The sequence below is a fragment of the Chiloscyllium plagiosum genome, unplaced genomic scaffold, assembly GCF_037043375.1.
Source record: "Chiloscyllium plagiosum isolate Xiang-an unplaced genomic scaffold, Cpla_swu_hap1 HiC_scaffold_1, whole genome shotgun sequence".
Taxonomy (NCBI): domain Eukaryota; kingdom Metazoa; phylum Chordata; class Chondrichthyes; order Orectolobiformes; family Hemiscylliidae; genus Chiloscyllium; species Chiloscyllium plagiosum.
In genome coordinates, this window is record NW_028270139.1 from 103,044,010 (window position 1) to 103,249,690 (window position 205,681).

General features: G+C 41.1%; 2 protein-coding genes across 3 annotated transcripts; both read left to right on the plus strand.

The window, feature by feature from the left end:
• The first annotated feature begins 25,874 nt into the window (after nucleotides 1-25,874).
• On the plus strand, nucleotides 25,875-93,106 carry fancg (FA complementation group G). Of its 2 annotated transcripts, XM_043687853.2 has the most exons (14): nucleotides 25,875-26,006; nucleotides 34,341-34,425; nucleotides 37,180-37,308; nucleotides 38,010-38,200; nucleotides 47,191-47,350; nucleotides 49,122-49,252; nucleotides 53,322-53,468; nucleotides 64,851-65,017; nucleotides 65,620-65,686; nucleotides 71,611-72,005; nucleotides 76,494-76,543; nucleotides 85,977-86,144; nucleotides 87,516-87,639; nucleotides 92,544-93,106. In XM_043687853.2, exons 1-14 carry the CDS (start codon nucleotides 25,932-25,934, stop codon nucleotides 92,653-92,655), a joined length of 2,001 nt encoding a protein of 666 aa, XP_043543788.2. In that variant the 5' UTR covers nucleotides 25,875-25,931; the 3' UTR covers nucleotides 92,656-93,106. The 2 variants fall into 2 exon arrangements, with proteins under 2 accessions (XP_043543788.2, XP_043543796.2); XM_043687861.2 differs by lacking the exons at nucleotides 87,516-87,639; nucleotides 92,544-93,106 and adding an exon at nucleotides 79,409-79,486 and having other exon boundaries at nucleotides 85,977-86,097.
• A 14,041-nt stretch (nucleotides 93,107-107,147) lies between these two features.
• On the plus strand, nucleotides 107,148-186,359 carry vcp (valosin containing protein). The gene is made up of 17 exons (XM_087989506.1): nucleotides 107,148-107,299; nucleotides 115,648-115,759; nucleotides 127,605-127,777; nucleotides 129,947-130,089; nucleotides 130,300-130,430; nucleotides 134,559-134,690; nucleotides 142,055-142,157; nucleotides 144,341-144,474; nucleotides 146,300-146,435; nucleotides 146,521-146,633; nucleotides 153,923-154,087; nucleotides 154,193-154,315; nucleotides 154,975-155,187; nucleotides 168,790-169,102; nucleotides 180,358-180,509; nucleotides 180,622-180,776; nucleotides 185,818-186,359. The coding sequence occupies exons 1-17, from the start codon at nucleotides 107,283-107,285 to the stop codon at nucleotides 185,921-185,923; spliced, it is 2,421 nt and encodes an 806-aa protein (XP_087845632.1). The 5' UTR covers nucleotides 107,148-107,282; the 3' UTR covers nucleotides 185,924-186,359.
• The last annotated feature ends 19,322 nt before the right edge of the window (nucleotides 186,360-205,681 follow it).

The window sequence follows — 205,681 nt, forward strand, 5'->3', positions numbered from 1 at the left end:
TGGTGACTCCTTCCTTTGGATGCCTGTTGACACCATCTGTCTCCTTGAGCTGAAAGTGTACCTGGAATGAGGGTGATGTCCCTCATCTTCTCTAAATTTGCAGTTCACACTGAAGCTTTCAAGAAAGTATTGGGTGACTAGCTGGATAGAAATAATGTGCAGGATATGACAAAATAGCAGGAGGTTGGCACTAAGTCATAGAATAATGGACTGAATGGCCTCTTTTTGCACTGTGACAATTCTGTAATCTCACTAATGATCATGGTCTACAATTCTCACTACTGCATGCATAATATTCATTCAGTGGTTCTCACCAACTATTCACCCTTTCTGTTCTCTGTACATCCTGCTGTCTGAAAGAGGAACATTTCATCATCTCTCTTGCTCTTGCATCACCACTAACTTCTCTTCCAACCAATTCAATCATACCCAATCATTCTGTTTATCACATGGTAGGAATGAGCTCAGAAGTCCAAGACTGATGGGAGATGGTGGAGGACATGAGGCTCCTCACTCCCTGAGGAGAAGATTCTTTAACTAACTGAGCACTTATACCTAGAACAATGGAGTGCAGGTCATGCATATATCCAGCAGACACTGAGTATGCAGGACCTGAATCTCCATGATGGTCATTAGACAATAGGAGTAGGAGTAGGCCATTTGGCCCTCCAAGCCAGCACCACAATTCATTACGATCATGGCTGATCATCCACAATCAGTATCCTGTTCCTGCCTTACCTCCATAACCCTTGTTTCCACTATCTTTAAGAGCTCTATCCATCTCTTTCTTGAATGTATCTAGAGACTTGGCCTCCACTGCCTTCTGGGATAGAGCATTCCATATATTCCAGTCCATTAGTCATACATATTCATGCAGGAGCCAGCTGGTGGTAACATTGGTGGATTCCTCTATCCTTCAATCAAACTTGAGTGCGCCTGACAAAACTGCAAGCTGTTCTGTACCTGTGTGTTTTCCTAAGTAATTAATAGCTGAGACCATGGTATCATATTCTGTACAGAGTTGAACAGGTTGCCTGGTCTCCAGTAGTCCTGTGAATGCCAGAGATCTCGGACATTTCCTCTTCGACTCTCGATGGAAGTGTGTCATCACATTGTGCTCCAGAATCTAATCTAGAAAGAGAACCCACTGAAGTGAAAGTCTCTGAGTCAGTGGAGGATGCAGGTGAAAGACTTGCTAGTGCGTCCTTGAGGATTGAATAGCACCTTCCTGAAGGCCTGATGTCCTCCACCCTCTCCCACCAGTCTTGGTCTTCTGAGCTCATTCCTACCATGTGATAAACAGAATGATTGGGTATGATTGAATTGGATGGAAGAGAAGTTAGTGGTGATGTATGAACAAGAGAGATGATGAAATGTTCCCCTTGCAGACAGCAGGATGCGCAGAGAACAGAAAGGGTTAATAATTTGGAAGGATGAGCTTGGTGAGAACCACTGAGTGAATATCATGCGTGCAATAGTGAGAGTTGTAGACCATCATCATTAGTGAGATCACAGAATTGTCACAGTGCAAAAGGAGGCCATTTAGCCCATTGTTTTATTATTTAGTGCCAACCTCCTGCTATTTTATCATGTCCTGCACATTATTTGTATCCAGCTAATCATCCAATACCTTCTTGAAAGCTTCATTTGAAACTGCTTCTACCATATTTCCAGGTAGTGCACTGTATACCCTAACTAGATATAGTTTTTCTCACATCATCCTTGTTTCATTTGCACATCACTTTAAATCCATGTCCTCTTGTTCTTTTTCTCTTTTATGACTGAATACAGCTTCTTCTTATCTATTCAGCCCATGAGTTTTAAAATCTCTATCAAATCTCCCCTCAGCCTTCCTCGCTCTAAGGAGAACAGTCCCACCTTTTTCAATTTGTCCTCATAACTGAGGATTCCAATTCCAGAAACCATTCTTGTAAAACACTTCTGCACTCACTCCAATGCATTCACATCTTTCCAATAACGTGGTGCCCACATGTATACACAATACTCCAGCTGAGATCTAACAAGTATCTTGCATAAGTTCAACATCATCTCCTTGTTCGATATGTCCGTATCAATAAATCCGGAAAACTTCTGCTTTATTAACTGCTCTTTCCATCTGTCTTGCTACCTTTAAAGATCTGTGCATTTATACACCCAGGTCCCTCTGCTCATGCACCTCCTTTAGAATTGTACACCCTATCTTTTCTTGTCTTTCAGTTTTCTTCCAACCAAAACACATCATCTGACACTTCTTTGTATTGAACCTTATCTTTCACCTATTTTTCCACTCCATCAACTTGTTAATGTCTTTCTGGAGTTCTACACTGTTCACCTTACACCTTATAATTCTTCCAAGTTTGGTGTCACCTGCAAATTTTGGAATGATTCCCTGCACACTGAGATCAGTTCATTAATGTATATCAGGTAAACCAATGCCCAGCCCGAGGAAATTCCACTACAAACCTTCCTTCTCTCTGTAAAATATTCATTAACCATAGCTCTATTTTCTATCACTGTCAATTTTTTATCCATGTTGTCACTGCCCCTTTGATACTGTGCCATAAAACAGACTTCTGAGGCAATAGTGACACTGTGTCAAATGCTTTGTGTGTGTGTGCAATGACAGAGTTAGAGTGGCAGCCCTATTCGTGTGAGGTAACAGAATAGGGCTGCCTTTCTCCCTTGCAGAATGCAAAAAACTTACTGAGTTTTTCCATCCACAGCTGGATGCCCCTTCTGAGTCTGGCACCTGCATGGACCCCGACTGCTATCTGGGTCCAGGCTGGCTTGGTCTGGCACTGTGCCCTCCTGTGGTGGTCTGCAGGAAAAATAATGGTCTTGTTCTCCACCCTCTTCAGCAGCACCTTCTGTACGAAGTGGGTACTGAAGGTTTATTTTTTCCGTCAAATGGTGGGACAACACAGTGCGAGAGCCAGTTAATGATTTTCAGGATCTGCAGTGCTGTGCAGCTGGTCTTTAAATGTGTAGGTAATGTGTAGGGAGAAGATCCTGACAATGGTGAGCACATCTGCCTCCCCTGCCATTAGGTTCCAAGAGAAAAGGTCCCAAGAGCCTGGTTGTGTAATAGAAAAATGCAGAAGATCATATGAGAAAATTCACTGAGCATTCCCTCGGCAGATTGGGCTCCAGTAATCTCAATCAATGGAATATTTCAATCAAAAATGGGAAAGTTCTGCCTTATGTTTTGAGTTGAACTGTGTGAGTATTTTTATTCACATGTAGGAAGTGGGCATTGCTGACTGACCAGCATCTCGTTGCCTTGAGAAGATGGTAAGCTTCCTTCTTGAGCCGCTGTAGTCCACATGCTGTAGGTTGACCCACAATGCAATGAGGGAGGGAATTCCAGGATTTTGACCAAGTGATAGTGAAGGAACAGTAATGTATTTCCAAGTCAGGGATGATGAGTGTCCTGGAGGGAAATTTACAGGTGGTGGAGTTCCCATGTATCTGCTGCCCTTGCCTTTCGAGATGGAAGTGGTCGTGGGTTTGGAAGATACTGTCTGAGGATCTTTGGTGAATTTTTGCAGTGCATCTTGTGTTGCTGCTACTGAGTATCGGTGGTGGAGGAAGTGAATGCTCATGGAGGTGGTGCCAATCAAGCGGCTGCTTTGTCCTGGATGATGTCCAACTTCTTGACTGCTGTTGGAGCTGCACTGATTGAAGCAAGTAAAACCTGACGTGCTTTATTGATGGTGGACAGACTTTTGGGTGCCATGAGTTGAGTTACTCGTTGCAGTATTCCTAGCCTCTGACCTGCTCTTGTAGTTACTGTATTTATTTTAAGAGTCCAGTTGAGTTTCTGGTCAATGGTAAGTGCCAGGATATTGATAGTGGGGGATTCAGTAACTGTATAAATCCTGCGCTGATTTGCCTTAACAAAATGCATAACCTCACATTTAACTAAATTAAACTCTATCTGCCACTCCTCGGCCCATTGGCTATCTGATCAAGATCCCGTTGTACTCTGAGGTAATCTTCTTCACCGTCCACGACACCCAATTTTGGTGTCATCTGCAAACTTACTAACCATACCTCCTATATTTGCATCCAAGTCACTTACATAAATGACAAAAGTAGTGGACCCAGCACCAAATCTTGTGGCACACTACTGGTCACAGGCCTCTAGTTGGAAAAACAACCCTCGATCACCACCGTCTGTCTCTTACCTTCAAAACAATTTTGTATCCAAATGGCCAGCTTTTCTTGTGATCTAACCTTGCTAACCAGTCTACCATACGGAAAATTGTTGAACACCATGCTGAAGTCTCTGCCTTTATCAATCTTTTTTGCCACTTCTTCAAAAAGCTCAATCAAGTTCGTGAGAAATGATTTCCCATGTACAAAGCCGTATTGACTCTCCCTAATCAGTGCTTGTCTTTCCAAATGCATGTAAATCCTGTCTGTCAGAATGCCCTCCAACTACTTGCCCACCATTGACATCAGGCTCACCGATCTATAGTTTTCCAACTTTTCCTTGCAGCCTTTCTTAAACCAAGGGACATCATTAGCCACCCTCCAGTTTTTCACACCTCACCTATGTTTTATTGATGATACAAATATCTGAGCAAGGGACCAGCAATCTCTTCCCCAGCTTCCCACAAAGTTCTGGGATACACCTGATTTGGTCCCAGGGATTTATCCATTTTTATGCATTTTAAGACATCCCGCACCTCCTGTTCTGTAATATGGTCACTTCTCATGATACTGTTATTTAGCTCCCCAAGTTCACTACTTTCCATATCCTTCTCCACAGCAAATACTAACACAACATACCCATTTAGTATCTCACCTATCTCCTGTGGTTCCACACATAGATGACCTTATTGATCTTTATGAGGCCTTATTCTCTCCCTCCTTACTTTGTTTCCCTTACTGTATTTGTAGAATCTCTTTGGATTCTCCTTAACTCTTTATTAGAGATAGTCATCGCTTGATATTTGAGTGACACGAATATTACCTGCTACTTGTCAGCCCAAGCCTGGATATTTAGAGACAGATATTTAGACAAACAGGAACTTGGAAGAACATAACAAGCCAAGCAGCATCACGAGGTGGAGAGGTCAACGCTTCAGCTATACACCTTCTTCAGGAACTGGATATTGTCCAGATCTTGTTGCATTTGAACATGGACTGCTTCAGTATCCGAGGAATCGTGAATGGTGCTGAACATTGTACAATCACTGGCAAACATCCCACATCTGACCTTATGATGGAGGGAAGGTCATTGAAGCAGCTGATGATGGTTGGGCCAAGAACCCAACAATGGGGAACTCCTGCAGAGATATCTGACGTCCAACGACCATGACCAACTTCCAAGTATGACTCCAAACACCAGAGAGTTTGCCCCGATACCTATTGATTCCACTTTTGCTAGGGCCCTTCGATGCCACACTTGATCAAAATGGGCCTTGATATCAAGGACTGTCACTCTCTCTTTACCTCTGGAATTCAGTTCTTTTCTCCATGTTTGAACCAAGGCTATGATGAAGTCAAGAGCTGAGCGGTCCTGGCAGAACCCAAACTGGGTATCACTGAGCAGGTCATTGTTGAGCAGATCCTGCTTGAAGGCATTGTTGATGACCTTCCACCACTTTACTGATGATTGAGAGTAGACTGATGGGGTGGTAATTGACCAGATTAGATATGCCCTGCTTTTTGTGTACAGGGCTGTTATGGACCAGGTCAGACCCCCTCAAAACATTTCAAAAATGTAGCTCGGACCCTAACTTTGCAAGTTGTTTTAAGCAGGTATATAGTGGATGTTCCAGGAGTGATGCGGCTGACCTAAATACTTAGTTTTAAACAAAGCAGAATTTATTTTCAAGATTACCAAATGAAACACAAACAAAAGAGAACAGAATGTATTTCAATTCCATCTCAAACATCAAAAACTGTAAGTACAACAAACTTTTATCTACCCAGCTCCATAACCAGCGCTCCTTGAACATTCCAGAAGATTCCCCTGGCCTCGGAAACACCATGAGCCATGCGGCTGATGCAGCTACCACCCCCACGCTGATTGATGATGTCACTTCTGCCCCCATCATGGCCACTCCCACAGCCACTTCCGGCCCTCACATCATTGCCGATGCCACACCCTCAGTGACTTCCGCCACCCCTACTGCCGTGTCTGCCACCACTTCCGACCCCACCAGCGCCACTCACCTGCATTCTGCTGACACGCCCCCCACAGACCCCACTGTCACTATCCCCATCCCCCAGAACCCCGAGGGGAACACTACCCCTGCTCATGACTCTACCCCCATTACCCCCACCATCACACCCACTCCAGGTACTGGCTCCGACCCCACTCCCAGCTCTACACCCACACCAGCTCCCAGCCCCCAGCCCTGCCGAGTTTTCACCATCCCCCCAGACCTCCCCCTCACTGAGGACGAACGATCAGTCCTCAGCAAAGGACTCACCTTCGTCCCCCTCCGTCCACGCATCAATGAATTTAATACACGCCGTGACATCGAACAATTCTTCCGTCACCTCCGCCTCCGAGCTTACTTTCATAATCAGGACTCCCGCCCACCTTCCGAGGACCCCTTCGCCCACCTCCAACACACTGCATCCACCTGGACACCCCGCGCTGGCCTATTACCTGCCCTCGACCTCTTCATTTCCAACTGCCGCCGGGACATTAACCGCCTCAACCTGTCTACCCCCCTCCCCCACTCCAACCTCTCACCCTCACAACGCGCAGCCCTCCAATCCCTCTGCTCCAATCCTGACCTCACCATCAAGCCAGCGGACAAAGGGGGCGCAGTGGTAGTCTGGCGCACTGACCTCTACATCGCTGAAGCCAAACGCCAACTCGAGGACACCTCTTCCTACCGCCCCCTCGACCATGACCCCACCCCCCATCACCAAACCATCATCTCCCAGACCATACAGAACCTCATCACCTCAGGAGATCTCCCACCCACAGCTTCCAACCTCATAGTCCGGGAACCCCGCACTGCCCGGTTCTACCTCCTTCCCAAGATCCACAAGCCTGACCACCCTGGCCGACCCATTGTCTCAGCATGCTCCTGCCCCTCTGAACTCATCTCTACCTACCTCGACACTGTCCTATCCCCCCTAGTCCAGGAACTCCCCACATACGTTCGAGACACCACCCACGCCCTCCACCTCCTCCAAGACTTCCGTTTCCCCGGCCCCCAACGCCTCATCTTCACCATGGATATCCAATCCCTCTACACCTCCATCCGCCATGACCAGGGCCTCCAAGCCCTCCGTTTTTTCCTCTCCAGACGTTCCCAACAGTACCCCTCCACCGACACTCTCATTCGTTTGGCCGAACTGGTTCTCACCCTTAACAATTTCTCCTTTGAATCCTCCCACTTCCTCCAGACCAAAGGGGTAGCCATGGGCACACGTATGGGCCCCAGCTATGCCTGTCTCTTTGTTGGCTACGTAGAGCAGTTGATCTTCCGTAATTACACCGGCACCACTCCCTACCTCTTCCTCCGCTACATTGATGACTGCATTGGCGCCACCTCGTGCTCCCGCGAGGAGGTTGAGCAATTCAACTTCACCAACACATTCCACCCTGACCTTAAATTTACCTGGACCATCTCTGACACCTCCCTCCCCTTCCTGGACCTCTCCATCTCCATCAGTGACGACCGACTTGACACTGACATCTTCTACAAACCCACCGACTCCCACAGCTACCTGGATTACACCTCTTCCCACCCTACCTCTTGCAAAAATGCCATCCCGTATTCCCAATTCCTCCGCCTCCGCCGTATCTGCTCCCAGGAGGAGCGGTTCCACCATAGAACACACCAGATGGCCTCCTTCTTTAGAGACCGCAATTTCCCTTCCCACGTGGTTAAAGATGCCCTCCAACGCATCTCATCCACATCCCGCACCTCCGCCCTCAGACCCAACCCCTCCAACCGCAACAAGGACAGAACGCCCCTGGTGCTCACCTTCCACCCTACCAACCTTTGCATAAACCAAATCATCCGCCGACATTTCCGCCACCTCCAAACAGACCCCACCACCAGGGATATATTTCCCTCCCCACCTCTCTCCGCCTTCCGCAAAGACCGTTCCCTCCGTGACTACCTGGTCAGGTCCACGCCCCCCTACGACCCACCCTCCCATCCTGGCACTTTCCCCTGCCACCGCAGGAACTGTAAAACCTGCGCCCACACCTCCTCCCTCACCTCTATCCAAGGCCCCAAAGGAGCTTTCCACATCCATCAAAGTTTTACCTGCACATCCACTAATATCATCTATTGTATCCGTTGCTCCCGATGCGGTCTCCTCTACATTGGGGAGACTGGGCGCCTCCTAGCAGAGCGCTTTAGGGAACATCTCCGAGACACCCGCACCAATCAACCAAATCGCCCAGTGGCTCAACATTTCAACTCCCCCTCCCACTCTGCCGAGGATATGGAGGTGCTGGGCCTCCTCCACCGCCGCTCCCTCACCACCAGACGCCTGGAGGAAGAACGCCTCATCTTCCGCCTCGGAACACTTCAACCCCAGGGCATCAATGTGGATTTCAACAGTTTCCTCATTTCCCCTTCCCCCACCTCATCCTAGCTTCTAACCTCCAGCAACTCGATCCCCTGACCTGTCCGGACTTGTCCGACCTGCCCAGCTCCTTTTCCACCTATCCACTCCACCCTCTCCTCCCTGACCTATCACCTTCATCTCCTTCCCCACTGACCTATTGTACTCTATGCCACTCTCTCCCCACCCCCACCCTCCTCTAGCTTATCTCTCCGCGCTTCAGGCTCTCTGCCTTTATTCCTGATGAAGGGCTTTTGCCCGAAACGTCGATTTTGCCTGTCCTCGGATGCTGCCTGAATTGCTGTGCTCTTCCAGCACCACTGATCCAGAATCTGGTTTCCAGCATCTGCAGTCATTGTTTTTACCTTATAGAATAACGTAACCTACCTGCAAACCTAACAGATTATCCTAATTTAATGATGCTGATCCAAATACTTGCAACAATACCCATAAGCACCCCTTGGGGAAAAAAAAGAGAAAATCAAACACAGGGTCTTACAGGAAAGAGAGAGATGGCAGAGCAATTCAGCATGGAACACCTTCCATGCTGCTGTTTCTTTGACCAGCAGCCTCAAAAACTGATTGATATGCTCTGAACTGCGAGACTGCTAAAACCAAAACAAACCAAACAAGAGAAAAGCTGAGTTGGGAGAATTGGCCATTCCCCTTTCATTGTACAAACCTTTTTTAAAACTTGAAAGCTTTTTGTCTGAGGCAGTATCTGTTAGTTATAATCAAACTGGCCCTAAAACCCATCAAAACTAGACATCCCATCACGTGTCTTAATGACGTCTCTGAAAAAAACCAAAGGACAACATAACCTTATTGAAGGAGCAGCATTGTCACACCTCTCTCCTTAAAAGAAAGAACCATCAATATTTAAAGATGGCTTCATTTTAAAACCTCTTAGTCTTATACTGTTAGTACATTACATATATTACATTGACAATAATTATGTAAACATGCACACTACGTTCTATTACAGTCTGTTTTACTCACACCATCTTAAGCCTCTGTTTCTCATCCAAGTCTCAACAATGTGTCAGCAATCACATTTTCTCATCCTGCCACATGCACAGTTTTCAAATTTAATGGCTATAATAACAAGCTCCACCTGAACAGTCTGAAATTTTTGTCCTTACATTTCTCCACAAGGTTCAATGGGCGGTGATCAGTGTATATGATTGTCTGGAAACATTACTGGTAACATAAACACTGAAATATTGTAAGACCAACACCAAGTTCAAAGTCTCCTTCTCAATTGTCAAATGTATCTGCTGAAGAATGTCCAACTTCGTGGAGAAATACCCGATAGGTCTTTCTGTTTCCTTGTCATCTTCCTGTAAGAGTACAGCACTGACACCCACATCGTTCGCATCGATAGCCACCTTGAATGGTTTTGTGTGATTAGGTGTGGCTAATACTGGGGTAGTGGTTAATACAGCTTTCAGGCTGTCAAATGCTTTCTGACTCCGCAGTCCACTGAAACTTCTTGCCTTTCTTTAGCAATTCAGTGAGTGAGCAGCCACACTGTGAAAATTTGTCACGAATTTTCGACAAAATCCACTCTATCCCAGGAATCATAGTGCTGCTCTTTTTGTCAATGGGATGGAAAACTCCCTAGTTACCTTTGCTTTTGCATTCTGTGGGGCCATTTGTCCATGACCAATAACAAGGCCCAGGAAGGTGACTTGAGCTTTGGCAAATTCACTTTTAGCCAGATTTATCACCAAGCCTGCCTCCTGAAGTCGATCAAACAAGTCTGATAAGTGTTGCAAATGTTCCTTCCATTTGTGACTAAAAAAATTACCAGGTCATCTATGTATGCAAAACAATTGGGTAATCCAGAAATGACATTATTGTAAAGTCTTTGAAATGTGGCTGCCGCATCTTTCATACCAAATGGCATAACTTTAAATTGATACAATCAATTCGGTTACGAAAGCCAAAATTGTCTTTGCTCTTTTGGACAAAGGTACCTGCCAGCATCCTTTGAGCAAGTCCAACTTAGAAATATAAGTTGCTTGTTCCACCTTTACACCAGTCTTCCAAAAGTGGAATTGGATCTGCATCAGTCTTTCTAACTGCATTGATTGTGCGATAGACCATGCATAACCGTTGGGTACCATCTGCTTTTGGCACCATTACTATAGGTGAGCTCCACTCACTGTAACTCACTTTGATTATGTCATGTTGGAGTATGCGTTCAATCTCCTTTTAAACCTGTGCCAACGTTAGAGGGTTATGCCTATGAGGATGTTGCTTAATTGGAACAGCATCTCCTTTATCTCATCAGGCATATTTAGGTTAGTACTTCCCAGCTTATTTCCACATATCTCTCCATGCAATAGTAATAACTCTTCCAGGTCATTTTGATTTTCTTGAGAAGGTAACTGAATAATGTATCCCAATTTTTGACAACTTCCTCATTTTCCAATTTAATTTGAGGAATAACAAATTCAGAATCCCCTGAACTTGGTTTTTAACTCTGTGTTGTAACTAATAACACATTCTCCTTTTGCTTTCCTTCCCTGTCAAAATTCCTTTTGAGCATATTCACATGACACAATGTGAGATTTATTTGTGTCTGGAGTCCTTATCAAATAGTACACCTAAATTTCCTTTCGATTTGATAAGGTTCACCATACCTTGCTTTTAAAGGTTCACCTATCATTGGAAGTAACGTTAACATCTTATCCTCGATAGCAAAATTACAAGTTTTTGTTTTTTTGGTTGCTTCCTGTTTCATTGTATGTTGTGATACTTTTAAATGCTGTCTAGCCAACTCCTCCACTCTATCCAATCATTCCCTAAAATCTGATACATAGTCCAAATATGTGGGCTCTGAATTCTGACTTACCAATTTCTCCTGAACCAATTTTAGTGGTCCTTTCACTTCACATCCAAACATTAATTCAAATGGACTGAATTTGGTCAATTAATTTGATACATCTCTGATTGCAAAACAAACAAATGGAATTCCCAATCATCTTGGTTATAAGCCCTCAGCATGGTCTTTAAGGTCTGATGCCACCTTTCTCACAGTATCTGTGATTCTGGATGGTATGCAGTAGATTTGAATTGTTCTATTCCTAAGCTGTCTGTAACATCCTTGAAAAATTTTGATGTAAAGTTTGACCCTTGGTCTGATTGTATGTCTGTGGGTAATCTGTATCTAGTGAAAAATTTAAATAACTTCTCTACAATCATTTTAGCTGTGATATTGTGTAAGGAAACGGGCCTGTGGAAATCTTGTGGACACATCCATTATTGTTAACAAATACAGATTCCCACTTTCTGTTTTAGGTAGGGATCCTATGCAATCAACTAAAACCCTTGTAAAAAGTTCTTCAAATGTAAGAATAGTTATTAAAGGTGCAGGTTTTATTATTGCCTGTGATTTTCCAATTATCTAACATGTATGACATGTCTGGCAACATTCAACTACATCCTTGTGCAGTCCAGGCCAATAAAAATGTTTTTGTATTTTTCTCACCCCTAAATGATCCCCTACTGGTTGTTCATGCGCTACCCGCAACATCTCCTTTCTATAACCCACTGGCAATATGACTTGATGAACCTCTGCCATTTCTCATCTGCTTGAATATGTGATAGTCTCCATTTCCTCATTAAGACGTCATTCTTACGATAGTAGCATACCTGCATATTTCTAGATTCTTCTAGAATTTTTCTGCTATAATTCAAGTATAATGGGCGGCACGGTGGCACAGTGGTTAGCACTGCTGCCTCGCAGCGCCAGAGACCCGGGTTCAATTCCCGACTCAGGCGACTGACTGTGTGGAGTTTGCACGTTCTCCCCGTGTCTGCGTGGGTTTCCTCCTGGTGCTCCGGTTTCCTCCGACAGTCCAAAGATGTGCAGGTTAGGTGAATTGGCCATACTAAATTGCCCGTAGTGTTAGGTAAGGGGTAAATGTAGGGGTATGGGTGGGTTTCGCTTCGGCGGGTCGGTGTGGACTTGTTGGGCCGAAGGGCCTGTTTCCACACTGTAATCTAATCTAATCTAAAAGTAATTTCGCTGAACTAAAGATGCCAGCTTTATCATCTATCTGCTCCTGATTTGTCTCAACCATTTGATCAAATAGTGTCTCTTCTAATTCTACTTCAACTTTCTTATCTGTACTCTTTGACCTCTCCTGATTCAACTCGTGACTTTGTGGCCTTGTTACCACACAGTCGGGACAAATCCGAGGATATGTATCCTGCAATAGTTCAGTTGCCTGAGTTTCCACTGGCTTTTCAACCTCAGTGGGCAGCACTGCAACCTGTGAACCAGCTATATTGTTAGCAAGGAAAAATTGTATTCCTGGAACTGAGAGTTTGTCCAGTACTCATACCACGACTTCTCCATTCTTCACTGGATACTCTAACCCGATTCTACATAATTGAGTGCTTCTTGTCTCACCATGAATTCCTGTTAATAGCATCTTTTCTGGCAAAAGTCCTTCAGAGTTACATATCTCATCATCTTTCAACTTCAAAGATTGAGAAGATCCTGTATCTCTTAATATTGTAACCTCTTTAACCTGCTGCTCCTGGCTTGTACAAGTAAACATTACTTTGGCAGGTATTTGGTTTAAGAAGATCTGGCACTTCCTCCTTAACCAGGTTGTTCATTTTAGTGCAGCTTTCTATCCTCCCTGTGCTTTCTGTAATCACGCCAACAAAATTCACTGGCTTATCCTGTTTTCCCACATCTGGCTTCCCCATGCTTATTCTAATCTACCAACACTCTGATTTCACGTGACCTACTTCATTGCAGTGAAAACACTGGAACTTTTTAACTTCTCTTTCCCCTTCAAGGGTTTTCTTTTTAACCTGCTGTAAGTTATCCTTAAGATCTTCACCGAGATCTACCTTTCCCTTTCCATGTGAGGATTTCTCTTTTACCTAATTTCTCTCCCTCACAGATTGAAACTGATGTTGGAAGCCAAACTTCAACTTATGGACCAGCTCAGAACCATCAACCATTTCAGCTGCTAATCTTGCCGTTTTAACTCTCTGCTCTTCTACATGAGTTCTCACTACTTCAGGAAGGGAAACTTTGAACTCCTGTCTGAGTGGCAACTTATTCAAATTCTTTCTCTTTCTTCCTTTCCTCTCTCTCCTTTTCTCTCTCTTCTCTCTCTCTCTTTTTCTTTTTGTTCTGTTAAAGCGATTCATTCTTTTTCTCTTTCCTCTGCTTTTAATAGTAATTCTGTTTCATTTCTTTTGCTCCTTCCGTGTCTTTTGCCTCTAACTCAAGCAACTTCACTTTCAATTGAATTTTGGCCATCTCCGAAAATTCTGATGGTGTTTCCAGCAAATTTAAACGCTGAGTTATTGCTGTAATTATCTCTCCTGCCCTCACGGAAGGCGGCAGTTCCAACTCCAGCTTGACTGCCAGTTCCAGCAGCTTGGGACAGCACAGTTGCTCAGTGATTAGCACTGCTGACTCGCAGCGCCAGGGACCTGAGTTTGATTCCAGCCTTGGGTGATTGACTGTGTGGAGTTTGCACATTCTTCCCGTGTCTGTGGGTTTGCTCCAGTTTCCTTCCACAATCCAAAGATGTGCAGGGTAGGTGAATAGGCCATGCTAAATTGCCCATAGTGTTCAGGAATGTGTAGGTTAGGTGCATTAGTCAGGGGGAAGTGTAGAATAATAGAGGTAGGGGAATGGGTCTATGTAGGGTGCTCTTCAGCGGGTCAGTGTGGATTTGTTGGGCCAAATGGTCTGTTTCCACAGTGTAAAGATTCTATGATTAATCACCTTTTCTAAATTCCCTAAAGTCACTTCTTCCACCCCCAGAAAGCTCTTAGTGACTGAAAGAGCCATTGCTATCTGAAGAACTGTTGAAACCAACCGAATTCAACACCTGGAACAAAAGACACTAACACCCATCACTTGCTGCATTCAAGTCCAGCAACCCTAATCCCAATTTGGAACTGTAGAACAAATCCCGGATGAGCCCCAAATCTGTTATGGACCAGGCCAGACCCCCTCAAAACATTTCAAGAAAGTGGCAAGTTGTTTGAAGCAGGTGTAGTGTGGATATTCCAGGAGTGATGTAGCTGGCCCAACCACTTAGTTTTACACAAAACTATTTATTTTCAAGATTACCAAATGAAACACAAACACAAGAGAACAGAATATAGAATAATGTAACCTACCTGCAAACCCAACAGATTATCCCAACCTAATGATGCTGTTCCAAACACCTGCAACAATCCCATAAACACCCCTTGGGTAAAAAGGAAAAATCAATACAGGAGAGAGATGGCACCTGCTTCCATGCTGCTGTTTCTTTGACCCGCAGCCTCAAAAACTGACTGATTTGCTCTGAACAGCCAGACTGCTAAAACCAAAACAAACCAGAGAAAAGCTGAGTTGGGAGAACTGGCCACTCCCCTTTCATTGTACAAGAGTTTTTTTTAAAGCTTGAAAGCCTTTTCCTGAGACAGTATGTGTTAGCTATAAAGGAGAAAGTGAGGTCTGCAGATGCTGGAGATCAAAGTTGAAACTTTATTGCTGGAACAGCACAGCAGGTCAGGCAGCATCCAGGGAACAGGAGATTCGACGTTTCGGGCACAGGCCCTTCTTCAGGAATGCATCCTTCGCCATTCCAATGAGAAAAGGCCTAGCACTCTCAACCTATCCTCGTACGACCTATTCTCCATTCCAGGCAACATCCTGATAAATCTCCTCTGCACCCTCTCCATCTGGAGCATAAGCCTTCAGTACTATTGCTGGAATGTTATCAGGGCTCATAGCCTTTCTAGTATACAGTGCCTTCAATTCTTGATATCATGTGGAGTGAATTTGTGAAGATTGGTATCTGTATTGTTGGGGACCACTGGAAGAGGCTGCAACAGATCGTCCACTTGACATTTCTGGCTGAGGCTTGCAGTAAATGCTTTGTGCTGCAAAATTCCTGAAGAAGGGCCTGTGCCCGAAACGTCGAATCTCCTGTTCCCTGGATGCTGCCTGACCTGCTGTGCTGTTCCAGCAATAAAGTTTCAACTTAGCTATAAAGGCCCTAAAACCCATCATAACGAAACACCTCAGACCGAGCTGAGAAAAAAACCAAGGACAACATAACCTTGTTAAAAGAGCAGTATCATCGCAAGGACATACCTGGGCAATTTTACATATTGTTGGGAAGATGCCAGTGTTGTAACTGTAATGGAACAGCTTAGCTCGGGGAGGGGCAAATTAGAACATTGAACATAGAACAATACAGCACAGAACAGGCCCTTCGGCCCACGATGTTGTGCCGAACATTTGTCCTAGCTTAAGCACCTATCCATGTACCTATCCAATTGCCGCTTAAAGGTCTCCAATGATTCTGACTCTGCCACTCCCATAGGCAGTGCATTCCATGCTCCCACCACTCTCTGGGTAAAGAACCTACCCCTGACATCACCCCTATACCTTCCACCCTTCATCTTAAATTTATGTGCCTTTGTAACACTCTGTTGTACTCGGGGAAAATGTCTCTGACTGTCTACTCTATCTATTCACCTGATCATCTTATAAACCTCTATCAAGTCACCCCTCATCCTTCGCCATTCCAATGAGAAAAGGCCTAGCACTCTCAACCTATCCTCGTACGACCTATTCTCCATTCCAGGCAACATCCTGATAAATCTCCTCTGCACCCTCTCCATCTGGAGCATAAGCCTTCAGTACTATTGCTGGAATGTTATCAGGGCTCATAGCCTTTCTAGTATACAGTGCCTTCAATTCTTGATATCATGTGGAGTGAATTTGTGAAGATTGGTATCTGTATTGTTGGGGACCACTGGAAGAGGCTGCAACAGATCGTCCACTTGACATTTCTGGCTGAGGCTTGCAGTAAATGCTTTGTGCTGCAAAATCTTTTTGCACTGATGTGTTGGGCTCTTCCATCATTGAGGATGGAGATATTTGTGGACTCTCCTCCTTCATTAAGTTGTTTAATTGTCCACCACCATTTTCAACTGGATGTGACAGGACTGCAGAGCTTAGGTCTGAATTGTTGGCTGTGTGATCGCTTAGCTCTGCCTATCACTTGCTGTTAACGCTGTTTGGCATGCAAGTAGTCCTGTTTGGCAGCTTCACCAGGTTGACATCTCATTTTCAGGTATGCCTGGTGCTGCTTCTGACATGCCCTCCTGCACTCCATTGATCCCCTGGCTTGGATGGTAATGGTTGAGTGGCGGATATGCCGGGCAATGAGGTTACACATTGCGCTGGAGTACAATTCTGCTGCAGTCGGTGGTCCACAGTACCTCATGGATGTTGAGTTGCTAGATCTGTTGAAGTCTGTCCCATTTAGCACAGTCATTGTGCCACATAGCATAATGAAGGGTATTCTCAATATGGAGGCAGACTTCATCTCCACAGGGACTAGGTGGTGGTCACTCTTACCGATACTGTCATGGTCTGATTCATCTGCAGTTGGTCGATTGGTATGGATGATGTCAAGTACATTTCTCCCTCTTGTTGGTTCCCTCACCACCTGCCACAAACCCAGGCGAGCAGCTATGTCCTTTAGGACCTGACCAGCTCAATCAGTAGAGCTGCTGCCAAGCCACTCTTGGTGGTGGTTATTGAAATTCCCCACCAAAATTACATTTTGCACCCTTGCTACTGTCCATGCTTCCCCAGGTTTATCAACATGGAGGAGTACTGATTCATCAGCTGAGGGAAGTCAGTGCATGGTAATCAGCAGGAGGTTTTCTTGCCCATGTTTAACCTGTAGTCATGTTACGTCATGGGATCCCAAGTCAAATGTTAAGGACTCCAAGAGCAACTCTCTCCCAACTGTGTGGCACTGTATTGCCAGGTGTGCTGGGTCTGTGCTGCCAATAGGGCAAGACAAATCCAGGGATGGTGATGGTGGTGTCTGGGAATTTTTCCAACAGGTAGGATTCCGTAAGTATGACTATGTCAGGTTGTTATTTGACTTTTCTGTGAGACAGCTCTCCCAATTTTGGCACTAGCCCCTGAATCTTAATGACGAGGACATTGCAGGGTCGACAGGGCTCTTTCTGCCATTGTCTTTTCTGACACCAGGCTGTCTGTCAGGTTTAATTTCTTTCTTGACACTTGGAAGCGATTGATACAACTGAAGGGCTTGCGAGGCAATTTCAGAGGGCAGTTAAGAGTCAGCCACATTGCTGCTATGTATGGCAGAGCAAATGAGATGGCATATTTCCTTCCCTGAAGTGAGCCATTAATGATTATAGTGTGTACTCTACTTACTGCACATAACTGAATAAAAATGCTATTTGATGAGAATCTCCATCGACTGCCAACAATGACTTATCAACCATCAGCATCCTGCTTCTCATGTAGTATATATAATTTTTCTTTTAAAATTTGGTATTCTCGTATTTCTCCTGATGTGTGCAAAAGGAGAATCTATCATAGTATTTTCTTTTCAGCAAGACTTGGCAATGGAAATTTTAAAGTTTACTGTACCAAACTTGTAAGTGTGTCAAACAGTGAGATGCTCCAACTGCAACAGGTCATTGATAGATATTGTAAGCAACCTGTTCAGATGTTTATGACACTTCTGGAGCAGGTGGGACTTGCACAAGGGTGCAAACATATAATTGATAAGCTAGCTGATCCAAACATGTAATTGATAAGCTAACTGAGTGAGTACAAAAGTGACATGATTTTTAATATGGAGAAGCAAGATGATGTACTTTGGCATAATATTTGCGGTGGGGAAATTGTTAAAGTCTATAATCACGGATGGGGTAAGTGAACACCTTGAAATATTTCAATTAATAGGTAGAACCAACATGGATTTATGACAGGTGGGTCATGCTGACAACCCCCACTGAATGTTTTGAAGATGAACAGGGAAATATCTATGTATGTGGTTCATATTGATTTCCAGAAAGTAATTCATAAAGTCCCACATAAGAGACTGTTAACTAAGATTAGGAATTAATGGCAAACTATTGACATGGATGGGAAACTTATCCTGTGGCAGAAAGTAGGGATAATGGGTGGGTACTCAGATGGCAGGATGGGACCAGTGGTGTCCCACAGGATCAGCATTAGGGCCTCAGTTATTTAGATTATTTATTAGTGACTTGGACAATGGCATAAAAAGTCTTATATTCAATTTGCTGATGACACAAAGTTAGATAGCAATGTAAGCAAGTGTGAGGTTATCCATGTTGGACGAGAAAGGATTGATCAGGTTTAGGTTTGAAGCTAAATACAGTGGACACTGGGGAGTTCATGTGCATAGATTGTTGAAATCTCATGAACTGGTACAAAAAAATTCAAGAAAGCTCATGGAGTGCTGGCCTTTACATCTAGACACTGGAGTACAAGGATGCAGATGTTATGCTGTAGTTATACAAAACTCAGGTTAGACTCCATGGAAAGTACTGTGAGCATCACACCTTTGGAAAGATATATTGGCCTTGGATGGAGTACAACAACTTTTTTTACCAAGATGGAGAGTGAGGTAGTTGATTTGGTTACTAGAGTGCTGAATCTGAATAAAGGAAACTATGAAGATATGAGGTGTGAATTGGCCTTGACAGATTGAGGAGAGTAACTTAAAGGGATCACAGTGGATGGGCAATAGCAAACATTCAAGGAATGCACAGGGGAATTGCAACAACAGCTTGTTCCTATCTGGCACAAAAGGAAAATGGGTAAGAGGGCCAATCCATGGCTTAAAAAGGAAATTAGAGGTAGTATCCGATCCAACAAAGGAGCATACAGATTGGCCAAGAAAAATAATAGTCGAGTTGACAAGGGGAAGCCAGTCAATGTGTTGTATTTGGACTTTCAGAAAGCGTTTGACAAAGTCCCGCCTAAGAGATTATTCTGCAAGATGGTGTTAGTGCAAGTGTATTGAGATGGATATAAAACTGGTGGACAAGGAGGACACAAAGGGTAGGAATTAATGTGTCCTTTCCAAATTGACAGGCAGTAACTAGTGGGGTGCCACAAGGCTCGTGTACAAGGACCCCAGCTATTCACACTATATATTAATAATTTGGATGAGGGAACAAAATGTAACATGTCAAAAATTGCAGATGATACCAAGTTGGTGGGAAGGTGAACTGTGACAATGTGCAGACATCTTTCAGCATGATCTGGACAGGTTGGGTGAGAAGAGCTGACCATGATTCAGATGAGTAAACGAGTGTAGAAAGGCGCAACAAAGAGAAATTTCACATCTTTGTGTGTAAAATGCTAGCAAAGAATTCAGCAGGTAATATGGAAAGCACATGTACCATTCACCTTTATTTCAAAGGGAATGGAATATAAAAACAGGGAGGTCTTGCTAAAAGCACCTCTCAGACCATACCTAGAATTCTGTAAATAATTTTGATCCTTTTAAATAAGGAAAGATTTATTGGTGTTGGGAGCAGTCCAGAGTTTTATAGTTTTAGTAAAACTTCCCTATGTTCATACTTCATTTCATTGAAATAAAGGCCTTCCCTATTAAATGCTGAATTTGGATGCTAGCTTTTTGTGATTTACGAACATTGACTGACATAAGACTTTAATGAAATGGTGGCCACTGATTTGTAGGTCTGGGACAAAGACCTTTTTAATTTTACACTTGACAGACATGCCAACCAAGTTCAGTTTTTTTCTACAATAACACAAGAGAGTGATTTTAGATAAAAACAAGGAAAATGGATGGGTACTGAACTTGGAACACAGGCTAAATTTCTGACTGACATTTGGGGGAAATGTTTGCTCATGACACATTTAGAAAAGTGTGAAAATGTGAACATCATGGTCAAAAACACTGCAGCTGCAAGTATTTTCAACAGTGAGTTTGAGAAAGAAATCATGTGGTTGATGAGCTGCTCCATAAGACCTTAAACGCATAACCAAATCGCAAGTTAATAACTGCCTTAGCTTAGGTAGTAATGCAAAGAATGGATACATTATGTATAGGACAAAGTGAGGGACAGGTCACAAACCCACTTCAAAAACATGGATTGGTATGTCGAATAAGCTTATGTGCTTCATTGTTATTTCCCAAATGAAATTTAATACTGGATAATTGGTTTCCCAAATCTTATTTTCACAAGGTGCAAGAGAGAGAGGGTACCATGGGGCTACTGGGAAGGTAAATTCCCACTTAAAAGGGACTTAGCTCAAGCGTCACTGGCCTTCATATGCAGCAGTGGTGAGAGCGAGGAGCTGAGTGGGACCAGTCAAATTGCACTCTGGGAAGGTAAGTGAAATGATACATTTGGCAGTGGCTGAACCCAAGACACTGCACGTGTAGTGTCTCCCACCTGCCTTCTTCCTCTAACCAAAACAAAAGGACTCTGTGGTGTGTTGATAAGCTAAGGCTTTTCTGTTTCTTATTTTTATCATGAGATTGGTAAAAACTTTTCTTTCCTTTTTTGTTTATCTAAGTTAAGACTAAGTTAAGCTTAAGATTAAAAATAGCAGGAGATCTCAGACCTGTGTTATGCTCCTCTTGCTCTTCCTTCACGTGCAGCAAGTGTGTCCAGCTGCAGCTCTTGTTAGACCATATGATGGCTCTGGAGCTGCGGATGGACTCACTTTGCAGTATATGCAATGCTGAGGGGGTCATGGATAGCACGTTCAGTGAATTGGTCACACCACAGATTAGGTTTGCTGAGGGAGAAAATGAATGGGTGACCAAAAGGCAGAGAAAGAACAGAAAGGCAGAGCACGTGTCATCTCCCTCCAAAACAGTTATATCGTTTTGGATACTGTTGAGGAAGATGGCTCACCAGGGGAAGGCAGCAGTAGCCAGGTTCATGGCAGCGTGGCTGGCTCTGCTGTTCAGTAGGGCGGGAAAAAGAGCGGAATGACTATAGTCATTGGGGATTTAATTATAAGGGGAGTAGACAGGCATTTCTATGGTCGAAAACGAGACTCTTGAATAGAACGTTGTCTCCCAGGTGCACGGGTGAGGGATGTCACAGATTGGCTGCAGAACATTCTGAAGGGGGAGGGTGAACAGCTAGCTGTCGTGGTGCATATAGACACCATTGATACAGATAAAAAACAGGATGAGGTCCTGCAAGCAGAATTTTGGAAGTTAGGAGCCAAGTTAAAAAGTAGGACCTCAGAGATAGAAATCTCAGGATTGCTACCAGTGCCACACGCTAGTCAGAGTAGAAATTAAAGAATAGGCAGGATGAAATGCTTGGCTTGAGAGATGGTGCAGGGAGAGGGATTTAGATTTTTGGGACATTTGGACTGGTTCTGTGAGAGGTGCGACTATTACAAATTGGATGGTCTACACCTGAGCTGGACTGGAACCAATGTCCTTGGGCGTGGTTTTGCTAATGCTGTTGGGGAGAGTTTAAACTAATGTGGTGGGGGATGGGAACCAAATGAGGAGGTTAGTGAACAGTAAGGAGATAGTAACTAAAGCCTGTAAGGAACTAGATAATGAAGTCAGTGTGACTAAGGGGAATAGTAGGCAGGGAGCAGATGATGAACACAAAGAGACAGGTGGTCTAAGGTGCATTTGTTTTAATGCAAAAAGTGTAGTAGGTAAGGCAGATAAACTTAGGGCTTGGATTAGTACCTGGGAGTATATTATTACCATTACTGAGACTTGGTTGATGGAAGGGTATGATTGGCAACTAAATATCCCAGGATAGAGAGGGAGTAAAGAGGGTGGAGGCATTGCATTACTGGTCAAAGAGGATATCACAGCTGTGCTGAAGGAAGGCACCATGGAGGACTCAAGCAGTGAGGCAATCTGGGCAGAACTCAGAAGTAGGAAGGGTGCAGTAACAGGCCTCCCAACAGGGACCGTGAAATAGAGGTACAAATATGTAAACAGATTATGGAAAGATGTCGGAGCAACAGGGTGGTGGTGGTAGGAGATTTTAGTTTTCTCAACATTGACTGGGATTCACTTAGTGTTAGAGGTTTAGATGGAGCAGAATTTGTAAGGAGCACACCAGGAGGGTTTTCTAGAGAAATATTGTAAATAGTCCATCTTGGGAAGGGGCCATACTGGACCTGGTGTTCGGGAATGAGGCCGGCCACGTGGTTGAAGTTTCAGTAGGGGATTACTTTAGGAATAGTGATCACAATTCCATAAGTTTTAGGATACTCATGGACAAAGACAAGAGTGGTCCTAAAGGAAGAGTGCTAAACTGGGGGAGGGCCAACTATAGCAAAATTCAGCAGGAGCTAGGGAATGTAGATTGGGAGGAGCAGTTTGAAGGGAAATCCACATTTGAAATGTCAGAGGCCTTAAGAGAGGTTGACGAGGGTTCAGGAGAAATACGTCCCTGTGAAAATGAGGGATAGAAATGGCAAGATTAGGGAACCATGGATGACAGGTGAAATTATGAGACTAGCAAAGAGAAAAAAGGTCTAGGCAACTGAAGATAGATGAAGCTTTGGAAGAGTATCGGCAATATAGGACCAATCTGAAACAAGGAATTAAGAGGGCTAAAAAGGGTAATGAGATATCTTTAGCAAACAGCGTTAATGAAAATCCCAAAGCCTTTAATTCATATATAAGGAGCAAGAGGGTAACTAGAGAAAGGGTTGACCCACTCAAGGACAGAGGAGGAAAGTTATGTGTGGAGTCAGAGAAAATGGGTGAGATTCTTAATGAATACTTCACATTGGTATTCACTGGGGAGAGTGGCATGACGGATATTGAGTTTAGGGATAGATGTTTGATTACTCTAGGTCAAGTCGGCATAAGGAGGAAGGAAGTATTGGGTACTCTAAAAGGCATTGAGGTGAACAGGTACCGAGGTCCAGATGGAATCTGTCCCAGGTTACTGAGGGAAGCAAGAGAAGAAATACTGGGGCCTTAACAGATATCTTTGCAGCATCCTTGAACATGGGTGAGTCCTGGAGGACTGGAGAATTGCTAAGAAGGGTAGCAGTGATGATCTAGGTAATTATAGACCGGTGAGCCTGACATCAGTGGTAGGGCAGCTGCTGGAGAAGACACTGAGGGATAAAATCTATTCCCATTTGGAAGAAAATTAGTTTACCAGTGATAGACAACATGGTTTTGTGCAGGAAAGATCATGATTTACCAACTTAATAGAATTCTTTGAGGAATTGACAAAGTTAATTGATGAAGGAAGGGCTGTAGATTTCATTTACATGGCTCAAAGGTAGAAGACAGAGGGTGGTGGTGGAGGGTTGTTTTTCAGACTGGAGGCCTGTGACCAGTGGAGTACCACAAGGATCGGTGCTGGGCCCTCTACTTTTTGTCATTTACATAAATGATTTGGATGCGAGCATAAGAGGTACAGTTAGTAAGTTTGCAGATGACACCAAAATTGGAAGTGTAGTGGACAGCGAAGAGGGTTACCTCAGATTATAACAGGATCTGGACCAGATGGGCCAATGGGCTGAGAAGTGGCAGATGGAGTTTAATTCAGATAAATGCGAGGTGCTGCATTTTGGGAAAGCAAATCTTAGCAGGACTTTTACACTTAAGGGTAAGGTCCGAGGGAGTGTTGCTGAACAAAGAGACCTTGGAGTGCAGGTTCATAGCTCCTTGAAAGTGGAGTCGCAGGTAGATAGGATAGTGAAGAAGGCGTTTGGTATGCTTTCCTTTATTGGTCAGAGTATTGACTACAGGAGTTGGGAGGTCATATTGCGGCTGTACAGGACTTGGTTAGGCCACTGTTGGAAGATTGCGTGCAATTCTGGTCTCCTTCCTATCGGAAAGATGTTGTGGAACTTGAAAGGGTTCAGAAAAGATTTACAAGGATATTGCCAGGGTTGGAAGGTCTGAGCTACAGGGAGAGGCTGAACAGGCTGGGGCTGTTTTCCCTGGAGCATTGGAGGCTGAGGGGTGACCTAATAGAGGTTTACAAAATTATGAGGGGCATAGATAGGATAAATAGACAAAGTCTTTTCCCTGGGGTCAGGGAGTCCAGAAGTAGAGGGCATAGGTTTAGGGTGAGAGGAGAAAGATATAAAAGAGACCTAAGGGGCAACTTTTTCATGCAGAGGGTGGTATGTGTATGGAATGAGCTGCCAGAGGATGTGGTGGAGGCTGGTACAATTGCAACATTTAAGAGGCATTTGGATGGGTATATGAATAGGAAGGGTTTGGAGGGATATGGGCCAGGTGCTGGCAGGTGGGACGAGATTGGGTTGGGATATCTGGTCGGCATGGACGGGTTGGACCGAAGGGTCTGTTTCCATGCTGTACATCTCTATGACTCTATGACTTCAGTCAGGCATTTGATAAGGTTCCCAATGTTAGGCTGATGGAGAAAGTGAAGTCGCATGGGGTCCAGGGTTTAGTAGCTAGATGCATAGAGAACTGGCTGGGCAATAGGAGACAAAGAGTAATAGTGAAAGGGAGTTTCTGAAAATGGAGACCTGTGACCAGTGGTGTTCCACAGGGATCTGTGCTGGGACCGCTGCTGTTGCGATAAACATAAATTATTTTGAGGAAGGTATAGGTGGTCTGATTAGCAAATTTGCAGGTGACACTAAAGATTGGTGGAGTAGCAGATAGTGAAGGGGACTGTCAGAGAATACAACTGGACCCCTGCAACTGGAAAAGATGAAAAACCTGCCGATACACCACCCCCCTCAGCTCCATCCAGGACCCCAAACAGTCCTTCCAGGTGAGGCAGAGGTTCACCTGCCTCTCTTCCAACCTAGTTTCCTGCATCAGGTGCTCCTGATGTGGTCTTTTCTACATTGGGGAGACCGAATGTAAACTTGGGGAATGGTTCACCGAGCATCACAGCTGGGCCCATAGGGGCTGACTGGACCTCCCAGTCACTGGTCATTTCAATTTCCCCAACCACTCCCTTTCCGACATGATCATCCTTGGACTCCTCCATTGCCAAAATGAACCACAGCACAAATTAGGGTCAGAACACCTTATCTTCCCCTGGGCAGCCTACAGCCAGAGGACTCAAAGTTGAGTTCTCCAATTTCAAATAACCTCTGTTCCCATCCCCTGACTCCCTTCCCAAACCCTCCCCCTCCCTTCCACTGCTCCCTGTCACCAACCAGATTCATTCCTCCCACTAACGAACCACGCTGTACACTCGACCTGTCTTCACCTATCCCTACCTCAGCACCCTGGCCCCGCCATCCCCTTTATCTGCAGCTTTCCACACACCCACCCCCAGTCCTAAAGAAGCTGTGACAACATTTAGGCACAAGTACAGGGTAATGTTGTGGCTAACTTATGTGAAATTACATGTTAAGATTTTTCCCATCCAAGTGTCACCCTTACCCGCGCTCGGCCTTTGTTTCTGATTGACGTGTCCTGTAACCAATTAGTGAGCGCTCACTGTCCAATCAGAAGGGCAGATTGTGGCGGATGTTGCCGGATTCTGCAAGTTGTTACTCTGGGTTCTGATGCCGTTCTGTGGGAAACGATAAACTGGGAGCGATGGAAAGTGGCCGGAGTTGGGGCTGTTTGGAAATGTGGAACGAAGAAAACTGCAAGTTAGTGGCTCAGTTGAAGGTAAAGTGGATTTTAGAGCGGCCTCATTAGTGAACGTAGAGCAAGATTCGCACTTTACACAGTTCTATGTATTGCTAAAGTTAACGACTCTGCAGCGGCAGTCCCATCTAACGTTACAAACCATGTAAAACGTGTTGTCTAAAATGAAATTCGTGTATGTTTTGGGAGCAGGCTTATCTTTTGCTTGAATTATACCTTGTTAATTTAGGATGGAGAGGAATGTATAGTGGACTGAATTGGGATCCTCGTTTTCCTGATATATATGCTGAAAATGTGTTGCTGGAAAAGCGCAGCTCTTCACCAGGAATGTGAGGGAGGCCCAAGGGAACTGACAGATAAATTTGGGGGTGGAGCTGGGGGGGAAGGTCACTGGGAATGCATTAGGAAAATGAAGGTGGGATGGGTAATGGTGATAGGGTGGAGTGGATACATGGAAGGAAGATGGATAGGTAGGAGAGTTCAAGAGAGTGGTGCTGAGTTAGTAGGTTGGATCTGGGATAGGGTGAGTGGAGGGGAAATGAAGAAACTGTGAAATTGACATTGATCCCGTGTGGTTAGAGGGACCCCAGGCAGAAGATGAGGCGTTCTTCCTCCGGGCGTCGGGTGGCTAGAGTTTGGCAGTGGAGGAGGCCCAGGACTTGTATGTCCTTGGTGAAGTGGGAGGGGGGAGTTGAAGTGCTCGGCCACAGGGCAGTGGGTTGTTTAGTGCGTGTCCTAGAGATGTTCTCTGAAATGGGCTGCAAGCTGGTGTCCTGTCTCCCCAATGTAGACGAGACCACATTGAGAGCAACAGACATAGTAGATGACGTGTGAAAGTAAAGGTAAATCTCTGTTGGATGTGGAAGGATCCTTTGGGGCTTTGGATGAAGGTGAGGGGGAAAGGCGTGGGTGCAGGTTTTGCACTTCTTGCAGTGGCAAGGGAAGGTACCAGGAGTGGAGGGTGAGTTGGTTGGGGGTAGGGGGGGAATCTAGTGAGGGAGTCGCAGAGGGAATGGTCTCTGCGGAATGCAGATAGGGTTGGGGAGAGAAATATATCCCTGGTGGTGGTGTCTGCTTGTAGGTGGCAGAAATGGCAGAGGATAACTGTTGTATCGGAGGTTGGTGGGATGGAAGGTGATGACTAGGGGATTTCTGTCCTTGTTGCATTTGGAGGGGTAGTGTTCAAAAGTAGAGGTGTGGGAAGTTACCTGCACCTCTGCCCTTCAGTTGCACACTTACCACACCACTGCCCTTGAACCCCACCCCTCCAGTCGCAATAAGGACAGAATCCACCCCCCCTCTCCCCCGGTCCACACCTTCCACTCCACCAATCTCTGAATACAATGTATCATCTTCTGCCACCTACAAACAGACCCCACCACCAAGGATATATTTCCCTCCCCACCCCATCTACGTTCCGCAGAGGCCATTTCCTCTGCGACTCCCTCGTTAGGCCTACACCCCCAGCAACCCACCCTCCTCTCTCGGCACCTTCTGCCAATGCAAGAAGTGCAAAACCTGAGCTCATACCTTCTTCCACCCTCCTCTCTGACCTATCACCACCCCCCACCTTCATCTACCTATCGATTTCCCAGCTATCTTTCTCCACACCCCCACCCTGCCCTGCCATTCTTCCCCCACCCACCCCCTCATACATGATGAAAAGCTCATGACTCTCCTGCTCCTTGGATGCTGCCTCACTGGCTATGCTTTTCTAGCACCACACTTTTTTTGACTTTTAAAGAAAGATGTGAAGGCATTGCAAATAAGCTTCACAAGACTTGTTCCAGGAATGAAGAACTTCTGTTCTGAAGATACAGTCTACATTTGGAGAAGGTATCTGATGGAGAATTGAAGGCTGTGAGGAGATTTGATTGAGGTATTCAAAATTGTGTGGGCTTTGGACAGAGTAGATAGGTAGAAACTGTGCCTATTGCTTAGAGGATTGAGAACAAAAGGGCAGAGAATTAAGGTAATTGGCAAAAAAACAAAAAAAGTAACATGAAATGGAGGCATAATGGTATTATCACTGGACTCGTAAACCAGATTAATGCTTGACAACCATGGGTTCACATTCTAGCACAGAGGATGTGTATCCTTGACATCAAGTCTGCATTTAACTGTGTGGCCTCGAGGAGCCTGAGCAAAACTGGAATAAGTGGGAATTGGGAAAATCTCTCTGCTGGTTGAAGTCAAACCTAGTACATAGGAAGATGGTTGTAGTTGTTGAAGGTCAGTCATGTCAGCTCCAGGACATTTCAGCAAGAGTACCTTAGGGTATTGAGGAGAAAGTGAGGTCTGCAGATGCTGGAGATCAGAGCTGGAAATGTGTTGCTGGAAAAGCGCAGCAGGTCAGGCAGCATCCAGGGAACAGGAGAATTGACGTTTCGGGCATAAGCCCTTCTTCAGGAATGGGGAAAGTTTGTCCAGCAGGCTAAGATAAAAGGTAGGGAGGAGGGACTTGGGGGAGGGGCGTCGGAAATGTGATAGGTGGAAAGAGGTCAAAGTGAGGGTGATAGGTCAGACTGGGGTGGGGGCGGAGAGGTCGGGAAGAAGATCTCAGGTTAGGAAGGCGGTGCTGAATTTGATGGATTTGACTGAGACAGGGTGGGGGGAGGGGAAATGAGGAAACTGGTGAAATCCGAGTTCATCCCTAGTGGTTGGAGGGTTCCTAGCCGGAAGATGAGGCGTTCTTCCCTAGCCGGAAGATGAGGCGCAGAACAATACCTTAGGGTATTGTTCTGCGCCCAGCCATCTTCAGCTGCTTCCTTAATGATTTTTCCGTCCATCATAAAGTCAGTAGTGGGGATGTTGGTTGATTGCATAAAGTTCAGTACCATTTTTGATTCCTCAGATGCTGAAGCAGTCCATGTTCAAATGCAACAAAATCTGGACAATATTCCAGGCTTGGGCTGACAAATGGCAAGTAACAGTCACCCCACATAAATGACCACCTCCAACGTGAGACAATTTGACCACTTGACATTCAATAGTGTTACTATACTGAATTTCCCCACGATCGGTCACCTGGGTTTTACCATAGACCAGAAACTTACCTGGACTAGCCACATTAATGCAGTGGCTACAAGAGCAGGTCAGAAGCTAAGAATACTGCAGTAAATAACTCCCTTCCTGATTCCCCAGTGTGTCTAATATTTACAAGGCACTGGTCAAGTTTGAAGGACTTACTATCCACTTACTTGGATGAGTGCAGCTCCAACAATTCTCAGGCTTGAAACCCAGGAGGCTTGTCTTCATTGCTCTGTCCTTTAAGTTTAGGAGATGGGACGTCAACTTAAGGTTGTACAGAAAGTTAGTGAGGCCTCGCCTGAAGTACAGTATCCAGTTGTGGTTGTCCAGTTATAGGAAGGATATTATTAAACTGGAGGGGATTCAGGAGAGATTTACCAGGATTTTATGGAAGGTTTGAGGTATAAAGAAAGGCTGGGACTGTTTTCACTGGAGCTTAGGAGTTTGAGAGGAGACCAGATAGAAATTTATAAAATCATGAGGGCTATAAGTATGGTTGATAGTCTTTACCCAAGGATGGGGGATTTCAAGACTGGGGGCAAATTTTTAAGCTGAGAGGAGGGGGAGGGATTTTTAAAAAGACACGAGGGACAAATGCTTACATGCAGAGTGGTTTGTGTGTGGAATGAATTTCCTGAGGAAGTGGTGGATGTGAGCACAATTATAACATTTAAAAGACATTAAATGTGGTGGGAGGATGTGTAGACAAGGTAGCTGTGGGAGTCGGTGGGTTGAAATAGATGTCCTTTTTGAGTCGGTTACTGGAGACAGAGGGGTCCAGGAAAGGGAAGGAAATATTGGCGATGGTCCATGTGAACTTGATATCAAGATGGAAGGTGTTGGTGAAGTTAATGAACTGTTCAACCTCCTTGTGGAAGCACAAAGTGGTGCTGATACCATCATCAATGTAGCGGAGGAAAAGGGGGGATGGTGCCAGTGTAGCTACGGAAGAGGGACCGTTCTGCGTATCTTATGAAGAGGCGGGCATAGTTGGGGCCCGTGCGGCTACCCCTTGGGTTTTTAGGAAGTGGGAGGATTCAAAGGAGAAGTTGAGAGTGAGGAACAGTTCTGCCAATCAAATGAGAGTGTCGGTGGAGGGGAGTTGAGTCGGGTGAGAGGAAGAAATAGAGGGCTTTTAGGACTTTGTCACGGGGGATGGAGGTGCATAGGGGCTGGGTATCCATGGCAAAGATGAGGTGTGAGGGCCAGGGAATTGAAAGTCATGGAGGAGGTGGAGGGCATGGGTGGTATTCTGGACGTATGTGGTAAGTTCCTGGACCAAGGGGACAGGACAGAGTTGAGATATGAGGAGATGAATTCGGTGGGGTAGGAGCAGGTGGAGACAGTCGACTGGGGCAGTCAGGTTTGTGGATTTTGGGTAAGAGGTAAAACTGGGTGGTACTATGAGATTGGAGGCTGTAGGTGGGAGATCCCTGAGGTGATGAGGTTGTGCATGGTCTGGGAGATGATGGCCTGGTGATGAGAGGTGGGGTCGTGTTGAGGGGGCGGTTGGAGGAACTATCAGCGAGTTGGCGTCAGGCCTCAGTGATTTAAAGGTTGGTATACCATACTGTGGAGAAAGTGAGGACTGCAGATGCTGGAGATCAGAGCTGAAAATGTGTTGCTGGAAAAGCACAGCAGGTCAGGCAGCATCCAAGGAACAGGAGAATCGACGTTTCAGGCATAAGCCCTTCTTCAGGAATGAGGAAAGTGTGTCCAGCAGGCTAAGATAAAAGGTAGGGAGGAGGAACTTGGGGAAGGGGCGTCGGAAATGCGATAGGTGGAAGGAGGTCAAGGTGAGGGTGATAGGCCAGAGTGGGGTGGGTGCGGAGAGGTCAGGAAGAAGATTGCAGTTTAGGAAGGCGGTGCTGAGTTCGAGGGATTTGACTGAGACAAGGTGGGAGGAGGGGAAATGAGGAAACTGGAGAAATCTGAGTTCATCCCTTGTGGTTGGAGGGTTCCTAGGCGGAAGATGAGGCGCTCTTCCTCCAACCGTCGTGTTGCTATGGTCTGGCGATGGAGGAGTCCAAGGACCTATATGTCCTTGGTGGAGTGGGAGGGGAGTTGAAGTGTTGAGCCACGGGGTGGTTGGGTTGGTTGGTCAACCATGCTGTGCTCCTTTGTCAGCTGTTTTGATGGTGTGGTTGGGGTTGGAGCAGCGGCGTGGTGGGCTGCGTGTTGCGAGGGTGAGAGGTTGGAGTGGGTGAGAGAGGTGGAGAGAGAGTGAGAGATAGTATGTTGCAGGTGAGAGAAGGGGTTTTGGAGGGTAGGTGGGAGTCACAATCAAAAAAACTAGGCATGGAGGTGTCAGAGAAAAATTCAGTATCACAGCATGTATGGAATTTTTTGACACTGGACATAGTGGGATGAAGGTAAGACCTTTACTGAGGACCGACCTCAGTGAGGGGGAAGTCTGGGGAAATGGTAAATCGCTGGCAGGGCTTGGAGCTGGAGTTGAGAGTGGAGGTGGTCATATGACCATTGATGTAAGCAGTCATGTGACCATGGAAACTGTATGGTCGATGGCATCAGCAGAAGTGATGTAGATGGTGGCTCCAGCGGAAGTGACGTCAGCAGCGGTCACATATGTGATGTCATTGGTGTTTATGGCAGCGATCATGGGGGCAGAAGTGACATTCTCAGAGGTGTTTGCAGCGGCAGTGTTCCAGTAAGTGATGTCAGTAGCGGTTGGGGGCAGAAGTGATGTGGCCGGCGGTATTTGTGGAAGCAGTCAAGGAGACTGCATGGTTGGCAGATCATCAGCTGTGGAAGTAACGTCATCATTTGTGGCTATGGTTGTAGCAGCCGCATGGATGTTGGTGTCCAACAGGTTCTGGAGAGGGCCAGAGGAAGGGTTTGGAGCTGCTGAGTATTCCGGGGTACAGCGGTATCTGAATGAAGGTTTGGTGTAGTTACGTTCCTTGATGTCTGATGGGCTAGAGAAAAAGCATTGGTTGAGGGTGTGGATCCCTCTGAGGGTGAAGAGCAGCAGAGGGCCTTGGCAGGTCTGGGAGAGTTGAGACCCTGACCTGGGGCAGGGCTGACTGCAGAGAGAATAGGTGAAGACGTGTGGCTGCGAGTGTGGGGAGGATCTGGAGGGAGGACTGCTTCTGGAGGCTATGGAGCTGCTGTACGCAGCAGTTGTCCCAATCAGGTCCAGATTGTGATGGTCAGAATGTAGTCTGGAGTCCATGGGGATAAGTCTGTTGCATAGGTAGGTGCTGAGGCAGGAGATGTGGCTATGGTAGTGGGACTGCTTCAGCATGTGGTTGAAGAACTTCAGGGCAGAGGAGATGATCCAGGGGTGCAATGGGAGAGAGATTTGCTGAGATCCTTGTGGAGGGAGGAGGAGAACTTCAAGGTGGGCATCCTTGGAAGAGGCTTTGCAGTATGTTTTACAGCAACTAGAAGAAAGTGAGGACTGCAGGCGCTGGAGAGTCTTGAATCGAAACGTGTGTGGCTAGAAAAAGCACAGCAGGTCAGGCGGTACCTGAATAGGAAAGGTTTGGAGGGATATGGACCTGGAGCAGGCAGGTGGGACTAGATTAGTTTTGGATTGCGTTTGATGTGAGCTGTTCAGACCGAAGGGTCTATCTCCATGCTGTAGACTCTGAGACAAAGAAGCCCAGTTGGTAGACAATACATCTGCAAACATCCACTCCATCTACCACCAATGCTCAGTAGTAGCAGTAATCCAGATGCAGAAATTCACCTAAGCTCCTTAGACAGCACCTTCTAAATGGGAAAGAGAAGGACAGTAAATATATAAGAACACCACCACCTGCAGGTTCCCCTCCAAGCTAGTCACCATCTGTTCCTTTTGTCGTTGGGACAAAAGCCTTGGAATTCCTATCCTAACGGCATGGTGGGTCAACCTGGAGCACATGGAGTGCCGTGGTTCAAGAATGCACTTTCTCAAAGGCAACTGGGGATATGTAATAAACCCTGGCCAACCAGCAACTTCCACCTCCCGTGAGTGAATAAAAAATGTGCATCAGCTAGTGGAATTTAAATTAATCTGGAATCCTAAACCAATTATAGTAAATCTTGAAAAGAGGTCTTAAAGGCACAAGGATAAGTGGACAGGTTTAGGAAAGGAATCCTAGCCTGGGCAGCTTGAAGCACAGTCGCCAATGGTGAAGCAATAAGTTTGTGTACAGGTTATAAGAATGAAAGGTTGGTACCATTCATAAATGGCTAACGGCACTGTGGGAAATTGAGGATGAAAGCTTTCATCTCATCAGTGTATAATGTTCTACTACATATAATGTCATGATAATAAAACCAGGAGAAGTAGGCTGTTTAGCCCCTCAAGCCTGCTCCACCATTAAATAAGATCTTGGCTAATCCAACATTCCTCATGTCCACTTTGCTTCCTTTCCCCATAACTCTTGATTTCCCCGTATTGATCAAGAGTTGACCTCGGCCTTAAATATACACACAGATTCTGCCCACACAATTCTATGGTAAGGAGTTCTACAGACACTCAACTCTCTGAGAGAAGAAATTGTTCCTCACCTCAGTATTAATTGGCATCCCTTAATTCTGAGACTATGCCCTCAGGTCCTAAACTTCCCGTGAGGGGAAACTTCCTCTCAGCATTACTGTTAAGCCTATTAAGAATCCTATGTTTCAATAAGAACATCTCTCATTCTTCTAAATTCCAATGAATAGAATTCCAGTTTGTTTAACTTGCTATTAACACAATCCCTCCATACCAGGGATTATCCCAGAGAACCTTCTCTGAATTAACCTGCACCGAAATGATATCTTTCGCAAGAAGACCAAACTATTCTCAGCACTCTAGATGTGGTCTCACTAGTACCTTGTGCTAAGACTTCCCTACTCTTATACTCCAACCCCCTTGAAATAACAGCCAACATTCCATTAGCCTTCCTAATTACCTGCTGAATCTGTGTGCTAGTTTTCTGTGTTTCATGCATAAGTGCTCCCAAGTCACTTTTATTTCACAGGTTTCTGCAGCTTTGTAACATGGAGAAAGTTTGCATTTAAAATAAGCAATATTGACCGATTGTACGATTTTTCCTTTGGGGTCAGTTTGTGATAGGTGACTGTTGGTAATATAAAAAAAATCGTAGACACCCGTGTGAAGAAAAATGACAAATCAACAACAGAATACATGCAGCATCCTGGTGCAATATTGTTCTATGAATTATTTAAGAACTTGTAGAAAAAATTTGGTTTAATGGTTAAGGTCATCCACACGGAATGTACCTATATTGTTTTTTCGCAATAACTTTTACCTTGTCTCTCTACACTGGGTTAATTCTGTCCAATGCCACTTTTCTCTCTTCCTCCAACCAGAATATTTCTGTCCATGCTGTAAATCGGAGAGAAATTGTGCGACAGAGTCATGTTTCTTTCAGCAAACTACTGGAGAAAATCCAAGGTATTGATGGATTTATTGATGCTACCCTCATTGTAGCTTGTCTGATTGTATTATCAATTTATAGTATTTGTATCCAGCCATCTTACGGAAAGATACATAACTTACTACATAACAACTTGAGTTTATATAACTACTTTATTGTGTTATTTGATTACAAAGTGCTGCAAAGTAACATTTTAAACCAGAACTTAACTCTGAGCCTATGCTGTACATCTCTATAACTTGGTTAATAGGGCTGTCCTCCCGTTTCCCCTATCCCCGTATCAGTTGAACTAAAACACTTAGAAAAACAGCATGGCTTTTTAACTCCTTCATCTTTTTTCTGGGCTCTGGAGGGAGAGAGAATAATCGCCCATGTGCATAGAAACATGAGTTCTAGGTCTGCTCTTGAACAGCAGTTTCTTAATGAATTAAATAGTCACTTACAGGGATGAGCATTCTGATAAGGCAATATACATATTGATCGGGTGGCTGTTATAATCAGTGAGTGTCAATAGTAAAGATTAAGCCATCTGCTGTTAGACAATGAATGTTTTTAACCTTGTTAACTGGCTTCACATAATGAATACTTTTCACCTGAACTGACTTTACATAATGAATGCTTCGTCATCTTGTTAATTGGCTTTACATAATGAATGCTTTTCCACCTTGTTAACCCCCTACCCTTGCCTCCAGCACCTCATTGTTTACTGCAAGTTCTTATCTGATCTGAGTCACGCTTAGCTGACACTTTGTTTCGCCAAAGTCAAAACTTAACTCTTTCCCTGTCTGCTCATAGCTGGTACACTTTCTCAGGGCAGGTTTTAAGAATTGTCCTAAATAAGGAAAGCAAGGTAGAGGCAGAAAGATTTAGAGAAAGAATAAGGATTTGGGACATGGGTAGCCATCTCAGTGATGGCTGGCTCTGTAGTTAAAACTCACTTTGAGGCAAAATATAGCAATACAATTCTGCCTTGAGCAGTTGCCAGGAAGTGAGATTCGTGTCAGTTGGTAAAGAAGTGAGGACTGCAGATGCTGGGATCAGAGTTGAGAGTGTGGTGCTGGAAAAGCACAGCAGGTCAGGCAGCATCCGAGGAGCAGGAGAATCGACGTTTCGGGCATAAGCCCTTCGGAAATGAGGCTTGAGGGTCGGGGCTGAGAGATAAATGGGAGGGGATATGGTTTGGGGAAAGGTAGCTGAGAAAGCGATAGATGGATGAAGGTGAGGGAGACAGTGATAAGTCAGAGGGAGGAGTGACAGACAGGTCCGGAGGGTGGTACTGAGTTTGAGGCTTGGGATTGGGATAATGTGGGGGGAGGGTAATGAGGAAGCTGTTGAAATCCACACTTATCCCGTGTGGCTACAGGGTCTCATGGTGGAATATGAAGAGTTCCTCTTCCAGGTTTTGGTTGGCAACGGTTTGGCGGTGGAGGAGGGCCAGGACCTGGATGTCCTTGACGGAGTGGGAGGGGGAGTTGAAATGTTCAACCATGGGGTGGTGGGGTTGGTGGGTGCGGATGTTCCAGAGATGTTTACTGAAATGATCCGCAAGAAGACATCCTGTCTCCCTGATGTAGAGGAGACCACACCAGGTGCAATGGATGTAGTAGATGACGTTGGTAGAGGTACAGGAAAATTTCTGATGGATGTGGAAGGATCCCTTGGGGCCTTGAATGGAGGTGAGGGAGGGCTGTGAGTGCAGGTTTTTCACTTGCTGCAGTGGCAGGGAAAGGTGCCTGGAGTGGGATGTGGGCTGTTGGGGGGGGGGGGGGGAGGAGGTGTGAGCCTTACGAAGGAGTCACGGGTGGAATGGAGGTTGGTGGGGTGGAATGGAGGTTGGTGGGGTGGAAGGAGAGAACCAGGATCTCCAACACCATCTCTGGCACCCTTCCCTTCCTGGACCTCTCCATCACTGTCTCTGGTTCCCTCCCCTTCCAACCCGACCATAAATTCACTTGGACCATCGCGGAAACCTCCTTCCCCTTCCTGAACCTTTCTCATCTTCGTCTATGGTGACCGACTAACCACAGACATATACTAACACAAGTGCTTCACCGGAGGCTCACTGATGAAGTTACCTGGTATGGTAGCAAAATGTTTGAAAATGAACCTTGCAGCTCAGCGGGCAAACTTTATATCCAGATCTGTTAACTTAATTTCCCAGTTTTAGCTAGCTCTGTCTTTGTGTCCTCATAATTGCCCTTTTTACATTTAAAACACTGGTTTTAGATCCATTTTCTCTCCTTCAGACTGGGTGTGAAATTCAATATTGCTTTGGGGTGCCTTTGTTGTGGTGTCATTAAATAGTCCTATCTTATTCCATATTTTGAGGTCTATGATGGCCTTCTGCTTAACTGGATTTAAAATGTGCTGTTTAAGAAACTATACCAAAAACATGTTCTCTCACAAAAGAATTGTCACAATAGTTCCTTTTGAGATCCGTGATGGGTAATTCTACTTAGGTACATGGTAACTTCATCCTTAAAAAGACATTTTTAAAATTCTTCGATCACAGGTGATAAACTGATTGGGAAGTGTGACTCTAATTGATTTGTGTATTTCTCATCCTCTTTGAAATAATTAACCTCTTGATGTCTTCTCTGTGCAACCATTTGAAGTCAGAACTAGGTCCAGTGGTACAATATTTGTTGAGTCATGTGTTGTCCTTCATTGTCAATACAATGGGTAAATGTTGCAGTGTAGGGTGGCCCATCAGTTGGGTAACCTTTCCTTTCATTGGAGTCCATAACTAATTCTTTATGGTCCTTCTGCAGGTCTGCCACCAACTGTATCCAGCATTCCCTTGGAACTGACTATTCTGTACAATACAGTTGTTCTAAGTCTCAGTTTGTCTAACACCAGTCAAAGTGTTAACTCCTTGTTATATGAGGGACTTGTCCGAGGTGAGTTTTAAACTATATTTGTCAGGTGAATTCGGCATGGTTTGCTATAACCACTTTGTATTTGTGTTCAGGATTTTTCGTATTACTATAGCCAATTACTGGTGTACTTTTAGGGAAATGTGGCAACCAAATTGCAAAAAGTAATGAAATAAATGTCTAGGTGATCACTTTGAGAAGTGAATTTTAAAAAAAATCTCTTCCACCCAATAGAGAGAGTGGGCTCAATTTAATTTCTCATTCAAGACACAATCTCTGTCAGTGCAGCATTCCTCGCTGCCACACTGAAGTGTTAGCCTAGGTAGTGAGCTGAAATCTCGGGTGTGGGACTTGAACCTGCAAAACTTCCTGAACTGAAGTGAGAGTGCAAGCACTGTGTTGCAGCTGACATCTGCTAGAGGCCTTGAGACAGCCTTTCCAAGGTGCATGAGAGCAGCAAAGTGACTTGCTCATCACTTTTCTTACTCTTTCCAAAGAGAGCATCTTAACTGCTTGCTGTTCTGTGTAGTATCTGTGACTAGTGAATGGAGAATGTTTCCTCTTGATGTTCTGTTTAAAAATTGGTGTGATTCCTTTAAATGATCTAGTTTCTTTATCGTCTTCCTGATCCAAATGTTTAATAATAAATAAGTAAAATTATATCAAGGAAAAATCATTCTTATTAATACTTTTTAAGTTGCTTGGTGTTTTATTTTGGAAAACAGGATTAGAAGCTTATGATGGACATTTTGATGAACCGGACATCACAAAATTATGGGCAATGATATCTCAGAGCATTCATGACCCAACTTTTATTCAGGCAGTTGATCAACTGATCTGTTTGCAATGTGTCCTGTGGCTGGTTTGCAATCAACTGGAGAAGATTGATGCTGTACTCCACATACTAAGAGACAGAGTAAGTGTGCAAGGTAGTTGTGGATAAATTGTTGATTGTTGTGCTCCAGGACTATTCTGCATATTTTATCCTGGGAAGGACTTGCACACAAGCTACACTGACAACTTATTTTAGCAAATGGCTTGTCCAAAATAATAAGTTTCCCGACCTAACCCCGTGCTGAGGTAAATGAGCAGATGAATGTTGCTGACAGTGTAATCTGTGAGCCACTAGCTCTGTGCCTCCTGAAAAGAAGTAAAGGACACTTGGAACCATCACATCATACAGTACACAAGAGATGCATCAGCCCATCGAGTTTGCACCAATAAAAACTACTCCAAGTCAACACTAGTCCCACTTCCCACCACTTGGCCCAATTACTTTGAAAATGTCATGAGGTTTACCATCTTAATTACTCTCCCAGGTAGTGCATTTCAGATTCCCACCACCCTCTGGATGAAAAACATTTTCCTTCAATCCCTTCAAAACGTCCTGACTCTGAGAATAACGGGACTTAGTTTCTACCACGCTATCCCAGTAAGGCAAGACAGTACTTTGCAAATTTTGCTTAGTATGAAATGAAAGTTTTCAAGTCAAGCAGAACATAATTTCATCTGTTGTTAAATGGGCAGCATGGTGGCTCAGCTGCACAGTGTCAAGGACCCGGGTTCAATTCCAGCCTTGAGTGACCGTCTGTGTGGAGTTTGCACATTCTCCCTGTGTCTGCATGGGTTTCCTTCGGGTGCTCCAGTTTCCTCCCACAGTCCAAAGATGTGCAGGCCAGGTGAATTGGCCATGCTAAATTGTCCATAGTGTTAGGTGCATTAGTCAGAGGGAAATGGGTCTGGGTGGGTTACTCTTCGGAGGGTCAGTGTGGACTTGTTGGGCCGAAGAGCCTGTTTCCACACTGTAGGGGAATCTAATCTCTAAATGGAACAGATGTAGGGAGTACAGATGTAGGATGTAATGGTGTGGTCCAGAACAAATGGGACTTTTGTTGTTGCTGTGCTGAACTTTGAAAAGACTCTTTAACACATCATAGCTGACTCCATTGAACCCAAATGTCTACAGCAAGCTCCATTGATGGATGTATGTATGTATCGAGCGAAACACTTTGCATCTGAGTGTCGCAAGCTCTTTTGATTTCCATTAAGGAAATATTTTGATGCCAGTACAGTGCCTCTGTAAAGTGGTTCTTTTCACTGACTAGAAATAGCTAATGTGCAGCTGCAGTTGTTTTATTGTGTTCCTTGTGTTTGAGCATTACTATCCTGATCTGTTTGTTTATACTGTTGAAGAGAAGGCAAATGATTTATTGAAAAACTGGTATTTTGATTCCAGATAACAGGAGTGTGTTATGATACTGGGAAATATTTCTTTCTTTATGTTTAATGTGAAATATTTTGGCAGTATTAATATTATTAATAGTTTTGGACAGTAAAGTTGCTATAGTACTGCTGGACCATGGAGCTGCTGTCTCATTAGAGAGAGATATCTATGACTGCTGGTGGTTTAACCTGAATGTCACCATGCCTAAGTGAGTCGAGAGGTTAAGGATGTTTGCTGAGAACACTGCTCTGTTAACTGCTCTTTCCACCCATCTTGCCAACTTCATGGTCACCTCAGCTGGTATGAAAATTGACCCCTAAAGTTGACATTACTCTGCATTGCAAACCAGCCATCCAGCAGTCTGCCCAATGCATTCACACCTTTGCTATAATCTTGCCTCCAACTGTACTCGGTACTCCAACTGAGGTCTAACACGTATCCTGTACAAGTTCAACATCACCTCCTTGTTCTTGTAGTCTAGGTCTCATTAATGAAACCGAAAATTCTGTATGCTTTACTAACTGCTCTTTCCATCTATCTTGCAACCTTCATAGATCTGTGCACTTATACAGACAACAGGTCCCTCTGCTCCTGCATCTCTTTTAGACTTGTATCCTTATTTACATTGTCTTTAACTGGTTTTTCCAACCAAAGTGCATCATGTCACATTTATCTGCATTGATGATGTAACTATTAAAAACATAAGGGAGAACCAGTGGATGTCCTATATTTGGGTTTTTAGAAGACTTTTGATGAAGTCCCACGTAAGAGGTTGATGGGCACATTTAAACCATGTGGGATTGGGGTAATATTTGGCAGACCAGAGACAGTACAGTCGCTATAGTCCTACTGGACCATGGGGCCACTCTGTTGTTAGAGAGAGATAACTGGTGATGGTTTAACCTAAAGGACGGGAGTGTGGGCATAAGTCAGTCTCCTTTTGGAGGTAGACAGTGACTAGTGATGTTCTGCAGGGATCAGTGCTTGGGCCCTAGCTATTCCTATGGATGAAGGAACAAATGCAATATTTTCAAGTTTGCTAAAACAAAACTGGATGGAATTGAGAGTTGTGAGGAGGATGCAACGAAGCTTGGAAGACCTGGACAAGTTGAGTGAGTAGGAAAACACAATAGTTGTAACATAATATGATTAAAGGTGAAGTTGTACACTTCAATGTGAAAAATAGGAAGATATAGGATGATGTAAATGGTACTTTATTGGGAAATGTAGACATACAAAAGGATCTGGGTGTCTTTGTACACCCAGTCAATGAAAGTAGGCAGGTGCAGCAAATGTTTAAGAAGGCAGATGGCAAGGAGATTTGAGTTTAGAAATGGGGATATTTTACTGCAGTTACGCAGTTCAGGTCAAACCATACCTGAAGTATTGTGTACAATTTTTGTTTCCTTACCTCACAGAAGATATTTGCTGCAGAGCAAAGTTCATGAGTCTGACACTAGGGATGACGTGGGGAGAGATTGGTTTGATTTACCATATGTTCATTATAGTTTAAAAGAATGAGAGGGGATCTGCTTGAAACATATAAAACTCTAGACAGGATAGATGGAATGAGGATGCTATCCATGGTTAGGGAGTCTCGAACCAGGAGTCTCCGGATATGGAGTAGACTGTTTAGTACTGAGAGGAAATATTTCTTCACTGAGAAGGTGGAATTTGCTGTCTCACAAGGCTGTGGGTTGTTGAGTACGTTCAAGAAAGATTTTTTTTCTTAGATATTAAAGCCATCAAGCGATATTGAGAAAGAGGGTTAGCCGTGATCATACTGAATGGTTTCTGACCTCTATATTTAGTTTGCTTCTGAACTGTATTTACTACGTGACACCTGCCATAAGCACCAATTTTGTTCTTGAATTTCTATCTCTTGAACGGGTTAACACAATTTCGCTCAGTACTGTTTCACAAAATGTTATGCATTTCACAGGCTCAGCTGAAAATTAATCGAAGTAACTCAGTTTCAACATCATTCTAGTGGAGGTCCTCCACCATGTGCACACACACATGCGCACACAACCCCCCACCCTGGCTGACAAGTCGAAGCTGAAACTGGAGGATCCTTCACAGGAAAATATACAATATAGGTCTGAGGCAGTGGAAGACCATCTCCAGGACTTATTGGAATTGGTGGAGTGAACTGTGTTCAAGAACTAGACAGAAAACCTGGGTGAATACGCCACTATCATCAAGGACTTCGTCAGCAAATGCATGGAGGACTGTGTATGAAGGAAGTCAATCTGGGTGTACCCGAACTGAAAACTCTTGGATGAACTGGAAAATCCATTCCCTGTTTGTGAGAAGATTTGTAGCTCGGGTGCTCGTTGCTGTGGTTCTGTTCGCCGAGCTGGAAGTTTTTGTTGCAAACGTTTCGTCCCCTGTCTAGGTGACATCCTCAGTGCTTGGGAGCCTCCTGTGAAGCGCTTCTGTGGTGTTTTCTCCGGCATTTATAGTGGCCTGTCCCTGCCGCTTATAAATGCTGGAGGAAACACCACAGAAGCGCTTCACAGGAGGCTCCCAAGCACTGAGGATGTCACCCAGACAGGGGACGAAACGTTTGCAACAAAAACTTCCAGCTCGGCGAACAGAACCACAGCAAATTCATTCCCTGCCGAAGACCAGCATGCAGCATCCAAGTCCTATACAGACCTATACAGAAAACCCAGATATGACCTCGGCAAAGCCATCAGAGATGTCAAGAGGCTGCACCGAGACCAAATTAGAGGCTCAAACCAATCATATGGATACCCGCTACCTGTGGCAAGGCCTAAACAATGTAATGGGATACACAGTGAAGCAGAGCAAGATAATCCTTCCTGATGTGCCCAATGCTTTCTATGCTCAGTTTGAGCAGAATGCCGGTTGCATGGTGTCCCCTGCCCCAGCAAACCCTGGATGCACCTGTTCCCTCGGTCACCACTGCAGACAACAGATCGGTCTTGCTGGGAGTCGACCCAAGAAAACCGAGCCTTGGCAGAGTTCCTGGCCGAGCATTCAGATCCTGTGTGGACCAGGTGGCAGAGTATTCTTCAACTTCTCCTTTCTACAAGCCAAAGTCCCCACCTGCTTCAAGAAGACCACTGTCCTCCCAGTACCAAAGAAAGTACTGTCCAAATGAGTACTGCCCAGTCGCTCTGACCTCTATAAGTGCTTCGAGAGGCTGGTCATGGCCCACATCATCTCCAGTGTCCCAGCCTGCCTTGATCCCCTACAATTTGTAGCAGGTCCAGAGTGGGTGCCATTTCCCTAGCCCTGCATTCATCCCTGGAACATTTGGATAACCAGGACACCTGATCAACTATAGCTCCGCTTTCAACACCATTATCTCCACCAGACTGATCTCAAAACTCAGAAACTTAGGTCTTAGTGCCAACTTCTGCAACTGGATTCTCAGCTTCCTTACCAACAGACCACAATCAGTGAAGATAGACAACTGCACCTCATCCACAACAACACTCAACACTGGAGCCCACCCCCCCCCCCCCAAGGATCTCCTCAGCCTCCTACTATACTCCCTGTAAACCCATGACTTTGTAGCCAATTTCTGACTAAGTACTATCTCCAAGTTTGCTGATGACCCCACCATAGTCGGACAGCTTTTCCAACAACAAAGGAGATCGAGGGCTTGGTGATGTGGTGCAATGAAAGCAACCTCTCAATGTTGGCAAAAATGACGAACTGATCAATCTTTTCACAAAGAAAGGAGGAGAACACGCCCTCATCTACATCAGTGAAGCGGAGGTTGAGAGGGTGGACAGTGTCAAGTTCCAAAGAGTAAAGATAACGGACAATCTGTCCTGGATTGTCCACATCAGTGCGATGGTCAAAAAGGCACAGCAATGCCTCTTCTTCCTCAGGTGGCTTAGGAAATTTGGCATGTCCATAAGGACCCTCACTAATGTCGACAGGTGCATCACTGAAAGCATACTGTCTGGGTGCATAACAGCTTGGAATGGCAACTGCTCTGCCCAGGACCGTAAAACTACAGAAGGTGGTGGTGCATGGCCCAGACAATCATGGAAGCCAGCCTCCCATCCATGGACTTCATTTACACTTCTCGTTGCTGCGGAAAGGCTACCAAGATCAAAGACCCCTCCCATCCCTGGTAATGCTCTCCTAAACCTCTTCCATCAGGCAGAAGATACAGAAGCTTGAACGCACACAACCAGCAGGTTCAAGAACAGCTTCTTCCCTGCTGTTAGACTGATTAATGGACTCTCACTTCAAATAATGCTGATCTTGTTAATGTGTTCTTGCCTCGTGTACTGTGTCGTGTAACCTCGAGACCTCACTCTATCTAAGCTTTTTATGTTTCACCCTACGATCTGTATGTCATTGCTTACTATGATCAGCTTGTACTGCTCGCAAACAAATCCTTTCACTGTGACACTAAATCAAATCTCCTTTTCTGATCCCGCCAAATTCAACATTTTGCTACTGGTGCTGGCTGCTTTCTGTTCAGCGTGCATTGTCCTCTATTTTGGAAGGCTATTCTGTAATCAGTTAGCTCAGTTGGCTGGACAGCCGGCTTCTGATGCAGAGTAATGCCAACAGTGAGTTAGTTTTGATGTGACTGAGGTGACTAAAGGACTTTCCCTTTGCTTGGGATGTGGTGACACTCAGGCTTAAACCACCACCAGTCATCCCTCTCTAATGGGAGAGCAGCTCTATAGTTTGATAGGACTATGGCAATTTTACTTGTAGACTATAAGATTTGGAACAGAATTAGGTCATTCAGCCCATTATGTCTGCTTCACCATTTGATCATGGCTGATATGTTTCTCAGTCCCATTCTCCTGACTTCTCTCCGTAATCCTTGATCCCCTTACTAATCGAGAACCTGTCTATCTCTGTCTTGAATACATTCAATGACTTGGCCTCCTCAGCCCTCTGTAATAGAGTTCCTCAGATTGACCTCCCTCTAGCTGAAGATGTTCCTCTGTATCTCAGTTTTAAAGGATTGTCCCTTCACTGTGCCTTCGGGTCCTAGTCTCTCCTACTAGTGGAAAGATCTTCTCTATGTCCACCCTATCTAAGCCTCTCTGTAAGTTTCAACCTGATCTTGCCTCATCCTTCTAAACCTAGAGTCCCCAACTGCTCCTCATGACAAACTTTGTATCTTCAGGATCATTCTTGCAAATCTCCTCTAGACCCCCTCCAAGGCCAGTACATCCTTTCTTTGATATGATAGAATAGAATATCCTTTCATTTGTCATGTGTATTCTGTACAGAAATGCAGGAGTACAGTGAAAAGTTTTGAAATCTCACCTCTTATGGCGCCATCTTAGGTATAAGTGCTTAGGTACAAATCTTAGATACAAAAGATCAATAAAAAGAAAAGTAGTTGCATTACTTTTACAGTATTTAAAGAATAAATTAGAAATAAGACCTCGTCAAAGGATAGACATTACATTGCAGCAGCTGAGCGCAAGGGCTTCCCCACATTGTCTGACCACCTGTGCCAGACCCCAGTTCAACAGTAGTCCCCGCTTGGCACCAAGCCTCTCGTCCACTCTGTACTGGCTCTCAGTTGCTGCAATGTAAGTTCCAGGACCGCTTCCACTCTGTAAGCCGCTGCTCCAGGACCTCTTCCCCTGCATGTCGCCAGCTCCTTCATTCCCCTAACGCTGAAGTGAGGTGGGTGGGTTGGGGTGGGGGGTGGAGGAGGGAGGGGTAAGGGGGGGGTGGAGGGGTGAGGTGGGGGGGGGGGGAAAGCAAAAAGGAAAAAAAAACAGGTGGAGCAGAGGAGCTCTAGCTGGTGCATCTAACTCTGCCGCAATATTACAGGTGCATCTGACCAGAGCCTTTTACAGCCTTGGCAGTACATCGCTGCTCTAGTATTCTAGTTCTCTTGAAATGAATGCTAATGTTGCATTTGCCTTCCTAACTGCCAAAAGAACCTACGGTTAACCATAAGAGACTCCTGAACTACAACTCCAAACTCCTTGTGTGCTTAAGATTTCCGAAGACATTAGCCATTTAGAAAATAGTTTACGTCTCTTATATTCCAACCAACATAACCTCACTTTCCCACATTGTATTCCGCATGCCACTTCTTTGCCCACCCTCCTAGCCTGTCCAAGTCCTTCTGCAGCCTCCCCAATTCTCAACACTACCAATCCCTCCACCTATCTTTGTGTCATCTGCAAACTTAGCAACAATGCCCTCAGTTCCTTCGTCTAGATCATTAATATATAACATGAATCATTGTAGTCCCAACACTGTCCCCTGTGGAATTCTACTAGTTATCAGTTTCCGTCCTGAAAAAGACTCCTTGATGCCCATTCTCTCTGTTCTGCCAATTTGCCTATCCTCTATCCTGAAGGAGAAAGTGAGGACTGAAGATGCTGGAGATCAGAGCTGAAAATGTGCTGCTGGAAAAGCGCAGCAGGTCAGGCAGCATCTAAGGAGCAGGAGAATCGACGTTTCGGGCATGAGCACTTCTTCAGGCATGAGCTCATGCCCGAAACGTTGATTCTCCTGCTCCTTGGATGCTGCCTGACCTGCTGCGCTTTTCCAGCAACACATTTTCAGCTCTTATTCTCTATCCTTGTCCATAACTCCATTCGCTCTTATCTATCTGCCTCCTATGCGGCGCCTTGTCAAAGACCATCTGGAAATCCAAATTAATCACATCTACTGAATCTCCTTTATGTAACTTGCTTGTTACTTCCTCAAAGAATTCTCGCAGGTTTGTCAGGCATGACGTCCCTTTGATGAAGCCTCGTTGACTAAGCCCTATTGTACCATGCAACTTCCACGCGCTCTGCAATCTCATCTTTAATAATGGACTCTCAAATCTTAGCAACGATCGAGGTCAGACTAACTGGCCTATGGCTTCCAGTCTTCTGCTACCTTCACTTCTTTAACAGGGGTGTTACTTTAGCCATTTTCCAGTCCTCGGGAAGCCTCCCTGACTCAGGTGGTCCCTGAAAGATCTCCACAGTGCCTCTGCAATTGCCTCTGGTTCTGAAAGAAACAGCATTGTGTAGTCCATCTGGACTGGATGATTTATCCACTTTCAGACCTTTCAGATTCCCTAGCACCTTTTCCTTTAGTGCTGGCCACTACACTCATCTCTGCCCCTTCACCTTCTGGGAATTCTGGTGTGTTGCTGGTGTCTTCCATTGTGAAAACTGATGCAAAGTACCCAATCAGTTTCTTAGCCACTTCTTTGTTTTCCATTGCTATTAGTTCAGCCTCCTTTTGCAATGGTCCAATTTTCACTCTTGCCTCTCTCTTACCTTTTTATATATCAAGAAAGAGTCTTGGAATCTTGTATTATATTACTATCTAGCTTACACTCATGTTCATCATCTCCCCCCATTTGTTTTTCAGTTATCCTCTGCTGGTTTTTAAAGGCTTTCTAATCCTCTGGCTTCGTACTAATCTTCACCACATTGTATGCTTATTCTTTTGCTTTTATGATGTCCCTGACTTCCTTTGTCAGCCATGGTTACCTCATCCTCCCTTTAGTATGCTGCTTCTTCCTTGGAACAAATTCCTGCTTTGCCTCTCAGAAACCCCTGCCATTTCAGCTTTTACTGAAATATATAATATAATTGGTGAAAGCAGTATGTCTGTTTGCTGCAGATTAAGTATGCTGTAAGTCTTCACAAATTTTAAAAAAGAACAACAATTGTTAAGTTACCTCTGCTGTTTATTTTCAGGATTCGTCAGGCTCTGGTTTGAATACACATTCTGGTAATTGGTGGCAATGGATCAAATCTGGTGACCTCTTAAAAGATCGAAATGGAAGTGATCTTATGTTGGTACTGAGTCTCAGCAGTCTTGGAGAATTGATTTATACCTGTGCGATGTTTATTCGAGGTATCAATCTAACGAATTATGGACCTAAGTATGAACTTATGAGTTGCTGTGTGACTAGTAATGTATTTTGTGTGTGCAAATCCTTTACTTTGTTGTAATGAATCACATGAATAAATCATTCTCTCTATGACACTTTGCAAGATATATGCTGGCATACTGCAGCCTCCAATTGAAACTTCGCCATCAATTGAGAAACAACACGGACGTTTGGGTCCATTTCTCCACCATTTTGAATGTTCTCTTTCTCATCTGATAAAAACCCATGCTTTTTTTGCTTTCTATATCATAAAACAGGATTCTTCTCAGTCTTTTGGCCATAGTATTCTGCAATGCCTAATGTAGATCTTTTTTTTTTCTCTCTGCCCACTCCTGGTGTGAGACAGCATAGATCGAAATCTCAGAGGATTTTGAATGACTATAGGCGTAAGCTTCTGTTGCACCACAATGTGGTGCTGTACTATTATCCTTCACTGTAAGAAGAAACAACTTTAATCTGTATTGCACTTCTAGTGAGATCTTAAAGCACTTCACAGCCACAGAGGTGGAAAGTCAGGTAGCCATTTGGTGTCAAGTGTGACAAATGGCAAATAATTTGGTAAAGTTGGATGATGGGTCAGTGCATTGGCCACTACATCTCTTTGATTTCTCCCAAAGCTTGTTGTATATACTTCTGCATACACAAGCTAGGGTCTCTGCTTAACAATGCATCTGAAAGGCAGCACTTTTGAGAATACTTTTGGAATGGCAGCCTAGATTACATGCTCAAGACTTGGAGTGGGTTTTGGTTGGCTTTGAGATGACAGATTGTTTACTTTTCTTCAACATAAGGGTTCAACAAACTTTATTTCTTTGAAATGCAAGTGCTTTGCAATAGCATTCAATTACTTTCTTAAAATATTCACAAAATTGGATTACATTTTGCATTTTTTAAGAAGTTGTTTTCTAGTCCACTAAATAAACAATATATATTATCACCTGCTAGTTTCACCACACCAATTATTCTGAGTTAATTGTTTTAACACATTTAATAATGCACTGATAAATTCATCAAAAGGCATCATTTTATAATCCCTTAAACAGTAGCTTCCATGTGAAATGAAAAATTTACTTCTTAATCATACTTCAGAAATATCCCAAACTGCCACACCTACACAGAATTGCAGGAAGTGGACAAGTACAGCAGATGCATAAGAATATATAAACAGCAATATGTATACAAAGGCCAGCTGCCTCAATAACTTTTCACCTTTGTTCTATTTCTTTGCTATCCTAATGTGTTTTTTAAAAAAATGACAAAGGAAAGAGAGGGTGGGAAAAAAGCATTAACTGTTTATCTGTACCTTTTGGTGTTGAAGGGTTGAGTCCTGGCCCTTGTTTTAATATGGTCTGCCTGACTATTAGTAAATTTCAGTTTAGTCCATGTTGGTCTTGTCTGTAAACCGTTTTTAATCATAACTGGGTTCTTAGTCTTTAATATTATTCACCTTTAGTTGACTCATCGGCAGAGTTCTTTTGAGAAGTTTTGAATTGAGGAATTTGTTTAATTATTTTGTTTATATTGTCCTCTATATTGAGCTGCAGGTGCCCTTTCTCAAGTATAAAAAATACATTTTTCCTTTTTCATTTTAACTTGTACTTTAATGACTGTACCACCAACATAGATGATTTTTGCTATATTTGAGAGCAAGCATTTTGCTATTTGTTTCATCAATGAAATCTTTGCAGCCAGACAAATCGAGTCATAAATATTGTTTCTTTCTTGTGTCCATAGGGTTTCGTAGAATGGAAGAAAGTAATTACCGAGAAGCTGTTGACATTTTGGAGCAAGCAGCTGAGGGACTCTGCTCAAAGAGAATTCTGGCAGAGATCTATACTCTGATTGGTCACTGTTCAGCCCAAATGGTACTGAAAGTCAATAACTGAATTGCATTGTGAGACACCTAACAGCTTGGTAGATTTTCAGATGAAATGCAAATGTCTAGTAGGGCTCTGTGAGCTGAAGGCAACCCTGAATATATTTCTGAAAGCCTGACAAAGGGACTGGAATGGTCATTCTTAACATAAATGTGTTGACCAAATGAGTGCTGTCCTCAAAACCTAGTCCAAGTTCATATCTATCGAGCCCACTGGTGCATGTGACTGCACAGCCACATTCAAGGAGAAGTTGCAGAAGTATTTATTGCGCCTGTGTAGGGTTAGTTATCTTTTTGATTATGTGTGCGATAGGTCTATTCCTCATGGCTCACTGCTTGTGAGGGCTGTCCAAGACACACTGAAGCGATTTCCATTTATACAATGGCTTCGTACAACATGAACTGACCAAATGGTTGAGTAATCTGTTGCAAACCGTTTTAATTGATTTTCCATTTACATGATGAAAGATTCCATCACTTTTAAAAAGATCATCAATAGCAATGGTGTGTCTAGGTGCTCTTTCTACATTACTGAATAGGTTATCAATGTATCATTCGAAGACATTGTCATTATATGGCAACCTAGTGAAAACATCAATTTCAATGCTGCAGGTATCTGAATCTGTTTTCAATAAAATTCATAAACTTAGCAACTCTCAAGATTCAGTTCACTTTCAACAATACCATGAGTGTCCAAACAGATGGTGTTGTAATTGGATCTTCTAGACCTGACTCTTGCAAATATCTTTACCTGGTTCCCTGAAAAGTGTTACTTTAACTGAATGATCACTAACCTCTTACACCTTGTGTATTTCTAATTGGTAGGTGACACATTTGCTATATTTCAATCTGGAGCTATATTTTAGAATTTGCTGCACTCACTCACGTTTTGAAATAGAGCAGTCAAACCAACTCATTTTCCTTAACCTGTTAGTTGAGAAATCTGTAGTTTTGTTTTCGACTATAATCTACCTCAAATCTAAATTGAATAGTAATTTGGAATCCTGCAGTTGCAGTCACTCCAAGATCAACTTTGTCTGTAACCTCAAGAATAGAGAGAGCCCTAACAATCTGTTCATCATTGCAAGCTTTCTGCTGAGATAGGGTGTATGGAAATTATCTTTGGTGATAATGGGTAGCATGTATTTGCTGTACATACGCAAACCTAAAGTTGCCACTTTGACCCTGATAAGGTGCCCAGCAGGGACAGCATCCTCAAACTAGTAGATCTGTGCCTTACTACACACTTCACCTTCAAAGGCAAGACCTGCAAACAAATCAACAAGACACCCATGGTTCACCAATATCAGGATTCTTAACAGTAGCAGTGATGCAGAGACTAGGATGAACAGCCCTTGCTACGATCCAACCCAAACTTTGGGTCTGCTATGTGAACGACATCTTTGTCATCATGAAACAGAACAAATTAGAAGATACCTACAATATCATTACCAGTATCCTTACTGGTATAAATTTCACCAAAGAGGAAGAAAACCAACAACCGACTCCCCTTCTTGCATGTCGCAGTGGAACAAACAGTCACTGGAGAATTGCAGCCTAGCATCGACAGGAAAGTAACACCAACAGATCAGATGCTCAAGTACAGGAGTAATTATTCCAACACCCACAAACGGAGCTGCATCAGGGTATTATTTAAATGGGCCACAACACATAGCACCCAGAAACTACGAATGGCAGGAGAAAAATACTTATACATTGTATTCAAGAACAATAGGTACCCGATAAACACAGTTTGCTGATTCTGAAACAACATACCCAAACAAGAAGACACAATGTGGCCAGAGACTCTAGCCACACTGCCATACATCAAAGACATTTCTGAGGTGACTACCAGGCTACTCCACTAGCATCGTGGTGGCCTACAAACATACCAATACACTGAAACAACTACTGATGAACCTAAAGGACCCTAAACCAACAACCAGCAAATCGAAAGTCATGTACAAAATACCCTGTGAGGATTGCAACAAACACTACATTACATTGGACAGACAGGCAGAAAACTAGCCACCAGGATACATGAGTACTAACGAGCCACCAAACGACACAACCAACTATCACTAATATCCTTACATACAGACAGAGAAGGACACCACTTCGACTGGGACAACACATTTATCTGAGGACAGGCTATACAGAGACATGCATGGGAATTCCTAGAGGCCTGGCAATAAAACTAGATCTCCATGAATAAACACTTCGATTTTCTCCATTTTCAACCTCTAAGAAGGAGAACTGGAAATGATATCATCCACCACAACAGACCAAGACACATAAATAGAAAGCGGGACAGAACACCAGCGTGTCAACTGAGGCTCACTGATGATGTTACCTAGCATGGTGACGAAACATGCGAGAACAGACCTACCAGCTCAGCGAGTAAGCTTACAACCACAACCTCAACGTGCCCAGTCCTTCCTTATTACCCTGGAAAGGGAAGATGTTTCAAAAAATAAAGTAGCAGGTGAAACTGACTGTTTCACACTGCTGCAGTAAACACCCAAATGGTATTCTCCACTAACTGGATGCTGCCTTTTGAGTTAAAAGGACATACCATCTGCTACATAGACAAGTAATATGTGTGTTTCAGCAGCAGTGTACTGATTGGGATGTATCGACTGGTAGACTTTAGGAAACACCACCTTCCCGATTTGACCTTCTACACTTTGTTCACCAGGTGCAACCTGCCTGTAGTCACAAAGTCCAGTAACTAGGATCCTACATTAGATATGACTGCTATTTACAATTCGCAACACTGACTTAGTAATTCCAGCTGCACTAAAAATTGCAGCAGAAACCAATTTAAGACGATTGTTAGGCTTGCAGTGTGACTTGTATATGTTAGATGCTGCTTTTATTCACACTTTGGTCCTGATCTTTGAAGGCAAAAATAATTTATCCACTTATTACACCTTTTTCACTGAGGAAAGCGCTATGGAGACAGCTCGAGTTGCTGCATCCACATGGTGATGTCCTGAGCAGTCAGAATTGACTTCACTGGTTAAATTTAATCAATTAACTAAGGGAGTTCATAGTCCTGGCTACATGTTCTTGCCAGCCACTGTGTAATCAGTGAGTACCCTCTGAGGCTGCATGAATTGTTCTTTCCATGCGTTTTAGTCCTGTTGAGTGTAAGACAAAAACTTTGTGTCTCTTTTTAGCAATATCTGAATTGTATAGTGTTTAAAAGTGGAGGAAGATATGAAAAGTGCAAAATTAATCTGAGAATGTAGTTCAAAAAAAGAGAACTTGTTCTAGTTTTGTTTACATATCAGCCTACTATTAAACAGCAGTTCCTGTAATTGGATCATGTCTCCCATTGCCAATATACATACAATTAGCTCTTTTAGTTTCCAGACAATAGTGCCCACATTGATGTTCTCAGCAATTTAAATCGCCAAAGCAATCAGATCTCAGAATTTTTTTTAAAAAAAGCTTCTTTAGTAGAAGAGCATGGAGGAACAGGAATACTCAAGGTTCAGGTATCTCATTTCTTGAAGGAAATGCAACAACCATCATAATGTAGTGGGTGGAAAATTTAAAGATGAGTCTTCAAACAAGCAAATCATTTTGATGCCTAAAGAGCTGGTAGCTAAAGGTATGAAAAGGTGTCTCTGACACTTTGGCATTATAAATAGGACCAGAATCTTGGTCATAGCCATTTATACTTTTGAAACTGTGTGTATAGAGGACCTGAGATGAGTGTTGTAGACCACACCATTTGCATGATTCCATTCTGAACCTCTCTGTAGGTACACATCTGTAATTGTGAGTGACATCTTTGATAAAAGATTGCCTTCAATTTGCTATGAGGACCAAAATTAAATTCAATTTAAGCTGCAATCTGTAATTTTTAAAGGTGAAGAAAGCATTCATCCTAACTAAAATGCAGAGTCCTGTCAAAATGTTTTGTAAATTTTTAACATCTATAAGAATTTGTTGAATGTAATTGAATTTTGACTTAAATGTAAGGATAAGATTTTATACATATTACCCCTACATTTAAATTTTGATTTTTTTGAACGTATCTGTTTTAGGACAGACCGCAAACAGCCTTGCAGTATTTCAGGTGGGCTCTGCAAGCAGACATCCAGTGCCTTTCTGCTCTGTATCATGCTGCCATGGTGTACCGACAGCTGGAAATGGTCGATGCTGAGCTTGAGGCTCTTAACCATCTCTCAGTGGTGAGTTCCAATTACATTTTTAACTCTGTTAATTTACAGAACTTTACTCTCTGGGCCACAATTGTTTCCAGTTGATTCATGCTTTGCATCTGGTTATGCACTGATCTGCTTTGCTCTTGAAGGTGCAACAATGCTGATGAGCATCTGTTTGTCCAATACAGACAAATATTGATCTGTTTTCTGTATGCTAGTGACTAGCTCAAAGGTTGGATTTGGATTAAAACCAGATTTTGTATTCAGTGGCAAACAAAAGGCACCAACCATCCAGTACACCTGTACTTAGATTTTTACGGGTTTTTATACCAGAGGTTACTATCAACCAACTATCATATTCTCTACAAATCAGCGAGGATCTTTTATGAGCAGAGTAAGCAACTGTGTTTTTCCCATTAGCTAGCAGTGGTAATGTCATTGGATTATTAATGCAGAACTCTGGCTAATGCCTTTAGGACATACGTTTGCATCCCACTATGACAGAGTGAAATTTGAATACGATAAACATTTGAAATTAAAATCTAGTCATTTAACCATTGTCATGTAAACCTATCTTTGGGGAAGGAAATCTGCTGTTCTTATCTGGTGTAGCCTACATATGTCTCCAGATCTACAGCAATGTAGTTGACTCATAACAGCCCTCTGGGCAATTGGGCACAGCAATAAACACTGACCGAGCCAGTGACTTAGACCCATTGTCATTTGAATGAACTCAAATAAGATTGAAGAGTGAATAATGAACAGCACATTGTTTGAAACAGGAAGTGTTAGAGCTGGAGTTTTGAATTCAATGTCAAATCAGAAAGTGAAACAAAAATAAACGTTGGTTTGAGAGAGAGAAGACATAAAGAGAAAATAACAGATCTGTAATTTTTTCGAAATCAATAATTTTCTATATCACTGAACAATAATGGGAATCAGAAAGTCTTGAGTCTTGATCCTTATGGCAGCAGGCGGGACTTAAGGATGGTGTGTTGCCTTCCTGGTGCCAGGGTTAAAGACATCACAGACACAGTGCAGGAAATCCTCAAGAACGAAGGTGAAGTGCCAGAGGTGGTGGTACATGTCGGCACAAATGATGTCGGGAAGCAGAGGAAGAACATACTACAGCGGGACTTCGGAGAACTAGGAAGAAGGCTGAAAAGCAGGACATCCAGGGTGATTATCTCCGGTTTGCTTCCAGTTCCTCGGGCTGGTGAGGCCAGAAACAGGGAGATAATGGACTTGAACGTGTGGCTGGGGAACTGGTGCAGGAAGCAAGGATTTAAATTCTTGGATCACTGGGGTATGTTTTGTGGTAAGCATAAATTATACAAGAGAGACGGTTTGCACCTTAATAGATTAGGGACCAGCATTCTGGCAGGCAGGTTTGCTACGTTTAAACTAAGTAGCAGGGGGGGAGGGGACAAACTGGATGTTTAAGAAGGAAATTGAAGGGAAAGTTAGAACAGGGGAAGTCAAGAAAGACAACTGTATCAATGAGGCAGAATACTCAAAAAGGGATCATGGTGTAAGGTTGAGTGAAATAGGAGTTGATGGGAAGGGTGAGGGCAGTAACAAATTAAAAATACTAGACATGAATGCACGAAGCATTAGAAATAAGATGGATGAGCTTGAGGCTCTTTTGGAAATTGGCAGATACGATATTGTGGGGATAACTGAGATGTGGCTTTAAGTGGACAGGGCCTGCGAAATGAATATTCAAGGCTACACGTGCTATCATAAGGACAGACTGACGGGCAGAGGGGGTGGGGTGGCCATGTTGGTAAGGGGTGATATTCAGTCCCTTGCGCGGGGGGACCTAAAATCAGGGGATGTAGAGTCAGTGTGGATAGAGCTGAGAAATTCTAAGGGTAAAAGGACCCTCTTGGGAGTTATCTACATGCCCCCAAACAGTAGTCTGGATGTCGGATGTAAGTTGAATCAGGAGCTGAAATTGGCCTGTCGCAAAGATGTTATTACAGTTGTTATGGGGGATTTCAACATGCTGGTAGACTGGGAGAATCAGGATGGTATTGGACCTCAAGAAAGAGACTTTGTGGAGTGCCTCCAAGATGGATTCTTAGAACAGCTGGTACTGGAGCCTACCAGGGAGAAGGCAATTCTGGATCTGGTATTGTGCAACGAATCAGAATTGATCAGGGACCTCAAAGTGAAGAAGCCATTGGGAAGTAGTGACCATAATACAATAAGCTTCAATCTGCAATTTGAGAGGGAGAGGGTACAATCGGAAGTGACAATACTTCTGTTGAATAAAGGGAACTGTGGAGCTATGAGGGAGAAGCTGGCCAAAGTTCAATGGTGCAATACCTTCGCAGGGATGACAGTGGAGGAACAATGGCGGATATTTCTGTGTATAATGCAGAAGATGCAGGATCAGTTCATTCCAAAAAGGAAGATAGATCCTAGGAGGAGGCATGGGATGCTGTGGCTGACAAGGGAAGTTAAGAAAAATATAAAGTTAAAAGAGAAAAAGTATAACATAGCAAAGATAAGTGGGAAAACGGAGGACTGGGAAGCTTTTTAAAGAACAACAGAGGATTACTAAGAAGGAAATACGCAGAGAAAAAATGAGGTACGAAGGTAAACTGGCCAAAAATATAAAGGAGGATAGTAAAAGGCTTTTTTAGGTATGTGAAAGGCAAAAAAATGGTTAAGACTAAAAGTGGGCCCTTGAAGACAGAAACGGGAATATATTATGGGGAACAAAGAAATGGCAGAAGAATTGAATTGTTACTTCAGATCGGTGTTCACTGGGAAAGACACAAGCAATCTCCCTGAGGTAACAGAGGCTGAAGGACCTGAACTTAAGGGAATTTATATTTGCCAGGAATTAGCGTTGGAGAGACTGTTAGGTCTGAAGGTTGATAAGTCCCCGGGGCCTGATGGTCTACATCCCAGGGTACTGAAGGAGGTAGCTCGAGAAATCATGGATGCGTTGGTGATTATTTTCCAGAGTTCGATAGATTCGGGATCAGTTCCTGCGGATTGGAGGGTGCCTAATGTTGTGCCACTTTTTAAGAAAGGTGGGAGAGAGAAAGCAGGAAATTATAGACCAGTTAGTCTGACCTCAGTGGTGGGAAAGATGCTGGAGTCTATTATAAAGGATGAAATTACGTCACATTTGGATAGTAGTAACAGGATAGGTCAGAGTCAGCATGGATTTATGAAGGGGAAATCATGCTTGACTAATCTTCTGGAATTTTTTGAGGATGCAACTCTGAAGATGGATGAGGGAGATCCGGTAGATGTAGTGTACCTGGACTTTCAGAAAGCTTTTGATAAAGTCCTACATAGGAGGTTAGTGAGCAAAATTAGGGTGCATGGTATTGGGGGCAAACTACTAACTTGGATTGAAAGTTGGTTGGCTGACAGGAAACAAAGAGTAGTGATAAACGGCTCCATTTCGTAATGGCAGGCAGTGACCAGTGGGGTACCGCGGGGATCAGTGCTGGGACCGCAGCTTTTTACAATATATGTTAATGATATAGAAGATGGTATTCATAATAACATTAGCAAATTTGGTGATGATACTAAGCTGGGTGGCAGGGTGAAATGTGAGGTGGATGTTAGGAGATTACAGGGTGGAACTTTATTGCTGGAACAGCACAGCAGGTCAGGCAGCATCCAGGGAACAGGAGATTCGACGTTTCGGGCACAGGCCCTTCTTCAGGAATTCCTGAAGAAGGGCCTGTGCCCGAAACGTCGAATCTCCTGTTCCCTGGATGCTGCCTGACCTGCTGTGCTGTTCCAGCAATAAAGTTTCAACTTTGATCTCCAGCATCTGCAGACCTCACTTTCTCCTCGAAGATTACAGGGTGACCTGGACAGGGTGACCTGGACAGTGGTCAGATGCATGGCAGATGCAGTTTAATGTGGATAAATGTATGGTTATCCACTTTGGTGGCAAGAAGAGGAAGGCAGACTACTACCTAAATGGAATCAGTTTAGGTAAAGGGGCACCAGTCAATGAAGGTCAGCATGCAGGTACAGCAGGTAGTGAAGAAGGCTAATATCATGCTGGCCTTCATAACAAGAGGGATTGAGTCTAGAAGCAAAGAGGTTCTTCTGCAGCTGTACAGGGCCCTGGTGAGACCACACTGGAGTATTGTGTGTAGTTCTGGTCTCCAAATTTGAGGAAAGACATTCTGGCTATTGAGGGAGTGCAGCGTAGGTTCACTAAGTCAATTCCTGGAATGGCAGGACTACCTTACGCTGAAAGACTGGAGCGACTGGGCTTGTATACCTTGAGTTTAGAAGACTGTGGGAGGGGATCTGACTGAGAAATATAAGATTATTACAGGATTGGACATTCTGGAGGCAGGAAACATGTTTCCGCTGATGGGTGAGTGCCAAACCAGAGGACACAGCTTAAAAATATGGGGTAGACCATTTAGGACAGAGATGAGGAGAAGCTTCTTCACCCAGAGAGCGGTGGCTGTGTGGAATGTTCTGCCCCAGAGGGCAGTGGAGGCCCAGTCTCTGGATTCATTTAAGAAAGAGCTGGATAGAGCTCTGAAGGATAGTGGAATCAAGGGTTATGGAGATAAGGCAGGAACAGGATACTGATTAAGGATGATCAGCCATGATCATATTGAATGGTGTTGCAGGCTCGAAGGGCAGAATGGCCTACTCCTGCACCTATTGTCTCTTGTCTTATGGTAGCAGATTTTCAGACCCAGTGAGTATTCAAGATTTATCATATAGTTAAGAGTGTGCTTACACTCGAGTGGGTAAACCCTAATTTTCCAACAACTTCTGTGTCCGTATATCAGTTAAGTACAACGGTTTAACACCATTTCATGTGTAACACTGTTAAATCACATGTTTTGGAAATTGAATATAGGTCGATCTTCTATATTGCGTGATTCGTCAATGCAATTTGGCTGTAACATGATTGGCGAATTAGGGAATGATGTTTTTAAAATGCAAATTCCTGTTGGCTATTACGCAATTTCATCCCTGGTTACCTTAAGTCCACTCGAGGTGGTTACTTCAGATCAAGCAAAAGAGCTTGGATGACGGGCCAAATTGTTTTCGAGGATGTTTTTAGAAATTATTGCAGGAGAAAAAGTTTGGATTTCAAAATTCTTCTCATTCTGGACGATGCACCAGGCAATCCTCCTCATCGGTGAGCTTTTTGAAAACGTCAAAGTGCTATTTCCACCTCCGAACGCAACCTCTCTCATTCAACTTGTGGAGCAGGGTGCAATAGCAGCTTTTAAAGCTTATTATTTAAGGCACATATTCAGGAAGCTGCTTGATTTCAGCCACTGAGGGGGTTAATGAGGATGGTGTTCTTCAAGTTTGGAAGAGTTTTAACATTAAGAATGTGTTAACATCATTGTGGAGGCATGGGATGATGTCAGTAAGGACTGCCTGCATGCTGTTTGGCGGAAACTTCGCCCAGATTTTTTTCATGATTTTAAAGGCATTGAACTATCAGGGGAGCTTCCATTCATCAAAGAACATTGTTTCACTCTTGCAAAGCAAGTTGGCTTTGAAGAAGTGAAGACTGATCTACAACAACTTGCTGCTGTGGGGAAAATTGAAGCTTGAGATGAAGCCAATGAATTTCAGGAAGCAGCAACTTTTCACTTCTCTTTTGTCTTCTATCCTGAGGGAAGTTGAGAAGCAGTTGCAGATCTTAGAAGACAATGACTACAATGCTGAACGCAGTAGTATAGCAGTTCGTTGCATAAAAAGTATGATCTGGCACCCTATGAACAGTTTCTTCATGAAAGAATAAAGATGGCAAAGCAGCAAAAACTAGATGCTTTTTTTTTTAAGCCGCCTCCCCCCCCCCCCAAGGAAAAGTCTGACAACAGTGAAGCACAGCCATCCATTTCTGAACTCAATATTTTCTTTCATTGTAACCCTGCATCCAGAACTGCACCTGGAAGTAATGATGACCCTCAGCTCCTGTCTTAATACTGTACTGTAACTCAGCAAACTCAAATCCCTTCGTGTTTTAATTTATTGTATTATTTCATTAAAGTATATGATATTAACATTTACTTAGACTGTGCTATTGTTTGTGTTCGGCTAACCATTATCTTTGTCCAATTTTTACAGTTTTCTTTGGTGGTTTGCCTCAACCCTGTTTTTCCCATAGGCCCTGTTATTTCTATTGCATGATTTTCTACAACACAGGTCACACGAGTGCAACTACTACGTTATGATCAGCCATGATCATATTGAATGGCGGTGCAGGCTAGAAGGGCTGAATGGCCTACTCCTGCATCTATTGTCTATTGTTATAGCAGGACAGAGGGTACCTTCAATTTAGAGATGCTAATTGTAAAAAGATACATTTTTTTCTGGGTTCTCTTGATATTATGCTGTCATTATGTAGGTCTTTTGGCTTCACAATGGTTAAGTGAGGTAGGTAGCACTTCTTGCTTTATCCTTGAGGGTTGGAGAAGATGAACTGGGTGAAACCGATAGGATTAAATTAGTTAGATTTGATTAATTAGTAACTGACGATAGACTAAGTACAAATGTTCATTAAGATTGAAGAAGTTAGATGGAGTTTGTTTTAAAACATGAGAAGATTCTTTTGATATTATTTCATGGGATCTCAATGTTACTGTAAAGGCCAGTATTTGTTGCCCTGCCTCAGTTGCCTTTGAACTGAGTGAACTGCTGACTTTTCAAAGGGCAATTAAAAGTTAATCACATTTTGTGGGTCTGGATTCTTATTGTAGGTCAGACCAGCTAAAGACAGCACATCCCCTTCTCTAAAGGATTTTAGTGAACCAGATGGGTTTGTATGACAATCATGCCTTCATTACTGAGATGAGCTGGCGATTCCATAGTTTATTATAGAATGAATCCCCCCAGTGTGAAAACAGGGTATTTGGCCCAACAAGTCTAGACAGACACTCCAAAGAGCATCCCAACTAGAATCACCCCCCTACCCCTTCCCTGTAACCCTGAATTTCTCATGGCTAATCCACCTGACCTACATATCCCTGGACACTATGGACAATTTATTATAGCCAATCCATCTAACCGCACATCTTTGGACTGTGGGAGGAAACTGGAGTATCTGGAGGAAACCTACACAGACTGTTGCCAAAGTCTGGAATTGAACCCGGGTTCCTGGTGCTACGAGGCAGCAGTGTTAACCACTGAGCCACCGTGCCATTATTATAAATTCCACTAACTGCTGTGGTCGGATTGGAACCTGGCCACCAGACGATTAGCCTGTGGATTGCTATTTGAGTAACTTTACCATTAATTTTCAGCTTTCCCAAAGTTGCTTTACTAGATAAGAAATTGGAAAAGGAACATGCAATATGCCCTTTTTGAATGTACTCTGCCATCCATTAAGATCATGGTTAATCTTATTGAGATCCGTGATCTCAGCTCCACTTTCCTGTCTGATCCCTATTTCACATTGTTTTGGGATACAACAGGCTATTGTGTTTGGGGTTAATCTCAGACTTGATTAGGTGCTAGGAAATGGTTTTAAAGGATGTTCAGATAATTCCGATTTGCTTGACGTAATTAGGCTGATACAATTACATGTTTCAAAATGACATCTCAATCTGTTTAGTTCACAGGCTTTATGTTAAACAGAAATATACGATCAGGTAAGGCTCGGACACTGAGTAATCAACAATATTAAATTTTATGACGTAAAATAATACTTACCTAATATCTAAAGAATAGTTGACTAACTAATAAAAGACACAGAATTATAATTATCAAGCATGCAAGGCAGTCGTCAACACTGGATTCAGGACCAGGATCATGGGCAGGAATTTTATTCTTTCCTTGAGAATAAAACATTTCTAGTTTTCACACTGATCGGGATTGACTAACCTTGAAAACTGACCCCTACTAAAATTGATCTAAAACTTGGCCACATTTTTACTGCCCTCAGAATACTTAGAGAACGGAAAACTACATTGCTTAGAAGCTTTTTTTTTTCATTTTTTCTAACAGCATAACTGCAAGAAAGATGTTCCCAGTGGCAGGGGAGGCTAGAACTACCAGTCACAGATTAAGGAGAAGGGGTGAACAACTTAGGGCTGGAATAAAGAAAAATTTCTTCGCCAGAGAGTGGTCAACCCTTGACATTCACTACCACAGAAGGCTGTCGAGTCCAACACATTATATGATTTCAAGAAGGAATTGGATATAGCACTTTTGGCTAAATTAATCAAAGGATATAAGGGGAAAAGCAGGAACAGGTTATTGAATTGGATGATCAGCCATGATTGTAATGAATGATGGAGCAGGCTCCAAGGGTCAAATGACCTCCTCTTGCTCCTATTTTTCATGTTTACCCACTTTGGGACTAAACCTCATTGATTAAAAGGAATTCTTGATCCCTGATTTGATCATTAGATGGCAGTCATCAATTTGTGTGGATCCCTCACTTATACTCTTTATATACTCACAACTGGCCAAATTCAGGTGTAACTCCATTTACAAATTTGCTGATGACACCACCAAAGTGGGTTGGATCTCATGCGACAATGAAACAGAGTTCTTAATGGCATAGCATAAAGACTACAATCTCTTCCAAAAAATGAAGGAGCTGGTGGAGGCTGGTACAGTTGTAATATTTAAAAGGCATCTGGATGGGTATATGAATAGGAAGGGTTTGGAACATCTCTATGACGCTATGGTTATTGACTTCAGGAAGTGGAGAGGAGGACATGTCTCTGCCTATATCAATGGTACTGATGTAGAGACGGTTGAAAGTTTCAAGTCCCTCGGAGTAAATAACATCAATGATTTATCCTGGTTGATGCTACAGTCAAGAAAGCACACCAATGCCTGTACTTCCTCAGAAGGCTAAAGAAATTCAGCACATCTACACTGACTCTTTTACCAATTTTTATAGGTGCACCATAGAAAGGATCCTATCCAGATTCTTCACAGTGTGGCATGGCAACTGTTCTGCCAAGACTGCAAGGAATTAGAGTTGTGAATGCACCACGAAAATCAGCCTTCCTTCCATTGAATCAGTCTATACTTCCTACTGCCTCAAGAAAGCGGCCAGTATCAAAAAAAAAACCCTCCCACCCTGGTTATACTCTCTTCCAACCTTTTCCATTTGGCAGAAGATATAAAAATTTGAAATATGAACCAACAGATTTAAGAACAACTTCTTCCCCACTGTTATCAGACTTACGAATGGACCTCCCTTATATTAAGGTTGATCTTTTTCTGCACCTTCTCAGTAGTTGTAACACTATATTCTGCATGTTGTTCTGGTTAGCATGCAAAACAATACTTTTCATTGTATCTCAGTACAAATCACATCAAAATCAAATCTGACCATGTGCATGTTTGGTATCTAAACTAAAGGCAATAGCATGTGTCTCATAATGTTCACCTTCTGTTAGAATGAACAAATTGTTATTCTTAAGTGACCCTAGACCTTTAGACCCTATAGAGGACAGCACTGCTAAGACCTTGGAGGGGTCTTGCTTGATCCTTGCTACTATTCACTTTAAAATAGAAACAATGCTGTAATTAGTGTAAAAGCATAAAAGTACAGATTTATTCATGTGTCTGTTTATCAATTGTTTTCATAAATTACAGTAAATTGAGATGCCTCTTCTGCTCCTGCAAAAAATGGTCTTCTAGAATACCCTTTATTGTCACATGTACTCCAATTCACAAGCACAGGAGTACAGTGAAAAGTTTTTACAGCGGCTGCCTTTAATGGCACCATCTTAGGTACAAGTCATAGAGTAAAAACAAAGTCTTTACAAGTAAAGAATATAGATTAGCCTAAAACAGTGAAAAGATCCAGAATGATAATAAGTGACCATAAGTACTTAAGTTCCAGTCCATGCCTGCAGGCCCCAGAACATTGATGTATGAGGTACATTCTGCAGTGTTGGTTTAGTGCTGCTCTGTAACTTCTATTTAAATCACTGAACCAGATGTGTTTATTCTTCAAACCAAAGACCGGGGCATAAAATCAAATTTGTGTATGAGTAAACACTTAAAGGAACCACAGTTTCAACTTAACCTCTAAGGGAATACTAATTACCATATTATGTGGGAATTAAGGAAGTAGACACAGGTGAAGAAATGTGTAAAAATGATTGAAATGGCTTTATAGTGTGAAGAAATACTACTGGTTTACCTTCAATTCTAAACAAAATGGTAAATAATATATATATGTTCTGGGTTGTGGTGTGAATCCATGACCTTCTGACTTGGAGTAAATATGCCACTAGTAACATGTGTTAACAATTCTTGATTGACCCACATCCTTAGAATGTAATAGATATTTAAATCAGAAAAACAATAATGGAAGCAGAATTTCCAAATAACTTTTTAAAAAGGTGGATAAATATTCTTTAAAAATGTCAAGTAAAAATGTGACAACAAGACAGGGAATTTCCAGAGGATCACCAGTGGTATGTTTATCTTGAATGGTTTATTTATATGCTGTAAAATACAGAGGTTGTAGAACTTTGGACCCATTACTCTAAAAATTAGCTCTTGTTTTAATTGTTTTAATGTTTACGAAAAATATTTGGTTATCAGCTAATAAATACACTATTAGACAAACAGGAGGCTGGAGGAACACAGCAAGCCAGGCAGCATCAGGAGGTGGAGAAGTCAATGTTTCGGGTATAACCCTTCTTTGGGACTAGATATTGGGTAGGGGGAGTTACACGTGACGGGGGCGGGGGAGGTAGTTGGGGTGGGGAATGGTGAAGTAGTGATAGGTGGACACAGGTAGTGGGTATGGCCTGGTTGGTTAATGGGAGGGATGAATCCAGTTGGTAGCAGAAGGGTCGGTAGAAGGAATGGAACGGAGGAGACGGGACTGGAAAGGGAGCCAGGGAATGGGCAGGAAGGTTATTTGAAATTCTATTCCACTCCCATCTCCTCCCTTCCATTCCAGCTACCAACCAGGTTGTACCCCTACCTGTGTCGACCTATCGCTACCTCACCATTCTGCTACTCTCCCCACCACCCACCACACATCTCTCTCTCTCTCTCTCTCTTTTCCATTTGTAGTCCCTCTACCTCCATATCTGGTTCTGAAGAAGGATTGCACCCAAAACTTTGATTTCTCTCCTAATGCTGCCTGACTTGCTATGTTCTTCCAGCCTCCTGTTTGTCTACTTTGAATTCCAGCATCTGCAGTTCTTTTGTCTCTTGTCAATAAATACATGATTGTTTGTTTTCAACATGATATATAATGTATCCTGTCAAGGCAATCTAGCCTTTTTATTCAATGCCTATTTTCTGTGTCCAATTAATAATTCCCTCTCATTCAGTACTTTTTATACAGCCTACCTTTTTATGCATCATAAATCCAAACTTTATATAACTTTAGTACTACTCTAATTTTAAATACCAGTGAGCTGAAATATGGAATTATTAAATTTTATTTTCCAGGCGCTGGACAGTTGGGATCAATACAAAGCTGGTAATAATGTTGATTCTCAAGTTCTGATCCGACCTGAACAACTTGTACAGATTCCTGCAACATGTCATTTGTTGACCAATGTAAACTGGGTGCATGTAAAGCATTTACTTGCCAGAAGGTTTCTCCAGATGGGAAGGTACTATTACAAAATTCCCATATATGTAAAGCATATGAATAACACATTAGATTACAGTTGTTCATAAAGGCAGTCTGCACTTTTTTTCAAGAGGCCTGGGCACATGGGTTGACAATGATGCCTACATTTCCAACAATAGATGGAAATGTGAGGTACTGAGGCTTTTCTGTGATGGGGAAAGAGGGTTTATTTGAAGTATTCTTCATAATTGCAACTCAAGATTAAGGGTTAAATCAATTTTATTTCAGCTATCCTTTGATTCCTGTCTGAATTGCAGTGATTCACACGTGAGCTTCGATACATCAGCTGTTTCAGTACAGGGATTAAAAGGTGAAGTCACTGCAAGTCATCAGGAGTGTGTGGCCATGGCTGACTTCCGAATCTGTAATCCACAAATGCTGAGGTCAAATATATTCATATTCTAAGTGAAGCTTGACATAGCTGAATGATTCGGCCAGGGATATTCCTTGTCTGAATCAGCTACTCATTGAACACGCTTCTTGAACTACTGTTTGTGTCTCGAAAGACTGAGGAACAAAATTTAGTTAATAGTTTTTAGATTCATTTTCACTTTTTGCAATTTTAAATACTGTTTTGTTTAGATTTGAAGATGCAGCGGAACATTATCTTGATCTACTGGCTTCTTTTCTTGAGGAATCTCAGCGGGAAGTGAGTGAATTATTTACACAATGTCCCTTTAATAGTTTTGTTTAACAAAAAATGTATTTATTTCAGATTTAAAATTAACAACTGATCTAGCATCCATTGCCATTTATGAAACAGAGTTCCAAATATCTACCACCTTTTCATACGTAGAAATGCTTCCTAACATCTCTCCCTAAATGGCCCTAATTTTCAGACGATGCTCCCTAGTTCGAGAATTCCTACTCAGTGGAAATAATTAATCTTTTTCTACTCTGTTTTACTGGTAATATCGTGAAGACTTCAATCAGATAATCAGCCTTCTAAATTCTAAACTAACCAGGTCTAATTTATATAATTACTCCTCGTACCTGGATTTCAAGGTTTAAGTTGTTCTTGTAAAGCTGTGTTGTACTCCCTCCAAGGCTAACATCACCTTCCTGAGGTGTGATGCTCAGATCTGCTCTCAGTACTCCATGTGGGGTCTGACCTGGATTTTGTACAACTGCAGCATTGCTTCTACATCCTTGTACTCCAGTCCTCTCGAAATAAAGGCCAATATTTCATGAGCTTTTTGATTATTTTAGATGACTGTTTTGGTGGTACAGGCTTGATGGGCCAAAAGGCCTTTTCTGTACTGTATAATTCTATGATTGTGTATGGTTACAAGCTTAGACCTAGTTCTGACTGATCCACAGCAATTTATGCTCTTATCCTTAATCACTGTCATTCTTGGTGTTTTATATTAGGAAAACCAGGTCAGGAGGGTTATTTAGGGGAGGTAGGATGAGTGAACAATGGCTAAGGAAGAAAACTAAACATTGGAGAAAATAAACTGGAGGGAGGAGACTGGGTTGGGGGCAGAATTGGAAGCTTTACAAAGGTAGAATGGTAAGAGGAACGACTCATAAGAAGGTGCAGGATAGAACAGAATTCTGGGAAGGAGGCATAAGTCAACCAAATGGAGAAATGGAGCAATATTAGAGGTGGGGGAACGAGAGAACAGAATTCCAAGTCATCGAATTGATACAGTGCAGAAGGATTCCATTTTGCCTCTCGTGTCTGCACTATCTTTCTAAATGAGGAATTCACCTGATGCCATTCCCCTGTCATCTCCCCATAACCCGACACATTCTTGATTTTCAGATAACAATCTAATTCTGTTTTAAATACTTAAATTGCACACTGCACCCAGTCAGTGCATTCAGATCTGAACCACTAGCTGAGTGAAAATGTAAGATCCTGAGGGGATATGACGGACTGTTTTGCCTTATGGGAGAGATTAGAAAACAGTTTAAAAATAAGTTGTCTCCCATTTAAGTTGGAGGTGAGAAGAATATTTTCTGAGGATAGGCGAGGCCAGTGGTTTAGTCATTGATTAGGAATCCAGAACCCAAGGTTAACATTCTGCATTCTGGGAACATGAATCCCAACCATGGCAAATGTATTTTTGTTTAGAACTAAAAGTTAATGTAATCATTGTCGATTGTCATAAAAATTCATTCTGCTCATTATAGTTATAGAGATGTACAGCATGGAACTTGTGCATGCCAAGCAGATATTCCAACCCAATCTAGTCCCACCTGCCGGAACTTGGTCCATATCCCTCCAAACCCTTCCTATTCATATCCCCATTCAAATGTCTTTTAAAAGTTGCAATTGTACTAGCCTCCACCACTTCCTCAGGCAGCTCATTCCATACACATACCACCCTCTGTGTTAAAAAGTTACCCCTTAGGTCTCTTTTATATCTTTCCCCTCTCACCCTAAATCTATGCCCTTTAGTTCTGGACTCCCAACCCCAGGGAAAAGACTTTGTCTATTTATCCTATCCATTCCCCTCATAATTTTGTAAACGTGTATAAGGTCATCCCTCAGCCTCCGACTCTCCAGGGAAAACAGTCCTAGCCTGTTCAGCCTCTCCCTATAGTTCAAATCCTCCAATCCTGGCAACATCCTTGTAAATTTTTTTCTGAAGCCTTTCATGTTTCACAACATTTTTCCGATAGGAAAGAGACTAGAATTGCACGCAGTATTGTGACATTGGCCTAACTAATGTCCTGTACAGCTGCAACATGACCTCCCAAATCCTGTACTCAATACTCTGACCAATAAAGGAAAGTATACCAAACGCTGCCTTCACAATCCAATCTACCTGCGACTCCACTTTCAAGGAGCTATGAACCTGCACTGCAAGGTCTCTAATGTATTTTAGGGAAAAAAAGCAGCCATCCTTTTGTTTGGCTACAGCAATGTGGTTGACTCCAAATTGCTCTCTCAAATGATCTAGCAAGCCTCTGCTTTGTATTAAACCGGTACAAAGTCTAAACAGATGGATGAAACTGCACAGGCCACCAGTATTGATTTAGGCACAATCACATCACCAGTAAACACAGCCCTATTGACTCTGTAAAGTCCTCCTTATCAACGTGTGGAGGTCTATACAGCATTGGGAGAACTGTGTTACAGACAAGTCGGGCAACAGCCTTGTATGTCATACTCATGGAATTGTACCTTACAGGTATCCCAGACAGCGCCATCAGCCTTTCCTGGGTATGTTCTGTTCCACTGGCAGGGTGGACCCATCAGAGGTGTTACAGTGGTATATAGTTGGGATGGAAATGCTCTGGGAGTCCTCAACATTGAACCAGACCTCATGAAGTCTCATGGAATCAGGTCAAATATAGGCCAAGAAACTGTGGGATGATTACCAATGACCACACCAAGCTTGGCTGATTAATCTGTACTCCTCCATGTTGAACATCACTTGGGAAATGCTGACAGAGGCCAGGGTACATTCTGTGGGGTCTTCCAACGTCCATCAGTAAGAGTGGCTTGGTAGCATCCACTATTGATCAAGCTGTCTGACTCCACAAGGATATAGCTGTGGTGAGGGAAACAATAAGAGAGAAATTCTATGGACCTGCCCAATCTACTTTTCTGTCCATGTCTGTCAATGATTGTATTGAAATAAGTGATCACTACACAGACTTGTGGAGACCAAGTCCAGTCTCTGCACTGAAGATATCCTCCATCATATTGTGTGTCATCACCACCACGTTAAATAGGATAGCGTTTGAACAGATCTAGCAACTTGCCATCCTTGGGGAGATGTGGGCCATCAGTAACAGCAGAATTGAATTCTAACGTGATCTATATAGGTCATACCATGAAACCTAGGGATCAATCCTCACTCAATAAGAGCCCCTGGTCTTGAAGGTATTATATGAGCATGGATAGAGGATGGACTAACCAATAAGACACAGATGGAATAAGGGGAGCAATTTTCAGCATAGCAACCTGTAACTAATGTTTGTCACAGGCATCAGCTTTAGGAAGGATATTGTTAAATTGAAGAAGGTTCAGAAAAGATCTGCCAGGGTGTTGCCAGGACTGGAGGGTTTGAGTTATAAGGAGAAGCTGGGACTTTTTTTCACTGGAGGGTAGGAGATTGAGGAGTGACCTTCGAGAGGTTCATAAATTCATGTGAGGTGTAGATCAGGTGAAAAGCTAAGATCTTTTCCCTAGGGTGGGGAAGTTTAAAACTAGGGGCATAACCAAAGGGTCCATTCCCGTGCTGTCTGGCTCTGTGACTCTGTTTACAGTGTATGTTCATGACTTGGATGAGGAAAGTGAATGTAGTTTGGCCAAGTCTGCAGATGTCACAAAAATAGATGTGAAGGGAAACAGTGAGGATGACGTAGTCTGTAGAGGGATATAGACAATGAGTGAGGATGAACTTAGGTGGACTGGAATGCAGTAAAAAAATGACTTTATACCCTTTGGCAGGAAGAATAAAGGAGCTGAATATTATTCAAATGGAAAAATAATCATAGAAAGCTAAGGACATAGGCATTTGAGAGTCCTTATCCATGAATCCATAAGCTTCAGGCTTCTACCAACTTGTCTGGCAAAGGCCCACATATATGGGAGGCCCACATATATGGGAGCAAAAACCCTTCAAGTTATGCGCATTCTTGACCTTGATGTATATCACTATTCCTGCACTATCAGAACCCTGGAATTCCCTTCCTAACTGGGTATTTTGAGATGCCAGTTCTGTTAGTAATGTGTCCATGGAATGTGGATGTCACTGGCTAAGTCAACACATCTCTGTTCCTATTGACCTTGAGAAAGTGATGGTGAGCTGCTGCAGTACTTGGGGTGGAGACACACCTGTGCCATTTGGGAATTCCAGGATTTTGACTGAGCAATAGCAAAGGATCAGTGATCTATTTCCATGTCAAGATGGTATGTCGTGGATGGAGCTTGCAGATCATGGTGTTCCCATGTATCTGTTGCCCTTATCCTTTTATGTGGTCTTATTATTTTGGAAACCTCTAGCCTCATCTGCTGATAGACTGTATAAAGTTTGTACACACTGTTCAGATTATGAATTGCATATTGCTACCTTTCACTCTTGCCTTGTTCTTGCTCTGAAATTCATCACATCTTTCTTCGTTGCTCCCTCGCCCCCACAATTTAGTTTAAACCCTTGATACCATTCTAGTTATATGACACCAAAACCATAAACCTGGTGAGTTTTAGGTGAAGTTGTCCCAACGATATAGCTTTCACTTGCTCAAATCTTGGTGCCAAAGGTCCATAAATCAAAACCTCTTCCTCCAAAACTAATCTTTGATCTAGGCATTTAAGTCTTTAATCTTACTTACCTTACTCCAATTTACTTGTGGTTTGGTTAAAATCCAGATATTTATTCATTTGTTGTTCTGCTTTTTAATACATTCACTAGCCGCTAATACTCTTTATCCAGAACCTCTTGCAGCATCATACCTATGTCACTACAAACAACAAATTAGCATGTTTTTATTTTGTATGTTAATCTTGGAGCATGGATTGAATTGAGCTTTGGTGTGAGGTCGTCATGCAGGGAGCAGTAAGACTGGTCAAGAAGGGGGTTCTTGAGACAAGGTTCAGGCATATCAAATTAATGCAGCTAATGAACTGAGGAGTATCAGGGGATGGTAATGGGCCAGAACCCGGCAGTGAATTCCAGTGGAGGAATGTCCCTGCTCCATACGATGACAGAGATGGAAAGTTGAGTGTTATCTTTGGAAAACAAGGATAAGGCTGATTCAGCAGATGACTTTTACTAATCCTGGAGAAATCTGCTCAGATCAGAAGCTACATGCAAACCTGTTGTTGGTATTATTTCAACAGAACTGCCTCACAAATGTTAAAATCTTACTAAATTGCAATAGAGCATTTATTACCAGCTGTGATACAGGGGTGGCACCCTAAGGCTGCTTGACAGGTTAGGCATTGAGAAAATGTTCTCAGTAGTGGGGGAAATCTCAAACTTTGGAAAATGGTATAGCATAAGGGAACCTAGTTCAACACTGAGATGTGAAGGAATGTCTTCTCCCAGAAGGTCATGAAGACTAGCTGACTGAAAATCTTTAAAGAGAAGGAAGATAGTCCTCAACTCCTCAATATTTCAAAAATCTATGAGGAGCTAGATTGAAAGAGAAGTTGAGAGCCACAGCAGATCAGCCATGATTTTATAGAATATATAGCAAGTTTGCAGGGCTGAATGGCCTACTCCTATTCCTGTTTGTTATATTTTTATATTTTGTGTTCTTAACTTTGAAACATCAATTTACAGGTGACAGTATATTTTGCTTCTGAGCACGTTTTGTGTTCTGCTGCACACATTAAGTTTGAGCCTAAGCTTGTTCTCTTATCTGTTTTTGCTTTCTTCACATTACAATTTTTCTCTTCTAACTCTCTCTTCCATTCTCTTTTATGCTGCTTGACTTTTATTTATTTCACTCCCTGAATCTCTCTGTCTCAGTCTCTGTCTTTGTCTTTCCTTTATGGTGGGACATGGTGAGTCAGCTCCCATGAGCTTCAGGTTGCCTTTTTAAAAGGCATTGCATTAAAAATTTATCATTGTTTTCAATTTTGAATCGTACTGTGCTTTTTCACAGGTATTTGTTGTAGCAGATCACACCATTCCTAGAATTCCTGAAATCTATTTGGAAGCAGCAGTAGCACTCTTGCATTGTCGGAGATTTAATGATGTCATTACTGTTTCTGAGGAAATTGCCAGCAAAGTGACATGTTTAATTTCAGAAAACTTGACATTTGAAATTCGAGTTAATGAATGGCTGTCCAGTGATTGCTCCAAAAGCTCTGAAGCCCCAGAAATCAACACCAGTCCTCGGAACTGTCTTTTGAATGGCTTCAGTGAGTGGCAAATACTTGGGACGAAGAAGAAAGAAACTCTCAATTATATATTATGGTCAGCAACTGCATTTTTATATCAAGGACAAGCATTTGCTCTCTTGAAAAATAATAAGGAGTCGATTACTAATTTTACTCGGTGAGTAGATGTTTTAAGTACACTGTTCTTTGCAAGATTCCAAGCTCTGCATTGCCAGGACTTCAGCTGACAAGTGAGCAGCCGTCCAAAAGCCTGTGATTTTAAATCTGTTGGACTATAACCTGGTGTTGTGTAGCTTCTGACTTTGTTCACCCCAGTCCAACAACAGCACCTCCACATCTTGGAAAATATAAATATACAGGAGTAGAAAAGGTTATTTTAGTCCAACAAACTAGTCTGAGTTCAAAAGCAGTATAAAATTTGTCCCTGGATTCCTCCTCATTTTAATTTTCTTGGCAAGGTCCTGTCCAACATTACTGTTCAAATTACTGATTTTGTCAACTTTGGATTGCCCATAACTATTCACTGTCCTCAGACAGTTGCATCTTTCAAACTATTCCCTCATCTTCCCTGTCCTGACCTTCAACCCATGCTACTCATTTTCAAGATCAAGCCATACAGTTCTTAGGGTTCAATTCAAGATTGTCTTTTTGAGCTTTCATTTTCCTTTCGTAGAAATAAACTCTGCTGCTCTGAATCTTGCTTAAGCATGATGCAAAGTATTGGAAGAGCATTGGATTGTACCATTTTAATAGTTCCATAATGTTCTTTCTGTAATATGGCAGTTAAAACTTACCGTTTGATCTTCCCTTTTCCTCTTCTACATGATTCATTTCTTTAGACAAAAAAACTAAAAGAACAGCGAATGCTGGAAATCTGAAACATAAAACAGAAATTGTTGGAACATCTCAGCAGATGGGCAGCATCAATGCATTGAACTTCTGAAGAAGGGTCACTGGATCCGAAACATTAATTCTGTTTTCTCTCCAGATAATGCCAGACCTACTGACATTTTCCAGCAATTTCTGTTTTTGATCCATTTTTCTTCCCTTCTTTTCTGTCCTGTTTATATCCATCTCATTTTCACACTTTTCCTTCAGATTCTGTCCCTGCCCAACTCGCCCTTCTCAGTTTTCTGCTCATCCTATAAAATTGTTGTGCATTTTTATGTTGTCATTAAGTTCTGTTTCTGTTTCATGATCTTTCCTTTTTGGTGGTGTGGAGCTGAAAGCTATGGCAAAGTCTGTGTTGTTTCTTTCTGCCTTGACTTATACCCTAATAATCCAGAAGCAAAGGGATTCACTAGTTTTCTTTCATATTTCTATCTTTCTTGACATCATTTGGGACACTTCTGCAAAATTTACTTAGTTTTGAACAGTACAGTTCTTTAAAAAGTCTGATGATGTTACAGTTGTTTTCAATCGTTGTTTGTAGTTATTCAAATGTAACTTTTGAGATTTTCAGTCTTTGAGATTTTCAGTCTATTTTCCAGTGGCGATTCGTCATTATTTTGTGATTATTCACCTCATTCAGGTGAACAAATTGAGAGAGTATATAGTTGTATAAATTGCCCAGGTTTGTTGGAGAGTTAGGCTTTCACAAACGAAATAGCCTTTTATAATTTGTTAAAAATGAAGTTCCATATAAAGTAATTAATTCACATATACTTGATGAAGACTTGTATGTTTGTAGTTGTCCTGTTGGTCATTGGACCCAAGTTGTGGTGTTGATTTTTACATTGAATTAGAGCTATTAGCACCATTGATCAGATGAGTGTCAGGGATCGCTTAGTGAGATCATCATTTACTAAAATCAGTATCCAGTGATGCCTACTGAAAACTGCTCTCATAATGTCCACAGAAAAGTAAAGGCCAGTTAAAAAGAAAAATGCCAAATCATCCATGCCTATAACGGGAAAATCAGGTTCTGTGACAGCAGCAGTGCTGTACAGTCCTGTCCTAGGCTGTTGTCTCAGATATTCTTCCACCGCCTTAATTTTCTCCAAGGCACCTGGAAGAAGATTTCAAGCATGATCCACTTTCTTCAAATAGTGATTGAAAAGAGCCCTCAATTGAGAGAAGCAAATGAGAGCAGCTCCTATCCCAGCTTTCTGCACTTTTCAAAATTATAGATGTTCGATTTTTGCCCACTATATCATTCCTGCACTTGCCATTGTTCCAAGTGCATAATGGTAACACAGTGCAAAAATATGGGACCTTAATCAGGTGGGCCAGTGCGTTAATGAATGGGAGATGGATTTTCATTTCGATGAACATGAAGTGCTTCATTTTGGCAGAGCAAATCAGGGTAGGGTTTATACATTTAATGGTAGAGTTCTGGGGAGTGTTGCTGAACAAAGAGTCCTTTGGATGCAGGTTAATAGTTTGCTGAAAGTGGTGTCACAGGTAGACAGGATAGTGAAGACAGCGCTTGAAATGCTTGCCTTTATTAGTCAGTGCATTGAGTATAGGAGTTGGGAGGTCATGTTGCAGCTGTACAGGACATTGGTTCGGCCACTTTGGAATACCGCATTCAATACTGGTCTGCCTGCTATAGGAAGGATGTTGTGGAACTTGAAAAGGTTCACAAAAGATTTACAAGGATGTTGCCAGGGTTGCAGGATTTGCGCTGTAGAAGAGGCTGTATAGGCTGGGGCTCTTTTCCCTGGAGTGTTGGATGCTGAGGGATGATATTAAAGAAGTTTATAAAATCACGGGGGTGCATGGATTTGGTGAATAGCCATGCTCTTTTCCCCAGGGTAGGGGAGTTCAAAACTAGAGGACATAGGTTTAAGGTGAGAGGGGAAAGATTTAAAAGGGCAACTTTTTCATGCAGAGGGTGGTGCGTCTATGGAATGAGCTGCCAGAGGAAGTGGTGGAGGCTGGTACAATGATAACACTTTCTTAAAAGGCATCTGGATGAATTCATGAATAGAAAGGGTTTAGAGGGATGTAGCCCAAATGCTGGCAAGTAGGACTAGGTTAATTTAGGATATCTGGTCAGCCTGGATGAGTTGGATGCAAAGGTGTGTTTCCGTAATGTCCATCTATAAATCTGTGACTCTAAGGAGATTTTCTTTTCCATTGGCAAAAGGATCAGTAACCAGAGTCTGGAATGGTAAAATAAAAGCAAGTGCAAATTGCAGCCATATAACTATTGCCAATTTGTTGTAAAAACCCAATTGATGCACTCACGTCCTTTTAGGGAAGGAAATCTGCTGTCCTTATGATGCCTGACTTGCATGTGATTGCAGGCCCACAGCAATGTAAGTTAACTCTTAACTGCTTCAGCGCAATGAGGGATGGGCAATGAATTCTGGCTTAGCCAGAGATGCTTTCATCCCTTGAAAGAATAAAGGAACCAAAAGAGACAGATGTAAAGAAAATGTCAAGAATATAAGATGATGTGATGAAATAAAAATTACACAGTGAGTTCTGGAATGTGTTGCGTGAGATTAGAGTCATATAGCATGGAAACAGACTCTTCGGTCCAACTCATCCATGCCAACCAAGTTTCCCAAACTAAACTTGCACCACTTGCCTGTGTTTTGGCCCATATTCCTCTAAACCCTTACAATTCATGTACCTGTCTAAATGCCTTTTAAATGTTGTAACTATACCCACATCTACCATTTTCTCTGGCAGTTCATTCCATGAACGAACCACACTCTGTATGAAAATATTGCCCCTTGAGTCTCTCTTAAATCTTTCTCCTCTTACCTTAAAATTATGCCCTCTAACTTTGGACTCTCCTACTGTCAGGAAAAGTCCTTTTGTTATTCACCTTATCTACACCCATCATGATTTTATGTACCTCTGTAAAACCACCCCTCAACCTCTTACGCTTCAGTGAAAAAGGTCCCAGCTTATCCAGCCTCTCCTTATAACTCAAAACCTCCAGTCCCAGGAACATTCTTTTAAATCTTCTCTATACCCTTTCCAATTTAATAATATTCTTCCTGTAGCAGGGTGACCAGAACTGTGTACAGTACTTCATAGGTGGCCTCATCAATGTCCTGTACAACTGCAATATGATTGTCTTAACTCCTGTACTCAATGGTCTGAACAATGAAGGCAACAGTGCCAAATTTTGCCTTTACCACCCTGTCTACCTGCGATTCAACTTTCAATGAACTATGTACCTGAACCCCTAGGTGTCTCTGTTCTATGACACTACCCAGAGCCCCAGCTGCCTAAGTCCTGCCCTTGTTCATCTTAGCAAAATGCAGCACTTTGCATTTATCTAAATTGAATTTCATCTGCCACTCCTCAGCCCATTAGCCCAAATGATCACGATCTCTTTGTAAGCTTAGATAACCTTCTTCACTGTCTACTATACCCCCAATTATGGTGTTCTTTGCAAACTTACTAACCATGCTTCATATGACTTTAAAATACTTGTCTGGAGAGATTTGCAGTGCTAAGGGGCTAGAATAAGTCCAATTGGATAGCACTTTTAAAGAAACTGATACAAATGACATCCTTTTAGGCTGTATCCTTCTCTGATTCTGTACTAATATGAATTTTGATTGCACAGAAATAGAGAAGAATGTCTTGATTTTTAAAAGGAATATCTAGCCTTTGTAGAGATTTTTCTGCATTAATGGCTCAATATTATAGGATCATATTATGACTTTTATTTTAACAGGTGTATAAATTTATTACTTAAAGTTCAAGTTGTCTGCCCTCCTGATTCAGGTAAAATATATTTGAAATACTTCAACCTTCAGTTTTATTCTTTTACTTTTCAATAACACTTTTTTTAATGTAGCACAAAATAGTCTGAGCACCAGCAGTAAGTATGAAATTTGGTGCAGTTTTTGATTTGACTGTATGAAACCTATTCATGAAATCACTATACTTTGTGATGCACTGTGACACAGTGTAAGATTATATTTGTGTGTATTTGCACTTTAAGGGAACTTTTCCACCAAGTTTATAGTTTATTGCCTGTGAAATCAGTTAAGTAGTCTGCAGCCATAGTGGTATAACACAAATTGAGGTTTTAAAAGCCCCATACTTCCAAACTACAAAAATGAGTATTTGACTAAAATTAGAATATATCTGTTATATTTCTGAACTGATTGGCTGAAAATGAGCACAATGAAGCACTGAAACCTGAGTGATCCAATCCATCAGATTTATTTTTGCCAAAACTCAACCAGATTACTTTGTTTTGCACTATTTCCAACAATCTATTCTCTCACTTGTGTCAATGTGTGTAGCTGAAAAGAATAGAAATAAAATCACAAAATAAAACAACCAAAATGTATTTGTAAAGTTGATTATGTAATGCTCAACTATTGGGCTTGTGCTGGGAATTCACTTGAACACTGGTATTGTCCCAGTTACTGTGGGCAAGTATGAGAGTTCCATTACTGGAACTGGAACTTTGCCTGCATACATTAACTTATTTAACCCAATTTAACATAATATTGTATGTTGCAATCAACTATGCAGTGGAAAGTGGTTGGAGAAGGGTTTCAGCATACTTTACAGTTTTCAAAACAGGTTATACTTATCAATGTTGTATTTACTGTTGAGGAACAAGGAGCCTTGTATTTCTCAGAGGTCTGATGTTTGTGGACAGTATGTTTCAGGCACTTTGTGCCATATCAATGTATTAAAAAATTCATTAGTCACCAAAACCAGGACTATGTGCTCGTTGGAGAAGCAATAGTATGAAGAATTTTCCTGTGCAAAGCTACATTAAAATGTTAATTAAAATCAACTCTGTATAGCCAAGAAGGAAGTTTAAAAAATAACTTCAAGAAGTATTTTAATTATTAAATGGCAAATCATTTCCTTGTTGAAGCTACTTAATACGTGAAAATATGAAGATCCTCCCTTAATCGATTCCAAATCTTGATAGTTCTTTCCAATGCTCCCAATGAGTGTATACCCTTGCTGGAGTGTAGCCAAATTTCGTTTACTCTGACCCTCCCAGTAGATGCACAGCTCACAAATTTTCCTACTTCAGATGTTTTATTTCTGTATTTTCTGTACTTCAAAATGCTGAAAGCAGCACACCACAATCCCCACCATCCCCCTAACAGTATTGAATATTTCAATCCTCATCCCTATCTTTAAACACTTAGTGTACACCACCAGATGCCAAGTATCATCCAGTAAGCAAACCCTACATTGTGCATCTACATCTTCATCTCCACAACTATTAGAAATTTTTCTAATGCTGTTAAGCCATTTAACTTGAGGTTTTTGTCCCAGCATATTAGTTTGGCATTATCACATCAATCCCATTATTATCAACTTGATGCACTGCCGTTACAGTGGCTAATTATTTTCACAACAGAATTGGCTGCTTCAAAAACAAATGTAACTATTTTCTGTGGTATTGTATATGACATGTTACAATTAGCTCTGTTGTCTTGTTCCTCTTTCTCTTTGTCTCTGTTTCGTTATTTCACACATCTTTCTTTCCCATCTCTCTTCAGAGGGAAGATAGTGAAGTGGAAACTTATTAAATTGAAAGGTCTGCTGACTTTCTATTTGGGTTGGGGGTTTGAGGAAAAATTTGGTCTCAGTGATTTCTTTCCCATTTCTCTTGCCCCCCATCAATTTTAGTGTGCTTCTCCACATTGCTCCTCCTTCGTGCTATCAAATCAACTATCCCTTATTTCCTTCACTACCCCTTTTGAATGATCCTCTTAACTCTCATACACGTGAACCTTGACTAGTCAATCTGTCTAGAAAAGTCTATAGGCAACCAAATGCCCCCTTGTCCTTAACTAATGTTCTCCACCATTTTTCCCTTCTCTCCACCCTCCTGTCCTCTCCATTCCATCTCGGTGCATAAGAGCCTGGTACGGCAACTGCTCTGCCCAGAACCGTAAGAAACTACATAGTTTTGTGCACAGCCCAGATCATCATGGAAGCCAGTCTCCCATCCGTGGACTCCATTCATACTTTGTGTTGCCTGTGTGGCTTTTAAATATTTGTTTCTTTTTCCATCATCAATTTGTCTGTCAATGTCCAGCTCCTTCCTTCTCTGTTAAGTGGAAAATATAAATAGTTTAGTTGTTATAGCGAGATAACTGTATGCTGTTTGCTGGATTATACTATTTTATATGAATCAGGACTTAAATTGCATTAAAATGTAATCTATTTCCTGAGTTTAATGAATTTTCTGACATTAATCAAATACGTGGCAAAAGCTGCAACAAGTGTATAAACAGTCCTTTAAGACAGTTTTTTAAAACAAAGTATTCATTTTACTTAAGTAAAGATTATTATATTTAATCTCAACTTTTATTCAATTACCTCTGAAAAGCTGTTGTGTAGAATTTGCTGAGTTAATTGATTAGTACACCTAATTGCATGATGTTAATGCATCCTGAGAAATTAAGTATGTTATAAATGGCTAGCCAGCATATCCTAAATTCAGCTGTGTCTCAGCACAGCAAATATATCAGGTTAAGGTCTTTAGGAGACACTGAATCCTTCAAATGGAAGTTAGTGAAGACATTAAAAACGCAAAGGGCAGTACAGCATTGCTTGCGTTAGAAGTTGAGTTTTATTGAAGTTTTCTTTTCATGCCCTCAGGACGTTACAAAAGTACCAATTTAAGGAGGTAACCAACCTTTAACACTGCGTGAGAGGAGAGTGCTGATTGGTTTGCAGGTTAGCTCTGATTGGAAAAGTGTTGCTGTACAGAATGCACAAGCAAATCATAATTGCATGTTAACTGCTGAGCTTTGCTTAAATAATAAACCAGACAGATTGTGATTGATGGAAGCATTGCCCTGAGAAATGAATCAGCGAATGGCTGTCATTTAATTTTGTCAGTTAAACAGGTACTGGATATGTACACATTTTTTCTAGCTTTTAATACACTGCCATTGCACTGCACTGCACTACAAGCCCAACTGACAATCATACAGAAGTTAACATAGTTCTTTGTACACTCAGGACTATCCAGTAAATGTCCAATTACAGAATCCTATCTGATATTGTCGCAGGTTTTGTAAGTGTGAGCTATTTGGGAATGCTCAGTACCTTGCTTATTGACAACAGCCAAAGGAATATGTTGATGGATATTAGATTAGATTAGATTACTTATAGTGTGGAAACAGGCCCTTCGGCCCAACAAGTCCACACCGACCCGCCGAAGCGCAACCCACCCATTCCCCTACATTTACTCCTTTACCTAACACTACGGGCAATTTAGCATGGCCAATTCATCTGACCTGCACATCTTTAGACTGTGGGAGGAAACCGGAGCACCCGGAGGAAACCCACGCAGACACGGGGAGAACGTGCAAACTCCACACAGTCAGTCGCCTGAGTCGGGAATTGAACCCTGGTCTCTGGCGCTGTGAGGCAGCAGTGCTAACCACTGTGCCACCGTGCCGATATGATCTGCCTTGGTATGTAGAGTTGACATACCGAGCATCACACCGGCATGAAACTAATTTACCACATTATTCATTTGTGTGTTAGGCAGACATCCTTTTGGCTGGAAGGCAGTAGCACATTTGTGATGAATACTGGTCATATGACTGCAAAATTTCAACATTAAAAATTTGCTTCATCTGTTGCTCAAATGTTTGAGAAGCATTAACCTGTTCATGGTAGACTCGGGTAAACTGGGGATATTTCATGGCTACCTTTGGTTCATGAGTTTGCACCACATAAAGTGAAAAATGATGTAATCAGGGTCTCAATATCCAACAGGATGGCTTTGGTGCACCCTATTTTAGTTTCCAGCTTCCGGTGGACAAACGTCTTAGGCCCTTTTCCCAAAGTTGGTGAGAAGGCAATAATCCTAAGAGTGTGGAACTGTCAGGTTTCCAATGTTAAAAAAATCACACCGCACCAAAGGTTTATTTGGAAGTACAGGTTTCGGAGCACTGCTCCTTCATTAAGTAGCTAGTGGAATAGGATCATAGGACACACAATTTATAGTAAAAGATCAAAGTGTCATATAATTGATGTGATATATTGAACAAATCTAGATTGCTGTTAAGTAGGAGTTTCATGGTGAATGGTTGGGCCTTAAGGAGTGTAGTGGAACAGAGGGATCTCAGAATTCAGGTTCACAGTTCTCTAAAAATGGAGTCACAGGTAGACAGGGCAGTGAAGAAGGCTTTGAGTATACTGGCCTTCATCAGTCAGAGCACTGAGTATAGAAGTTGGGAACTTATATTGCAGTTATACAGGACGTTGGTGAGGCCACACTTGGAGTATTGTGTTCAGTTTTGGTCGCTTTGCTATAGGAAGGATACTATTAAACTGGAGAGAGTGCAGAAGAAATTTATAAGGATGTTGCCTGGACTCAATGGTCTGAGTTATAGGGAGAGATTGGTAATGCTAGGACTTCTTTCTTTACAGCATAGGAGACTGAGGGGGACCTTATGAAGGTGTATAAGATAATGAGAGGTATGGATAGAGTGAATGCACTCAGTCTTTTCCCCATGGTTGGGGCATCAAGGATGAGAGGGCATCAGTTTAAGGTCAGATGGGAAAGAATGAAAGGGAACCCAAGGGGCAATGTTTTTTACACAGAGAGTGGTAACACGTATGGAATGAGCTGCCAGCAGAAGTGATTGAGGTGGGTACATTAACAACTTTGAAAAGGCATTTGGACAAATACATGGATAGGAAAGGATGAGAAGGACATGGGCCAGTGCAAGGAAATGGAATTAGCGTGGAGGGACATTTTGGACGGCATGGAAAAGTTTGGGCCAAATGGCCTGTCTTTGAGCTTTCGGGCTCTCTGACTCAAATCACTTAGAATGGGGATGCAGGTTTCAATTGATTAATATGTAAATTGCAGAATTTCTTTCAAGTCACGGCTCCCAAGATAACTTAGGGTTTTAAAAAAAGTTACATCTCAGCTCAGACAGTGCATTAAAGATGTGAGGCTAGAGTCTGTTGGCATCCCAACCTTGAGTCAGACCGGTTCTATTTCAAAAGTAGTAATTTACAAAATGTCACATTGACTGACTATGTGCAGATTGTATGCTTTTTGAACAAAATAGAATGTATCTGCAAATATAAATTTGCAAATTCATCCCACATACTTGTATGCATGCGTTTGTGTGGGAGAGAGGGAGAGACTGAGTGTGTGTGTGCCTGAATGTGACAGTGTACATGCCTGTGAGAGGGTGTGCACATGAGTATGTGTGTGAAAGAGTGTGTATGAGAGGGGCACAATCACACAAACGTAAGTCTTATGAATTTGTCTTTGCAGATATGTTCTATTTTGTTCAAAAAGCACACAATCTGTAGGGAGTCAGTCCATGTGACATTTTATAAATTCTTACTTTGGAAATAGAACCAGTCTGACTCAAGGTTGGAATACAGAGACCTCACACCTTTAATGCATTTTCAAGGGTGAATGTCACTTTTTTTGTTGTACTGATCAAACCTTAAGTTATATCAGGAATGTGACTTGAAAGAAGGTCTGGGATTTACATGTTATGGATGTAGGTTTGCTTGCTGAGCTGAAAGGTTCATTTCCAGACGATTCATTACCTTACTAGGTAACATCTTCAGTGGACTTCATGTGAAGCAATACTGAAACTTCCTGCTTTCTATTTACATGTTTGGGTTTCTTTGGGTTGGTGATGTTATTTCCTGTGGTGAAGTCACTTCCTGTTTTTTTTTCCTCAGGGGGTAGATGGGGTCTAACTTGATGTGTTTGTTGATAGAGTTCTGGTTGGAATGCAATGCTTGTAGGAATTCTCGTGCATGTCTTTGTTTGGCTTGTCCTAGGATGGATGTATTGTCCCAATCGAAGTGGTGTCCTTCCTCATCCATATGTAAGGATACTTGTGAGAGAGGGTCATGTCTTTTTGTGGCTAGTTGGTGTTCATGCATCGTGGTGGCTAGCTTTCTGCCTGTTTGTCCAATGTATTGTTTGTTATAGTCCTTGCATGGTATTTCATAAATTACGTTAGTTTTGCTCATTGTCTGTATAGGGTCTTTCAAGTTCATTAGCTGCTGTTTTAGAATGTTGGTGGGTTTGTGGGCTACCATGATGCCAAGGGGTCTGAGTAGTCTGGCAGTCATTTTTAAGATGTCTTTGATGTAGGGGAGAGTGGGCAAGGGTTTCTGGGCGTGCTTTATCTGCTTGTTTAGGTTTGTTGCTGAGAAATTGGCGGACTGTGTTCATTGGGTAAACATTCTTTTTAAATACACGGTATAGGTGATTTTCCTCTGCTCTGCATAGTTCCTTTGTGCTGCAGTGTGTGTTGGCTCGTTGAAATAATGTTCTGATGCACCTTCGTTTGTGGGTGTTGGGATGATTGCTTCTGTAGTTCAATATTTGATCTGTATGTGTTGTTTTTCTGTAGACGCTGGTTTGAAGTTCCCCATTGGCTGTTCACTCTACTGTGACATCTAGGAATGGCAGTTTGTTGTTGTTTTCCTCCTCTTTTGTGAATTATATGTCAGTTATGGTATTATTGATAGTCTTGAAGGTTTCCTCTAACTTGTTTTGTTTAGTGATGACAAAGGTGTCATCCACGTAGCGGACCCAGAGTTTGGGTTGGATGGTTGGCAGAGCTGTTTGCTCAAGTCTCTGCATTACTGCCTCTGCTAAGAACCCTGATATCTGAGATCCCATGCGTGTTCCATTGGTTTGTCTGTAAATTTTGTTGTTGAAGGTCAAGTGGGTAGTAAGGCATAGATCCCAGTAGCTTGATGATATTCTCCTTGTTGGTGAAGTTAGTGGTGTTTGGTGTCTGTGTCTTGGGGTCTTCTAATAGTGTAGTCAGTGTTTCCTTGGACAGGTTAATGTTGATTGAGGTAGACAGGGCTGTTACATCAAAGGAGACCATTATTTCATCCTCTTCTATCTCAGTGTCTTTGACGGTCTTCAGAAATTCTTGGATGGAGTTGCGTTAGCCTTCCACTAAGTGTTTTAGTCTTTCATGTAGCTCCTTGGCCAATCTGTAAGTTGGTTCTCCAGGTAGCGAGACTATGGGTCTGAGGGGGGGGGGGGATAAGGAAGAAAACCACTTCGACTGGGACAATACATCCATCCTAGGACAAACCAAACAAAGACATGCACGAGAATTCCTAGAAGCATGGCATTCCAACCAGAACTCTATCAACAAACACATCGAGTTAGACCCCATCTACGCCCCTTGAGGGGAAAAAACAGGAAGTGACTTCACCACAGGAAATAACATCACCAAAGGAAATGACATCACCGACCCAAAGAAACCCAAACATATAAATAGAAAGCAGGAAGTTTCAGCATTGCTTCACATGAAGTCCACTGAAGAAGTTACCTAGTAAGGTAATGAAACGTCTCGAAATGAACCTTTCAGCTCAGCGAGCAAACCTACATCCAAAACCTCAACCTGAGCTACAAATCTTCTCAAAACTCACTATTTACATGTTAATCAATGGAAACCTGTTTCGCCATTCTAAGTGATTAAAGACTTAAGAGCAACCTACATTTGTTCAATACATCACATCCATTGTATGACACTTTGATTTTTTACTATAAATTCAGTGTCCTATGATCCTGCCCCACTAGCTACCTGAAGGAGCAGTGCTTTGAAAGTTTGTACTTCCAAATAAACCTGTTGAACTATAACCTGGTGTTGTGTGATTTTTAACTTTGTACACCTCAGTGCAACACTGGCACCTCCACATCAAGAATCCCAATGTGTACACTCACCAGTGAAGTTAGGTTTGTGGCGTTGTTCCCTCTAAGTTGTATAGCTGTGCAGCTGCTGGGAGGTTCTGCACACACCAATTGGCATACTGTCACATTGGCTTCCACTTCTAAAAGCTGCAGCCACGCGCACGCGCGCCCACACACACCTTGGAAGTTGTAAGTGGATAGAAATATTGTGGGGCATGTTGTTTTGTGGTAGACAGTAAAAGGATCTCCAGTTTCTCAACTGGGACATAGAGGAAAAGGGCAGCCTGGTGACTGGTTAGCACTGGTGCCTAACTGTGCCAGGGACCCAGGTTTGACTCCAGCCTTGAGTGACCATTTGTGTGGAGTTTGCACGTTCTCCCTGTATCTGCATGGGTTTCTGCTGGGTGCTCTGGTTTCCTCCCACAGTCTGAAGATGTGCAGGATTAGCTGTAGGAAGTGCAGGGTTACAGGAATAAGGTGAGGGTGAGGGATCTAGTTTTAGTGGGATGCCCTTCTGAGGGTCAGTGCAGGCTTGATGCATGTAGGAATTCTATAACATCTATTTCCAATGTGAGTTTGAATGTAGAATTAAGACATGTAAGGAAATTATTCTCCTGGAATTCCATCTTGGATCGAATGACACGTGCCTCCCAATCCTTGCATATGTCTGATGTGTACATTTACTAGATTAGAATGCACAGCTGCATGCAAGAATTCTGTACATGTTTTGATGGGCTTCCACCTTGCACTCCAATTAACTGCCAATCATTATGAACTGGTGAATTTCCCATTTGCAACATCTCTACTGATCAGAGTTCATTTTCCAAGCAATCAGCACTCTTAATGCAGTGAAATTGTTGGTCTTAGCTTTAAATTGGCATTATAATGTTTTCTTTCTTTAAATTTTTTTGGATATCAGAAATTTCACTTGCTGATCACAAAAAGTAGCACTATTAATTTGTTCAGAATCACATAGCTAGAGCGTAAAATCCAAGTGCTAAGTTTGCATAGACAAATGTGGATTAAGAAATTTATAATATGGGAAATCTGACAGGCTGGGACAAAAACACAAGCCTGTGTATATTTTTCCTTTGTTTGAAAAACCCAAAGGCACGGAGATACTCCAGGATCTTTCGCTGCTTCTGTCAAAATGCAGCACCAGCTAGCTGTGATACTAAAGCTCAGAGCTCCTGACATAGTTGTGTTCCATTGCTCACCTCCACTGCTGAAATACCAGGCAAATACCTCCGATTTAGTCTTCAATACAGTTTGGCCGTATGTTGTCACCTCTCAAAATCTTAATTGTTTTAAGAATGATGCACATATTTCACAGATTATTGGGCAGAATTGGGGATTTAATTCCAAAGATCATATGTTCTGAACAGAACATTCTATCACTCAGGATGAGAAACACCATGGGAGATCTGCCAGCAGGATAAAAACATTGAAATGTCATGAAATACTCCTAAAATTTGAATTCAGAAATTATTTTAAATGTCTATCTTATAGGAGAGCCCGATGATCTGCTTGAAACCTTGAAAGAGAATATGACTGAGCTTAAAATCCTTCAAACGTTGAAATCATTGGCTTTCACTGGGAGAGGAATACAGCTGGCAGAAAGGGGTCAGAACTCAGAAGCTCTGCAAAATCTCCAGCTGAGTCTACAAGCTTATCCTGGTACCTTATTTTTGTAACTTTGATTTGCATTTCAACATTTAAATGTTAATTGTGCAATGCATGCCAACTTCGGTATTTCATGGTTACCAAATGTTATGGATATATTTCTTTTTGTGAATACTTTTGGTGACCAAAATTAATATAAATTCAGCCTTATTCCTAAAAAGTCAATAAGTTAGGATATTATTTGTTTTTTATTGACTTGCACTTGCATTTGCAAAGATTAGAAAAACATCATTAATTCTAAAATTGCACTCTAACTACCATAGAACCAAGAGGAAACGCATTGACTGAAGAGCTGAACGTGTACATGTGATTTAAAATAAGATATTGATTGGCAATCAATTTTGTTAGTTAAAAACGCTGTTTTTTGGATTTATTAATGTGTCAGCTATATGAGGGTGTGGGATACCTTCTTAGTGCCAGGTTGGTGGCATTGAATATGAGAACATATGTGGTTGGATGAATGCAACCTCGGACTTCTTGGACTGTGACAAAGCCTGCTGTTTTTAGTGTCCTGTCATATTTAATTAACTCTCCGTAAGAATGGGAACATAGCATGAACTTGCACAAACAGTGCATCTGTGACCATCTTTATGTAACCGTGCAAACAGATTGGCAATTATTAAGTCATTTTACCACTGGCAGCCTTGAGATGACTTTATTAAAATTTGGATGAATCTGCTGTCTATTCACACTGACTGAATAGACTGGGGCTGTTTTTGCTGGGGGGTCATAAGCTGAGGGGTGACCTTGTGGAGGTTTATAAAATCAAGAGAGGCTTGGATATGGTAAATAGATAACATCTTTTCCCTGGAATGGGGGAATCCAAAACTAGAGAGCATAGGTTTCGGGTGAGAGGGGAAAGACTTAAAAGAGACCTAAAGGACAACCTTTTCATGCAGAGGGTGATTAGTGAATAGAATGAGCTGCCTGAGGAAGTAGTGGAGATTAGTACAATTACAGCATTTAAAAGGTATCTGGATGGGGATATGAATAGAAAGTTTTGGAGGGATATGGGTGAAGGGCTGGCAAATGGGTCTAGATTAATTTAGGATATCTGGTTGGCATGAACGAGTTGGACTGAAGGGTCTGTTTCTGTGCTGAACATCTCTGTCTCTATAACTCTATGACTGTGTGCCTGTGGTGACGGTAAATTCTAATTTTGGTTGCACCATTTGGAACAACGTTTCAATGGTAAGTAATAAAATAGTTGTCAGCAGCGGCAAAAATCTAAAAACAAACAGAATTAAGTGTTCTGCCAAGTACTGAGTGACCTGTGCAAATTCTTTTTTTTTGTCTAGCACTTATATAACCAGTATTCAGGGTGTTCGTGTTTGTAAAGGTTTGTGAATTCTGCTCCAATTGTAGATAGTTTTGAAACCATATATCATCTAGTAGAAGTTCTGTGGAAACTTGAAAGGAAGCAAGAAGCTGTCACATTTTGGCTAAAAAAAACAGAAGCAAAGCAAAGACACAAAGTGAATGCCTTAAAGTAAGTAAAACTGAGCTCAAACGTTGAATTAAAAGAAAATTCTAAAGCACGTTGAATTATAAAGATTTGCTTACGTAATCTTAAAATTCTTAACAATAACCAGAAGTATCGTAAGGTACGATAATATAGCGATTATCGTAATCCAAATGGCTTGGCCTAACAAATGTGAAGGATACATGTTTAAATCCTATTATGGCAGTTCGAGAAATTCAATTAATTTTTTTTTAAATCTGCAAATTAAAAGCTGGTACAGGTACACAATCCTTTATCCAAAATCTGAATCCTGAATCCCAAATCCAAAGTTTTTTTTGTGGAGTGTGGAGCGTCATTTTGGCGTGTGAACAGGTGACCCAACTCTATACCCACTCGAACCATGTCACTCTGATGTGACTTGGCGGCGTGCTGCAGCACTGGCACGCGTTAATTATGTTTCAGCGCTTGTACTATTCACACGTTTGTCTGTTATTAGGTAATTTTTTAATTTCACTGCAAAAATATCATTTATTCTGAAATCTGAAAAATTCCAAATTATGTTAAACAACTGGCCCCAAGGATTTCGGATAAAGAATTGTGTACCTGTACTATAAACATGACCTTGAATCTATCAGATTATTTTAAGAACTCAACTAGGGAATGACCTGCCATTTTTATTTAATTTGGCATTTCAGTACCTTTTAATATTGTGTATATAGTAATTAGATTAGATTACTTACAGTGTGGAAACAGGCCCTTCGGCCCAACAAGTCCACACCGACCCGCCGAAGCGTAACCCACCCAGACCCATTCCCCCTACACCTAACGCTACGGGCAATTTGCATGGCCAATTTGCTTAACCTGCACATTTTTTGGATTGTGGGAGGAAACCGGAGCATCCGGAGGAAACCCACACAGACACGGGGAGAATGTGCAAACTCCACACAGTCAGTCGCCTGAGGCGGGAATTGAACCCGGGTCTCTGGCGCTGTGAGGCAACAGTGCTAACCACTGTGCCGCCCAAATGTTTATCTGTACTCTGAAATGGCTGGTTGAACCACTACAAGTAAATAACACCAATTTATAATATCCAGGCTAATTAGAGGAGAGCCATAAATGACATCAATGTCCATGTTCTGCAAACAAATTTAAAAACAAGAGCATGGCTGATCTTCTGACTTAATATACTGTCCTTTCAGCTCTGTGACTCAGTCTGATTCTATTCCAGGCTATTTTGAAAGGCTCCTTTTCCCATATTTAAGGGTCCCTTGAAACAGTTGGTCAGTCTCAGTTCAGTTCCAAATAGGTGTCAAAGCCCAGAACTCTTTCTTGTTCACCATTGGGAATATCACTTGGAGGCAGGAAAATAAATTGTGCTTTGAGCCAGTTCAGTACTTTTAAAGTGTAATTAGTGTTGTGATGTGGGAAATGCATCAACCAATTTGTGCACAGCAAATCCACAAACAGTAATGTGATGACCAGATCATCAGTTTGCGTAATTATGATTTAAGGGAGAAATATTGATTCAGATGCCAGGAATAACTCCCCTGCTTTCTCTGTGATATAGTGCCATGAGATCTTTTTATATACACCAGAAAAGGCTCAATTAAATGTCTTGTAGTAGACTCTTCATAATGTAACAATCCTTTGGTACTGCATTGGAGGTTCCGAATTTTGTGTTGATGCCTCAGGCAGGACTTGAGCTTCCACCTCTGATTCAAAGGCAAGGTGTTACAACTGAATGACAGCTGACACAAACAGAGTGAAAGGAACTTGTCTGTGCAATAGCTAAACTAGGAGTCTGTAATGCTGACATTGAATGAAAAATGTTGTGTGAATGAGACAAAATTTCACTCACCTGATGTATTTTGTCTACTCCATGACCTATGAATAATTCTGTTGTAAATAGTGGAAAATGATTTTTAAAAAAGACAGATGCATTTACTAGTTATAGTTGTAAATTTCAAAAGCTTTTAAAATGTACCAATTCTCCACTGGTGAAATTTAATCCATACTAAAGTCTCAGTGATAGTTACCATAAAATCTTTATTGACTGTTGTAAAAATGCGTTTCGTTCACATAAGTTCTGTAGGATGTGTAATTAGTGTTGTCACGTGGGAAATGCATCAGCAATTTTGGGCATGCCAAACTCTTACAAGTGAGGGAGATGATTACCAAGGCCACTCAGTTCAAGATGGAAAGTAGAGATGAGAATACTCTAGTGCCCAAGGAAATGTTCAATTTTAAAAGTCTCCTCAAAAGGTGCAACGAACAGAAACTTCCAATGGTGTTGAATCCAGCCTGTGGCCCAGCTTCTGGTCAAATTTGAATTAAAGTTTTAAACTTGCACTAAATATTGTATATAAAAAAATATACTTTTGTGTGAGTTATATTGAGAAAACAGTACAACTTGCAGAAAATCCAGGCTGTAATATATTGGTGCATCACTTTTTATGAGATGTATGTACAGATATGTTTTCATTAAACAACATTCTTTCTTTGTAAAGAAACAAAACATGGAAACTGAAATGGTTTACTTTAGACCTGCAATTAGAAAGACTACTTTCAATTTAAATCCAGTGGCCTAATAACATGTATGTTTTTAAATCAAAATAAGTTTGGGCACTCAAACCAGTTCTTTGGGACATATAATCCTTTTGTAAGAGAACAAATTGACTCACGAGGGAAAAATAAATACTTATTTTACCATTAAAGGATATAATTCTAAGGTCACAATCTCTACATGTTGTTGAAACAACATGCAGGGGTGTTCAATGTTCAGCTGGCCCTTGATTTACCAGATCCTAATGTTCAGTGCATAAGGTGGCTATCAAACTCCAACCTACTGCCCTATCAACTAGGAGAAAGTGAGGACTGCAGATGCTGGAGATCAGGATCCCTGAAGAAGGGCTTATGCCCAAAACGTCGATTCTCCTGCTCCTTGGATGCTGCCTGACCTGCTGTGCTTTTCCAGCAACACATTTTTCAGCTACTGCCCTATCTGTCTATTCATGTTCATTATAGGGAAGGAATAATTGACAATGCTATCATGCAGCACTTGCAAACAAATAGCTGCTGACTCGTGCTCAGTTTAGGTTCTGCCAGGGCCACCTGGCTTCTGACCTCATTGCAGACTTGGTCCAAACATAGATAAAAGAGCTGAATTCCAGAGGTAGGGTCAGAGTGACCGGCCTTGAAATCAAAGTCATGTTTGACCAAATGTGACATTGAGGAGACCTTGCAAAACCGGAGTCAACATGAAATGGGCAATACTCTCTCCACTTGTTAGAGTCAAATATAGGACAAAATAAGATAATTGTGATTGTTGGGGATTAGTTATTATAGCTGCAAGATATTTCTGCAGGAGTTTCTCAGGGTAGTGTCCTCAGTGCAACAATCTTCAGCTGCTTCATCAGTGATCTTACCTCCATCATAAGATCAGAAGTGAGGAAGTTCGCCAATGATTGCACAATGTTCAGCACCATTCACAACTCCTCAGATACTGAAAGAGTCTGTTGATGTGCAGCAAGACCAGGACAATATCCAGGCTTGGACTGATGAGTGGCAAATAATAACCATGACATCTCCAACAAGATAGAATTCAATCGTTGAGCCTTGATGATCAATGTCATTACCATCTCTGAATGCCCTGCTATCAACATCCTTGGGATAACATTGACTAGTTATATAAAGCTATAGGAGCTGGTCAGAGACTAGGAATTCTACAGCAAGTAACTCCCTTTCTGTCACTCCAAAACATGTTCATCATCTGCAAGGCAAAGCCAGGTGTCATGATAAAATGGCTTTAAGACGGTTGTTTTGTCATTTTGTTTTAGTTTTGAGCAGAGGTTGAGACAGAGGTACAGAGTGGCCTGTTCTAGGCCAATAAAATAAAAAGTTTGTGAGGATTTGGGGTTTTTTTTAAAGTTGGAATAATAGAAGCAGCACAAATGGGTGGGGTCAACCTTCCACAGAACCAAGATTTTAGTTTAATTTTCAGTAGATGCTTGGGTTTCAAAGCTGGATGTGGAAGCTGTCATTCTTCTCTGTTACAGCGAAAAGCTTGGGTTCTCTTCCTGCTGCTAGAATTGCATGACACAATCTATTTTACTGAATTTGCTTTGGCCAAGAGTGTGTTTATGGGATGTTGTTATATTGGAACTGTTGCGACTTAGCAGTTAAGTAATCTATTATTCTGTTAAGTTTTCCATTAGAGTTAAATTATTAAATTATTCTTTCTTTTGTTTGTGTTTTAACTATAGAGTAAGAATCAAATTTGTTTTGCTTCAAGTCTGGTCGTCTGACCAACTGAATTGCATCCGGGACACAATGCTGCCTAGGCCGCCATCTTAAAATATTTTGACGGGGTTTTGTCTGGTCCATAATGCGTGACTGTGATCGATTACTCCCCATTTGCCTGGATGAGTGCAACTTCAACACCATTCAAGAAGCTTGACACCATCCAGAACAAAACAAATTTTTTGATTGTCACTCTATCCACCACATTTAACATTGACTGTCTTCACTACCAATGCACAGCAGAAACCATGTGTAACATCTATAAGGTGCAATTTAGTTACTCATCAAGGCTTCTCCGGTGGCATCTTTCAAATCTGCAATCTCTACCAGCAACTTCAAGTTCCTTTCCAAGCTACCCACAATCCTGATTTGGAGTTATGTTCCTGTTTCTTCACTGCCACTGGGTTCAATTCCTGGAATAGCCTTTCACAAAACATTTAGTTCCCCCATAGCTATAGCAATTCAAGAAGGCAGCTCAACACCACCACCTCTGTGTAATTAGAAATGGTCAATGGGTGCTAGCCTCGCCAGCAACACCCACATCCCCTGAAAGAACATCTAGGAGAATATCCCACCTATCTAGCACAGCTTTCTTAGGCTTATTTAAAACAAATTTTTGTCTTCTTTTTCAGACAAATCCCCTTATTCGTGATTTCTTGCCTTAAAGAAATAAATACTACAGAGGAAGAAGCTGTTTCTAAAAAGTTGGAGGAATATTGCAGCAGTTGTACAAAGAGAACATAACCATGCAATTTCTGAGAGCTACATCTTCGTTACGTACACAAATGATCCAGTTTCATCCAAAATAAAGGATCAAGAAGATACTAAATAAACAGCCAAGTTAAATGATCTCCAGGGACAGACTGTTGCTTAACTTGACCATGTTATAAATGTTTGTAAAGAAATATTCTACTCTATGTGTCCATCTTGAAATAATAATTAAAAATTTGTAATGTCCAGTTATTACAGGATGCTAAAACGTCATTTCATTCCCATAGTTTGGATCATGCATTAAGCCAGTTAATGCATCTGTTATAACCCAACAAAACAATCTTGAAGTAATTTGTTACATTCAGATTTTAACGATATTTATGAAGCTTGCATCACACTGAGCGAAAAGTGTAGATTTAGATCTTTCAATGATGTAACATTTTGTACAAAAATAAAAGTTCAAGTAGAATTATCCCAGGATATCCAAGTATCTAAAGTTGTCCTCCAGTTTTACTAATGCGCAACAAGACATTCAATTACTATAATAAATAAAGATCATGCTTTAGAATATCTCAATCTGCCACCAAAGAACATGGGAACAGAAGTGGCCATTCATCTCAGTTGTCATTGATTTGTACATCGTATCCATTTACTTTTTTGTTTTATATCCCTTGATATCACTATCCAAGGAAAATCTATCAATTTCAATTGATGCAGCATCCTTGTGGAAAGTTGACTTTTCTGTAATTTGTAAGATATTATCACTAAAAGCTACAATTAGCTGAAAGGGTAAGAAGGAATGGGAAACTAATACCCTTGTTCAGAAACCCAATCCTAAAGACAATGAAAAGTATTGTAATATATTGATTACGCTCTTTTTGCTACTGTGACAAGTTAGTTTGTTTGAATTTACGGATCATAGCTCAATTAGATTTTGCTTTGGGAAGGGTTGCATAATTTACTAACTAAAAGTTGATGCTAATTAGATGCTAATTAATGAGGCAACCTTATAGAAGTACATAATATTCTTGGGGGACTTAAGGAAAGTGTTTTTTCACTTATGGGAGTGTCTAGGACCAGACAGCATAATTACAGGATAAGGTGTCGCCAATTTAAGATGCAGATGCAAAGAAATTTCTTTTCTCAGTGCAGTGAATCTGCGACATTTTTTATTACAGATGGCAATTGAGGTTGGATCGTTAAATATTCAAAGCTGATAGAAGACATATTTTTAGTCAGTAAGGGAAATGGTAGCAAAGTGGAGTTGAGGCTTATTAAATCAGCCATAATCTCACTGAATTGCAGTGCAGACTCAATGGGCTGAAAGGCCTAATTCTGCACCTATGTTTTACGGTCTTTGAGTGAGAATGTTTCTCAACTATCTGACCAAAATTTATTAATGTAAAACTGTTTGTTAGCACAAATTTACGATGGTGGACAGATATGAGCAAAACTGCACTTAACTCAGATAATACAAGTAAATTACTCTCCCCACTTCCTTTTTAATTCACTCATGGTACGTGGACATTGCTGAATGGTCAGCATTTATTGCCTGTCCCTAGTTGCCTTGAATTGCTGCAGTTCGTGTGCTGTAGGTTGACCCACAATGCCCTTAGGAAGGGAATTCCAGGATTTTGAATGAAAATGGTGCTAATGAGTGATGAGAAACCTATTTGCATGTTTTAACATCTCACTAGTACCTTGCCTCATTTACATGCAGGTTTCTATTTTGTCAGGGACAAGAGAAAAATTAGAAGATGCTAACTGCCCACAGTTAGAACAGTTTCCTGGAGGTTTGAATTTAGCAACATCTTCCACACGCCTCAATCCTGGTCAGTAATCCCCACGTTCCATGGGCAGCAACCATCTGCACCCTTTGTACATGGAAATTGGCATCAGCAAAGCACCAGCTTCACCATTTCACGGCATAGTTTGGACTAACTTAAAATACAGATCAGCACCTCATTGCTGCTCTGTGGAGCGTACCATCAGCTGACATTGCAATACTGCTGCCAGGCCACTTTGCGCCCATGATCAAAACTCATCCTATGCCTCAAAACAGGATGGATTACTGGGCTATTAGTTTGATCTCTGAACGTTAATTCACTTTGAACCTGCTTAGGTGCTCAGAGCATCTCTGCCTTTTTACACAATGTCACTTCATTCAGAATTTACATGCTTAACAGTACTTTATCTTGCCTTGCCTTTTAGTATACTTCAAAAGCCAGGTGACCTGCCATGCTTGCTAGCACTTAAAACTCAAGAGGTAGACATATTGCTGTATAGCACTCTGCTACATCAGTGTCACACCTACAGCATATGTCAGCACTTTACAAGACAGTGTTACTGAGTATGTTTCAATTAAATGGCTATGTCTGAGGGGAATAATCTTTAATCCAATCAAGGGCTCTTATTACTTTCATTCAGAGCTATGCACCAATCCCTTGAAATGAGGTTGGACAAATCAGGGTCTCGGACTTTGTTTCGTTATAGTCTGTGATTGGACCATGATCAATCTTGCAAATCACTTTCATAAGTCCAAGTGGTACCAGTAAGTCAGTCAGGGAGTTGCATGGAAAACAGTGCTGGATTTGTTCCATCTTCCCAAATTGAGGTTTGGGTATGAAAAGTCAAGGGTGGTTTGCAGGAGCCAGTGCTGTATTGGAGAAATAAAGTGTGGGTTTTGCAGCCAAGGTATTAGGATGCAGAGGGTGTGATCATTGTGGAGGAAGGCAATCCTACATATAAGGCTGGGAGGCAATATAGCAACAGAGGGGACATCGTACTTCCAGAGGTGGAGTCATCAGTCACTACCCTGCTGGCTTCAATAAGAAAACAGTGCATCACTGTGGTATGGGGCTCAAGGGGTAAGGTGGGGAGATGAACATTGTGTGGGAACTTGGAGAAGATCAAACCTGATGGGTTTGACAGGGATTGCAATGCAGAAGAGAAAATGCAGGTTGCTGATGGGGGTTGGGTGCATAAAAAAGTAAGGAGAGCCTATTACTCTTGCTGGAGTGGGATCTGAAAGGTTTCCATCTCTATCCAATTCTCTACTATGCAATCAAAATACAAAATGGCTGCCAGCACAGACAGAGCGCGTAGGGCAAGTTCTGTTTTTTTCCCCTTAAGGCCCTTTCAGGGACAATTAAATTAATCAGGCACTTGCAGATTCAAAACTAATGATCTTGACAATCTGTGACTCTTAAAATACTGAAGCCATTTGTGTTCAAATGCAGCATGACTTGAACAATATTCAGGCTTGAAGTGATAAGTGGCCAACGAGTGCTTGGCAATGACTATCTTCAACAAGAAAGATTTAAACCATTGATCCTTATTTTTTCAACATTATTACCATTACTGATTCTACCACATTCAACCAGGGGGAGGTGGTGGTGTAATAATAATGTTACTGGACTAGTAATTCAGAACTGGAAATGTGTTGCTGGAAAAGCGCAGCAGGTCAGGCAGCATCCAAGGAACAGGAGAATCGACGTTTCGGGCATAAGCCCTTCTTCAGGAATGTAGAGGGAGAAAGAGAGCTTCTTCAAGGAAGGCATCCTTGTAAGAGGATTCGCAGTAGGTTGAAATCTTTGAGGAGAAAGTGAGGTCTGCAGATGCTGGAGATCAGAGCTGGAAATGTGTTGCTGGAAAAGCGCAGCAGGTCAGGCAGCATCCAAGGAACAGGAGAATCGACGTTTCGGGCATAAGCCCTTCTTCAGGAATGTGTGGGAACTTGGAGGGCTTATGCCCGAAACGTCGATTCTCCTGTTCCTTGGATGCTGCCTGACCTGCTGCGCTTTTCCAGCAACACATTTCCAGCTCTGATCTCCAGCATCTGCAGACCTCACTTTCTCCTAGTAATTCAGAACCCAAGGTTAATGTTCTGGAACATTGGTTCACCACAGCAGATGGTAAAAGTTGAATTCAAAAAATTAGGAATTGAACAACTATTAAAGATACTGTTGATTGTCAAAACTAAATCTGGTTCACTAATCAAGAGTAGCTTTATTTGTAATTTCTACCATATTCAACTGATACAGTAAAACTGAGACAGCGTTCCTTCAGGACCAAAGTGCTACATAGATCGCACAATCTGCATGATCATACACAGGGTGGCATAAAATGCATAAGAAGTGCAAAACATGCAAGACAGCACAGTAATTTCTGACATGTCAAGACAATAGGCACAGTGGTGTACAAATTAGTGTTATAAAAGAATGATAATAAAAAAAAACATTGTTCTAGCAGCAATTCAAAGTCATGTAAAGAGTTTTGGATGGAATAGAGATGTAATGCACTTCAGGGAAGAAAATGTGCCAATTATTTGTAAGTATATTTATTAGCAAATTTTTTTTAACTTAACAAACATATAAAATTATTGAAAATACAGTTAACAAATCAGTATAATAAAAAGAAAAAAAAACAAATTACAATATAACTACTGTCTCCTATTAACCTAACCTCTAATATAAAACAAACCCTAACACTGTGCAAAGCAACACCAAAAAAAGAAAAAGCAAAAAAAAACCAAAAACACACATAAAGTACTTAACAGCTACGTTCGGCGCAAAGCTCCCAAACAAAGGAATGGGAGCATTGTATATATACCCGTATTAATTCAGGAGACCCCCTCCAGGGCCCAGGACTTGACAAATCTAACCATCCTGGTTAAACAAATGCCCTAGTTAAGACAACTGACCAATCTATTTCCAAATAACACGAGTAGGGCTGCCATGTCTTATAAAAATGGTCTGTTGTGTGGTGCACCATGTTTGTAAAAAGGTCCAAGGGAATGTGCTCCATAATTAATTTCTGCCATCCCAGCAAGCCCAGAGGGTTCTCAGACACCCAATTCATCAGAATATTCTTCCGTGCACAGTATGCAAGAATATTAAAATAGCTTCTTCCCATGCCCGTCTAAAGATGATAAATTCGGTAGACCTAAGAGGAGAGATATCGGGTCTACTTTGACTTCAGTCCTCAATACCCTCCCTATCTCTCCCGCCACAGCACTCCAGTAAACATGGAGCCTGTGGCATGCCCAGAAGCAATTGGTAAGAGTACCTACACTTATTTTACATTTGGGGCACACTGAAGATGCCCCTTTTTAAACTTGGCCAGACGGTCTAGTGCCAGATGAGCCCTGTGCAGAACTTTTAACTGCGTAGCGCATGTCCTATTACAGATGGAGATCTTTCGAGTATTCTCCCATATGTTCTCCCATGTTTCAGATCTCCACTCCTAGTTCTTGCTCCCAGACTTCACATAACCGGTTAATATCTGCCAGGCCCTACCACCCAGCAGGCGATAGAGGGCACTAACCAAAAAGGTGCTTGTGGAACGTAGCAACAACCTCTCCGTATCGGGCTTATAGGGTTTAGTGAGAAGCGTAGTCTTCTTCTGGATGAAATCCCTAACCTGAAAAAAAACGGAAAAGATCTCTGCTGGGTAACCTGTATTGGCAGCTCAGTTGCTCAAAAGACATCATAACCTCCCCCTTAAACAAATCTCCCAAACTAGAAACTCCTCTCGCTGCTCATAGTTGAACCCTGAGTCCATCATCCCTGGTCGGAACCCTGGCATGACAACTATAGGTGTAAGTGGCGAAGTCTTGGATAAACAACCCTCACTCTGATGCATCGCCCTCCATGCCTTGACTGTACTAATGACAATGGGGTTCCGGCAGTAGTCCATAACTGTCCTCATCTTATCCATGAGTAACAGAGGGCACTTTGCTTGGGAGGCCTCAATGTCCAGCCATATTGAGTTTGGATTGTTACCTACCCAATCGCAGACAAAGGACAGCAGGGAACTCAACTGATACCTTCTGATGTCTGGGAAATCAACTCCTCCCCCTCCTTGAGGCAACTGCAATTTAGTAAATTTGATGAGGGGCCGCCCACGATGCCAGACAAAGGAACCAAACCACCCCATAAGCTTCTGCAGCATTATAGGGAAACATTATAGGGAGCATACGCTTGGGATAAAGCAAACGAGGAAGAACATTCATCTTAATGAGAGATATTCAGTCCAGCCATGAAAGTGGAAGAGCCTCCCATCTCTGGAGATCTCGCCTAATATTGTCGAGCAAATGAGCAAAGTTAGTCCGAAATAACAGATCAAACGTGGGGGTAATGAAAACGCCTAGGTATCGGAACTCTGCCTGTGACCACTTAAAAGGGAACTTAGAGCCACCTTCAACTTCTGGCACATCCTTAAGGTTCCCCAAAGGCATAGCCTCCAATTTTGCAAAGTTAATCTTATATCCTGAAATAGCTGAGGAGAAAGTGAGGTCTGCAGATGCTGGAGATCAGAGATAAAAATGTGTTGCTGGAAAAGTGCAGCAAGTCAGGCAGCATCAGGGAACAGGAGAATCGATGTTTCGGGCATAAGCCCTTCTTCAGGAAGGGCTTATGCCCGAAACGTCGATTCTCCTGTTCCCTGGATGCTGCCTGACCTGCTGCGCTTTTCCAGCAACACATTTTCAGCTTCTATCCTGAAATAGCCCCAAATGAATTGATATATTGTATCAAATGGGGTATGGAGGATATCGGGTTCGATAAAAACAGAAGGACATAATCCACATACAATGTAATCTTGTGTGCCCTCGACCCCACTACCGGAGCGGTTATGTGGACGTTCTGACAAATGGCCTCTGCCAGTAGCTCTATCACCAAAGTAAACAACAATGGTGAGAGGGGGCAGCCTTGCCGACTACCCCTACCAATCGTAAAAGTCCCAGACTTCACCCCGTTGGTGATGACCATGGGAAGAGGGTGGCAATATAAAACCTCCACCCACCTAGCAAAGACTCCACCCAACCCAAACTGTTCTAAGACATAAAAAAGATACGACCATTCCACCTGGTCAAATGCTTTCTCTGCATCTAAGGAAATCACCAACCCCTGAATCGATCGTTGCTGACAAACTTGGACCATATTCAGCAACCTTCTCATATTATTAGAGGACCTACGGCCCCTTATAAAGCCTGTCTGGTCCTCTTTAATAATATGGGGCAACACCCTTTCCAATCTCAGCGCCAGGATCTTGGACAGAATCTTGAAGTCTGAATTTAATAGAAGCACAATCCTCAGGAACCTTCCCCTTCTTAAGAATTAAGGAAATATCAGCTTCTCTCAAAGATGCTGGTAGGCGTTCATGCATATAGGAGTGATTGTACGTCTCCAACATCGGCCCTGACAGAATCCCTATAAACTCCTTATATAACTCACCCGGGAGACCATCAGGGCCAGGTGCTTTCCCACTCTGAAGTTGCCTAGCTGCCTCCTGTATTTCCTGAACTGTCAAGGGGGCATTAAAGAGAGAGGCCTGTTCCAAGGTTACCCCTTGGAGGTCCAGGTTCTTAAAAAAGGTCTCCATTTTAGCACTCCTGACTTCACAACCTTCAGACCGATACAATTCAGAGTAAAAGCTCCAAAAAGCCTCATTAATCTTTTTAGCATCATATGTAAGGACCCTGGCGCTGTCTCTGATTGCAGTAATGGATTGGGGAGCACACTTTTTCCTAGTCAGGTACGCTAAATACTTCCCTGGCCTATCCCCATATTTGAATAGCCTTTGTCTAGCAAAAGCAAGTTCTTTCTTTGTGTTTTGTGTCAGTATTGAATTCAAGGCAGCCTGAAGCTTAGACTAAGCCTGTAGCTTAGTCACTGAAGGCTGCGCAAAATGTGCCGTCTCTGCGGCTTTCAACCGCATCTCAAGTAGACGTTGCTGATCCTCCTTCTGTTGTTTCTGGCTAGCCGAATAGGAAATAGCTAATCCCCTAGCAAAGGCCTTAGCAGTCTCCCATAGCACAGACGGACTACTAGCCGTGCCTGAGTTGATAGTCAAGAATTCCTGAAACTCCTTCAAAAAGTATTCCACAAATTTGGAATCCTTGAGGAGAAAAGGATCCAAATGCCAGTGCCGCAAACCTCGCCCTTCACTCTTGACCTTAACCTCCAAATATACTCCCGCATGATTAGAGATAGCTATATTCCCAATTTTACAACCCATAATCAAATCCAGAAGGGCCGAGGGAGCCAGAAGGAGGTCAATCCTCATGTGATATTTATGTGGGTTTGAAAAAAAGGTGAAGTTCCTGCCGGTAGGGTGAAGACATCTCCAAATATCCACCAGCCCCAACTCCTTGCATAATCAACCACCTGCTTGGCCTGTGAAGAAATAGTTGGGGGCCCACAAGGCATCCTGTCCACTGTCAGATCCAAAAGACAATTAAAATCCCCCTCCCTATAATAATGTGCCGTGTTCGAAAAGCACTCAACTTAGAGAAAGCGCTAATCAAAAATTTGAGGGGATGCACCAGAGGGACAGTAGACTTTTAAAATGCCATATTCCTCCCCAAGTATCAGGGCTTTAAGTATCACAAACTGTCTCTGCTCATCTTTCACCTGCTCGAATAATGTGAATGGAATATTTTTCTGGATAAGTACCGTCACTCCCCTACTTTTAGTAGTAAAGGATGAACAGAATACCTGGTCATAACCCCCCTGTTGTAACTTCAGGTGTTCCCCATCATCAAGATGGGTTTCCTGCAACAAAGCGATATCAACCCTTTCCCTCTTAAGGCTAGAAAGCACTTTTTCCCTTTTAACAGGTGAATATCTTCCCTTAATGTTCCAGGTGCACCATTTAATAAGACACTTAGCCATATCCCCTTTCAGACACCCTCGGAGGGAGAACCTTGCTTACAAAGCACCGAGCATAAGTCAATAAAGACTCAAAGAATCGAAAAACTATATATACAAAAACTACTCTATCATAACTATAAACAATTATTACTACCAAAAAATTACAAAGAAAACCAACCATAAAACCTTGAATGGAAGACTCTTCCCCCTGCCCATAGGGGGCACTCACCCTACCCATCCCCTCCTTCACAGCTCCTTCAAATCCAGACTATGCTCCAGCCTTAGGCAGAAAAAAAAACAAGGAGATGATCCTTAAATCAACAGAAAAAAAGACAAAGTCAGGATGAGCACTCCACCCATCCATGGCTTCATGTCACCCTACTTGTGACTAAAAGAGAAGCAGAACAAACAAAAAAAAAGGGAAAGAGACAACAAAGAATATCCACAAAATTTCCCATCAGAAAATCCAGTTATTACAAAAAAGGAACAACTTATTCCAAAGTATTTTCCCCCCTTTCCAAAAAGGAAATTATTAGGGAGAAAGAAAGGAATAAAAAAAAGGAAGGGAAAACATGGGGAAAAATAGAAAAGAGAACAAACATTAACCATATTCTTCAGGCTAATCCATCAATTTTAAAGTGTACACAAAGTTTTTAGCTTTATTCGCTGAGTCAAATGTATAAACTGAGTCCTCGTGGCTGAAATGAAGTACTGTGGGGTATCTCAGAGTACTGGTTGCCCAGGTTCCTCAGCCTCTTTTTAACTTCATCGAAGGACTTCCTCTTTTGAATTACAGTTGCTGAAAAACCCTGGAAAAACATGATTTTTGACCCCTTGTACAGCAGTGCCTGCGGATCTTTTCCCAGGTATCTGGAAGCTTCTATGACTTCTTGCTTGTCCTTATATGAATGGAAGTGCACTAGGACCAAGTGGGGGCCCTGCACTGGGCCTGACCTGTGCACTGTAACCTGATACGCCCTTTCAATCTGTAGCCTGCTGGACTCCACGTGAAGGCCCCAAAACTTTGGCAGCCAGCTTTCAAAGAAGCTGAGTGGCTGCTCACCTTCCTCACCTTCAGGGAGCCCGACAATTCTGAGATTTATCCTCCGACCTCGATTTTCAAGGTCAACGATATGGTCTCGCAAGGCCTGCACCTCTCGCTCCAGCACCTGGATTCGACTGGATGAGGATTCCATCACAGCTTCCGAGGCCTTAGTTTGACCTTCAACCACCTCCAGCCTCTTCCCGAGGCCCTGGATCTCCTGCTCATGTTTCTGCAGCACGGATGCAATAGGTTGGACCTGGGCATGAATCTCCCCACGGATTTCCTCAATCACAGCCCCAACTTTCAAGGTAAGTCTCTCCATCGCCGCAGCCAATTCCTGCGAGTCTGTCAGGTCTCCAGGGGGATCAGGAGAGGCTGCTGCTGCTGCAGTCTCTGGTCTACCTGGTGCTGCAGGGGACTGTCCTCCCTGCTGCTGTTTGCTTGCTCCTTTTCCCTTTGGTATCCTTACCACTCCCAAATATTAACAAATATGTGTTCTCTAAGGTTTTAAACTAATAATTCCACCACATAAGTTGGCCAGAGATGGCACAAAACACCAGTATGCTTTTACTGTTATGCAGAACTGTCCACAGCGGTTCTACAGAATCGCCGCCATCTTGCTGAGTCTTACCTGATCTGCCATTCTTACCTGGTCTGCCATTCTTACCTGGTTTGGCCTACATGTCAATCCAGACCCACAGTGGTGTGGTTAACTCTCAACTGCTCTCTAGACAATTGAGATGGACAATAAGTGTTGGCCTGGTCAAAGCATCCAAATTCTGTGAATGAATAAAAAAAATCAATATCCTGGGGGTTACTATTGATTAGAAACAGGACTGGAGTAACCATATAAATACAATGGCCATAAGAATAGACAAGAGGTGAGGAGTCCGGCAGCAAGTAACTCACCTCTAACTCCCCAAGGAACAAGTCTGGAATGTGATGGAACACTTTTTCCTCACCTGGATGGGTACAGTTCCAATATCACTCAAGCTGCTTGACCCCACTCAAGACAAGCAGCCCACATGATTGGCATCATATCTACAAACATTCCATCCTTCCACCATCAGTAGCAGCAGTATGTAGTATGTACAAGATGGACTGCAGTATTTCACCAGGGTTCCTCAGACAGCACCTTCTGAACCCATGACTACTCCCATCACGAAGGACAATGATGCCTCTTACATTTCAAGGAAGACCAGGGGACTGAAGTGCTGAACAGAAGCTTTATTAGGGAGGTGTTCACTCTGCAGGCAGCAATGTCAGACTAAGCTGCTTCCTGTCTAAAATGACTGATGATGTCATCACGATTTCATCTGATTGGACTCATAAAGCGAAAGTTCACCATAATTACCATACACACAACAGTGGCAGATACATAGGGATACCAACACATGTAGGTTCCCCTCCAAGCTGGTCACCATCCAGACTTGGAAATATATTGCTTATCCTTCAGTGTCACTGGGTCAAAATCCTGGAACTCTTTCCAAACAGCATTTGCGATCTAACTACATCAAATGGATTGTCGAGGTAGAAAAAAGCAGCTCAATGTCAACTCGGAATGGGGACTCAATACTGGCCCAGTCTGCAATTCCCACATTCCAGTGAATGAATAAACAAAAATTCCCATGTAAATTCTTGGAAAAAAAAATCACAATATTTCCTTTCTTGGGATTTTCTTGGTTTTCAATGTTACAGTTTCTATACTACACAAGGTCTTTGTCCACATGGCTTTTTTTCAACTGTCATGCTTTATCAATATTGAGCAAGTTCTAATCTTCAAGTTGTTAATAATAACAGGATCCTGAGCGCAATGGAGGCAATATCAGTGTAAAACCTCACTGGTAAACCCACGTGACATTTTTGATGACTTATTGTTTTATTTTGTCAAAGTCAACATTGTGTTATTTTCATTTCTGTGGTATTGCACCATTATCATTATTATATATCCACTGATCATAAGGTATAGGAGCAGAATTAAAAGAGTGTGGTGCTGGAAAAGCACAGCAAGTCAGGCAGCATCCAAGGAGCAGGAGAATCAACGTTTAAGAGCTTTTGCCTGAATAATGCCAAGGTGATAAAAGGGAGATGTTTTGTCAACAGCATTGTGTTTGATGCAGTTTATCATCGAGAGTTCTATCTGAAAACACAGTCTTCACAAGTTGAGAGTTGTTAGTTCCTCCAGGATGGAACTGAGAATGCTATCGCAGAGAGGCAAAGATACACATCTGAGACATATCTTTTTCCTAAGTCAGAGTAAAAGGGGAGGATAAGTTAAATATGGACTAGCCCTGGCTCAGCACTCTAGTGTCAACAGGTCATGGGTTCAAACCCCATTTCGGGGACTTCAGTATAGTTTACAGGCTTAACTTGTCATTCATAGTACTGAACATACGATGCAATTGGAGATGTTGATTTGGATTTTCAATCTTGAGGCAGATAGTGGGAGTTGGGAAAATGCCATTTCTGGCCATCCTACCTTTGGTAAGAGGGGGCAAAACTCTCACATCTGTTAGACAAGAGCAAAGGTTGAGGCTTCCTCAGCACTACCTTCTGGATCCCTCTACCTGCCTGAAAGCTGTGCAGAAGGAACCTCAATACTCAAATTTCAGTACTAATAATTCATGTTAAGGCTTTTTGATAAATGCCAGAAAAGTATAAGATATAAGGGCAGAATTAGGTCATTCGGCCCAATGAGTCTGCTCTGCTGTTCGATCAAGCTTGATATGCTTCTCAGCCCATTCTCCAGCCTTATTCCTGTAACCTTTGCTCCCCTTACCAATTATAACCTTCTGGAGCAATGAGTTCCACAGATTCTTCACCATCTCAGTTCTAAAGTTTTGTCCCCTGAGTGAGGCTGGGCCCTCAGGTCCTTGTCTTTCCTACGAGTGGAAACATCTTCTCCACGTGCACTCTATTCAAGCCTCTCAGCATTCTGTAAGATTCTCCCCTCATCTTTCTAAGTTCCATTGAATACAGACCCAGAGTCCTCAATCGTTCCTCATACGACAAGACTTTTATCCCCAGGATGATTAATCTAAACTTCCTTCAGACCTGCCCCAAAGGCCAGCACATTGTTCCTTAGATACAGGGTGTAAAACTTCTCATAGTATTGCAAATTTGGTCTGACAAGAGCCTTATACATCCTCAGCAGTACTACTCTGCTCTTGTACTCTCGCCCTCTTAAAATGTGTGCTAACATTGCATTTGCCTTCCGAACTGCCAACATTAGTTAACTGCATGTCAGACTTAACAGAATCTTGAACTTGGACTCTCAACACCCTTTGTGTTTCAGATTTCCAAAGTCTTTCCACATTTAGAAAATAATCTATACCTCTATTCTTCCTCCCAAAGTGAATAACCTTGTACTTTCCCGCATGATGTGAAGGTGCTGGTGTTGGATTGGGGTTAAAAATCTCACAACTCCAGGTTATAGTCCAACTGATTTATTTGGAAGCATGTATTTTCCCAGATAGTAGACTTCTTTGCCCACCCTCCTAGTTTGTCCTTTTCTATCCTCCCTGCTTCCTCAACAATATCTGCCCCTCCATGTAGCTTTTCCTCATCTGCAAACTTAGCAAGTGCCCTCAGTGTCTTCATCCAAATTGTTAATGTATGACAAGAATAGTTGTGGTCCCAATACTGACCCCTGCAGAACTCCACAAGTACGCTGGCTCTCATGCTGAAAATGACCCTTTATCCTGACTCTCTGCCTACAGCCAATCCTCTACAGTACCTTGCCCCTAACAGTATGTGCTGTTAACTTACTTAGCAGCCCTCTGTGCAACACCTTGTCAAAGGCCTTCTGGAAATCCAAATAGATCACATCCAATGGCTCTCCTCTGTCAAATTTGCTCATTACTTCCTCTCAGAATTCTAACAGATTTGTCAGGCATGACCTCCCCTTGAGGAGGAGCTGCTAACTCAGTTCTATTTTACCATGCACTTCCAAGAACTCCGCACTCTCATCCTAAATAATGGGCTCTTAAAATCTTTCCAATGATCAGGGTAACATGAATCAACCTATAATTTCCCATTTTCTGCCACTCTTCCTTCTAAAACAGGGGTGTTACATTCACCATTTTCCAGTTCAGGAACCCTCCCTGACTCGTGATTCCTGAAAGATAACCATTAGTGCATCAGTATCTCCCTCACAACGCCAGGGTGTAGTCCATCTGGTCTGGATGATTTATTCACATTCAGACCTTTTACCTTCCTTAGCACCACCTTCTTAGTGATTTCCACTACACTCACCTCTGCCCCGACTCTCTGGTATAAAGATGTTGTAGTACATCCAAACCATTTGGTACACCCAACTTTCTTTATGAACTACATGGTCTGAGCCAACTCCCTTTGGATATTTTTAAAGACAAATCAATATAGCAACAGGAGAGAATGGATTCCACACAAATTGCCATCTGTTAGACCTTGAAAAAAACCAAAGGAAACTGTTAAGGATTGGAATCACGAATGGTCAGTCGGGAGGCGGAGTGGAAAAGCTAGTTACTTGTAAAGTTTCACTTTCAAAACGAATAAAAAATTATTTAAACCCAGATGAATAAGGTGCTGATAGATCTGCCATTATACATCTCCACCAGGCTTGATGAAACAAGCAGTGCTTAAGAATGACTCAACAGAAAGGCAGCGCGAAGCCCTTTCCGGGTGCGGCGATTGAAGTTGGAGGCGGGCTCACGCGCCCTGTTTGGCGGCGCAGGCGCGGGGGCGGGCGGGGTTGCGAGGTCATGGCTCCGGGAGAAGGTTCTGGATTGGGCAGCCTCGTTGTGAGCTCTGAGTGACGCGTTGGAGCGGCTGCCAGGGGTTTTTTTTATCTAGTACTTCGGCAGCTGGAGCGAGAAGGGACCATTGAGTGACAGGGGAGACAGCACAAAAACGGATTAAAATACTATCCATCAGAGGTTCAGAGAAGTGAATCCCTGCGAGCAGAGGGAGACTGATTGGTAATGGCTTCGGGAGGAGAGTGAGTATATCCTCAGATGTGTCTATGAGGCGGGTAGTAGTTCCCGGTCGCTTTGAAGGCCGGTAGGCCTCAGGCTTTTCCTCGCCCACTGCACGAAGGGGGAAGGGAGAGGCTGGTTTGCTCCTCGCCGATTTCACTGTGTCATCCAGGCCTAGCTGAGAGAGGCTGCATCTCATTGAAGAGGCCTGATCCCAGATATGAGTTTCTGCCCTCGGTTTATTTTCACCAAAGCCCCTCTCCGGAAATGCAGTTAAAAATCGCGTCGCAATTATTTGCGGCAATTTGTTTCAGCCGAATGACGAGAGCGATTTTTTTTTGGTGGGGGGAGCTATTTTGTGGAGCCTGGCAGCTGCTGACCCAACGAAATAGGATTTAATCACTTTTGGTTCATTTTCCAACATCCAACCTGGTTCATACCAAGGTGAACGTGCAATATTTTGTGAATAAGTCGTTTGCGTTTTTTTTTTGTAGGGCATGTTTGATTTTTTTCCCATTTTCCTCACCTGCAGATGAAGTGCACTATGCATCTGTAAAAATTAGTATGGTTAAGCAGAGATCAAAGTAATTGAAACATCGATATAATAATTGACTTCCTGAGACTTTCCTTTTTGAGTTTGGATTTTATGTTTACAATTAAATTCACTTGAGTTTAGTTGTTTCAGAGCCATGGTTAGTAAGTAACTACTAGCCATTTGTATTTTGCTCTGAAATCATCCAATCTATGGTGGATTTATTGTTGTCACATTTACTGAGAGAGGGTGAAAAGTATTAATTTTCTGTGCTATCCAGACAGATCATACCTTGCATAAGAGTACATTGTGGACATTTTGAATTAAATCTGCAAATAGTTTTGATCTGGATTGCACTACTTGAAAGTTTGGTGGAGCAGATTCACCAAACTAGTCCTCTCCCTTAATAACTTTTAACTCTTCCCATTTCCTCCAAAACCCAGGAGTTGGCAACGGGCACTCAGATGGGCCTTGCTGCCCCTGCCTCTTTGTCAGCTATGTCAAAGTCCCTCTTCAGTATCTCAGATCTTCTCTTACATTAATGACTACACCAGTGCTGCACTCTGCACCCAGATTGAATTGGAGCAGTTCATCGACTGCCAAAAACTTTCACGTCGCCCCTTAAATTCACTTGGTCTACCTTGAACACCACTTTCCCCTTTATTGACCTCTGCAGTGACAGTCTCCAGATGGAAGTTTACTATTAAACCCACAGACGCCCATAACTACCTGGATCACACCACCTCCCTCCTGCAGGAGCTCCACCCAGTAATCCAAATTTCTCCACCTCTGCTGCATCTTTTCAGACAAGGAGACAGTCCATTCCCAAGCATCCCATATGTCCACCTATTTTGAACAATATGCTTCACCCCCCATCATCTAGACAGCGCACCACCTTCAATCCTCGCTCCACTGCTTGAAACCCACCCCCCTCCCTGCCCAAAAGCAGTAAAGACAAGGTCTCCCTTATCCTCACCTACCACCCCATCACTAAAAACATTTCCCCTCCCCACACCTCCCGCCTTCTGCAGGGAATGTTCCCTTCACCAATCCTTGGTTGGGACAACTCCCTGGTACTTTCCCCTGCAACTATAAAAGATGTAAAACCTGCTGGCACCCCCCCCCCCCCCCCCCCCCCCCCCCCCAACCTCCATCCAGGGCCCCAACCAGTTCTTCCAGGTGAGACAGAATTCTTCTGCCTCTTTTCGAACTTAGTTTATTGTATCTGGTGCTCCTGGTGTGGTATTCTCTACCTCGGTGAGACCAAACGTAAACTCAGGGCGCTGCAATCTCAGCCAGGCCTGCAAGGGCCGACCTGACCTCCCAGCCACCACCCATTTTAATTCCACTCACCACTACATTTCTGACATGACCATCCTCGGCCTCCTCCACTGCCACAGTGCATCAGACCGCAAATTCGAAGAACTATACTTCATCTTCCACTTGGGCACCCTCCAGCCCAGAGGACTCGACGTTGTGCTGTACAATTTCAAATAACATCCCTTTAGATTCCTGGCTCCCTTTCCAGCAAACTTTTCCCCTCCCTTCCATTCCTCTGACCGACCTTTCCTTCCAGCTGCCAACCGGATTCATTCCTCCTATTGACCAACCAGGTTGTACTCTCTACCTGTCTTCACCTATCCTTACCTTACCACCCTGCCCTTCTCTCCTCCCAACCCCCCTTATCTGCAGTTCCCCTTACAATCACCCTCAGCCCTGGAAAAGGGCTACACTCAGTGTTGATTTCCTCACCTTCTGATGTTGCCTGGCTTGCTGTGTTCTTCCAGCCTGCTGCTTGTCTACCTTGGATTCCAGCATCTGCAGTTTTTTTGTCTCTAAAGCAGATTTAGTTTTGGCTTTCAAGAGCGAATTTGATAACAATATCGGAATTATAGGCAACAGGAACTGCAGGCATAAAATGTATGAGGGTAGTGTGAACTCCATGTCAGAAGGCCTCCTGTTGTACTGTAACCACTCTTAAGTTATTTTAAAATTGTGTCTAAATCCCATGTTCTTACAAATAATTCCTCAATGTGTCAGTGAAAAACTGAAGAGCTTTAATGCTTATGCACCAAACAATGTGCTCTTATATGTGCTAAAATATCTTTTAAGACTAGGTATAAAATAGCATCAGGTTGAAATCTTTGAGGAGAAAGTGAGGTCTGCAGATGCTGGAGATCAGAGATGGAAATGTGTTGCTGGAAAAGCGCAGCAGGTCAGGCAGCATCTAGGGAACAGGAGAATCGACGTTTCGGGCATTAGCCTGATTCCTGAAGAAGGGCTAATGCCCGAAACGTCGATTCTCCTGTTCCCTAGATGCTGCCTGACCTGCTGCGCTTTTCCAGCAACACATTTCCATCTATAAAATAGCATCACACTGATATATGGAAAATTTCAACAGAAACAAAATTACACCTGCAACTGGGATATTACAATGTCTCTGAAGTATTATTTTATCTTAAGTCTTCTAGTTAAGATCATGCAAAGGATTGGACAGCTCCAAGTGTCTAATTTTCACCATGGTTAGTGAGTGCGACCAATGTTTCCAGCACTGGTAATCTTGGATATGATTGCTCCGTACTTGAGACTTGGCAATGAGTAATTACTTGCTGGAAAAGTGCAGCAGGTCAGGCAGCATCTAAGGAGCAGGAGAATCGATGATTTGGGCAACACATTTTCAGCTCTGATCTCTAGCATCTGCAGTCCTCACTTTCTCCTCAAAGATTTCAACCTGATGCTTGAAGGTAATGTGCATTACCTTCAAAAAGCCCATTATTTCTGGAAGTGCTATGTTCTCTGTATTATAACATGGGATGATATAAATAATTTAGTTCAAATGTACATTAGCTGTAAATGATGCTTGCTTTTGAGTCTCTGCCAAGCAATGCAATAAAAATAAAATTCACTTGTTATATACATTCCATAGTTATCAGGAGAAGTTATTTAGCATCATATAAACAATGAATCGTTGCAGCAAAACAGGAAGTCTTCCTTTGTTTTTGTTTTCTTTGGCTGATGGTCTTAATATTACAATTAACAAGTTGCCTGTTGATTACAGCCTTCAGTAGTGTTAAATTTTGTATTTCCAGTATTCTCATTGAGTTGGACATACCTTAACTTATTCCTGTGTTTTCACCAAAATAAATTGTCATATGGCTAATACCTTAAAGTTTGGCAGTGACAAAAGTGCAAATAGTTTTCATGTTCCTTTTACTGGAAAATTGGTATTGTACAATTACAACAAAGGCTTTCTGACTTGGTGTCTATTCACATTATAGTCCAAGACCGGCATCACCAAATCATGACACATTATAGTTGTTCTGTTATTCCATTCTCTGCAAACTGAATGCTTGATTATTTGAAACATCAATCTAACACAGATTTTTTTTTAACCCTCCCTTAACCCCTCTATTTCTTTTTTTAAAAACACCATTTACATCTTTAACCGAGTTTTTGGCTTGATGGCTTTGTTTCATCGTTCTCCGCTCAGTACCTGTCGTGTTTTATTCCATTAAAATTACTATGTAAATACAAGTTGTAACTTGGTTCTGTCTGTTCACATTGTGAAATAGTGTCAGTCACTTTGTGAAATGCAAGAAGCAGGTTCAGATTTTCACTTGAAGTAAATGTCGAGTCAGTCTTTAAAATTTGGAACAATTCTACACGTCAGGTGAGAATAATAATGAATTTGATTTGACATTTTGATATTTCAACATGCTATGAGGATTTATGCCTGAATAATGGGCATTTAGTTGAGGTGTTGAATCAATGCTGGCAACTGTGAAATTACAGATTGATTCAAAACAAATCTCATTGCCTGTCTTTAATTCCTCTTGTGGTGAGTGACACCTTGAGCTGCTGCAGTCTGTAAGAAAGAGTTCTGGTCTCTTAGTCTGAGTTAGGATATCCTTGTTATTGAGAGAATCCAGTGAAAGTTCACCAGATTGATTCCTGGGATGGCAGGGTCACCATAAGAAGGAAGACGGGACTGAATGGGCTTGTACTCACTGGAATGTGGAAGAATGATGAAGGATCTCATAGAAATACACAAAATCATATTGGGACTGGATAGACTAGATGTGGGAACTCTGTTCCCAATGTTGGGAAAAGTCCAGAACTAGGGATCACAATCTAAAATAAGGGTTAAGCTATTCAGAACTGAGATGAGGAAGAATTTGTTCACTTTGAGAGTTGTGACCCTCTGGGATTCTCTATCACAGAATGCCGTTGGGGCCAGTTCATTAGATATATTCAGGAAGGAGCTGGATGTGACCCTTGTGGCTGAAGGGATCAAGAGGAATGGAAAGGAAGCAGGGGTGGGATACTGATATTGCATGATCAGCCATGATCATATTGAATGGTTGTGCAGGCTCCAAGTGCAGAATAGCTTACTCCTGCACATATTTTCTGTGTCTCTATAGATATGCTTGTGGTGTTAGGGAAGGAGTTCCAGGATTTTAACCCAGTGAAAGTGAAGGAGCACTTACATATTTCCAGATCACGATGGTATGTGGCTTGGAAGGGAACTTACAGGTGACAGTGTTCCTGTTCACCTATTGTCCTTTGAGGTGGTAGGAATCACAGGTTATGTAAGGCTGGAAAACAAGGGAGGGAAAGGCCATGGAGGAATCACAGGCTGGAAAGATTTGTTGAAAACATGTGATTGCCAACTTTAAGGGTTGCTTGAATTCTGAAGGGAGAGCATGCTAAGAATAAATCCCTACAAACAGTGGTTTACAGCCTTGCTAATTTTAATGTTTTGTTCGCAGGTTTAAATTTCCAAACCTGTTTAGATGGGATGGTCCATCCTAATTTTTAAGCCAGCCTTATCGTGAAATGTGATTGATAGTAGTACAATGACTGTAATTATTTCACATTATAAAAGTCTCTTTCCAGTATTTTTGATGACTTGTTCATTCATTTAATTTTGAATCTGCAGAAACTACGCTTCCAAGTTCAGTACTTCAAAGTATCTGGCTGATTTCCTAACTTGCAGTCTGTGAACTTGACCTGTTCCAAAATTGCCTGTCTTGTAACTCGTACCATGAACCATTCACCTGTCACCTCTGTGCTTGTTGACTTGTGTCATCTTCCAATTAGTCAAATGTTTAATATTCTCTTTTTTGTTGTTAAATTCCTCCATGGTCTTTCCCTTTCTTGTTTTCTAACCTTCCATCACCTCTGCAATTTTCAGATACTTTTGCTTCTCTATTTCTAGCAGTGTGTGCATCCTTAATCTATTTCTCCACACCGTAGCTGCTATGATGGAGTTCTGGAGTTCCTGCCATAAATGTTTCCCTTATTTGCCTTTTTTTCCTCTTTAAAACTTAACTTTTTGCTCAGATTTATGGTCATCTGGTAAAATGGACTTTATGGACTGGTGTCAAATTTTGTTTGAGCACATATCTGTACAGTGGGACTTTTATTGTATTGAAAGTGCTCTGTAAATGTGTTTAGTTGATCACCAATAACAATTACAATAGAAATGACTATACAAGTGAAATTGAATGAAGAATATTTTGTTACTGTTGAGGAAAAGTGGTGCAGTTGTTACAAAAGTTAACTCAATCTGCTGCTAAGTATTATAGAATACACTCAAATAGTAGCATGCAATGGAATTGCTCCACACCTGTTTTAAATTTGGAATCTGTGTGCTGGTTTGGCTTATTTTTATGTGCCTGTCGGCTTCTTAAACAGTATTGTTTCATTGTTTGAGATGTATGCAAATTAAATGGAAACATGGATTTAAATTTTATGTATGTGAACCTGCCATGGGACAAGCCTATGGGGCCTACTCGATTTGAACATCTGTGATTGGGCAGACCAAAAGCAGGTGTGATGAAGTTAGAGAGCCATTAATCATTAACAAATTGACTTGAGTTAATAAATCTTCACAACTTTCGTTTAAAATACATTTACTTAAGTTCATTGCTTGTTTGTCTTTTATTTCAATTTCTGAAAGGAAACCTGATGTTTGGTCTTTAAAAAACTTGACTCCTTCTCACACCTGGTGTATTCCATCTCCAAATTATTTTTCTGGCTTTACTTAAGTGTGCACATTAGTTTCTTTTGGTAACAGCAGTAAACTAATGATATTTGATGTGAAATTGAAAAGGCTGCTGCTGGCAGACTGGAAAATTGCCTTTAAAAAGGCTTATTGTTCTATTGTAAGTTTTAGTAACAGATGTTAGTTTAAAAATAATTAACAAATACATGTTTGTTTTTAAAATAAAGCCAACGGACAATCTGCTAACCTTCAAAATGATGTAGCCAAGTTTAGTTCCCACCTCAAATCAAAATAAATTGGCAACCAAAATAATTTGATGGTTAAAATACATGGCATGCTACATGCCTTTATTTGCTCTGTCATGTGAATATTTGAGAGGGTGTTTCTTCACATTAACCCATATTCTACTCCATGGTGTAATATACTGTGGGTTTTCAGTGTCCATTGAATAATGTAGGGCTGCAGAGAGTGCTTTAAATTAATGAAGGGCTGAGGAGGATTTAATTGGGGAAATAAATACCTCCAAATCAGAAGAGATGACAGCTATTTTTGGTTAATGATGCCCAGAATGGGTTAGGAAGGGGTAGAGTACATAAATACAGAAAAAACCCCAGCTGTAACTGGGGTCAAAGGGGACAGTATGGTTAAAAAGGCAAAATTAATGGCTCTTTACTTGAATGCTTGTGGTACAAAGTAACTGAATTAATGGCGCACATACAGATTAATGAGTATTATCTTAACCTTCTTGGAGGCATAGTTCCAAAGAGATCAAAGCTGGGAACTAAATATTCAGAGGTGTATGCGTTTTTGAAAGGATGGTGGGTTGGTTTGTTGACAGTGTTCTGTCTAACGTGGCAATTGCATTCCTCTGCAACCTTGCACTATAGAAAATTGTACTATAGAAAATTGTTATAAAAAATCATGCTGTAGGAGATCACTATAGAAAATTGCTATACCCATTCAGTAGAAAGTTCGCAGTATCCAAACAGCGCCCACAACTCATTTTCGGCAATTCGCGTTGACTAAACATGCATTATACCAGAATGACCTGTATGAGAATAAGTCGGATAGCAAGAAATAATCTTGAATGGAAAATGAAGACCCTGTAAAGGTGGAGGTAAGAAATGAGAGCACGTAATAAAGGCAGGATGTTAACGGAATAACTTTAATACTCATGATGATTGTGATTATGCTGTTATGTGTCTTCCCTCTTCATGAACACTGGCTCTTTGTCTTGCGTGTGTTCTCTCTCTCTCTCTCTCTCTCTCTCTCTCTCTCTCTCTCTCTCTCTCTCTCTCTCTCTCTCTTTCCCCCCCCATGGACTTTTCTTTATAAGGATATATTAACTGCTGTCATCCAGAAAACAAGAAAGTGCTTGACATATAGCCCATGTCATTTTAAAAGACTATCTCCTTGTATATGTAGACTGTATGGGTTAACACAATTTGAAAGTCATTTTTCATTTATTGTGATATGATTTGGAAATCAGTATAATGTAGAATATGCTGTAAAAACTTAAAATTAGTTTAAAATTTCAGAAATATAGTTTGAGACCTCTGGTGGTGGACTGTAGGTTTTAAAATAGGATACTATTTAATCTATGGAAGTAGCTGAAAATCAATTGTAAAATTCTGATACAATAGAATCTAATAGCAACTAAAATACTATGGCTGTTTATCACCAATCTTGTTACTATAAATCTGCTAACAAAATAATGAGTTTCAAATTGATGCAATTAAGTGAGTTTCACTGAACTATCCCAACTGTTGATGTACCATAAGGTGATGGGACTTTTAGTGTGACCATGTAATGCAAAGGTTTTTGTTTTGTAGGTCCAAATCTGATGACTTGTCAACTGCTATTCTGAAGCAGAAGCATAGACCCAATCGACTAATTGTTGATGAAGCAATTAATGAAGATAACAGTGTGGTTTCACTCTCTCAGGTAAGCTAATGATAATACATTGTCTTTAATAATTTAAAGACTTTCTTGTTTCATTATTTCTTTTTCTCTCGTGTCCCTTGGAAAGGTGTGTGAATTTCGAGCAGAGTTGCCTCTAGATTGTGCATCAGCCCAGAAGTCCCCATGCAGATCTCGCAAAAATTCTGAAGAGGCATTCAAGGTTGTCAATAGCTTGTCAGTACTTTTAAGTTACCATTCTTCATGATCTACTGCTTTACTTTGGAGGTGAGTTGGCTAACAAGTTTTGCCCTCACCAGATGTCAGCATCACGTAATTTCCAGCAGTGGTCACAGGTAGAGATCTGACTTTTGCTTCTACTTCTTCCCTATCCTATCCCCTGAAATTCGTGGCATGTCACAACTTGATAGATAGAATGACTGCCATTGGCTCAGTGTGCTAATGTGCAGGCAAGCCTTTAAGGATGAAATAAAATGCTTTGATTGGGGATGAGTAAGTGTTTACAATATTGTGTTGTAATAAACAATGACCAAAACAACTCACTCAAGTTGCTTATGCATAAATCTATGGGGTGAGCTGAAGGGAGCATTTAATCTTTTTCCAGGTCGCTGTTTTTGTATAATCAGAGATTTGAGATCAAATTGTGGAAAATAATGCAAGAGGTAGCCATTTACCTCATTGTGTCTGTCATGATCGATCAGTATTTAGCTACCCTTATCCAAACTTGCTGCACATAGTCCATAGCCTTATGCGGTTACAGCTTTGCAAGACATCCAAGTACATTTTTAAATGTGGTGAGAGCTTTTGCCATTATCCCCCTTTCAGCAGTGAGTTCTGGGTCACTAATCCTCTGAATTTAAAATATTTACACACCTCTCTATTCATTCTCTTACTAACTGCTTTAAACTCATGCCACTTGCTATTTGATCCTGTTGCTAAGACTATAAAGGGCCTTAATTAATTTTATATGCCAGGATTAAGTATTTCCTCAACCTGCACTTTGAATGAAGTTAATCCCAGGCAGTTCAAGCTGAAGGTCAGCCACAATTCTATTGAACAATGAAGCTGGCTGAATAGGCTGTACAGTCCACTCTTGCTCCAAGTGCTTACATCATCTATCCTCCTCATCACCAAGACTGGAAAATTTTAACATCGTTGTAATCCTGCTTTGCGTCCTCTAATATGATCTCAGCTTTCTGTTAATGTGGTAACCAGATCTGCACAGTACTCAAGTTTTGATCTGTTTAGAGTCCTGTGTACAGTTCTGGCATAATTTCCTTGGCTGAGAAAGAAAGGGAAACATACCAAAACAGTCTTAACTATCTTATCAGCTCGTCCTGCTACATGTGAAATATAGACACCATGGTTCCTCTGTTCCACTACATGTGGTTCCTTGAACTTGCACTCACCGGTAGATAGGGTAGTGAAGAAGGCTGTTGGTATGCTTGCCCTTATTGGTCAGTGCATTAAGTATAGGAGTTGGGAAGTCATGTTGCGGCTGTATAGGATATTGGCAGGCCACTTTTGGAATACTGCGTTCAGTTCAGGTCTTTCTGCTACAGGAAAGGTGTTGTGAAACTTGGAAGGGTTAAGAATGGATTTACAAGGATTTTGCCAAGATTGGAGGATTTGAGCCATAAGGAGAGGCTGAATAGGCTTGGGCTATTTTCTCTGGAATGTCGGAAGCTGAGGGGTGACCTTAGAGGTTTATGAAATCATGTGGGGCATGGATAGGATGAATAGTCAGGATCTTTTCCCCAAGGCATATGTTTAAGGTGAGAGGGGAAAGATTTGAGAGCTAAGGGGCAACTTTTCCATGCAGAGAATGGTGCTTGTATGGAATGAGCTGCCTGAGTAGGCTGATACAATTGCAACATTTAAAAAGGCATCTGGATGGTATATGAGCAGGAAGGGTTTAGAGAGATATGGGCCAAATGCTGACAAATAGGGCTAGATTAATTTAAGATTCTTGGTCGGCTTTGACTGAAGAGTCTGTGTTTGTGCTGTACATCTCTAGACTCTAATTTACCCACAACAGGATTTGGAGTGCTCTGCGTGAAAAGTGTGCTGGAGGCTTATTTAATCGTGGCTTCAAAACAGAATTTGAAATAGTTCTTGCTGCCTGGAGGGATGGTGGAGTGCAGCAAGTGCCACAAGCTGAATTGCTCTTCCAGGAAACTATAAAGATTCAGTGGGTAGAAGACTTCCTGCATTTCAAAATTCTGATTCTAACCAGTTAACTAGCCTATAATTGCTTTCTGGATTAGTGGTGCAGTTCAGGCAGCATCCAAGGTGCAGCAAAATCGACGTTTCGGGCAAAAGCCCTTCATCAAGAGTAAAGGCAGAGAGCCTGAAGCATGGAGAGATAAACTAGAGGAGGGTGGGGGTGGGGAGAAAGTAGCATAGAGTACAATAGGTGAGTGGGGGAAGGGATGAAGGTGATAGGTAAGGGAGGAGAGGATGGAGTGGATAGGTGGAAAAGGAGATAGGCAGGTAGGACAAGTCCAGCAAATGTGGCTGTGGTAGCGAGTTTGTTTCATGACATGGTTGAAGAGCTTCAGGGCAGAGGAAATGACCTGGGAGTTGCAGTGGGAGAGGGACTCCCTGAGATTCTTGTAGAGAGAGGAGGAAAACTTCTTCAAGGCAGGCATCCTTGCAAGAGGATTCGCAGTAGGCTTAAAATCAACGAGGTAAAAACAATGACTGCAGATGCTGGAAACCAGATTCTGGATTAGTGGTGCTGGAAGAGCAGAGCGGTTTAGGCAGCATCCAAGGAGCAGCGAAATCGACGTTTCGGGCAAAAGCCTTTCATCAAGAATAAAGGCAGAGAGCCTGAAGCATGGAGAGATAAGCTCGAGGAGGGTGGGGAGAAAGTAGCATAGAATACAATAGGTGAGTGGGGGAGGGGCCGGACTTGTCCTACCTGCCTATCTCCTTTTCCACCTATCGACTCCACCCTCCTCCCTGACCTATCACCTTCATCCCCTCCCACACTCACCTATTGTACTCTATGCTACTTTCTCCCCACCCCCACCCTCCTCTAGCTTATCTCTCCACGCTTCAGGCTCTCTGCCTTTATTTCTGATGAAGGGCTTTTGCCCGAAACGTCGATTTTGCTGCTCCTTGGATGCTGCCTGAACTGCTGTGCTCTTCCAGCACTACTAATCCAGAATCTGGTTTCCAGCATCTGCAGTCATTGTTTTTACCTATAATTGCTTTCTCTTTAAACAATGGTACAATGTTGGCAGTCCTTCAATCCTTGAGTACCATTGATGTAGCTAGTGTGGTGGTCAGATCTTTTGTAATTTTTTCTCTTCTTATATGCTTGGATATATTTCTCATAGACTTTTTAATATTTCTCTTACAATGTTTACCCCATCCAATTGTTTACACTGATCTTCCTTAATATGGCATATTGATATGCACCCTTTTGTAAAGACAGCCTTATCAATCAAGAACCTAACCATCATTCTCTACCTCTACTCAAAGGTGTTTTTTTTTGGTCCTGAAAGGCATTATCTTCTTGCTCCTTATGCATGTACAAATGTTGGATTTTCCTTGATGTTTACTCGCAAATATTTTGACATGCACTCTCCTTGGTTTCTAAATTCCCCTTTTAAATTTGATCCCCAGGCTGTCTATCTTTTTAGGCTATCTGCAGAAGTGAAGTTTCTCTTTCTTCAATTGGGCATTGGAATTGGCTGTCTCTCTTTTTCAGAATATATTTATAGTGAACCTTCTTCCTGAATGACATTGCTTTAACATAGACACAGACTTCAAGTCGCCATTTCAGTCCACTTTTGCTAAATTGCTAATTGCAAAAGTACTCTCCCACTAATACTCTTTTAATACTTTAATTCTCTAAAATTAAATCCAGAATTGTCCATCCTATTGATCATATTTTGATAGCTATTAGTTTTATGAGGCTTTGTTCATAACATTCGGTGGGAAATTGGGTGATGAAGGCATTTGTTTATTCTTGAAATTCTTTGAAGCAGGTCACAGAGGGAAATTAGAATGAGTCAAGACTTCAGTTAAAATATCTCTCTGGTTCTTCCTTTGGTTAAAAAGATTTTTTTGATATTACAATCAACTCTCAATTGTGAATTTTCACATCCACTTGTGTGACAAGTCCTGATATTAAGAGGGTCTAGTGTGGCAGCGTGTTAAATTTCTTTTGAATCATCGATGAGCATCCACCAGTGCTACTTTTGTGTGTTTCAACATGATCAGCTGCCATATTGCACTTTTTAAACTTGAAACCTTTCATGTGGTGTCACCTCCTGTATGGAATCAATAAAAAATATTGACAGTGAAATTATTCAGCATCAGATGTCCTTAAGTCATCCACCTTGTGGGTGTAGATCTTTCCAGTAAATTTCAAATGTACCGTATAGAAATTTAAATTAACTGACCAATCACCATCACTGGATCCTGAAAATGTTTACCACCTTTAAAGGATTGTGAGAAGCATCTGAACTTCCTTTGGCAAAAAAATCTTTGATTTTGTTTGCAGTTTTTATTTAACAATAATTTTTTTCATCCTTTCTATCTGCAGTATTTCTATTCCAGCTTTGCTTCTTGAACAAGAATGTTAAACAAAAAAATTTCATACAACTGAGGCAAATACAAGTGTATCACATTATTTGTTCTAATGTGAATAACAAGCTCTCCTTAGGATAGCATTATCAAGTAGAGTTGTGATATTAGTCAAACTTGTGCTGATCAGATCACTGTTTTCATATTACAAAAAGACATTTGCAGTAGTAATAAAACAAACATGCAGTCTTTTGAAATTTAGGTTTAAGGTTTAAACTGTCAGCAAGACCAATACGTAGTTAAAGTCAAGAGAACAGCTTCAAAATAATTTAACAGTACACAAGAAAGAAAAGCACTCGAAAGACTAAGAAAAGATAAAAACATTATTATCCTACCTGCAGACAAAGGACGCTTGACAGTCATTTTAAATCAAAGAGACTACATTGAAAAAGTGAATGCACTACTTGCAGATAGCAACACGTACCAACAAGTGGTGATAGACCCAAACCCACAACTAGAGAACCGAATCTCACCCCTACTCAAAATAACTTCAGAAATCTTGAAATAAATAAGACTGACCTCCAAAAAATGAAACCAGACGGATCCAACACACCACACTTCTCCGGAGTATCCAAAATTCACAAACCAGGTCCTCCCCTCAGACCTGTAGTCTCGCTACCTGGAACATCAACTTAGAGATTGGCCAAGGAGCTACACCAAAGACTAAAACACTTAGTAGAAGACTCACACCACTCCATCCACTCCATCCAAGAATTCCTGAAGACCATCAAAGACACTGACATAGAAGAGGATGAAATAATGGTCTCCTTTGATGTAACAGCCCTGTTCACATCAATCAACATCAACCAGGCCAAGGAAACACTGACTACACTATTCGAAGACCCAAAGACACATACGCAAAACACCACCAACTTCATCATCAAGCTAGTGGACCTATGCCTTACCACCCACTTCACTTTCAACAACAAAACCTACAGACAAGCCAATGGAACACCCATGGGATCTCCAATCTCCGCGTTCTTAGCAGAGACAGTAATGCAGAGACTTGAACAAATAGTTCTGCAACTCATCCAATCCAAACTTTGGGTCCGTTAAGTGAATGACACGTTTGACATCATTAAATGAAACAAATTAGAGGAAACATTCAAAATAATCAATTATACCCTTACTGGCATAAAATTCACTAAAGAGGAGGAAAGCAACAACATACTGCCATTCCTAGATGTCACAGTAGAGCGAACAGCCAGTGGGGAACTTCAAACCAATGTCTACAGCAAAACAACACATACGAACCAAATATCAATTATTCCAACGAGCCACCACACACTGCAGCACAGAGGAACTACGCAGAGCAGAGGAAAATCACCTATATACAGTGTTTTCAAAAAGAATGGGTACCCAATGACACAGTCCGCAGATTTCTCTAGCAACAAACCCAAACAAACAGACCAAATGCGTCCAGAAACCTTAGCCATTCTGCCCTACATCAAAGATATCTTGGAAATGATGGCCAGATACTCAGACCCCTTGGCATCATGGTAGCTCACCAACACACTAAAACAGCAGCTAATGAACTTGAAAGACCCTATACAGACAACAAGCAAAACTAATGTCATTTTCAAAATACCGTGCAAGGACTGTAACAAACACTACGTTGGACAAATAGGCAGAAAACTAGCCACCAGAAAACATGAACATCAACTAGCCACAAAACGACATGACTACCTCTCAGTAATATCCTCACATAGCGATGAGGAAGGACACCACTTCAACTGGGACAAGCATCGCCATAGGAAATGACATTACTAACCCAAAGAAACCCAAACATATAAATAGAAAGCAGAATCATCAGCAATGCTTCGTATGAAGGCTCACTGGAGATGTTACCTAGTATGGTGATGAAACATCTGAAAAAGAACCTTCCAGCTCAGCGAGCAAACCTACATCCAGAATTTTACTGTCTAGTTAGAGCTATAGAGCAGTACAGTATGGAAGCAGACCCTTTAATACAACTTGCCAATGCTGACCAGGTTTCCTCAACTGAACTAATAACATTGGTCTGTGTGTTTGGCCCATATTCCTCTAAACGTTTCCTATCCATGTACCTGTCCATGTTATGTCTTTTATATACACTGAAAGAATATGAATCTGTTAATTGAAGTTTTCTGACTGCATACTCCAGTTGAAAAATGGTGAACTGTCTGTATTTTATCAAAGTTGATATGTCAGAGAGACTTGATAGGAGAAGAACCAAAGATTTCCCAACTGTTGGATTTTAAGATTTGATATACAGTACTTGCACTGTCAGCTGCCATTCCCAACACCTGGGTTTGATTATTAAATAAACTTTTGGTTTATCATCACCCTCCTGTTGGTGCTGATTTTGTATCAGTAACCATCCTGTCCTTTCAATTGTTCAATAAAACTGATACACTGAGATGAGGGGTGTAAGTCTTTGGCAGTGGTTACGTTTTACCAGCCTTCCAAAATTGCACATTTCAACCCATTGACCACCATACAGTGTTGCACATTGCTCATGCACCTTAACTGTTTTGGGTAAATCTCCAATTATCAGCTAAACAAAGCTAAATTCTTAATTTGTCATCCCAATGTCTCTAGATGGTCTCAAAGTTTATTTGGCGGCATTAGACCTCTGTCTTCCTAAAAACAAACCTGCTTCTACGGTGAAGTGCTGCAGATCTAAATGAATCACTATTTCGGGGAACTAATTTGAAATTAGCAAATTTCATATGAATATTGTAGTCCAACATGCTTCTTCCAATTTGCCGTAACTATACTTGAGACTTTGAATTTTCAACTGCAAAACATCAATATACTGTAATTTGGTGTTTTTTTTATCTATACATGTTAATTTTGCTTTATTTGCATTTGCCTTTTTCCACTTGCTATGTGGCCACTTGTGCTTCCCAACCCATCATGACCTTTCCAACAAATAACATTCCTATTTCCATGTATTTCTCACTTTGTGTTTGACTGGCATATGCAAATTAATTATATAGCTAAAACAGCCGTTCTTTTGTCATTGATCTAAGGAAGGGGTTTTGAGCTGTTCAACAAGTTATCTGTTTTGTAAAATGATAGAAAATCCCTTAAATTATTAGAAATGTTCAAAGTTTGTGAGAAGCTTTGTAGCTCGGGTGCTCGTTGTTGTGGTTCTATTCACCGAGCTAGGAATTTGTGTTGCAGACGTTTCATCCCCTGTCTAGGTGACATCCTCAGTGCTTGGGAACCTCATGTGAAGCGCTTCTGTGATGTTTCCTCCGGCATTTATAGTGGTTTGAATCTGCTGCTTCCGGTTGTCAGTTCCAGCTGTCTGTTGCAGTGGTCGGTATATTGGGTCCAGGTCGATGTGCTTATTGATTGAATCTGTGGTTGAGTGCCATGCCTCTAGGAATTCTCTGGCTGTTCTCTGCAGACTTCCAAGCAGCACTAGAATGTACACTCAGGAACAATGGACTGACAGAAGAGACACAACAAACAGTGAGACAAAGTATCGTACCTCTGATAACAAGGAAAAGACAAACACATAACCTCAACACCAAGGAGAGGGAAGCACTAATATCACTAAGAAACGATAAGAACATAATCATACTACCAGTAGACAAAGGCAGAATGGCGGTCATCCTAGACAAAGCAGACTACATCTAAAAAGCGCAACAATTACTTGCAGATACCAACACCTACCAAAAGAGGGAGTTTGACCCCACCCCACAGCTCACCAATAGGATAAACAATACACTGAGGAACCTACAAAAAAATGGACAGATAACCAGGTTTGACCTACAGAGAATAAAACCTGAAAGCAACAACACCCCCAGATTCTATGGACTACCTAAAGTGCACAAACCAGACATCCCACTCAGACCCATAGTATCACTACCAGGGACACCATCACACAAACTGGCTAAAGAACTACAGCAGAAACTGAAACACCTGATCAGCGGATCCAGACACTCTATACAATCAACACAGGAATTCTTGGGCATCATCAGAAATATACGCATAGACAAGGAAGAAACCATGGTCTCATTCGATGTAACGGCACTGTTCACCTCTGTCGACAAAACCCTAGCCAGAGGAACATTAGCCAACCTGCTGGACATACAGAACAGACAACAGGACATTGAACCTATCAACAAAGATGGCATACTCAAACTACTGGACCTGTGCTTTACAACACACTTCACATTCAACAACCAAATATATGAACAAATCAACGGTACACCCATGGGCTCACCCATCTCTGGACTCAGCAGAAGTGGTAATGCAAAGATTAGAACAAACAGTCTTACCGCAAATTCAACCCAAACTCTGGGTCAGATATGTGGATGACACCTTTTGTAATCAATAAAAACACAGAAATAGAGAACATACACCGGATCATCAACGCCACACTCACAGGAATCCGATTCACTAGAGAGGAAGAAAAGGACAACCAACTCCCATTCCTAGACGTGATGGTACAGAGAACACCGAATGGAGAATTCACCACAAAGGTATACAGGAAAGCCACACACACAGACCAAGTCCTGAACTACGAAAGCAACCACCCCAACACACACAAAAGAAGTTGCATCAAGACACTATTCAAAAGGGCCACAACACACTGGAGTACACCAGAACTGCAAAAAGAGGAAGAAGAACACCTATACAGTGTATTCGCCAAAACGGATACCCGTGCAATTTCATCAACAGATGCCGATGGGAAAGACAATGGAATGAGGACATGCCACAACCCAAAGGACTAGCCACACTACCATACATCAAAAACATTTCTGAACTGACAGCCAAACTACTGCGACCACTAGGACTTATAACAGCACACAAACCAACAGCCATTCTCCGACAACAACTCACCAGGATGAAGGTCCCGATTCCCAGCATGAGCAAAACCAATGTAGTGTACAAAATCCCATGCAAGGACTGCACAAAACACTACATAGGACAAACAGGAAGACAGCTAACGATCCGCATCCATGAACACCAACTCGCCACGAAATGACATGACCAGCTATCCTTCGTAGCCACACACTCAGATGACAAGCAACATGAGTTTGACTGGGACAACACTACTATTATAGGACAAGCCAAACACAGAACAGCCAGAGAATTCCTAGAGGCATGGCACTCATCCACAGATTCAGTCAATAAGCACATCGACCTGGATCCAATATACCGACCACTGCAGTGGACAGCTGGAACTGATAACCGGAAACGGCAGATTCAAACCACTATAAATGTCAGCGGAAACATCACAGAAGCGCTTCACATGAGGCTCCCAAGCACTGAGGATGTCACCTAGACAGGGGACGAAATGTCTGCAACACAAATTCCCAGCTCGGCGAACAGAACCACAACAATTAGAAATGTGTAAACATTTTCAAGAAGCACTGTTTCAGTGACTCTGCATATGAATGAAAAGCTGCCAAAGAAAACATGGTGTGAAATGCTCTGTCCTGATTGATACTGACAAGTGATGCATGACTGTTTCACCCACTCCCAAATACATAAAATATTTTACACGAAGGAGTGAATTTATTGTAATGGTGTCAAATATTTCACTTTTTGTTTCAATAGCTCTGTCAAATATCTACAAGTGGAAAATTCACTTTCTTCCAAGTGATTATTGAAACAGTGCTTATTTTTTAAAAGCTGTTCAGAAATTGTGCTGCAGCTATTATTTAAATGGAAACAAATTAGATTGTAAAGTAATTTCACATGTTTAAAATTCTTTGATCTGAAGCTTGCTGGAATTGCAATAATGACATCTGGTTACATGATTTGCCTGACATGTACTTCTACATGCTCAGTTCTATTGCTGATTCACATGAAAATCTCAAATTTTATATTCTTAAAAATTATAACTGAAGCTATAAGACATTTTCTGTAGGTTAGAAATATACCAAGCAGAAATGCAAACTCTCAATCAGTCTATGGATGGGTGGCTTCAGTCATGGGATTCGATTTGGGAAATTGGGGTTGTCTTCCTCAGAAGATTGGGAGAGATTTGTCAGAGGTGCTCAATGTCATGAAGGATCAGGACAAAGTATATAGGGAGAAATTTCTCCTTTTTTTTTGCAAGAGTTCAGAGCAAAGGACATTGGTTGCCTTCAGTTCTTCATTTTAAATCAGTTAGGTTATGAAATAGACTGTTTGACACCTTGGGTCTGAAACACGAGAATTCTGAGAAGGAAACAATTGTAATTTACATTGAAAGGCAAGAGAATGAGGCTGGCTGAGTTGTTTTTGCAGAGAGTTGGCAAGTCAAATGGCTGACTTTATATTGTTTATGAAGTTAAAATAAGTATTCAAAAATTGAAAGTCATCAGCTGATGCATTACTTTTCAAAAATTGTATCAATTAAGCCATACATGTACTTTGAAAATCGGTTGGCCCTTGAATTATTTACTCAACACCCTACTTCTGACTTGATAAGATTTGTAACAACTTTCAAAAACATCAAAACACCACTTTACGTCAGTATCATTTTCTGCATTTGAACTGCCTTTACTATTTTCAGATGGAATGTTATGCTTGTCTGAGAAATCCAAGATTAGAGTTTATGGGGGCTGTATCTATTAGTTGAAAAGACTCCATTTATCAAGTTGTAAAATTTATACTGAAATCACAGCACAAAACTGTGTTTGATCCAACCAGTCCTTGGGATGCTTATCCTCTATAGAAACAATATCTTGTACATTATCCGAGTTCTAAACATTTTTATGCTTGATAGCAAAATTTGTTCATCATCTTGGGGGATTTGCAGTTGTCATTTGGCCAGTTCTTGCAGGTAGCTCCAGACAATTATAGACACTTGATGTTGCAAAGAGTTGTACCTTTTTGCTATAAAAAGGTATGCACCCTCTGGAGTCTTCCACTTTGGAGATAAAAATAAATCCAGAATTTGTTTCATTAAAACATTTTGCTGTGTGCTACATGCAAACTAGTTTTAATTAACAAATCAAAAGCAAAGTGTCAATTTCATAAATCTGTTTCTTATCAGTAGCCATGTTAAAAAAGTGAGTATTTAAGAATGGATTTTCCCAATCCCTTTTCTGAAATCTAAAACAACTTTTTAGGGACTGATTTTAAAGAAATTATTTTTGGGGGTGGAATTCTTAGAATATTCTGCAAATCCTTGCTTCCCATTTTGTCCTTGTTGTACAATTCAAGTTGCAACAGGATCATATTGTATTCACCTTGAATAATGCATGGCTATCTGGTAAAGGTATACATTTTTTGTGATTGTCTCCAATTTATTGAGCTTAAATCTATCATAATTCAACAGGCAAAGATGGATGAACTGCAGCTTTTCAGAGGTGATACAGTATTGCTGAAAGGAAAGAAGAGACGCGAAACCGTTTGTATTGTTCTATCAGATGATACTTGTTCTGATGAGAAGGTTCGCATGAACAGGGTTGTGCGCAACAACCTGAGAGTGAGATTGGGTGATATTGTGAGGTAAGCATTTGTTTTGGAAAGGACATATTAGACCAGAAATAAAAGTTCTTAGCAAAATTAGATTTTCCCAAGTTGAAATGCCATTTAGCTGAATTGAATTGGCAATAACTATTTGAAGGTAAATCCATGTCAAATTAATGGGAGGCATGTAAAGTAGAAAGTGAGAGTTTAGTGTAGTACGTTTCATAAAAAGGAAAGGACCAACTAATCCACAGATCCCTGGACTTAAATGGATGCAAAGGCGGTGAAATAATAAAAAAGAAGTTCATGACATAATGAAGATTATTTACTACTGAAAACGTGGGGAAAGTGTGAAAAATAAAATTATAAAGAGAATTAGGAAAGCAAAGAATGAACGTTAGTATATGTTGCTCAAAAATTGAGGAAAATATTTTTTTTTCAATATAGAAAATATAAAGAAAACAAGGCGATCACTAAAGAGAATCTGGGTCCTAAAAGGGATATTAAAAATAACCTATGCACACAAGCTGTATACAGGAACCTCTATTATCCAAAAGACATGGCTGGGGAGTATTTTGTTCGGTTAATTGAATGCCAGATAATTGAGGTTCCTCTGTATCTAGTTCTACTTTCCTTACATAAAAGAAAGGGACACCACAGACATTTCAATCAGGAGCTGTGTGAAATAGCAGCTTAAATTCATGTAGTGATAGTAAGTATTAAGGGTTTGAACACTTTTTAGAAGTGGATAAATCCGTGTGTGTGGATGAAGTGTATACTTGGCTGTTGAAGACAAGTGCCTCTGGATAACAACATTCAATGTCTGGCTGCTGGTGAGGTTACAGTGGTCTATAGCACAGCTAATGTTGTATAACATAATTTTGATTGGAATATTTTTGGAAAAATGTTTTAACACCGGATAAACTATCATGTAGGCAAAACCTTTAATCAAAGACCGGTATTGAGTTGTTAAGAAAGTTGAGTCTGATTAAAATGATTGTTTTGAAAAGGTAACAACCAAGGTAGATGGAAGTAGTACATTTGAGATTTATATGAATTTTAACTTTTGATGGCATACAAGTCTTGAAAGTAAAAACCAATACTACTAAAGTGGCAAGTTGGTTGAAAATTTACTCCATGGGCAGAAAGTAAAGGATAATGATCAATGTGTCAAGAATCCCGTTTCCATTGTGTTTCTACTGCCCTCAGTACCAGGTCCATAGCCTTTTATAATACATATTAATAATTTGGACTTGAAATGTAGAGGGTATGATTAAAAAGTTTGGAGACAGTACCAAAATTGACTCTGGTCAAAGAAGACGACAGATGTAGATTGCAGGAAGGTAGCATTGGCATCTGGTCAGATTATCAGAGCAGTGGAAGATGAGGTTCAGTCTAGAAAATATAAGGTAATGCATTTGGGGAATGCTGACAGTGCATGGTGATATGTAATAAATCATAACATATTGCGAAGAATGAAACGATATGTTCACCGATCCCTGAAGGTGGATAAGAAGGCATATGGGATGCTTTTCTTGATTAGCCAAAACACACACACATATATAATATTACACACACAAAGAAGTTATGGTTAATTCTATGAAACAGTAGTTCGATCTCAGCTGGGTATTGCATGCCACTCTTGTTTCTTGTAATAAAAATACAATAACAGTAATGAAGGTATAGAGAAGATTTACAATAATGTTGACTGGATAATTTTCACGATGAGAAGATTAAATTGGCTTGAATAAAGAAGGTTGAAGGGGTGACCTCCGGGTGTTTAACCTTATGAAAGATTTTTGTAAAATGGATATAGAGATAATGTTTGCGCTGGTGTGGAAGAGCATAGCTAGAGGCCTTTGATATAATATAGTCATCAAGAAATCCAATTGCATATTCAGAAAAAAGGTTCTTGACATTGTGTTAAGAATGTAGAGCTAACTACCACAGGGCAAAGTGAATAGTTTGAATGATTTAAGGGAATCTGGGCAAACATTTGAAGAAGAAAGGAATAGGTGGTAATGATAAAAAGTGGTAATAATACAAATGGAGCAAAAACTGTGGCATGTACTGATTAAATTGAATAGCCTATTTCTTTACAGTAAAATGTATGTCATCCTGTGTAAGATAAGGGTTATTTTTCTGTGAAGGGTGAAGCACAATTCACTGTGATTTTGCAAATTTCAAGTGTGTTCTGTTTGTCTTCAGCATTCAACCATGCCCAGATGTAAAGTATGGCAAACGGATCCATGTACTACCCATTGATGACACAGTTGAGGGCATTACTGGAAATTTATTTGAAGTTTACCTCAAGCCATATTTCCTGGAGGCTTATCGACCAATCAGGAAAGGTGAACTTGCAGTTTGACCTTGAAAGTATATTTGAAACTTTTAATTTTCTGAGTAGTTTGTCTTGCCTGTTGTACTTAATAGTTCCTTTGACTTTGTGATAGCCAGATGAGAATTACTGAGAAAACATTTCCAAAATCTTTTCACTTTTCTCAATGTTTTGTTGATTTTTGCAAATATCGTGTTTAACTAATTTGTTATTTATCTTCAAGGTGATATCTTCCTGGTCCGTGGTGGAATGCGGGCTGTGGAATTCAAAGTGGTGGAAACTGATCCAAGCCCATACTGTATAGTTGCTCCAGACACAGTCATTCACTGTGAGGGTGAACCCATCAAACGAGAGGTACTGTTAACTATGTGTGGGATTGACCATAAGAAATATGATTGTGAGCAAGAATAGGGTGTTCAGGCTTTTGAGTCTGCTCCATCATGGACGAGGCGATAACTAATTATAGAAAAATGTAAAAAATACAGGATTGTTATGGGTGATTTTTAATTTCCCCAGTATTGATTGGGACTCGCTTAGTGCCAAGAGCTTGGATGGGCGGGAAATTTGTTAGATGTGTCCAACATGGTTTGTTGAAACACTGTAAATAGTCCAACTCGGACTAGAACTCGATGGTGTACTTGACCTGGTATTGGGGAATGAGCCCAGCCAGGTGATTGACATTGAAATGTCTTTGGCAAACAGGATAAAGAAAAATCCCAATGTGTTTTAGACATGTATAAGGAGTAAGAGGATAGTGAGGGAAAGGATAGGTCCACTCAAAGACAAAGGAGGGATTTTATGCGTGAAGCCAAAGGAAGTGGATGAGGACCAAAATGAATACGTTGTGTCAGTATTCACTTAGGAGAAACACATGGTGACAGAGCATTTCAGGAACAGTGATCGTAATTCTAAGTTTTAAGGATAAGAGTAGTCCTTGGGGAAGGCTAACTATCACAACATTAGGCAGGAATTGGAGAATGTAGAATGGCTGTTTGAAGGTAAATCCACATCCAGAATGTCAATCTTTTAAAGACCAGTTGATTAAAGTTCACGATCAATGTGTTCCTGTGAATGTGCAAGAGCAGGATGGCAAAATTCGGAGAACTTTGGTTGACAGAAGTTGAGAGCTTATTCAAAAAGAGAGGCTTTCATAAGGTTGAGGAAGCTGAAGATTAGAGTGGTGCTGGAAAGGCACAGCAGGCCAGTCAGCGTCCGAGGAGCAGGAAAATAGTTTTGAGCAGGAGCCCTTCATCAGTCCTTCTTTCACTGCAGCCCCCCGGTCGTCATCTCTATCTTGACTCCGATCTCCAGCATCTGCAGTCCTCCCTTTCGCTCTGAGGAAACTGAAGACTGAGCTCTTGAAGAATATAAAAATTGCAGAAAAGAACTCAAATAAAGAATCAGGAGAGCTAAAAGGTGCCATGAAATGTCTTTGGCAAACAGGATAAAGAAAAATCCCAATGTGTTTTAGACATGTATAAGGAGTAAGAGGATAGTGAGGGAAAGGATAGGTCCACTCAAAGACAAAGGAGGGATTTTATGCGTGAAGCCAAAGGAAGTGGATGAGGACCAAAATGAATACGTTGTGTCAGTATTCACTTAGGAGAAACACATGGTGAGTAACAGGAGTGGTATATTGGTATTCTAGGGCATAAAAATATAAGAAAGGAGGATGTTTTGGCTGTTTTGAAAGACATTAAGTAGAGAATCTGCCTCGGAATGCTGACGAAGGCAGGTAGGAAATTGCTGGTGACTCGTATGAAATCTTTGTATCCCCTTTAGTCACAGAAGGCATCCCAAAAAACTGGAGATTAGCCAATTTGTTGCTTTGTTTAAGAAAACCAACAAGGAAAAAAATCGGGAAATTACAGGCTGATGAGCTTTGCTTTAGTGGTAGGGATATTATTGAAGGAGATTCTTGGGGATAGAATTTGCTCACATTTGGGGTGAAATAAAGCAGGTGGACTGCAGCGATTTAAGAAGACAGCTCACCACCACCTCAAAGGCAACTAGGGACTGGCAATAATTGCTGTCTGGCGAGCAATGCCCATGTCCCACAAATGAATTTTAAAAAGTAGACTTATTAGCGATAGGTAGCATGGGTTTGTGAGGGCAATGTTGTGTATCTCAAAAGTGAAAGTGTATTTTTAAGGAAGTGATAAAGGTGATTGATGGCAGGCAGATGTCTGCATGGACTTTGGCAAGGCTTTTGACTGAGAGAGCAGGCTGATACAAATGGTGGGCGAAAGTGAGGACTGCAGATGCAGGAGCAGGAGAATCGAAGTTTTGGGCGTAATCATCAGGAATGATTCTTGATGCAAGGCTTATGCCTAAAACATTGATTCTCCTCCTTGAATGCTGCCTGACGTGTTGTGCTTTTCCAGCACCACACTCTCAATTCTGATACAAAAGGTGAAGTCACATGGAATCCACGGTAAGCTGGTAAGATGGATACAGAACTGGCTTAATCACAGAAGACAGAAGAATGGTATATTTGTGACTGGAGATCTGTGACCAGTGGTGTTCTGTGGTGATCAGTGCTAGGACGCTGTTGTTTGTGTAATATATAAATGATTTGGAAGAGAATGTAAATTGCCTGATTGGTATGTTTGCAGATGACACACAGATTGGGGGATCTATGGATAATGAGGAGGATAGCCTGAGGATACAGCAGGATATAGATAACCTGGAGACTCGGGTGGAAAAATGGCAGATGGAGGTTTATCCGGGCACATGTGAGGTGATGCATTATGGAAGATCTAATGCAGGAGAGAAGTAATACTAAATGGCAGACCCCTTATTAGCATCAAAATTTAGAGGTATCTAGGCACAGAGATTGCCTGAAAGTGACAACAGAAGCTGGTAAGATGGTCAAGAAGTCATTTAGTGTTCTTGTTGTCTTCGGTCAGGGCATAAGGTGTAAACATTGGCGAGTTACATTGCAGCTGTGTAGAACTTCAGTTGAGCCAGATTTGGAATGCTGTATACAATTTGTCACCACATTACCAGAACGAAGTGGAAACGTTGGAAACGGTACCAAAATAGTTTACAAAATTGAGAGGCATGGATAGAATGGACGGTTGGAGTCTTTTTCCCAATCCAAATGTTGGTTACTAGTGGGCATGCGTTAAGACGAAAGGGGATAAGTTTAAAAGAGATGTGAGGTGCAAGTTTTTTTTTGAAAATGGTGGTAAGTGCCTGGAATGCAGTAGAGGTTATGGAGCTGGATATTGTGCCAATGTTTAAGAAGCATCTTGATAGATGTATGAATAGACAAGAAATAAGGCATTAATTTAATGACTCAATCTCGCCTGATTTCTGGAGAGGAGAATTTCATAGATGAACAGCCCTCTGTGATTTATATCTTTAAAAAAAAAAATTCCTTCCATTTAAAAGGAAAATCCTTTATTCTTCCACTGTATCCCCTAGTTGTACTCTCCACCACAAGAGGAAACATCCTCATGGTATTCCCTCTATCAATGTCATTGTGAGCAACAGTTCTTAGACGAGAGAATAAAATGCCTTTAGTAATTATAGATAAATCTAAATTTTCAGTAAACTGATCTCTAAATGTCAGGAGTGAAACACTTCATGTTGAAACACAAAAAGGTGTTCTCAACGCAACTGCTTCTAACTCCAGTAAAAACGAGCCTAGACTAACCATCTTTCCTCATTATAAGGTATGGAGGTAAATCAATTTATAGATTTTAATTTAAACTTTTTTTTACATTGGGAATCCTTTCTTTTTTTTAATTTCTCATTTACCAAAGGAAAATTGAAAGGAAAAAGGATTGAATTAATAATTCTTTGTAGACAATATATATTTTCTGTCTGGTTATCTGATCTTGGTATATAGGGAGAAGACTGCAGAAGGATGTCTTTATTGCACAGGAGTGATAACGCATATTTTTCATAGTTAAATGTTCTGAAATATTCAGAAATGTTTTGTTTTATTTCAGATGACTATAATTATGTAGTAAGACTCAGAAATATTACATGGAAAGCTTCAAAATTATTTCAGGGTATGCAGGGAACAGCTAATTATTCCTTTTGTACCCTCGAGGATATGAGGTTTTGTGCTTTTCTTAAAAATTTGTTCAAGGGATGTTGGCATTGCTGGCCCAAAATTTATTGTCCATCTCTAATTAACCAGAGATGCAGTTTAGAATGTGCCACTTTTCTGTGGGCCTTGGGTCACATGTAGGCCAGATCAGGTAAGAGCAGAAAATTTCCTCCCCTAAAGGCCATTAGTGAACCAGATAGCTTTTCACAACATGGTTATGTAATCATTAGACTAGCAATTTTTTATTCCAGCTTTTTATTGAATTCCGATTTCATCATCTGCAGTGGTGAGATCATACCAGTGAGCCCAGAACATTAGCTTGGGTTCTGGCTTCCTCATCCAGGCATAATGCCACAATGCCACCACTTCCCCCAATGATTAAAGGCAATTAAATTGTTTTATTTCTTTTTCACTTGAAGGATGAGGAAGAATCTTTAAATGAAGTTGGTTATGATGATATTGGTGGATGCAGAAAACAGCTTGCTCAGATCAAAGAGATGGTGGAGCTGCCTCTCCGTCATCCTGCCCTTTTCAAAGCGATTGGTGTCAAGGTAAGAGAATCAACATTATTCTTCTTTAATTTCCTTTATTTGATGGTACGTTAAAACGCCTTTTAAAAGAAATTTTCAAAAGTTTACATTTTGTTAAATACATTGAATTCGGTATTACTGAAAAGATAGGCATGTTGCTGAAACTCTGCATTTTGCACTCATCTGGACAAATGCAAGAATCCAAATTTAAACATTTGGAGCATGCATCTGAGATGGAGCAGTATGAGATTGCAGCATAAGTGGCCCATTTAGCCCTCCAAGATTTGTTCTGCAATTTAGTTAGATTACGGCTGATTTTTTTGTTATGAATTCCATATCCTCGACTGAAATCTTTGATTCCTCATGCCCACAATGAAAATTATCTATCTTTGCCTTGTAATTATTCAATTATCCTGCTGCTTTCGCCTTCTGAGGCACAGAGTTCCAAAGTCACATAACTATGGAAAAATTTCCTGTCATTCTGACCTAAAAGACGAACCCTTAATTTTACAAGTGTGCTCTTGTTCTTAACGCCCCACAAGTGTAAACACGCCTTCCACATCTCCTTTGAGAAGACCATTGAGGATCTTTTTTTAAACTTCAAGAAAGTCACCATTGATTTTCTAAACTCCAACGAAATCAAGCCCAGACTGACTATTTTTCCTCAAATCAATCTCTTCTGAGCCTCCTCCAAGACAATTATATCCCTCCATAAATAACCAAAGCTGCGCAACACAAGAGATGTTGTCTCACTGAGCCTTACAATCGTAGCATCCTCATATTTGTGTTCAATCCCTTTCTAGTAAAAGATAGAATTCCAATAGCCACGTTTTAAAAACCTGCTGTATCTGTATTCTTTTTCTGACTTGTGGACCAAATCTAGATTCCTTTACAACTCCAATCTGCAATCATCTTCCATTTAATAATACCATATCTTTTATTTTCTTCCCAATGTGAACAACTTCACATTTTAGCCACTCCATCTACAAGACTTTTTCCAATTCAGTAACCTAGTTGTCCAAATCCTTGTTATGTCATTTGCATAACCGTGTCCTACCTAATTTTGTTTCATGTGCAGATTTAATCCTTTCAGCCCCCATTTCATCATCTGAATCATTGTCAATTGTTTTAAAAGAAAATTGTAGGCTCAGCACCTATTCTTGTGGAACCCTGCCTGCAAAATGTTGATAATTTAAAGTATTGTTTCTGTATACTTAAGCCCAACTTGTCTATGCTGACCAGATTTCCTGAACTGAATGAGTCCCATTTGACTGTGTTTGGCCTATATACCTACTAAACCTTTCCTATCCATTTATCTGTCCAAATGTCTTTTAAATGCTCTAATTGTACTCTCTTCTACCACTTCCTTTGTGCCATCCTCTGTGTGGAAAATGTTGTCCCTCTGGTCTCTCTTTTTTCTCTTCTCTGTCACCTTAAACCTATGCTTTTTAGTTTTGCAGGCCCCTATCTTGGGAAAAAGGCTTTGACTTACTTGCCTTATCTACCACCCAGCCTCTTACCCTCCAGGTTAAAAAATGTCCCAGACTATTCAGTCTTTCCTGATGACTCAAATCTTCTAGTCCCAGTAACATCATTCTAATTTTTTTTTGTACCCTTTCCAGTTTAATAACATCCTTCCTATGGCAGGGTTACTAGAACTGAATGCAGCATTCCAAATGTGGCCTGACCAACATCTTGAACAGTGGTCCTTTTAAGTATAGCAAGGTAGAATGATCAGGTCAAGGCAATATTGTACTCATTTCTATGATAATGAATGATATGCTATCCCTTGAACCACCATAAATGTTTAAGTCAATTCTTTTCCAATACTATAAAGGCACTAAACTAGGTCTCAAATTATGTTTAATTTTACATTTGGTTGATTTAGTTATGCAGCATAAACATGAGGGGGCACAGTGGTTAACATTGCCTCACAGCACCCGGGACCTGGGCTTTATTCCAGGTCATGTTTCCAAAGTTCTGTGTCCTACATTGTTTGCTGTGACTCCCACTGGACTACAGTTCAGAAGGACAGGAAAGGTTATTTTGTTTTCCTCCATGATTCATGAAATACCTGAAGTCACTTTTAATAATATGTTGTCTTAGCTTTCGAAAATTCGATTTACCTATTGCAAATTTACCATTCAATAACAAGCAAAAGTAAGTGAGCAAATGTGGCTGTTATTGGGGAATGTTACATCAAGAGATGGAATTATAGATTGATGTACACACCAAGGTAGAACAGCATGACACATCATAACTCCTGAGGAGCTATTCACCAATCAGTCATTTTCTGTCAATCACCAGGCATTCCCAGGTACAATTTGATTTGAACCACTGCTTTATTGAAAGTTATCTTGTTCAGAATCTTTCTTTTAAATTTATTCTTTCACTGGCATTGCTGTTAAATCCCAACATTCATCGCCCATCCATGATTGCCTGAGACAAGTGGGTTTTTACGACAATCGGCGCTATTTCCAGCGTTACCATTACTGAGAGTAGTTTCCAATTCCAGCATTACTAATTTAAATTCCACAAGGTGCCAAGGTGAGATGTGGATCCATGTCCCCACAACATTAGCCTGGACCTCTGGGTTACTAATGTAGCAAGATTACTACAAACCCCTTTAGGGATAAAATGATAGAGTCAGAGTTATACAGCACAGAAACAGACCCTTTGGGCCAACTCGTCTGCCCTGAGCAGACATTCTAAACTGATCTGGTCGCATTTGACAGTATTTGGTCAATATCCTTTTAAACCTTTCCTATTCGTGTACCCATCCATATTGTAATTGTACTTGCCATCTCTACCTCTGGCAGCTCGTTCCATACACATCATCTGTGTGAAAATGTTGTCCACAGGTCCCTTTTAAATCTTTCCCCTTTTACCTTAAACCAATGCTCTGTTTTTGGATTCCCCTACCTTAGGGAATAAGACCTTGGTTATTCACTCTATCCATGCCCTGCATGAAGTTATAAAGCTCTATATGGTCACCTGTCAGCCTCTGACACTCCAGGGAAAAACGCCCAGCCTATTCAACCTTTCAATCTACCTCAAACTGTCCAATCCTGGTGACACCCTTGTAAATTTTTTCTGAACCCCACTCAAGTTTAACAAATTTCCCAAAACAGGGAGACCAAAACTGAATGTAGTATTCTGAAAGTGGTCTGTATAGCCACAACGTGATGTTCAGACTCCTAAACTCAATGCACTGACCAATAAAGGCAAGTGTGCCAAATGCTGCCTTCACCACCCTGTCTACCTGCAACTCTACTTTGAAGGAACTATGTACCTGCATCCTTGGTCTCTTTGTTTAGCAACACTCCACAGAGCCCTACCATTGTCTGTTTAGGTCCTGCTCTGGTTTGCCTTATCAAAATGAGTCTTTGGATGTTTTTCAACTGCTGCACGTGTCAGAACAATGTACCTTTTTGACGCAACAAAACACTGGATACTAGAAATCTGAAATAAAAGCAGAAAGATGCTGGAGAAATGTTAAACCTGTTTTTCTCTCTCTCCACAGATGCTTGACATCTGCTGAATTTCTGCAGTATTTCCTGATTTTTATGCTTGTTTGATAACAATACTGAAGTGTTTCTCGTGCTATTAGTTCTAACATAGGAATAGGATAAATCATTCAACTCCTGTCTGAACTAGATTCAATGAAATAACTGCTGATCTGTAATCTATTTCTATCTTTTCCCCCATCCCTTAATACATCTTTCTGGTGAGCAGAAATCTGTCAATATGAAATTTCGAACTGATAACTGATTCAGTTTTCAGCCACTAGTCTTCCATCCATGCTAATATGTTATCCAGTACAGAGTGAGCTCCTACTTTGTGCTATGTCAAAAATTGTTAGTCCATCAAATTCTGCTAATAACTTGGTTAAATCAAAAATATTGATTTCCCTTTCTCAAAATCATGCTGGCTCTTTCCAATTTCCTTGAGTTTTTCCAAGTCCCCAGTTGGAAGCTCCTTGATAATCAATTCTAATATCTTCCAATGACAGATTTAAGATATTGGAGGAAAGCTAGGCGATCCAGCCCATTGAATTTGCTCTGCCATTCAATGAGATACTGGCTCCTCTGATTAACCTCCACACCACTTTCCTTCCTTATCCCCATAATCCTTGATTCTCTCACGGAATAAAAATCTGTCTACCTCAGCCATGAATGCTTCAAGTTAACTGGCATTTAGTTTCTTGTTTTCTGCCTTCCTGAATGGAGGGGTTATATTGCTACTTTCCAGTCAGATGGAGCCTTTCCCGAACGTTGAAAAATGAACACTAACGCATCTCATTAGTGACCTATTTTAAGACCCAAGGATGAACCTCAGGATCCAAGGACTTAACCCAGGACTCCATCAGTTTGCTCAGTACCTCTTGCCTAATAATTATACTTTTGCCAAGTTCCTCTGTTCCTTCAACCTTCTGATTTACAACTATTACTGGAATGTTTTTATGTTCTCTAATGAAGACACAACCAAAATATTTATTCTTTACAACTGCTATTATTTCATTATCTACTTGAAATCTACCATTCTCACTCTCGAGAACCAACAGCCACTTGACTTCCACTTTTCCTTTTCAGCTACCTGTAGAAACTCTTGCTATCTGTTTTTAAATTTCTGGCTAGTTTTCCCTTGGACTATAATTTATTTGTCTTCATTTAATGCTTAGTGACCCTCAGAAATCATCTGATGTGCCCACACCTTTGTGTAATTATGTGCTGAGTTTAAACCCTGATATTGGACAAATGAGATCTTGATTCCATCAGTCTGTGCCAGATTCAAATACAAGCCCCACCACCGCTTTTAAGCCCCAAGTCAGTAGTATTATGAAATGTTTTTTGTTTTCCTGGATGGGTACAGCTGAGCACTATTTTAAAAGCTTGGTAGTATCTATGACATAGTGTACTATTCACAAATTGTACTGCAGAAATTCACCAAGGCTTCTTTTACAGCACTTCCAAACACCATGATTCCACTACATAGAACGTTACAATGCAGTACAGGCCCTTCAGCCCTCGATGTTGCGCCGACCTGTGAAATTAATCTGATGTTCATCTAACCTACACAGTTCCATTATTATCTATATGTATGTCCAATGTCCATTTAAATGCCCTTCATGTTGGCGTGTCTACTACTGTTGCAGGCAAACTATTCCATGCCACTACTACTCTGAGTGAAGAAACTACACCTCATGTCTGTCCTAAATCTATCACATATCAATTTAAAGCTACGTCCCTTCGTGTTAGCCTTCACCATCTGAGGAAAAAGGCTCTCACTGTCCACCCTATCTAACCCTCAACTATCTTATATGTCTCAATTAAGTCACTTCTCAACCTTCTCCTCTCTAATGAAAACAACCTCTATTCCTTCAGCCTTTCCTCATAAGACCTTTCATCCATACCAGACAGTGTCCTCTGAAATCTCTCCTGGACACTTTAGAAAGCTTCCACATCCTTCCTATAATGCGGTGACCAGAACTGTAAACAATACTCCAGGTGCGGCCTTACCAGTGTCTTGTACAGCTGAAGCATGATCTCGTGGCTCGGAACCTCAATCCCACTACTCATAAATGCTAACACACCATATGTCGTCTTCGTAACCCTGTCAACCTGGTGGCAACTTTCAGGGATTTGTGCATCTAGACACACATCTCTCTGTTCATCTATACTGCCAAGGATTTTACCATTAGCCCAGTACTCTGCATTCCTGTTATTTCTTCCAAAGTGAACTACCTCATATTCTACCTTTTCCACATTAAACTTCTTTGCCACTTCTCAGCTCAGCTCTGCATCTTATCTATGTCCTTCTGTAACCCACAACATCCTTTGGCACTATCGACGACTCTACCTACTTTAGTGTTGTCTGCAAATTTACTAACTCCTCTTTCTACGCCCACATCCACATCATTTATAAAAGTGACAAACAGCAGTGGCCCCAAAACAGATCCTTGCGGCACACCACTGGTAACTGAGTTTCAGGATGAACATTTCCCATCAACCACTGTCCCTGTCGTCTTTCAGCTAGCCAATTTCTGATCCAAACCACTAAATCACCTTCAACCTTATCAAACATCTTACTGAAGTCCATATGCACCACATCAACCATTCAACCTTTATCCACCTGTTTTGTCACCTTCTTGAAGAACTCAATAAAATTAGTGAGGCACAACCTACCCTTCACAAAACTGTTGACTATCCCTAATCAAATTATTACCTTTCAGATAATTAAAAATCCTACCTCTTATAACCTTTTCTAACACCTTACCCACAACCAAAGTAAAGCTTGCTGGCCTGTAATTACCAAGTTGTCCCAACTCCCCTCCTTAAACAAAGGAACAACATTTGCTATCCTCCCATTTTCTGGCACTACCCCTGTCGACAATGATGATATAAAAACCGAAGCCAAAGGCTCTGCTGTCTCCTCCCTGGCTTCCTTGAGAATCCTAGGATAAATTCCATTCTATTCAGGGGTTTTTCTATTTTCAGATCTTCCAAAATTGCTAAAATCCCCTCTTTGTCAACCTCAGTTCCATCTGATCTTGTAACCTGTATCTCTGTATTCTCACTAACATTACCCATTTCCAATGTGAATACTGATGAAAAGTATTCATTAAGCATTTCCCCTATGTCCTCAGATTCCACACACAACTTCTCACTGCTGACTTTGATTGGCCCGAATCTTACTCCAGTCATTCTTTTATTCCTGATACACCTATAGAGGGCCTTAGGGTTTTCCTTGATGCTATCTGCCAACAACTTCTCATGTCCACTCCTGGCTCTTCTTTGCCCTTGCCAACATAGATGGTAGGGATTGCGGATTTGGAAGGTGCTATCTGAGGAACTTTGAATGTCTGCAATGTGTCTTGTCGATGATATGTACTACGCTACTCATTGTTAGCAATAGTGGGATTAAGTGTGGATGTGATGCCAGTCAAGTGGGCTTCTTTGTCTTCGGTGGTATAAAGTTATTTCAACTTGTTGCAGCTTTGTTCATCCAGACATGTGGGTAGTATTACATCACATTCCTGATCTGTGCCTTGCAGATGATGCACAGGTTTTCTGGGGGGTGAGATTCAGGTGAGTTGTGTGTTGTGGGACTCTTGGCCTCTGACCTGCCCTTGTAACCATGGTATTTATATGGCTGGTGCAGTTCAATTTCTGGTCATGTGTAACCCCAGAATGTTGTTAGCCTTATCCATATCCAAATAATACATAGAAGAGGCAGCATTTTATTTGTCCCTAGTTATAGGGGCAAATTATTTCAGTCAAGGATAGACACTGCACATGGCATTCATTTGTAAAGAATAAATATTAGTTTTCTCATGTTTATGTTCTCTCTTTTTCTCTCTCTCTCTTCTCTCCTTCCCCCAATAGCCACCACGTGGTATCCTGTTGTATGGCCCCCCTGGTACTGGCAAGACTCTGATAGCACGTGCTGTTGCAAATGAAACTGGCGCGTTTTTCTTCCTTATAAATGGTAAGGTACGATTTTCTATTCAGGTTAAAATCATAAATATTGATCTGTGTTGAAGGGATAAAGTGCTATGTCTTTGGACTCAAAATGATGCCTAGATTCTAGATGATAGAAATTGTTTGCTTGCATTTACTTGTTATGGGGTATATGTGCCAGTGTTATGAAGTTGGGAGTCAATTGGTTTAAACGTGATGAAGCATAGTGCTTTGTGTAATGCAGTATTGTTTTGCTAAGTGTAAACTTGCATGAAGTTTTCTTAGAAAGAATGATAAGTCAGCAAGGAATTAATGATTGATTATATCTGAAACACAACTGAAACTGAAGAGTAGTTGAAGATTTCATTAAATGCATGTTATGTGCACTTCAGGAGTGATATCCAGAGGCAAGGTGGTAAGAAACAAATGTATTATTTGAGATTTAATTTTGTAGTCTTATTTTTCATATTGTGTTGTATTGATCCTCCTCTTTGTCTCCCCCATCCCTCAGTTTCCTATTAGTATTCTCATTTTTATATCAACTGCTACGTTGTTTACAATATTTTTAAACTTTAAAACTTTTTTAAACATTTTAAACTCTGCCTTTGTGTTGAGTAGGTATTTGATATCTACCCCAGTTTTATTTCTGCATCGGTGAGATTGTCACCAGTGACTGGAAATGTAAATTTTTAACTCGCCAATCTCAAAAATTACCTTCATATTTTCCTGCATTTGTAGCAATGTACTTATGAAGTGTATGGTAGCAGCCTGGCTATTTTTATCTAACGATTTAGTAGTGCCTTCAATCAGTTTGTTCAGCTATAGCTATTTAGTAAAATATTATGTGGCATAATTATTGGAGCTTTAATGATCTAATAATATCTTACTGCACGTTGGTGGAATCTGTATGGACTTCACCGCAATTGTGACAGCTACCTTCAGACTTCCCACTGCAACCTTTCTCTGACAAGATTTTATCAAGTGTTCTTTCTCAGGAGGAATTATTTCAGGTTTTGTGGATAATATCATTGTGCATTTGTCTCAGTTACCAAACTTGTAATCAGCAGAGTAATGTGTTGGACCCAGTGAACTTTGAAGGAGTCAGTGCTGGAGACAAAAGCTGAAAAATGTGTTGCTGGAAAAGCGCAGCAGGTCAGGCAGCATCAAAGGAGCAGGAGAATCGACGTTCCTGAAGAAGGGCTTATGCCCAAAACGTCGATTCTCCTGCTCCTTTGATGCTGCCTGACCTCTGCGCTTTTCCAGCAACACATTTTTCAGCTCTGATCTCCAGCATCTGCAGTCCTCGCTTTCTTCCAGTATTGGCGACAGTCCGCTTAATTCTGTCTAATTCAAAAGCTGACTAAATTCTTGAGCATATTTAAAATTATGACACTGGCATGAAGCTTGAGTGCTCTGTAATGCTCTGCTCTAAATCAAAATAGTTCAATTTCTACTCTGCTGCAAGTATTGTGGGAAAGTGGATGTGGAACATGAGATCAAATTTGGCTAAGAATCCTCTGTCATCCAGTGGCCTACTCGCATTGAAATTACTATTGAAATTGCTGTGATTTCTTTCCTCAGATGCTGCCAGACCTGCTGAGCTTTTCCATCAACTTCTGTTTTTGTTTTAGGCTTTCCTATTGATTGGAGTCTTAATTTCCATACACTCAGTTCTATAATGTGTGTTTCTTCAACATGAATTGGCTTTAACATGATTGAAGAAATTAGATTGTTCTTTGTAGAACATAAACTTTCCTTGTATTGGCTATAATGTGATTCCGGTCCCAATTAGTTTAAATGGTGTGGCTATTGTGCGATTCTCCTATAACGTGAGATTGCATGAGAATGGAACTGTCATGTTACATCAGAATCAACTGTATTTGATTGCAACATGGGAAAGATGTGATCCAGATTTGTTGTTTGCTTTAAAGGGGTATTTGGAGTGATTAGCAATGTACCCTCATATCACTCACTGGTGATCTCTGTTTTAAAAATGCAGTCGTGAAGATACCAATGGTGTTCAATTATTTGTTTGCTTGAATAAATTCTTGAAATTTATTCAAGCAAAAGAACTGCAAAAAGAGTCTCTAACAATAGTGCAGAGGACCATTTAGTAGCTAGTCATCGTTGTACAGTTTCACTGTTGATGAAGAAAATGTTAAATAAATGTTTGTTTTAAATATATGCTAACTACAAAGATTTTTTTAATAGGACCTGAGATAATGAGCAAACTTGCAGGAGAATCTGAGAGCAATCTGAGAAAAGCATTTGAAGAGGCTGAGAAAAATGCTCCTGCAATAATTTTTATTGATGAATTGGATGCCATTGCTCCAAAGAGAGAGAAGGTATGTTCTAAATGTAATCAACTATATCTCTTAAATATTTTATCATTAAACATAGGAGCAGGAGGAGGCCATTCATCACGCTCATGGCTGATCATCGAACTCAATAGCCTAATCCTGCTTTCTCCCCATAACCTTTTGATCCAGTTCGCCCCAAGTGCTATATCTAGCCACCTCTTGAATACCTTCAATGTTTTGGCATCAACAATTCCTGTGGTAACAAATTCCACGGGCTCACCACTCTTTGGATGCAGAAATATCTCCTCATCTCCATCCTAAATGGTCCACCCAAATCCTCCGATTGTGACCCCTGGTCCTGGACACACCCACAATCGGGGACATCCTCCCTGCATCTACCCTATCTAGTTCTGTTAGAATTTTATAAGTCTCTGAGATTCCGCCATCCCCAGAATGGCTTCAGTTTGAGTGTCTTCTGAAAATTCACGATCTTCATCTTCAAATTGTTTTAAATTTTCTATTGAAGACATTTTTAAATAACATTTGCTGTCCCTTATTACTTGACTAATATTACTGCTATTCTCCAGTGTTGGAACTTTGTCACATTGACTTTATAAATGAAAGTATTGTATATAGCATGTATTGTGTTTTCCTTAATCTCAAATAAATTTGTTAAACTGCCTCCAGTTGGATTGTTTGATCTCAGCCACTTATTGCCAGGCCAAAAATGAGGTTTCTCGTTCTCTTGAAGAAATCTTATTTATGGATGTTGTTTGAGGGATATCTGAGTTATTAAGAATACTGATTAGCATGAGGTTGATTTCTTCTATCTAGTTAACATATCACGAGAAAAAATAACCCTTTTGAAGTTGAATCACTTTCTTAGTATTGGAATGTAGTCAGCCCTCAATATGTGCTCAAGTTTTTGAAGTTTGACTTGGATGACAGTTAGATCACCAAGCAGTAGTTCAATTGAACATTCTTAAATCTTATTTTGTTGGGCGCAAGAACCTTGGCACAATTTGTTTAACTTGCATTTTCTGATCTTTCCATTGCTGTCATCCAATATTAGAATGGCACCAGCATCTCTCAAGCTGTTGGTGATTGCTGACCAATTTGTGGTGTCCCACTTCCCAAAATTGTTTACTTCATTTCCGACAAAATTGCTTCAGGTAATGTCATGGAACCCCAAATAGTGGGTTGAAGGTTTTGTTGTAGGGAAATAGGGAGGAAGTTGTTGTAAGTAAAGGAGAAGGGAGGCAATATGGCTAAAGTTGCTTCCTATTGTGGACGCTTAAGACTAAATTTTTCCCATTGCTTGTTACTCCTCTTCTCCCATGGTAGTTGCTCATTAAGCCACTATAAACTGTCCCCAGCAGCTTGTCACCCAGTTTCCACTGCCTATTTTCTGTAACCTCCTTGGAGCCAAATAATTTTGTTTCCCATCCTAACTGTATTCCTTTCTCTTGTGCTTTGTGCACAATATGCTTTTGCTTGTTGTAATATACTGTAAGAGTCTGATTCCACAGATAGTTTGCTGCTATCACTGCATGAAGTTTATTACTCTGAATTTTTTTTATCATTTCCTGTATCCTCAACCCAAGCTGCAGACAAAAGCTTTAAGGCACAGTCCATCACCACCCACCAATCTGATTACTTTTCATTCTAAAATTGTTTCCTACCTTGCAGTGTTTTTAAAATCTATGCTGCATGCCTCTCAATTACATCAGTTTTTGTAAGGCTATTTGTCCTGTCACCAAACTTTCCATTGAATGAGTTTAAGTTCCCTTTGCCCATTGTTTACTGGATGGCCCAAACTGATGTTGGATAATTTATTTGTCCATTTTTTGCAAATTTCTTACCGTTGTAGACTCATGGCGAAGTGGAACGTCGTATTGTGTCACAGTTGCTCACTTTGATGGATGGTTTGAAACAACGGGCTCATGTGATTGTTATGGCAGCTACAAATCGACCAAATAGCATTGATCCTGCCCTTAGACGGTTTGGTAGGTTGAAACTTCCATTTATGTGGATAAAGTGCGTATCTATGTGTATTCATGCAGAGTAATTACTTGATTATTTGACCTACAGGCCGATTTGACAGAGAAGTGGATATTGGCATTCCTGATGCTACAGGTCGACTGGAAATTCTACAGATTCACACAAAGAACATGAAGTTGGCAGATGATGTAGACCTTGAACAGGTTTGTTGTTGTAAAAGGAAATGCTGTTGTTAAGAGCTCAGCAATGTAGTAACTGCTTTAATTATTTGATTTTCAACAATGTAGCATAATGACAAACTAGAAATAGCTTAATATTTAGATTGTTTCTGCAGTCACAAAGTTTGGTTCCTTGTGAATGGCAATGGCCGAGTGGTATTATCGCTAGACAATCAATCAAGAAATCCTTGTAATGTTCTGAGGAACCAAGTTCATATCCTGCCATCACAGATGGTAGAATTTGAATTCAGTTTAAATCTGGGATTAGGAATCTAATGGTAACCATGAAGCGATTTGTTGATCGATGAGAAAACCTATCTGTTTCATCTAATGCCTTTTGAGATGTCCTTACCTGGTCTAGCTTGCATGTGACTTGAAATCCATAGTAGCGTAGTTGATTCTTAACTGTCCAGTGGGCAATTAGGAGTGGGCAGTAAATGCTATTCTAATGAATGATGCCAACATCCCAATGAATGAGTGCAAAAAAGAATTATTAAAAGTCTCAAAGTCTTGGACTTGATTTGGAATAAAGATTGAATGTATAATGCATGAAGTCACAAATAACATATGAATATGAAACATATTAGAAAATATTGCAGGATAATTGTTCTCCTAGTTGATTGCTTGGGCCATACCTTTTTTTAAATGTATGATGTGATTTGGTAAATGTTACTAATTTTGTTTCCATTGTTCACTTTGTCCAGTAAGGGTAACCACAGACAGGGCTCATAGATATTTACGAAAGAAAGTACTGAGAAAGGAGATAATGTCAAGACAAGTTTAATTGAATGCAGAGAAAATTATTTGATTAATTAGGACACTTATTGAACTACATTGATTATCACTGGCTCTGAGATGGTGGAGAAAAGAAGGGGTAAAAATGGTCAGAGTAATGTAGCTGTAGATAAGATCACAATAAAGTGATGAGCAATATTACAGGAAAAGGAGAAGCAGAGACTGCAACTTTGACAGAATGGAATAAATTTTGCTGATCAATGGGGCTGAAGAACCAGTGGTCTTGGGGAAGTGGGAATGTGATCATTGGGTCTGTGGAGGAAGAAAACAGTGGAGTGGCAAAGATCAAAGTGAAGAAGGGGACGGGGATGTCAGAGAAATTGAGGAAGACGTTTAAAAGTTTTTAAAGTGCATAGTTGAATGAATGTCAGACGTCTTATTGAACGCAATTGCGTGAATTGAGAGGTTTTTGAAGGAAATTTCAAGTTACTCAAATGATGAACTAAATTAATTTTGTCACAGACCAATGGTTATTAGATTAGATTAGATTCCATATAGCGTGGAAACAGTGGAGTGGCAGTTCGGCCCAACAAGTCCAAGAGTAACCCACCCAGGCTCATTTCGCTACGTTTAGCTCTGACTAATGCACCTAACACGATGGGCAATTTAGCATGGCCAATTCACCTGATAGGCACGTCTTTGGACTGTGGGAGGAAGCCCGTGCAGACACTGGGAGAATGTGCAAACTCCACACAGAAGTTGCCCGAGTCCGGAATTGAACCCGGGTCCCTGGTGCAGTGAGACAGCAGTGCTAACCACTGAGCCATTGTGCCGTTATAATCATTAGAACAACTTTTGTGCAAAGTAAGTTGAAATGAAGTGTGTCTATATGCACTTTTTCAGATGTTCAATTTCCTGAGTGTGCATAACCAATTAAGATCAAGTCTTTAGGGGGAACTCACTGGGTGGACAATTCTGATGCATAGATTAGTTCAATTCTGGTTTTGAAATTTATCTATCTTGTTTAAATATTCTGATTGTGAGTTAATGTCTAAATTTATAATGGCAACTGTCTAACAAACAACTGCCATGGTTTCTGGTGCATTTCGTATCTCAGTAAACCTTAAGTTTTTAAACAAAAAAGCCTCCTTATATTGTTTTGGTTGTGTGGGTGTACTTAATTAACCAGTATTTGCATCCATCAGTTTTTTTTAATTTTAAAATTTTAATTCTCTCATTTATCATGGAAGTTACCCCAGTTTTTTTAATTCTCTTATAATTCAAACATCTCATTTCTCTTATGCAGTACCTGTATATTATACTTCACAACTTCAAAATTTGAAACCTGTTTGAAGCTAATGTATGATATGCATTTTATTTGTTGACCAAGATTGGGATTCGCATATTCAAGGATAATTGTCATCTGGGAAGGATAGGAAAACAATAGAATGGGATAACACCCTTAAGGGATGTCATCGGTGTGTAAAATCAGTTTGTGCGGAGCTACGAAACTGCAAGCAACAGCAAATATTGCTGGTAAATGTTTATAGACTGCCAAACAATAGTGGTAATGTGGACATGTCTTAATCAAGAAATTAAAGGTGCATGTAACATGGGTCATGTAATAATGGATGGTGACTGGGTAAACCTAATCAACACTCACCATGCTGTGGAGAATGAATTCCTGAACTATGTACAAGATGCTTTTCTGGAGCAGTGCATTGAAGAATTAACTGGGGCAATTGAGCTGTTTTAGATTTAGTAAAGTGTAATGTACAAAGGCTAATTAATAACCTTACTTTAAAGGAGTCTTTGGGAAATAGTGACCATAATATAATAAGGATTTACGTTAAACTTGAGAGTGAAATTATGCATGCTGAAATTCGGGTATTAAATCTGAACAAAGGAAACTGAAGGTACAAGGGCCAATAAATCTTTTTCTACAGGCTGTACAGGCAGATCATAGTAAGCAAGGATGTACACATTGAAAAGACTTAGAGCTATACAGGTTACATTGTATAGGTTGTGTGCTTGGTGAGATCAGTGTTAGCAAGACCAGCATTATTTGAGGCTAGAGAGTCCAGTCATCAGTCTAATAATGGCCAGGACGAAGCTGTTCCCGAACCTGCTGGTGCATGCATTCAAGATTCTGTATCTTAAATGAGTTCATGGATGGAAGTTTTGGCTTCTGTGATTGCCTGTCTGGGCTGTGCACCATCACCCTGTGTAGTTTCTTAAGGTCCTGGGCAGAGCAGTTACCATACCTGTTATGCACCCGGACAGTGTGCTTTCAGTGGTGCATCTGTGGAAGTTGGTGAGGGTCCTCATGGGCATGCCAAATTTCCAGAGCAGTCTGAGGGAGAAGAGGTGGTGGTGTGCTGTTTTGACTGCTGCATCTACGTGGGAAGTCCAGGACAAGTCAGTTATCATCAATCTGAGGAACTTCATCCTCTCAACCTCAGTTCCGTTGATGTAGATGGGCGCGCATTCTCCTTCCTGAAGTCAGTTCTTTAGTTTTGCTGATGTTGAGAGAGATTGTTCTCATTGCACCATGTCACCAAGCCATCTATCTCTCCTCTATTTTGGCCTGTTTGTCCTACTACAGTGGTATCGTCAGCGAACTTGTAGATGGCGTTCGTTCAGAATTTGGCAAGGACAGTCATGGGTGTATAGGAGTACAGTAGGGGGCTGAGAGCACATCCATGGGGGGCTCCAGTGTTGTTGTGGAGCATGTACAGTTGTCTGTCTTCAATGATTGCGGTCTATAGGTCAGAAAGCTGAGGATCCATTTGCAGAGGGCAGAGCTGAGTCCAAGGTCATAGATATTTAGAAAAGTCTGGAGGGGATAATGGTGTTAAAGTTGGAGCTGTGGTCAGTGAGCAGGAGTCTGATGTGGGTGTCTTTGTTGCCCAGATGTTCCAGGGATGAGTACAGAGCTAGGGATGTATCATCTGCTATGGACCTGTTATGTCAATAGGCAAATTGCAGGCGATCAAGGCAGGGTGGGAGACGAGTTGATGTGGGCCATGACCAGCACCTCGAAGCACTTCATGATTATTGACGTCAGAGCATGTGCTTTCTTCAATCTCAGGGTACTGAACCTTTGGAATTCTCTACAGAGATCTATGGGAGGTAAATAATTCACTTTTAAAAATTCATTTGTGAGTTGTGGGCGCTGCTAGCTGGTCAGCATTTACTGCCCATCCCTAGCTGCCCTTGAGAAGGTGGTTGTGAGCTGCTGCCTTCAACCACTGCAGTCCACCTCCTGTGGGTTGACCCACGATGCTGGGAGGGAGGGAATTCTGGGATTTTGACCCAGCGACCTTGAAGGAACGACTATATATTTCCAAGTCAAGGTAGTGGGCTAGATGGGGATCTTGCAGGTTGTGATGTTCCCATATATCTGTTGCCCTTGTCCTTGTAGATGGAAGTGATTATAGGCTTGGAAGGTGCTATCTGAGGATCTTTGGTGAATTTCTGCCATGCATATTGTAGATAATACTGCTGCTACTGAGTGTCAGTGGTGGAGGGAGGGGATACTTGTAGAGGTGGTATTAGTAACTGGGGTTGCTTTGTCCTGGATAACGTCAAGCTGCTTGAGTATTGTTGGAGCTGCACTCATCCAGGCAGATGGGGAGCATTTGTAGATGATGGTCAGACTTTGGACAGTCAGAAGATGTGTTACTCGTTACAGTATTCCTAGCCTTTAACCTGCACTTATAGCCACTGTTTGTGGTGAACCCAGTTGAGTTTCTGCTCAATGATAATCCCACCCCCCCCCCAAAAAAAGGGTGTCGATAGTAGGGGATTGAGTGATGGTAACACCGTTGAATGCCAAAGGGTCGTGGTTAGATTGTCTATCTGTTATTGGAGATCCTCAGCCTAACATTTGTGCAGTATGCACGTTACTTGCCACTTGTCACCCAAGCCTGGATATTGTCCAGATCTTGTTGCATTTGAGCATGGACTGCTTCAGTATCTGAGGACCCGCAAATGGGGCTGAACATTGTGCATTCTTTGGCAAACATCCATATGTCTGATCTTATGATGGAGGGAAGGTCATTGATGGAGCACCTGGGTTGGGCTAGGACATTCCCTGAGGAACTCCTGCAAAGTTGTCCTGGAGCTGAGATGACTGATTTTCAGCAACCATAACTTTCTTCCTGTGTGTCAGGTATGAATCCAACCACCAGTGAGTTTTCCTCCGATACCTATTGATTTCAGTTTTGCGTGGGCTCCTTGATGCTGCACTTAGTTGAATGCAGCCTTTATGTCAAGGGCTGTTACTCTTATCTCACCTCTGGAATTGAGCTGTTTAGAATATGTTTGAACGAAGGCTGCAGTGAGGTCAGGAGCTGAGTGGCCCTCGTGGAACCCAAACTGGATGTCAATGACCAGGTGCTGCTTGATAGCACTATTGATAACACTTTCCATCTCTTTATTGATGATCGAGAGGGTCTAATGGCGTGGTAATTGACTGGGTTGGATTTGTACTGTTTTTTATGTACAGGACATACCTGGGCTATTTTCCAGTATTGTAACGATACTGGAACAGCCTGGTTAGGGAGTGGCAAATACTGGAGCACATGTCTTTAGTACTATTGTGGGAATGTTGTCAGGGCCCATAGCATTTGTAGTATCCAGTGCCTCCAACCACTTTTGAGTTCATTCCAAAGTGGAATGAATCTAATTGGCTGAAGACTGGTATCTGTAATGCTGGAGACCACTGGAGCAGGTTAAAATGTGTCAACCACTTGGCACTTCTGGCTGTAGATTGCTGTGAATGCTTCAGCCTTATTCTTTGCACTGCTGTGCTGGGCTCTACCATCATTGAGGATGGGGATATTTGTGGAGCAGCCGCTTCATCCAGTGAGTTGTTTAATCATCTACCACCATTCATGACTGGATGTGACAGGATTGCAGAGATTAGATCTGATCCATTGGTTGTGGGATGGCTTACCTCTGTCTGTTACTTGCTGCTTATGCTGTATGGCATGCAAATAGTCATGTTTGGTGGATTCACCAGGTTAACACCTTACCTTTAGGTATGTGTGGTGCTGCTCTTGACATGCCCTCCTGCACTGTCCATTGAGTCAGAATTGATCTCCAGGCTTGATGGTAATTGTTGAATAGGGAATATGCCAGGCCATGAGATCACAGATTTTGCTGCATTAACAATTCTGTTAATGGCCCACAGTGTCTCATGGTTTCCCAGTGTTGAGTTGCTTGATCTGCTTGAACCCTGTACTGTTTAACTTGGTGATGGTGTGGCATAACAATAGAAATTATTCTGTGTGAAGGCAGAATTTCTTCTCTATAAGGTCTATGTCGTGGTTGCTTTTAACAATACTGTCATGGGCAGGTGCATCTGTAGCTGCCAAATCGGTTAGGATGAGTTCAAGTATGTTTTTCCCTCTTGTTGGTTACCCTCACCGCCTGCCGCAGACCTAGTCTAGCAGCTGTGTCGTTTAGGACCAGATCAGCTTAATCAGTAGTACTGCTGCTTTGGCACTTTTGGTGGCATTTTGTGCCCTTGTTAACTTCAGTGCTTCCTCTAAGTGTTGCTCAACATTGAGAAGAACCGATCATCAGCTGAGGGAGGATGATACATGGTAACCAGCAGGAAATTTCCTTGCACATTTTAAACTTGGCCTCAAGACTTCATGGCGTTCAGAGTCAATGTTGAGGACTCCCATGACGACTCCCTCCTGGCTGTATATCACTGTGCCACCACTTCTGCTGGGTCTGTCCTGGTGGACAGGACATATCTAAGTGATGGTGATGTCTGGTAGATTGTCATACTCTTAGAATCATTCCTTTCCTTTCAGTGTCAGATTGTTGCTTGACTAGTCTCTGAGACAGCTCTCCCAAGTTTGGCACTAGCTCCCTGATGTTGTTAAGGAGGACTTTGCAAGGTTGAACAGGCTGTTTCTGCAATTGTTAATGCCGGCACCTAGGTGATTTGTCTGGATTCATTTCATACAGAGCGGTTGATACAACTGAATGGCTTGCTGGCCCATTTCAGAGGGCAATTGAGAGTCAACCACATTGCTGTGCATCACGTAGGCCAGACTAGGTTAGGATGGTAGATTTCCTTCCCTGAAGGACATTATTGAGCCAGATGGGTTTTCTGTCATCAGGTTCTTAATTCCAGATTTTCTTTTTATTATTGAACTCAAATTCCTCCATCTGACATGGCAGGCTTTGAACCTTGAATATTAGCTGAGTTTCTGGATTCACAGTCTACCAATAATGCCACTAGGCCATCGTCTTCCCAATAATTGAGCATGTTCAAGGCAGAAATTAATGGGCTTCTGGATATTACTGAACTCATGAGTTATGTACAAAGTGTGGGTGAGTGATATTGAGTTAATGATTGATCATGATCTAATTGAATGGTAGAACTGACTCGATGGGCCAAATGGTCAGCTCCTCCTCTTATGTTCTTATCTGGTAGAAGGTTATTAAAACCCTGTAGTGTAAGCCAAAGTGCATGGGTTTTAGTTGATAAACACCTTTTTTTTTTTTTCTTCTTTCAGGTTGCTAATGAAACTCACGGGCATGTTGGTGCTGACCTGGCCGCCTTATGTTCTGAAGCTGCTCTTCAAGCTATTCGGAAAAAGATGGATGTTATTGATCTGGAAGATGAAACCATTGATGCTGAAGTTATGAATTCACTTGCAGTTACCATGGATGATTTCAGGGTAAGGTGCTGCTGATGAAGTACCAAACTTGGATAGCCATGTTTGTATTTGAATTAACTCAATATTTATACAATCCAAGTTGGTACCTTGTTTGTTTACTTACAGTGGGCATTGAGCCAGAGCAATCCATCAGCACTACGTGAGACTGTGGTTGAGGTGCCTCAGGTAACGTGGGATGACATTGGTGGACTGGAGGATGTGAAAAGGGAGCTTCAAGAACTTGTACAAGTAAGCTGTTCTGAGTTTTTAGATCTTCACAGTTGGTACTAAACTTACTAGTCTGCAGTAGAAATGGTATAATTTTGTAACTCCAAAATCATATTCAACCCATTCACTAATTTATTATAAAGTTAAGGTCAGATTTCATTAATATTAGTGATGCAAATTGATTATTTTTACCTTTTTGTCATTTACCTCGAACAATACATAATCTTGCTGGAATCTAAATTCATAAGATCCAATATTATTCTAGTAAATAGTCCATCAGCCTTTTTTAGTCTTAGATTAAGGTACTCATTGTAATTTGGATATGTGTGTATACACATTCCAGCATAAATCATTGTACTGCAGTTTGGAGCTGGAATCCAAATGATGTTTTTCTTCCCCTTTTCCTCTGTGTCAAGTTGTAGTGACACAATTGAGATGTTTTAATTTAGCTTAAACTAGCAACAAACTTGGCACCACTTAAGCTTTTTGATTTACTGTCATACAAGATAGTATATTTCTCATGTGTTGACTCTTATTAAATAATCAAATTCATTTTTAATTGAATTTGTGCATTAAATTATTTTTTAAAGAGCCATTGTTGCTTTTGTATTTTACATGATTTTGCCCATTTCATGAATGATTACGTGAAACATAACCCAATGCAAATTTGTTTTGAACAGTATCCTGTGGAACATCCAGACAAATTTCTGAAATTTGGCATGACCCCTTCGAAGGGTGTACTATTCTATGGGCCACCTGGCTGTGGTAAAACTTTGCTGGCAAAAGCCATTGCAAATGAATGCCAGGCTAACTTTATCTCAATCAAGGGACCAGAGCTGCTTACTATGTGGTTTGGAGAATCTGAGGCCAACGTCCGAGAAATCTTTGATAAGGTACGTAAACAAATAAACTTGTATCAGGACAACGCAACTAATTTATGTGTTTGCATTCACTAGTGTGTTTCAGACTTACTATGAATCTAAAATAGCTTTTACTGTTAGTAAAATGCATTGAAACTTTGAATGTTGATGAACTAAAAATTTGTCACTTACGGTCCTTTCCAACATGACTACCTTTTGTACTTGTAGTCTCCCTTGACCTTTCTTAAAAGGTCTGTTTGTGTATAATGGACAACTGCAAAACGCTCCCTCAATGTGAGGAAACTTCTCTTTAGACAAGTGGCCTGGGTATCACTGAAGTCACTTAAAATTATGTTGCGCATCACTTAATACAGCATTCTATCATTAGTTATGTTAGTTGTAGTTCAAAGAATGTTCACTTCAATAATACCTGGGATGGGAAAGTTTAGTTTGAACATGTTAAGCATATATTCCATCTGAAATTAGATTAGATTAGATTATTTAGTGTGGAAATAGGCCCTTCAGCTCAACAAGTCCACACCGACCCTTCGAAGAGCAACTCACCCAGACCCATTCCCCTATACCTAACACTGCGGGCAATTTGGCAAGGCCAATTCACCTAACCACATCTTTGGACTGTGGGAGGGAACCGGAGCACCAGAGGAAACCCACGCAGACACAGGGAGAATGTGCAAACTCCACATACACAGTTGCCTGAGGTGGGAATTGAACCAGAATCTCTGGCGCTGTGAGGCAGCAGGGCTAACCACTGAGCCACCATGCCGCCCCAGAAGAATGAGATGTGATCTTGTGGAAATGTATAAGATCCTGAGGGCATTAGATGAAGTGAACATTGCAGAATGTTCCTCCTTTATGGGAGAGACTGGAACAAAGAGACAGTTTGAAAAATAGAGTCACCATTTAAGAAGGAAATAAAGAGGAATTCTTCCAAGGAGCACTAGAGGTAGAGTCATTGAATATTTTTAAGGTAGAAATAGATCCTTGTCTCTCAGACTCAGATTATCTGGGGTAAGTTGGAATTGGAGTTGAGGCCACATTTGGATCAGCCACAAATGTGGAGGAGCAGGCTTGGAAGAGCCAAATGGCCTACTCCGTTTTTGTGCTTGTTTATACCCCTGTGTAGAGGGAAGAGGCCCAGCTACATGGATTTGTGTAATGGCATTCGGGGCCCAGACAAAAGATCAGGAAGAGGAATAGCCTGTACAGAAAATCCTCTGAGCAGTCTGTTATTGAACTAATACTTAGCAAGAGATGATTGTGTTGAGGCAGAGGTCCCCCGAGAGTGTTTGATTTGAAGGAGGCTCCGATCAGACAAGGCAGCTGTATGTTCTTAAATTTATCAAAGTAGCAGAAGTCACAGTGATGTGTGACTTTGCATTTAATTTATTAATTGAAGTTAATATTGGTAATGTCGGTGTCCATGTCTTGCTTGTGATCTGAAATAAGTTCTGCAGCTATGAAAAGAAAATTCTCAAAGTTTATTGCTGGCTAAAAACTTGTTCGAAAGATTGTATTTCCAACTAGTTTTGATGACTGAGCATGACAATTTTTGATGTTACAACTGCCCGATTGTCTAAACATATAAAAAGTGAAGGATGTCACTGCCTTCAGACTATTGTAAAGCACAGAATTAACAGCTCACAGCTAAAGCATGATCAGTAATATGAATAGAAAGAGACCTATGGTCTATGCCATCTTTGTGGAGCTAGCAATAAGACCTCAGGACCTCAAAGTTAGTGTGAGAACAGTTTAATTCATCATTAGAGATGATGCAAGAGGGAGGACTTTTGAACTGGTTCTCGGGTGGTTAAGTCCTATTCCAGCTAGATGGGATGCACCTGAACAGAGTGTCATTATACAATGATTAGAGCTATTCAGGAGTGTTGAAACTTTCTGAGCAGGATGCAAACCAGGATGTAACACTGGAAATAAAAAGTAAGGTATAGAATTAGGAGAGGCAGGTAGCAGTAGAGTTTTTTTAAAAAAGAGAGTAAGACATTAGGTGGAATCAGACAGAGAGTTCAATAAAATCTAATAGCTGTTTGGCAATACAGAAATGGAATGTTGATAAAAGGCACATTTTGGCAAAGCTTTTCATCTTTCTTTCATCAGGACAATTTGCAAGATGTACCAAAGTAAAGGGAAAGCAGCATTTTTGTTATACGAGAGGAGAGTCTTGATTGGTTGACAAGTGGGTTCTAGTAAAGGTGTTGCCACAGAGAATGCACAAAAGAAAATAAACTAATTACCACTAGAGAAAAAGATACTAGGAAAGGGCTTCTGCCCAAAATGTCCATTCTCCTGCTCCTGGGATGCTGCCTGACCTGCTGTACTTTTCCAGCACCACACACACTACTAGGAAACTAGTCAGGCTAAAGGCTAGTAAGTCCCCTGATGGATAGCATCCTAAATCATTAAAGTAAGTATCTACAGAGATGGTGGATATACTGATAGTAATCTTAGAAAAATTCTTAGATTCTGGAAAACTGCCAGTGTAAGACCCTTATTCAAAAAGAGAGGGAGGCAAAAATGCTGGTAACTGTTGGGCAGTTGGCTTAACAACTGGAATTGTAATAATTCTAGAGTCCATTATAGAGTATGTAATAGCAAAGCATTTAGAAACAAATTTAATCAAGTAGAGTCAACGTGGCTTCTTGAAGAGCACATCATGCCAAACAAATTTACGAGAATTCTTTAAGAAGGTATCCAGCAGGATAAATAAAAAAAAGAACCAATAGGTTAATATATTTGGATTTCTAAAAAGGTTTTTGATAAGGTACCACATACGACTGCTTAATAAAATGAGATTCTGCACTGTTGTGCATAGTATTTTGGAATGGGCGGAAGACTGGCTAGCAAATAGAAGGTTAGGATAAAGGGGGGCATTTCAGACAAAAACGTGGAAGTAGCAAAGTGTCATAGGGATTAGTGGCTACAGAAATTTACAGGATCAATTAATAACTTGCATGAGGGATATAAATATGTAATTTCTAAGTTCGTGGATGATAAGAGAATCGGAGTGTTGAGACTGATAGTGTACGGAGGCATAGAGGCCAATTAAGTGAGTTAGCAAAAACTTGACAGATGGAATATAATGTGGGGCAACTTGGTCAGGAAAAATAGAGGAATGGAATATTATTTAAATGGAGAAAGACTGCAGAAAACTGAAGCACAGAGGAATTTGAGGTCATCTGGCATAAATCACAAATGATCACATAAAGCTAGCAGGTAAGAGAAAAGTCAGATCGGATGTTTGTCTGAGTGGTGGAGCAGATTCACTGAGTTGAATGACTTACTACAATTAGATTGAAGAGTCCATTTTTCGGGGCAATGCCTAACTCGTCAGCTTACCTTGACAGCTGTCAGTCGTCACTAATTTGTGCATTCTCTCTGTAATGATTCCACCGATCATAATCCATTTGTCAACAAATCGGCACTCCTCTCCCATTTCATATAAATGTTATTTTCCTTTTTACTTTCATTTTTATAAATTGTCCTGATGAGTTTAAAATATATGTTCTTGACAGTAAAATCTAAATTAAATCTGTTGTGTGTATACATTGAGTGCATGGGGTGTGGTAAACATGTTGGTGAGCTGCAGCTGCAGAGCCATGTAACAATATGATGTGTAGCAGTAATTGAGACCGAGCTGAAGAATAGAAATGACTGGGTATGAAGTGTTCTGGAGTACAAGTTGTTTTGGAGAGATAAGGAAAGGGGTTGGACTAGCAGTGTTGATTAAAGAAAATATTACGGTGCTGGAGCAAGAAGCAGAAAATAGGAGCAGGCCATTCATCCCTTCAAGCTTGCGCCGCCATTCAGTACGATCATATCTAATCACCAACTTAGTATCCTGTTCCTGCTTTCTCCCCATATCCTTACAACTATATCTGTGGTGTTCTTGAAAATATTCAATGTTTGGCCTCAAATGCTTTGTGGCAGAGAATTCTACAGACTCCTCACTCTCTGGATGAAGACATTTCTCTTCCACTCAGTCATGAATGGCCAACCCCATATCCTTAAAACTGTGTTGTAGAGCTGTGATTAACTGGTTAACTGTCACCAATGTTACCTTACCATAAGCGTGTAGATCTGCATGCCAGTACATGAATTCTGCTTCTGCAAGTCATGCAACTACAGGTAATTGCACACTCTTAATAGTCTTTGCCAGCTTGTTCTATTGTGTTTGTTTGGTCCAGATGGCCTATTGTTGTAGGTGAAGGAGCTTAGTGGTGGCAATGCAAATAAATGAATAAGAAATATATTAGGAACTAATGTGTGTTGTAAATACATTACAGTACTAGAAACATAGACTGAATAGCCTATCATCTCCATGTTGACTCTCCGCAAAGCAGCACAGCTAGTTCTGTTCCTGATGAAGGACTTACACCCAAAATATCAATTTACCTGCTTCTCAGATGCTGCCTGACCTGCTTTGCTTTTCCAGCACCCCACAGACTACTCTGATCTCCAACATCTGCATTCCTCACTTCCTCCTAGTTCTGTTCCTCGGCCTGTTCGCTTTAGCCCAGTTTTTTTTTCTTCAGCTGCTTATCTAACAGATCCATGCCGAACAAAGAAAAATTACAGGCTACGTTGCTTTGCACCACACCCTGTATCGAAGTACTACAAACTGAAAAGTGGCCCTGGAAACAAAATACTATAATATGCACTTTCTCCCTGTGTCTGCGTGGGTTTCGTCCGGGTGCTCCAGTTTCCTCCCACAGTCCAAAGATGTGCAGGTCAGGTGAATTGGCCATGCTAAATTGCCCATTGTGTTAGGTGCATTAGTCAGAGGGAAATGGGTTACTCTTTGGAGGGGCAGTGTGGACTGGTTGGGCCAAAGGGCCTGTGTCCACACTGTAGGGAATCAAATCTAATCAAATGACCTCCTGTGTCAGCACACTTGAAAGCAGCCAGCAACATTCTCAATGTTCCAGAGACATGTATTTCGATGTCTACACACCGTGACATCAGTAAAGCAGCAATTGAATGATAAACCCTGACTGTCTAAAAAGAGACAAAAAATGTTTTCCACTAGAAATGAGAAAATGAATTTCTGGTCACAGCGTAAAAGATAAAACTGTTTCCCTCATATGTCACCCAAGTATAATGCTACTAAAGAAGTTTGGGATGATTAATACACAACATACTTTGGCCAAGGAAAATTCATGGCCTGAAGGCTGTTTCAGAAGCTTAACGGTCAGTTTTTTCTGAAGCTGCATCGAAAGGTATGGTTTGTACTAAAGTATCATTTTGCACTCACTATCTTCTGGTAAAACAACAGAAATCACTCTCAGATGGCAAAGTAATTAAAGAAGCATTGACTGTTGGTGCTGACTCTTTATTCAAAGACTTTAATAATAAAGAAAAAGTAATAACAGCAATCCAGAGCATGTCACAAGGTCAAGGTGAGTGGATCTTTTGTGTAAAAATGTCGTCAGAAACTCAGCAGTACATCAAGACTGAATGCTTCTCACTGCAGATCGATGAATCCATTGACATGACCAACACAACCCAGGTGACATTTTTTATGTGCCTGACTTATTTTTAAAAATGATTTAACTAAAGAGGATTTTCTCACCCTTTTGACCCTTAGAACAAATGGTGAGGGTATCTGTAATGAATTCAAAAGGTTTAGGTTTGAGAAAAACATTCAAATCAAGGAACTGGTTTCCATCGATGGGATACCTGCCGTGTTTAATGCAAATACAGACTTCCCATTTTGCAAATATGATCCTGATTTTCCTCTCTTTTGCCAAAAACCCTTACATAAGATGTGCAGGTCAGGTGAATTGGCCATGCTAAAATTGCCCGTAGTGTTAGGTAAAGGGGTAAATGTAGGGGAATGGGTGGATTACGCTTCGGCGGGTCGGTGTGGACTTGTTGGGCCGAAGGGCCTGTTTCCACACTGTAAGTAATCTAATCTAAAAAAGGAAAACATAATCCACCAGCAAGCAGTTATGGACTCTCATGTAATTAAGGTTATTGCTGATATTATAAACTTGATTCAAGTAAAAGCTCTTCAGTACCACTTTAAAACTTTTATTCAAACTCGGTGCTGCCTACTGTGAATTAATTCTCCATACTGAAGTAAGCTTGTTACATTGAAGGAATATCCTGTAAAGCTTTTTATATCCTGAAATTGTCATTTTTCTTAAATCAAGGACTCAGTTAGCTATTAGGTAATGCATGGTTGCTCAACTTTGGTTCCTTCTGCATAGTCACAAAACTGACCTGAACTGTGAACTCCATGGAATGAGTAAAAACTTGGCACATATGCATTCACAGCACTAATCGTTCGAATTGAAATTGGGCCTGTGGTCCTACCAATTATAAAGTAAAATGCTGCAACATTTCCCAAGTCTGGGCAGAATACTAAGGCGGACCAAAACCATCAAAAATAAAGATAAGTGGTTCCGTACAGAAAACTCTGTACCCGAGGAGATTAGCAGAGGAATTGATCAGATAGTTTCAACAATTAGTGTAATGATACAAATTGTTTGTCTGAAAGCTGTTCCTTCAAGGAGGCATTGGTGGGTTGGCGATCAAATTCTATCAGATATTGATTTACAATACAGTGGAGTTGAGATGGAGATAATGTGAAATGATGTCGAGTGACTGTGTAATCAAGGCACAGTGATTTTTTGGGAACTTATCAGCTGAGAAAAATATCTTCACATTTTAAGTTTTTCATTTTAAGCCTTTGCTTTTAAAGCGAACGCTTACTTTGACTTGCATACCTTCCGAATAGAGATCATGGAAACATAGAATATGGGGCAGGAGTAGGGCATTGGGCTCTTCAAAATGGTCGTGGCTGATCTTCCAATTCAGTATCCTGTTCCCACTTTCATTCCATACTCTCTGATCCTTTTAACCCCAAGAACAACTCTATTTCCTTTTAGGCCTCCATTGCTTTCTGTGGCAGAGAATTCTACAGGCTCACCACCCTCTGGGTGAAGTAACTTCTCATTTCAGTTCAAAATAGTTCTCAGTTCTTCTTTCCTTATATCTTTAGACTGTGACCTGATTCTGGACTTGTCAGTCATGAAGCATCCTCCTTGTGTTTACTTTGCATAGTCCTGTTAGATATTATAGGTTTCTGAGATCCCCTACTCATTCTCACGCTCAGCAGATCTAGCATTATGGTTGGAGACGGAAAATGAGTTCATGTTTCAAGTCTGGTATGACTCTTATGCAGAACTAGTCTTAATCGATTCAACCTCTATTCATGAATCAGGCCTTTTATTCCCAGGAATCAGCCTGGAAAACCTTCATTTCATTCCCGCCAAAACCAAAACATTCTTCCAGATAAGTGGACCAAAACCCCCCACACAGTACATGGAGTGATCTAATCAAGTCCTTGTGCAAAGGTTGAACCTTTGCCCTTTACCAATCTGTTGCTAATTGGATAATCTGCTTTTTCTCTTTTTGCTGCAAGGTAGATAACCTCTCTTTTATCCCTGTTACACTTTATCTGCCAACCATTTGCTCACTTGCTCAATTTGTCTAAAGCTCACTGAAACATCTGTACATCCTCTTCATAGTTCACTCTCCCACCAAGCTTTGTTTTGTCTGAAAACTTGAGATTGCATTTAGTTCCCTTATCTAAGTCATTAATATTTATTGTATATAGTTGGAACTCGAGCACTGAGCCTTGTGGTATACCACTTGTGACTACCATTTGGAAAATGACCCATTTATTCCTACTGTTTCCTGTCTGCTAGCCAGTTCTTTATTCATGTTAGTTCACTACACTAATTCCATGCACTTGAATTTTACATGCTAATCGCTTATGTGGGAAATCCTTCTGTAAGTCCAAGTAAACCACATGCATTGGCTCCCCCTTGTTAATTGTTGTAGTTACAACATCAGAATATTCCAGGAAGTTTGTCAAAATTGCTATCCCTTTTGTAAATCCAAGCTGACTCTGCCCATTCCTGTCACTGATTTCCAAACGCCCTGCTATTGAATCTTTTATAATAGATTCTTGCATTTTCATCACTACTGGTGTCAGTCTAAGTGGTCTACATTTGCCTTTTTTTTCCTCTCTACATCCTTTTAAATAGTAAGGATAGTTTAGCTACCCTCCAATCCACAGGAACTGTTCAAGTCGATAGAATTTTGAAGGTTGACCACAACTCATACCCTATTTGTAGGGTCACTTCCTTAAATACTCTGGGGTATAGATTATCAGGCACTGGGGGGGTTTATTGATTATAATCCCATCAACATTTCATTCTTCCCTCTCACTATACCCAGTGTTCCCCACTGTTTTTGGGACTGTGGGGCGGCACAGTGGTTAGCACTGCTGCCTCTCAGCGCCAGAGACCCGGGTTCAATTCCTGTCTCAGGCAACTGTCTGTGTGGGTTTGGACATTCTCCCCGTGTCTGGTTTCCTCGGGTGCTCTGGTTTCCTCTCGCAATCCAAAAAATGTGCAGGTTAGGTGAATTGGCCATGTTAAATTGCCCGTAATGTTAGGGAAAGGGGTAAATCTAGAGGAATGGGTCTGGGTGGGTTGCTCTTCAGAGGGTCGGTGTGGACTTGTTGGTGTTTCCACACTGTAAGTAATCTAAAGTAATCTAATCTCAACATTTTGACCTCTTTTGTGAAGACAGAATCAAATTTGTATTTGATTGGTCTGCATCTTTGTTCCCCAGTATAACTTTCACTGTTTTTTTGACTGTAAGGAACCTATATTTGCTTTCTCTTCACATACTGAGTCATAGAGATGTACAACATGGAAAAAGACCCTTCGGTCCAACCTATCCATGCCGACCAGATATCCCAACCCAGTCTAGTCCCATCTGCCAGCACCCGGTCCATATCCCTCCAAACCCTTCCTATTCATATACCCATCCAAATGCCTCTTAAATGTTGCAATTGTACCAGCCTCCACCACATCCTCTGCTTATAGAAGCTTTTACTCACTTTGTATGTTCCCTGCCAATAAAGTACACTCATACTGTTTTCTCCCTCTTAATCAATCCCCTGTCTTCTTTGCTGAAATGTTAACTGCTCCCAGTCCTCAGCGCTGCAGGGTTTTTGATCAACTTATATGCTGCTTCCTTGGATATAGAAGTAACCTTAATTTCCCTTGTTAGCGTGGTTGGGTCATCTCTTCCACTTTTGTGCTAGACAGGAACAAACAGTTGTTGCAGATCACCTGTGCATTCAAGTGTTTGCCATTGCATATTCACCATCATACTTTGAAGTAACATTCCTCAATTTATCATAGCGAACTCACGCCTCATAGCTTTATAGTTTTCTTGATTTGGATTCAGGACTGTTATCTCAGAATCAACTGTATCATACCCCAGCTTAATGAAGAATTCCATCATATTATGGTCACTTTCTGTTTGGGGTCTTACATAGTTAGATTGCTAAATATTTCCTTCTCACTACAGAATACCCAGTTCAGGATGGCCTGTGCCTTCTGGTTGTCTCCGTAACCTATTAATCCAGAAAACCATTTCGTACATGCTCGAAGAATTCATCTTGTATGGAGTTGCTACTGATTTGATTTGCCTAATGAGTATGCAGATTAAAGTCATCCATAATTGCAGCCAAAACCAAGTCTAAGTATTGCACCTGCTTCAGTTGTTTGATGTTTTGTATGCAGCTAAGTCTCAAACTTGACCCCAGGCTTCAAGGCACTGGCAGATAATGTCCAGTTATAAGTGTCACACTAAGAGTTGTTGAGTAGAGAATAGTTAAATATACTTGGTTTTAGATGTATATTGCACTAAAAATCAACTATTTAATCCATTTCTTTGGACTAGATTCTGGGTTTCCCTTAAATTCAAAAAGTTACCTTGTGCTTAAAGTTGGAGACTGGTCTCCAATGCAAAACATGGAATCAAAGAATCATAGAGTACAGAAGAGACCCTTTGATCCACCGAATCTACACTGACAGAAAACTACGCTAAACCTAAAACAAAATGAAGAACAGCGGATGTTGAAGATCTGAAATAAAAACCAAAACTCAGCAGGTCCATTTACTCAGCGAGTCGTGAGTTCATGGAATGCCCTGCCAGTAGCAGTGGTGGACTCTCCCTCATTATGGGCATTTAAGCGGGCATTGGATAGGCATATGGAGGATAGTGGGCTAGTGTAGGTTAGGTGGGCTTGGATCGGCGCAACATCGAGGGCCGAAGGGCCTGTACTGCGCTGTATTCTTCTATGTTCTATAGAGGGAAAGCAAAGTTGATATTTTGAGTCCAGTGACCTTTCTTCAGAACTGATAGTAGTGAGGAAAAGATGGTATTTCTGATGACTGGGAGTAAGGGAATGTGGTGGAGTGTGGAAGGAGTGAGCAGATGGAGATGGAGCCAGTTAGGCAGGCACTTGGCTTACGGCCTTGAATGTTATGATATTTCCAGTGTTCATCCAAGTTTTGTTTTAAAGGTTGAGGTTTCCTGTCTCAGCTACCTTCAGAGGCAGTGCATTCCAGATTCCCACCAGCACTCTGGGTGAAAACATTTGTCCTGAAATCTCTTTGAAACCTCTTGCCCTATACCTTAAAATAATATCTTGTTGTAAACCCTCAACTAAGGGGAACAACTGGTCGCTATCCATCCTGTCCTTTTTCTCTGATTATTTTTTATACACCTCAAAACTAATTAGAGTTTAGAAACACAGTAGAGCTTCTAAAACTATACTACTTGTCGATATAGAAAAACAAATACACTGAAATTCAATGCACATAAATTTAAAGGTATAATGGGAGCCACCTTATCCTGTATTAGGATGCTAAATACTGGAAGTGCAGTGATGGAGAAGAATTGTGAGCAACCAGAAATAGATTGCTGGAAAAGCTTAGGACTGGCAGTATCTCTGGACAGAAATAGAGTTAATATTTTGTGTCTAGTGATCCTTCTTCAGAACAGATGCTGCCAGACCTTCTGAGCCTTTCCAGCAATTTTTGTTTTTGATTTACAGCATCTACAGTTCTTTTAGTTTTTTAACAAGAATTGCATGTATGTTGCGTGACTATATCCGTATGTTTCTGGCAAATAGAAGCATTGCTAAATCTAATTCTTGAGGTGGAGATTATGAATCACAATTGAAAGATTTAGATTTGTTATAGAAAAGGAGCAGTATAAAGTGAAAATAATTAATCGGGGAGGGAAAATTTTAGTGGCCTGAGAATGGATCTGGTTCTGGTCAATTGAGTGAAGAATGGAAGATGAAATTGATACAAAATCAGAATTTTATAGCACAGGAGGAGGCCATTTGAACCATCAAGTCTGTAATGGCTCCCGTAAGAGCAAAGAGTTGTTGAATTGTTCACCACCGTTCATGGCCTATGGACCAATGCACTTCATTTCAGGAGGAATTAGTTTGAATATGGTTGAGATATATTCTCATGAGAAAAATGAGAAAAACAACTCCAGAGCTCCTGGATTCCACAAGACAGATTCGTATGGAAAAGGATTCCTAAACAAATGCCAGGTTGATCTGAAAACTGGTTTGAAACTTGAAAGGAATAGTTTTTTAAAAAAAAAAATGTCATTAAGATTACTCTACGACTGTAAGCATGAGGATGGGAAGAGACGAGCAGCTGACGTGAAAGGAGCCAGTAACTTACAAATGATAAAAGGACAAGTGGGACTGATTCAGGACCAGGGAGAGGACCAGGACCATTTTGACAGAAATTAGAAAAGCAGAATATTATTTAGGTGGAGAGAGACTGCAAAATGCTGCAGTATATAAGCATCTTGGTGCCATGTACATGTATCACAAAACGTTAAGTACAGTATATAGGTACTGCAAGTGACTGAGAAGACACATTGAATGGGGGCGTGGAGTAGAACTTATGGAAATCATGCTACAGCTATTGAGGGCATTGGTGAGACTCTGCCTGGAATATTATGTATCTTTTTGGTTGTTGTTAGAAGGGATGTATATGCATTGGAAGCGTTTTGAAGAAAGTTCACTAGGTTGATGTTCTAAAGGAAGAAGAACAAGCGAGTCTTATTGAAACACATAGGATTAGAAGGGGACTTGAAAGGATAAATGCTGGAAGGATGTTTCCTCTTGTGGGACATTATAGACCTATGGAATACAGGTTGAAAATAAGGGGTCTTCTAAATAAGATGATGAGGAAGAATTCCTTCTGAGGGTCATTAGTCTTTTGGATACTGTTCCACAGAGTGTAATGGAGGCTGGGTCGTTGAATATATTCAAAGTGGAGTTTGGCTGGGGACGTCTAGGTTTAGTTGCAAGCAGGAAATGAAGATAAGGTCACAATCTGACTTAGGCATGACCCTTCCAATAGGTTTGTTTGCCAAATGACCTTCCTCTGCCATTTCTCATGACCTTGCACACGGAGAGGTACTGGCTGAAATGATCTTTGCCAAGGTAGATGATGCTGACCCAATAAAGACAGACACAAAAGATGCCTTGTGAATGAGGAAGAGTTACTTAAGGCACTGAGCTGGGCTAAAAGTTGATAAAAAGCAGAGAAAGTAGGACCAGGTGCAATGAATCCAAAGATACTGAGGAATGTAAATTTGGAGCTTTGTGGCACTGGCCATAATCTTCGAGTCCTCCTCAAGTACAAAGGTGGGATGCAAGCGGGGGAATTGCAAATGTTAACACCCATGCTCAAAAGGTAGGCCCAGCAATGTATAGGCCAGTTTGTGTAACCCATGTGGAAAAGAATTTAGATATGATCTAGGACAAATATTTGAAGTAACTTTCACAAATGTGGATAAATTCAGGAAAGCCAACACCTTTATCTTTTACCTTCAACAAATCAGTAACAGGGTTCATGAGAGTAGTGCATTAATTTGGTTTGTGTCAGCTTCTAAATAGTGTTGAAAAAAAATGCCGCATAAGAAGTTTGTCAGCAACAGTAAAGATTGTAAAGTAAAAGTGAAAGTGGCAGCATGAATAGGAGTTGAATGATTTGTAGACAACACTAGTGGTAAATGGCTAGCTGTCTTGTTTCACATTAAAGAAGGTGTTTGTAGTTTTTAGAAGTCAGCTGTGTCAGCTCCAGGGCACTGTTGTAGAAATTCCTTAGGCTCAAAAGTCAGTGTTTCATGATGACCTTGCCTCCATCATAAGGTCAGCAGTGGGGATATTTGCTAATGATTGGATAGTGTTCAGTACACTTGCTCAGATATTAAAGTGGTACACGGGTGCATGCAGCAGATCTGGGTAGTGTTTAAAAGTGGACTGGTGTGTGGCATAAATGTTAAGTCCCAGACAATGACCATTGCTGACAGGAGAGAATCTATCCACCTCTCATTTGCAGCACCCTCTCCCCAAAATAAAAAGGTGCACATGACTCTGACTTGGAAATATATTACTGGTCCTTCACTGTTGCTGGGTTAAAATCCTTCCTTTTCTGCAACACTTTCCTGGGCCACCTGGACTGTAGTTGTTCACAAAGGAAATTCACCACTCCTTTGAGGTTAGCTAGGGATGGACAATAAATAAAACCTATAACTTTGTGATAAGAACCATTAATCCTGAGATGTAAATAATTGTAAATGTTTGTTAAATTTCAGAACAGGTCGTCTATCTCCAAACCCAAATGATCTTCAACTAAACTTTGTTTAAATGGACGTAACATATATATGGAGCTCCATGTTCTCTTTCAGGCCCGTCAAGCTGCTCCCTGTGTGCTGTTCTTTGATGAACTTGATTCCATTGCTAAGGCTCGTGGTGGCAACATTGGTGATGGTGGTGGTGCTGCTGATCGTGTTATAAATCAGATCCTGACTGAAATGGATGGCATGTCCACCAAAAAGAATGTCTTTATCATTGGTGCAACTAACCGCCCAGATATTATTGATCCTGCAATTTTGCGTCCTGGACGCCTTGACCAACTGATTTACATTCCACTGCCTGATGAAAAATCTCGTGGTGCTATTTTGAAGGCTAACTTGAGGAAGTCTCCTATTGCTAAGGCAAGTATGCATTTTATTTAATTTAAAATTCCAATATTATTTAACATCAAAGAATGTCTTAATCATTTGGTAATACAGCACCTGAGTGCTCAATAAAGACATGTTTTGTTGAAGACCTTTGTCTTTTATTCATCAGGATAGTTGGCATTTCTTGTAAATTGTCCTCATGAGATTGAGACAAAAACATCAACAATGCAGCAATGCTTGAATACCTTGTAATTTTTTTTCCCTTGGAGTAACGCAGCACCGAGAACTGCTATTGATAAGGCTAACAACTTATACTGTAACATGTTTTGAGAAATTTTTAATTTTTCTATCTGATCAGAAATATGACATGAAATGTGCACAACTTTTAAAGGCTTACATAGCATATATAGTACATCCTTGTTTCATCTCAAGAATTATTGTGGCTTTACATATGCCTGTTCTTCAGCCTAGGTTATTTGGCCCACAAAACCTGCTCTTCTTTTCAATAAAATCATGGCTGATCTAGTTGTGATCTAGACTTCAATTTCCGGCTTACATCACATTCTGTATGGTTTCCTTGCCTATCAAAAATCTAACTCAACCTTTAATAAATTCACCTATCCACTTCACTGTTTTCCCACAATCTAATGATCGTCTGAGAGGGAAAAAGAAAATCTCCCTCTTGAAAATGATACCTTTTATTCTTAAACTGACTAGTTTCTAGTCTCTTCTACAAGGGGAAGCATTCTCTCAAAATGTATCTTGTCAAGAACCTTCAGGATCGTTTTTGGATCTCTCAACTTTATTTTAAATTCCATTAGATAAATCCAACCTGTTCAGCTTTTCTTCATAGTGCGGATAAGAATATAGGAACAGGAGTAGGCCATTCAGCCTTCTGAGCCGGTTCCAGCATTCAGTGAGATCTGTGGCCTAACTCCATATACTTTGCTTTGACCCATATACCTTAAATTTTTGATACGCAAAGGGATTATCATCTCAGAATTAAAATTAACAAGTCACCTTTGCAGTTGTAGAAGAGTGATACTAGCTTTCTCTAAGTTTAGGACCTAGTCTCAGATTTAACTCTTGTCACACTCTATCTTAATGAAGAAGACGACTTTATAAATTGTAAAGAAAAGACGCCTAATTTGTATAGTATCTCCTTATAAACAACCCCTGAAGTCAATGTATCATTCTTGTAAATCCATGCCATACTCCAAGGCGTGGTGCCCAGATTTGTGCTCAGTACTCAAAGTGGGGCTGAATCAGAGTTTTGTATAACTACAGCGTAACTTCTATATCCTTGTAGTCCAGTCCTCCACATATAAAGGTCACATTAGATCAGCTTCCTTGATTATTTTCTGTACCTGCTCCTGACATTTTCAAGATCAATGCAGCTCAGTCCACATCTCTTTGGTCATCCGCTGTGTTTAAGTTCGAGTCATATTAGAAAGTACCCTGATTGATGCTGTTTCTGATCCAAACTGGATAATCTCACTTGCTTACATTGAATTACATTCAGCATAGTTTTGCCCACTGAGAGTCTATCAATAGCCCTTTGTAATTTTATACTGTGATCCACACTACCTACAATGCTGTCTAGCTTTGTATCATCAGCAAACGTGGATATATGATTTTCTAAGCCATTATTGAAGTTGTGAGCCATATCAGTAATTTGCCCTCAATTCCATGGACTTCTAAGTTCGTTAACAGCTTCTTTATGTAGGATTTTATCCAATGCTTTCTGGAAAGCACCCTGACGACTACTTTAGTCAAAACCTCAGGTCATGCTTGACATGGTTCGCTATCAGCTGGTTCTCCCTGATTAACGAAAAATTATCAAGGTGTACAGTTTCCCCATCCTTGATTATAGACTCCCAACAATTTCGCTAATAACCGGTCTGCTGTGTAACCTTTCATATCATGAATGAATTGAGTTCAGTTGAATGAGCCTTCTCTGAATTGCTACTAATGCTTGTAAATCATAATAAATTCACAGAAAAAGAATTTCAGAAAGAGGGTAAACTGATTGTGGTTAACCAAGAAAAGTGAGTGTAGTATCACATTGAAAGAAAAAGATATACAAGGTGGCAATTTAAAAGCCAATAAAGAAAAGGACTAATAAAAACTACAGAGCGAAAAAGTAAACTTTTAAGTAAGCTAGCAAGAAATATGAAAATAGGCAACAAGTTGCTTTTAAATATTTAATAAGGAAGAGAGACCAAACTGATAGGCCCCTTGGAAAACTTAAGCTAAGGAAATAATAATGGGGAGCAATAATGGGGAAAAGATAAAGGAATTGAATGAATACTTTACAGTAGTCTTCCCGATGGACATCAATAGAATTACAGAAATACTAAACCAAAGGGCAAGAGGTGGGCAAGAAATACTTCTAATAGTTATCACTAGGGAAAAGTTACTTCAAGCAATGGGGTGAAAGGTCGAGAAATCCTCTGGACCTCTTTGGCTGCACCCTAGGATATTAAAGGAAGTAATAATAGAGATCGTGGATGGAGTGGCGGGGATCTTCCAAGAATCCTTAGATTCTGGAAAGAGAAAAACAGTTGGAAAACTGTCAACCTAATGAAAAAGGAAAGAATGCAAAACTATAGGCTAGTTAGCTTAACATCTGTGAATAGGAGCATTTTAGAGTCTAATGTAAAAGATGTAATACAGGTCGTTCTGCTATAAACATAGATAGAACATAGAACAATACAGCACAGAACAGGCCCTTCGGCCCACGATGTTGTGCCGAACTTCTAACCTAGATTAAGTACCCATCCATGTACCTATCCAAATGCCGCTTAAAGGTCGCCAATGATTCCGACTCTACCACTCCCACCGGCCGCGCATTCCATGCCCCCACCACTCTCTGGGTAAAGAACCCACCCCTGACATCTCCCCTATACCTTCCACCTTTCACCTTAAATTTATGTCCCCTTGTAACACTCTGTTGTACCCGGGGAAAAAGTTTCTGACTGTCTACTCTATCTATTCCTCTGATCATCTTATAAACCTCTATCAAGTCACCCCTCATCCTTCGCCGTTCCAACGAGAAAAGGCCGAGAACTCTCAACCTATCCTCGTGCGACTTCCTCTCCATTCCAGGCAACATCCTGGTAAATCTTCTCTGCACCCTCTCCAAAGCTTCCACATCTTTCCTAAAGTGAGGCGACCAGAACTGCACACAGTACTCCAACTGTGGCCTAACCAAAGTCCTGTACAGCTGCAACATCACTTCACGACTCTTGAATTCAATCCCTCTGCTAATGAACGATAATACTCCATAGGCCTTCTTACAAACTCTATCCACCTGAGTGGCAACCTTCAAAGATCTATGTACATAGACCCCAAGATCCCTCTGTTCCTCCACCTGACTAAGAACCCTACCATTAACCCTGTATTCCGCATTCTTATTTGTTCTTCCAAAATGGACAACCTCACACTTGGCAGGGTTGAACTCCATCTGCCACTCCTCAGCCCAGCTCTGCATCATATCTAAGTCCCTCTGCAGCCGACAACAGCCCTCCTCACTGTCCACAACTCCACCTATCTTTGTATCATCTGCAAATTTACTGACCCACCCTTCGACTCCCTCATCTAAGTCATTAATAAAAATTACAAACAGCAGAGGACCCAGAACTGATCCCTGCGGAACTCCACTTGTAACTGGGCTCCAGGCTGAATATTTACCATCTACCACCACTCTCTGCCTTCGACCGGTTAGCCAGTTTTCTATCCAATTGGCCAAATTTCCCTCTATCCCATGCCTCCTGACTTTCCGCATAAGCCTACCATGGGGAACCTTATCAAATGCCTTACTAAAATCCATGTACACTACATCCACTGCTCTTCCCTCATCCACATGCTTGGTCACCTCCTCGAAGAATTCAATAAGACTTGTAAGGCAAGACCTACCCTTCACAAATCCGTGCTGGCTGTCCCTAATCAAGCAGTGTCTTTCCAGATACTCATAAATCCTATCCCTCAGTACCCTTTCCATTACTTTGCCTACCACAGAAGTAAGACTAACAGGCCTGTAATTCCCGGGGTTATCCCTATTCCCTTTTTTGAACAGGGGCACAACATTCGCTACTCTCCAGTCCCCTGGTACCACCCCCGTTGCCAGTGAAGACGAGAAGATCATTGCCAACGGTACTGCAATTTCCTCTCTTGCTTCCCACATAATCCTAGGATATATCCCGTCAGGCCCGGGGGACTTGTCTATCCTCAAGTTGTTCAAAATGTCCAACACATCTTCCTTCCTAACAGGTATCTCTTCTAGCTTACCAGTCCATTTCACACTCTCCTCTTCTACAATACGGTCCCTCTCGTTCGTAAATACTGAAGAGAAGTACTTGTTCAAGACCTCTCCTATCTCTTCCGACTCAATACACAGTCTTCCACTACTGTCCTTGATCGGACCTACCCTCGTTCTCGTCATTCTCAGGTTTCTCACATACGCATAAAATGCCTTGGGGTTATCCTTGATCCTATCCGCCAACGATTTTTCATGCCCTCTCTTAGCTCTCCTAATCCCTTTCTTCAGGTCCCTTCTGGCTATCCTGTATCCCTCCACTGCTCTGTCTGAATCCTGTTTCCTCAACCTTATGTAAGCCTCCTCCTTCCTCTTTACCAGACATTCAACCTCTCTCGTCAACCAAGGCTCCCTCACACGACCATTTCTTTCCTGCCTGATAGGTACATACATATCATGGACACGTCGTATCTGCTCTTTGAAAAAGTTCCACATTTCCACCACATCCTTCCCTGACAGCCTATGCTCCCAAAGTATGCTCCTCAAATCCTGCCTTACAGCATCGTAATTTCCCTTCCCCCAATTATAAAATCTACCTTGTTGTGCGCACCTATCTCTCTCCATAACCAAGGTGAAAGTCACAGAATTGTGGTCACCATCACCAAAATGTTCACCCACTAACAAGCCCACCACTTGTCCCGGTTCATTACCGAGTACCAAATCCAATATGGCCTCCCCTCTGGTTGGACAATCTACATACTGCGTTAGAAAAGCTTCCCGGACACACTGCACAAACACCGCCCCATCCAATCTACTTGATCTGAAGAGCTTCCAATCAATATTTGGGAAGTTGAAGTCGCCCATGACTACGACCCTGTGGCTTCTGCACCTTTCCAAAATCTGTTTCCCAATCTGTTTCTCCACATCTTTGCTGCTATTGGGGGGCCTATAGTAAACACCCAACAAGGTGACTGCACCTTTCCTATTTCTGACTTCAGCCCATACTACCTCCAGAGGCAGATCCCCCTCAAACTTCCTTTCTGCAGCCGTTATACCATTTCTAATTAGCAATGCCACCCCCCCTCCTTTTTTCCCACCCTCCCTAATCTTACTGAAACACCTGTAACCAGGAACCTCCAACAGCTATTCCTGTCCCTCATCTATCCACGTTTCCGTGATGGCCACAACATCATAGTCCCAGGTACCGATCCACGCCTTAAGTTCACCCACCTTATTTCTGATACTCCTTGCGTTGAAGTATACGCACTTGAGCCCATCTCTGTGTCCGCAAGTAGTCCCTGTCAGTGCTACCTTCTCCACAGCCTCCCTACAGTCTTGGGCATCCTGACACACAGCTAGCTTACTTGCTGGACTACAAGTCCGGATCCCATCCCCCTGCCAAATTAGTTTAAACCCCCCCGAAGAGTGCTAGCAAACCTACCCCCCAGGATATTGGTGCCCTTCTGGTTAAGGTGCAACCCGTCCTGTTTGTACAGGTCCCACCTTCCCCAGAATGCAGTCCAATTGTCCAAATATCTGAAGCCCTCCCTCCTACACCAGCCTTGCAGCCACGTGTTCAACTGCACTCTCTCCCTATTCTTTGCCTCACTGTCACGTGGCACCGGCAACAACCCAGAGATGACGACTCTGTCTGTCCTAGCTTTTAGCTTCCAGCCTAACTCCCTGAGCTCTTGAATGACCTCCCCACCCCTCTTCCTACCTATGTCGTTGGTGCCAATGTGTACCACGACTTCTGGCTGCACACCCTCCCCCTTAAGGATTCTGAAGACACGGTCTGAGACGTCTCGGACCCTAGCACCCGGGACGCAACAAACCATCCATGAGTCTCGCCCATGTCCACAGAACCGCCTGTCCGTCCCTCTAACTAGAGAGTCCCCTATAACTAGCGCTCTCCTCCTCTCCCCCTTTCCCTTCTGAGTCTCAGAGCCACAGACCCCTTCACTGCAGCTTACACCTGCAACGCTGTCCCCCCCAACAGTTTCCAAAGCTGTATACTTATTTTTTAGGGGAACGACCACAGGGGAACCCTGCACTGCCTGTTTCTTCCCCTTCCCACCTCTAACTGTTACCCAGCTACCTCTGTTCTCCGGCATAACTATGTCCCTGTAGCTTCTATCAATCACCCTCTCAGCCTCTCGAATAATCCTCAGTTCATCCAACTCCAGTTCCAGTTCCCTAACCCGTTCTGTGAGGAGCAGGATCTGACTGCATTTCCTGCAGACGAAGTCGGCAGGAGTATCGGTGGTCACCCCTACCTCAAACATCCTGCAGGAGGAACATTCCACCAATGCAAATTGGTGTTTCATCAATGCAAATTGGCTATAACATTGACAAATAGGGAGCACCGTTTCTAAAGTATGAATTTTTAAAACATGTGGCTGTAACACAATTGCATTGTCAACACTAAGTACTATTTTTTATTATGCAATTTTTATATAGCGTGGGGTCGCACAAGAACGCGCCCATCGAGTTATAGAAGAACTACCTGTAGTGAAGAATTTAAAAATGCATAATATTGTAAAGTCTGGTCAGCATGGTTTCATGAAGGGGAAATTGTACCTGATCAGTTCATTAGAATTCTTTGAGGGTGTAACAAGTGGGATAGATAAAGGGAAATTAATAGATGTTTGCATCATCAGATTTCCAAAAAGTGTTCAATAAGGTACCAAACATAAGCTGTCTTAATAAGATAACCCTCATCATGGGGATCGTAAATTAGCACACAGAGAATTTGCTAACTAATAGAACAGAGTTTTGAGATAAAAGAAGCATTTTCAGGATGCCATCTGTAACTGGTGGAATGCCAATGTTGGGGCTACTATTCCCTGCAATTAGTATTAATAATCTGGATGGGGCAAGTGATTACTCTGTTGTCAAGTAAAGGGCTGTCAAGATTACATCCGTAAGTATGTTTAAGGCTGAGATAAACAGGTTTTTAATCAGTCAGGCAATCGAGCAATATGAGGATAAGACAGCAAAGTGGAGCTGAATGTTATCTGTTCAGCTATGATCTCTTCAATGGTGGAGCAGACTCAATTGCCCATCTTTGCTCCCACATCTTATGGCCTTTGTCAAATATGGAACCAAAATTATAGAGGGAAAGTGAGGGCTGCAGATGCTGGAGATCAGAGCTGAAAATGTGTTGCTGGAAAAGCGCAGCAGATCAGGCAGCATCCAAGGAACAGGAGAATTGACATTTTCTATATGCCCGAAACGTTGATTCTCCTGTTCCTTGGATGCTGCCTGACCTGCTGCGCTTTTCCAGCAACACAATTTCAAGCCAAAATTATATACCAGTATGCTAGATGTGGTCTCTCCATGTCCTATATAGCTGCAATAATAATTCCCTATTTTTGTTGAAAGAAGGATAGAATATAAACAAGATTATTCGATTTGTCTACCTAATCACTTGCTATATCTGCAAACTATTGTGTTGTGTAACAGGACATCTATGTCCCTCTGTATCTCAGTTATGCAATCTCTTTCAACTTAAATATAGTACTGCTTTTCAACCATTTTTTGACATTATACTTCAAATACCAAAATGTTTGCCCCTTGCACCAGGAACTTCCATTTTGTCCAGTAACTGTTAATTTGGCACCTTATCAGTATCTTTTGGCAGTCCAAGTGCACTGCATCTACAGGTTCCCCTTTATCCAACTTGCTTGATACATCCTCAAAGAAAAACCTCATTGTTAGTTAAACATCATTTCTCCTTCACAAAACCATTTTGGTCTGCTGATCGCATTGCTTTTCTAAGTATCCTGTGGGACCTCTGATAATAGATTCTAGCCACTTCACTAAGACGTACTGCTGGAAAATCTCATCTAGTCTGGCGGCATCTGTCAAGAGTTAATGTTTCTGGTCCAGTGACCCTTCAGAGCATTAACTCTGCTTTCTTTCCACAGAGCTGCTAAGCTTTTCCAGCAATTTCTGTTTTGTTTCTGATTCTCAGCATCTGTGGTTCTTTTGTTTTTTTTCCCTAAGACAGATGTTCGGATAACCAACTTATTGGTTCATGCTTTTTGCCTCCCTCCTTTCTTTATTAATATGACATTAGCAATTTACCAATCTGATGGAATCCTTCCAGAATCCAATGAATTTTGGATGATTATAAACAATGCTGTATTATCTCTATTCAATTCTAAGCTCCTACAATGGGGCTGGTCTTGGGGCTTGTCAGACTTCCAGTCTAGTAGACTTCCATGTTTTTCCTGCTGTTGGTGATCATTTTAAGTTCATGCCATTTTTTTTTTCATCTGTTCATTTTCAAGTGTCTGGGAAGTTTTCCAAGTCGCCTTTTCTGAACACAGGTATAAAATAAATGTTCAAAGCCTCCACTGTTTCCTATTTTGCATTGTTAATTCCTCAAATTTTCTTTCAACATGGCTTTGATTCTTTTCCTATTTAAATGCTTTTAGAAGCTCTTGTTCTCTCTTTATATTACAACCTAGCTTTCCCTGTCTATTTTCTTCCTTTTTTAAAATCTTCAGCTTGAAGAGGAGAAGCTTGATTTTTTTTTCCCTTTCTGACTTTTTTCCTAGTCCTTGAAATCTACCACTAATCTTTGATAAATTGCAATGTACCTTTCAATTTGATACTTCCTTTTTAAAGATTAGATTTCGACAGATGCCTCCAAGTATTTCTTTCTCCAGAGGATAAATCTTCACTTAGTAAATACCTTCTTAAAAGTCTGCCGATGCACTTCCACTATACTACCTTTTAACATAGGTTCCCAGTTGACTTTGACCAGCTGAGCTTTTATGCGATTATAGTGAATGTTGGTCTAAAACAGCGACTTTACAATAACTCTTCAAGCTGAGCATATAAGTCTGCGATTGTTTTGGTTGCTGTTGCCTAGAGGCTCCTTTACCATATTGTTCTTGATTCTTCTATTTGCTTGCTTTCATGTCTCTAGAAAAATCTGCTCCCTGATTGGTAGCGCATATAATCAAAGAACTTGTCTTTGAAACTCTTCATCAACTCATTTCTTAGAAACTGAAAGAACTGTGAATGCTATAAAACAGAAACAGACGTTGCTGGAATAGCTCAATTCGAAGTAAGGGTCACCGGACCCAGAATGCTAACTGATTTCTCTTCACATATGCTGCCAGTCCTACTGAGTTTTTCCAGCAACTTCTGTTTTTATTACTCATTTTTTAGGTTGCCTTTTCCAATCTAATTTGTGTAGTCTACATGTGGATTAAAGTCACTCATGATTCTTGCAGTTCCTTTCTTGCCCACCCCATTTGTTCCTGTATAGTCTGTCCTGTTAATGTCGCTCACATCTGAGGGCTTATAGACTAATCTCACAAGTGTCTTATTACTTTTCTATTTCTTATTCTCCATCTGATTCTACGTATTGCTATTTTGAGCTAAGATCATCACTCACTACTACTAATGATATCCTGAGTTGATAATCTGTCTCATCTTTTCCTTGCTGCTTGTCTTTTTGAAATGTCAACTCTCCCCAGTATTTAGGACCCAGCTGTGCTCTCAGGTTATACATGCTTATTTCTGACTATGCTAACAATTCACCAGTTTTGTTATGAGTGCTGCATATGTTCAAATGCAGAACCTTTAATTCTGTTGTTTGTTTTTACCATTTTTGCAATGTCTGATGTTATTTGCTGCTACGCTGTTAAATTTGTGCTCGATCTCCTGTCCTTTCCTGTATCATTGCCCAAATTACAACCCAGTTCTATTATCTTGTTTCTCTTTGATTTACCACACTTCCTCTTATAGTCCTAGTTATACAATTCATAAGAGTACTGGTCCCAACACCGATTTAAAAACTGATCCAGTGGTACAGAACTCATGTTTTCCCCAGTATTGAAGTCAGTGCCATGAACTGAAATCCATTTCTCTCTCGTCTTTGTCATGCATTTATCTCTGAACTTATTTATCCTGTGTCCAATTGTTCATGACACAGGTGACAATTCAGAAATGATTGCCTTTTGAGATGTTGCATTCTAATTTGCCCTTAACTGCTCTTGCTCTCTTAGCCGAATCTCTTCCTTAGTTGTAACACAGTTACAATTTCTTTTTGAGATATAAGCAATACTCAGCAGTTTGTCTAATAAGCTAATAGTTAATATTCTTCTACCAGCAATTTACATTTGCTAAAATCATCCAAGTTTTAAAATGTAACTGAGCAAAATACCCACCAATGAATTAACTACCTGTTCTCCTTTGTGATGTCAGAAGGTGGTCAGTCCCCTATGAAATCAGACTGTTCTGCCTTGGGATCCCCCTCTTGACTACTCTAGGTGTTGTTGACTACTTTTTTTTTCTTGCTCCCTTCACTAACTGTTTGGCTAATCAATGTACAAGAAGTTTGGCATAACTTCTCTGCTTTTCAGTTCAATCCCTCTAGAAATAAACCGGAGTTACTGTATTTGATTTGCACAGTATCTTTTATCTTCTTACCAACCTCCTTGCCACTGTGATTTGTGTGCTAGTCCTCCCACACCCATGGGCCTATGTACCTCATTAAGATGCTTTTCGAAGAAATACTTCTTTTCGCCAAAATGTCAGACCTCTCATGTATCTATATAGATTTTCATGATCCTGGTTTTCAGAATTTTTTTTAATAGCAGATGTTTGATACGTCACCTTGCCATCCTGTTTGTGGTACATGGATTTCAACTTTTAATAGTGCATGTGCTTTAAGGCTATTCTTGCTTAAGTTTTTTTTTCCCAAATAAAGTGCATCGGGTATGAGGAAATTGTGAGCATATAATGGTCATTTTTAAGATATGATTACTGGTATTTCATTATTGAGAAATGCATTCTATTGAGCTTTTAGCTTATCAACTTGCAAGTGTTAACTAAGAAACTGAACCTTAACTAGGATTATTTTGAGATGCTTGTTGATGTAGGAACTTCATCTTTATTTGGGGATCTAAATTCTGTGTTCATTTGCCAAACTATATCATTAGCTTTGCAGTTATTTGCATTCATGGCAATTTTGTTCATGCTGTAATGTCCCATGAATGTCACTTTGTAGGAAGTTGACTTGGAGTATTTGGCTAAGACCACCAATGGATTTTCTGGAGCTGATTTGACTGAAATCTGTCAGCGAGCCTGTAAACTTGCAATCAGAGAATCGATTGAAAGTGAAATCAGACGAGAACGTGAAAGACAAGGCAATCCTTCAGCTATGGTAGGTGCTCCGTTATCAGTAACTACTGTACTAATGAAATATTAAATATCTGCTTTTATTTATTCCAAACCTGTTAGTGACTGATTAAAATACATAATGGCTTTAAATGCAGGAGGTTGAAGAAGATGATCCAGTTCCTGAAATACGAAAGGACCATTTTGAGGAAGCTATGCGCTATGCACGCCGATCTGTCAGTGATAATGATATTCGAAAATATGAAATGTTTGCACAAACACTGCAGCAGAGTCGTGGATTTGGCAGTTTCAGGCAAGTATTTTTGTATTCTTTTTGCTTGAGGTATGGCATGTAAGAAACTCCGGGGTAAAAACAATGACTGCAGATGCTGGAAACCAGATTCTGGATCAGTGGTGCTGGAAGAGCACAGCAATTCAGGCAGCATCCGACGAGCAGCAAAATCGACGTTTCGGGCAAAAGCCCTTCGTCAGGAATGAAGGGCTTTTGCCCGAAAGGTCGATTTTGCTGCTCGTCGGATGCTGCCTGAATTGCTGTGCTCTTCCAGCACCACTGATCCAGAATGTAAGAAACTCCCCTGGTGCACAGTAAAAGCTTTTTACAAATCTACAAATGATGTAGTTATATAGAGTCATAGATATGTACAGCATGGAAACAGACCCTTCAGACCACACCGACCAGATATTTTAAATTAATCTAGTCCCGTTTTCCAGCACTTGGGCCATATCCTTCTAAACCCATCCTATTCATATACCCATCCAGATGCTTTTTAAATGTTGTAATTGTACCAGCCGACTCCACTACTTCTGGCAGCTCATTCCATACACGCACCGCCCTCTAATTCTGGACCCTTCCACCCCAGGGAAAGTACCTTGTCTATTTACCCTAATCATGCTCCTTATGATTTTAGAAACCTCTATAAGGTCACCCTCAGCCCTTGATGCTCCAGGGAAAACAGCCCTAGCCTCTTCAGCCTCACCCTATGTAGGTGATGGTCATGCATGACAAAAATAAACTACTTGTATGCTGGTTTGCTTTTGTTGAACAAATAACTTTAATTTCCATTGTTGATTCTTTGGAAAACGTTGATGTTTTTTTCCTTGCATTCAATGTTTGTGATTCTACTTACAGTGCAATTTTAAGATTTCTTCATGTAGATTGTGACCCAATCAATGCCATAATAAATAGGCCCTACCTGCTCCCTGAATCTCCCAGTGACCTCCTGTCACTGCTTCATTTAGATCAGCTATGGTCTTAGTAAATGTTGGAACAGACCAAGGGACATACCTATAAGTAGATTAGAATCTTAAATGCATGGCTAAAAGATTTATTCATTGACACCAATTCTGTGAAAAGAGGGAACAGTTCTATTTAAATGCATCTGGGACCAGTGGCAATACCTACAGTACATTATACTTTCAACTATTGGAATGACTTGAGGGAGAGTTCGGGAAATGGAAGATGATAAATAGAAAAAGGTTCAGACTGTGAATCACGAGCAGATTGCCTTATGTAGAAAGCCTAGCTTGTTTAGCTTGTATCTTTTTGCGTTTAGATGAATCATAGGTGACTTAACTAAAACATATTGAGAATACCTGATTAACGAACATCCAACTTTGAAAGCTTGTACTTATTAACGCAGTCGCAATATTTGTAATTTTAAAGATCTGACATAAGAACATTTCTTGTACTTAGAGACATCTGCTGTTCTGCATTGTGTTCCAACTTGCATACAAATTGATTTGCATACGAACTACAGAACAGAACATGTTCGTAGCCCATGGACTACCTATATAAGATCCTGAATGGACGAATCGAGTGGATGTTGAAAGGATGTTTCCTCTTGTGGAAGAATCTAGAACTACGAGTGATAGTTTAAAAATAAGGGAGAGTCCATTTAAAACTGAGTCTTCGGAGTTCCCTTCCTCAAAAGGCGCTGGATGTAAAATCTTTAAATAATTTTAAGGTAGAGTAGATAGACTCTTGATTACCAAGATGATGAAAGATTATCAGATGTACAGATTGTAGAGTCGAGATTAAAATCTGACCAGCCACGATCTTATTGAATGGCAGAGCAAGCTCGAAGTGTCGAGTGGCCAGCTCTTGTTCCTTATTCATGTGTTTGCATCTCCTTGAAGCACTTTTTTGTTTTTAAAAAAAAAAGCAATAATTCCATTTGATTAGTTATGGAAGCTTGATTGTAGTGTGATCAAGGTTAGGAACTAAATTTTGAGAATTTTCTTTTGGATGGGGAAAAAGGCAGAAGCTGTAATATTAAAGTGTGGTCTCAAAACAACATCTAGTGTTCTTAATATGAAAATTTAAAACTCCGTATGGATGGAGATCAGATCAAAAATCCATGCTCTGCTAGTTTTAAAAGTGGGGACAAAGTAGATTTCAAACTACATGAAGTTAGTTAGTTTGTTGTCATCCATCTTTCATGGCTTGATGTGTTGACCTGATTTTGTTGGTTGTGGAATTACTTGTCTAAGTCTGTTGTATGATTAGCATGTATTTATTTTTGTTGCTTCTTCATGTTGTACTTCATTTTTGGGTATCTTTTGACCACTTCCTGGATTACTTGGCCTGCAGTCCTCATCGAACCCCTGGCTTGATTATCGGTTGAGGGTCATGAGGTTACAGATTACAATAAAATTAGAATTATGCTGTTGGTCATTGACCTAAATCATAGATTCCTAGTTTTGATTCAGTAGATTTTTTTCTGGCTCATTGTGAGGCCAGAATTTTGTTTCCATGGTGTGTGATGGTCACTGCTACTAGTCATCTCCATTGGTTTCAATTTCCACACTGGTCAAGATTACCATGAAGGATTCTTCTCAACCTCTCCCTTTGCCTGAGGCATGGTGACCCTCAGGTTGGATCTCCACTAGTCACCTCTGTCTAATGAGAGAGCAGCCCTGTCGTTTGGTAAGACTATCGCAACTTTTACTCTCTTCGAGAGACGAAACCTATGACATGTAGAATTAAGGTTGTAGTTTAATACGCTTTTCCTTCATGGTAATTTTGTTTACCTGCCACAGGTGCAGTCTAGCAACAATGTTCTTCAGGTTTCAGCCAGCTTTGCCATTAGTGGTTGTTACTGAACTACACTTGTTGATGGTTCTTGAAATCCTTCGTCCCATGTACATTCTGGGTCCTTGCTATCCTCATTGGTACTTCCAAGTAAAGCTCATCATGAAGACATTCTGATTCATTAGTTAACAGTGGATGATAATCAGCACCTTTTTCTTACCAATGTTTGACCTAATGCAATGGGATTTGGAGTCCACCTTTGTGGTGGGAGAGAGGGAAGAGGCAGTGGATTTATGGTAATGTCACTGCACTATAAATCTCGTCACAGACTAATGGTTCTCTGGATGTGCATTTGAATCTCCCCATGACAGTAAATTTCTGACTCTACTTCAAGGCCCAACGCATTAACTTTGGTTTCTCTCAACTGCCACCACAGCTGCTGAAATTCTCCAGTTTTGTTTTTTGTTTGTTACATGATCGCAATTGGCTTTTAATTCCAGATTGTTGTTGAAGTCAATTTCACCACCTGTCTTAACAGGATTCAAATGCACATCTCAGAACCATTAATCTGACCCTCTGAATTTCCTAACGAAGGGTCACTGACCTGAATTTTTCTAGCAATTTCTATCTTTATTTCAGATTTCTTTGATCATGTAACCATTGTCAATTGTTGTAAATACCTCTCTGGTTCACTCATGTCTTTTCTGGAAGGTAATCTCTTATCCTTACCTGGTTTGGCTTATGTATCGCTCCAGACTGCAGGAATGCCCTTAGCTGCCTTCTGAATTAACCTTCATAAGCCATACAGTAAAGAGCAGTTGAAGATGGGTAATCAATGCTAGTCTTGCCAGTGACGCAATCCCTGAGAGAGAATTAAATAAAACACCCAAAGTGAATTTAGTCAGGGAGTAGACTACTGCACCATCAGATAATGAATTTGTCCTACCATTGGGATCTTTCAGAGATTGTGAAGTAATCAGAAGAGGGGCTTGGCAGGATAGTTGTTGAGAGGAGATCTCTTAACTGGGTGGTCTTGATATGGGGTTCAAATAACAAATCAATGAAATGTGCTTGTGTGGCTTTGCTTACCTGCAGTCAAAGGTGCCGGGAGTATGTTAGAAACATAGAATGGTTACAGCACGGAAAAAAGCTATTTGATCCGTTGTGCCAGTGTAACTTCTGTGCAAGAGCAACTTGCCGAGTCTCACTAACCCACACTTTCCTCAAAGCATTGCATGTTTTTTCTTTTGACTGTTTGTCTATAACCCTGCAAATCTTTCCCTTCTCAACCTGTTTCAATACATTTTTCTGTTCAGATAATTATCTAATTCCCAGAAGCCAGCACTGAATCGGCCTAAACCACATACATACTGAAGCAATGCTTTTCAGATCCTCCTCACTTAAGCCTGTAAGACACGGGAGCAGAAAGAGGTCATTCAGCGCATCAAATTTGCTCTGCTATTCAGTGAGATCACAGCTGATTTGATAATCCTCAACTGTGTTTTCCTGCCATTTTTCCATAATCCTTGATACCCCTTACTGACTAAATATCTGTCGATTTCCGCCTTGAAAATACTTAATGACCCAGCCTCAACAACATTCCGTGGTAAAGAATTTCACAGGTCACTGCCCTCTGAGAGAAGACCTTGCTCATCTCTCCCCGCATTCTGATATTATGCTCACTGTTCCTAGACAATCTCATCAAGTCTTCTAACAATCTTGTATGTTTCAATAAAGTCACCTCTCATTCTTCTCCATTACAAGTACAGGCCCAATCTACTTGATCTGTCCTCTTAAGACAGTCCCTCCGTACCTGGTATCAACCCAGTGTACTTTTTTTGGGTTGCCTCCAATACTAATGTATTTTTCTCCAGGTAACAGACCCAAAACTGTTCACAGTATTCCAGGTAGGACTAATGCTACATGTAGTTTTAGCAAAACCTGCCTACCTTTACATTTCATTCCCTTTGAAACAAATTCCAAGGTTCCCAAAATCTGCCAGTTTCATAGCTTTCTACAGTCTCTCTCAATTTTAAGTAATATTCAGCTCCCCTATTTTTGCTGGGAAATCTTACATTATTTTCCACCTACCAAGTTTTTTTTGTCCACTAACTCAGCCTGTCTGTCTGTAGTTTTTAGTTTAAATGTAGCAATGTTTGTTTTGGGTAAATTAAAATCATACCAAATCCTAATTTACCTGTAATTTTATCAAGTAGATATGAGTAGCATCGATCCGTTGCAGTATTTTTTGGTACTAAAATAGATTTTGACATTAAGTTTACATTGCCTCTACTACTTTCAGATTCCCATCTAGTAGTCAAGCTGGTGCAGGACCAAGCCAAGGAACTGGAGGAGGAAGTGGAGGAAACATGTTCAGTGAAGACAATGATGATGATCTGTATGGTTAAACATACATTGTGGACCAAATTTTACCAGGCCAAGTTGTACAATTTCCATTTCTTGGACTGTTGCTCTTCCCTCACCCCCAAACCTCCCCCACTCCCATCCCACCCCTTCAGTCCAGTCAGAGAAGCATGTGCAGCTTTCAATAATCTGGTTACAGGGGTTTCTTCTAATGAACCTATTCTTGATGTTGGATGTGAAGTTAACTGTTAAATCACTGCAGAGTAGTCAATGACTACCTTCTGGGAAACTTCTGTTCAAATTGATGAAGCAGCTTTTGCAGTGAGTATAACTGTAGCCTGAAAAAAAAACACAATGCTTATGGAACTTCATTTTTTTTATTTCAGTAGGTGACATGATAAATGTATAAGTTTGAAGAGATGTTAAGGATCTTAATATGAACTGATAATAAAATCTGAATTGTTGCACCTCTAATAAGAATTGTGTGTTGCCTGAATTTTATACTGCATTTTCAGGGTAAGGTATCCAATTGGTTCATAAAATGATTTTGTCCAGTGGTTATAATTTTTGATCTTGTGTAGAGTATTACTTTTGACCTCTAATGGAGCAGTAGCCATTAATGGCTCTTAAACTGCAAAAGAATTGGGAGAGATTTTGTGGTATAGTAAAAATACATTTAATTCTCTATTGCATGCTTAACATGCTAAGCAGAACAAATGATAATATTTATTAACAAAATCTATTTTTAAACCATTGTGTGGTTATTTACAATATTTTATCAAATTACTTAAATTAGCAGAATTTATCTATTTATTTGCAAATAAAACTAGTTTGGTATGCAGTAGTCTGGTAAACTCCATTGAAACAATTGCCAATGTCTGAATTAAGATTTTTCATTTAAAAGACACTAATAGAATCTAAGAATTATTCAATTGATTTATTACATGAAAATGCAAAATCTTAATCTGGATTCCATTTGCATTCCCATTTTTTGGAATAATTTAGTTTGCACCAGAGATGAGCCTTTTAGCTGGTTTTGTTAATGTTTCACTGAAATGCTCTCCGTCAGCCTCCACTGTTCGTCCCTCCAGTGTTCAAAACTCTTAGTACCCTTTCCCATTCATTTGTTGCCACAGTGATCTCTAATGACCTGCCATCTCTTTACATCTGGATTCAAAATCCTTATCTTTTTTTTTAATGATAAGCAAGATTTCTGTCGCATGACTGGTGAATTTACAGCGGAACCACGATTATCCAAATGAGATGAGCGGGCACTTTTTTTCTGGATAATTGATTATTCGGATAATTGATTTTCAGCTTAAACAGCTAAAAATACTGATTTAATGCCGTGCTCTACTGGAGAATTTGTTTAAATCTATAACTTTAATGAGTCTGTCATTTAAACAAACTGATCTTTGCAGTCTGCAAATTACAGGTTAAAATGAGAAGAACTAAACCCAAAACAATGAAATCGCAGCATTAAACAAAATCCCAAACTGCTTCTTTGATCACAAGACCATTTACAGTATTGGTTTCCAGGACGTTCTTGGCCTTTTTTTAAATTAACAGCCCGGTAAAGTGCCTTGAATACTGCAATTGCTATGTAACAACCCTTACCTAAAAAATATCCAGTTGCTGATGCTTGAGTTGCTTGTGTTTCTTTGTTTTTGCCAGCGTTTTCACCTCTTCAGTACAGATAATCGAATACACTTACCTTTTCGATGTAACACTTTTGTGGGACCTTGAAATCTTTTTCAGATAATCACGGTTCCTCTATAGCAGTGGAGAGGAGGAAGCTTTTCCTTGCCTTTTATGATTTCAAGAAATTAGATTAGATTACATTACAGTGTGGAAACAGGCCCTTCAGCCCAACAAGTCCACATCGACCTGCCGAAGCACAACCCACCCATACCCCTACATTTACCCCTTACCTAACACTACGGGCAATTTAGCATGGCCAGTTCACCTGACCTGCACATCTTTGGACTTGGGAGGAAACCGGAGCACCCAGAGGAAACCCACGCAGACACTGGGAGAATGTGCAAACTCCACACAGTCAGTCGCCTGAGGCGGGAATTGAACCGGGGTCTCTGGCGCTGTGAGGCAGCAGTGCTAACCACTGTGCCACCGTACCGCCCACAAATGTATTTATTCACCTGATTGGTACATGAACTGCCATTTGCTCAGTGTCTGTAGTGCCTGCAATGTATACTAGCTGCAAGGTGTAAGGCAGCAAGTTGTGTGGTTTTTTGACAGCAGTTTGACAAGCCTGCATCTTCCATTAAAAGAAGGGCAAGGGCACCAAGAACGTGTGAAGATAATCGCTTCCCAAGTTGGACAAGTCCAATAGTTCCTCCGTCTCTGCATAGAAAGAATTACTGCAGTTCAAGAAGGTGATCACCATATTCTCAAGGGAAACTGTTTATATATGGGCTTGCTTAACTCATAACTTTGAATGCTAGATTAAATTCTGACAGTTAATTACAAACCTAGTAGTTTGGAAGTTTGATTTTTATCATTGTTTACTTTGTGGGAAATCCAGTGTTTCTGTGTGTGTGTGTGTGTGTAAATATATATATATTACACACAGCAACAGGGGAATCCATATGGTCAACATGGGATCTGTTCCTTCTTCATTCTTCGTTTCTGAAGTCAGCAGCGTATGCTGCAGTAAAATGTCAGAGTCCTGAATGGTATTTTGAATTATGCGGCAATAGTTTGACATTAATTGACTTACAGTAATTCAACATTTCCTCTGCATTCAAATACAAATGCTGTACGCAAAATTTGGCAGTCATCAAAATGAGTGAAAAGTGCAAGGATAATGATTAAGATGAAACTGAAAATGAAATTAACAACTTAATCTTGTTTGAGATTCATATTCAGCTGGAGCTCCCCCTGCACATGCGCGCGCACACACACACACACCCCAAACACTTCCCAATTTGGCTTAAAACCTTCAAATTGAGCAATGTCAGTGCTGAGGATATTAGTAATTCCTTCCATTTAGTAACTTCTAATTTGATAATAGTATAGCCAGTTGCAGTTTTCAAGAAAAAAGATGGGTCGAGATGAGATGTAAATGGAACCCATGCTTACAAATGTTGGGAATAATGGGGAGGCAAGGGTGGAATTGGGGTCCAAGTTGATGGGTTTTTCTAGTTCATCCAAGATCATGAAGTGAAACAAATATAGTCATTAATGTACCAGGAAAATAATAGTGAGTGTTACGACACAGCGGTAAACCCCTCTGCTAATTAAACCAAACACGCTGAAAAGCTCACCTCGCTTAATAATCTGTTAAAGTATGAGTAACAGAGAACAACCCAAATTCCACTATTTAACAAAAATACCAATTTCATTCTTTAACGCTAAAAGGGAACATCAAACAATAACTATTTACAACTCTAGGCCTCATTTCTCTTAAAGATTTGTTATCTAAATTTACAGCAACTTTAATTTTCAAAACCAGACAGTGTCAATCTTCTGTAGATCACCCTGGGTCGTCTTTGGTCTTCTGCAAAAATGTATCATATGAAAAAGATACCTTTTGACAGAGTGTGGTGAATAGCAGTCTTTCAATGGCAGTTGGTGTTCTTTCTGGCTAACTATCCAAAATGCCTGCTTTTATGTTCCAACCATCGGATCGTCTCGTTGGTTCGATGTTGTCAAAACAGTAAAGTTCAAATTCAGTTGGGTTTTAGTATTTTGGGGCATAATTTAAATTCAAATGGTGGTCAAAACAACCGAGGTATCTAGTTTACAGCCAAATGTTACATACTTTCAGTTTTCTAGTACATTGAGACTACGAGTCAGTCACATGGCAGTTGCCTGCAAACTCTCACTGCCAAAACACTCTTCACACTCTTAAAGGTACAGTGTATGTCTTCAACTTCATAACACCTCCCCCCTCAAGGAAAAAAGAACCATCATAATGAAAACATTACTTCATTTTTTTTCCTAATTCTTAATCCTATTACCATGAAATGCATAGGGCATTAACCTAAGCTCGTATTAACTTCTGCACACATACATAAAACATTGGTATCTGTTCAATCTTATCTATATTTTATCCGTTAACTTCGCGATAACTCATCTGCTAACACATTCTTACGCGACATGTATGATTTGTAAATTAAAAGTCTGTAATGTAAGACTCCAACAAAATAGTCTCATTCTTGTTTTCAAGTTGCTCCAAGAATGTAAGAGGATTGTAATCCATGTACACAACCGTCTCTGACACATTGTTCGTCGCATAAACATTAAAATGTTGTATGGCCAGTACCAAACTCAGTAATTTCTTTTCGATCGTAGAGTATTTTTTTCTGGTGGGTGTTGAGTTTCTTTGAAAAGTAACCAACTGGCAGTTTAATTCCATCATCTTCCTCTAGCAGTACAGTTCCAACTCCTATGTCACGAGCATGGATTGCAACTTTGAAGCATTTCAAAACGTTTGGTGTAGCTAAAACTGGTGTGGTGGTTAATACTGCTTTTAAATCGTTAAATGCCTCCTGACACTGTCCACTAAAATTGTGTGGTGTTCTTCAGCAAATCTGTTAATGGTGCCACTACGCTGCTGAAGTTTGGAACAAGCTTCCCATAGAATCCGTTTAGTACCAAAAAATCAAAGCGCCTCTGTCTTTGAGGTTGGTCGTAGAAATTCCTCGATAGTTTTCGTCTTTGTGTTCCTTGGGGTCAACCTTACGTAACTGGTGTTATGTCTGAAGAGCGTCACCTCTGCCTTCGCAATTTCTGTTTCTTTTAAGTTTGTTACCAGTTTTGCTTCTCTTAATTGTTCAGAGAGCTCTGCCAACTGTATCATGTGATACAGTATCATGTGATACATGACTCACTACATTGTCCGAATAGACTGCAGGGTTTGTTCATGCGTCTTTGGAATGTGGCGGGTGAGTTCTTCATTCCAAAGGGCATCACTTTGAATTGATATAGCCCATTTGGAGTTGCAAATGCAGAAATTTCTTTCACTTTCTCTGATAATGCATAGTTATTGGTAGAACTTTAAAGTCAAACCTTGTTATGTAACTGGCTTGTCCAACTTTCTCTCTACAGTTCTCCAATCTTGGTATTGGGTATGGGTCTGGTTTTGTTATGGCATTGACCTTCCAATAGTCTATACAAAATCACTGAGTCCTGTCACGTTTGGGAGCTAACACGATCGGTGAACTCCACTTGTTCTGACTCAGTTCAATGATATCTTTGTTGAGCATCGCGTCTACTACTTCTATCCGGATCTATGTGGCTTTGAAAAGATTAAGTCTGTACTGGTGTTGTTTTATCAGAAAAGCATTCCCTACTTCTGCCTCATGCACAATAGCATTAGTCCTCTGCAACTTATTCCTGCATATGTCCTCTTACTGCTGCAAAAAAACTTTTCAACTGTGTTCTTTGCTCCTGAGACAGCTGACCTATCCCACTCTTCAAGGACTTCCTCATTGTTTAACGTAGTTTGAGGCACAGCAAACTCCATAACATCTCTATTTGATTCCTCACTGCAGGGCAGTAACTAGCATCTATTTCTCCAGTTTATTATCTCTATTATAATAAAGTTTCAACATACTCATCTGACATACGCGATATAGTTTTTTCCAATCTGGCATCTTTACCAGATAGTTTACTTGACTTCACTTTTTCTTAATTTGATAGGGGCCACTAAACCTGGCTTTGAAGGGATTCCCTATCGCTGGTAACAGTACTAATATATCATCCCCACAGGAAAATGTCAGTCTGAGTTTTTATCTGCTATCTGCTTCATTCTATGCTGTGCCCTATCCAGGTGCTGTTTAGCTAACTCATAACGTGGAAATTAAATCCCCCGATTTAATCTCTCCCTCACCTCCGATACATAATTCAAGTGCGAGATCTCCGACTTTGGTCCTGTCAATTTCTCTTTAATTTAGTCCTTTGAGGACTAAACACTTCTGCCTGATCCTCTGCCTATTCAGGCTTTTCCTGCACCATTACATTAAACAGGGTGTCCACTAGCTGAACCTCAACTCCTTCATCTTTCTCTTTAGTTTTTGCTTTGTGCTGTGATTTATGATAGTGGGATCTTGTTACAACACAGTCGGGGCAAGTTCCAAAGTATTTTTGTTTTAACTTCTTCAGTTCCCTGGTCTTCCTTGGGCTTCTCCACAACAATAGGTGTCAGTCCCACCTTGGATCCTGCTAAATGGTTCCCAAGAACAAATTGTATTCCTGGAACTGACACTCTGTCAACCACCTCCCCCCACCTTATTCCAGTTCCAACCTTCCAACTCGGCACGATCGTCATGACCTGTTCTACCTGTCCATTTTCCTTCCCACCTATCCTCCCATCTTTCCAGCACCACACTCTCACTCTGCCAATCGCTCCCACTGTTTTATCCCCAGTCTTAAGTTAGCACTCCAACCTGATCTTACATTGGGGAATGCTAAATTTATACCTCAAATTATCCCACTCTCACATAACAGGTCAGAGAGTGCAAATTCGCTCATCTCATTAGCAGAGATGGGTTAGATCCTGTATCTCTCAAAATTAAACTTCCTTCCCTTCTCCCCGTTGTACTTTCTGAGTAAACTTTACCCACAGAGGCGAATTCTTTCTAGAGATCAGGTATTAACTACATACAAAGCCCCTGCCTCGGCCATGCACTCTCCTGCAGCTTCTCAACTTCGTTGGGGTTTCCTTTACTACTTTTACTAATGCCCTTTTCTCACTGCCCTTCTTTATTGACCAGCACTGTGACTTTACGTGTCCCACTTTACCACCGTGGAAACGCCTGAGGCCTTTCACCTCCTTTTCACCCTCTTGGGCTTCTTTTCTAACCTGTGGTAAACTATTACCAGTGTTCCCTACTCTGTTTTGTAGTGTAGGTTCTCCTCTTTTCCCAATTTCTATCCCTAACAGGATGGAATTCTTGCTGGAAGCTAAACTTTGCCTTATGCCTCAATGTATATTCATCTGCCATCTCTGCTCCTCTTCTTACTACTTAAATTTACTGTTCATCCATGTGAATTCTTATCATCTCTGGAAGTGAGTTTTTAAACTCCTCCAGCAGAATAATATCTCTTACAGCCTCATAGGTACAGGCCTTTAAAGATAGATAAGACCTATCTATCAAAATTACTATGTTTAATTGTTTTGAATTTAACCTGATTCCTTCTTTATTTCTGAACCACTGTCTGTACTCTTCTGGTACCAATTCATAAGCACTTAAAATAGCTTGTTTGACATCTTCATAATCTCTCGACCCCTCATCTGACAGTGCTGCAAATGCCTCACTAGTTCTGCCTACCAGTTTAAACTGAATTAGCATTACTCAAGTCCTCTGACCACTCCATCTGCCTAGCCAATTTTTCAAATTAAATAAAGAAGAATTCAATATCTTTCTCATCAAAGTGTGGCAGTGTTTTAGCATACTTGTATATATCACTACCTTCTGTCTCCATCTCCATCCTGTTAGCTTGACTTTGCTGTGTCGCATCTTACGAGTTCAAAATCTCTCTCCATTTCTTTCTTTTCTCCCTTCTCTCACCCTTGCTTTGCGCGCTCTTTGCTCAGCTAAGAATCTTCTCTCTCCTCTCTCTGTCCCTTTTCTTTTTCCTGTCTTTGTTCTCTTTCTCTCCCTTTCTTTATCTTCTAACTACATTTTCCTCAATTGTAATTGAAGTTTTTCTAACTCTATTGCACTTGTCTGTTTCTCTGACACACCGAAGTGCTTCAATTTTCCAGTACATGCAAAACCTCACTGCCAAAACAGCCTTCACTCTTTCTTAAAGGTACAGTATGTGCCTTCAACTTCATCACATGAGGGAGGGCACCAAAGTGGGATTGGAATAAAAGATGTTCTGCATTCTCTAATGACAAGGCAGGCATATTTAGGTCTTAAATAAGTTCCCGGAGCAAGTTTTTTATTTGAGGGAAGGGTGTGGATTTCAGAAAATTGAGAATATGGATTCAAGATTTGTGTTTATTCATGTAGAGAAGGCTATTGAGAATAACTGGGGCCTAGTTGGACCTTTATCCAACAAAGCAACTGCCTGATTCAGGATTGAAGTGTAAAGATTGAGCATCTTTCATTAAAGGACACTGCTGGTCAGGCATATGTTAAACTTTAGAGGGTGATAAAGTTATGAAAAATGTTTCCCCTTGGCAATGTGGCTGCAATCATTTGGCAGGGTTGTACCCTCTGGCATGTAAACCAATTGACATTTGGTTCCAGACGTTGCAGTGGCAGGTGAAATTAGAAGGATCATAGGTTGTTGTCGTAGATGAGAAAAGACTGGACAAGGATAATATTGAGAAAAAAAATAAGTTCTATTAAGTCTACTTGGCTTGAACTTAAAAATTGCACAACACCAGGTTATAGTCCAACAGGTTTAATTGGAAGCACTAGCTTTCGGAGCGACGCTCCTTCATCACAATCACCTGATGAAGGAGCATCGCTCCGAAAGCTAGTGTGCTTCCAATTAAACCTGTTGGACTATAACCTGGTGTTGTGATTTTTAACTTTGTACACCCCAGTCCAACACCGACATCTCCGAATCATGGCTTGAACTTATAATTCCGCTCAGTCTTGTTTGCAGATAATAGGAAGAAGGTGGAAGTAGTGTGACATTGGGGAGTGGGGTGGAGGGGTCAATAAAGTCTGAGTCCATAAGAGAGGAAGTTTGTCAAGGCAATAAGGTCTGTGACCATAACAGCAGCTTGATGTTTGGAGTTGAGGTCTGGGGTGCTAAAAAGTGTATTAAACAGTTGGCATATGGAGACTATATACACAAATTCGGTAATGGTGGAGAAACTGGCTGAGTGGTTTTGTCTTTAAATTTGTAGAGAGAAATTTTTTTTGTCAGTTCCATGATTTTTTTATTCCCTAATAAAAATTATGTTCTTTTGTCTTTATCCTTATTCACTTTCAAACTGAATATACAGCAACATACAATCAGCAGAGATCTACATTAGTTTTGCATCATTCTGGAAGGGCAATATAGGGTTTGATTTATTTGTAGATTCTGACAAAATAAATTTGTGAAGTGCATTGCTGGGAGAATCTTGTTTTTTGTGAGCCATGACTGGCTCTTTTTCAGTTCTTCAGTTTATGCTTCTGTGGAACTGCTACAGGACCTATTTGTAATTCATATCACCAACATAGTCTTATGGAACCTTTTGGAAAATATACTGTGAATGAACAAACTTGCATTATGTTGACTTTCACAGCTAATTAATATTAATTTTGAAGACTGAAGGAGAAACCATTAACATTTGTACACAGTCCCACAAACAATAGTATGATAATTAGTCATGAGATAGTGGAATTGGTTTTGGCTTACACTCTTATTTGCATTGTCAAAAATATTTATTTGTGAAATAATTGGATGAATGGTTATATATGGTGATATATGCACATAATATAACGAAAAGCTAAGCTTGCTGATCATGAAGTTTGATTTATATTAGAACAAAGAAGTAAGGCAGAAGGACATGCACTTTGGCCCTCCAAGCCTGTGCCGATCGTCATGCTGTAACTAAACTGAAAAACAAACCTGCCGTTATCTGGTTTGTATCCCCTCTGTTCCTTCCCTATTCACTTACCCATCCAGATGCCTCTTAAATGTCGCCAACATGCTTGCTTCCACCACCTCTTCTGACAGTGTGTTCTAGGTCCTATCAATCTCAGCTTGAAAAACCACTTTTGCACATCTCCCATAAACTTTCCCCTCTTACCTTGTAATTGAAATTTCAACCCTGGGAAAAAAGCCTCTGACTATTCACCCTGTCTATGCGCCTCATAATTTTGTGGACCTCTATTAGGTCTCCTTTCAGCAGCCATTTTTCCAGTGAAAACAGCCCTAGTCTTTTTTAACCTTTCCCTATATACAATGCCCTCGAGACCAGATAACATCTGGTGAAAATTTTCTGCAGTCTCTCCAATGTTTCCATATCCTTCTGGTAGTGTGGTAACTAAAACTGTGCACAATACTCTACATGTGGCCTAACAAGGATTTTATATAGTAGCAACATGGTTTGCCTAATCTTGTACTCCACGTCTTGGCCAATGAAGGCAAGAATGCCATATGCTGCCTTAATCACCTTGGCCACCTGTTGCTACTTTAAAGGAACTGTGGATCTGCACACCCACATCTGTCTATATGTTAATGTTCCTAAGGGTTCTACCATTTACAGTATAATTCACACCTAAATTTGATACTCCAAAATGCATCACTTGCCATTAAGCTCCATCTGCTATTTCTGCGCCCAAATTGCCAGTCCATCTATATTCTGTTGTATCCTTTCACAATCATTGGCACTGTCAGCAACTCCACCAATCTTTGTCATCAGCAAACTTACTAATTAGACCACCCACATTTTCCTCCAGATCATTTGTATATACTACAAGCAACAGAGGACCTAAGACTGATTCCTGTAGAACACCACAAATTACTAGTCTACATTCTGGAAAACACCCTTCCATAACTACCCTGTCTTCTATCACCAAACCAGCTTTGTATCCATCTAACCGGCCTACCCGAATCACACATAATTTGAGTTTTTGTATCATTCTTTCATGTGGAACTTTATCGAAGTCTATATAAACTACATCCACAGCTCTTCCCTCATCAATTATTCTTGTCACTGCTTCAAAACATTCAATCAGGTTGGTAAGACATGATCTTCCCCATATAAAACCATGCTGTCTGTCACTAACTAGTCCATTTTCTTCCAAATGTGCAAATAGCTTGTCCTTCAGTATCTTCTCTAAGAGCATCCCCACAAAGCACATCAGGTTTGCCGGTTGAATAATTTCCTGGATTATCCCTGCTTCCTTTCTCAAACAAGGGGCCAACATTGGCTAATCTCCAGTCCTCTGGAACCTTGCCTATGGACAGAGGATGTAAAGATATCTGCCAGTACCTGTTATTTATTCCTTTGCCTCTTGCAATAACCTGAGGTAGACTCCTGACCCTGGGGACTTGTCTACCGTAATGCAATTTAGGATGCCCAAAACAACTTCCTTCAATATATTAATATTCTCTAGAGTATTCATGCACTCATCCCTGATCTCAACTTCAGTCATGTCCTTCTCAGTGATTACTCCACTTCCTGTGGCTCCAATTATCCAAAGTTAAATTACAGAAAAATCTGAACTTATTACCTAGGCATTGTCAGTAGAAACATTTCCCAATTAGATGTTGGGAAAACGTAAATCTTTGTCGATAGTTCCTTCCATTAACTCTCACCATCTACTATATCCATTCCTTAAGTACTGCCTGACAATGAACCAGAATATTTGACCCAATTTGAGCTTTCAACCCTATTTCTCTTCACTAAGATTGCAAACTTCTGTTCTTTTTGTTCGTTCATGGCATTTGGCTGTGCCACATTTACTGCCCATTCTTAAATGCCACTAAGAAAGTAATGGTGAATTGTCTCCTTGATTTGTTCAGTTTGTTTTGGTTCACCCGCATTGCTTATTGTGAGGGAGATCCAGGATTTTGGCCCAGTGACACCAAAGGACTATTGATATAAGTAACAGAACAGAGAAAATAGGAACAGGAATAGGCCATTCAGCCTGCAAACGTGCTCTGCCATTCAATATGATCACAGCTGATCATCCACCTTGGTAGACTTTTCCTGCTTCTCCCCTTTGATCCCTTTAGCCATGAGAACTATTTATTTTTCTTGAAAACATTGTGTTTTGGCCTCAGCCGCTTTCTGTGGCAGAGAATCCCCCAGATTCACCATTCACTCGAAGAAGAACTCTCACCCCTCAGTCCTAAATGGCCACCTCTGTATACACAGACTGTGACCTCGAGTTCTGCACTTCCGCTTATCAAAATAATCTTGCATTTATCTTATATAGTCCTGAGATGATATAGGTTTCTATGAGATTCCTCTTGTTCTACCAAATTCCAGTGAATATATTCCTTGCTGATTTTTATACATCAATCCTGCCATCCCAGGAATCAATCTGATAATCCTTTGTTGCATTTCATCCATATCCTTCCTCAGATAAGAGAGACCAGAGCTGTACAAAAATAATACAGGTTTGGTCTCACCCGCATAATTGCAGAAAGACATGTATTCCTATACTCAAATCCTCTCTCCATGAGGGCCCACGTACTATTTGCGGCCTATTGTACCTGCCTGTTTAGATTAGATTTATTAGATTACATTACAGTGTGGAAACAGGCCCTTCGGCCCAACATGTCCACACCGACCCGCTGAAGCGCAACCCCACCCATACCCCTACATTTACCCCTTACCTAACACTACGGGCAATTTAGCATGGCCAATTCACCTGACCTGCACATCTTTGGACTGTGGGAGGAAACCGGAGCACCCGGAGGAAACCCACGCAGACACGGGGAGAACGTGCAAACTCCACACAGTCAGTCGCCTGAGGCGGGCAACTGTCATCAGTTGCTGTTCAAGGACACCTATGTCTCGTTGCACCTCCCCTTCTCCCAATCTAATCATGATTCAGATAATCTGACTCCCTGTTTTTGCTACCAAGGTGGATTACTTGTCCAAATCTCACTGAAGCATCTCTGCACCCTCTTTACAGTTCATTCTCCACCCAGCTTTGTGCAATATGCAAACTTGGAGATATGACATTTATTTTTCTCATCTCAGTCATTAATATAAATTTTGAATAGATGGGTCCAGACACCCATTAGTCACTTGCTGCTGCTCAGAAAATGGCCTATTTGTACCAAGCAGACACTGCCCATTCCTGTCAATATTTTCTAAGTTCTTTGCTATTGAATATTTATAATGCTCTCTAGCTTTTCACGTACTACTGTTGTCAGGCTTAATGATCTCTAATTCCGCTTTTCTTTCTACCTCATTTTTAAATAACAGTTACATTAACTCTCCTCCTAATCCATAAGAACTGTTTGACAGTCTATAAAATCCTGAAAGATGACCACTTCTGCATCCACTATTTCTAGGTCCACTTTATTGAACATTCAGGCCCTGGGGATTTGATGGTCTTTAATGCCATCAATTTCCCAACTTCATTTCCTCACTAACATTCCTCCTTCAGTTCCTCTCCCACAATAGCCCCAAAAATGTTGAAGAACTCATGTTATTTGTGTCCTCCTTTGTGAAGACGGAACCGAAATATGTATTTAATTTGTCCGCCATCTCTTTGTTTCCTGTTATAACTTCCCCTGTTTCTAATTGTAAAAAATCTTTTTCTCTTCACATATCTTTGGAAGCTTTTACAATCAGTTTGTATGTTCCCTGCAAGCTTACTATTGTACTCCAAAGGTGGGGTTGGTTGGGAAAATAATCAATCCATTGTTCTCCAATACTGAAACTATTTTTCAAGTCATGCATTATTCAGTTTCTCTTTCTTCCTTTGGCCTACTTCATAAAGCATCCCAGCTGAGAGCAATTTCAACTGAATGTGCTGATCTTACAAACTGGCTAGTGTCTGTTCTTTCCACCAGTAATTATCTCTGGATAACTTTGCTGTTGAATAGGCAAAGGTGATTGTACATTGAGGAGAAAGTGAGGTCTGCAGATGCTGGAGATCAGAGCTGAAAATGTGTTGCTGGAAAAGCGCAGCAGGTCAGGCAGCATCCAGGGAACAGGAGAATCGACGTTTCGGGCATAAGCCCTTCTTCATAAGCCATTTCCTGAAGAAGGGCTTATGCCCGAAACGTCGATTCTCCTGTTCCCTGGATGCTGCCTGACCTGCTGCGTGATTGTACGTTGCCCCGATGTTATGTCTTTTCAAGCACATCATCTGATAATTAAAATTGCAAATATACTTACCAGAAACAACGTGAGCATGTGAACTGGATGAACCATATTTATCACATCTGTATTTGGTGAGCTATATTCAAAAGTTGACTTCCACCAGATCCAATTTAATCCAACACTTTTGCAAACATTCTTGATTTCAGCCACAATATGGTTAAAGTTCACAACAATAGTTTAATTCAAATGCTGAAGCAGTTAATCCCTGTACTTGTACCTCAAAATAGCAATTTTTTTTTCACAACCTGAGGTTAATCATCCTGAATGATTTCACTGTCTTTGCTGCCAATATTTTATTAAGCAATGCATCTCAAAAATGTGAAGCAACAGTAAATGACCCAATCATTCATACTTGCTTTGCAAAAAAAAAATATTTTCCAAAATTACTTCAAAGCAGAATTAAACCGCATAAAAACTTAGTTTTCACTATAAAATCAAAAACCTGTAGCAGGTGAGGTGAAGTTTCCCAAAGTTTGGACACTTAACCACTCCTTTAAAATTTAATCCAAATTTTCCTCAACTGTGGGTGCAGAATCTTGAATTGGAATGAGTAGTTATACACATATCTTCATATTTCCATGAAACTTAGAAATAATGATCCCTGTACCAGGTTCAGAAGCCAAATTGTCAACTTTGTAAAACTCAGGATTGCTACTCAATTCCTTTTCACTGGCCAGGATGCTTGTAGGTGGAGCAACATTCTAGGACTTTGGCACCACTCAACAAACTTGCTTGTTGATTCCAACTGAATGTAATCTCCACCTGCATCACTAACTAGTATTTACAGCATGCCAAAAGTAGGAATCTCAATGCCACCTTGAATTGATATTAATTCCTCTCCTATGCACAGAAATATTGTGGAAGCAACAATTTACTTTTCAATACATCACCAGCCTGATTTAAACGTTTATTGTCATATTTAAAAGAATCATTCATAAAATGTGGCTGTAGGTGGTGAGACCAGCGTTTGTTGTTCATATCTGATGACCAGAGGCTAGTCAATCATACTTCTAAAAGTCACATCTAAGGCCGTAGATTTCCTTCCCTAAAGGACATTAGTGAACCAGACATTTTTTTACAACAATGGTGTCACCAAGCTAGCTTATTATTAGATCAAGATTTTATTGAATTCAAATTTCACCATCTGTCACTATGGAATTCAAACATGTCTCCAGAACATAAACCTGGGACTCTGGATTACCAGTCACCATCTTCCCTATGATGTGGAGTTAATTTTTGGAAATTCCTCAACAAATCTGATTGAAGCACAGTCATTGAGCAACAACAATTTGAAGTGGCTTATCATTACCTTCTCTGTGTAAATAGGAATGACAAATAAATATAGCTTTGTCAGTGCTGCTTACATCCTGTGATCAATTTTAAAAAGTGTACACATATTATCAAAGCAAATCCCATACACTAAGCTGTGACGAGATGAATGACTGGCCACTCTGCTTTTGATACTGTATACTGTGGGGAAAAATGTAGTTTAGGGGATCAGTAGAACTCCATTGAGTGACATTGAATCACTGGAACATAGACATGCAAGGTCTTGATTTAATGTTTCACCTGAAGTAGACAATTGTTTTGGCAAGAGTGGGAATGGAAAATGTATGTTTTTAGCAACCCATTTGAAGTTTTGGTAATTCACAAATACCAGATCGAATCTAGATACAGTATTTTTAAGAAAATAAATCTGATGAAAAATTATGTTTAAAGGGAAGTGCTGTGAAATTCCATGCTAATGTTTAATTTAATTTTTGCAATGTTAATTATATTCTGACATTACTACATTATATGCCATCATTATTAGTTTACAATAGGATCTTTCTAAAGTTAAATATCAGAATTTTGGTTAATGAGGTACTTATGTAAGTTGCCTTGTAATTTGGTCCCATGATCAACTTCAAGTGGACAGGAGAGAATTTATGATCCTAGCAGCAATGAAAATGAATACTTATTTCCTTTAAAAATGATCCACTTTGTTTCACTGTCTATGTGCCAGGTCTCCACTTTTTCCTTTTATGACTGTTTATACTTAGTGCTGTGAAGGATGTTATGGCATTTTACTTTACAATTATTTTCTCATTTGGTTAGGAAGATGTTCTTTGAGATCAGCAATAGTGCACACAGTACTGTTCTGCATTCAATAGATTCTGCTTGTTTGAAGTCATTCCACTGTGGATAGAAATAATGCAGATTCATTGGTACTTTACAGCCTGAAATTTGGCTATAAGTGCCTTTCTGTAAGAGGTAACTATTGTTTTGTTGTGTGTAGCCAGCAGTCACAGGAATAGATTTGGTCATTGTTTTAATCCTAATATACTGCTAATATATAAAGTGTTTCTGAACTTTTTACTATAGATGAAGAGTTTTACAAGAAACAGAGTTCAAAGTTGGACTGCCATCATGTTGATATATTTATCTGCTATGTGTGCATCTTTTTGAAAATTTACATTCAGATAGCAAGTACAAAATAAAAGCGCAGACATTAAACTAAGGCTAAAACAGTGCTTGGTGGATGGAAAAGGTCACATTTCTTGATTGGTGCTTTGTTGTGTATTGGTATGCACTCTATAAAAAAAGGATAGTTTGGGACCTCCTATTCAGAAACTGGCACAGACCAAACCAAATGAGCTCCAGGAAGGGCAAAGAATATTGAAAGATTAAATAATGCAGCCACTTGATGGGGGTCTGCTTACCCACTGATGGTCTGTCTTTATTCAAGTCAGTGCTGAGTGTATGCAAAGAACTTAAAAACAAAAACTAGCGTGTCAATGTTTTTTTACCAAACATTGTTGGCTCTTCTCCTTTCCATAGATTTTTCTGCAAGTGAAGTTTTAACGTTATAATTAAAGAAATGAAAACTGTTTAAACAAAACAGGGGCGAGTAGAGAGTAGACACTATTTGTATCCTAAGAATAACTATGGGCCTGTGAGAAAGGAGTTATGTCCTCGTGAAGGCAGATTGCATGGAACTACAGTCTGAGGCTGTAGAGGAATGTCCTCGCTTACCATACCTTGTAAATAGTTACATCAATAAAGTTTGTTAAAGTTCACTCATGAGAGTGTAGACTGCACCTTTATACAGGGAGTAGGTTTGGGAGATTATATATTTTTGAATGACCCATTTGAAGCTTTCAAATCCTCCACTTTCCTCCCACAATCCAAAGATGTGCAGGTTAGGTGAATTGGCCGTGCTAAATTGCCCGTAGTGTTCAGGGATGTGTAGGTTAGGTGCAGTAGTTAGGGGTAAATGTAGAGTAATAGAATAGGGGAATGGGTCTGGGTGGGTTACTTTTTGGAGGGTCAGTGTGGACTTGTTCGGCCAAAGGGCCTGTTTCCACATTGTAGGGATTCTATGATTCTATGATTGACAAATGTTTCACACATACCAGATCAAAATTCAGATTTATGATGCTAAGGCCTGATATTAATCCTTCAGTTCATGACTTCAATCTTTTCAAAACTGTTTTCTAATGGCCAAATAATCTGAACTTTCTGCCCATGGGAATCTTCCTGGAGCAGTGTCGGAGAAATTTGCCCGATAAGTTAGAGATCACAAAGCACAGTTCGAAGTGAAATTGAAACAGTTTATTACAAGTGATATAGCTGGAAGAGAAACTGTCTAGGCTGACACAGAACTGACAGCCTGTACAGGTAGATCAGAATTTCTCTTCCCAGAGCTGAGGGTGAAGCCAGTTTTATAATAATGCTGTACAATAAGGCTAATTAGAAATGGGGAAAATACAATGCATCTGGAAATGGAGTAATCTAGTTACAATGATGCTAATTGGAAAAGAGTTATCCAATGAATGTTCTGTTCCTTCACACAATCCTGACAGTATCGATGGTTCCATTCCTCTTCGCAGGTAGGTGTTACTGTCTCCTCTGAAGTGGTGAGGTGCTTCCATTGTCTTATCCTGGGAGCAATGCCCTGGCTGGTGCCTCTGCCTGACCTGCTCTTTGTGTGGCTTTGGTATTGCTGGGTTGTGAAACTGCCCTCAGGGCTTTGGATTCCTGTGTTACCCTGACATTGTTAGTGAGCTTGAAGTGTATTTCCTTGTCTGCGTGGGCTGTTTGGTTTGGCTTGTCAGCCTGCTTGGGCATTCTGGTGTGTTTTTGGTACCGTTGGAAAGTTTTGCTTTTGTGGGGTCATCATGGGTTGACAGAGTGGTAGATCTTTTCCCAGAAGCAGTCATTTAAAATTGATGGCCAGACTTTCTTTCAGGTGTCCTATCTCTAGGCATAATTAATGTGATAAGACACCTCTCCCTGAGTAATTGTCTTGCAATCGTTTAGGTGGTGCTTATTGGAATTATTTCGGAAACAAAACATTGGGTAAGCTTGTGGACTGTACTCTTGACCAACTATCAGGATCCCATCTTGCAATGTTAAATCCAGCCCAACAAGCCGATTCTCAATCTCAACTGTGGTGTGATTGCTCCATTCAAACTCTGCGCGTGATTCCTCATGTTATAATGTTCCTTCCATTTTGTAAACATTTCAGGTGTGCATCTCATCCATCTTTTGAAAAAGTCACAGCTTTACATCCTTCTGCATCACCTCCTGTTATTTAAATGAAAATTTGATGTTGATGCTTGTGTTGATGCTTTTCTTGCCATGTTCAACTGAGGATAAGCAGACAGTCCATTTCCACTACAGTTGCTCTGAACACTGCCAATCTGAAATGCATTTGGCATCCCAGGGTTATTCCCTGTTCCTGAAGCCTTTGTGCAAAACTGGGAACCTTTAATTTGCAAATTCTATTGTTTCTATCAGAGTTCTGGAATGCAACACATTGCTAGTTGCAGATAGTGATTTGTTCTCAAAGCAATCTTGATACACTTCTGGTCTTTGAGTGGAAGGATACAATTTTCTTTTCAAATGGGCTTAGGCTATTGCCCTCAGTTACAGCAAATTTCATTGTGTAGCCTATAGGTGACAGTGACCTCCAGTGTACAATTATGACTGGGTGTTGTTTTAAATTTGTACTTTTTCAATAATAAATATGAACTGCAAGATTGCACCACTCAAGAAAGCAGGTCTGGTAGCAAAAACCAGTTGATTTTTTGTATTATTTTATGTTTTTATCCCTTTTTACTTAAAAAAGTTTAACTTCATGAGATAGCTATAAAATGTCAAAATTGCAAGAATATTAGTAATTCTAGTACAATTGCAAGAATACTAGTTTTTCTTTATTATACATTGCTTTAGGCAGCGCTGTCATAAAAAAACTGCATTTCTCATTTCTCTATTACTGCTACATTTAGAAGCATTCAGTGTTCTTGGTACATAAAAGTGCTTTTATATTTAAAAGGGGACAGCAATACTGCACATTGCTTCAATGTCTCCTGCTGTATCTACTAAACTGGGATTTCATGATTGCCAAATCACACTTTCTATAGAGGTTAAAACAAGATTAAAATTGTGCCTTTTAAAGAAGGATGAATGGGAGTAAGAAAATAAACAAGCTTGTCAGATATCACAAAGGAGATATGATGGCAATCCACAATTCTCCTACTCTGGATTATTCAAATTACAGCAGTTTTAGATAGAACTACCAAAAGTAACATTTGCAGTAATGGTAGCAAATTAGTAATACCACTTGCTGCAACCTCACTAGCAACTGACCTACGTTGTAGGAACTGCACTGACTATGCAGATTACTACAATGCTAACTTTTTATAGTAAGGGATTATTCCAGTCTTGCAGATGACATGTGTCATCCAAATTTCCTCCCTTGAGCTACCTCTCTAATGTGTCTCATGACTAGCTTCAAGGTTCCTACATGGTAGAGCTTGAAAATCCAGGAGTTGGCCATCACTGCCCCAAGCCTGATCTTTGTGTTGTGGGTTGTTGTCTCTTGTTAAGAAGAATATGAATTTTATATATGTTCATTTGTTGCTATGTGATATATTTAACCCAAATATTAATTAGTGATCATTAATGGGATTGATGACATGAAAACATTTACAAACTAAATGATGTTTGAATGGTTTGCATGCACATCAGGCTGAGAATTAAGACATGC

What these genes read in the sequence shown, in the direction of transcription:
- vcp (XM_087989506.1), top strand. An exon ending in TTGCTCCAAAGAGAGAGAAG is followed by an intron (nt 144,475 to 146,299) that starts GTATGTTCTAAA and finishes TTACCGTTGTAG; the next exon opens with ACTCATGGCGAAGTGGAACG. An exon ending in AAGGCAATCCTTCAGCTATG is followed by an intron (nt 180,510 to 180,621) that starts GTAGGTGCTCCG and finishes CTTTAAATGCAG; the next exon opens with GAGGTTGAAGAAGATGATCC.
- fancg (XM_043687853.2), top strand. Translation starts at nt 25,932, where the DNA reads ATGGAAAGTGGCCGGAGTTGGGGCTGTTTGGAAATGTGGAACGAAGAA. An exon ending in ATATGAGGGACTTGTCCGAG is followed by an intron (nt 37,309 to 38,009) that starts GTGAGTTTTAAA and finishes TTTGGAAAACAG; the next exon opens with GATTAGAAGCTTATGATGGA. An exon ending in CTGTGCGATGTTTATTCGAG is followed by an intron (nt 47,351 to 49,121) that starts GTATCAATCTAA and finishes TTGTGTCCATAG; the next exon opens with GGTTTCGTAGAATGGAAGAA.